General features: G+C 41.9%; 3 protein-coding genes and 1 long non-coding RNA gene across 5 annotated transcripts; 2 read left to right on the top strand and 2 right to left on the bottom strand.

Moving 5' to 3' along the window:
- Nucleotides 1-5,892: 5,892 nt before the first annotated feature.
- On the bottom strand, nt 5,893-63,028 carry PPARG (peroxisome proliferator activated receptor gamma). Of its 2 annotated transcripts, XM_071550950.1 has the most exons (8): nt 62,920-63,028; nt 56,471-56,538; nt 30,442-30,669; nt 28,586-28,755; nt 27,149-27,287; nt 19,992-20,191; nt 16,050-16,500; nt 5,893-8,985 (listed from the first exon to the last, which is right to left on the bottom strand). In XM_071550950.1, exons 3-8 carry the CDS (start codon nt 30,659-30,661, stop codon nt 8,738-8,740), a joined length of 1,428 nt encoding a protein of 475 aa, XP_071407051.1. In that variant the 5' UTR covers nt 30,662-30,669; nt 56,471-56,538; nt 62,920-63,028; the 3' UTR covers nt 5,893-8,737. The 2 variants fall into 2 exon arrangements, with proteins under 2 accessions (XP_071407051.1, XP_071407050.1); XM_071550949.1 differs by lacking the exon at nt 56,471-56,538 and having other exon boundaries at nt 62,920-63,027.
- A 31,585-nt stretch (nt 63,029-94,613) lies between these two features.
- SYN2 (synapsin II) lies at nt 94,614-266,674 on the bottom strand. Its single transcript, XM_071550948.1, has 13 exons — nt 266,199-266,674; nt 205,087-205,144; nt 202,595-202,686; nt 198,155-198,311; nt 180,634-180,723; nt 138,777-138,839; nt 136,394-136,536; nt 130,854-130,928; nt 125,873-125,975; nt 119,973-120,122; nt 102,465-102,525; nt 98,272-98,554; nt 94,614-95,505 (listed from the first exon to the last, which is right to left on the bottom strand). Exons 1-13 carry the CDS (start codon nt 266,564-266,566, stop codon nt 95,370-95,372), a joined length of 1,779 nt encoding a protein of 592 aa, XP_071407049.1. The 5' UTR covers nt 266,567-266,674; the 3' UTR covers nt 94,614-95,369.
- LOC139669957 (uncharacterized) lies at nt 131,227-134,503 on the top strand. The gene is made up of 4 exons (XR_011697365.1): nt 131,227-131,328; nt 133,068-133,192; nt 133,339-133,420; nt 134,163-134,503. It is a non-coding gene; the product is annotated as an uncharacterized lncRNA (long non-coding RNA).
- TIMP4 (TIMP metallopeptidase inhibitor 4) lies at nt 153,017-176,025 on the top strand. Its single transcript, XM_071550947.1, has 5 exons — nt 153,017-153,344; nt 169,073-169,170; nt 174,093-174,207; nt 175,038-175,162; nt 175,279-176,025. The coding sequence occupies exons 1-5, from the start codon at nt 153,200-153,202 to the stop codon at nt 175,474-175,476; spliced, it is 681 nt and encodes a 226-aa protein (XP_071407048.1). The 5' UTR covers nt 153,017-153,199; the 3' UTR covers nt 175,477-176,025.
- Nucleotides 266,675-288,358: the final 21,684 nt, after the last annotated feature.

Raw genomic sequence — 288,358 nt, 5'->3', positions numbered from 1 at the left:
GAACACTTGAGTCCTGTACCAACACAGATGTGGTTTTTCTCTAAACATGAACAGCTACTGCATTCTGGGCTTGACCCGAGGTTTGGAGCTCTTTCCTTGGATTCAGAAGGTTGTCAATGAAACTCTGGGTTAATTGCATTCCAGGCTGAGTGTTAGTTAACATGCACAGATTATTGTGGACAAAATGGGAGTGTGGTGAGGAGCAAAGAAGGATGAAAAATCACATGTAAACTTGGTAAGAGGGGCTTTACAGCCACTGTTTCCTTCCTCCCAATACAGGGGGCTTGGAAGTGGGTGTTCCCTGAGGTCCCTTCCAACCCAACCCATTCTATGATAATATATGTATTAAGTTGTATAATTTCCAGTAATGACAGTTTATATTGGTACCACAAGGTAGAAATACTTCTCTTGTACCTGGCAGGTAAACACCTCCACAAAGAGCAAATTAAAAGTTATGCCTTTGGGGAACCAAAAATAGCTTACATCAGAAAATACTCTCTTTGTGAGCACAGAATTTTTATTGTTGGGTGCCAAAAGAACCCTCTTCAGAACTCAGACTATCCAAATAACTCCTACATGCCACCTTTACAACTTTGGAGTGTTTGCAAAATACATTTTTCAGGATGACTTCATCCACTGTGATTTCATTTTGGTCTGATGCCATTGCCTCTGAGGACGTTCCACCAGATTTGAATCCTCCTTTCCAGCAGAGTCTGCACCTTTGCATCACAGAGGTAAGTGCAGCGATCACTTCTGGGAGAGTCCCCCAGAAAGCAAGGGAAAGACTCCCAGTCAGTTTTCCATTATCTGCACACATTTCAGTCTTTATCAGTAACAGCTGCAAAACTAAAATATATCTTAACTTACTAATAATTTGTTTTATTTTTAGTAATTAGAACAAACTTGTTTGTGACAGTCATTTATTTTGTCTTTTTCCACTGGGCTGCAAGTGAAGGTTTAATAACGAGACTCAGGGAATTTAATTCCATAAATTGACCTTCTGGAAGTCCAATCTTCCTCAAATCTGGCTTTACTACCCTTTTTACAAATGTTTACACTTCATTGTAAAGGTGCACAGACTACAAACACCAAATATTTGTGCTTGAACTGGGTATGGAGACTGCAGAAGCAGCAGAACCTGCACAGCCCTGTATCTTGCCTGCTAGAGCACAGCTGGTGTTTGTTTGCCTAACAGACTAGAATTAATCACATTAATTCACATTAAAATGCGAAAACTAAAGAGAAAGGAAGTATAAAAGATGTGTGGAAATGTTCAGCTAAACAGCTACGAGATCTTTTGATTGAAGTTCAGTTAGGAGACATCAAGGACAATATGATCTGGATCCCAACACACGGCAATGCAACTATTGCTTGCACATTAGGAGGGATTATTGGATTTGGCACAACCTAACCCACTTCTGATTGTATGGCTCCAATCATTCCTTTCGATTTTTTCTGGTTTGAGGCAGAACTGTGACAGAATTTTGTGGCACTCCTTTCTGAAGGGACCTCCCAGTACCAATGGGCCACAGTTGGGGTTTCAGATTTGCAGGGCCCTGAGTATCTGTGTGTCTGCACAGAGGTTTGGGGTTCCACTTGCAGGTTAGAGCCAATGGACTTGGGTCTGTGTCAGGCAGAGAAGGATAAGAAAACCCAGAGACCAAAGCTCAGGAACAGCAGATGTGGAGAGATTTCACTGAAGAGTTCCTGATACAATCCTGTTACCAAATCCTTTTTGTTGGTGTGGAACCCAAACCTTGCCCTTGCTGCAGGAGCCACCTCCTGTGCTCTGCTGGGATTTTTCCTTTAACACAACAGGAGGAAGGGAGATCCCTCTGCCAGCCAACAGATGTCTACCAAGAGGATTTTTTGAACTGATCCATTGCAAAATGCCTCTTTGCAACCCTTTGGAAAATCAATGCCCTCTGCCCTCCCTCCCACCCCACCCTGGCTGCCAGAACTTACATACAACATTATTACTGCAATATTTTGTAGGCACTGGGAAAAAAATCCATTTGGTCTTACAGAATGATGTGAAATGAATCTCTGGCCCCAAAAGCAAAAAAGTCTATTAAAAGTAGCTCTTTTTCCTCCCTCCTCCCTCTCCCAGGCCCCTTTTGCTCCCCTCCCCCAACCATAAAGGATGTTTTGGAACAGCCTTTTCAGGAAACATTTCCACAGCAAAATGCAGCATCATTTATAATATTTAAAGCTGCATTTTTGTTGAGATGGCTTGGCAGGCTCTGCTTGCAGATCTGGCAGGATATGGCCAGCTGAGAGTTCACACTAACAAACTGAGGATATGCTGACACAACAGAATGCTTTAATCATCCTTGCAGCAGCAGGACAAGCTCTGCTCCTGCACTGCCAGCTCTTCCCAGGGTGAGAACCAATGGAGCTCGTGTTCCTCCTTCCCTCCCCTGCCTCTGGAGAGAACAGTTCTCCCTTGCTGTCTCCACTGAACTAAAAAAACCTCGTTGGGTAACAGCATATAACATAATGTGCAATGGATATTCCTCTTGGCCAATGCTGTTATGAAAATGCTACCCATTTCCAACACAATAAAGAGGCTTCATAATTAAAGAGAAAGTCCTTGAACAATACATGTCTCAATAGAAGGGCTATTTTCACTTGCAGCTGAAGCTTTTTCTTGGCTTCACCCTTTCTAAGGCAGGACTGAAAGCTACATTCATTTAGCAGAATCCTAACTAGAAACTTGTCCCATTTGAGAGCTGAGAACTGATCTTAGCCATTTGCATAAATCTATTGGAGTAAATTAATTTCACATTTAAAAGGAACCCTGAGGAATTTAACCCTGAAAATCTAAGAGTTACTGTCTTGAGTAATTCTTGCCCAGAGTAAGACTTGCCTACAGAATTCCTGCTGTGTGATCTGGCCAAGCCAGACAATGTTCCTGCAATCCTTCAGCCCAGGATTGGATACATCAGGCAATGAAGTCCTGTGATGTGAAAGAGCCTGAGAATTGGACCAACCCTTCCTATGTTGGGACATGGCAACGTACAGGTAGTGCTGGCTTTGGTACACTAGAACTTCTTGCAAACACAAGTCCATAAGGCATTTGCCTCTTGCAAAGAATAAAGGTAAAAACCTGTAGGATTCTGGCTGGGGATCCTGAATAGGACAGCAAAGAATTCAGTCACTGCTCCTGCCTTTGCCTGGCCTTGGTGTGTAGGACCCTTGGAACAGTGCTGGTGTCTGTAAGGCCAAGCTCAGCAGGACTCTCTGACCTGGGTTAGGAACTTTAGGTGCTGTGCTGGTTTAAAGGTAAACCAGCAGGAGAAATGAACCCAACACAAAAGAGATTATAAGTCTGAGTTATAATTTAATAACAAGATTACAAGAAATGCAATGGCACAAAGAGAAATTGGATTTAACTCACAAACCCAGCAGTGTAACCCAGTCCCCTGGGGCACAAACACAGTGGGGTTTGGTGGCCCCTGTGCTGAACCCCATGTGGTTCCTCCGAGTCCAAAGGAACGGGAGGTGAAAAACCTGTTGGTGCAGATGATGGCACAGTCTGGTGGAGAGTGGTGGGCTCCTCCTGTCCAGGGTCTGCTCCTCCTCTGGATCCAATGAGTGGTTCCCCAGTCCCCAAACCCCAAGATTCTCTCCCCTCAGGTGCAGGTGGGAGCCCCCAGTGCCTCCCCCAGGGCAGGGAGTTCCACACTGGGGGATCTGACTCTGGGATAAAGTCAGGGGGGATTTTGGAATGGTTGCTGGCCCATGAGCAGAGCTGAGCCCTCAGGTGGGTGTGGAGGTGCCAAGGACTCCCTGCAGGGGAGTTCTCCCAGCTCCTCTGCCAGGCTTCTTTCCCAGCCAGCTCCCAGCCTGAGGGCTCAGGTGTGCCCTGGGCAGCTGCTGCCAATGGTCCATTGGTACCAGTTGCTGGGCAATGTGACAGAGGGTTTAGAATGCCCAGCTTTGGTCACACCCACACAGGGATAAACTGGTCCCACCTGCTGAACCAGGACAGGTGCCCTGCAGACAAATGCAACTGAATTGATATTCCTGAAAGCAGGGCTGAGGCAAGAGGCTGAGGAGACAGAAGGCCAGAGGCAATGCAGGTTGCCCAGAAGGAAAAAAATACTTGTATCTAAGTAGTCTCTTTTTACTGGAAAATGAGAGGTGTATATTTCCAGGCAACTCTCATAATGTATGATGAGAAGGTGACCAACAGCAGATAGTTTTTAGTGTCTGGAGTTCTTCCATCCAGAGCTTGCTGGAAATGGTTTCTGGTGGGGAGTGATAACTGAATGTTCTGTATGTCCTTGCTTATGTGCACACACACATATGACACAACTCTATGTTGCATCTAGAGTTCTGGAATCATTCCATTCTTTCTTCTGTTGTTGTGTCCCTCAGCAACCCCTGATGCTTTCCTTCCCAGGGAAGCTGTGCTGCCTCACCACTCATGTTGCATACCCCTATCCTTCATATCAAAATGGAAAATCAGAAATTCAGAAGTTGTTTTTCCTACAATCATTTGCAGGACTAGCTAGTGCTGATAAAAGTGTATTGCTTACATTCCCATACTGGAGACAGCCCGGGCAGCTGATTTTTCACCACTGCAGGCAAGGCAGTTGGAATGGCATTTATGATGAGGCTCATGAAAACCTGAAACATTTGACAAGTGTTTGACTGAGCTGCTGATTCAGGAGGCTTAGGGGGTTTCCCCCTCATTTTTGTTTTCCTCCAGTTATTAATCTCTAGCTGCAGCTTGGTATTGATTGTGTTTACAAAGGTGGTGGTATGTCTGTTTAAGGGAGAGACATCCCCTCATTTAAGAGGAAAAAAAGTCCCATTAAAACACTCTCAGCTTCAGGAGAGAGTTTAGAATTGCAAATCAAATATGAACTGATCCCCCAGGGCTTAACTGTACCCACAGAGACTGAAACCCAGAGTGTGTGTGCTGAGGTGAGGGCAGGGCAGGGCAGGCTGTGGCACCTCTGGGGTCTGTGGCACAAGTTGGGACAGCAGCCACCAGGAATTGCACTTTCCAGCCCTGCTCAGGACTCTGTGTGTCAGGAGAAGGTGATGTTGAGATCACATAGCCCAGGAATTGAACTTTCCAGTCCTGCTCAGGACTGTGTGTGTCAGAAGGTGATGTTGAGATCACGCAGCCCAGGAATTGCACTTTCCAGCCCTGCTAAGGACTGTGCCAGGAGAAGGTGATGTTGGGGACACACAACCCAACCACCCTTCCACCCCTGCTGGAAGGTGAACTACCTGCAGCAGGGGGATAAAGTTTTCATTGCAATTGTGAGATTAAAATGGTCTCAGCTGTTTGGGCTCTAACGGGTGATGTTGGGAGGGTTTTTATCTCCGAATTTTCGGTCTCAGCCACTCAGAGCAGTATTTCCTGTAGAACTGGTCAGCAATGAACTTAGTCTGAAGAAGACCATTTTCCCTGTTAAATAGGGACTAATTTGAGCTTCTCCAAGAAATGTCTGATGACTGTTGAAGCTCCTCATGGGGAGGGAAATGGGCAGTACCTGCTGGACGTGTGCAGGGACATTCAACGACTTCCTCTGGACACCGTTCACCTCCAGCATTTTTCTACTGGAAAAGCAGCTCCATGTAAAGCACAAGACAGAATAACAGCTCAGGAGCTTAAAAACCTCTGGGAATGCTCCAGGATCCCACTGAATTCAGCATCCCTGGAGAGTTTGTGATGTAGGGAAGAGATGACCAAAACAGAGCAGAAGCAAACTGAAGTTCTTCAAAGGCGTTTCCCAGCTCACTGCTTCTGGTTTGAGTTGTTCAATGTTTTCAGTAGCACTGAAGATCAAAAACCAAACCGTGCATTTATGGCATAGCCCATTCTAACCAAAACTCCAGAGAGTCTGAAAGTATTACAACCTACTTATGAACTCCCATTAGCAAGTTTTTGTTTTTAATAAATAAAGCCCCATAGAAACAGAAAGTATTTACAATTAGATCAAAATTCTGAATAGAATTCACAAGAGAAAATGGTATTTTTTGAGAAAATGTTTTCATATCCTCATAACAGTCATTTGTTCTAAATTAGTACATAGCAATTGTCCATTAAATGAACATTTTCCCCTTAAGACCTATTCTTGTAGAAAAGTATTTTAGGCAAAACTTCTTAACCATGATGCAACCATTTAGAATCAGAACATTTTGGTGATTAGTAACTCACAGAAAAAATTAACACTTTCCATGGCTTGAGGAAAACATGATGAATAACTATCAACATGTTAGAGAAGACAGGATATAGGGAGAACAATATATTTTATTAGAGCAGCTTATACAGTGGAAAGAAAAGTGTAGGCTTTGGGGCACTCAGTCCCTTCATCCTCATAAGGGAGAACACCTGCTCCTGCAAAACTGTCTTCTCTTCCATCCTCACACTCTGTGACTGTGATTACACACCTCTCCCAATATATGTTGGACTGAATGGCTTAGACACTGTCCCTGCTGAACAGCCAGTTCCAAAAATATTACCCTTTGCAACAGTTGGATGAAGCTCTTTGGGTGAATGTGCTTCTGGGTCACACAGATTGTCTCCTGTAACAAAGCACTGAACTCAGCTCCATTGTCAGAGCATCTTTTCCACTGTCCTTTTCCAATAATTCTAATATTACTTAAGTAAGACCATGCACTAGAATTCTTTTTTTCCTTGTTTTTGAAGCTGCTTCTGAACTTTCATTTCCAGTGAAGCCACTGGGAAATTGGATTGTAGGAGAAATGCAGGCTCAGATGAACAGTTGTTGCTGTGTTGCTGTGACAGGAATCCAGGGCTGGAGCTGTGGTCCCTCTCAGTGCCAGTTGCTCTCTGTGGAAGGGGGTGACCTCTGCAATTTAAGAGAGGTTCTCCCTCTAACTGAGAGATGGCAAATTGTCAAATTTCCCGCGGAAAACAACACAAGAAGAGAGAGAATATTTTCTGTTCAGTTGTAACAGCCATAAATTAGGTGCCTGGAATCCCTGTCAGAACACGATGCCCAGCTGGCACAGGGCACAACTTGGCTGCCCTGAGAGCTGTGCAGAACACCTGCAATCCTGAGCTCTCACATGCAACACTCCACTGGCTCCAGGCAACCACTTCTGAGCCACCCGAGGTGACCTCACTGCAAGCTCAGTGAGAACAAAGCTGCTCAGTCTGGCCCTGCAGTGCCGTCATGTCAGGACGATTCCACCCCTGGGCTTTACACCTCGAGGCTGAGGGATGCAGGTCTGCCAACCTCCTGGTGGGCAGAGCACCTGGTACTGACCACAGCCCCGGGGGTCACCCAGAATAAGGGGCAGGAAGCTTTTCCAGGTGTAGAAGGCATGAGCTGAAGGGTTTATTTTAATATTTACCTCTCTCAGCTTCTTTAGTGTGTAATTTGCATTGAGTGAGATTTTGCAGGTCTGCACTGGGAGTACAGGAATTTATGATCCCTGAAGATGCTGCTCACAGAGAGCCCAACATTGCACCTTCATCCACTGAGGCACCAGCACTCACTGAGCTTAAGGCACACTTTTTGCTACATGAAATATGGACATGGGGAGGAAACCAAGGCTATTAAACTGAAGGCTGCTCCTCACTTTGAAAGGTAAGTTACAGTTTGTGGCTTTTCCCCCCAAAATTCCCTGTTCTGCTCCACCACTGCAGATCACACCCACTTGACTTTGGGGGTCACATTCCCAAACTACAAAATATGAGCAGGCAAAATGGAAATCTAAGGGAATCTCACATCAGTACCAAAAATACCCAAAAGAGAGAGTGTAAGTACATTTACCTACTCTTAAATTTATTCCCTCTCCTGTGCTTTTCTTCCACTGGAGTTCTTAGGTGACATTACAGGGCAACATATCTAAGCAAACTCCCAGCCTGCACAGCAGTGAACATCTCCCAGCATTCTTGTTGCCAGTGATAAACAATGACAGCTCAAGTCAAACTGATGTTGCAGGGTTTCTATTACAGATTTATCTTCTCAAGAATTAAATCAAACCTTGCTTTTGTTCAGGAGGAGTCACGTTATCCCAATTTTCCATTATCTTTTAGACTGAGTATGCTGTTCAGGGATAGTTCATTAAATAATTTGAGAAGGTCTCAGGCCAGGAGGTTTGTACCAACCTATTCCACTTGGCAGTGCATATTCCTTGATTAATTCTTGAAATGGCATCTAGTTTTTGGGTTTGCCCACAATGATGGCTCCAATTCTCACTTACACCAAGGTCTCTTTACAGAGCTCTGTCAGTGGCAAATCATAGTATGGAAGGCACAAATGTCAGACCTGACACTTCTAACTTGGGCCTTTTAAACTCTCACAGGAAGTTACACTAATCCATGACCCAATTTTATTTTGCTGCTGCCTTGGGAGCACAAAATCCAATGTAATACTTGAAACATTTCCCTAGAAATGTTCAAGGAGAAAGATTTTTATTCAGTTGAAAATTTAACTGCATGCTTAACCAACTGGAGTGAAGCATCATCACACTGGAAAGCAATTTTAAGAAATAAGATAGTTAAAAAACTAATTCTGAAAATACTGCCAACAATTTCACGATATAGATATTTTTAATATTAAAAGTAAATTGTAAATGTGTCTTTATAAACAATATGCATAAAATAGATCTACTATAGTAAGCTCTCTCTTTTTAAATGCTGTTTCACAGTAATTTCTTAGGTATGCAAAGTTTTCCCTCGAAGAAATAGTGCAATCTGAAGAATAAACATTATGTCAGCGGATCAGGACTGCTCTGGTCATTAATACAAGTCTTTGTAGATCTCCTGGAGCAGTGGGTGGAGGCTCATGTCTGTCTCAGTTTTCTTGATGACCTGCAGGAGCTGCACGTGCTCTGTCACAATCTGCCTGAGGTCCGTCATTTTCTGCAGCAGCTTTGCAAAGAGCTGGGACGACTCGGGGTGGTTGAGCTTCAGCTGCAGCTCCAGGGCCTGCAGGAGGTTGTCCTGGATGTCCTCAATGGGCTTCACATTCAGCAGCCCTGGGCGATCTGGGGAGAAATCAGAGCTGTGAGTTCAGGAGGAATGGGCAGCACCAACCTCGTGTGTTCATTTCTTAGACATTACACAGCACATTGGGCCTGGACAGGTGGTGCTCCCTGAGACTGTCTGACAACCAGGCAATGGGGTCACTTGGCAGATTTTACTGCAATTGGCTCCAAGAAGTTCTAGAACTAGTCTCAGAAATGGTTCAAGCATTTGTGTGGTGCAGATACAGAGACAGGTTTATTCTGTCCCACAGTGCCTTTCCCACAGAGCACAGGGAGGGTGAGACACACCTGGGGATCCACAGATCAGGATTGGAAAATCAGTGTACACTGACAAGACTTGCATGGAGCTGCTTCATATCAGGATTGGAAAATCAGTGTACACTGACAGACTTGCATGGAGTTGCTTCCATTAAAAATGGTTCCTGCTATGGAGGATGCAAACCTATCAAAATTTAAAAAAGGCATACATTCAGCTAACGTGGGAGACTGAAAAACCACAGGCTCAGCTCTTCTCCACCCCGAGCTGCAGCTGCTATTGGGAAGTTTCCTGATGGCTTTGGGATCAGCTCCTCACTGAGGCACAGCCACTTCTGGCACTGCAGACTGAGAGATGTGGCTGGTGCAGAAAAACCTCTACTGGGCTCCTGCCAGCACAGTTCTCTCCATCCGGAGGAGCCTGGGTGGATGTTTCCAGCCACAGTCCCTGGCACTGCCACAGCTCCAGAGCCCAGGACCAGCCGTGGCACAGCTTCTCCTTCAGCAAGAAGCAAAGTCTTTCCTTTTAACTGCTATTATCATCACCACCATAATTAGGTGTTTTGTTATTTGTCTGTGCCCAAATACATCCTTAAGTGGCTGCAATTGCTGTTGAACAGAATTTGTAACATTTGTTTTCTAACTTGAGCTAATAAATTATTTGATTCTACAGCAATGAGAGGTAATGAAATGTTCAATGTCTAAGCAATGAAAGTTGTTCACATTGTTAAATCCTCACATATGACAATGACCACCACGAATTTGTTCCTGCTAAACTACTTTGTACTGGGTAACACATTCTGATTACCAGAATGCTCCATGAAAAAGGAGTCAATAATTTAAATAACATTTACTGTGTAGCTATGAAACTAATTTTATAGGCTGATGAATAAAAAGCAGTGTCTGTATCTTGCCTTAAATTACTTCCCTAAGGTAAGAGTTTCATTTCAAAAAGGACAAGAGGTTGATCTCTATTAAACACTTAAAGAACAGGGGGTTATTTCCTGTGATCTGAGTAACCTTTCTGTGCATACAGTTCTACTAACTCAGCATGACTTGTGCTGTACACCAGAAAAAAGGCTGAGGGAAAACAAAGCTCTTTTAAATACATTGGGGCTTTACTTCGTGGCAAAAAACCTGCAGTGTAAACTAAAAGACAAAGTTGGCAGGAAAACAAATGAGGATACACAAGCCATGGAAAGGAAGGTCACTGATTGGGAAAGGACCCTCAGTCCTCCAAGAGGTGAGGTCTGGGAATGGTTTTCAGGAACAAGAATAATGGCAATTTGGAATATGGATCTCGATATTTGTTAGCCCATGTGCTTGTCTTGCAGACATCACTTATGTACCCCACTCCACTGATAACACCACACAATATGGTACAGACAGTGTTCAGGTAAACATCTGCAAGAGAAAATGGTCTCCAAACAAACAGCTCCTTTTTATTCACTTTCTCTGCCAATATTTTCAACCAATTTTTTTTTAGATAGAGAATTTTTGATCAATGTTAGATATTTATTTTGGATGACCTGAATGCACTGCACATGCTGCAGGATCTGGTGACCTTCTTTATGTCTCTCTGACACTCCCCAGATTTCAGTGCTTCAAATCTGCTGAGAATTTTGGGTTGTGATCACTTTAAATTTGCCCCATGTGCTGCAGCTGAACTCTGAACCAGCTGGGCATGACTCATGTGCAGGGATATAAAAATCCAAGAGCATCAAGACTGTGGCCTTGATTCCCTCTGAGATTCATCTCCATGTGCCCCTCCTTTTGGTGGGAATTCTGAGGGTGAGAGATTTTGGGAAGAGAATCCCAACTCAAACACTGCTCCCCAGGCACCTTCAGAGCCCAGGAGGCAACTCTGCTGAGTCTGGAACTCACCAGGGAACCCCCAGATCTGGGTGCCCAAGGTTAACTGGAATTCAGTGAGACTGCACTGGCTAAAATCCTCAAAATCCCTTGGAAAACTCAGTCTGATGGGTTTATAATGACCCAGTGGAGCAGGAGTCAGAAAAGATGACTCTGACAAAAGCCTACAAGATCATCAGATGTTATTTTTAAATAAGCCAATTCAAGAGGAAGGAAAATTCCCATTGAAGGCAAGAGGGATTTTTCATGAATGAGAACTTCAGGATATGGACAGTATTTTTTGGGTGTTGACAGCTTGCAATACTTTCTCAGTAAAAATTCCTTGCAGAGGAAAATGCTGTTTCTGTTCCAAGAAACTTATCTAAATCAGAAAAAAGGAAATAAGAGGCAAAAGCTTTAACATCCAGCTATTATGGTATATTTCAAGCTGTTAAGATGCATTTAGTTATGCACCAAAAGGTGTGTTTTGGGTAGAAAGGAGCTGCAGAAAGATGTGGTTTGTAGAAAAAAGAAATTATCAGCAGTAAACCTTGGGAAACTTTGAGAGAATGGGAAGAAACAGCAATGGGAGTGTGAAATTAGATGGGACACTGTGGTGGAGACCTTTGAAGAGGCAAAACAGCCCCCAAACTGCTGTTTGAAAGCTCACAGAGAAAACTGCAAAGGGAACTGATGAGGGAAAGCAAAGACAAAACCAGCGTGTCGTAGCAGGACTTTCCTGTGATACGGTGAAATTTAGTGACAGAGGGCCAAGAGTTGAAGTGATTAAGGTGAGACATAACTACAAGTGACTTGGACACCACTTTTAATCCTCTCTGATACACAAGATCATTGTTTGAAGTTTAGTGCTATTTTTATGAGCTATTTGTGAGCTGCCTTTTAACCAGACTGTGCCAATGGAGCACCATGTTTCCTTTTTTATGTTTCTTAATCCAGATTTTCTTCATGTTTTCATTCATTGCCACACAGCTGCTTCACTTGGTTTGAAAATCCTGCAGGAAGCTGTTCTAAGTCAGAAAATGTTCTCAGGGACTGGAAAAGGCTGATGGCCCCAGAGTTCTGAGTGTCAATAGTACCCCTTTGTGTAAATTTATTATCTTTTCTGTCTTGGGGGGAAAATACTTTGCTTGTTTATTTACTTGCAGATTTTGAGGCTTCTTTCATGTTTCCTAACAACAATGACAATATTTTTTTCATGTTTCTCACGTATGAAATTGCCATCTGCATGTCTTTACATTTTAGTATTTCTGAATAAGTGCATTTTTCGTTTAAATACACATTGTAAAATCCCAATATGGTAAAACATGCAAAGATATGGCTGAGTTACCAAGTGCCTGCTGCTTCTGCTGAGGCAGAGGTGAGTCAGCACTTTGAGGCAGAGGTGAGTCAGCACTTTGAGGCAGAGGTGAGTCAGCACTTTGAGGTTTCTCTTCTGAGACTGTCACATGCATTGTAGTCACCAGGATTTTGGGTCAATGCCTACAGTGATTCCTGCAGTTCTTTCTTGGGCTCACTACGGAGCATTTGTTTGTTCTAACACAGAGCAGGATTGGTGTAGCAGTCCAATAGGAACTATTTCTTGGTACTACTCAGTGATAAAGCTGCAAATTTTGCTGATCTCAGAATGCAGATAAATCCTTGAATACAGTATTTAAAGAAGCAGCAGGGAGTTGAGGCTTAAAATGTACTGTAAAGAACACATCCAGGAAAGAGAAAAGTAAACGCAGCAACATCTCTGAATTCAAGACTAGTTTTATTGCACCTGGGCCAGCAGGATCTGGGTCCTTAGAGGTGTATCCTGCTACAAACACTGCTGATTCCAAACACTGCAGGAGATAATACCCCTAAGTTCAATCCATGACATGCAAACAAGCTACAACATTCACTTTTGAGCTTTTTATGTATTTGACAATAACCTGCTTGAGTGAATTTGCTCTGTTTATAAATCTGGCTCATCCCAATAAGGTTTGGAGTATTTTCTTTCCTGCCCAAACAGAGACAACCAGCTTGTTCTCCTTAAACCTTCTTCTTATGACAGACTTAATTTTCAGCTCGGATATATGTAGTATTTTTAAAGATGCCTCCAGTTCTCTGCCATGCAGAGCACGGCACTCCCCACTGACTGAGAATGTGTCCCAGTGGCACAGAGGAATCCAGCAGGAGGAAGAGAAACTCCTACAACAAAGCTTTCCAAATCTCATTTAACCAAATGCACCTTGCAAAGTTACCACAACTAAAAGGATGCTGCAATAGGAGTTTGGTGTTGCTGTTATGGCAGGAAGCATTTCTGTTGTACAAAGCAGGTGATGTCCCTCTGCAGACACACAGTCCCTCTGCCTCACCAGCACTAAGTTCAGAACACACAGATCTGTTTGCCATTTATGCTGTTTTACAGCAACTCTTCAGCTTTGAAGTGATGAGTTCAGAGTCACATTTGGAGTCCCTGAGACAGAGGGAGGCTGCCCTGAGCGGCTCAGAGATGTGGGAGTACTTCCATCCTGTTGCTATTACAGTTCATTTGTCAGCCTCTTACTGTTGTTAAATGGGCTTTTTGCCTTTTTATGTAACATGCAAAAGCAGCTGTTTCAATATCAAAAGGATGAACTGTTTTATAGGATTTGTGGCAAATTCCAAACACTTCACAACAAAAAGCTTTCTACATGTAATGTTCCAGCTGGAATTATCTTTCTCTTTTTCTTTGTAGAGCTGCACAAGCAGAACTGGCATCATTTCACCACGTAATGACAGATTCACTCACAATTACAGCATCAGGCATCTCTTTTGGTTTCACAAACTTGTTTTCTTACAAAGGTATTTGTACACAGGATTTCTTGAAGGGATTTAAACTCTGCAGTATTTCTGCAGCCAGTGAAGTCCTCAAGGCAATGTGAACTGGTTCTGAAGTCCTGTTTTCAGTGAAATCAGTCTGGGGGTATATTCATCCAGTTCTGACAGAAATACAGTTCGGCAAGGACAGAGCTCTCACAGAAACAAGAGCATGTGAGACAGCTGAGCAACAGGACTTCAGTTCCATATCTCATGAGATATTACAGTCCCACGTTCAGATACAGATCATATCTGACTGTAAAGTCCATGAGAAAAGCCATTCTCTAACTGGCAACAAAGCTTAGTTGTTTGCAAAACATAAGCTCAGCTTTTACAAGTAGCTATCATGCTTTTTTTTTTGAGAAAGAACAGTTCTGAATAGTGAATTTTTTGTTATCAAGAAATTAAAGGTTTTTCCTGGAGAGGACTGATTTTATATAGTTATATGGATTTGTTTCAGAGACTTAAGAACAAGTGATTAAAATCAGTAGTTCTTTGCAGATCTCTGTTTACAAATCATTCTCAAAAAAAAAAAAGACTGTTGATAAATGTGGATCAACACAGTCAATTCCATTATGTGGATTCTCCTGCATTCCAAATTGTAAGATTAGTCACAGGGTACCCATGTCCTTTAATATAAACCAAACACTGCTAAAGAAATGGCTTTGCAGACTGCAAGTTCCTTTTTTCCAATTAGGAGTGAATTTTGGGAGGCTTTATTCTCATCTGTCAAATTTCAGAATCTTAAAAATTGCAAAAAGTTGGCATGTTTTGTGTAGTGTCCTAACAGGTTTGTATAATTTTTCCTCCCCCATCAAAGCCAACAAAAAATATACCAGCAATGTATTTTCCCTTCCTGAATTAATGCAGAGTCCTCAGGGATCGTTTTGGTCAAAGGTTTGCACAAGGAAATGTCTTCTGGGAACTTGTTTGAAGTGGAATAAACCATATTGTGATACCACATTTTTACTGAATGAAACACAGTGCCAGGAGGAATTGTAGGTGATTTTAAATGAAGCTATACATAACAATGCACTCTCAGCAGCATGTTTGCTTTTAGAACAATAGCATGTGGCTGTGTTTGATTGCTTAAATGTAATTTAATAACAGAACACTCCGTCTTGCTCTGTGGAGGAGCTGAATCCAGAACATTCAGCACATTCCTCCCATTGATATCTGCAGTTCCATGTTAAGCCAAAATACACACAAATCAGTGGGTAAAATTTTATTTGTGCGACATCACTGACTTCATAGTGTTGGCCCAAGTGAGACCTTCAATATGCGGAAATGCAGGTCTGATATCTGAGATCCTCGGTGCAAAGGCGTGTAAGGGAACTGAACTCGCAGGACAGAGGAGCAGCATCACCTCAGACCCAGGAAGAACATACCGACTATCTTCAGAAAAGCTGAAAATTCAGTGTCTTTCTCAGTCAAGTGCTGGAATGTGTGTACTCTGATACCTGGGCTTTCAGATTCATATTTTGCTCAAAGCACAATATGTAAAGATAACACAAAGAGCAGCTGAGGGAACCTGAGCAGGGCACATTAGGCAGACACACAAAGCCTGTTTCCCTCAGGCATCAGGAGACCATCATTTGCCTGAGAAATGAATTATTCTTCTCCCTCCCTTTTGAAGGAAAACATTATCTTGCACAAATGAAAAAACAATCTAAAGCACCATAACAGTCCTGGAAGGCCAATACCACATAGATTTTGAAATTGTTCTGGAGTCAAAGCCATTTGTGCACAATTAGCAAGCCACACAATCTAATTGCAGGTTTAAAAACTCTCATGCAGAATTTTAGCCCTTGCCAGTGAAATTCCACTCTGTTTTCCCAAAGGCAGTCCTAATTTTGTTTTTTGCCCAAAAGAACTGCTGATTCAGGAGGCATTTCCAGTCTTCATCATTAATATCAGGTCATTTACACTTTCAGTTTCCGTCTGAAACTGAGAAAAGGGCAAACAACTTTAAGAAAGTTGCAAATCAGTAAAACCCCTATGTGTTAATAAACTCACTCCTATTCTGTAATGCCAAGCACTTTCCTGTTTGAACAGGAATTATATGCCAATTGTATAATATAAAATATCATATTAAATAGGATAGCACTTACCTCCACTTAGGATAATGACAGCTATAAATATTGCCAGGTCACTGTCATCTAATTCCAGTGCATTGAACTTCACAGCAAACTCAAACTTGGGCTCCATAAAGTCACAAAAGGGTTTCCTCAGGCTCTTCAGGAACTCCCGTGTCATGAATCCTTGTCCCTCAGATATAAGCACTCCATCTTTGTTCATCAGAGAAGCCAGCAGAGTGTATATGATCTCATGGACCCCATATTTCAGCAGAGTCACTTGGTCATTGAGGTCGAGGCTGACAAAGCCTGGGATGTTCTTGGCGAACTCGGTGATCTCCTGCACGGCCTCCACGGAGCGGAACTGGCAGCGCTGGAAGATGCGGATGGCCACCTCCTTGTTCTCCTCCTGCAGGGGGGACACGTGCTTGCACTTGATCTGGTCCTCCCCCATCATCAAAGAGTTCATGTCATAAATTACAAAGGGCTACAAGAAAAGGAAAAGTCCATTTACTTTCACATGTCGCTCCAGAAACATTTGCCTCCCGAGAAGCAGCAGCTGCAAGCAGAGGTGGAACTGCCCAGAACCACCAAGAGAACCTGAGAACTTTCAAGGGAAGCTGAGAACCACCAAGGGAAGATAAGAACTATCAAGGGAACATGAGAACCTCCAAGGGAACTTGAGAACCACCAAGGGAACCTGAGAACCACCAAAGGAACCTGAGAACCTCCAAGGGAATATAAGAACAACCAAGGGAAGCTGAGCCAAATAGGAAACTGTACCCAAACCAATTCAATCAAATATCCTCACAATGTTCCAATGAAAGGCCAAATAGTGCTGAAGGATTTCTCACAAGTTCTGTGATCGTTCCTTACAAAAACACTTGGGACTTTGGCTGACACTTTTAAAAATTATTTTAATAATTTGAGGGAGGGGCAAGGAACACTATTATAAAATACCCAGGATTGTTGCCTTTTTCTTTTCTTGTTTGCTCTTTGTCTTACAAACATTCTGTAATTCCACAATTCCAAGTCTGGAATGCACTTCTGAGCATACCACTTCTTCCTTGTAGGAAGATAGATTTTGATCACTTTCTTTTCTTTTCTTTTCTTTTTTTTTTATTACATTTTGATTCCTTCATATACTGTCATGTTGATTTCAAGCTCTATTCATCTAGGAAATAGTGCAAGTAATATCAACTTTCTGGTAATGTTTATCTGATAAATGTAATCTTTTTCTATTCCTTTCTTTTAAAAATAGTCAGGATACATTTAAATTCACACAATTTGTCTATGGGAAAGAAAACACAATTAACATGGTACAAACTACAGCAACACAGTTCAGAACATAAGACTGAAATAAACTCAACTGGAAGAAATCCATTTTGAAAGCAGATTATGAAAAGCAGTGCCAGAATATATTCATGAGGATCAGGAAACAATCTGTTTTGGGATAGGCAAAAGAAGGTTCTGGTTTTAAAGAAGTGGTTAACTGAGGATTTCTCAAATTTATTTAAAGAATCTTTTCTTTAGATAATAAATGACTGACTGGCTCATCACTGCACTGAACAAATGCCCACTGATATGAGTAGGTTTGCTAACATACTGGATTTATTAATTAAAATTCAAGGAATTATACACCAACAATTGGACTAGAGAAATGCTTTTTAAAACTTAAGATACTTCATTGTCTCAGATTCTAACGCCTTATTCCTACAGGTGCTCATTCACATGGTTTTCTACTCACTAAATGTTGCAGAACAGATTCAGAAATACCCCAACCCTTCCCATACATGGTGAGTGCTCCTCTGCCACAGGACTGGGCTCTGGAATCTCCTGCAATCTGCTCCTGTTGGAGTCTGGTGAGTCCACAGAGCTGCCTGGGAGCTGAGATTGCTGAGGCTTTCAGGCTCCACACTTGCTGTGAAATCTGCCCTGTGCAGTGGATATACAGCCACACATACACAAACACACGTGCAAATGCACACACATGGGGCACAGTGGAATACCAGGACTGCACAGGATGCTTTTAAATGCATCTCTCAGCACTAGTGGGTCATTTCTTTCTGCTCTTTATAGTGGAGCACCAAGTAAAAGAAATCTAATCTGGTGCAATTTAAAAACTTTTAATAAAAAAGAAGAATGTAATTGATGGCCTATTTATATATATATTTCCACAAATATATATATATTTCACATATTAAAATTATATATATATATATAAATTCATGTATACAAAATTCACATAAAATATAGACATTAATGTATATTAAAATTGACATATATATAAACATATATAAAAATTCATATATATAAATTTGCCATATATTTATAAATCATACTCACACACATATATATGTAAATTCACATATATATAATCACATACATATATAAAAATTCATATATATATATTATGTGTGTGTGTGTGTGTATATATATATATATATATATATATTTATATATATTTATATGTATATGTAATTCATGGGCCCAGATGTTTGTTAAGCACCCAGCGCAGCAGAGCAGCAAAACACACATTGACTGAGTTCTGTGACAACTTCACAGAATCCTAAAGGGCACAAGTGGGGTTTGTGGATGGAAACTCAGAAACAAACTTCCTGGAGATGTCTGGAAAATGGAAGATGGGAGCACTGGTCATGATCCTGCTCAGACTTCTGTCCCCTTCCACAGCTGGCAGCTGCAGAAAAAGGGATCAGCCCTGCTGACATTTTCAGGATGAAGAGGAGTGAAGAAGATACACAATCACACACCTCACTTCTATTCCTTTCCCCAGTGCAGGTAAATAGGTCTTAAAAATTAAATTGCTGCATTCCTTCTTTCCCAGTAACTGTGTTTCTGATACAGAGAGGGAACTGCAGAAAGACTTGGAAGAGGCAATGACCTTCAGTTGGGCTCAGCAGAGTGGTTTCTGCAGAACAGACAAACCAAGCTAGTTAAACTTCATGTATTCTATGCTGAAAGTTGCCCAAACGGCGTGTTCACCGTATCTAAAGTTTTTATGTCAGGGGTGCAACCAATTCAGTGGCAACACAGAAATTAATATTTTAACTGCTTTTAAAGAAAGGAAGAGAGTCTGAAATGCCTCCAAATTCTTTCCTGTCTTTGAAATTATTAAAGAAACTAATATACAGTCTCTGTTATAATCCTGACAATAAAATTTCTGACAATGATTCTAGAAACTAAGAGTTGTAAGTTCTGGAAAGCTATTTTGCTCTTTCAGTATTAAAATAGTGACAAAATTTAAGACCTACCAAAATTATCAGGTCTTATTTATCCTCCCCAGTGACAGAGAAGATGCATTGCCAGTGAAGTTGCCAAGGCAGCCCACAAATACATGCACTGCTATTACTTACTTTTCCAAGATTTTCTTGTGCACTCTCCTAAAATTCAAATTGCACCACCACAGAACCCTGATCTGAGCTGACATAACCCAGGCAAAAGCAGGAAGTCATTAGAGCATCATGAGAAGGAGCAGCACAGCTCAGGCTGGAGATGGTGTTGGTGCTGGGAATCATTTGACACTCAGGAAAAGGAATATGCCTCTGGGGACAGCTACTGCTGATAATACCCTGAGATATGGATGTTTGAATAGGACAGCAACCAATTCCTGACAGCTACATATCCACCTCAGACAGATAGTGTGGGAGATAACCTTTGGGGATGGAGAAGCAAAACGGGAAGAGAGGATCAGAGAATACAAAAAGGTTAAGATGACCTTCAAATTCTTGTACTGTTTTCAAGTATTTTATTAGGTGAACTTGGAGTTTTTTCAAATAATGTTTACTTATTCTATCTAAAAACATTTCCTGTGTTTCAGGCCCAGCTTGAAATGTGTCACTGCCAACAGCAAAGCTTTTTTCTGCCTTTTTTCTTTGTTTTGTTATTTTCTTTTTTGTCAATGTGGTAAAACCATTTACTCAATAGAAAGGAAGAAATAAAAAAAAAGAGGCAACTAACTGATTTGTCCGTCGTCTTCCCTGTGAGGATGGCCCTGGCCTTGGCTTTGGTGAGAGGGAAGGACTTGATGTAGGAGTCGTAGAGGTGCTTGGCGAGCGCGCGCAGATCCGCAGACTCGGGGTTCAGCTGCTCCAGGTCACTGCACAGCTCCGCCAGCAGCTTCTCCTTCTCCGCCTGCGGCATCCGCCCGAACCTGATGGCTGAGACACGACAGCAGTCAGCAGGGGCACGACAGGAGTCAGCAGGGGCACGACAGGAGTCAGCAGGGGCACGACAGGAGTCAGCAGGGGCACGACAGAAGTCAGTAGGAGCACGACAGCAGTCAGCAGGGGCACGACAGGAGTCAGCAAGGGCACGACAAGCAGTGAACAGGGACATGACAGGACAGGCAGTCAGCAAGGACAGGACAGGCAGTCAGCAAGGACAGGACAGGCAGCCAGCATGGGCACGACACGACAGGCAGTCAGCAAGGGCACGACAGGACAGGCAGTCAGCAAGGACACGACAGGAATCAGCGAGGACACCACAAGCAGTCAGAACGGTCCCCTACAGCTGGAGGGTTCTCCTGCCCCCTGTTCCCTCGGGCTCTCCAGCCTGGGTTAGAGCAGCAAGCAAGGAGGGAGGACTTTCTCCAGCAAACAGGCAAAACAGCAGAAGTACTTTAAGGAAAGGCAAACAAACAAGTCTCTAAGAGGGAATAATCTACAACTACCTGAAAGAGAAAAGAGACCAAAACCCCCTCGTTTTGTGAAATTTCTAATTCTGCTTTGCAAAATGTTGTTTGCACAGCAAGGCTGCTGAACTCATGAGCAGCATGAAGTGCTGGAGTCACTTTGTTCTGGTCCTGTGGTAGTTTTAGCTGGGCCTCAAATTAGCAGGCTCAGAGAATCTACGTAGATTAAGAGAGACAAGTATCACCTGACTGAGTAACCAAAAAATATTTCATACCAGATGACGCAAACCTGAGATATGAACACAGGAGTGGGAGGTGTTCACTCAGTTCCATCATGGCTGAAGTAGAGGCAGGACACGCAGCTGCTGCCCTGCTGTCTTAGCCCCTACTGCTGCTGCCACTACTTGCCTTTTGTTTGAATTCAAGGAAGTAGAAATGTTTTGTTGTTATAATTTCTATTTCTTGCTGAGTGTCTTTTAGGGTGTTTATAGATCTAGAGTGATAGAATCTGTTTTCGGTGGAGAGTGGGGAGTTATTTCTTGTTATTTCTAACTTGTGTATGTTATATTGTAGTTTTCCCTTAATTTTCTCTTTTCTGTATAAATATATATCGTTAATTTAAGAATAGTTTGAGTTTCTAGTTTTTTTCCGTTTTTCTCAGCTGGAGGGAGAAAGGCTTTGACTCTGTATTAAGCAGTTGACATTTTGCCAGCTCAACCCTAAGACAGGTACAGCCTGTCCAGCAATTACAGAGCCCAATGTGCCATGGATTGGAAGCCACATATTAAGGTAAACTGGACACTTCAATAGGATGAAATGGTAAAGATCCAAGATTTTGGAGAGTTAAAGCCAAGATTTTACAAGTTTGACAGGTCGTGGCATTGAACAAAGGAAAGGCAAAAGTCCAACAGTGATGAAGATGCTTCAAGACCATCCAAGGGATGAAGTCAGGAGAGCACCACCCAAATTTCAAGCCAAAAGGAAAGCTCTGCGCAAGATTTCACTCAGTCATTAATATGGAAATTAGAAGGTGTTAACTATGAACTTAACACTATAACTGGCTCATTTTACACAAACAAGTCAGGCACATTTTTTCCCAGTATGAACTGGCTTTGCCTCCAACGTTGTCAATAAATACCTTTGCTGCTAAAAAGACAAAAACCTTCTTAGCAGGTATTTATTTCGAAGCATTTTTTGCTATTACTGCCTGAAGTGATGTTATAACCAATCCCTGAAGGGATGTTGGTCTCTTCTTTCAGGCAACCAACAGGAGAACAAGAGGGCACAGCTTAAGCTGTGACAGGGGAGGTTTAGTTTGGATATCAGAAAGAAATTCTTTACAGAGAGAGTGGTCAGGCATTGGAATGGGCTGCCCAGGGAGGGGGTGGATTCTCCATCCCTGGAGGTGTTTAAGATGAGACTGGATGTGCCACTGAGTGCCATGATCTGGTAATCACAGTGGGGGCTGGACCAAGGGTTGGACTTGATCTCAGAGGTCTCTTCCAACCCAGCTGATTCTATGATTCCATTGTGCTTAGAAATTCAAATTTATTGTCAGCTCACCTGACACCCCCTGATTCTACCTCCAAGCTAAATAAAATGTAAAGAATATTTAAGATATTAAAATTCTGTTGGCTTAGGGTAGGAACTGCCTTTCAGCCTTGTATTGTTTTGGGCAAATCACCGCATGGATCTCAGATTCTTCATCTGTTTAGAAACAAAACCCTCACATGCCGTGCAGAAATAAATTCCTAAATAGTTCAGCAGAACTTAATGCAATAAATGCTTGCTATAAAATCTTACCCTAAGAATTATGGAAGGAGAAAGAAGGTTTTACAGGGAATAAGATAGCCAGAAAAGGTTGAGTTCTGCATGGTACCTCTATGCACATGAAGTGTTGAAAGAACAGGAAATGGTTCTACCTCATCATATGATTTCATAATTGCTCAGTACCAACCCAGGGCACTCTCTAAACCTCCTGCTTTTACATCCCTGTACTTATAATCCAAGACACTATTTATTCCTATGACGACTTAACTTGGTTGTACTTCAAATGAACCATCAAGATCAAGACTGATTAATCATATGACAATTCAGTAAACATAATTTATTTTATTTTATGAAAACAAAACAGGACAAAAGAGCATCAAAACAAAAAAATACAGGAGGAAGAAATAAAAGTTTGCATTTTGGCCTTGAGGAGAAATAGAAATACTATGAATATTTTTCCAGTGATTACTGTCTTCCTTGGATAGAGCAAAAGTGCTGTTAAGATCATATATATAATTATATAAGGGATGTTTATTTTGGAAAGGTCCAGCCACAGTTCTTTTATGCCTTTTCTTGCAGTGTGTTCTTGGACAAAAATGACACTTTTTTTGAAGAGTAAATGATTATGCCAGAAACATCCCCCTCCCCATTTTTCATATATTGTATTTATTGATCAGTTGTCTCATTTAATGGCTGTAGAAACAAGGCTGTTTATTTTTACAACTCTATCACGTGTCTCTCAGCAAACTCAGCCTCAGGGTGCTCCATGGTGCACATTTCAGATTTACTTGGTTATTCTTTACCTTCAGGTGACTGAACACCAGCAGGAGACTGACCCTGCTGTGGGTCTGCTCTGGAGAGCTGAGGTTTGCAGAAAGAGTTGGAGAGTTGGAAACCTGGAACCTCCCTGGCACAGGACTCCCTTTCACCAGGGTTATCTTCACGAACAAGGGATGGAAAAAGAGGACATACTGCTTCCTATGTTTTAATATTAGCTTAGCTCTAAAATAGCTCACTCTCCCAAAGCACTAGAATCAATAGGAATTTTTCATCTTTCCACCTCTTTTTTTTCTTCTTGACACTCCTCTGTTTAATTAGGTACCTACTGGGAGGTTCTCAGTGATACAGCACAGCATGTGTACCAGCTGTGCCCCTGATCACTGACACAGAATTGTTCTATGTAGAGATTTTATTTGAAACATCAGGGATTTCCAAAGCAGAGATTGCTCTGTCATTAAAATGACTAAGCTTTATAATTGCATCATTTAAAAAACAGAAACTGGACTGGTAACAAGCACCTTGCCAGAAATTTGTACATTCAACCAGTGCCTGATTTTTCAAGGTAGTTTGCTGGAATTGAGAGGGATGGTTTCTTTATTAAAACTTCACGAAGTTTTCCACATGGAGGTATCAAGGTACTGTTGAAATCCAGGGCAAATCAGCTGTACTTTTAGTTCTGACTATGAAGGGACAGCACAATATCCATACTGTGCTTTCTAAATATGCCCCTTATCCTATAGCTGGATCCCTGTGCAGTTTCTTACCTCCTTGGAAATAATAAATAACAACTCACATCGCACCTGTTTTTTTAACAAAAAATAGGATTGACTGAGGGTGTTGCAGAATCCCATTTCTGGTGTGCTTATCTCCAGCAAACGGTACCAAATTACCTGTGCAAAGTTGGCAGGTGTTATAAACCCCATTGCTTCTAACATAAAATTATTTCTATTAATTTAAGTATTGCATTGAAATTCACCATCCTGCAAATATTTCATTCATTGTTAATAGTTTTAGAGTAGATGTTTTCTTTCACCAGCCATTTATTTTTATTTTGTGATGGTGATACTTATTTTCCTGAAAAGTGCTTTGAGATATCTGCATGAAGAATGTTATAAAACCTAAATATTATTTATTACTGTGCAATTTTTCAGTACTATACTTTGTTGGAAGCATATCCAATTTTTTGTTTCCACATGTTTGAGAAATTGTGTAGATTTTATACATACAGGCAAAAATGCCTGTGAAATTAATGTTAAATGAAAGCATTGTCTTAACTGTGCTAAATTTTATGAAAAAGGTGATAAGGACTGAAAAGTATATTTTAAATGTAACAATTCATTAACAACATAAAGAGTTGTGAATCAAACATTCTATCATGCAATTTCATAGGCTGTAATAGGACGTAATATTTTTTAATGTTTAGGATATTTGTTATGAATATATATTAATTGCAGCAGAGTCCATCCAATGCTTATTAGTATTGCAGGCAAAATCTGGGGCAAAATTCAGTTTTGTGGGACTAGCCGAGCAGGTTCCTTTTGGAAAAATCATTTTTACTGTCATTTTCAGGGGACTGAGACAAAATCAGGGAGAGGTCAGGCACCAGGAGGTTGATGGAGGGAATCTGGAATAGGGGATTTTGGATAGGAAGAGAAGAAGGAAGAGGTTGATGACAATCCGTACAAAAGTTAGGCTGGAAAAAGTATTCAGAGGGTGGATGGGAACTCACAGCATTTCTGGGGGCTGAGGAAAGTTCCAAGGGTGGGGGACACCCTTCCCCGCTTCGCCTCCAGCCCCTCTGTGTCCCTGCCCTCCTCTTCTGCCCTGCCCCATCTATAAAACTTGCATTTACAGTTCTCCGAATGTCAGTCAGATAAAACCAATACAGTAACACACCACATCCTTTGGCCTCTCGTGGGAAAACTGGAATATTTATCCTTACATCAGATTTTACTGCCTGGAGAAGTCACTATGTTTTCTTATAGACTATTCTGTAGGACATTCTACTCTCCTGATTGCCTGGATTATTTTAGGGTATAAAGGAGTCCCCACAGAGACCATAAATACAGATTCTTACGGTAGAGAACACAAGCCAAAGCCAAGGGGGACACCTGTCTGAGTTGACTGGGGCACGTGCCCAGGCTGAGCCCTCACTGCTCCCAGAGCTGAGGATAAAGACATTTTGCCATGTGTTCTCTTTTTTCCATTATAGTACTTAGGTTTATATAAATGAAGTCTTTTAGTAGAATGGGGAAAATGAATGAAATTTCTAAACTAAAAGAACCAAACTTCTGCATAGTGGCACTTCTGACTACAATCTGAGCAGCTCAGGGTTAAACACAGAGCAGCACTGTGGCTAGAGAAGGAAAGGAAAACAATATTCAAAGCATGAGAACACTACTGTCTTTTTTAACCTTTAGCCAAGTGGTATGTAGCATTTATACGTGAAAAAATGTGGCTGTAGCTGTTGCCTCCTCACATTCCCCGTTTTTCAAGTGCCCTGATCATTTTGCAATGATGTATCTACACAAAGACAGACTCAGAATACACAGCCCGGGACCCTCAGGCACAAATAATCCACATTCTGATTCCAAGCATTTAAAATTCAGATGTGATGTGGATGAACTTTAATCTGTAAACGTAACAGTAAAAAGCGTCTCAGTGTCATTGGCAACATTCAGTGTTGCATTTCTTTGTGCTTCTTCATAAAGGGTTCATAGATTCTGCCTTGGCAGAGGCCAAGCAGGGAAAAATGGCAGGTAAAATGTTAATTTAAAAACTATTCTTTATGTTATTGAACCAGAGAGGATGGTCTTGGCCTTCCCCTTCTTGATGGAACTGCACATGGTTCCCACTGGCACAACTGGAAGCTGTTGCTGGGCTGTGGGAGAATTTGGCATGCACCTTGAAAATAATAATAATAAAATCTCCTGAATTACTATAAAAATACCCACAGTAGCATTTCAAAATTAGATTTATTTTTAAGTGTTGCTGTTGCATCCCAGGAATTTGAAAACTATTTTCTATTAGCAAAACATTTCCCATACCAATTTACATTCAGTGCATGTATTAACTTCAGAAACCACAGTTAAACTTTCCTCTTGGGGACAATACATGCATTTTTTATATTGAAAATAATGGAAGTTCTAAAAAAAACAGAGAGAAATTATTTTCCCAGTCATGTTTGCTATTCTTTACCCTTAGAATTACATAAGTCTCTATGTTATGACAGTTAATTCCTGTTTTTACTCAGCTTTGCCAAAGCAACAAAGAATCTTCATTATGCCTCTCTGTCCAAACATTCATAAATATTTCCACATTTTCTCTGTTAATTTTAAAGTTGAGAGGAACTTTCTTATAAATTCTATGCAAGAGAGAAGTACCATGACATGCTTCATGTTATCTGCTTACCTATGGTAAAGAAAGCAACACAGAGAACTGCAAACACCTTTCCTGTCAAAGGCTACAAATTCTACTATCAAAATCAAGTTGCTGTTATTCCCCAAGTTTCAGCATATTCTCTAGTCCATTTTTCATAATAAAGTTTTCAGCTTACAGGAAAGGCCCATTGAGCTACAGCATGAAAAGAGTCTTGTCAAAAAATAAGACAGTGAATGGAAAAATAACAATTGCACCAGAAATACATTCAGGGAGAACTGCCAACACTGTGACAGAGAGTAAAACCAACTCATATGCTACATTATGTATTACATCAACAAGTGCAAATTTCTGCCTCTCTGATTTTTATGTTGAAAGGAATCTGCAGTCACACAGAGCCTCCCAAACTCAGGGGCAATTTCTCTGACACGCTCCTAAACTGCCTGGTGTGAAGAGACTGAAGGTGTTGAAGCAGCACATTCAGTAACCTGAATAATCTGCCATGGTATTTTTCAAATGAAACATTACTGTTTGAAAACATGCTTTGTGCACTTACCATTATGTGACATTCCAACAGCAAGGCACTTCTGAAATCTGCAGTACTGACATTTATTTCTGCTTTTCTTATGGATACGGCAATTAAGATCACATCTGTCATAAATTAGCTTTAATCTGATTGTTCTTCGAAAAAAGCCCTGGAGTAAACATAAAAACATGTAAAAGGATGCAAGAGCTGCCATGTCCCTTCTCTACACACAGAGCAACTCTCTGTGCACTTGGGGTCAGGTGGGTTTCCATCTCTCCTGAGATCCCCCTGCCTGCTCCTGCCACTCATTTTCAGCTGACTTGGACAGAGGGGGAGAACGCTCAGAAAGCTGCAGAAGCTGCTGGGAATCCATGGGGTTTGAAGGACATCAGGGATGGAAGCTGGGAGCTGAGCAAGAAGAGCACAATGCCAAAGGAGGCGAAGCTCCATCTCTTCCACTGCTCATGGGACAGTTCATTACAACATTTTCAAAATCTAAAGTTAACTATCCACATTGAAAAATTTTTTATAAACCACAACAAACAAAAAATTCTGCCAACAGCAGTTTGATCTCTAGTAAATAAAAAAGATTGTGGGTTGTTTCTCCTTTTACAGTCTAAAATGGCTTCTCAAATCATAATCAATTAATAAGGTTTATCCAAAGTTATTACCTCTTTTTCCTCACAGGAAATAATAAAAGCATAATGCTAACTCTTATTTCTATATTTCTCTGTAATTTAAGTAATCTGTCTCACACTTATTGCTTTAGGTGTGTTCCAAATTCAGTCCTACAAACTTTATTTAAGCTCCGGACTGGCTCTTTGCTATTAGTTATTTTCCTCAAGATGCTGAAATAGAGAAGATGGGAATTTCATGTTAAATTCTAATGTTTTTCTCTGAACTTATTGATTTATTAATAATTTCTTTCTCTCATTGCTTTTCTCATTCTTGAGAACTGCTATTTTTACACCATCCACTTGTCATTTATGTGTTATGAACACTAAATATTATTGACATAAAAACCCAGTGGAGCCCTAAAGCAGAAAGCCACATTCTTTAATATCATTGGACTTCTCTGTAGTCACCTAAAATGTGTAAATCGGGTAAAGGAACTCCAATCAATCAGAATAACAGAGTCTGAATTTGAAATTGCTCAGAGCTTGGGTTGGGCATGAGTTTGCCTTTGCTGCCTCCTGTGAATTCAGATTCTCCAAGACAGCAGGAATGAAATATAATTGCATGGTAGAAAAAAATAAAAGAAATGCACAAAAAATTGGATAGTGACATAAACAAGAAAAAAGTCCCATTTAAAAAATGCTTATTAAGTCATAAAATACATGGAGAACAATTTATTTAGAGATCAAAACTTCATTTTTTTTAGAAGCACAGATCTGTGAGTTTACTGATTGATGATTCCGGTGAAAAATAGTGTTAAATGGCCAGAAATAAGGCATTAGTGGGGCTTACCTTGCAGCCCTCACAGGCGTGGACCCCGTAGTGGAAGCCCGAGGCTTTGTCCCCGCACACGCGGCACTCGATGGCCATCAGCGAGTTCGGGGACTCGTCCGGGGCCTTGTTGTACAGCTGAGCCTTCTCTGCAAAGTAGGGTGGGGAGGGAGGCTCCAGCTTGATGGCACCTGTGCACAGAGAGGCGGTACATGATAAACCCCAAGGGTAATGAAATATGTGGGAGAAGCATCAAGGAACCATAACAAACATTCCCAGATTCCCAGGTTTGCTCCATGGCACAAAACGAGTGGCAGACAACAGATGCCAAGCGATGGAAGTTGCTGTTCCACTGGCAGCACGTGGGCTGGAAAAGCTGCAAGGGGCACATTCGGATGGAGGAAGTGTGTTCTGGATCCAGTTTTCATCTCTGTAGTGTGGAATGATTTGAAGACAGGGATATTAAAAATTTATGTATGGAGAGTTCATATTGAAGGGTTTTACTCTTCTCAGTATCTGATCTGGTTGTATTACTTTAAGGTGTTGAGAACTACTGCAGGGAGATGGGCTGGAGTGTCTCCTTTAGGCTAAGAAGTATTTAAGTATCTAACAGACCTATACATTGAATAATACATATGTATTGGATTTCATAACATTGGATATTTAAAGAAATTTAGCTCTCTCCTGGGAACCACTGAATGCAGTTTAGAGATAAATTTTCTCTTCTGAAAATTTCTAATTAAGAGAACAATTCCTAATGTTGAACAAGCTCAAGCAAGTAAATATGATCTCTCTAAACCAACCATTACCGGTCCTAGAAGAGAGCTGTGACATTTGACACTACCATTACATTGGGTCACTCTCAGGAGTGATGGAACACACAGTGTTACAACAAGGTGAATGTTCTTCCAGACTGGCTACACTATACAAACTAGAAAGTTTTCTTTCCTACATAGGAAGGAAAAGTAGAAAATTATCAATGTAAATATCAGGAAGATTTAGCCTACCTAAACTCTACTGCACTCTCTAGCTTGTTATTAAAGGGTTATGAATATTTCTAATGGAACAAAGGAAACCAAATTATTAGCTGAAAAACGTACTCACAGGTTCACAGCACCTGCTTTGCTGTGCAACCAAAATTAAATATCAATAGTTTCCCATCAAGAATTCCCTGAAAGAGTTCCTGTACAGATCACTACAAACACAAGTGATGTGAGATCCAAGCAGGGAAAATGGATCTTTAAAAAAGCTGCAGGCGCAGGAACCTCACATTCCTACTTTGAGCAGGGATGCAGTAGCAACTTATTTAGGAACGAGTCAGTCACTTCTCTTCTTAAAAGCAGAATTCAGTGCAGGGTTTTTCCTGTCACTGGTGAGAGCAGCATGTCTCACAGAATGTTAACAGCCCAGGAACACTGATAAGAGCTACACCAACCCTGTGACTCAGATGTTGTCAATATGTCTGCTCCGTAATTTTCTTAAGCCATTTGGAATTTAAAAGCTGCACATATTAATAATTAATGAGCTATTTATGCTGGGGCATTCTGGAACACACACCCAGGATATTTATTCTGCATAGAGCTTCAAAGGACAGGTTACACACAAGGCACATGGACAGGAGAATGAAGGTTTCAGAAACAAATGGAGGGGTTCATGTCTCTGATAAAATGTGTTTCAAGTAATTTTGGATACCTGATGATCCCTTGCCTAACCTCCAAGTGCTGCCCTGCAAGAATACCCTGTGGATCTCTCTGCTGCCACAGGACAGCACATCCAGGCACCTGAATCCTCCCAAATCCATCTGCTGCCAGCACACCTGCCAGAGAAGGAAGTAAACAGGAACCTGAGGGAAATATTTCCAAAAATGAAAGGCTTACTTTGGCAATCCTGGAGCTTGATATCGTATTTATAATCCATGTTTGGCTGCTCAGCTCTTGCCAGAGGGATGTCCTCGTAGTGAGGAGAGGAAATGCTGGAGAAGTCAACGGTGGTGAACGGCTTTATGTCGAAGGAGTGTGTGTGATCATCCATGGCAGACACATCCACAGGACTGATCCCAAAATTCATGGGCCAGAACGGCATTTCTGTGTCCACCATTGTCAGCCCTGAAAACAAACAAGCAAAGGAGGTTTAGGAGCAGCTCCTTATGTCTGTGATGTGTTCAGGCCCAGCTGCCTCATGCCCAAAGGCTGAGATGCAAACCCACACCCAGCTGGAGGTTCAGTGTTGCCGTCCATGCGCTAGTGAGACTGCACACACCAATAAGATGTTCAAGCAAATCCCAAGTTTATTCAAAAACACAGGTAATATATGACCTCATGTGACCCCGCCCCAGGAGCAGTGGTCTGACTCCAATTGGTTGAGGCTGGAAACATGTCCTTTTAAGGTGAAAATGAAACTTGTAAGGTGGTCATTCAGACCCTCCAAAATCAGGGCTGCAACAGTTCAGGGGAGTGTGCAGGTCCCATCTCCTGTTTGGCTGTCACCACACAACACATCAGGTGTACAGTGACATTGCATGGCTGGCACTGGGCAGTCAATGCAGCTTTAGGCTCTTAGGAAGGCTCTGCCATCCCATGCCACGACAGCTAACAGGCACCCAGGGCTCAGCTCACCTTAGAGAGACTGGCTCTTGGCTAGGAAGAAATTATAGCCTAAGTGGAAAAAAATTCACTTTTTTTTTTGTAAATAGATAACAGTGACTTTAACTGCATCTCTCAATACCATGCATATGAATAGAACCACAAGTCTTTCAGAATTAATTTTTCAGTTTTATAAATTCTAATCATCATTCTTCCCAAGTGCCTGAGAATCTTAAGGATTAAAGAATCTGAGAATATTAAGAAAAAAAAAGTAGTTCGTATTAAAAAAGTAGCTGGTATTAAAAAGTGGAGGTTCTCCTCCAAATAGGATTTTAATTCTTTGCTCATGTCAAAGGTTTTATCACAATCTTAAACACAGAGCTAAAGAAAATTTAATTTATGACTTTTCAGATTCCGTATGTGTTTATGCAAATCTTGAAAGTAGTAAACAAATAAGAAGCTTCAATCTGCAAAAATCTTCTGCAAATGGACTGAACTGAGATTGAGCTATAAAATGTTTTTTCCAAGGCCTCACTTCTGACAGATATCTGGATCGAAATCCTTGATTTAAACATATTTCAACTATGAAAAAGTCTAAGTTACAGCAAGTGCAAAAGACTATTTTCTAACTAGGGTCTGTGTTTAATTTTCCACGGTTTATAAAAAGAACATTCTAATCTAAAAATAGAATCAATGTTACAGAACTAAAACAGCTTGGTCACTTTGGCTGTTTAATTTGGACTTCAGACCCAATCAAGTCAGCAGCCTTTAACCTCCAGATAACAGAAACTTTGATTGGATCTGCTTTGCACCAAAGCTCCTCTGTCCCACTGCCAACACTGCTTTGCAGGATCAATGCAATGGAAGGGACCTGCCCCATACCTTGGAGCTCACCCTCTGCTTGGACAGAACCACAGGCTGGTGGAGCAGTGCCTGTCCTGCCCTCAGCTGTGCCGAGTGCCAAGGCACCATGGCCAGGGATGGGCACAGCTCTCCTGACCTCTCCTCACCATCATTCTTCCACTTTTGAGGACACCCAGCATAACCCTTTAATTCTTCTGCCTTGAACACTGACACCAAAGGTTGCAAGGTGTCTTTCCTATTCCTGAATTTCAGATGAGACATTCTCACTGCAGTGGGAACAAAGGAGATGCTGCTGCATTCCCAGTCACCCACCCTCTCACAGGCTCCTGGATGGGATATTATCTCATGTTATCCAAGTACAGAACAGAATTTCTACCTACCTCAGGTGGGGAAAGTATCTGGGGAAAGTACATGACAAGTGTTATATATTGTCTTCAAACAATCAATTTTTCTGTGAGCATGAGGTGCAAACCCCTGGCCATCAACTCTGGGAACTGTCTGCCTTAAACAGATTTCCAAACAAAGCAATAAAATAGAATAGATTCCTTAAGAGCCCATTTTTGTAATTACCAGAAAAATCCTTAGTAAATATAAAAATAAATAATCTAATATTTAAATGGCTTATATTCCTTTAGGCAAGTGACATCCAGAGTTATGTCCCCTTTCCATCTGCTGCCTCAAGGGTGAGGAAGAAGGATGGCCACAGGCATGGCCTCAGTTTGCTGTTCCCTGTGAGCTGAACAGCGTCAAGGCTGGGCTGTATTTCATTTCTCAACTCAGTGAATGCCTGTGACGGTTTGGAGATGTACAACATTGTTGGGATTTCATATGCTCTTAGATCTAAAGTGTGAGTTGTGTATTGAACTTGTTTCTGTACTTAGCGTGTTGTAGCTTCAAGGACTAGTTAATGAGGTCAGCAGCTCCTGCCACCCTCTCAACAGATGTGTGTAATCGGCCAATTAGAGCGGGCATTGTCATGCAAACAGCATTGTTAACCAATTATCAGTGCCAAGGTGGCAGAGCTGCGGAGGGATTCAGCTTTTGAAGTGTATAAGAGTTTTGTGAGCGGATGAATAAAGTTGCCTGTTGCAGTAACTTCTGTGAAGTCGTCTCAGCAGGTCACAAACTCGCCTCCCTCCGTTACACAACATCATTAATTCCATGAGAGTCTTGGATCATTATAACTCAGTGTGTGCAAGAAATTCAGTCTGAGCAGAGATGTTCCAGCTCAGAAAGACTCAGCTAAGGATGGAGCCCCAGAGGTGCTGGGCACAGGCTCCAAAAGCCAAGAGGGCACAGTAACTCCTTAGCAGGAACCTTCTGACTTCACAGTCAGCACAGACAAATTATTTCTGCCACATCCACCAATAACACCAGAGTGGTTTCACAGTAAAAATACTCTAGCCTACAGCTGTCATGTTTTAGATTTGTATTAAGTTTTAGAAGAAGCAAAATAAAGACTTAAAAAGGACCTTGTCATTAACAATCATTGAATATGCATGCTTTTTTTTCCTTACTAATTGTTTTTCTGTGTGTCTGTCCACATCAGACATGCACTGAGCATCCTGAGAACAGAGGAAATACAAATGCCAGGACTGCACTGAAGACAAACCCAGGGAATTGTGGCTGTTCCTCTCAGCTCCTGCAGGTCACACAGTCATTCTGCTTCATGCCACTCCTCTTTCTGCTCTAACGTAATAAAATCTGGAGTCAGCAGCCACCAACAAGTCTTCAGCCCAAAGCCCCTGAACTCCACCCCTTCCAGAGGGTAATAGCCCATGCCGGGGAATATCAGCTCTTTGAGCTTCAGTCAACTAAAAAGACCTTGCTTAATTGTTCCACTACAAAAAATGTCTGTTTTTAGTTTTTAAGAACCCTTATGTTGTCTGTATTATAATTTCACTTCAGATGTCCACAAAAGTACCTGGAGATGACACTAAACATACACACGAGTATGTATATGGCTTCTGTTGAAGTAAAATCAAATAATGCAATTAAATAAATAAAATCAAATAAATAAAATTTTGTGCTTTCCCAGCTAACGGGACTATATTTCTACAACTCAACTATTCTGCCTGTGCAAGGAAGGGCTAAAGGATTATTTTCTTGCTATACTTCATGACAGCAAATGGACCAAAATATTTGATTTTCTCATCATGCACTGATTTGCTTGGATAAAAAACCCAAAAGAAAGAAGGCAGCACTGTGACCAGGTGTACAGAGATATCAATTAATAGCAATATTTTAAAGAAGCCAGTAAATTCAAGGTTGTTAAAGGCATGTTGAAGATGTCAGTGCAGTAGTTTCTGTACTGTAAGGATATAAAAGGACAAACTAATCACAAAACAGCTGTTTCAAGCATCTCTATTTCTGGATAACAAGCTGCACATTAAAGCATTTCTTTACACAACGAAACAGCTAGGCATCAATAATCCCAAATTAATATTGTTCCTGAACATTTCTGAATTATGAGACTTTTCAAGGTTGCTTGGGTTTTGAGTACAAAACACAAAGCATTTTATTATAGTTTAAAAGTTCAAATCTTCAAAAATGACAATCAAATCTTGGATAATTTACTCCATTGAATAAAATTTGCTACTGCAATAGAAACCATGAAATTCCCTTTTCAGATGGATTTATAGTAGAATGAAGAAAACCTTCCCTGTGCTTGTGTTATTCTTGCACTAATGAAAATCAGAAAGTGAAAATTGTTCCCATGTTTAAAAGTTAATTCACAAATATTACTCTTTTGCATATAGCTTTACTTGATTTCTGCTCTGTATTTTCTTTTTCCTTCCCCATAAAATGCCAACATTTCCCTCTGGGAAAAAAAAAAGGCAACCAGCTAATTGTAGTGTTTTCATGGCTTTTAAAACACCCAAACCAGCAACACCAAAAAGTCCAGTAAGTTCAATGAGAATACAATTTTTTTCATGAAACTCACATATGTTTGTGTGACATCCATGTAACAGGTAAGTATCTACCTGCTTAGAAAGATTTCCACGTGTAAAAATCATCCTCAGCAGCTCAAGGCTGTGCAGAATAGTGAGAGTTTATTCACAGGTGAAGGGAGCTTTAACATTTAATCCTCAGAAAAGACCAGAAGCCAAAGAGATAATGCTGTTGAGATAACAACAGTGAGATATGAAACTCGTTGTTACAGCTCTTTTCCTTGCATTTAATCTCCTGTATCCAGCTGCTGATGGGATGTGCAAGGCAGGGCAGGAGGGCACATGGACTCGCCTGGGGCTCTCTGTGCTGACTCTGCCCCACTGGGACAGCTCACACTTGGCTATTCTGGGGCTGATTAGGAGAAAATACATCATTGAGTCACTGCATTCTGAACCTGAATTGCTTTCCACCTCCTAAGACAGTTACTCACTGCGTTTTCATATTGGGGAAACATAGAATATAAAATAAGAGATTCCTACGGTACGAAAACTCTCCTGGCTCACGAGCTGCTCTTTCCCCCAAACGCTGCCTGTGCTCAGTGAACCTGAAGGGCCTGTCACACTGCATTCTAGAGACACTCTTTCCAGACAAAACTACCAAAACATGGCCCTGGAGGTATTTCATGAAGCAACCAGAACATCCTAACCTCACAGGAGTTACAGAAAATCAGAGGGAAAAATAGATAAAGCCTCTCAGCTTGGAACATTATTAAATTCAAGGCAATGATATAGTTACATGATATGGGCAGGTATAAATATGGACAAATATATACATGTTGGGTTTTTTTCCTTAAACCTATTTAGTGGAATAATTTGAATTTCCTCTCATGTCCAAATGTGTCAGTTTGTCAAGTAAACTCATAAGCAAGGGCTGCAGAACTTTATGGGACTTTTGCTGATTCATTAGGGCCAGCTCAGACCTCTCTGGAATGATGTTCTACAGAGGTTGGTTAAGATCACAGAGTCATTCCTGGCTTTTAATAAAAATTTAAAGATGGTAAGGGGCCAGCTTGATATCCCTGTGTATTCAACTTATTTATCTACTTAAGAGGAGCAATAAAATGCTTTATGTGTGCCTTACAAAAACACATCTACCCTAAGTGGTGGCTCCACACCCACTGAATCAATGACCTTCACTGATGTTTTAGAGGCCAATGCTGCAAAAGGACTATAAAAAGGAGAATGGACAGTCTTGTGACAACACAAGTGCATTCCCCTTCCAGTAACTCAGTTCTTTCCTTGCCTCTGACACAAATTCTATGTGGCAATGGCCAAGCAGTTCAAGCCAACATTTCTGTCACTGCTGTTTTCAGGTCTGAGCTGTGAGGTGGAGGGGCTGGGGATGCTCTGCCTTCAGAAAGGTTTGAGAGCCATCTCTGGAGGGTGAGCTGCTCACAGCCCCAGGAACACCTGGAAAAATGGGATCCCTTGGGCACTGAGCTTCGGGTATGTAGAGACAATCACACCATCTTACTCCATTTACCTCTTCCTGGCGAAAAAGAAGAGGCAATTTTTCTCTGTCCTCTAATTTTCCAAAGAAATAGTAATATATTCCCCCCCCCCCCATTCTCTGTGTTATCATTAAAACATCATCACTCTTTCTCAGCAGGGGTTGTACTAGTCCACAGATTTTTAATATTCCTGATTATGCCTGAGTTCAAGGAAGCTTTAAGTCATTAGGAGATACCTTTGTCAATAATGAAATGAATCTTTCTCATTCACAGCATCTGCTGTTGTAACAGATGACATTTGCAGGAAGTAAAGATAATTTTGTTTTGCATAAACCAAAGTGTGTGGATCTTTTCTGTATTTCACACACTGACTCAAAGTTCTTGCCCACAGTCGTGGAATACATTCCTGGCTGCAGGTTCCCAAATATCCCCCAGTTCCCGTGGCAGGACCTGCAGCACTCTGTGTCCTGTGGCTGCAGAGTCAGCAGAGGGAGCACAACATAACCGAGGAAACTTCTTTCCAAGAACTCCTCTGACACAATCCGCGAAGCTTCTCAGTGAACAAACAAACAAACAGAGGCCACAAGAAGAGCCTTGTTGACAAACACAGCTCTGTGTTTGACAAAATCATAATGTTTCCAGCTCAGCAACAAATGCCAAGAAACAGCAAAAAACCTATAAAGGTGGGCTTTAAAAATTCCATTACAGAATTTTTATCGTTATAAAAGAAGACGTATGAGGATTTTTTTCCTTTTTATCGATGCACTTAATTAAAACATTGTTATAATTCAGGGCAGAAATTGTTTCAATTAGGTGATGATGAACAAACACATTGAACAGCAATACATTGGTAGGACTTAAGGAGTTATGCAAATCAGTCCTTTCCCAAGAAAATGACACACTATGATTGTGGGAAAAGGGCCTGGCATGACTCAGGCAACTGAGAGAGTAAGTACTGACAATATTTTGTGTTGTAAATTCCAATGATTTCTATACCCTCAGTGCTGGCTCCCAGCACTGTGTTGTGGCAGGAACAGGAGCACTTCTGTGCTGGGGACCACTGGGGGGACCACTGGGGTACCACTGTCTCACCAGACCTGCTGCTTTTCTTTTCAAGCATGAATTCAGCAACTATATTGACAGGAATTAAAATGGAGCTCACTGTGAAACAAGAATCCAAGTTTTATGGATTTGTTTCAGTTAGAGAACTCTAAACTAAAGCTCTCTGCCTCTTAATTTACCGGGAAAACCAAAGAAAACACCACCAGCTCCACAGTAACAAGTGACTTAGTAAAGCAGTAAGTTCACAGATGACTGATAACGTCATCTTTTAACAGAGATAGTGTTAAAAGCACATAAAGGTAATAGATGACATTTTCCTCTCTGTTCCTCAGGTCCAACCCTCAAGCCATCTGAAAATGGTCAAAAAATCAACGTTTCCACTAGGAAAGACACCTGAAAAAACCAAAAAGATGCCACATAGAGCATATACTTCTGAAAGAATGGGAATAAACATTCCATATAAAACAAGCATAGTGGTTCTGGACCACATGGGTTTGCTGGCTCTAAGCAGAGGAGGAGGAGGAAGAGGAGGAAGAGGAGGAGGAGGAAGGCTCTACCGGGCTGCAGCCCAGGGCACACCTCAGGGGTTAATCCCCGAGTAGGAGGGGGATGAGCTCAGGAGAGTCTCCTTTCCCATCCACTGTACCAACCTGCAGAACCGGCACAGGGCCAAATGTTTGGGAGCAGAGAGAAGCAGCAAGCTGGGGCTGAGGGGAATGTTAAAGGCATCCCAGCAAACCAGGCACTCCCAGGAACAGCCTGAAACACCTGTTGCACATTTCTGTCCATCCGCACAGTCCCAGCCATGGAGCAGTGCTGAGACATCCAGGCTGTGCACTGAGCACTGCACAGACCAGCGACACCCACAGCCTTCAAAAAACCAAATAAAAAGCAAGGCCATCCAACCCATTTTCCCTGCCAGCAGGGCTGCACAGTAAAACATCAGGAGAAACTGCATAAACTCAAACACTTGAAAAGGCAAAAAAAAAAAGCAACTCATAAATCAGTAGGAAATGTAGTTTATTCCTGTAACTGAATTATAACTACAAGCTGTGTTCACTAAACGCACAGTCCATAAAATTTACTACAATGTTTAAGAGGTAGCTGTTCATAGAAAGAGGGGAAAAAATAGACCATTCAGGGAATAATAGAGCTGTTAAATTTTAAATGTATCTTCTATACTATGCCTATGTAATTCACACAAAATTGTAAGTGGTCTGGGTTCTTATTTGAAAGAGCAGCAACATAAACCATTGTAAATATAAATGCAAATAAGAGACAAGCTCAAAATGCCACAGGCTACTCAGGTATGATGCTACAAGTTATACCATCCTATTATAAGTAGTTAATGCAGGGTTTGCTGCATTCTGATACTGGATAGACTGATGAAACTTCAAGTTATTTCAGGATATAGAGAACTGATAGCAAGGCTGAGCTCAGAGAGCTTAGAGGAGAATATTGGACTATGGAAAATTCCTGTATTAGAAATACTGTTTTATGTGTCTGAAAAGCTCACAGACAGCTCAGATTTAAGAGGAAGAGCACTTCAAAATCACGGGGAGCACAACTACAAAATCCTGCAAGTAACACAGGTTGGGGTCCCAGTGGTAAAAGTCTGACTGCAACAGAAATAAGTGTTCTAATTCTGCCACGGGACTGGCAAAACACTGAGCTGAGGAGGTAATTCCTGCTCTGTTAAGTCAGATTCAGAGGTTGTGGGAAAGGATCCTCACATTGTTCTTAGAAATACTTGCCCAGAAAAGCTGAACTTTTCTAGTTACAGGCAGCTGCAATCATGCTTTGTGAGGCACCATGTACTAAAATTAAAATTAATCCTAATGAAACACCTTTCAGTGCTTCTTGCTCAAAAATGTCTTAAAAGTACCTCCCACTCTTTGAAATAGAAATGATTATTTCATTTCTTTGAATTAAAAGAAAACCACCTCAAGAAGCATAAAAATCTGAAAAATAAGATATCATCTGTCTGGTGACATAAACCAGGATAAACCCCTGCAGAACTTTAGTGGACAAAGATCATATATTGGCATTCACAATCTGACTACTTGCCTCAGTAGAACTTAAACCTGGCTCATGTTGGGTTGGAGGGATTTGAGGAAACCAGAAACAAACAGCATGTCTCCAGCTTGTGCTGGCAGCATTGTAAAACGACCTCATTATATAAAATGTAGGCGTTACTCTCTATGAATCATTGTGATTTAAAATAGGATCCTGATAGATAGGAATGAATCACGGTGCATTTTGTAATCAGCAGGAGCTGGTTCTTGGGAGAGCCCTTTGCCCCCTTTGGCAGAGCAGGACAGCTGAGGCTGCCTCCCAGCACTGAAGGAAGTCATTGATTTTAAAATACCCCAAGAATGCTGTGTGGTACACAAGATAGCAAAGCTTTATCAACTGCAACAACACAACACAATTCAGTGGACAAGAGTGTAAACAGTCTCAGGACTCTGCTTGGCTCCAAGTCTCAACACACGTCCTATAACTGGCATTTTTTATTCTGGCGAGGCTTTGTACTGCTGGGGTCTAGCAAAAGTTTTACCAACCACAGGAAATTCATGTAATTCAAAAATGTCCTATTTGCCATTAAAAGTATTCTGAGCAAATTACCCATTCAGAAGTTTCATATGCAGACTTATGCACCACTTGTGACTGTGCTTTCAGAGGTCAAACTCTCTGAAGTCAATAGAAAGTTTCACAGCTTGAACAAAAGTTCAGTGGTTAGGCCACAGTTAAGCAAACTCCTCATTTATGTGCTCTATTTTGAATAGTTCATTAGTGCTAATGGTATTGAAACACCTGCTTGAAGTTAAGCATTTTCAAAAACTCAGTTCCTGGCTAAGGAAGAGACATAATGATTATTAAATTACATATCACACAGATGTATACAGACAAATAAATCAATATATGTTGCAGCAGAGATCCATAAGAAATGAGGCTCTCCTGAAATGCCCTCCGTTAACACAGAACTGGCAGTGCCAGGGAGCTCCATGCCCTGCTCAGCAGCCCTGCTGTGCTCCCACAGCCAACAGCACTGCCTGAAGCTGGTCACAGCTCAGGCACAGGAGAAAAGCTGTTTGATAAGTTTATGCTGCACTCACACATGATGTGTTACATCAAAATTTGCCAGTTCCTCTGTGGCTTCATAAACCCTTGTGAGATTATCAGAGATTTCTGCAGGTAGTGTGGCAAAACACACACGAGGTGTGTAAGCACTGCAACTATTTACAGGACAATCTTCTGCTCCACTGCTTATCTGGTTTCATTAGGTCATTATCACCACGTCTCGTAATGTGTTTTAATACACTAATAACAGACTCCATTCTTTGGAAATGGTGCTTAGCCAATAATTAGCAACTATGGTGCTAATTTAACAAGAGATTTTAGAACAGTTGTACTCCCTTATGGAATTCAGATCTGAATGCAAAGTTTGTGTTTCTTCTTGAACTGTTAATTACTGTAATAGCAAATGTTGTATGTTACGTGCACTATATCCAGTTAATATTTTTCTTCTAATACATGGTAGCTGCAATAGATTTAATATTAACACTGAAGAAGTTTGATAACATTAATACTCAAATAACCACATGAAGCTTTCTCAATCTACTTTGTAGTGGTAGAGGATTTACGGATGCAGAACACTGTTGGTAAAAAGCCTGGGATTTTTTTCCTTTCCTTTCCTTCCTCTGTCATGTCAGTTCTTTTTAATGTTCACAAGACAGTAAACTTAAGGATTGTTTCCAAGAGATGAGCTAATAAGGCACAGAACTGTAACAGGGTAAAATACACTCATTAATATCCTCAAGGCAGTTCCCTGCCATGGCAGAATACTGAATACTCCCACAGGAAGAGGAGGAGGAGGAAAAACGCCACATGAGTTTAAACTCATTCCTTGAATTAAATCCCACTTTGAAAGTTTTTCCTGGCAGTCAAACACATTGAAAAAATTACCCATAAAAATGCTTCTCTCAAATTGGGATGAGGCGTTTTCATCCCAAAGCTGTCATCTTCCAAATACTAAAAATGTAAAATGTATTTGGAGATGGCAAGACTCTTATGTAGGGCCCACGACTGGCTGAGTGCTGTATTTTGACAAAATATTTTAATCTGTTGGACAATCATCAAATTGTAGGAGTTAAAAAGCACCATGTTGCAAACCTCATTCATTAACGTGAAGATGCTTTGCACTATTTCTCATTAAACACAGAGAATATCTCAGGATAACAATAAAACACTTTCCTATCTATAACTAGATATAATTTCTGATACATGTTATGTACAATACAGCCACTAAACTCTGTGATGTCAGGATAATTCAAACACATCAAAGCTTGAGAAAGTGGATAAACAGCACTGAAGAGGGATTAATATTTAGCATTTTTCTCTTTTAAATGCCCCCTGAATTCATCAGCACAAAAATACCTTCGGATTTTGTGGGGAATGCAGTTACTTTGTAAAAAATGAAATTATTTAAATTTTTTATTAATGGCAGGGTCTTTTCATGAGCTGCTGGAATGTTCCACCAGACCTTCCCAAGCTCAGCGGGTTCCCAGAGCTGCCCAGGCAGAGCTGAAGGGCTCTGCTCTCAACCCCCTGCAATTGTTGCCATTGCTCTGACAAGATAAACACCAGGCAAGGGAAAGATGAGTTGGATTATGTGCAATAGCAGCTTCCCACCAGCCCAGAGTAGGAGCACTCAGCTAAATACTTTAATAATAAAGACATATGAACTTTTGTACACCAGTCATCTCTTGCACAAATGTATCTCTTTCATCTCTTAAATGAGCAAAATAAAATTAACGTCTCAGCTGCAGGAGCTGCAGAGCTCACAACCTGCTCAGCCACTTTGCAGCTCCACAGCAACCTCCTGTCACCTGACTGCTGTACTTTTGACCCTCCAAAAAACTCCCAGCTACAACATGTTGACATGTTTTCACATGTGATTCGATAATTATTGCTTTCAGTGGTGTCAGACACTTATCACATATTCAGATCAGTGTTCTGTGCATCTCATGAACTCCATCTCTCCAGATAATTAATTTTCCAGGCAGCCTCAAACTATCCCATCCAGGGGACTTCATGCTGAATGTGGACTCAGGACACAAGAACTTGCTTTTCTAACTGCAATTACAACACTATGAGAAGCATTTAATGAACACCAGCAGATTAATGTTGAATTGTGCTGTAAGTGTAAGTTACCTTGAAAAGTTTCACTTCTGAATCTTCTACTGGGCTACAAGCAACAAAAGAATCCTCCCCATTCTTGTTTTTTTGGGGCCAGTATAAAATACAACACAATATAACATTGTGCACAGTATTTTATTCCAGAAGGAAAATGGGTGACAACTTTCTGAAGAAAATCTCTGAAAGAACTACATCTATTTTTAAAGCCTGTATATGACTAAATAATAACATCCTGAGAAAAAGAATTAGAACAATAAGTACAAAAATCCAGCGTTAATTCAGCACCAACATACCTCCTTTCATATCACTGTATTTCTTACTTTCAACAAAAAATACAGGAATTTCAATGGGATTTTTCTGTTTTGCGTATTCCAAAAAAACTTTTGGCAGACTGGTCCTTAAAACTACAGTAAGTATTGAACAGAGGGAAAAAACCCCGACCCAGCCTCAGATGCAGCACCCAAAGTCTGAGTCAGTGTGCAATAAATGACACCAGAAAGCCTGAGAACAGAACTGAGTTCTAAACTAAATAAATGAAATTGTAAGTTTACAGGGTAACAGCTTCCCTAAATATCTCTGAGCAGTCCTGGATGTCAGTTTATACATCAGACAAATCAATTGATTTTCAATTATGTCATTCCTACCATCTCAGACTAATAAGCAAAACTCCCTCTACCACTCCAAAAGAAAATGCCCCAGTACATGTGCCCTGATAGAGGATTATCATTAGATAATGTTAGATGATAATTAATGTTAGATGATAATTGAAAAGGGCCCATGCAGTAACACAAGGTTATTGAAGCCTCCTGTCCCCATCCCTCACAGTTTGCTGGGTAAAGGGTCCCCTGTCACATATTTTACTGAGAATCTGACACGAGATTTTGATGGAGATATTGAATTCTTTTCCAAATGTACTTTTCAAGGGAAAAAAAACCAAGATACCATTCCCTTAAAAACGCAGAAGTAACTCACTAAAATCACAATGGGAAAGCGATATCTAAACCGGAATGAAAAGATGAATATTTTCCCTGCAGCCCTTTTATAGGGAAAAAGAGACAAAATATATGTGGGGAAACAAGTTCACCTTCTATTTAATTTCAAAATCATTAATGCTCTTCAAAAAGCACTTAAATATAACCTGCATAATGATACATTAGTGTAAAAATCTCCAAAGTCCTGACTTTATTAGTGGTCCATAAACCTACTGCATTTCCTAGTAAGAGATCTGGCAAGGTTTGGATTTTATGATGTCTGAAAACTAAAGGTAGAAATTTCTTTGATCTTTCTTTCTCTTGGGTTATTCTTCCTCTATGTTATTTCATATCCTAAGAATGTCTGCTAGGACTTGGCCCTACTTTTGTCAACCTTTCTGTTTTGAAGTAAATGTTTTTCCAATTCATCCATTGGAACTGCCTTGCTTTCCCCACGAAGGAATAAACATTTTTACCTGCCAAAGTATGGAAAATTGTTTCACACAAGTCACTTATTCCTTCATGTGTACTGTACACCACTCCTGTAAGCATCATCCATCCAAAAAGCAGGATTTAAGCAAATCTGGCAATAAACAGCACTCCTCTACCATCCCATGGCTTTTGCTACTGTTCTTTGCCTCTGCAATAAACTAAACATGTAAAATTCTGTGTTTGGTGTTATTCTTCAGGTCATGGCACCGGTGATCTTTAGCCCAGAGTGCCCATTCAGAGTGGCTCACCCTTGGCACATACTGTGCCACCCCAAGTCAGCAGAGCTCTGATCTCACAGGGACTGTAGAACTGTACAAATAATTCTATGAAAGGAAGACGGAAACTGGGGGTGCTATTTTGACAAGAAATGTTTGAGAGTTAAAATGACATCACTTTAGGGCACAAACAGAAAGTAGAGCATCCACAGCTAAGAACAATTTACTGTTAGGAGAAAGTTATTTATGTATAATTTCATAATTCTCCTATTTTTAACAGCTAATCCTGAACAGCCATTTTTGTCAATGTGTTTCCAGCTGTGAAGAATCTACCAGTGCTTGACCAAATTAGCAAAGACTGTGACTGCACTTCGTATTTTGCACATAAGTGTTGTGGAGAGCTGGAAGTGTCTCTCAGCTCTCAGCTGGAACATCTCAGTGTGCCCCATCCCCTCTGTTCCTGCATCTGGGACTCGAGATCCCAGTCCATGGAAATCTGCCTGCCTTCATTACAAATCTGAACTGCCACTCCATTTCTGCCTTTGACAGCATTTGCTGCTTCCAACTGAGAAGAAAAGTGTCTAATCAAGTTCTAACACTGTTTCAGTAAGATTAATAATTATAGGGTTATGCAACATTAACAATAGTGGGACAGGCAAAGCAGCTACGTTAAATTTTAACAGCATTAAAAAGAGGGGAAGAAACAGATTGAGAAAATTTCAGTTCCCTTCTCTGTCATGTGTTCTTGCCATTGTCTTGTGTTTTTCTATATTTAAAATACTGTAAGAACTTGTTCTGCAAGTAATCTAAGAGGACAGCTAACAGCAAATCACTCAGTTTCATGTTAGGATAAACAGAGAAATACACCACAATTCAAGACAAAAATGTACAGTTCGATACTTACATTTATAACTAACTTCTTGCAGTTTTTCCAGGACACTCATGGAATAAGTTATTATAGTGAAAAACATATTAATTAACTTGCTGAAAGTGTTATTTGGAATAATTCTGTGTGACTATGTTTCTTTAATCTAAATACATGTGTGATCTTCACATACAAACTAGAAATCACACACTGCAATACTCTGGGACACTTGGTAACTTGATCGGTTTATTTTTAATCAGCTATTTATCTTCCATTGGACCAGAATACCAACAGTTAACTGTATAATAAAGTATCATTGACATACCCTGTTGTTCTTTTAAGGAGATTCCTTTTCTAGGCAAGCAAGTTTAGTGTGAGGAACCAAAAGTCATTGCTGTGACTTTTTGTAACCCTCAGGCAGGCGTGTGAACAACTAAACATGTGGCTCTGAGACACTGAGGACAAGCTACTGGGACTTCTTACTGTTCTAATTTTTTCTAATTGGTGAACGAGTATCAAGAGTTGCAAATTTCTGTACTCTGATTTTGAAGCATGACCACAAGATGGTCAATCTCTTCAGAGATTCAGCTGCATTTAGAAAGAACCCTATTAAAATACTACTGAGATTACAATAAAAAGAATAAATTCTGAGAGGACATCTGGATTACATCCAGAGCAGTGTAGTGCTGAATGTCAGGATAAGACACTGACTATGCAGAACCCCACTGAAACCTTCTGCATCACCTCTAATCCATGAGGGGTCTGCAGCACCAACTGCTCCCCACACCCTGCACTGCCCTCTGTGCAACAGGGTGTGAGCATCTCTTTTGAACCTTATTCCTACACTTGGTACTAAGAAATTATTTTGCAGCAGCTTAGGTGCTCCGTTGCCAACAGGGATGTACTTGGTGTAGAAGGATCTCACAAGGATGAAAACAAGCACAGCTGTAATTGAATTTCATCTCACCCACCTAAACTGGCAGACATTGCGAATTGAGAGCCTGGTTTGCATCTCTCACCTTCACCTTCTACTACCAACAGAGCATCACAAAGTAGGTTAAACACCAAACTATCTGCAAAAGCAGAACCTGGTGTTCATTGGGCTCCAGGAAGACTGTGTTAATCTGTGACACACCTTCCCAACACAGAGGGTGGGCTGGCAATGCTGGAATGCTGTGTAACACTAATACAATTAAACAACTGTCTAATTCCCAAACTGTTTCAGCTGTTAACTGATACTGGACTTGGTTTATTTTGGAAGTATTGGAATATTTTTTACAGCTCTAATGTATATGGTCACTGAGTCAGACAAGAGAATTTGGGGACATATAGTGGCTCCTTTAGAACTGACTGTAACATTCCCATCACAGACCACACTGAGTAGGCACATTCTGAGGAAATCACTGCTCTGGAATCCTAAGTTAGGAACAAGTACAAACTACTGATACTGAGATCACACTAATACATAAACTTCCTCCCAAGACTTACATCTCAATGAAAGCAGAAGTTGCCAATTCCATTCTGTGTGTCAGATACAAGGCCCCTGGATTATCAATGGGCTGTGTTCTGTGACTCACAGCACTCAGCTGCATCTTGGGTCCTGCCAGTTGTGTCTTTCTTTGACTATTTGCTTTGGGATGTTAAAACCACTGTTGTAAGCAGTTCAAAAATACATTGTTGGAAAATTGTTAATGCCCTAGTCATACAATGTCATTTTGAAGCTCCCTGGGAATTTAGATTTGCACAGTTTATTAGGATATGACCTTTCCCTTGATTTCTTATTTTAAGATCAAGTTAAGATGAAATTTCCCCAGTGGGAGTTGCTGTGTTTCCTTCACAGATAAGGAAAAGAGAAATGGCAACTCCGTACAGAGACAACTTTCATACATTTCTACAGTGCGGACAACTTTGTGGTCTTGACAGACATCCAAGGCATTCCTAGAGGTTGAGAGGAAAGTCATGTGGTACGTTAACTAAAACCACCCCAGGAACATAACAAAGGTATTTCCCTGAATCTTTCACCTCGTCTTTTCCGAACGCCCTCTGAGAGAAGGCTTTGAGGAATTTTAAGGCCTGTGGCCCCCTGGCATTCAGAGCACCAGGGCAGCACTGGCTGTGAGAGAACAGCCTCCCTCTGGAACACATTCCTATTCCTTGAGTGAGCACTTACTGCCTCTACAGCATTCCTTCTCTTCTTCATGATACGGATTTTGTCTCTCAAATTCACCCCCTTCAGCATTTTCATGCTTGTTATATTAGTGTAATTTTTCCTTGGATCTCATGAAGCTGATTTAAAAGCAGGAGGTTAAAAATCAGTTCTCAAAGTTTACCTGTGTAGGAGGTTTTGGAAATGGCTAACAGGGATAATATCTCAGGTCACTTGGTGGTCAGTGAGAGAGGTTCCTCCTGAGCTGATTGAGAGCAGCTAAAGAAGCCTCTTGCTCTAAACTATTCTCTGTCTTTGTGAAATGGGCTAATTATCCACTACCAATCACACTGTTTAAATACTTATACATAGTAAACATATTTAACCGTTTAAGACAGGAATATTCCAACACTTCTTAGTCTTTATGACTAAGTCTCTCCCAAAGAAGCTCACAAAGATGATTACTTAAATAAGTAGAAACTGAATGATGTTACTTATATTTTAAAATTTTCAAATGGTCAAGGTGGTAGAAATGAACAGCTGTTAATACGTTTTTATTTAGGAGAGAATAATTTTCTCTCTAAAAGTAAAATCAGTTGGTCAATAAAGAGATCACCAAAAGGAATTAAATAATTTTGCTTTTTGGATACTCAGTGTAAAGTTTGCAGCCAATAAGCCTTTGCTCTGCATACAAAATTTTTGCTCAACTACAGATACAAAAAGAAGAAAAGGAATTGACAATGAAATAAAAGGAATTACTTTTTCTGAAGTTTTTCATGTAAATACTCTGCTGACTTGGTAGTTTGGGCAGGCATTGTGCTTATAACATTCATTCAATGCTGTTACAAGGGAATATAAAGTATTATAAATTCACCATGATCCTATTTGAAGGTCACAGCAATGACACATCCAACAGAACCATCCAGAGACTCAAAGGATTCCTGCCTTGGCTTCTGCAGCTTTACGAGTTTCCCCGCTCTGCAGTCCCAGGGAGTGAAGCACTTTGGCTGCTGTAACTCAGCCATGCAAACAAAAGGTACTCCTGTACATTTTCCTGCAACAGCTGCTACAGGGGGATCTCCCCATTAGTGACATTTGCATTTCCAGAAACAGCCCTTCCTCTTTCAGTGGCTGACAAGAGATATGGGTTTACTGCTCTAACAGCAGGGAGCAGTCAGCCTTTGAATCATTATAGGACATGGGCAGACCACAGTTAATCTGCCATTGATCCGAGGCTAATCTGTCCCTCCTGGGCCAGTATAGAGTCATGATCTACATCACCAGCCCAAGACCTCTCTGCCACTGGTGTGTGTCACAGAGGAGCAAATCCAGCCAGGCTGATGGAGCTCCTGCTGGTGTCACACACACGGAGCTTCCCTGCACACAAACTGCCACCATCCCACAAAAATGTAATAACACAGAAGGGAAAGGATCACAAGCTGAAAGGACTTGCAAGCCACGGCAGATGTGTTGGCTGACATGGTTCCCAGTGCAGGTGTATCAGCAGGAGTGTTTGAGAAGTGATTCAACAGAACTTGTATCTTTTCTCCAGGGTGACACAGACTGTCGTGCAGATGCAAAATGTGAGCACGAAAAGTTTATTTGCAGAGGGCAGGACTGAACATTTCATGTGAACACATTCAGACCATGATAAAGGGCTTTGTCTCCCATTAGTAATTTAAAGAATTGTGATTTGGTACTCCCAACACACCTATAATTGAATTCCTCAGTCATAAAATCACTGGTGCCAAACAAGTTCTGATATCTTTTATCAAGCTTCTTTTTCGTGTCATTTGTTAACATATTTCTTATGGACCTTTTCTTCTTTTTATAGATACATTTGCTTTAGTTATAAATTAACCGTGGAATTTACTCTCCCAGAGGCCACAAACTGCTTTTTTATTCTCTTGGAAAAGTTTCAGGCTATATGAATTTATGATTTGAACCCATTTTGAATAGCAGTTGGTGGTTCAGATACAGAGGAAGGAAATTCAAAGGATTGACAAAGGAGTTAAGGGTGAACTGGGAATGTTTAGATGCTTTTCTGAGCTTTCTGCTTTGGAAGCCATGATTAATTTACCAAGAGGAACATATTTCCCTGTGGGATTTCTGGTGCTTCCGGTTCCCTGGAGTAAAATATTAAGACACAGCCTCATTCTGAAAAGTCTTTCTAAGAAGTTCCGTATTTCAGTGGCTCCTAAATTTGGCCAGCACATGCCAAAAGTATGTGGGATATCTCCAATTTTGAAAGATGTCATAAAATATCCATATTTGTTTAACAGATGAATTCAAATAATGCCCATTAAAAAACTAATTTTTCAGTTGATAATGTAATTCTAAAGAAACAAGGCTTATAATATTCGCTGTTTCCTATTGTGTTGGTCTCTCTCTCCTCATCCCAGGGGCTTGGGACAACATTGGCTTTTTCCAGCCAGAACTGACTACAGTAGAGGGGAGTTTTAACACAATGTGCCCAAACTGTTGTTGGTGCCACCACGGAGAGAGTTTGACCTCACCTGGTAAAACACATCAGACAATCCAAATGAAAAATGCCAAAATTCCAAAAGGACATATCCATAGGCAACTAAGTTAATTGGTTCTACTGTTCAAAGAACTGTTTGTATAAGGACAGAAGACTTTTTAACAGCAGGATGATTCACACACCATTTCCTTTATTTGTCCTTCTGTGTTACTCTTAGGTTTGTGACAAATCATTTAAGCTTGAAAAATTGCATTTGATATTAACACATCACATAGACATTTTTTAGGGTTTAATCTCCATTTTAGCTAAGATTTTCTGAGGTGGAGTGATTCTGAAAACTCTGCTTTCAAGGCTCAGGAGACAGGACTGCTCTTACAGCAGCTGTTTCTGGGTCAGCCTCCCGTGAGGATTAGTGTGGCCAAGTGCTGCACACCACAGGGAGCAAGGTGGGTTAAAAATGACACTGTTTTGTTTGAAAAAATGCCTTTAAAAATTACTCCTTAATTAAGAATAACAAAAGGCATTGAGGAGCCCTGGTGTATTTTTCCTATATAAATAAATACCATATAGATACCATACAGTGCTTTTTCCCATCTCTGGTTTCCCACATTCAAGACTGTCCTTCTTAGAAGGGCAAACACAGCTTCTCCTGTATATACTCTCTCTGAGGCTGCCAGTTAGTTCTCTCAAATTAAAATAGTACAATTTTTATCTTAAATGGTGCTTTGGGTCTCTGAATTGTCATAGTTTTATTAGGAAGTCTGTGCCTCATTCTCTTCAAAAATCCTACAACTTACTCTTTTTTTCTCCCTGAATGGTTCACCTGTTTAAATACCTATAAAAAGTTCCTGATGCTCAACAAAACATGGTATTTTCTGCTCCTTTAATTGAATCAAGGATCACACAGCTGGAAGGATTTTAACAGTCAAAATATTTATCAACTTTTACAATGGAAATGAAGTTTAAAATAGTGGCTCCACTGTCAAGTATTTTAGCTCTCAAATCTTCAAGTCTTAAAATCTGAGTTACAGATAATTTTGAATTGAAAGGGACCCACAAGGATCATTGAGTTCTTCTTTTGGACTTTCTATTTAATTAAAACAAAAATTAAGAATCTATGGTTTATTTGTTGACACTATTTTGGGCAAATCAGTCAGTCTGACTTGGCCCTGATATTTATTTGCCAGCTCACTCAATCAGTGAGATGTGAGCACAGGTCAGACTGCCCTGAGTGCCCTGAAGGACCAGGACCAGAACCTGTACCCAGGTATCACCACCTCTCTCACACCTTGGGCACACATTCCATAACTGTGTTTGCCCTGTGAGCTTTCACTTGAGCCACAAGGAATTTTCAGAGCAAACAGGTTGTAATGTATTCTTTACAGGTGAGTTACAATGTTTGTTGTCTACAGTTCTTGGAACAGACAGTAGGACAATAAAATAGGCAAACCAGAACAATGGCTGTATCATATACAAGTATTTTACTCACATCTGCTCAGGGCAGATGGATAAATAGAGAAAGAATTTTTCCATCATGCTACCAACTTCTTCCTTCACCAGGGCTTAGAAAACAAATTAGGAGCATTTTAAAAGATTTTGGGCTTTTTGTTATGTTTCCTTGATTTATTTAGATGACAGCCAAACGATCAGAAAACATAGACTATAATGACTTATAGATTTTTCTTTTCATAAAATTCCAACCTCTACTTTGCCAAATGTACAACTTCCACTTCTTTATTACATGCCAGAAGCTCTCAAACTTAAAAAGATCCCCACGCTGTACATCATTAATCTTTCAGAGCTAAAAATTTATGAATGGAACATTAAGCACAGATCATCTTGCTCCATAGGCAGGAAGAAACTCAAAAAGAAATTATAACAACTCTGAGAAGCATTTAAGCTGATTGGGGTTCAGTTATGTGGATGAACTGAGGAGCACCAGGACTCTCACTCTGGCCATACTTGTCCCACTCATGGTCGGACTCTCAGTTGTCCAAACAGGGTGGCAACACAAACAGCCTCTTGTAATGGTCCATGGCCTGTGATGACTCCCAAAGTATTTCTGGGAAGTGATTGAATGGCTCTTAATTGGCAGAGCTAAAACTGGACCAGGGACAATTCTAAGAACTTAACAATTTCCCCATCCACTTCCTGTGCCCAAATTACAGCACTTTTTGATTTACTGGTTTGGTTGTAGCCTTTGAGGTCAATTAGGCTTCTCTGAGCCTGGGCAATATAATTGCTTAAGGGGTTGTTTTGTTTTTCCTTGAATTCACCCAGCTGTTTAATTGTGAACCACCTTTCCTTTCTCAGTGTGGCCCCAGCCTGTGCCTCAAGCTGCAATACCTGCAGTGGGTACTCTCAGCTTCCAGAAAGGGGGACCATGGAGCTCTGAAGGTGTTCAGCACCAGTGTGAACCTAAATAAGACTCAAGAACTCTCATAAATCTGAGTATGCATTTCCTCTGTACACTGTTCTACTCAGAACTAACATAAAATGCTCTGAGTATTTTTCCCAAACTTGAATTTCATTTCAGTGAACTGTTGTATCTGTGCAAAAAACTCTTCAGAGATGGAAAACTGAGATACAAGTTCCATTCTTGACAATCAGTCAGACAAAGCAAGTAAAATGATCAAATTTCTGAAATTAATATCTAACAGGAGCATTTATGCATCTATCTAGGTGTCTCAAGGAAACAGAAGAAATATTTTGCTGCTTCAGTACTCCACAAGACAAAAATGGCAACACTACAGCAAAGTGGAGATTGCTTGATATTTATCTCATCTTCTGCTCTGAGAATAGTTAACAAGATACTGGGTACAATAAGCACCTCAAAAGCACCCCTGGCTTCCACCAGCTGAAATAATCCACATCCCCTGTGGATGTAGGGAAAACTCACTGTTCATCAGCTGGACCGTGCAGCACCAAAGGGCAAAGGAAATGTGTTATAATAGTGGCTCATGGAAGATGCAGGGAGGGAAATCCCATGGGATTGTCAGCAACTCTTCCCAATGCAACACTCATCAGTAGATTGTCCACTTTTTAATTCCTATTTTATTTCAGAAATTCTTATTTAGAAGGTGCTTTCTTTGAGGAGCTATATAAGAGTTTATATGACACCCTAAAAATCACAAACCAGTGCCACTTAGTATTTAGCCTGTGTTGTCTTTATTTAATTTCCACATTCACAGCTGGATGAGCGCTCTCACTCCTCCTGTTTTGAACTCCAGAGAATTCCTTTCTTCCACAGAGTAACTGCCAGGTATAATTACTACATTCATTAGCCCTTCCTGGAGTAATTGTCAGGAAAGTGGCAACTGTACCTGCATAATTTCTTCTTCCTCCTTGCTTTTTTTCTGCTTTCCTTCCAGGACAATTACAGTTTCTCTCTACTTTGTCTCTCCTCTTACACTGCATATTTCACCTTATTACCTTCAAGATTTACCTTTACTCTTCCCTTCAAAATGCAGATTTGGGGAGGAAAGGGAGAGATGGTCTCACTGCCTCCCTGTTTTCATGTCTACTAATTTGTGGTGGTTTCGTTTTTCTAATTTAAATCCATTCATTCTGATGCTATATGGAGATTCAGAGTATTTCTTTGGGGACAACAAAAGAATCACCCTCCTGTCTAAGGGTCAAGCCTCAGCAGAAATTTAAGATTGCCACATGCTGTCTGACATTGTGCTGTGCCTTCCTGTTGGTGGCCGGGGGAGGAGACAGGAATCTGTTGCGCTCTCTGCGTCAGAGAGCGTGTCACACACAGCAAACTCAGGGTAGGCACAACTTATTGTTATTCTCCACTTACCTCAGACTGCAGCAATACTCACTGCCTGTTCTCCTGTCCTCAGTGACAGGAAAGCTGTCACTTGTTGTTAGCATATCAGACAGTTCCTGTTCTCCAAGGAGTAATAAATAAGGCTAGATTTAAAAAACAGAGCAAACTTGGGCAGAAAAAGAACAATGAGTGGGAATGCCAAAATACAGTGAGAGATCACGTTATGGCATTGTCAGCATATCTTAAACCAAGAAAAGCTGAAAATCTCATAAGAGACCAGAGGGAGGAATTCAAAATCAAGAAGGTTCCAACAGTAAACTTTAAACTTTGCGAAAGAACTTCAAACAGCTGTATTTTAAAAAGAATTTTCCTGGGTTGTAATACTTTCTTTGGAAAACATAAAAAGGGCTAAATTAATAAACAGCAGTCACAGCCAATCTTCCCACTGCTTCTTTCAAAATTTCCTTTAATTAATTAATTTATTTAATTCATTTCCTTTCCTGATACTCACTCTGGACAGCTTTTTCCCTTTTTCCCAACTCCCTTCTCTGCTGGGCCTCCAAAGTCCCACATTGGCCTCAGATCCCTGCCTTAATCCACCACTGCAATTAATCTAATCAGGCTGCACACCAGTAGCCTCTATTAAGATTAAAGATAATCTCACTATTTCACAAGATTAAAAAGCCAGAGCCAACCTTAACATTGCACATTACTTCACCTATTATGCATAGATTTTGCTTCATGAATATTTTTGTTTGTGAAGAAGCAGAACACTGTTAGTCTTTTAAAACCAGAATTGATCAAATCTACAGAGAGCAATTTTCTGGGTTTTCATTCGATCTCTCACCTACTCAGAACTCTCACCCTGATGACCCAGAAAAAGAATGGGCAGAAATGCACGTGACTTCCACATCCTCAGAATTACATCATGAAGGATGAAACAGCATATTATGTACAGCTCAGAGTGGCTGCACTGCTTGCAACTCTCTCCTTGCATAAAAAATGCCTTTCTTAACAAAACTGTGACTCATTAAAAATTTGACAGATCCCATACCCCAGTGAGCAGCACAATGAAAACACTGACAGACACAGACTCCTTTCAAACTGAGATCTGTTACTGTGAACTCTGGCATGAGCATGCTCAGTGGTTTTTTATATAAATTAAAACATGAAGGTATGTTTGGGGGAAAATATATCTTTAACATTTTATTTTTGGATTAAGATTTAACATTTTCAAGAGGATGTGTCTACAAGAAAATATCTTTATTGTAGGAAAAATGGGTTCCTGATACTGATGGGTTTTCCAGTACTTCAAGCACTGTCAAGAATTCCTGCCTACGCCAACTGTGCTGTAATAGCTATTTCTTAATAAATCAGTAATCCTGATCTAAGAAAATAATTCCTCAAATGTTATTACCTGTGTCAGAATGTAACTTGCATAACCTGATGTTTTATCCTACCTAACCTGGGTAAAACCTAAGCCAGTGCAATGATTCCAGGGGTGTATTTCACACAAAGGGTTGGACTGCTGGAAAACTCTGAAACTAAAGCAGGTCTGGTGAACATAATAAATATCCAATGCCCCCAACGGGACTGGGTACAGTGACCCAGTCTGGTCACGTGGGGCAGGAAGGGGAACAGGGTTTGGGCAGTGCCCAAGGAAACTGTGTGAGGAACCCCCTTGGGTCTCCTGCTCATCATGCCAGAATGTTCTCCCTGCACCACAGGAACAATTCACCAGCTCAGGGCAACTCCCAGCACAGCCGATATCCAGGGGCCTGCAAACGGCCCCCGGATCCACTGGCAAGGGAATCAGGGAAGGCAGTGTGGAATCTGATTCCAGTGGCATTTCTTAAATGCAAACATCCAAATAATTAAAACAAAACAAAACGAAACAAAAGGCAAGCGAGGAACTATTTCAGCTTCCATCGGATTTTTGCAAACTATTCTGCATTGCCTTAATAATGAAGAATACATTCAAGCCACTGTTAAAAGCCTTAATAATGAAAAACACACTCAAGCCATTGCTAAAAACCTGAATCTTTCAAAGTAATTCTTGAATATTTGCTTTTTTCCTATTTTAAATTCAAGACGTGTCATCATAAACTTTTGTAAAACTGATTTTGAAACTTCTGCTGTAGTTAATTGTAACAACTTAGATGAGATCTTTACTAAATACTCTACTCCAGGACAATTTAGCAATTCTGGCATTAGCTTTAGTGTAAAAGTAAAAAAAAAAATGCAGGAAAATAAGCCTAAATGGTGCTTATTTAATTCAGACAACTGATTTAATGTGAAACCCTTTTGTTCTAAATAAAGCTCAAACTTTCATCTTGTTTATCATCTCAAGCCATCTTCAGCAACAGCTGGAAATTCTGAAAGTGAAAGCACATTTGCAGAACTTTTGTTTCCACACTCTTTAATGATGCTGTAAGCAAAACTCAAAAAGTCTGTACCTTTATATGGGTATCTTGCAATATGCACTCATTTGTCAAACTCCATTTATGTTGCCAATTACTATGGGATATGCAAAATAAATAGAACACTACCCTGCTTTTCTTAGTATTTCTAATAATTTTAAAACTCAGATACACCAGCATGCCTTCATGTACAAATAAGGCACCTCAGAAATGCAGTTTAAGTGCAAATGATGATATCTGGGAGTGACAAGGGGGAAGAAAACCAGTAAAATCTGTGCAGAACTTCAGGGGCTCCATGAAGTGAATCCATCCACTATCATGTTAACTTTAGCAGGGTCAGAGGAACAGCTGCATCTTTAGGTCAGGGTAAAGACTCTGCTTTAGACATACCACAAGTTGGAAAGCAAATAGATAATACATATTTCCCTTACCCTGAAAGGAATGAGACCCTCAGCCTGTGGCCTCTTCAAAATTTCTCACAATTCCATTAAATATGGTCCTGAATAAGGTTAGAGAATACAGACAAACTCTGTGTCAGTAAAGCAACCTTTTGCCCTCACACACTTCTGTACTTGCTTTTCTATAGATTTTTCTGGGTGTAACTGAAAATAAAATTTGGGTTTTTTTTTTTTTTTACATTTGCAGGTAGGATTAAAAATTAATTTAGCAATACACCACATAATAAATGCTTCCATTAAGCTTAAAAACAGAGATTCAGCATGAAATACTGTAGCTGAAATACCACTGTAGGGAACAGTATCTCCAAGGAAAACATATTCAAGATGAAAGGATAAGGTCTCAGATTCATTCACTGTAGACATAAAAAGTCAGTACCTAAACCTACCATGAGGAAATATGTACATTATGAAAGGCAGTAAATAGAAGTGGCCACATTTTTCCACAAGCCCCCATATTAGATAGCACCACAAAGCACCAGGTCGAGGTAGTAAAACCTGTTTTTCTGACCACCCCTACTAGAAGATCTTGGTGTGAGTGTTAAAGCCTGTAATTAACATTTTTCTTTTCATAGTTCCTTTTTTTGGTGTAACAAAGTGACTCTTTTGATAGCCTGACATATCTCTTAAACCACCATGACTGAGTACTCACTTCCCAGCAATATTAAAAGATTTCCCCAGCACAGACAGTGAAAATCTGCATCAGTCTATTTGGATACAGAGAGCAACCTGAGTTCACAGCCTCAGACTTCAGAATTGCTGCTACACAGCCACAAATAGTTATAGCAGTTACACAACATCTCTGTTCAATAAATCTAAACAAACACACCAGTACTATGGACTTGTAATGCAATATTATAACATAAAATCCTACTTTATGCAATGCAGTGTAATCACATATTGTGTAAAAAGTTTAAGACAGGATCATAATTCTAGGCAGGACTACTTTGTGCAAATATGAAATTCTCTGAAAAGAAATGCTTAAACTTGGTGGAAAAACACCAGATACAATAAAAAACCCTCAATTTCTCTGACTTATCCTATATGAATATTCTATAACAGCTAAAAGTATTTGGATGACAAGAATGTATTTAGAATTTTATACATACATAGAGAATGGTAGCTGGAGGTCTATAAAAAAGTACAGAATTCTGGCAAAAGGGAATCTCAAATATGCCACAATCAGATTTGTGATAAAGAGGAAAGACATGAGTCCCCACGGAGCTCCCGAAATTCCACCAAGCCGTAAACCAGCCCAAAGTACCCTGTCTTCTCCCATAATAGCCACTGTAAGACCAAAACTAGAATGTGTGTCTAATTTGAGTCCAGAATAAATTAATATCAACTGCAATGTCCATGTCAGAATGTTAGTATTTCATTTAGATTTAAAGAAATTGGCCACATCAACTCCAGTACAAAAGGCAGACAAATATACTCCTGTTACACTGGCATTTCTTATATGATTTAAAGAAAAATACGTAGGACTTCTGCTATAATACGTATTCATGGTTATTTAATTTCAGGCCTCTGGTCTGACTGAGCAAACAGCAATTCCTCTGCAGTCAGACCCTGTATTTTCAGCACACTAAGCCCCCAAATGGGTAGTAAGTAATTCAGTAGCAATTTTGTGGAAGCAAACAGTACACAGGACAAAATTTCCATCACTGCACTCAGACTGCAGACCTGACCCCACTGAAAGAGCAGATCCACCACTGCCCTCAAGGGAGCTGGAATCCTTTTTCTAGGCTCAATGCACCTTCCAACAGACCAACATTTCTTTAATAGCGTGGAGCGTTCTGTCTATTTTTCTGTTGAGATATTACCCAATGTTTATTATACTGTATTATCAGAAGTTACATACAGCCTTTCAGCGTTGCTGAGATAAGGGGAGGCCTTTCTCTAACAGGTTAATACCTCACCTACACACACACATCCCCTGTGAGGATGTACCAGCACATCCATGTTCCCCCCTGCAGCCACGGAGCCCACCTGGGCCTGAACATCCATCCACAGAGCTGCGTGCGCTTTGTGTTTTTTAAATTGCTAATTATCAACCAGCAGAGTAGACTTTGGGATTCATAGACTTGAATTCCTAGACTTTGTCCTGAAAGTGCAGCCTGCATGGCATGGAGGTGATCTGCTTAGTCATGGGAAAAGGGGTGGCTTATGCAAGCCCAAAGCATCCCCTGCTCGGCCATCCCAGAAATGCACTCCCAGCTCTGCAGGCACTGCCTCATCTGCCCCTCTCCAAGCTGGAGATTTTTTCTATTTACAGTGAAAGCTACTGAAACTGCCAAGTAAGAACAGCTGTATTTAGAGAACAGGGTACTGCTTAGAAGTGGAGGAGTTTTTTGCTGTAAATGTGGGGATTTATTCCAAATATACACAATTTATTTGTCATAATTCAATTCGAATGTATTACTGTTTTAAGAATCATTTACTATTGTTAGCATAAATCAACATATTGAAATTTTAAATTTAACATGTTGCATCAATCTCACTCCCATATTGTGTCTCCATTGTAAATGTGTAACTATTTGCATTCCCATGTCACAGACCATACAGTACTAAGGATAAGGGCAATTATTTCATCTGAGTGAGTAACAAGATGGCCCCAACCTCGAGGAGGCTGCTGGGCACCACTGCAACACAGGTAATTAAAACTATCTATACAGTTCATGTATCACGAATTTTAATTGGAGAATGATGTCATTGTTTAGTTCAGTTCTATAGAGTGGTTTATGAGAGGGCAAACAGGCCAAAAAATATAATGGAAGGTGTGGGTGGAGTGGGAGAAAAATGCGAACATCGTCAAATTGACTTAAGTTCTGTGAAAGTTTTCAGATATGGAGACTGCAAATTAGGCCTTGCAGTTTTTTCCCCCACTCTAAATTTAAAGAACAAGACTCTCCAATAGATTTAGTTGTACTTTTGTCTTGTGAGAGGAGCTGACAGCTTTGCAGTGACAGGAAGAAGAGAATCCCACGTTGCAGTGGAAGACCTGATGCTGAAGCAGAAGCTCAGTCTTTCCTGGGGTTGCCACATGTATTTTCTCCTTCATGTCTCCTGATCCCTGCAAGAAGTGGAGTATCCCAAGCCCCACTCCCCAGAGGTTCTACTGCTGGGCTGACAATTTGCTCATCACCAGCATTTTCTATACTGCCACTGGAACCTGAAAGAAGGTACAACTGAAATAAAATAGACTATCCTACATTTAAAAAAAGCACAACTGAACCAAAACAAAACAGAATTTCCTTTGTATAAAATAAAAAGGGGAGGAGGGAACAGACAAAAGAAATATAAGAGGTTTTCCATTTAATATAGGAATCAATTTACATTTCATATTCCTAAATACCTAAATATCTGAAGACCAATCTTACAGCTCTTTCATCTTTCATTCTGCCTTGGAAAAATCTCCATAGGGAAAAAGATGGGGGTAAAGAGGAGATTTTTTTCCCCTGAGTTAACTCTGTAACAGTTAAATGAAACCCTTAAGAACAGTCCCCTTGTTGGGAACCCCCAACTTCTGATTGTGGCATTGGTTGTGTAGGGCTTGAGTACAACAGTGTCCTCTTGCTTTGGGTGATTTCTAACCTTTTCCTTTGTTAATTCACAAAAAGTTATCTGACATACAAGGAACATTTGGCATAAAATATGTGAAAACCAGATCCCAGCTGGTAAAAAATACACATGGAAATACAACATGGAACGATTAGCACTCGTCATCTAAATTTAATTAGCCTATCAGTGATTAAAACATTAAACTACTAGCAATAACTAATGGACAGCATTGTATCCATGACTGCAAAAGAACCTAGCATGGAGAATTTATAATTGTATTATAATTTCTCTTGAGTAACTGCACTGAAAACTGTTTTACTGTATGACAGAGGTGGATGCGGGAATAATCCTTAGGAAAAAAGCTTGTAAAAGAAACTCAGATTCTGAATATCAAACAGACATTCTCAACTAGAGATCCACAATTAGGCTACAAAAAAATCCCCAGTAAGTACATGCAACTCCATTCTGAACAGATTATATATAAGAAAACCTGAAAAGGGCCTCACAAATCAAGGTGAAAGAATTAAGGATACTTTTCATTACTTAGTCCAACTTTGTACAAGACAGGTTTTTTGTTCTACTTTTAAACTTTTCCTTGTTTTTACAATACAACTTTTCTCAAAATTCATTTTATTAGCCATTGCTATAAGTAGAAAATGATACTGCCAGTAATTGAAGCTGTGCCTAAATTTATTTTATTGACTTAGAAATGGGCTTATGGTTATTAAAAAAAGTTCACAAAAGAGTAAAATTTAGAAGCAGTGTTGAAAGTGGGTGTTTTTATCAGTACCATAAGGAAGGTTAAAAGTATTCCTCAATTAAATTCTACTATTTTACCACCTTCCTTTTCTTGGTGAGAATTTTCTGAGGATTCATTATATGAAACATAAATGAGGAAAAAAGAATTATTTGTATATTTTATACTGTAATGGAAGTTTCATGGAATGCTGATGTTTAATATATTTTATTATCCAGGAATTTGACATTGAGGCATTTCTAAGGGACACACACTATCTTAAGTCTGATTACAAGTATATAATCTCTGAACCACTACTAGCTAGTGGGATATTTCATAAAACTGATGTCCAAGAACATTAAAATTCAAAAGCTGCCTGTGTAAAGCACCTTTAAGTTATATTTCTGATTGGTTATCATTCAAAGTCCATGCCAACTATTTTTTCAGCTCTCTCCCCCCCGACAAGTCCATGCTTATATTGTGCCACATGCCTTAACACACTGCTAAGAGTGATTCCTTATAATCTCATAATTAAATCTCCAAACAATTTTTGCAGCAATTTTTTTTGGTGACAGCCAAAGAGAATAATGATGTCAAACACATGACTTCATGCAGCAAATTCTGATATTAATGAGAGCACAACATATGCAACTTCTTTTCCAAGGAGAGCGCTGAGTATCAGATGCCACAGTTCCTTGGTGTACACTGGGAATTTTGGGTTAACTAATAACAAATCATAGTAACCCTTTAAAAGGTAATTTACTTATTAAATTACGGACTAATTGGTATGAGAAAAAGAAGATTTTGATGAACATTTTTAAATGGAATCATGTTCCACAGCCAAAGCTTGTTCAGAGACGGGGCAGCAAGTCACAAATACAAGGCTAACTCAAACCCCGAGTTATTTCCAGAAGATTTATAGTTGATCCATCTGATTTAAAGGAACTTGGACTCCACAGTACATGAAGAAATTGATAATTTCCTGAGCTATTAATCGGAATAAATACCAGCCTTACATCACTGATATTAATAAGTGCATCCCTGTTAATCATCACTGCACTGTGCGCACACAGTGGCCAAAGTTACACCACAGGAACTTGCACTCTCTGCTGCAGAACAGCCTGCGAGAAATGACAGCGGGGATTACAACACGCTCCCCGAACCTGGGGCACGCCAGCAAGACAATGTATTTCAACATAGCATCTTAGTTGTTGCAGGCTCGGAAGGCTCCCCGGCTCCCCGCGATTGAGAAATTGAAAGGAAAAAAAAAAAAAGGCTGTTCATTCATTGCTAGCAGGGCAGCAGGTGAGGCCCGGCGAGCCGCGGGCACTGCCGGGCACGGTGCGGCCCCGCCGGCCGAGCATCCCCCGGTACAGCACCATGGACACGGCGCGGCGGGCGCCCCGGGACAGGGCCGGGAGAGCACCTTGAGAACACGGGGAGCGGCACCGGGAGAACACGGGGAGCGGCACCGGGAGAGCACCGGGGGAACACCGGGAGAGCACCAGGAGAACAAGGGGAGCGGCAGCGGGAGAACACGGGGAGCGGCAGCGGGAGAACACGGGGAGCGGCACGGGGAGAGCACCGGGAGCGGCACGGGGAGAGCACCGGGAGCGGCACGGGGAGAGCACCGGGAGCGGCACCGGGAGAACACGGGGAGCGGCACAGGGAGAACACGGGGAGCGGCACAGGGAGAACACGGGGAGCGGCACCGGGAGAATACGGGGAGCGGCACCGGGAACACACCGGGAGACCACCAGGAGCGGCCGGGGGTGCCCCGGGCCCCGCTCGCCGCCCGCCCCGCCGCTGTCCCCTGGGCCGTGCCGGGCGCTCTGGCCCCGCTATGGGAACAACCCGAGCCCGCCCCTTGCCCGCGAAGCCGCCGAGCAGCCCCGCACCCCGAGCAGCCCAGCACCCCGAGCACCCCGAGCAGCCCCGCACCCCGGGCAGCCCCGCAGCCCAAGCGGCCCAAGCAGCCCAGCACCCCGAGCAGCCCCGCGCGCCGAACAGCCCCGCAGCCCGGGCATCCATCCCCGGGCCGGAGCTCCGCGCCGTGCCCACCCAGCAGCCCGCCCTGCCTCGCCCGCAGCTCCCCCGTCCGGCGCTGCCCGCACCCCCCGGCCCTCACCTCGGGGGTCGGCCCCGCTCCCGCGCTGCCCCGGCGCTGTCAAGGTTCAGCGGGAGAAACTGTTCCCTTGGAGTGGGATAAACTCCGCGGCTCGGGCCGCCCTCCCGGGCAGGGCCCGCCTCCCTCCGCGGCCGGCACCGCCTCCCTCGGCCCGGGGCGGGCCCGGGGGTCAGAGCGGGCAGGGCCGGGCCGGGGCCACAGGAGGTGCGGGGGGCAGCAGGGAGGAGAAGGAGGACAGGGAGGCGGCGGCGGCTCCTTGCTGTGCCCCCCCCCGGCCCCGTTCGCTCCGGGACGGGCCGATCCGAGCGGGCCCCGCTGCGGTGCCGGAGGGCACAGCTGGCCCCGCAGCGGCGGGGCTGGAGTTTGATCCCCGCTCCCGGCGCTGCAAGGGCAGCTTTGCCCCCGCTGGCCGCTTTCCCTTTCGCCTTCCCATCCTCCAGCCGCCTCCTCCCTTGGGCACCTCCCGTCAGGTTGTGTCCTGCTGTGACAGCAGGAAAGGCTTTTCTGAAAAGGTTCTTAGCAGTAACAGAGGTAAACCAAATTCTTTCTTTCCCCCTCACCCTTTTATTACTATTATCTTTTTTAAGACCCAGATTCTCTCCCCTCCCCGCGCCCAGGAATGCGCACACAGCGCTGTGGGCTCTGCACAGGTCCCGACACGCAGGTCAGCTCCCCCATCGCACCCTCCGGGTCCGCCAGAAAGGAGTTACATGTGGAAAAAAGGCATCAACAGGCTTTAGGGAGTCATCCTGTAACTCAAGGTGCCCCAGGATACCGCAGTTTATCTGTAAAAACTCTTGATCCCTCGGACATCATGGGAAGATTGAAGGATCCTAAATCTGCCTCATTGTGGTTCTCAGTCATCGAGTGTTTTGAAAGAGCCTGAATTTGTTTTATTATTTGTATACAGAAGGCAATTTATAGATTACAGCTGAACATGTCAAAATACCTGGACTACCTACAGATACTAACTTTGCCTACAGCCTTTTGTTTGTGAGAACAACTTTCTGTCTGTAGAGGCTTGAAGCCTTGTGTTAATTTTTGAGAATTATCACTCTATTTGTTTAGGCTTGAGATGTTACCTCTGCCTTGACAAATCAAAGAATTTTTTTTTCAATTCAAGTTTTTCCTCCCATCTGGATTTTTAGCCAGAGAAATGTGGAAATATTTGTATGTAAGTGGTTATTTTTTATTTTTTATTTTTTTAATTATATTTTTTTATTTTGACATACTGAAATAATATCTATTCCAGCAATATGCTGACTCAGAGTTGGAAGCCAGGTACTGAAAACAAGTAAAACAAAACCTCAGAATTAGCTCAATCTGCCATGGATGAACAAACAGGCAAGTGTGGGTAAAATAATCGTAACTCTAACAGAAGTTTGAAGTACCTAAATTATTATTTCTGACCACATTACAGAGATATCTGTAAAGTTTCAATAGGAAGTTAAAAGGAGAAGGCTCTTAGCTGGACACTCCGCAGAGTCTGGTGAGAACAGAATAACACTGTTCTCTGGGTGAACTGCTGGACAATGTCCCAATTGATTTTAAGTGTCTGGGCAATAGAGGATCCCTCCCAAAAATCCAGGTTTTTAGCACATGAATTTTTTAAAACTCCATGAAACTGGAGGCATTCCAGATTTGGCAGGTATTGATGGACATCCAGCTGTGACAGGGCACTCAGGCTTTGAGCCTAGACTTTGGATAAGTTCAGAAGCGAGGCAGAAATAAATACAAACTTTAGATTTTAATTAAATTGCACTGACGAGATGGGCGTCTGTAACTCCGTGCAGGGAAATTGGCCAAACTCAGCTTTGGAGAGGTGCTACAAACACGGAGTCATTTTATTTCTCTTCTAAGCATTATATTCTTTTTAGCAAGTTCATCCTTTGGACAGAACTCATAAAATATAAAGCAGAAACAGTAATGGTGACTTATGTACAAATTACTTAGATTTTGTAAATACAGATTTTAACAGAGTGAGACATGAGAGGGAAAAAATTACTTGTTCTGATTTCCTGCTTACTGTAGATTTTAAGGTAGGATTTCGTACAATATTCCTTTTAGACACTGAGCTCTGTGTCGTTTTACTCAGATATAAAATGGAATAATACTCATATTGCTGAAGCACTGTGGGACTGAAATCATCAGTGTCGATACTATTATTTTATGCTCCCCAAAGGATTTTATGTATAATTGTATCAGCAGATCACAACCTGTATTCCTAATTTGAGGAATCAAGAGATGAAGAACCCATACATTTTCTCTGGCAGTTAAAGTTATGCCTTATTTGCAGTTTGAATTAATATGTTTTTTCTTAACAAAGACTGGATTTTTTTTCCACACATGGAACACTGAAAGCCAATAATTTCTGTATTGGTAAAGAAATAAAACAGACTTCAAATAAATTACCTATTCTATAATTCATTCTAATGTCTTTATGCAGTAATGAAATGAGCATAATAAAGAAATTATCAGTTTCTCTTCAGCTTTTGTTTGCATTATTTGACCACGTAGTTCTTGATGATGTGGAGTTTCTCCCTGACTTATCTGAGAGAATTCCTCAGTTTGGTTGAGACCTCTGAGTGTTCTGAAACAAGGATGAAATGTCAGGCTCAGGCCTTCCTGCACCATGGGCAGTTCTTCCCTAAGTTCAAAGAGAAGCAGAAAAGAGCCTCTCAGCATCAGTTCTCCTTTTAAAATTAGCTGATAATTCGTCTTTACAGAAGGTCAGTTATGCTTTGTTTTCCTTATTGCATATAAAAACATTGCTTAGTTCTTTTCATATAAAAGAGCTGTATTTTATATTAATTTTAATAAATTGGGTTTTTTCATTATGTCTTTTTGAAGCATTTATTGCATCTGAAAAAAATTATTTCTGCATCCACTTATTACTGACTGACTGTACATTATTAATTTCAATTATGCATAAAATTTGAAGCAGATTAAACTGAATCATATGGCAAAAATAGTCTCACTGGAATGAGAAAGAGTACTTTGGAAATCTCAAGATGGATAAAGGTATTAGTAATGTCCAAATAACCTCCCATAAACAGTTTTATTTCTCTTTCCCATCTCAATGAATGAATTTCTGTGCAACAATTTCTAAGAAATGCCAGGTAAGGGTTTATGGCTGGACAAATGAATATATCAGAGACTCTCTGTGATGCTGTCATTTTTACCATTGGCTTAAAAGGGTAGAAATCTTACAAGGATAGAGAGGTGAAAGATTTATACCTCTTTCCCTCTCTGCAAATATACAAGTTTCAATTTTTACTTACTTTTGGTGTTTTCATTGTGTCTGCTTTCAGTCTCTAAGTGAGTTACACAAGTTTGAAATCAGAAATCACAGTGTGTCCCCTCCTGGAATTCTGAAGAGAAGGAAAAAGTAGCCAAACCTTTATCATCTGGAGGACAATCTCATACACTCACAGTGTGACCACAAATCTGACAGTTAGAAGAACAAGTTCTGATTGTGGAAATTGCATTGGTTTAAACTGGTGGTGTTTAAACAAGCTAAAAATCTATTGCATTGCTGCATTTTCTAAGGTTACCCTATGTACTTTCTCTTTGTTAATGTAATATTTTAATTCATATATCTGGTGTTCTTCTATTGATAAAAACCACATCTTATTTGTCTTAGCACATTTCACTCTGTCTTTATTGGCAGTTTTTGGTCTGGAAAGGCATGTTTTTAAAAAGTAAGTCATAATATTACATCCCTCTCCTATCTTCAACCTTCACATTCTGTATATAACATACTTCTGCTTGAAGGAAATCAGAAGTTTCAACTGCTATGAGTAGCATTTTACACAGATCTATGGCAAAACCTATAGAATAAACTGCATTTCTTTAAGTGATGGCAGAGGACCATCCCTTGGTATGATTTCAGTGTTGTTATATTGCATTTCACGTGCTGTGCCTCGGACCCAGCAGCAGTGACAGGACAGGCATAATGCAGATTCCTCATAGATAACTATGTATTCTATAATTAAATCTTCATAGTTAACACAGATAACTGTAGAGGGATCAAAACCAGGACCATTAAAAATGAGCCTCTTTGCCTGAACTTTGAGGTTTAGATAAAAAGAGAACAAAATCCAAATCATGCCTGGTTTATATTCAGGAAAGCCACCAGGCTGCCTACCTCTAATTATAATGCTTTTTCATGATCCTTAGTCTCTCCCCAACTCCTGACTTCTCTGATTTCATCCTCTCTTGAAGAGAATAACCCTCTCTAAGACTGTCTGGTTCTTCTCTAATTGCATCTTCTATTCATGTTCTATTCCCATTCTGATCAAATGGGCCCAAATTGCATATCACACACAGTCAGCAGGCATCAGAATATATAGGAATAAAGAGCTCAGGCACATTCTGCTGTCTGTCAGATTAGTTAATCCATCAGAAACTTGTTTCTGAAGGAATCCTTTTAAAGCAACCTAAAGTTTAAGGACATTTTGAGTCTCATTTCAAAACAGTTTATCCTAATTTCTAGGGTGGTTAAGACAGATTTATGAATGTAACTTGCTCAACTTCAGAAATTCAGATTTCTACAATTATACATGCTTAGACATCTGAAATTAGTCGCTGATGCAACCACGACTGGGAGTTGTTCTAATCTGAGATGGGAAGGAGGTGGCTGGTCTTGTGGTTAGAGCATGGGACTGGCTGCTGAGAGGTCCCACTGCTATTCCTGGTGGTGTCACGGACTTCCTGTGGGTCCCCAAGTCACTGAGCTCTGTCCCATCTGACTCACATATAAAATGGAATAATACTCACATTGCTGAAGCGCTGTGTGACTGAAGTCATCAGTGTCAATACCGTTATTTTATGCTCCTAAAAGGATTTTATGTATAATTGTATCAGCAGATCACAACCTATATTCCTAATTTAATTCCTTTCATGTAATTTTCATGTCATTTTTCTCACACAGGAATTCACTGATTACAGTAAAGAGTAAAAACTCAAAAGTGCAAATTTTAACTTGCAGCATCTAGAGAACTTTGCTTCCAGGTTCTAATTAAGCATTTGTTCATGAAGAGAATTGAATTTTCTTTGTAAGAGTGTGAGAAAGGTAATTTTGTGGTATTTACTCCCTCATAATTGTTAAAAAATAATTAATATCCCATTGTTTCTTTGGGAGGACTGTGTGAAGATCTCTTGGTACTTCCATTTCCTATAACCTTTGTCCCACTTTATAGTTTTTATACATTGTTGTGATGAAATTAATTTGAACCACTATTTTTAAAATCCCTGCTTTTTCCATATTTTCCCTGAATCTCCAGGGTGCTCAAATAGACGTAGGAAATGCTGCTGGTCAATGAAATGATGATTCTGCAGACAAGCAGACTGCAGTACTAAATCCCAGGGAAAGCCATGGCATGGAGAGCAGCTCCTGGTGCCCTCCTTGCCTTTGGGTTAGTTCTCAGGATTTCTGGCACAGTGCTGTGGATCTCATGGTTGTGGTGCCACACCTTTTATTTCTGTTGCAGAGAGGCTTTAAATCAATGTGTCTGTTTCAAATGTCTGGCAAATTAGGTTTATATACTTAGATATTTTTTAATTATTTAGGACAGATATAGGTAGGAAAGACTAAGAGAGAATTAGATGGCAGTCAGACTCTCCTATGCATTTAATTTTAATGGCTTAAATACATTAATTAGTCTTTAGAGAAAAGAAGTTGAATGGCATTCAATAACAAGACCAAAAACTGAAGAAAGCAGTTCTTTGATTGCCTTTGTAATTAATATGTATTGTTATAAAGCTAATCATCCTAAAATCATGTCATTTCAGTAGCATTGGTTTGAAAGAATCATGAGGAGTGGCATAACAATAAAGAGATAGAATCCTTTCCTTACAGCTCCCAAGTTGTGTTGCAGAAGCTTCTTTTTCCATGGATGTTGTGCCCCCTGGGGTGGTCCAACCACATAGACACGAAGCTCTGCCTTCTGCCTTTCCGACAGCCAGTGCTGGGAGTGCCCCACAGCAGCACAGTGTAAAATACACCAATATTTGTGCTGTTGGTGTTCTGTAGGTGTGCACAGAGCCTAAACTCGGATGAGAGTTTCTACTGCCTGAGCTGGATCTGCTGACTCTGTGATTAAATCTTCATCATAAAAATGTGCTGCCAACACACAGGGAATTTTGCTGGGCAGAGAAGCAGTAACTTTAATCTTTACTAATCCCTGAATTTTGTTTTGCAGTACTAGAAAATAAAACATGGCCAGGCAATGCAGCTTGAAATAGCTATTACATTAAAGGCATCACATTTCATTCATGCAAATAGTCCCATTGCTTTCTCTACTTCTCTTCTGAACTGACTCTTACTAGTCTTTCAAACAGATCATTATTTTCACTTAAGATCTTAAGACCCCTAAAAAAATAAAGTTAATAACTGGTTGTTAATCTGTGCTAACCATTAGAGAATACCAGGTAACTTTAGCAGTGAATCAGGGGCTATTTTGGGAGAAAAAATATTACAATAATTTGCAGGAAATAACCTTTTTGTTCCAAAACAGCTGTCACTGAACACTATTATATCTACAACAATTAAAATTATCTTTGGTCACTTTTAGTATTTGGCACTGCTCCATTATTGTTCAGTTAAATATTTTTCAAGTGTGTTAGGACTTCTGCCCACTGTGTGCTCGAAGCCCTTCGTTATCACTGGAGAAGCTCTTGGGTTTGTCCTATTGGAGCCTCCCAGAGCAGGACTGGGGGCATTTCTGCCCAGGTGCTCTGCCACTCTGAAATGGCAGCAGGATGGCTCAGCTTTGGCAGCAGAGGATTCACCTTTTCATCCAAAGTGTGGAATGCTAGAAAAAAAGAATAAAAAAATAGACTAGCTAACATATAAATTGAATTAGGAAACGTGCAAACATCCTGGTGAATTTAAATAGCTGGTTGGATCAGAAATGGAGGAAAAATAACACAGGGTCAGGAACAAAACACGAAGCAGCCAGAAACCTTGTATTTCTAATTTAGGTTATAAATACTCACTGCTAAAAATTTGTTGTTACAAAATGTAATTGATAAAAAAATGCAGGTTTGGATGAGAGTGAGGGGTTGGTTGGTGGCTTTAATATGCTTCAAATACTAACTAAAAATATTCCCACTTTTCTGAGGCTTTCTATTCCTTCGGGTTGTAAATAGCTGATATGCAACTAACACTCTTATGCCTTTCAGAATGAAATCTTTATTATTTATATTGTAATAGCACTTGTGATTCCTGTCTATGGTGTTGAGTCCTCAGTATTAGCAGAGCAGAACTGAAAAAGCTCCTGCAAGATTCCAGGATAGAAATGCAACTTCTGGCAAAGCTTTATTCCTTGCCCATTCGCATACAGTGGAATGTTTGCATATCTTTACATCAGTGGGAGTTAATAAAGGAGCATCCCTTCAATGTGCCATGTATCAGATGCCATCAAACTCATTTTTCTATGGAAGATTTACTCTGTGAACTTCAATATTAGTATTTTCTTACCCTGTGTACTGTTGAGGTAGCAAAATAATACAATCTTAAGACTATGCAGAGGACATTGTGCAGATTTCTGGTATTTGAATTTTATGTATAGTGATAAATAATAAAATGTAGCTGTTTAGCACACTGTGGACTAGAACGTGGCAACCCACTGCTGTTCCAGTGAACTAAACTAAATTTAGTGTAACCTCTCCTACTTTTATTAGAAAATTTCTGAGGGTTGGGTCTGATCACCCCTTTATGTGTTTGTTAATCTCTGTGGACTTTTCATTGTCCTATGGACAGTTCTTTGGTCCAGCAGTTGAACCTGAAGCCAAAGCTGTTGAACTGAAATATGAAAAATAGAGGTAGAATGGTAGGACAGAAAATCTGTTTCAAGTGGGAAATTATAATTGAAATTTATTTTGTATTTTGTTTATTCCTGTACAACTATGTGTAGTTACAAAGTATCCACATTTAAAAACACATTTGTGTTGAGTTTGCCCCTTGGCCAAGTTTTTTTGCTTTAAATAGTCATTTTAGGTAATTCAACTTATAAATCACTGAAAAGCAAAAGTTTTTAAGGATAACTTGCAGATAATAAAGTGTATCAGAAAGCAGAATTTTCTTATCATAGCCCCTCTTGTTACAGTATCACAGTTCAAACTAGCTCCCAATTGAAGGCACATTTTCAGTCACAGCTGTTTTTCCATAATTTGCTTTTTTTCTATAGTAATTCACACCTCTTCAAATGAGCACAGAGTGAGCAACACATTGCTCTAAATATGAGTGAAAAAATTTTACCACTACTTCTATGCAGACCACAAAAGTTTCAGCTCTGCTACTTTCACTCCTAGAAACAGATGGATTATTACTGAGAGAAGGTGGAAATTGCAGCATAAAAGATTTTGGGGGAAAATGGTTTGTTTGTAGACTGTGCCTCGGGCAGCTTTGTTCTTGAAGGACATTTTTGCAGGCAGGAGAGAACAACAAACCTGTGTCACAGTGGTGTATAATGGAGCAAAAACATAACAACAAATGGCCAAGAGATGAAAACCAAAGTTTCAAATTTAATATTCTATATTGTAATGCAGAGAAGGAGTTTTCATTTTGATTGGGAGAAATAAAAGATAGCAAAATCACTTTTGTCTTTAGATATATGTCCAGAAGATTATTAAAATAGGAAAAAATGTTCTAGGTTTTAAAAATTCAGCCTACTCCTTGGAATGAAGTTGTTAAACCTGCTAATCTTAGCTCAGAACAAGGAAAAGACTCAGGGTAGCAGCTCTACAGCTCTCACTCCTTCCAGTCTGTATCTCCTGGTTCCAGTTTCCTGATTGCTCATCCCAACAGCTCCAGGCTGTCTGGAGTTCTTTATTCATGACTGGACCTTTTTTAATCTGTTTAATTTAATCTTTCTTTTGTTGGAACCCTCAACTCCATTGATACAGGTTTTTACCTCAGCTTTTTTTGTTATATATTGCTCCCATTTTTTAAATTGTGTGATGTGATCTCTTATGGTCTGACTCATTTACCAGCTCAGGTTTTTAAATGCTCTCAAATGTTTCTTTGAATTAATATTTAGATTTTTGAGAAACAGTTCTTGTAAAATTCTGGGTATTGCTACTACTAGCTTCTTTTTCTTTTTTTTAGCATACAGCAGTATATCTTATTTTCCAGTGACAGTAATTTCATTCTCCTTCTGAAACCACTTAAATTGGGAAAATAAATAATGACTTTTCGTAGCCAGGTGAAACTAGGAATGTGGAACAGAAAATGAGCCAACCTCTTCTGAGATCTGGGGGTTTGATAGCAAAGCCAAGTGCTAGAGTCACATCCTTTCAGAATGATTATCCAAACAATTTATATTGGTGTTCTTGAAGATGTGGTAAAGTTATTTATAAGACCATATTTGAGCATTCCTTCACATGTCTAAAAGCCATTTTATAGGTTTTTCTTCTTCCTAAGTATTGTTAACTTGCAGCTACACTTGCACTGTGTCTCTCTGTGCCAATTATCTATTACCCTTAAGCTTAAATAACAACCATTGGGCTGCTGCCGAAGCTCTTCTAAATGATCATTTAAATAAATTATCATACTTCCCCATAACTAATTTCAAATTAAAATACAGTCAACCCATATTAAAAGTAAAGAGTTGCCCTGGACATAAGCCAGTCTTCTAAAATCCCTTTTAAGTGAGAAAGGACTAAGCTGGTTTTAGTATCTTTGATTTACTTAACCATTGTCTTTTCACTGTTGGAAGTGAAGAGTTGGAGGGACATCCTCAGTCTCCCTAAATCCCCAGGCTTTGAAACATCCTTTCTTCCCACTTTTGTTTCGGGTAGGAAGGAGCCACTGCTCTCTTGTTGCACTGAGGCAGAGCACGAGTGGGCTGTGCTGCTGCCACAAACCTCTTCTTGCTGCAGGAACCAGCTGGGGGTTGAGCAGAACTTGGCCCAATACATGCCCTGCCTGGCTTGGCATCTCCTTGTGCTGCACCATGGAAAAGAGCTTCCCCCGGTGTCCAAAGAAGGCAGGAGTGCCGGGAGTCTGCTGGGGCACAACTGAGTGCCAGGGACCTGCAAGGGCACAGCTGAGTGCCAGGGGTCTGTGAGGGCACAGCTGGGTGCCAGGGACCTGTGAGAGCACAGCTGAGTGCCAGGGGTCTGCAAGGGCACAGCTGAGTGCCAGGGAACTGCGAGGGCACAGCTGGGTGCCAGGGACCTGCAAGGGCACAGCTGGGTGCTAGGGGTCTGCGAGGGCACAGCTGGGTGCCAGGGGTCTGTGAGGGCACAGCTGGGTGCCAGGCATGTGCAAGGGCACAGCTGAGTGCCAGGGGTCTGCGAGGGCACAGCTGGGTGCCAGGGGTCTGTGAGGGCACAGCTGGGTGCCAGGGGTCTGCGAGGGCACAGCTGGGTGCCAGGCATGTGCGAGGGCACAGCTGAGTGCCAGGGGTCTGCGAGGGCACAGCTGGGTGCCAGGGGTCTGTGAGGGCACAGCTGGGTGCCAGGCATGTGCGAGGGCACAGCTGAGTGCCAGGGGTCTGCGAGGGCACAGCTGGGTGCCAGGGATGTGCGAGAGCACAGCTGGGTGCCAGGGGTCTGGCTGAGCCCGTGCCCAGTTGGCTCCCTGATGGAAAGCAGGGGAACTCTGATGGAGTGGTAAGTGGTGTGCTTGGATGGGGTGGGTCACATACAAAAGGCAAAGAAGCCTTTCTGAGGTTTCTTGCAATGAGGAGCAGATTTTCTGTGTTCTTCTGACCTCCTTGTGGCGTTAACTGTCTTGGTTTGCTCTTTGTGCTTGAGGAACCAGGATCTAGGAGGGCTTTTTCATCTCTCCTGGGTACTTGGCAGCAGGATTCCAGGTGCACACCTCAAACCACTTCTTTGAGAGAGAAGGGCATTAACAAGAACCAGTTGCCCCTTTCCCTGCTGATTCTCTCTCTGCTGTTCTAAACATTGCAAAATGCTGCTAAAAGGGATTACAGACAAACACAAACCAGTTAAAAGAAAGACTTCCTTAATCTAGAAGTATGAGTTTATTATGTAGGGCACAGCAATAACAAGAATAAAAATTCCAAACATCAAACCAGAAGTAAAGTAACTGTCAGAATAAGGATCAAAAAGTCTTTCCAGAGTCTTTAGATTGTTTCACATAGTAAAAACATTAGGCAAAGCCAAAATGAAATTTAAGAAGGACTTAGTTTAAACTTTCTAGGTCTGTGTTCTACTCGTACTTAAACAGAGATCTCTTAAGTTTCAAATTGCCCTTAGTGACACCTGACTTTGAGTCCTAGAGACACCTCTGTACGTGCTGCAGGTTTGCCTGAGCTGAGGGACATGAATCTTTTGCAGTTCTGGGTCTTTATTCCCTGCCTGGATGGTGCATCCTGTGAACATCCCATTTCTCCTGTAAGCAAGTGGCAAATCTCACAGTGGAAAATGGAATTCAGAGGAATAATTCCCCTAAGAAATGAGAATAACAGTTTGTTGAAGAAGGATAGTTACAGTTTGATAAATCCCCTTCTGGCCAGCCTTGTTTCAGAAAAGCCAACTGAAGATGGGGGAGGCTGCTCTGGAGAGGACCTCTCCAAGACATGCTTGTTTCTAGGGTTATTTGCCAGTACACCGAGTGCATCTGTGACCATTCACATCAGACCTTTTGGAGAATAGTCTTTTCAGCTGTAGAATGGCTAGTTTGGTTTTTAAAGTTTTTGGAATTTTGTTTGGTTTTTTTTGGTCTTTGCTTTCTCTTTTGGTGCAAACTTTAAGTCTGCTTTGAACTTTCTAAAAAGAACTGCATTTCTTTCATATGTTGTGTATCTTGTGATTAGAAAAACTGGCACTAGTGAGATGTTGCAGAGAAACAAAGACCTGAATCACCTACTACATGTTCCCTCAGGTGAATGTCTTTTACTGGTAGTTTATGGGCAGAAATGTTAAACATTAAAAATCTGCTCCCTTGCGTACAAGATTCTTAGAGTAGATAAATGACCCTGTAATAACTTGAACTCCTAAAGCAGATGTTAATTAGGCTGTGAATAATTTTTAAAGCATTGCCATAGTGATAGTTTCTAGAATGTTCTCTGCTCAAAGCAGAATTTGGGAAATTCCTTTTACAAAGGAATCGTAAGTTATTCCTGGAATATAAGTGAAAAAAGACATTTCCATATCTTATTACTTTTTGATGTTATTTTAGCTCCTTAAACCAGTGAGGTGACTTGACCTGTTTATGGCCTTCCTTGAAGGATAGAGCTGTATTTTGGGGGATACAAAAGCTGAGGAAGTGTTCTCTGTGGATTTTAGAGGCAGCATTGTGCTGTCAGCAGTCAGCCCACAGCCCACACGTGCTGCCACACGTCACTGCCATGACACAACCCACAGGCATGGAGTTATTGGTGTGTGTCAGTGACTGAAGGAATCACAACTTCAGCTTCTGTCTGACAGTCAGATGAGCAGAACTGAGAGTCTTTCTCCCTTTCTCATAACTCTGGGTTGGCTCTGAGGGGGTGCTGTGACCCAACTCTCTGTTTTGTTACTGGTCTGTGGTCCATTATGGTCCATTCATGGACTGAACAACAACAGCAAGAAGTTGTTGTCTGCAGCTTTTTTCCCAACTCTGAAAAGCTGTTCCAGTCTCCTATGCAACTAGAATTGCCTGGAGAGAGGGAGTAAGGAGACAGAAATAACCCATTCCCACTAAAACTGAAAACACACTTCTTGTACAGAAAGAGGTGCCTTCAGAATGGAACCTGTGAGTGCCACCTTCTGCTTGGACTTCTGAGCACATGGTGCCCAACCATGAGAACAAAGGTGCTACAAAGTGGCAAAAAGATACTCTATTCCAAAAGATGTTCTATACACACTTGCTTTGTGTTGTTTCTCAAAATGACCCTCATCTTGTCCTCCTCATGGGCATCTTTTCCCTGAGCCTTCTCCCTTCCTGTGGGCACTGAAGAGCTCCTTTATCTTCTCTCCTGGATAACTGTGTGCCCAGGATTTCTGCCTGGCTTTTTGCTGGTGGCTCCTGATGAAATGTTAAGACTAAGGAAAAGTCCTGACATTTTCTGCACAGAAACTTTGCATTATCAGAAAGGTTTTGATTGTTGTAGGGATCTACTTTGGCTGTATGTGCCAGAATGACTTTACAGACATGGCAGGCAGCATCTTTATGTTTGATTTCAACACCACCAAAGAATCCAATTAACAGTGATCTAAGAAGTGATGAGACATTAGTAAAAACAGGTAATGTTTTCTGAATCACTTAGAAATTTAAATGGGCTTCTACATTGCAAAGGCCATTGATACAACTGAAGTGTGTGGGAAGCTGCACTGGAAGAAAAGCAAGAGCAATTTACAGCCTTGTTCTGACCTGAAAGCATCAGGGACTTGGACTGACCCATGGAAGGTAAAGGGTGAGGGGCAATTGATTGAGATCAAATCAGATAAGAGCAGTTTCTGTCTCCAACACCTACGATATCTTTCTTCATGTTCCTGAATGCTGAAGATTGGTAGCATCAAGCAATTGTTTGCCTTCATCTGGAGTTGCTTGGATGCATTCTTTCTACTATGCTAAATAATTAGTAAAATCCTTGTCATCTTTCTCTTACCGTTGTATTTATCATCTGGTTGTTTTTTCCCCTGCACATTTCCTTCATTCTTTCCATAACCTGGAAGAAAGAACATCACTATCTCCACAGCTTTTCACAGAATTTTATTCCTTATGCAATACTTCTGTGTTATAGTTTAATTCTGTGAAATTCCATATTAAATCCCAGCTTCCTAAATGTTTAGATTTACCACTTTCTGGTTCTTATCTAGTTTTCTATAAATGTGAACCATTTGGCATGTCTGACATCACATATTCTGCCAAACAGCAGAGAAACTAATTGAAATACTCTGAGTATTTCAATGTCAGTCCGTGGGCCAAGTTCTCGGTTGTCATCAGCTCCGTTGCCGTAATCGTGGAGCTCACAACAGCACATGGAAATATGCTGACACAAATCGAGGCTGGAGCCCACTATCTGCAATTGTTGTTCAGTTGCCTGATGGAAAGGAAATTTTTTGTACATCCTGATGCTGTTTTCTCCAGCAATGAGGTTGCTCAGTAATTGCCACCTTTGTCCTCCTCGTTACAGAGTGTGCTATATTGAGCAGCTGAGCTGAACATTGTACCATCCAGCACTGAATGGGGCAGCGGTCACATCCACTCTTGGCACATCCCTCCAGCCTTGGATCCTGTTTCTTGGATCCTGATGCTGAAAGTTCTGTTTACTACAGTTCTCACAATAGCCTTTGAGAACGAGGACTCCGAGAACACAATAGTGCACCTCCAAAAGGGTTGCCAAGAGGGGGAAAAAATAGACTTCCTCCTTTGGCAGTGGTAGGATATAGGTAAGGCTGCACAGCATTCCTGGCCAGCAAGGGGGGCACAACAGCACTGTGGAACTCCCAGCACACCAGTGAAGCTCCATCAGAGAAAATGCATTTTGCTTGGACAGAGGGAGGCAAGGGCGACTTTTCTTGTGATAGAAGGAAAGAAGGATAGAATTCAAACATTTAAGGAGAAAGGAAACTACAGATATCTCAATTCTCAGCCTGCCATGGACCATAGGTAACAAGAAATGCCCTTTAAAATCGAGGGTGACATGAGCGTCTATGAAAAATATGAGGACAGCTTGTTCATAGGCAGTGTATCACACTGTTTGTTTACCAGCAGTAAGAGAAATTCTAATATGAGGAAGAGACTGTGATACCATGAATACCCATGAGATGTTTCTGAAAGTATAGGAACAGTTAGGGAATGAACCAGAGCACTCCTCTTCAGAGGAGCTCCTTGATCTGGTTCCCAGGAATTCTTTTCTTGCATGGGAGAAGGATAGAGTGGTTGAGGTAAGAAGCAAGAGGATATCCATGCTCCTCCTTTCTCATCTTCCCTGGAGAGTGGAGAAAGAATGGCATCTCTGACATGGGGCTTGGAGACCACCCATAACTCCTTTTAGGGGCAACATGAGAGAGATAAAGGTGCTAAAGGACTGGGAATGCTCTTGGCTTCATATTGTAAGGGAGACTGTATCAGGAAAGGACTGGAAGGATAAAATCTCAATGAGGATACTTTATTGGGAGTGGGAAACAGAAGAGCCAAACACATAAGAAAGAAAGAATTAGAAAGAGAAAACAAATGAGGAGAGAAACTTTAGCTTCTGGATTCTCAGTCATTAAGATTTCCCTCTGTCTGGTGTAGATTTTAGCAGTATGGGTGTTGATTTTGAGTCAGTTAACAAAACAAGAGCTGCGGTCTCATAACTCGGGCAGTAGCCTGAGTGTGGCTGTTGTGCATGTATGGGGCCTTTTCAATTTTTTTTCTCAATTATAGTGTTAGTTTTGTTCATTTCCAGCAGCATTTGCAGCAGAATTAGTCAGACTTGCACTCAGCTCAGAAGACATGTTTTTTAAATTATGCTGCAGTCAAAGAACAAATGGATTTAAATAAATGGAAAAAGTGTTCATAAAACTTTGAAAAGTTCATTAAAGCCCCAAACTTATAAATTCTATAGGTCCTTTGAAACCCCCCGTAGTCATTACTCTCCTCATTTCAGCTATCCAGTGAAGGATTTCAATGCTTTACTTCCCAGTGCCTTTGGAATAGCACAGGGCTTGTGCCTTAAATCTTCCCATAATCTCCCCTTCTTTGCTGGGAACTGGCAGTGTGTGTCACAACACTGGCGGTGCTGGGCACGGCCACGGCACGGGCACAGGGTGGGTGAGGCACACTCGGGTCAGCCCTGGGGCAGGTGTGCCCTGGGAGGCTTGGGGGAGCCTTTCCCATCTCTGGGCCAGAGCAGGGATTGCTCTGGGGAAGGGGAGGATGAGAGCACGAGCGTGGGCGGAACGCGGCAATTCTCTCTGGTTGGCTGAGGGCTCTGCTCGGAGCAGAAATATGCTGACTTTTGTATGGATGTGATAAATGTGTTTTAAGAATAGCAGTGATTTCTTAATCCAGTTTTGCAAGTACAAACAATTACAATGCCTTGTAAAATAGTTGCTTGGATTCCATAGTCCCAATGTAACAAAGATCAAACTGCTTTTCAGCTTCTGATGATCACTTTTACTCCTCTTTGAAGGAGGAGGGGAAGGAATACCAGAGTTTGAAATCAAATATTTTTATCTTAACTACTTTATATGAACTTTTGAGGAAAAATATTAGAAATACTATTTTATTCTTTAAAGCATTGGTGGCCTTAAGCATAGTTTGTGTTTTATGCAGCCAATTCCATAGAAGGTTTCTGATGCCCCAGTGTATATTGAAGTAGAGATGACGAGCACTTTAGTTCTTCAGGACAGAGCAAACCAGCTTTTTCTTAACACTTTCTACTACACTTTCTGGGATTTGCTGGACTATGTTGGCCTTTTTAAGACATGTGGGAAATCAAAATATTTTATTGCTCTTTGTATGCAGCTAGAGTTCGGTTTTAAAGAAGAGAGGCAAACATATAATGACATTTAAGCTCTATCTGTCCAAAAGAACCCAAATCTGGAGCTTCAGTTAAAATCCAAAGTGTGCATTACCGAGGTACTCTCTGTTTCAGCCCAGTCCCTACTGAGCAGTGCTGCAGTGGCACCTGGAAACACACCGACAATAAATCAGCCCAGTGTGTCACTGTTGGCAGGAGTATTTGTGTGTGTGTATAAGGCAATCGCAGGACTGCTCTGGCATACATGGGCTGAATTGTCTTGTGTCCCAAAGGGTGAGTTATTCCTCTAACAAGGCTCAGTGCTGAAGTTGTTTCTCCTTTTAAAGCAGGACTTACAGAACCTATGCACAAACTGCAGGGTACAAATGTATGAAACTGTGTTTTGTTGCTGTCTGCTGGGATGCTCTGATGTGCTGAGTTTAACTTCAGCTGTAACTTTCCTGTGGCCAAGATCCGTTCAGAGCCCAGGGGGGGAAAAACCCAAACCCTCTTTCTCTTTTTCTGTTCCATCCTTTCCCTCCCATCTCCTTGTTGTCAACTGGGGAATTGTCATTGAGGTTGTGTGTGTGTGTGCACTTGGGCAGGAGCAGGAGGAACAACCCCCAAAACCTCTTTCCTGCAGCTGCAGTAAAGGAGAAAGTGAGATGCAGTGTGTGTTTGCACTCAGCCAAAGAGCTTTGTGAGACATTTTTGACTTTCCTCCCTCACTCTCTCTTTTTTTTCTCTCTCTTTTTCTCTCTCTTTTTTTTTTTTTTTTGAGTTCTGCCTAAGGTTTTCCCTTTACAGAAAGATTTTAACATAATGCAGTCATATTCAAAAGGATTTTTTTCATCAAAGGTAAAACATAGTGCATGATTTGGCAATACTTTTGTAAGTCATTCAGTTATTTGTAGCCCACTCTCTCCCTGTTACTCATTATTTCCTCTTTTTGCAAACCCGTTTCATATGATTTCTCATTGGACACGGAAGTTTCCAAGTTAATGCTGCCCAATCTGAGTCTAACAAAAGAGTTAAAAATGAGGAAATGATCATATGTGTTTGAATTTTATCATGCTTTCAGTTTTAACAGCGCTGGGGCTCTTGACATTAAGTAAGTTTTATGTAGTTTGGAAGAAAAAATCCTGATGCAGGTTCGTTGCTGTACCACATTGGCAATAACCTCCGGTCTGCTTGTGGCTCTGGAATTAGGGACCCAGTGGAATTAGGGGATCCACTGGAATCAGGGGGACCCAGTGGAATTAGGGGATCCAGCGGAATCGGGATCCAGTGGACTCAGGGGCATCCCGGTGTCGGATCCCAGGCTGGATGCGCTGCCTCCCGGGATGGAGCCGGGATGGAGCCGGGATGGCGCCACCGCCCCCTGCCGGGCACGGCGGGCACGTGCATTCCCGGCGGGACGAGCCCTCCCGATGCCATCCAGGGCCCCTGGCACAGCACAGCATCTCCTGGCACACCGGCACGCACATTCCCTGCGGGACGAGCCCTCCCGGTGCCATCCAGGGCCCCTGGCACGGCACAGCATCTCCTGGCACACCGACACGTGCATTCCCGGCGGAACGAGACCTCCCGATGCCATCCAGGGCCCCTGGCACAGCACAGCATCTCCTGGCACACCGGCACGCACATTCCCGGCGGGACGAGCCCTCCCAATGCCATCCAGGGCCCCTGGCACAGCACAGCATCTCCTGGCACACCGGCACGCGCATTCCCGGTGGGACGAGCCCTCCCGATGCCATCCAGGGCCCCTGGCACAGCACAGCATCTCCTGGCACACCGGCACGCGCATTCCCGGTGGGACGAGCCCTTCCGATGCCATCCAGGGCCCCTGGCACAGCACAGCATCTCCTGGCACACTGGCACGCACATTCCCAGCGGGACGAGCCATCCAGGGCCTCTGGGATGGCACAGCTCCTGGCATGGTCTGGTCTGCGGCAGAACACGGGGCTCTGTAAATAAATGTAAAAGCAGTGGCTGTTGTGGTACTCAGAGGAAACTGTACTTTAAAACTAAAAGAGAACTGAAAGCTGCCTTGCCAAGATTTGTTTTGTGTACCCACAGCGTTGATCTCCTAAAAAGCATCAGTTTGGCCTTTCCTTTCACATTTACATTTTTCCATACTGACAAGAAGTCACTGACAATGGAAGCTCAGAATGCAGACAGAGGTGTGAAGGTGTAAACCCTGACAGAGGGTTCCAATCAGCCAACAGAGCAGAGCCTGGAACGGTGCTGGAATGGCAAACCACTGATCCAACACGAGGCAGTGCTGCTTTCAGGGTGTCTGTGCGGTGCAGGGGGGAGAAGATAGTGGACAAGTTAATTAATGCATCCAACTAATCCTCTGTTTGCTTCTGTTTTTCGTAATGTTGTGATTCAGTGTTTTTTCAGAAATTGTCACAGTGAGTTTTCCTTTTCAAACATTATCAGGAAGCCAACAGGCAAAGGATGGTTACAGGGTATCCTCTGGTGAGAGAATGGCAATGGCCTTGGAAATCCCAGTCTAATCAAGGCTGCTGCAGAGGAGAGAGAAAACGAGCATTTTATGCTGAAGTGAGTTTTTGGCACACATTTTCTGTACACTGCCACAAAAGCTGATGTGCTCAGAGTGAGAAATAACACAGGTCACTGAATGCAATCACATGTGAGTTACATTTATTGTGTGCACTGGGAGGCAAGAGGCTGAAGTGAACCGTCTTTTCTCTTGGTAATTGAAAAGCAAGTTTTTGGACTAAGATGCACAGAGCTAGTAAATGTACATACATAAGGTTGAAAAATATTTCATTGCTCAGAGAGCATATTGGGGTTTTAAATTTTTTATTATATTGTTGGTTTATATGAATAATATTGTATATAAATATTAAATATAGAAAACAGTAAATAAAATAAATAGAATGGTATTAATGATTGCATGTTATATAGTGAACATTCTATATTAGTGACTCTATTAAATTATATAAAATATTAAATTATACAAAATATTAAATTATATAAAATATTAAATACATACATGATTTTTTTTTAATTTACTCTTGGGAGAATCCTCTTCCTGCCCCAGAAAGATAAGAGCCTTGCTAAGACTTGGGGCCCCCCTGCTGCTCTCTTAGGTGAAGGATGCCACACAGGGACCCAGTGCAAGGGCACCCCCATTCCCTGAGGGCTCTGGCAGGGAGCAGCTCACCTTCTGCAGCCCCTGCTTGCCTTGGAAGGGTCCTGCAGCCTCTTGCTTGCTGCCGACCAGCATTTTGTCCCTGAGGTTTGTGTCTTTCACAATGGAACAGGTCCATCAGTGCTCTGGAATGCTGCTCCTCTCAGTGCCATTTTTCCTGTATGGCAGCATAACTGCTCAGAGCTGGCAGTTACCTGTTTGTCAGGATTTTTATTGTAAAACAGCTCTTTTGAGAAGATAGCTGATGTTTTGGACAGAAAGGGGGCTTCTGGAGTTTTTTAGGTAGGATGTTTCAACTTCTCTTTAGTCCTGAAATTTTCATTGGTGTCTTGGAAACTATGGACAGAGTATTTGCATTTGTGAAAGAGGCATTTCTTGCTTCAAGAACATGCTGATACACAGAGTAACCCATTCTTCCATTTCTTTAAAATGTCAGTGATCCTTGTGCTGGGGAGCAATCAATTTTGCAGCATTATGGCCTTTTCTGGCTCGGCTCACCCATATAGTACACACATGATTGTAGCCTTCATTGATACTAAGGAAGTGTAATTGGCTTTTAAATGCACAGGACTCCTTTTGGTGTGTGTTTCATGAACAGAAAATGCTTACCTTAGCAGCAGATTGGGTGCCAATATTTCACAGAGAAAACCGTCTCCTCCAAGCCCACTCTGTTCCAAAAAAGTGAGCGACTCCTACAAAAATGGTAAATTAATGAAATTATTGTAAAGCAGCTTTCAACACTGTTGTAGCCACATCAGCTCCATAAGCAGAAAACCACGTGGTCTTTTGTGTGTGTATCAGAAGCTCAGGAACTGGGGGTTACTGTTAAATCACTTTGGATGCTGATTCAAAAGGACATGTTGCTGAAAACCACAGCTGGCATTAAGATACTTTTCTAGATTAGATGATGGATTGTATTTTAAAAGTGTATTGTGCAAACTGGGCACAAAAGTTACTCTTGAGTTCATCATTATTTCATTGCCTTTTTCAGACTCACTGAACTCGATGCAAAGGAAACAGCAGACTTCAAAAATTGTTTGAGAGTTTCTTCTAAACTTCATGAATTCAACCTAGAATGTGCAAGTTCTTGTTTCAGGAGAATGAGCAGACTTTCTGGAACACAGTACAATTTGTGACAATGATTGATTGGTTTAAAGGAATGGGGTTTTTTTCTTGTCTGCGTCAATTTTATTCCCATATGTTTGTAATTGTTAAGGATTTTTCAGAGTCCTGTTCTAAGAATAAAGCTAACTGGAAATGTAGCTTTTAGTTTTCTCCAGTTCTTGAAGGCCACTGTTTAAACATCACATAGCCCAAAGGAAATGTCTGGTCTGTCACTGTCTGATGATGCAATTTAGTCAAGGTCTTGTGATACATATTGTTGAAATATGCACAGACTGTTATTGCTTCCTGTCCGTGGTCAGGGAAGTGATTGAAATATTAGAAAGCAGGGACAGAAGGGAAAGTTGGGGATGATGGGGTCCGTTTTAGTCAGAGGGGGTGTGTTTGAGAGCAGAGGGGCCAAGCTGAGCTGGTGCTATGGTGGGGCAGAAACATTGCCAAAGGCTGGGCACAGATAGAAACTGTCCCTCTGGTGCTTAGTGACAGACCGAACAGCAGCAGCCTCAGAAACAGCTGTAACTGTCCTTGAATTTACTATTTCTGGCACAAACTGGCCAATTCTGTGAACAATAAACACAACTATGCAGGTGGAATTGCTCCGTTTTCACAAGCCTTTCTGGTGAGGAAAGGCACAGAATTGTTCACCTGCCACCAGTCACTGGCACAGCCACAATCCTGCTCTGGTTCAGAAGAACCCTGGCAACCCTGCCACAGTAACTTAACTTGGGCACAGCCACAATCCTGCTCTGGTTCAGAATCCTGGCAACTCTGCCACAGCAATTTTAACTTGGGCACAGCCACAATCCTGCTCTGGTTCAGAACCCTGGCAATGCTGCCACAGTAACTTTAACCTGGGCTGGCTTAAAGTAATGGCTGCAAACTCACTGCTTAGAGGGGAGAAGAGAAAGACCCCAAGAACTGTCCTGCTGGGTCCACCCATTGGTCAGTATCATTCAATATTCCATCTCTGACTAATCGCAGATATGAGAGGATAAGAAGAAAAAGATGATTTTCATTGTGAATTTTTATAACCATGGTGCTTTGATGCAATACCCAAAAGAGAGAGTCCTGATTAATGAGAATTTTAATGAGAATTTTCTGAGATGTTCTACTTTTGTGTTTGAACTTCTACAGAATGGAGAAAATTCTGGTTTGAGAAGGCCAAAATGATGGGGGGGGGGGGGAAACACTAATTAATCCTCAGCATTTGCAGGAATGTTTGCTCTGACAATTAAATTTTAGTTCCAAATTCAGCTTTCCTGTGCTATGTGTTGTGCTGACTCGCAGCAGTGAGCTGGTATCTCACCAGGGAACAGCAGCTGAGTCGTGGAAACCAATGTCCTGGTGCTGCTCAGGGAACCAATGTCCTGGTGTTGCAGGGAAACCAATGCGCTGGTGCTGAGGAAACAAATGTCCTAGTGCTGCTGAGGAAACCAATGCTCTGGTGCTGCTCAGAGAACCAATGTCCTGGTGCTGCTTAGGGAACCAATGCCCTGCTGCTGCTGTGAGGAAACCAATGTCCTGGTGCTGCTGCGGGGACAGCAAAGGGGTCGCAGCGGGACCGGCGGGATTGGAATAAAAGGAAGGCTGCGACCTGTTCCCGAGGGCTGAAACAGCCCCGTTCGCCTGTTTGGTGGCTTCGGAGGAGAAGGTGAAGGGAAGGTTTGCCATCTCCAGCCGCAAAGCCCATGGAAAGGCATCCCTTGGCTTTGCTGAGTCACCGGGCAGCGCCCCAGGGCTGAGGCAGCGCTGCGCTATCGGCGGAACAGCCGCGGACACACCTCCTGTGCCAACAGCGCTGCGCGGGGACTCGGGTTCCTCAGCCTCACCCTGCGTGTGCACAGCACCTTCTGGGTTTGATCCCATGCTCCAGGAATGGAGGATTAACATTCCAAACACAGATAGCTCAGGAACTGTAAGGTGGCTTATGCACAGAAATCCAGGGCAAAACACTCCTAAGAATGGCAAACTATTCTAATATTTTGATGTGTATGTCTTAACACCAGTTAAAAGTCTCTATTGTGGCAAAGAGCACAAAATTATCTATTTTTAATTGTAGCAGAAATAATTTAAGTTTTAACTGAATGTAAACCAACAAGTTCTCCATTTTCAGTCACTTCTCTAATTCTGTACATAATATCAGACTGTATAATTTTAATTAAGTGATTTCTGTATGTGACTAAGTTATGTTTTGTTACCAATGGAATGAGGACCAGAAATGCTGTTTCCTTTACTTTGTAATCAGCCTGACTAAGGAGAGAAGAATCTGTCCTACGAATGTCAAGCTTGACCTGGCAAGAATTGTGATAAAAACTGGGCTAAACTCTGCATCAAAACTCAGCAAAATGTTGCACTGGCATTCAGGTTGGCTCTAACATACATGTAAGTGAAAAACTACAGACATTTTCAAGAGAGTTGGGAGGAGTGAGAGATCAATGTATTGGTTGTTCTACTGTTAGAAGCTCTCCAGTGTAAAAAACAATTGATATTCCTTCTTCCACACCCTTCTGCCATAATTATGTAAAGAATCTGGATTATGCTTCCGACTGCATTTAACTGTTTTATAATGTCACAAGCATACCTTGCCTACTTGATGATATTCCTTTAAGCCTGTGCCAGTCTTTCCATTATTAAATCATGTTTAGTGTTGTGTATTGGTTGCTTAAAAAAAGTACATTTCAGGCTTGAACTTGCTACACATTCCCAGGTAGCCACATGTGTGAGGGAGCAAAAACCCATCACTAGTGGTTAGCAACTTAACACACTATCTTTCAGTTTATTGGAGTCTTTGGTTTTTTTCAGAATGTTTATCACAATGAGGTCTTTAGTGTGTTAATGGGGAGAATAAGCATGAAAATACTGAAGGTCTCTATTTTGTGACTGTGATCTGTGTGCTGCCCTTATATATTCCTCTCTTCCCACTGCCCACCCTGCCCATAGAAATCTGACCCATTCATAGAAAATCTGAGTTTTGGTTTATGAGGAAGCAACAAATGAGGAGAACTTGTGTGTTGGGAGTGGGAAGGATTTTAATTTCAAACACAGCAGTTCAGATACATAGGCAGGTACAGGAGTCCAAGCTGTTCCCTCCACTATTGAAATGTTGGTTTATCTGAAGTTCAGAATTAGATGGGATTCAAAACCATTTGTGGGGTTTTTGTAACCTTTGTAGGTACAGATTTTTCATACACATCAGCCATGTCTCACCCCCCATCCCTCAGGGACACAGGGACTTTGCCACTCAGTGTGACTGACCAGTCCACACAAAATTGTAGTATGGAATGCTCTGTGTTTTGTAGAACAGGGTAGAAGTTTTTAATAGTGGAATTCACATTTCAGGAGTGTTCAGAATGAAGCACCAGGTCCTTTTGGGTCACCATGCAGAGTTCATAGCTGGTCAGTGCACCTATTCCCCTTCTTCTGAGTTGTTTGCATGACTTACTGAAAGCCAGAAGGTGTTGATTTGAAATACCTTCACCTCAAAAAGATGTACTGAAACACCTCTGGAAGAGCTGCTTAAAGCCTCTTCCTGGCTTTGTCCTGAAGGACAAGTATCCCAGGAACTTTATGCATTCCCAGGGTGCTCCTGCTGACTCCAGGAATATCCCTTTTTATGCCTTCTGCCTAAAATCTGACCTGCTCCATGGTCACTCTTGGACATAATTACCTTGGTTCCCATTTTTCAAAACTGAAAATTCTGCTTGAATTCAGCCTTTCATTCAGCCAGTTTTTCTTGTCTGCTTTTTCTAAAGAGAACTCAGGCTAGTGCAGCCTCCACTTTGGGATTCTTTTTTTTTCCTTGTTTGTCTGTTTTGGTTGGGATTTTTGGGGGAGGGGGAGGGGGTGGAGACATCTTCTGTTTGTTTGTTGGGGGCGTTTTGTTTGCTGTTTTTGTTTTGGGTGTTTGGGGTTTTTTATTGGGTTTGAGGGGTTTTAACCAATTTTAAGCTTTTCTATAGTCAGAGAAGGGCAGGCAATAAACTGATCCTAAACCTCTCTGGTGGGCACACGTGCTTTGTCTGAGCCTGGTGCTGTGGGCACCACCCTGGCACATCCTGGGCTCTCTCCAATGCTGTGAACATCCACCCTGGCACATCCTGGCTCAGTCCAGTGCTGTGAACATCCACCCTGGCACATCCTGGGCTCACTGCAGTGCTGTGGGCACCACCCTGACACATCCTGGCTCATTCCAGTGCTGTGGGCAGCTGCCAAGTGGTCTCCTCTCCAAACCCTCCCAGGCTGGGCACTGCTAATCTCGGAGATCTGGCAGACAGATTCTGATGTGGCTGCAGACCTTAGACAGTTAAATTCACAAAATCCACTGAAGGCACTTTGCTTTTCAGAAGTTGCTGAGGGCAAAATTTGGCTTTTTGCAGTTTGAGGGTGGGCTGTTTAACCTGAACAAGTTTCAGCTTGTTCAATTGTAATTTAAGAATATCTTTTCCCCATACCTGCTGTGTTCCTCCCAAGAGATGCTTGCATCTCCTTGCTGCATGAAAGGATGCCTGTATTTAACGTACATATTAAAGAAGTCTGTAAATTCTCACATAATTTTACATTTAAAAGTATTATTTGAGGCGTGTGTGTATATATAATTTTGTTAGATGCATATATAGAAATAAAGCAGTCTTTGCTCTTCCCTTTTGCACCTCCTCAAGACATGTAATCTACAAAGCAGGAGAATTGCATGATAAAATGTGCCAGAGTGGAATGCATAATTATTCCAGAGGAGGGTAAGTCAGTTCAGAACTTGTACTGACATTCTTAAGGGCAGCAGGAGTGTTCTTGCCATGAAATTACATCAGCTCTCCGTGGCCCAGAGTCAAGGCACATGCTTTCCCTTTCTAGTAAAAAAAGGTGTGAAAAATGCTAATGTCTTCCAAAATGTGCCCTAGAACAAAGCTGAGTAAAGGAATATGTATTATAGTGTGGTGTTCACCTGGAAGTGAACTTCAGGGGAGAAGACATTGAGACATTGTACTTTTAAAATAACCATTTCAGTTTTTTTCAGTAGATTAAGTCATGGCTTGCAAACAGACAAAAACCATTTAAATAAGAAAAAGAATGCTTCCTTGATCCCAGTTCAGAGACATTCCCATAACAGGTGGGGCAGAGGCCTTTCAATTACAGGTCTCCTCCATAGACCCAAATTTGTTACCATTTCACCAAGCACTGAGAAAAGACCTTTTCCCAGTGAGTGGCAGTGGCTGCAACACCCATTTTCAGGAGTGTTAAAAGCTGAGTGTGTGGTTGGGATTGTGCAGGGACAACATCAGAGGTAGAATCGATTCTGTATGGAAACCACTCAGTTCCTCAGGAGTTCTAGGGTGAAGCCTCCAGCACTCCCTGCTGAGGTCCTGAGATGGTCCCCAAGAGCAGAGCTGGGCTTTGCCTTCATTTCTAGGCAGCAACTAGTCCTGGTTCAGTGAGAGCATTGGGAGAGACGAGTTTTTATTTCCCCACAAGGAGAGGGGAGCAAAGGAACCTTTCCTTTTCCTTAAGCTGGCGCCCCTGGCTCTGGGAGCTGTGGGGTGGATCTGTTGTGTGAGACAGATCACAGCTGGGCTGGGAGGGAACATGTCCCCCTGGCAGCACCATTTGTTAGCACACCAAGTTTTAGCAGCAGCCTTTTTGTAGCACACTGTTTCTCTGCTTGAGGCCAGTGCAGTTTGTGGGCTCAGGCTGTGCATGACTGAAGGTAAAAAGAACTGTCCCTGGGGAAAACAAGCCTAAGATATCCCCATTTCCATGAAACTGCAGGTAGCTTGGGTTGCAAAGGAGAAAAAAGATGCAAGAAGCAGAGACTGCAGGAGTTTGGCTTGAACCAGCCAAAATGATGAAGTATTTAGTGATGAGAGATAGAGTCAGGATAGCAATCTCCTGTTTCAAGGGCACATCTGGAAGATTTACATAATCACCACTTGGAGAGATCTGTGCAGTAGATCTTCAGCTCAGCACCTTTGGCAAGTGAGGAGTTGGCTTAGGGCATCCTGTACTTAGTGAAAGGATGCTTTGCCCCCTCTTCTTTGTGCCTCAAAACTCCTCACTTCAGGGGAGGAGGCCTGTGAGGAGTGAGGCTGGGAGATGCTCAGGGTTATTGTAGTGGCTGGGAATGAAATAAAATATCTGCTTCCCTCACATATTTTTCTGATTATCTGACAAAATTTGCCCAATAGCCCCTGTTCTCACAAACAAAATTTCAGGAGATTAAAATATCAGAATGATATGTGGAAAATGTAAGGGCTAGGGGAAAAGCAGCATCAGCTTATCTTGCTTTACTTTAACAGCAGAACTGCTGATAATCCAACATCCAAGGTCCATGTTAGTTCTTTGGAGGATCATCTTCACAGTTCTTATGGGAAAATGAAAGCCCCTCTTTAGGTTTTGCTGCAGCCTCAGAAGGGCACATGGCACAGCAATGAGGCACAGCCCCTGTTAATTTTAGTTTCAGGCATCTGAAGTACTATCTGGAGTTTCTTCACTGCAGAACTGCTGTAGCTGAAGGAGCAGATCAAGCTGTGTTATTTGAAGTCCTTACACCACATCACCTCTGAGAAGTGCTTGTCACTCAAACACTTCTGAGAAGGAGCTCCCAAAATAAAAAATAGTTAAGTACAAGCCCACATACACTACTTGTTTCTTTTCTTTCATTTCTCCTGCGGAGAGACAACAGTTCTTTTGTATTGCCTGTGTAGGTGTTTTTTTAAATCTACATCACCTTTTACCCAAAATTTATTCTTAGTTAAGAAAGCAAGAGAAGAACATGAGCAGTCAGCTTTAATTTTTTTACTGCTTACTGCCACCATCTTCATGGTGGTGGGAAGTGAAAAGCAATGGTAACAACTCAAAATCTTGTCTTTAAATAAAAAAATGCTCCTCAGAGTTTATAAGGGTTTGAAGTAGAATTTGGCTCATTGGGATTGGTGAAAGAAACAGGCACATGTGTGTAAAGTGGAAATAGAAAGGGAGAAAAATGCTAATAAAATCCATGGGTAATGAGTTAGCTCCCACTTAACCTTCCATTTGACCTGCTACCATCCAGCACTTCCATAGAAGAGAGATTTAGACAGAAATCCAGGGACCATCTTCTTCACCACACCCCCTACACTGGGAAACTGCAATGCCAAAGGATGTGGAGTGGATCAGCTTTTAAACACAACATCTGCCACTGCTGAAAGAAGCTTAAGCTCCAGTCCCATTAAACAACATGAATTCTGTAATTTAATTTTATTTTGTTTAAATTAATCCTCTTTCTAAGTTTTCTGTATTGTAATTTGTGGGAAAAAACCCTCAAACATCTTTCTCCTGAGTTATCTTAACATGAAACATGGGAATAGTCTTCCTGTTGTTCGTTCTGGCTTGTTTGAAAGAACTGACTTGATGCCATAGACATTATTTGAATTATTTCTTCTCTAAAAACATTGAATTTTATTATCATTCTTAAGAATGAGTTAATATTTGAGCTGCAATAACTTAACAACAGAGGAACAAATCAATGTTTCATGAAACTTAATGTAGACTATTATCTTGAGGTGGAATAGTCTTCCTTAAAAAGAGGAGAAATTAGAGGAAATGAGGAAAATGGGATGTTGAAAATTTGTCTGCTTTTTTACATAACTGAATATGCATTTGGAAAATTATGACTAATTTTACATACTTATTTTGAATCTTTTGATACAGGATTTTAAAAACATCTTAAAAATTCTTGCTTGTTTAGAAATGTGGCATTTCCATGTTGAAGACATGTATAGTCTTTCAGAACCGGCATTCATTTGTGGTGGCTCATGTGAAAGTTTAGATGATCTTTCTTAAATTGCTGTGAGTGAATAATCACTTCTAGTTCCTTTTGGTATGGAAAAATAAACTCTACTAGTGATCAAACTTTGCAAATGTTTCTTTGTTTGCAGCTGAACAGCTTTATCTTGGCAGGGGAAGCACAAAGACAGAACCTAATTAATCATAAAATCATAGAATCAAAGAATCAGCTGGATCCAACCCCACTGTGATCACCAGACCATGGCACTCAGTGCCACATCCAGTCTCACCTTGAAATCCTCCAGGGATGGAGAATCCACCACCTCCCTGGGCAGCCCATTCCAATGCCTGACCACTCTCTCTGTAAAGAATTTCTTCCTGATGTCCAATCTAGACCTCCCCTGGCAGAGCTTGAGCCCCTCTTGTCCTGCTGCTGTTTGCCTGGGAGAAGAGACCAGTTCTTACCTAACTACAACATCCCTTTAGGGAGTTGTAGAGAGTGAGGAGGTCACCTCTGAGCCTCCTCCTCTCCAGGCTGAACACCCCCAGCTTCCTCAGCCTCTACTCACAGGGCTTGTGCTCCAGTCTCTTCACCAGCCTCGTTGCTTGTTGCCTCTTACCCTGGTGGAGGTGGAAATGGGACAGCTGAGGGCCCAGAGAGAAGCAGAGCCAGTGCCAGGGTTGGCAAGCAGTGTTCTTGCAGATCACCCTTCTGTGCCCTGCCAGCCCCCAGTGCCACCTGGTGCTTCCCAGGCCACCACAGGTGCCACTCAGCCCTGCCAGCCCCTGTGGCTCTCCTGGTCACTGATGCACGCTAAGCTGGATCTGCCCAGAGGTGACATCTCCAAGCACTGAGAGCTGTTTTGGATTCCCTCAGCTTCTTGCACCCCTGCTGGAAGCTGCTGCTGATGGACAACTCACCAGGGAATTTATCTGTAGTATTCCACAGACCCTGGCACAGCCCTGCCTTGCCCAGCCATGTGCCCTGACTCTCCTGGTGTTGTGAACAGGAGTTTAGTGCAGGTGAGCCCTTCAGGGAGTCAGTGTTGGCTCGGAGAGGGGACGTTGTTTTTGGGAAGGAGGAAGTATGCAAAGTACACACGATGTTTACAAAGTACCTTAGTATTACTTCGACTAATTTTTACTGGAGAGTTAGTGGTTGTTTCAAAGCTGGATTAGTCACTCTGACCATAATTACCATCTCTTGGAATCTGCTTCGATGTTTTGAATTGGCTTCAGGCCTAATGGTCAGAAAGTGGCTCCATCTCAATCTCAAGACTAAACTTGATGAGTAGCTCTTGGAGCCATCACACCATCCTGATTTAAAGATGAAAACAGATGAGCGGTGTGCACAGGAACCTGTGGCATCACCAGCTGCAGCTGCCTGGGAAGCTGCAAATGGAGCAGAGCCCTGGTGTTCCTGGGCTGAGGTTCAGATTGAGGAGCAGCCACAGGCACTGCTGTGCTCCCATCCCTGAGCAGCATCCCTTGGACAACTGTACACTCAGGGCTTGGACTTGAGGCCAAAGCACAACCCCTCTAACAGGGCAAGACCAAATGGACTACCCAAGTTTGAACAGACTTCGTGTAAAAGCCCATTTTTTTCCTGATTGGTATTTTGGAGATGTGTCACAGATTGCTTAGCAATGTCTCCAGCCCGGAGCAGAGCAGGAGGAACCTGAGCAGGCAGCAGCTTGTGTGTGACACGCTTTGGCACGCTCGGAGCTACAGAGCAGTCCTGGCACTGTGTTATGCACACTGTGTGGGAGGATACACCATGCAAATTGGATTGCATCATCTGGCTCTCTTTTTTCTTTTCTTTTCTTTCTTTCTTTTTTTTTTTTTTTTGTTCCAGATGGTAAAACAAAGACTGTAGTGAAACCTGTTTTCTCCCAGGAAGAGGTGGGAGGGAATTTTGTACGAGTGAGAAACTTTGCCTGGAGTCGAAATCTGGGGCCTGGACTAATGAACTACCTGTAATTCATATTGTACTAAATATTGCTGAAACTAGGCATGTACTAATCATGAACCATGCCAAACTATGCATAATTACTATGATTTCTCTGTAGCAGTAATTAATTTGTGTTAGCAACTTTGATTAATCTTTCTAATCTAACAGTGAAGTGCCTCTCAGACATGAAAGGCTCTCCAAGTGCTCAGTGTTACTGGAGCCCAGTGGAGGTGTCTGAACCCAGTGAGGGGGACAAAGCTTTAAAAAACCAAAGTACAGCTGATACTTATGAACTAATAAAAACTCTTCTCTCTTCAAGCATTCTGGGGCATTTTTCCTGAAAGCAGGGAGTTGTTGGTGAGGGAGCTGCTCTGAGGCCACCCCAAAGGAGAGGGGCTGAGGCTCCATGTGATGCTGCCATGGAACTGCCCTAGAGTCTGGACCTGCCCCGGTCTGGGCACAGCTCTGGCTGTGCTGCTGCCAGCCTGAGGTGCCTCCTGTGCCAGGCTGAGGGGTGGGACATGCCTGCCTTCAGGAAAGGGTGCAAGGGCCTCAGCCCACCCTCTGACAGCAGAGCCCTCAGGAGCTCATGCAGGAACCCAGTTCTACATTACAGTTTCCCTCCTTCACTGCCAACTTCTAGGGCTCCTCACCCAAAGGAATCCAAAGCTGCTGAAAGGACTTAGACACCAACTGCTGATTGTGACTTACTTAGGCTTCAGAAACTACCACATCTCCAAGAGCCAAAATTTCTGAGGTGAACAGATGTGTCTCTACAGACCCATTCCAAGTCCCATTGGGTTAAAGTCGTTGTGGTGTTGCTCTTTCTGTCCCTCAGACATGGTAATACTGATTATTTTCTCGTTTCTCTGTTAGCACTGTCTCCTGGCAAGAAGCACTGCATGGCAGGCAAAATGACATGATAAGCCTTTGGAAATGGATAATCTAGAGATTACTAATGAACTTCAGTTTTATTTAGATTATCTTTTCTTTAAATGCTGCTAGTACCCCAATGCCTGGGATCAATTCTGTTTTCACAAGTTAGAGAAATGTTTTTAAAAGACAAAATTAATAGAAAATGTAAATGTGATTCCTAGAATTTATACCTTTTTTATGATGCTCATTCAACTAAGGAATTAATTGTGATAGTTTATTTTCTTACACTTGTGGTTTGTGTCCAAATATTTTTATAGTCATAAAGCTACTCTTTTGATATCAGTCAAAATAGACAATATATATTGATGTTAAAACAAGCTTTGTAGAAGACATGTTTTTAAATCAGGCATGGGACTTTACATTTATTAGAAGGTGTTCACAAAAATAAGGGTAACATCATGCATATTCTTTGCAACTAAACCCAGTTATGGTTACAGTTTGGAAATAAATTTAAATAGACATGTGGAGATACAGTAGTACATTTACACTCTATTTATGACATTTAGTGTACTGATAACTCTCAGCAATACATCAGAAATCTACAACCAGTTGATGGAAGGATTGTATAAGGAGGAAGAAACTGCTTCAATTTCTCACATTATTTATGTGGCTTGACAAGAATGTCAGTGTGAATTGCCTCCTAAATCTGGGAGGCAAGAACAAGTCAAGACTCTACTTCTGCAGTACAAAACATTTACACACGAGATACACATGCATTGCAATGCACTGGGAATGGGTAAAGCGAGGAGAAGCCCCTTCCTCAATGCTTTATTCACACAATTCTACAAAGGAGGCTTCAGGGTTATACACCTCAGTCACAGTAAGGCCACAATATTACAATGGATATGGACCTTAGAATTGCACATTCTGTGTTAGCAGTGGGACCCTTCCTTCTTTATGGATGAGATACATGTTCCTGGGTGGGATCTCAGCAAGTCCTCCTGCTAGTTATGGTTTGTCTGTAAGTTTAACATATTGCTTAGTACAACAGTTAGCACAGTAGAGAAGGGCACTGGCACAGGGCAAACAAAACCTATGGAACACTCAGGGAGCTCTCAGACTATGTGTTGGCTGCATGGAGATGAAGTGGCTAATCAGAAAAGAGACTGGCAAAGGATTTCCTCAAGTTCCGGATGGTTTCGGCTTTCGCTTCGTCTTCGTTCACAGACGATCGGAAGAAGGAGGACTCTGTGAAGCTGAAGGCGTTGGTCAGGGACTGGGACTTGCTGCAAGAGAGAACACAACAGCCTTGGTGTGGGCACTCCATCTCCAGCTCTGCCCACTCAGCCTCGTGGCATGGAGGAGAGCAGGAAAATCACAGCATCACAGACTCTGCTGAGCGGGAAGGGACTCACAGGGATCATCAATCCAACCCTCAGCCCTGCACAGGCCCATTTCCAAGAGTCACACCCTGTGTCCCAGAGCATCATCCAAACACTTCTGGAGCTCTAAAAGAACCTTTTTCTAATGTCCACCCTAAACCTGCTCCAGGCCATTCCTTGGATAGTGAACAAAATGGGTATTGACCACTGGGAACACTTAAGGAAAACTCACCACATTCCTTCTGCACTTTGACTTGAGAATAATATCCGAGGATAATAATTTTTATGGAACACACTGGTGGTTTATTTTCTTTTTACAGATCTGAAACATTGTATTCCAGTAAATTGAATGATGTAAATTAGAACTTGAGGAAAATGGGCTCTGCCTACTAAATCCAAGTCACAACCAAACATAGGGGGCTAATAATTGATTCTGTTAAGGCTGCAAACAGTTATGCACAAAATAAAATCAGGTATATTGGCAAGAGTTTGAAGAATGAATCCTGAAGCTATAATTGTGCTCTCCCTCTCTATATATATTGGACATGAGATCCTTAATGGAGGCTTAATGACACTTTATAGCTTAAAAAAATGACTCCAAATCAGATATAATTGTCCTTGGCTATGAGCAGTTAGTCTGGCAATGCTACCCCGTTCTTACTGCTACCATGAAACTTCTGTGAGAGTTTCCATAAGCATGAAAAACATAACACACAGGGAAAACAAGAAGGAAAATAGCTCAAGTTTAAAACTTTAACCCATGAGTTGTCAGAGAAAGCCATATCTAAAAAGCAGGCTTGAATTTGAATAGAACATATTAATGAGTTGCTGACTTCTTACAAAGACATCCCTGAATTAGTGAAACTAGTTAACTTATTTCATTTTTATCTCAGTACAGTAGATTTCAGTTTGGCTATAGGAAAACTGAAACACTTTTCATATTCAGATTGTCTGAGACTCTTCATGGGTTGCAGCCTCTCTGCTTCTAAACTAATACTGTGCAGCAAACACTGCTACAGGCGTTGTAGGTTTTTCATAAATTATAGTTGTGCTAATGAGAATAGACTGATAAATGTTTGTTTGTGCTCACTGAAAGAGGGAGGGTGGGAAGCAGCACTTGACTTGATTAGTAACACAATAAGTAGCCTAATTAAATATTTATTCACAGATTAATAACATGTACATACAGGTTAGGCAACAGCACGTGGGTGAATACAAAGCATACACATGCAAATAGAGTTAATTCTACAGGCAGGAGATCTGAGCTTTGGTGTGGACCTAAAACTGCTTCTGAAAGTTAGAAACACTACTCTTATTATGGCTTACATCTTAAAAATTTTAATTTATCCTTTGTTATTTTATTTTAAATAGAGACTCTTCCATTTGAAGAATGAATCTGGATGTGAACAAAGAATTAAAGAGAGAAAGCTGGGAACCAGTATGTGGTGCAGTCCTGCTGTAACTGTTTTTAGCTGCTTTTCTTCAATGTCAGGAGTTGTCAAGTTAAGTTTCAAACTATAAACTAGTTTCCATCTTGCTTAAGAAAATCTATTTTCAATGTATACTTAAATGATAGATCAATTAACTTGAGTTTTATGATTATAAATCAAAATAAAGAAATACATTGTCCTAGGAAGGCAAAGAAAATATTGTCATCTTTGCATATTGTCATCTAACATATCCTTTGCACTGAATGGGGCTCAGGGGAGGACTTGGAGTTGTTTCCTACCAATATTAGCAAATGAGTGGGTGGAACAAGGGGATCTGTGTTCCTGGGGTGGAACAAAGCCTCCATGTCAATCTTCGCATAGATCAAAATGAAGAGACTGTGGCTGTGATTCCCTCAGCAGTAGGATTTGTGTGCTGAAAAACTACAAACCATTGCTAACACCTTCCCTGAGTTTTCTGCTTCTGGTTGGATTTTAACTGTGAGTGGGAATCATTTCCACATTCCTTACTGTGGGGCATTTTCCAGGAGTGAGGTGCCCATGGGCAGGTCTGTGCACCCCTGGGCGCTGCAGTCACTGCACAGCCATGGACCAAGTGCAGGAACGACTTGGCATTCACTGCCTGACCTGTTCACTTGTGCAAGAGAGAGGCCCTTGCCAATGGGATCTGTTGTCTGAGTGACTGTGAGGTTAAAAGTTGAAGCAGATAAGGCTTCCTCTTTTTGTGCAGGCTCACAGCACACCCAGCTCTGAGTCAGTGGCACCAGAGCAGGAAACAAAGAGCAGAAAGATGATGCGTTTTCAGACCTCGCCGGGGCAGAAATTGCACAACCAGCAAATGAAATTCTGCACAGTGCTCAGGAGATAACAACTGATCCTGGATTACCAACACAGGATCCCAGAGTATGCTGAGCTGGAAGGCACCCACAAGGATTGCTGAGTCGAACCCCTGGCCCTGTACAGGGCATCCCAAGAGTCACACTCTGTGCCTCAGAGCATCATCCAAACGCTCCTGGGGCACTGCCTACCTTGGTGCTGTGACCACTGCCCTGGGGAGCCTGTTCCACCACCCAAAATACTAAGCTTTTCGAAATATTTTAACCTCATTTTAAACCTGGGAATAAACATACATTTTTCCCCCTGAATATTAGCCCAACTCCCAAATTACAGTAATAAAATCCGCGTCACGAGGAGACAAGAAAATGGATAAAGCAAATCTTACTTGAGCTGTGGATGTGGCTGAGGCTTCTGCTGTGGCTGTGGCTGTGGCTGTGGCTGAGGTTGAGGCTGTGGCTGTGGCTGTGGCTGTGGCTGTGGCTCCGTGTCCTTGGCCCCCCTGGCGCTGGGCACGGCGTGCGCCTGTGGCCGCGGCTGCTGTGTGGTTGGTCCGGGCGGGCGCTGGGGCTGCGCGCTGGCCTTCGCCGCCTGCCCCGCGCCGGGCACGCGCTGGGGCACCGCGGGCTCCTGGCTGTGGGAGGGCAGCCCCTGGGCTTGCACTGGGCCCCCTAGGTTCAGCACAAGAAAAACTTCATCATGTTATCGGTTCAAAGAGGCCTTATTAGACTTCATAGGCAACACTTTAAAATAACCCTCGAATGGGCTTGATTCTACTGTTGAGGCAAAGTTCTAGTTACAGGATTGCACTTTCATGGAGTCACAGAATCACAGACTATTCTGAGCTGGAAGGGACCCACAAGGAACATGGAGTCCAACTCTTAGGTCAATGGCCCATACAGGAGGTTGAACCCATGACCTTGGCATTATTACAACCAAATTTTATCCAACTGAGCAAGTCCATACCACCAATTGCACTCGAGACATTAGGAACCTCCTCAGAGCCCCCATGATTCATGCTCAGCATTGCTCTAGGACCCAATTTATCCCAGCAGTAGAGGTACTGAGCCCCCATGATTCACCCTCAACATTGCTCTAGAACCCGGTTTATTATGCCAGCAGTAGAGATACTGACTTCAAACCAAGTCAGGGGAGTTCCACCCAGAAAAAGGTTGGCCCGAGTTAAGGAGAGGCTGAGAGATAACTGATCATAGCAGTAATATCTATTTCTGCAATACAGATACTATTTTCTGTGTAGTTATCACAGTTTTACTCCTCCAAAGTCTTACAATTATTTCCATTCCTCTTAGGTTCATTCTTACAGCAGTAAAACAACTTTATACTGAATTTTTCTGGCTATATTTAAAGTATTTTAATAACTTACTTAACCCCTTAGTGAGATATGTCAAGAACATTACAAGAAACATAAGAAAGTCATTGCTATTTTTTTACTGAGATTATTTTTCCACTGAAAAGGAAGGATATTGGCAAACTACTGCATTAAGTGTGAAAATACACTGTGTAGTGTGGACCAAGGTTGTGAAATCCATGGCTGAAAGATGCTACATCATCATTCAGCAGTTTTTTTCTGCTTTCTGACTGAAAAAGTGCTGTGTCAGATATCAGTGGGCTGCTTTTATCTCACATCCCATGTCTGACTGTGGTTTTCTGGACTGAATGTTATAACTGAACCTTAAGTCTCTCTCGTGACAATGCACACAGGACATCTGACTTTGGGGGAAGAAAGGACAGGGTGAAATTCTGAGTATTTGTTTGCATAACGTTTCACTCAGGAGAAGAGCTTTGCTGAGCAGTAAATATTATGGAACACAACTGATCTAAATGTTCTGAATACTTGGGAATTTTCAGTCTTACACAGATATTTAGTGCAAGTCAAAGAATTCATCTACTCAAGATTCTAAAAGAAAACCTGTGTCTCTGGAAGCACCATTGCAATACATGATTTTGGGGGGTTTTAAATTGCTATTACAGTTAGCTTTCCCCTTGCTGCATGAGACTCCAGTGTGTGTGCCTGAGAAGACCATGTGCTAAGGCTTCAGTAAGTTTTAATACAGTTGTAGCAGTGTGTTAGAGTGGTGTGGAAAGATAAATAGCATCAATAGCACGTACTGTATGTTAAGGAATGTGCCTCCATTGTTTATTAATTTGAACCATTTTTGTAGGAAATATTTGAAGGTGATAACATGGTCTTGCAACATCTTAATAAGGATCATTTTCTTATTAGTCTCCTTTCACTCAATATTGAAAACCAGAAAGGTTTCTTTCCCCCACTTGTACATACAGGCTTGAATGCCAGAAACTTTACACTGAAGACAGATATAACTTTCTTTTATTGCACATTAAGCTGTACAAGATATTTCACATAAAAGATATACTGCTGTCACATTTCCAGCATTTGCTCACTTTCTTGCAGCTGGGTTGTACAAAAGGCAACAATCAGGAGAGAAACTTGTACCAAAAATAACCCAACAAAACTGAACATTAAGCCTACACTGTAGAACATCTGTTCCCTGTTCCCCACGATATTGCACCTAAGCATGCTGCCATGCAGAGAGACATTTGGGCTGGTCCTTGGCTGGGGGTGGAGGAGCTGTGTGTGCCCCACGAGGCCCTGGCAGCCCCGGGAACCCCCTCTGTGCACACACAGCACCCCAGCGGCAGGTGGGAAGCACTTGGGATCACTGCTGCTACTCCATGCAAAAAATACCAACTGCTTGAAGGAAAATCCATCATCAGATTCATTGCTCCACCCCAGGGCAGGAGGCTTGGTTGGCTTTCAGGGGTCTGGAGGGAAGGATTTGTGAACCTAAGTGGAATTTTCTTCAGAGAGAACAAAATAGCCAATGCCATTGTTGGAATGGTTACTGACCCAGACAAATGCTGATCACTAAAGCTAAATATTCATGTAATTTACTGATAGGTAGTAAACAGTAGCACTTACCACAAACATTTAAATAGCTAATAATGCATACCTTAATTCTCATCTCACCAGCCAGCTTGTACAAATAAAAGAAACACTAAGAATGATGAAACTCACTGATAATTTTTTCCAGTGTTTGTAGAGAAAACAGAAGTAGAACATAAGGCTGTTTTCTCTTTAAACATAATTGTTTGCACTAAACTAATGGCCACTACTCATCTTTGTGCATATTCAAGAGGAAAATTATAGTGTTGTGGCTCACTTGCAACTCAGCTTTCTGGTATGCCAGCAGTGTGCAGCCTGTGCTCCTGGGCTGGACTTCTCCCAACAGACTAACTGCCTGCCTGGGAGGCTCTCAGAACATTACAGTAGAAATTGGGTCTGTAAAAATCACTAACAATTTGCCTACAGAATATCTAGCAGCTGTCAGGCATCTCAAGGCTTTTTGCATGTTTGATGCCAAGCAATTATTATAAACTCTATTTATGTGGATAACATCGGGACTGGATTTTCTTTATAGCTCTCTGGATACTTCCAGGTGTAAAATAGTAGCTAGACCTGAGTTGGTAAAGAAAACCACAGACATTTTGTCTTGCATTCTAATCCAAGAGCAACATCCCTGGCTGGTCACAGGTACCTTGGTCTGCCATCCCCTCACACCTGAGGGTTTGAAATAAAAGGAAGTTTAACAGTCCTTGAGATACTTCTCACCAAACAACTTGGGATTTAAATCTTAGGTAAGTATAAGATTTTTTAAAAGTATTTGCGTTAGTTTTCATTAAAAATCTCCACAGATTACTAATTCAGAATGACAACAAAAGGTGCTACTTAATTGAAATAGGATACATTAAATACACTTTCACTGAGATATTGCACATAGGTGGCCCATTTACATAGCTTTGTAGCTAATAATTTAATGCAGATTTACTAAAAATATGAATACCAGTATGTAAAATAGAAGATATTTTAAATATTCCTTGGGAAGATCTGTATTTTATGGAGTCACTGAAATATTAGACTTCCACTTGCGTATAAATAAAACTCAAACGTTAATAAACTTTATAAAATTATAAATAAAAAGCTTCACTAGCAAATTCTAATCTACACTTTTAAAAATATATCTGGATCACCTACCTATTAGTCATGCCCACAAAAATAAAGGCTATGAGCACAGTGTGCACACACTCAGAGGAAGCCAAGGGGTTGGGTTGCCCCTTGGGGGGGTTTCACTGCACGATACAGAACACTCCAAGAACAATGTCTAACCATCCCCATGGCCAGTGCCCTGGGCTCGGAGAGGCACAGGCTTTGCACACTGCTGACACCAGCCCTGGAGCCACGAGTGGTACAGAGGAAGGTTGGGAAGCTTTACACGCACAGACAGGAACAAGGCAACAACCAGACGCAGAGTTGACACTGCATAGAAAAAACACAGTCCAGGGCAGCACTGAACAATGCAAGAACTGAACAGAATTGGCAGGTTTGCTTTTAGGGTTGGGTGTTTGTTTCTTTCCTTTTTTTTTTTCTTTTGTTTTTACTTTTGCTTTAGCCCTTGCTTTTGGTCTCAAAGAGCTAAGTAGCCTGGACTTGTTTTGGTCCTACTGCAACGCCATTACAGTCGAGAATGTACTGTAAACAACCTTGAGGGGGTGGTCGCTGAGGTGGCATTTTGGTTGGCTCTGGCTCCTTTAGGGATCCACTCTGCAAAACACATTGGAAAACAGAAGAGGAAAAAAATATTAGAGTAGCTTAGTTCCAGTTTTCCACTAATTTGTCTTTATTTTCATTAGAAACCTCTTTAGTGTTGGGGCTGAACATACACTTTCAATTTATTCCAGATAACATTTTTAATTTAGTTGCTGTCTGACATGATATATGAATCCTGGGTTAATCCAAAGCTCTTAAAAATTGGTTTTCCCTTTGCAGCACGTGATCACAACACAGGGGGTGCCTCCTCCAACCCACCTCCATCTGTGCAGCGTCTTTGTCCTCAGTCCCAGAACCGGGAATGACTTTCTGCCTCTCAGTGCTTTGCTCTCTGTTTGGTTTTTTTTAGGATAGACTGAATAGGAAATGGATTTCAACAGATACCTCTGTGTAATTTAAGAAATAATGTATTTTTAACTGTGCTCACTTGTCTCCAGGAGTGTGAGCACAGCAGGGTGTTGTTAGTGATGGTTTCACTTTGATTCACTGACTGGGAATGGGGAGGGAGATGATGGTCTGCTCTAGGTTAAGTGTTTTGCTAAGCAGAATGAGAGAAGAAAGCAAAAACCACAGACAAATAATAAAAATAATTGAAATTACTTCATGCTACTCCATCTGACATGTTATTAGAAACACATGTAATACTTAACTTCTCAAAACAGGAGATTTATTTGGCAGTAACTTTTTCACATGTAAACTTGTCAAGAGGAAAAGATGGGCCTGAACCAAAACCTTGGAGCAGAACACCCTCTGGGAACAGGAGTATTGGAATCCAAACTGTGTCTTAGGCCCATCTCTAATATTTTGAAATGTGAAATACGTTAAATCATTGAACACAATAGCCCAGGGTTTGGTTTTTTTAAGGATCCAGAAATTAAATTGCCATCTGTCAAGAGGGAAAAATCCCAAAATTTATTAAATAGTAAATGCAAAACCAATTAAATGTGTTTCTTGCAAAGCTCACTGTTTTTTTTCTGGTAGATTTGTATTTAATCTTCTAACTCCAGAATAAATCTTAGTCATTGAGCTGTGAATTCCTGCACAGCAATCCAGCACTTACAGTCTCAAATGTTACAAGACAATCTCCAGCACATGGAGCTGTTGCAGATTGCTGTGTCTGCTTCAGCTACAACGAGAGAAGAACACAGGGCAGGTCTCAGAGTGAAGTTACTCGGTGTTACCAACCTTCAGAAGCCCAAATGAGGAGCACAAATGACAGTACAAATTCTGCTCCTTGTGTTGTCTGACCCAGTTCTCAGTGAGCACCATCCTGAGGATGAGGAGGTACAGAAAACAAGGGAACTTGGAAGGAAAGACAGAGCCACCAGGAAATGTTGTTCTGCTTTAGTGTGGGTTAAAGTCCTCTCTGGTTTGCTTCCCTCCTTCCTCCAGTTTTCTGCACCACACGTAGAAGGTGCTGTGCTATCCCTGCCCTGTAGAACCCACAGTGTCTGTGGCACCCTCTCTGGGCTGTTCCTGCAGCACCCACAGCATTTGGGGCACCTTCTCAGTGCTGTCCCTGCCCTGTAGCACCCACAGTGTTTGTGGCACCCTCCCTGTGCTGTCCCTGCAGCACCCACAGTGTCTGTGGCACCCTCTCTGTCCTGGTGCCTGCTGGAACAAGGTGCCCTCCCCTCTGGAGCATCCTGGGGAGCAGGATGAGCCAAGGGTGGGGAGCTTGGCAGGCTGCCCTGGGGAGCCAAGTCCTTGCCAGCCCATGGCTCTGGTGGCCCTGTCAGCCTCCTCCCTGCTCCAGGGCACACACACAGTGCTCTCAGGAGCCTACAGGGACTTGGGGCTACAGATGGCCAAGAGTTTCTTCCTGGAGCGCCAAACAGACCATGTGACTTTGTCAGAATGCAACATGATATTTTATAACCATAAGTACTGTGGTTACCACCTGACCGGCTTAGGAAGGGCCATAATCCACCCTGTGTGTGCCCTGCAGGGCACAGGGTGACCAGGTAGGGTAAGAGTGTCACCATCTTTCTGCTGAAATACAGGATTATGTAGGTAAAACTCATGTTTGATTTAGAAACTGAAAGCACAGACTGGCAGTTCACATTCCCATCTCCTTTAAAGTTAAAACAACACCTGCAGGGTCTCTGTCTCCTCTGTGCCTCGAGGCTGAAGCAAATCTGCCATTTGTTCTTGCACTGAAACGGTCTTGGACTTTATCACAAACTGAACTGACGTGACGCGACAGCACCGGCACTTGTGCAATCTGCATATCTCTCCATCTTACCAAGAAATTATTTTATCCTAAATTAAGCTTTCAAGAAACATTTTAGCAGCTTGCTAATCCTTACCTCAACCCTTCTGAAAGTTTAGAGCCTTTGTGCTTTTTCTGTTGGAGATTTATTTCCCCCTTTCTAGTCACTGACTGCAGCTGTCCTGATTTTACCACCCACACATCCTTTTTTTTTCACCAGATATCACCTGGTGCTTCCAGGAACCTCACCCACACTCCAGGCCAATCACATGGGTGTATTACTTTGGCTAATTAGCCAACCCACCCAAGCTGACCCAAAAAGTCTAATTAGCATTGCATTCCTAATTGAGAACTCTTACTCATGGTTTTTCAGTGGTCTGTAGTAATCCAGCCCTTTTCGTGAGTCTTTCTTTCAGACAGTCAGAAACCTTGATACTGGCTATTAAAGCCAGTCTTTGAACCAGCCTCTCTTGCTGTCCTGAGCCAAGACCTTTAATAAAATCCAGGCTTCTTCTAAAACACCAGTTGCTGGCAAATGAACTGCAGACTGTTCCTTCTCACCTCTCCAAGGTGCTGTGCCAATGGAATTGTGAGAGCTGCTCACCTCCCAAAGGCCTCTCTGAGCAGAGCTGCTGGACCAGACCTGTCCTGCACATTTATTCACCCTCTTGTTTTTTCCTGTTTTCCTTTGTTGCCCAGCCTAGAATTTCATCCTCCTCCCACCTTCTTTTAGCACAAACATGTTTTCCTGTGCTGCAGTTCTGGTCTGCAAACCTTCCTACAGCTTAGTTCAAACACTGGATGAATCAAGGATTAAATGCAGGGTGTACCTGGGAAATGGCCCTGCACAGGTTTGGACCTGGAGGCTCAGGGCTAAAGAGCAAAAACATCAGTAGAGAAAGTAGAAATGATAGTGCTTGGGATGGTTTAGGATTACCTGAGCAGGATGTGGTGACTGATGTCACAAGGAGCCTTTTTGGTTTCATTTCATGGAACACAACTCTCATCTCACATCCAAATTCCCCAGAGAGAAGGGATTGCTGCTGCTGCCAGTGAGGTTACAAAGAGCTGCTCAGAGAACTCTCCTGTTCAAAGGTTTCACTGTTTATATAACCATCCTAAAAAGGTACAGCTTCACCTGTGGAAACCTCTAAGCCACATGAATGCTGCAGACACACTCCAGAGATTTCTCAGCTCTGGGTATAACAAGGGATGATTTGGCTGCATAATGATCTTTATTGGCTAATTACAGCCAGAGCAGACACCCCACTACTTATCTTAAAGACAGATGTCTTGAGATACATCTGTAGCACTTCCTTCCTTTCCACACTTACCTGAAAGTCTTCTTAGAATTTCAGGGGTAGAACTGGAGGAAAGAACAGTTTCTTCCTCAGAACATTTGTATTAGAATTTGATTGAGGTACTACTTCTTTTTCTACCTTGTATATTTATATAAATGCAGATTGGATCCATGTACACTTGAATTTTGAATAGTCTGAGGAATGTTGAAATGGGTGGGAGCAAAAGCAGCAACTTGGCAGCAAAATAGCCCTTGGGCAAAAGGGATGCTGAACAGAGACCCAGCAAAAATTGATTTTGATTTGGCTGAGTCTGTAGACTTTGTGACCTACAGTTGGAGCACAGAGAGTTGGTTTTGGGTCTCCTTTGGTTTTCTTTGTAATGCAAGGACAGAAGCTTTTCATAGGTATTTCAGGATTGAAGGAAAAGCCATGTTTTTGGGATCAGTTGAAAGATGCCAAAATATGAGCTGAGTTAGACTTCATAAAGAAGAATAAAGCAATTAAGTAATAGCAGAACTAAAAAAAATGTGATTGCTAAGGAGAGAGGTAATTTAGATAGTTTAAGTAGAGCATCGATAATAAACGAATGTTTGAAGTGTCATAGATTGGGATAAATACAGGAGCAGGTGGGATAAAAGCTGCAAAGGAGATGCTGGTAAAAACCAAACATTCTACACCTCAGAAATGAAAAGCAGCTGACTCATGAAATACAGGATTCCATTCCAGATCTCTCCAGCAATTGGGAATGTACAACTTACACTGGAGAAGGTTAAACACTAATACTACAGGAATTAAATTGTGGGTGAGGAAATGGCTGCTAAGGATGTAGGCAGTCATTGAAGGAAAACTCATGGGAAGGATGTAGGTGGGATGTAGAACCCATGCAGAATATTCATTAATTAAGCTGGCAAAAAGAAGGAGGAAGGTGCTACTAAAACCTATAGATGATACAGAACTGGAAGGCTACAGGTCCAAAATATCCGAAAGAAAGAACAAAATTGATGAGTGGAATTACAGAAAGAAAAGAAAAGAAAAAAGGAAAAACCCCTTAAATGCAATGTCCAAACCAATTTATTTATGGCATAATAACATGCATCTGTCAGAAATACAGAGCTCACTGACTGAAATCTAAGGGGAAAGACTTTGCAGTGAAAAAAATCATAATCTTCTCACCCCTTCAGTGGAGTGTTTGCAGGAGCTGTTAGACAAGGGGCTGTTGTCCCTGACATAAGCTGAGCTGGCCCAGAAAGTGCTGTTGGACTGCCCAGACAGATGGAAGAGGCTCTGCCTGCAGCATCTGGAGGAAAATGTCTTGCTCAGGTCTGTAAAAGGAAGGCTTGAGCACAGGAGAGTTGTTTCTCATAACCATGTTGTACTGGTAAAGAACTACAGGCAGAGAAACAAGCCACAGGACAATACAAACCAAGAAGAAATGTGTATAAACTGAATAAAACCAGGCTGGAAATAAACACATGTTGTATAACTTAGCAAAGCAGTGAAAGCTGAAGTGCCTTTCTGACAGGGAACATCCAAAATCAGAAACTTGTTGCTTCCTGAGCTGTGCATTTACTGTGCAATGGGAGTGAATTTGAGGCTTTCTGGCTGCTGCTCAAGACCTGACCCTGTTTCAGGTGGGTCTGGCCCAGGTGATGGATCTGCTTCATTCCAGTGGGGCTGAACAGGCCTACAAAGGTTTGGCTGTTTATTGTATTTTTATATATTCCCTGTGGACTGGGAGAGGCAGTGGAACAGTGACAGCTCCAGTGGAGATGTGTGGATAAAGGCACAGCTTCCAAAGAATCTGCCCTCACAGTGCAGGGGGGCATTTGGAGGACAGTTGGCTCCTGCTCTTCACAGTTTTTTGGAGTACCAGTGTTGAGCCATGGAAATGTGTGTGGAAAAGACACTCTCAGCAGAACTGATGCCAGCCTAGAGTTTCTTCATGTCTTTAAGAATTCAGAAACTTAGAGCAGCTTTTGTTATTGCTCAATCAACTTTCAACACCTGGTTAGTTCTTCCACTGAATGGGATGGGAAATGTCTGCTCAGAGCAGAAAACAAACTATACAGTGTAATTTTTACTTGGAATGCAATTTTTAAAATTCACTGAAAAGTACTTTTGTTTTAAACATCAAAAAATACTCTGACTTAGATTTTGTAGATTAAGTGCTTTCCATTGCTAGATAACTAATTACTTCCTGGACAACAGTTTCATTCTTGAATATTTGTACACACAGTGTTAAAAATCACAGAATCCCAGAATGGTTTGGGTTGGGAGGGACACCTTCTACTGGACCAGGAGCCTCAGGGAAGGCGAGTGCCCTGGAGGGACTCCTTGCTCTCAACATGGACACTCCAGGATCTCCCTGAGATACTAAACATCTCACTTCCCATTGTCCAGTCCAGCCCTATTTTGAATGAGAAAAATAATTGCACCCCCCATGGACATGAGGTTTCTACAGAAAATGTAGGATGGAGGCTTATGATGGATGAAGAACTTCTGCAATAGCAGCACAGGTTGGAGCTCCTTGGTTCCCTTCCACAGCCAGTCCCTAATTCCCATGGACAGGGACAGGGATGCAGCTCTGGGATTGCAGCTCTGGCTCAGAGGCCACATTTCCACTGCTGGCTTTTGAGGAGGGCCCATTGAAAACACGCAGATGCACAGCAGCTTCCAGACAGTTCTTTACAGAGAGGGAATTGCTCCCCACAGGCAAGGAAGGGATGTGGAGGATGGGATGGGATGGGATGGGATGGGATGGGATGGGATGGGATGGGATGGGATGGGATGGGATGGGATGGGATGGGATGGAATGGGATGGGATGGGATGGGAAGGAGCTCCCCCATGTGTGAGACTCCCTGTGTGTGCAGGGTGTTGGAGCAGGGAAGGAGCTCAGAGAGAGGGACAGGCAAGGGAAGGGCTGCAGAAGGGCTGAGAGACCACCAAGCACTGGCAGTTCCAGTTTCCTCCCACCTTTCCCAGTGCACACAGGACAGAGTGCAGAAGGTACTCCTTGGGGCTTAGGGTCCAAACCCTGTGCTGAGGTTTGAAGTTGTAAGGAAGGTTTTGACCCTTGGCCTGCCCTGGCTGATGCTATGCTGGATCTGCTTCTCCAGTCTTCAAAAAAAAAAAAAAAAGGTAGCTTATTATCATGACTGCTTTTAGAGACCATTGCATGAACAGGGAAAGCTTAAGATTTACAGAACTTCATCTTTTAGCCACCAAGATCCCTTGTAACTGGATCCACTCAGGACTGAAAATGATGCTTTGAAATGAGTCTGGAATGAAGATGGTGGAACTGACTCAGGCCAGTGAAGGTCAGAGCTCTGGGACAAACAGATCCCTGGTGCTTCTCTTCTTGCTCCTCTCAAGTCCACAGACACACACAGCACGTGCCAGTGGAGGTGCCAGTGGCTGTGCTGAGCTCTGAGGAGATTCCTGAGCTTCTTCTGGAAGTTGAGACATGCTGGAGGAGGATATTGGAGCAGCTGAAGACAAGTTTGCTCTCCTGTCAGCCACAGAGACGGAGCCTGGTCCATCACCACATTCCAGGATTGGAAGTGTGTGTGAGTTACTTTTTTTTTTAATATGGACAAATCAGGAACATTTGAAAATGAGCTGCTCTGGTTTGGATTCTCCCATAATTTCTCTTGGTGCTTCTCCTTGTTTAAAAATTTTGATGCATATTTAGCACATGGTCCTTATTCAAAATAAACTGAAGTGATTGCTGGACAGAGGGGCAGGATCCTTGCAAGTTAAACATGGAGTAAAGCCAAGCAGCTTTGCTTAACAGGTTATGATTTAAGGGTCAGAGAAATCAAACAGAAAACTCAAGTGGAGACAGGGAATAATAACAAAAATAGGAGAGAGGAAACACCCACCACAGTGGGGAAAGGAAGGGAGACCAAGGAAGAGCCTCCAAAACAAAGACATTTCTATTAGGTCCAGCTTAGAGAAACAAAATCAGCAAGTAAAAATAGATGAAAAATCAGATTACATAAAAAACCCAAAGAATGTTATATGATAGCAATTATAGCACTAAGACAAAGCAGGGAGATCTACCTTGGACCCTCCTGTTCTGTCTGTGTGTGTGGCAGCTATTGCTGTTCTCCTACAATGGAATTGCTGCTTCCCTTGTTTTAATTTGGAAAAGGTTGGGCTTTGCTCTGTAATGGAATGAAGACAATTTTTGTAGTTTCCAAAAAAATGCCTGTGGGACCATAAAGCTATTTCTCACAGAAATCTGCTAAGAACGTCCAGCCTCGTCTAGAGTGTGGGCTCAAGACTACCTAAAACTCAATTATTTTCTTTCTTCTGGAGGAGAATGACCATGGAATTCAGAATCCTTAATCCCACTGGCAGACTGGAAGATGATCAAAAGATCATCTGGCAGAAGATAATGGAAAAGTTACCAAAAGCATATTTTTTGTGCGTTAATGAAGGCAAAAAGAAAAAATTATTGTTACTAGTTTTAAAGTAAGTGTGGGAAAGTATCTACTAAGTAGTAATACTATTTTTGTTTTACAGTTTTAGTACTCTGCTGTCTTCTGTACCATAAAATTAGCATTAAGGCTAAAGCACTGTATCCTCCAGACAACTGGGCAACCCAAAACATGAGGCTACACATTGGACAAATTTCTGTTTGAAATTTTCACCAAATAATCCTAAACCTTTAATATACCTTTAGGATATTCTCTTGCACCCTGAAGGTCATCAGAGTCTTTCAGAAAGAGCACCGGAAATTAGATCTTGGCACATTATTTTGAAAGAAGCTAAGAAAGATAAGCAATTAATAGTGTTTGGATTTAATCACCCTCATTTGCATTCACAGCTGACATCCAAAAGCCTTTATGGAGAGTTTTATCATATCCAGGAATTTCCCTGTGACTGCTGTTCGTGCTCAATAAGCAGCACACTGAGCAGCACATCTGCCCCTCCCTGGGCAACCACTCCCTCTGCTGGTCCAGGAGCTCAGGGAGGGGTTTAGAACAGCTTATTTTCACCTCCATGATCACCTCGTTAGGAAAATCTCTGCTCAGCATTTGTGTGTTGCATCCCTCTGGTTTTTAGTTATTGCCAATATTAATCCTTCAGATTTACTTTCCTGCGTGAACTTTGTTTTTATATTTCAGTATTTTACAATTCCTGTCAAGTTCAAAGGTTTCAATTAACTCAATCTTTTGTACTAGTGCGTGTTTTAAATCCTCCAGGCAGCAGTTGGAGTCTCTGCCCCCGTGGGCACCTCTGGCACTGCCCAACACCTGCTCAGGGGCATGTTCAGGATGGACTGAACCACCTTGCAGGGAATAAAAGCTATCATTTAATACTTGTGATAAATGCATTTTACTTGAGGAAGTGTGCCTCAAATGTGGCCTTTCAGCAGGATGTGCTGAGCTCAGCCTCAGACATGTTTATGTTCTGTTTTTCTTAATTCCATATGCTTATATTAGGATCTAAACGAGTAACAGCTGTTTCTCTTATATTTCACAAACATTAAATAACCAAGAGGTTAAAAACCCCCTTTGATTAAAATAAACATCTTCTCTTCCAAATACACACAGATAAACACTGTGTATATAGACACACACTCATATGTATGTACACATTAAGGGCATATTAAAATACATATACATAAAATATATTCCAAATTCAAATAATAAAAGTTAATGAAACAAATACATTAAAATAGCATTTATTAATTGTAAAATATAAAGCCAATATCTTCTTTAATGTGATACAGCTTCTGTAATACGTTGTAGCAATAAAGAATAGATAACTCATTGGTCCCACAAGAAGAAGCCACAAGATGTCGCTGGGATGCAAAGAACCAAACCCTGCAGGAGAGTCTCTGCCTTCAGCACTGCAGAATCCCTGGAATATCACAGTCTGAGCAATGGCTTTGGATTCAATAACCTTGGGAAGGGTTTGCATTCTCTGTGCTAGGGCTTGAATGTCTCAGCATATTTTTATGAGTTTTGATGCCAGTGTTTGAGATTCTCCACCAATATATTTAGGAAGGCACCTTGCTGCTGCCTGATTTGCCTTTAAGTCACAACAATAACTCTATAAGCACTTCAGTATGAAACATAATTTGCTTAGTATTTATTTAAAAGAGCCTCTCTGCAGGTGGACGGTGAGTGGTGAAGGAGGACCATGTGGGTGTTGTTTGTAGGCATTGCTGGTTGTCAAAGTGCCTACAGACCTTCTGAGTTGAGCAGAGAACCTCAGGGACTGCTAATGCAGACTCTGGAAGATGCTCAGTTGGTCTCCACACAGCTCATTTATTTCCAAACTCTATGGCTCTGCTTATAAGAGTAACCTGTTGCTATATTTTTTTAATTACAGAGTGATCTAGTAATATTATTACAGTATTTGAGCACTATAGATATATTAATTAAATTATAAACAAATTAGAAATATAAGCATGTGAGATACAGAAATTAAATTTTAAAGAATTAATTTTAAGTAAAATATTGAGGTATTAAAGAGTAATACAGTTTTTTATTACAGACTGATATATTTTTTAACTCCAGAGTGATGTAGTAACATCCTGTCTGACTTTCCCCAGGGCTTTTGTGCTGCTGGCCCAGAGCAGAGGAACAGTCAGGCTCCTCAGTGTGCTCAAACCTGGGAACACCAATGTTATGCTCACATGATGCCAGAGCTGCCATTTTTCCCCTGCTTAAATGTCTCCCCCAGGGCAGTGCCATGGTGTAAAGGAGAGCACTCTGGACTCTGAATCCCAAGGACCTGAGTTCCAGTCTCAGTGGAACCATTCCCTGGCAGTTCAAGCCCTCCCTGCCATCCCATCCCGTCAGATCTCGGATGCTCAGCAGGGTCAGCCCGGTCAGTACCAGGGACTGTGACAGTCCCGAGGACTTCCCTGTCACTGTCCAAGCTGGCTTGGCCGTGGCAGATGGACCTCAGGACTGAAACGGTGGGGCCAGTTCTGCTCACGCTGAGCCTCACCTGAACAATCCCCTGCGAAGGCTGGAAGGGCACGTGGGGAGAGCCCTGCCCAAAGCTGCGTTCTGAAATCTGGCCATACATACATACAAATGTCTCCCTGAGAGGAGGAGGTTCAGCAGGTGTGGTTTGGGCTCCCTGGAGCCTTGACACCCTCCTCAAGGCAAGCTGCTCCCAAGCCCTCCTGCAGCCTCGGGGCAGAGCCCTCAGCCCAGGGGGTTGGCTCTGCACCAGCCCAGCAGGAACCAACATAAACCCTCCAGGAACTTTCACTCACACAGAAGCATTTAGGGTGCTCTTTGCATTGGTTTGTTTGATTAGGCAGAAGGAATAAAACTCTGTTCCTGCAAGTGCAAGCCAACGGTCTGGGACAGGAAGATGGTTCCTGGTGCTGCATGGACATGGCCTGGCTGATGCAGGAATGAGTTAGCACTCTGAAAGGTGATACAAAGCTGGGGGAAAACTGCTGGTCATGGCCCTGTTCCTCTTCTCCTAATCAATGGAGATAATTGAGGGGAACCTCTACGAGACTGTGAAAGCAGAAAAGAGCTTAGAGAGAAGATCCACATCTCCAATTAGTGCAGAGTTTAGTTCTAAGAAGCAGACTAATACTGAATTAGGCATTTCCATGTAACTGCATGATGGGATCCTTCTCAGCTGAATACATTCCTTTTCAGCGAAGATCAAATCAAATCAAGTAACCATATTTTCTGGTCATCCGAAAGCTTTAGTGATTTGAAACAAATTGCTGCTTATCATAAGTAGTTTGCTTTAAACCCCCCTGAAGCCAAGAGATGGAAGGTAATAGAACTGTGACTACTCCTTTGGAAGGCCAAGAAAAGGGAGTTTGTTAATGGTTTGCTTTTCTCTCTAGAATTACTATATTTTGTTTTTTACACTCTGTTCACATGTGGTTCAATTTTCTCTCTGAACATAGAAGAATAAATCTGCTTGGCTCCAACCACATCATACAAGGGGTCAGGGAATGAAGAATGAATTAGTTTTAATACTAGTTTATTATCACTGTGCTACTCCTCTGTTTTAAACCAAAAAGAACTGGGATAGGGCTGGGAATGCTCTTTGTGATGTGATGTCATTGTGGATATTGTGTCTCTGGTGCACAAATTCCTCCCTTCCATTAAGAATAATTAATTCCTTTTCCTTTTGTGGATAATGCAACGTGGTCTCTACAGATCTGGACTGAATTAACATTTTCGTGACAGGATTTTCCTTTGCATTTTTAGGTAATACTCATGGCCAATGTCATCCACTGCAGAATTGAGTTCAGCACAGTTGGTATCATGACTTGAGTCACGGTTTTACCATTATTGTTTCATAACCAAGTGCTGATACAGAATGAAGCCTGGCCCAGCCTGCCCTGAGCCACCTCCTGCAGGGTCTGCAGAGCCAGCAGCAGGTCTGGTCAGTGCTCTGCACTGCCAGAAGCAGTTTGGGCAGTGCTCTGTCCTGCCAGCAGCAGGGTCTGGGCAGTCTGTCCTGCCAGCAGCAGGTCTGGGCAGTGCTCTGGCCTGCCAGCAGCAGTTTGGGCAGTGCTCTGTCCTGCCAACAGCAGGGTCTGGGCAGTCTGTCCTGCCAGCAGCAGGTCTGGGCAGTGCTCTGGCCTGCCAGCAGCAGTTTGGGCAGTGCTCTGTCCTGCCAACAGCAATTTGGGCAGTGCTCTGTCCTGCCAGCAGCAGGTCTGGGCAGTGCTCTGGCCTGCCAGCAGCAGGGTCTGTGCAGTGCTCTGTCCTGCCAGCAGCAGGTCTGGGCAGTGCTCTGTCCTGCCAGCAGCAGGTCTGGGCAATGCTCTGTCCTGCCAGCAGCAGTTTGGGCAGTGCTCTGTCCTGCCAGCAGCAAGTCTGGGCAGTGCTCTGTCCTGCCAGCAGCAGGGTCTGTGCAGTCTGTCCTGCCAGCAGCAGGTCTGGGCAGTGCTCTGCAGAGCCAGCAGCAGTTTGGGCAGTGCTCTGTCCTGCCAGCAGCAGGGTCTGTGCAGTCTGTCCTGCCAGCAGCAGGTCTGGGCAGTGCTCTGCAGAGCCAGCAGCAGTTTGGGCAGTGCTCTGTCCTGCCAGCAGCAGGGTCTGTGCAGTCTGTCCTGCCAGCAGCAGGTCTGGGCAGTGCTCTGCAGAGCCAGCAGCAGTTTGGGCAGTGCTCTGTCCTGCCAGCAGCAGGGTCTGTGCAGTCTGTCCTGCCAGCAGCAGGTCTGGGCAGTGCTCTGCAGAGCCAGCAGCAGTTTGGGCAGTGCTCTGTCCTGCCAGCAGCAAGTCTGGGCAGTGCTCTGCAGAGCCAGCAGCAGTTTGGGCAGTGCTCTGTCCTGCCAGCAGCTGTCTGGGCAGTGCTCTGTCCTACAACAGATGGAGGCAGAGAGAGGGAGTTCCCCTGGTGAAAACATTTTACTGGGTTGATTTTCATAAAAGATTTGAAAAAGTCTTCTCTAGAGATGTCTCCAAAGTGTTCAAAGAGGTTAATAAAGGGGGAAATTTAGATTTTCATCATTTGATTGCCTGCAAGTAGAACAGGTTTGTCTCATGGGAAATTTAAAAATCATATTCCCAGATCAAGTTCTATTATGTATTTTCAGCATGGTTTCAGGTAAAACAAGCTGTCATGGTTTCCAATTAATAGAAACCACTCCATTTTTGGAAAGATTTTTTTGGCTCTAATTAGTTTTAACAGGTAGAACTTCCGTCTTCCTGCACAGCTTCTCTGCCCTTTGTGCAGCAGCAGAACCTGCTCAGAGCCTGTGCAAGGGTTTACAGACAAATAAACAAATACATGACATGCAAAACATCTATTTTAAAACTCTTCATATATCTGATATCTTACATTATAGGTTTAATGGCTCAAGAATAATAGGATGTGCCCCTCTGAGGTTCCCCTTTGGAATTTGCTCCTTCTGGCACTCAGGCAGGAGAACTTTGCCAGCCTTCAGAACTCACTGCAAGGCCAATCATCTCCACCAAGACTTGGCTGCACAGCACCAAACACAGGCTTATTTTTCTAATCATTGATTTGTTTCCTGCTGGATAGTTAATTGGAATAGCCCTGACCATTGTGGGCAGTTATAAATGAAGATGTTTAATGGATGATGCACCCAATGCTACAGGAGTGAGCAGATTGTAAATACTCTGTAAATTAAAAACCCACACAGATAATAAGGGAACTCAAAACATGGTACAACTGTAGCTGTAAACTGAAGTAGCAAAGCAGAGCAATTGCTCTGTGATACTCCATCCCTTTGGTTCTGAGCCCACAGAACACACATATGTGGTTGGTTTGGGATGAATTCCTGGCTGTGCATTTCCTGGGACCTGCAGGAACAGGCAGTGTCCCCCTGCCCCTAAAGGAGAGGACTGTGTGTCTCAGGAACAGCACAGAATTTCTCAGATTAGAAAAGAAGATGACTCCTTAAAGATGAAAGGGGCAGCTTGTTTTAAAAGACTGATTTAATTCTTAGCAAAACAACCCAGGTAAAAATTAACTGCACATGAGCTTTGTACGCTACAGAGCTGTTTGATTTTCCCTCAAAGCTGGAAAGATCTGGGGCATTGGGAAAGATCCTATTTACCTGTCCTAAACTGGTGGATCATATAACAAGGCCAATTCCAAGGAAGCAGAGTCTCTGAGAGGAAAACTAACAGCTATTTTAAGTATTCTGAAGGGATATCTCTGGGTTTGGTCCACTGCAATCTGGAATTTAAGGATAGGATAAGGAAAACAAGATTAATGTTGAATAGCATCTTGTTGCCATTAGCAAGGGCTGAATCCCTCAGTAATAAATTAAACAGAAAGCTACTAAAGTCCATCAGATAACCAGAATATTATCTTTGGATACATTAAAAATTTTTTTGTGTAAGAGGGGGGGAAAAAATCAGTGGACATGCTGAGTGACACCCATGACCCAGCAATTTAGAGACCTTCTAAAAATGTTCCTTGTGCCCTATTTTCACTCTGGACTGAGGCAGGCAGCTTTTCTTTGGAAATGAGTGAGAACTTTATTTATATACAACAAATAGCCAGTTTCTGTGGATGACCCCAGTAACCGTAAATGTTCCTCCTCCCTGGTCCTCTCTGAAATCCAGGAAAACCTGCTGACTCAAGATCTTCTATTTTTTCCCCCCCCCAAAATGTGAATTATCAGATGTGAGTCTATTATTGTTACAGTAGTATCTATTACTGTTTTAAATTTTGATTTAAGTTGACTTGAATTGACTGGGTAACTCTAAATGTGACTCTTTGCTTCATTTTAATATACGGATAATTTACTAGTCCTGAAAGAAACTATTTTGGCATAAGGTGATGTATTTTTTCCCCTCCTTGCCTTCTTTTTCATACCCTTTATAATGGACTTGAGTCATGTTGGATGGAAACTTCTCCATTGTATGTGGTTCCGTGGCTGAAACCATTTTGTGCTTAGTTTCAAGTGGCCATATTATAAATAGAAGCCCCACCACTTTTTTATGTGGGCTGGTGTATTTTTGTATCTTAAAGCATGATGATATATTTGAAGAACAAATTAGTCATTCTGCCTCAAGAAGTAGTCTGTCTGAGGTGTGCCACAAAATTGTTTTCAAATTGTTTACCTGGTGTGGAGCTGACTGAAAGCAAAAATAGGCTCTTCAGTTGGGTTTGGTCATTCCTTATTGCAGTTTGGATGATTGTGCTGCTGAGCTGCTCCCTGTGGAGCTGTGCTGGTCCAGAGCAGCAGCACATCCTCCAGAGAGGATGGTCAGAGTGCCTGTGTTGTGTTGTATCCACAACTTCTCTGTACAACCTGTTCTAGTTCCTTACCAACCTCTTCATAAATGATTTATTCCTTATCTCCAATAAATCTGCCCTCTTTTAGTTTCAATCCACTACCTGTCGCTGCAGTCTGGGTAAAAAAGAGGCTTACAGGAGCCTTTAATGTCCTGAAAGGCCTCAGTGGTGTTTCCCTGAAGCCTTCTCTTCTCCAGGTGAGCACCCCAGCCCTCCCAGCCTGGCTCCAGAGGGAATCCAGCCCTGGAGCATCTCCGGGGCCTCCTCTGGACCTGTTCCAACAAGCCCATGTCCTTACGTTGGGAGTACCCAACATGGGAACAGTGCCCAAGGTGGGACCTCCTGTGCTGGAGCAGGGGAGAAGATCCCCCCCTTGCCCTTCTGGTCACTCCCTGGGGACAGTTCAGGTTCCAGGTGGCTTTCTGCGCTGCCAGTGCTCATTGCTGGCCCATAGCCAGTCTTCTACCCATGGGTACCCCCAGGTCCTCTAGGCAGGGCTGCTCCCAAGCAATTCATCCCCCAGTCTTGGTGCTCCTGAGGGACTGCCAGGACCCACAGGCAGGACTGTGCCATCCAGGTGTCCCTGGCTGGCACCCCTCCTCTCTGCTGCCTGCACCCCTTGTCCTGGTTCAGCAGGTGGGACCAGTTTATCCCTGTGTGGGTGTGACCAAAGCTGGGCATTCTAAACCCTCTGGGCCATTGCCCAGCAACTGTTCCCAGTGGACCATTGGCAGCAGCTGCCCAGGGCACACCTGACCCCTCAGGCTGGGAGCTGGCTGGGAAAGAAGCCTGGCAGAGGAGCTGGGAGAACTCCCCTCCAGGGAGTCCTTGGCACCTCCACACCCACCTGAGGGCTCAGCTCTGCTCATGGGCCATCAACGATTCCAAAATTCCCCCTGACTCCCAGAGTCAGATCCCCCAGTGTGGAACTCCCTGCCCTGGGGGAGGCACTGGGAGCTCCCACCTGCACCTGAGGGGAGAGAATCTTGGGCTTTGGGGACTGGGGAACCACTCATGGGATCCAGAGGAAGATCAGAACCTGGCCAGGAGGAGCCCACCACTCTCCACCAGACTGTGCCATCATCTGCACCAACAGGTTTTTCACCTCCTTTTCCTTTGGACTCGAAGGAACCACGTAGGGCTCAGCACAGGGGCCACCAAACCCCACTGTGTTTGTGCCCCAGGGGGCTGGGTTACACTGGTGGAGTTTGTGGGTTAAACCCAATTTCTCTTTGTGCCATTGCATTTATTGTGATATTGTTATTAAATTGTGATTCTGACTTATAATCTTTCTTGTGGTGGGTTCGTTTCTCCTGCAGTTTTACCTTTAAACCAGCACAGCACTCCACTTGCTGTCACCCTGTTGCACCATCCAAGGGTGCCCTCAGTGTCTTAGTGAAGGGATTAAAAGTGCAGACCCTCCAGGGTCACCCCTTGTTACTGGTTTCCACTTGAACCCTGAGCCATTGATGGGCTCAGACATCCACCCAGTTCCTTATCCATCAAATCCACACATCTCCAATTGGGGAGCAAAGATTTTATGTTCTCAGAGCCTTTTACGAAAATACCACATTCCCTGAAGTTATTTTCAACTATCAGGAAAATAAACTTTCCATTTTGTAAGCATGGAAATGGCAACAGAAAGATGATTTCCAAAGCCTGTAACAAGGCGAGGGGCAGAATTCTGCATCCCCACACTTTAATTGCCAGGCCATGAAGATACAATATGTGAAGTGCATTTATTTCCAGTGTGCTAAAATATTTCAGGAGTTTCCTAGATTTTTAAGGTATTTTTGTGTATTGCAGCACATTAAAAAAAAAAAGGAGGAAGATAATGTAATTAATTTCTCACAGAAACAACAAGAATTACTGTCTTTATCTTCTTTCTGACATCCTCAGGGCAAAGGTTGTCTATGGCAGTGTTTCATTTTATTTCCATGATATTTTATACACATGTAATTGAAAGGCAGCTGTACAAAATCTGGTAATCCACTGAATCCACAGTTATCATTTCTGGGTAGAAACACACCAACACTTTCACTTCTTGGTTATATCTGGAGACAATCTAATTTAAACATGACAAACTGATAAAACATGTTTGCAAGATCTTGACTCTGCATGGTTTTCCAGCCAAATTCTTTGAGGAAAAAATGGAGCTTAAAATTGTATCTCAAGATGCTGCATTTTAAAAGTGAGAGTGTCCTACCTGAGGCTGCTGAGTGGCAGTGGGTCTCTGAGGAGATGGAATAGGAGTTTTGGACAACATTTGGTTCATTTTGCTTACAACCAGTTCCGTGATGTGCTGCCTGTCTTCGCTCTGGTGCTCCCCGATGAGAGGCATGGCACAGTCCATGACCTGCAAAAGGAACAGCAGCTACAGAGGGGGCACAAAAGAAGCTTCTCCCCCCAAGCTGTACAGGGCTGGGCCATCTCATTATTTAATGGGCCATCTCATTATTTAATGGGTCATCTCATTATTTAACTGTGTTTAACCAAAGCCCAAGGAGAGCTGCAGGAATGGCGTGTGTTCTATCAGAGCACAAAGCCTGAGTGCTGGGCATGGGCAGCAGAGCAGGAGGGCAGCAACTTGGCAGTGCCAACCCCTTCTCTGCAGGCAAAATCCAGGGCTGGCAGGACAGCAGGGAATGCAGTGCTTGGGAAGCACAGAGCACAGAAGGAACATGACATCTCTCAGGCTCTTCAGTGATCTGCTCAAAATCTAAAGCAATTGTTCCTCTGTCTCAGCCACATCTCTGAAGGTTTTCCCTTTCTGTGGCCCACACCATGTTCATGAACTGAATTACAACATGGAAGTGCAAAGCAGAGCTTCAGCTTCCCAGCTACTTGTGGGATTTTGTTAGAGAAGGCTGGATCCTTACTGATTAATGAGAAATTTTAAATAACACCTTGTTGTTATTGATACCCTTTTTCAAACAGTAGTGTGGCTGCAGTGCAGCTGATGAAGTCAGCATTTCTGCAAAGAGAGATAGCAGAGGGGCAAATCAATAAAAATGTGCACATTTCGTTTGTAAACATGGCAGGTTAATAGTGTTCAGTGGTTATTTATTGCAGCTATTGAGATGAATAAAACTAATAGTGAATTTCCTCACTTCAGTGGGTTACAAACATTTGTTATTTCTCCAGAATATTTGTTATTTCTCCCATGTATCTTCCTTTGTCACATCTGTGCTTCTTTCAGGGGAAATAAAAACGTAACATAACAACCCCAAAACCTATTCACAATGGCACTGGATGTTCCTATTTCAAAAAAGAGTAGGATTTAATTCCCTTTTGAGCACTGCAATCCTTTTCCCATGTGCACCAAGGCTATTGAGAAGCAGGCGAAGGCATGTCCCTGTCACCTGCAGCCCTGTGCTCTGGTGTTCCTCACAGGGGGGGATCCCCAGGGACTGAGGCTCACAACACAAACAACAATATTAGTACTTAATATCAGGGGTAAAGCAGCCAGACTGCATTAGCAGCAATACACTGCATGGCTGTCACTGTATCTGATCCAGTGAGAGTCTTGGCACACACTGAGTTGTGTCCCTCTGGCTCTGAACCCATGAAAAGCTGCAAAATCTCACAAGATTTCTCACTAGCTTGAAGTTATTATATATTATTATATATCAAATATATAAAATGATATATCAATATATCAAATTATTTATTGATATATCAATTATGTATCAATATAATATAGCCCAAACCTGCAGCAGACACAACAACAACCTGTGCTGGTAAGAGAGAAGGTGGTGGTGAATGGGGAAGAACAGAACCATCAGTAAGGGAAGGACAGAACCATCAGTGACGGAAGGACAGAATCATCAGTAAGGGAAGGACAGAACCATCAGTGAGGGCTGCTCTTGGGTTTTGCACAACTGCAGAAATATCACTGAGTTACAGAGGGGGATTTAGTACTTCCAAAAGTGCCCCTTCCTGCATCCCTTTGGCTTTTGAGGTTCCCCCTTTACTGTAGGGAAATGGGACAAGACTGAGAGGATTCAGGAGTCAGAAAAGTGCTGTGACAGGCAATTGGAAGTGCTTATGGCCAGAGGAACACCTTAAACCTCTCCCCCTCCTGTTCAATCCCTGGCAGAAGAACTAGGAGGGCTCTGCTCTTGGGAGGCAGAGCTATTTTGGCTACAGAGGTGGATTCCCACCTCTTCAGGTGGACATTCTGCTGGAGGCCGTTGCCTTGAGCTGGTTTGGGAAATAATCCATCTTGTGTACTTGAAGAGAAATACTGAAATTATGTGGTAAGACCTGATTCTGCAAATATTTACAGGGTGGAAGAATGATTTTATCTGTAGGGGTGACACAGGATCTGAAGAACATGAATGAACCTGCATTGTGTGGCTCCCTCCTGAGCTGGAAGGGACATGGTGGGGAGAATAAAACTCCTCTGAATCCATCAACCTACAGGAAACATCTCCTTTATTAACAGAGAACACAGTTTTTCCTTGCTTCTTTTAGATATTCAAGTGCTTCTAGGAATTAAACACACAGATTGGGTATTTAAAAAGACATTTGGATTTAAAAGAACAGGCATCTTCATTACAACACTGGGACATAATCTCTTACTTTGCTCAGGAGCTGGGAAGGAGCTGCATTGCAAATAAGATGACCCAACCTTGATGTCTTCAAAACATGGTGAGTGCTATAGAAATCCTTATTGACTACTTTGTTGCAATAATGGCATGAGTTTGAAGTCCAAAATCATTTACATGATTCTCCTCTTTGCTCATTTACAAGAGACATTGGCATTGTGTATTGGCACCCAAAAGGTTGGCACCACTTGTGCTGGGATTTTCAGATCCAGGATGTGTCCTCTGAGTTTCCTCACAGCCAAAAGGATCTAAAATAACCCCAGAGTAAACAAGGCAATAATAACTGAACTCCAGAGCAAATGTTTTCTAAGAAATGAATGAATGGTTTCCCACTCTTGGGCCACGTCAGCAACAGTGAGGAAATGCTTAATGAGTACACTGGAAGTTCCTTTAAAATTTACCATATTTTTTTTTTTTTAACAATCATAACTTTAAGTGGAACATACCCAGTGTTTTTAATTAACTGAGAGAAAAGTGTTTAACCAATGAGAGTTATGTTTTTGAAGGGGCAAAATATAGGTTGTGTGGCTTTGAAATGCACATCTTTGTGGACTTACTTTGGTATTAATTTCTGCCCAGTTGCTGCTATTTCTGTAAATTGTCACAACCCTTAAAGATCCACTTCATTGTATCAAAAACTGTTTCTTGCAAGAGTAATTGCCTCGGTCCTGAAGGGAGGAGGCAGTCAAAGTGCCAGAGACTTTGGAAAGTGTTAATTATGACAGAATATGGAATGTCTTGATGGTGTGAAGGGCATTGGATGTTAAGTTGTCCATTGAAAACCATCTCATTTTCAGAGAGAGAGTGATGTCTGTGGTGTAAAAACCTGCCCCTTGAAGGCAGAATTTAATGGAGATATTTCTGCAAACCCCACTCTGAGGTGGATATTAACCCCCTCTCACCCACCACCAGTTAGATCTCTCACAAGAGTCCAATGAAAACCTCCCTTGGTTTACCATCCACTTACATCAAAACAATTAGTTGGAATGACTGTGAATTAAATTGCCTAAAATAAGGTCCTGCCAAAGGATTAGACAGGATTAAGATCTGGAGGATTGGGTTTGAGTTTATGGTTTACAGTACTACTACAAGTGCAAGTTCACATACAAACTTTCTTTAGGCAGTGTATTTTCATTCCTAGTAAAATATCTAATGGCAGTTATCACAAATCAGTAATGTTTTATATAAAGGCATCTTCAGAATTAAAATATTTATGCAACACTAACAGTTTTTAAAATCTGTGAGCACTGACAGGAATGTCATGTTGGCATTTCCCCCACTTTAGAAGCCTCGACAAAACTGAAACCTGCACAAAGCACCCTGTTTATAAATAGTCTATTTACAGCCTGTGTTAGTTTTAAAACTCCATTTGAAACCAGCCAGCTTCTACTTCAGGACATAGTCCAGCCATTTAAAATATTAGAGCTTCCCACTAAGGGATTTCATAGAACAAAAAGACATTTGTGATTTATAAAATCAAACCTGTTACTTTTGTAGGTGTCAGTAAAAACGTGGGTCACTTTGAATTATATTCACTTCATTGATATCACTGTTAACTTTCGTTTATATGCATTTCAGCAGCCAGCTGTATGGATGAATTTCTGTTGCCACTCAGGAACTGCCTGGATATGGTAGCAGTGGTGGCAGAAGGTGCAGCAGAAGGTACAGTTGAAGTAAACACAGTTGTGTGACAAACCAAAAGACCTTTCAGTGAATTAGTCAGTGCCCTCCACTGCTGGATAAAATCTAAAATCTAAAACTTGGGCCGCAAGATTGAGCCTGGCACAAGAGAGAGAAGAGAAATGTTGTTTAACTCTGATGAATACGAAAGGAAAGGGGGTGGCATTAATAAAGAAGCCAATGCAACTACAGGATACCAGGAATTGCAGAGGGATCATCGTGTTTGAGGGAGAAGCTCCCCTGTCACTGCCCAGACACAGCTGTGCTGCATTGTGTGTTTACCACCAAGGACTGGGCATGGCTTGGGCAGAGCTTTAGGAAAACCAGCCCAAATGTACTGGGAAAGGTAGAGCTGTGGAGGTTAAAGGAAGGGCAAAGGCAAAGAACTCTTGGATACAGTGGAGGAAAGAGCTGTTTCCCAAGATGCTGAAATACAGGAGGAACGTGGAGGAACAGCTCAAGGGCCTGTCAGTCAGCAGTGGCCATGGAGTGGGACAGGATAATGGGTTTCCTATGGGATAGAGCTCAGGATTCCAGAAGGCAGGATAACTGGTAAGTACTGAGGCAGGAGGAATTCATTGCATTGTGAATCAGGGTAATTTTGGAGGTCCACATCTGAGAGTGGGAGAACTGGGAAAACCCATTTATTCCATGAATAAGAGCAGCTGTACTGTGTGATGGTACCATGTTATCCATGAGTTATCCTTTGTGAGTTTTCCTTCTGTGCTGTTTAGTTAGATAAATCAGCATGAACTCTCTCAAATGTCATGGCTTCAGATAAAGGGGGTGTGTGGGGAAGGCTGAGGCCCATCCTCTGAGAGGTTCAGGGGTTACAGGAACTGCAGAGCATCCTCCAGCCCTTGGAATGGCACAGGGAGGCAGGGACTGATTCAGTTTGGGGATCACCATGAGCTGCTCAGCCCTTTGAGGGGCTGTTACTGATTTGGTAATTATTAGCAATTGCAAGAAATGGTTCTGTAAAACTCAGTGAGACCAAAATGCACAGCTGTTTGCGACAAAACAGAGGCTTTCACTTCTGCAAAGCTTTTCTGCTATAAATGGCCACAAGTAACAAAAAGGGTTAATTCAGAAGTTCCAGGTGACTCTCATAGTTTAGAAAAAATAGTCCTACTTTTGCTTCACCAATTTCTTTCAGATTGGGGAAAATTGTGAAGATCCTTACCTACTTGCTGAATAAAATTCTAAGAACATGGCAGATGCTGAAGAAATCCTGAATTGTGTGATAGGCAAGTGATAACTTGTTTTATGGCTGCACAAAGTGATGTTTCTCCAAAATAAACTTAAGGTAAATGAAAAATTTAAACTTTTCAAAACTACCAATAGCATAAATTTCTGATTTATGAGGACTCAGATCTAAAGGGTAATATTTTGGCTAGAGAAAAAGTAAAGTTTCATCCTTAATGTGCCTTTCCATGGAAAGGTATAATTTTGTTGGGGTTCCCTTGGGATAGTGCTATCTATAAACCTTCCAGGAAAAACTGGTAAGCCTGCTCAGGAAAGAAATCATACGGGTTGGGAAAATGTGACATCCACATTTGGTTTTGTTTTGCAGTTTGTGTACATTTCCTCCAACACTAAAAGACATTACCATCTATATGGTTACATTTTCCAGCAAGTGTTGCCACTAATTTGAACATGTGGCTTTGTATCATGATTTCAAGGGTGCTCAAAAATACATAGCCTTTCCTGAAACACAAATAAGGCAATGCCTAACTGTCCAAAATGTTCTTTACTCAGCTGTTTACTTGTGTATAAGATACAAAAGCATACATTGAAAAAAAGGGGAATTGCTTACCTCAAAAATATAATCTTTTCCATCCTTTCCATGTACAGCTTTAACAGCACAGATGTCCAAACCACCAAAGATTTCAGAACAGGTGTCAACCCAAAGCTTGTACCTGTTTCATAAAAATAATTTTTTTCTGTGAGTATCTCATCAGGCTCTTGATTTCCTACAGGTTTACCTAGTAATGTGTTTTACATAACATTTGCTCTAAATTCAAAACGTGCACTGAGTTGCCAGTTTTATTGAATTGGTATTTCTCAGAGTAGTAGTTTAGAGGCACTGATGGCTCTGCTTTCCCAGCAGACTGCAGCAAACTGTGGCTCTGTGTCCTGACCCAGTGTTATGCTGGATTATGTGCCAGGTTGGACTGGTCCAAGTGTGTGTTCTCAGCTGTGATGGGCCTGGAGATCAGCTGTGCTGGAGGACAAACACCCTGAGCTCCATCCCACCCTGTGCCAGGGCCCTCCTGCCAGTCTGGTTGTGGCTGTGCTGCCACAGAAATCCTCCACAGGAGGAGGATTTACCATCTGACCACTTTCTGTGGCTCCAGAGATGCCAAAGATTTGAAGAAAGGAGGGAAGAGGGTTTGTTTCTTTTCTTGGAAATTCAAAGCTGTACCCAGGTTCAAGGGTGATGGTTCTCCTGATTGTTGTCTTTGGTTCTGTGCTGAGTTATGGGTGAGTTTTATTCTTGTTTCAGAGAAGTGAATGGGAGTCTCTATCCTAAGACACAGATCCAACTGTATTCCAAAGAGGCAGTGATGGATTTACAGCTCCAGCACTGTACGTGGCAAAGGGGAAATCAAGGCAGAGAACCCTTAGGATGATGCAGGACAACCAGAAGGATGACATTAAGTAAGTTATGTAGCACAGACAAGGATAATGCTCTTCATGCAGGGTGATAGACCACCACAGCCAAATTCTACTGGAATTTAAAGAATGCCAGGGAATTCTAGAGCTCCTATAAAAGGCTAGTGTTTCATTCAGTATTGAATATTAAACCCCCTCTGTTTCTTTTGTGACATCCTGGTAAGAAAAATGGTCTGAGGAATGGACCCTTTACCCATTTGACATTCAGGAATATGATTTATTTTTCTTTCTCTGTGAATAGAGAGACTATCTGACCAACAAGGTGGTGAAGTGGAATTTAGCATCAAAGAGTGAGGCAATTCCTGTGACCAAGCACAGAGCTGCAGGTGACACCAGCACTGAACTGTGCTGAGAACTGTTGGGTGACATGGATTGTGTGTGCTTGGTCAGGGGCAGGGACTGACTCAGCAGACACAGAACAGCACTGGGAATGCTCCTGGACTGATAGCAGAGCTGGGCATGGGGACCAGCAGTGAGGGAATGATCCTGAAAAGTGATGTAGGCAGGTCACAGCCACACCCGTTGAAGGGTATGACTTCCTTTAAAACAAGCCAAAAAGAAGACATTTATCATAAATTTCATTGGCCTGCACTTGAGCCTAACCCAGAGCTGTTTCCTCTTCCAGTCCCTCTGCTGCTCCAGCCCTTGAGCCTTGAGCATAGAGTTCCCATCTGAGGATTTCCCACTGCAAAGACCTGCTGGAATAAAGAGCATTGCACTGTAGGATCAAAGGGAACTCCTTGCTGGGTTGAGGATCTTATTCATGTACAAATACCTTCAGTAACAGAATCCTTTCAAAGGGAACTTATTAGCTCACATTCTTTGTATTTTCTTATTTCAAATCTGTTCCAGTGGAAAAGCTTTTCCTTTAAGCATAATACAAAGAAAATGATACGACTGTTTGAAAAGATCCTGATGGTAATATCTAAGAAATGAAAATATTTTTTTTTCCTGTGAGAAACATGTTTTTTGTCTAATATAAGAGGATTTTTTGGGTGCCTGACAATTTCAACATCTGTAGATCTGACTGGACAGTTTGCAAGCACTTGCTTATAAATAACTTTTTTTTTCCTGAAAAATACTTAGAAAGTCATGAGGACAACAAACCTTGTCTGTAAGAGTAAATATCTCAACTTCATGTGAAAATAAAAATTAAGATATTTTCCTTAAAATATCAAAACATGAATCAGATTTATGAAAGTATTTTTCAAAGTCTATCTTCTGCCAACAAACACAGAGCTGGAAAAACACAGTTCCATTTGGAAAGAGGTTTTGGATGGAGTAGCCTGTAGTATTTTAAACCTGAGGATTTCACAGTAGGTTTGACAAAAAGGTCACTGCTCTTATTTTCCCAGAGCCAACAATACAGCCTGGGATAATAAAGGTGATAAAGGATTGCTCCAGGTGCCTGCCAGGAAATATCAGGTGTGCCAGGTGAGGTGGGCACTGCTGGCACAGCTCTGTATTCTTCTGGAACCTTGTGGGCAACAGGACCCCTGGGGCAGGGAGGGCACGGCGAGAGGAGAGCCCTGCAATGTGCTGCTGCTCCAGTCCCCCAAGCCCCTCCCTGGGCCACGAGCTCTCTTTTAAAGGTTTTGAGACTTAGATTTGTATTCAGCCAAACATGGCAATCAGACAGTGTTTTCACAGCACTTCTTCCTCACTCATGGCATGTATTACAAATGAACTGCATCAGAGCTGTTTCCTTTTGCTGTATCATGAAACTACTTCAACTCTCCCAGTTGTATTCAGTGGGTCAGCACACTATGTCATACATCCCTGTCCTAGTTCAGCAAGCAGGGACCAGTTTATCCCTGAGTGGGTGTGACCAAAGCTGGGCATTCTAAACCCTCTGTCCCATTGCCCAGGAACTGTTACCAAAGGACCATTGGCAGCAGCTGCCCAGGGCACACTTGAGCCCTCAGGCTGGGAGCTGCCTGGGAAAGAAGCCTGGCAGAGGAGCTGGGAGAACTCCCCTCCAGGGAGTCCTTGGCACCTCCACACCCACCTGAGGGCTCAGCTCTGCTCATGGGCCAGCAACGATTCCAAAATCCCCCCTGACTTTATCCCAGAGTCAGATCCCCCAGTGTGGAACTCCCTGCCCTGGCGGAGGGACTGGGGGCTCCCACCTGCACCCGAGGGGAGACAATATTGGGGGCTTTGGGACTTCTCAGACCATTTTGTTGGATCCAGAGGAGGAGCAGAACCTGGACAGGAGGAGCCCACCACTCTACACCAGACCTGTCGGTGCCATCATCTGCACCAACAGGTTTTTCACCTCCTTTTGCTTTGGCCTCGGAGGAACCACGTAGGGCTCAGCACAGGGGCCACCAAACCCCACTGTGTTTGTGCCCCAGGGGGTGGGTTACATTGCTGGCTTTGTGGGTTAAACCCAATTTCTCTTTGTGCTATTGCATTTATTGTAATATTGTTATTAAATTCTAACTCTGACTTAGAATCTGCTTTGTGTTGGGTTCATTTCTCCAGCCAATTTGCCTTTAAACCAGCACAATCCCCCTGTCTCTCAGAGGGAAACTTCCATCTTTTCTAGGCTTTTGCCTTCATCAGCATAAGAGTTTTGGTTTGTTGGACTTTGTTTTAATGTGAAAATACCTATTTATTTTATTATATACATATGCTATATATATAAAACATAAACTTACAAAATTGACAAAAATTCTAAAAATTTAAAGTACATATTTCATAGATTAAAGATATTAATTAAATATATTATTATTAAATAGTAAAATGCCTATTTATAATACCTTATTATCCTACATTCAAAAATGGAAGCAGAAGCAAAGCAGGTGGAGTATTTCTAGCCATGCAGGGCAAGGGGAGCATTTCTCACTCCTGCTGATGCTGTTCCTGTTCCTCAGGGCAGAACTGCAGTGCCTGTGTTTGTAGAGGAACAGCCCCTGGGCTGCAGTCACACACACAGACACACAGACACACAGACAGACACACAGACACACACAGACACACACAGACACACAGACACACACACAGACACACACACACACAGACACACACACACACAGACACACACACACACACAGACACACACAGACACACCCCAGAGCACACTCCTGCTCCGCCCTGCCAGGGGAACATATAACCTCACTTTCCAGAGGAAGGTGGGAGAGGAATGAGCATGAGAAAGTGCTGTGGCTCCAGCCCATCCCAGTGGGACCATCAGCAGGACACAGTCTAGACAGGGCTTGGACAGCAGGGACCTGCAATTCCCACCTCACTTGTTTCCATCTTGCACAGGTCTTGTTCTCCCTCAGCTCATAAGAGGGACCGAGGGGTAAGTTCCAGACTTAAAAAAATATAACAAACACCCCCCCCCCCAACACCAGAAAAGGACTATTGTTGAATTGCAACACCTTTTAAATTACACTTTCATTGTACAGACTTTTTTCAGCTTCCACTGGTAGCAGCTTTTGGAGAAGCTGAACAGAAAATTCATAGCCATCCAAAAACCTCTCAGATTTATTTAGCAGGGAAAAGAGGTGCTGTGGAGAAACCTGGGGCAAATGAGGAGTCCAGTAAACCAAAGTACAGAGCTGAAATGATGGCACAAGGGAAATAAGCTACAGCAACAGGGGGAAAAGCCTCACAGGGACATTTAGTGGGAATTTGTAACAGGAAACTTTGGCAATTTAGGATTGAAAGTAGAAAGAGAAATGTGATTTAAATAGTCAAAGTGAAGACTGATAGCTTGGTTATAATGGAGGCTGTAGAAGGAAAAAAGTTTAAACCAATGTGCATAGGCTAAGACTGGAAGGTAAAAGAGGGCAAAGAAACCAGGAAAAATGACTGACAGGTTGAATTTAAAATTCAATTTTTGAAGAGAATTCCAGCAGTTTTCCAGCTGCACATATAGATGTAGGAACCTCTCAGGGTAGTAGTGAGTGTGGTTGGTGAACTCTGAGACAAGATATGTGCAACTCTTGGCTCATGGTCTTTCATCTAATTGGAAGATTTTTTTTTCCAAAATGAACACGAGACATGCACTTACTGTGACTTGCATATCAACAATGTGATTTTTTAAAAAATCATTCAAAATAAAATTCCATTAGTGTTTTTAATTCCCTTTTACAAGAGGCTTGACTTACTTGTCTGACATAGCAATTTGTTCCAGCATCGCAGAGCCCGTGTTTGTCTTCCAGTTTCCAGATATGGAAGTTCTCCTGAAAGGGGGGACATATTACAAAGAGAGCCAGTGGTTTCATAGTTTCACCCCCCCATTAAATTCCTCTGCTTTTCACAGCAACACAGCAGTAGTATTGACACCTTTTCCCACCTGACAACTGTAACAGAACATCTCAGCTGAGGAACTCTAAGAGCCATTGCCATGGTCAGTAATACTTCCCTGGAGGCTGTTCCCAGGTTGTGGATTATGACAGTGCTGTGCAATTTCTGCTCCCCATTTATTCAGGTAAGATTTTAAAACCCCACCCTTAACCAAGTGGCAGTGTTAGCAAAGGGCTGCTATCAGATGTGAAAGAACTGAGGGGCCTGGAATGCACTGTCCCTGCAAATGGAAGGGTCCCAAAGCCTCAGCCTCTTCCAACCCACGCCACTGCAGAGGTAGGTCCCAGTACCTGAAAAGCAAGATAACTGCAGGGTTTCTAACATCTCTGAAGTGATTTGAGAGCTGTTTTGGAGCTGGATTTTAGGTTTTCCTCCAGTTTTCACTCTTTGCTACTTACTAATATAATCTAAACAGTCTATGTCAGGACCTGAATACACCATCTCCTCTTTAAGAAAAAAAAAATCCATGTAAAATGTTTTTCTCCTCAGACTTTGGGACTGCTACCAGGGCTGAGAAGATTGCTGCTTTCTGAAACCTAAATGCTGCACTGGGAATAGGCTAAGGATACAAGTTATGAAGTGTTTCCAGTCAGTAAAATCATAGGAACATCTGTAATGTATTAAAAGTATATTAGGCAGCAGCTAGAGTTTTGTCTCCATTTTTCCATTAACATAATTACAAGGGTCAGTAGCAATTGTGGGGGGATATTGACTTTTTTATGGCAGTCTCATGAAGTTAGATGACTTGAAAAGCATAAAGTTCCCCTATGACACAAGGTTTTTTGGGAATGTGGGAGAGACTCGTGACAGGGCACAGAGCATGTTGTGCTGTGGGTACTGCTGCTTGCCCAGGACAGGGCTGTGCTGGGATTTCTGCTTTAAAAGTGATATTTAAAGTTTTTAAAGTGATATTTATATATATCTGTGTCTACTTACAAAAGAATAGTTTTAGGTTCATTACTACTCTACACACACATTCTGCATCAGCGACAATACAAATCACAACCCAACTCTACTGCAGCCTTCTCACAGCCATTCGTCAGCATGGACTATTTTAGGTGGCTTTTAGAAAGCAAGATGTGACAAAATCAGGGAAAAAAAGTCCTGAAGAGTTGTAGCAAGTACTGAGTTCAAGATCCTCAGCTGCAACCTCAGCACTGCTGACTAGAGAAGCAGAGATAGTTTGCTTTAAGCCCAGCTTTCACTCCACAATGGAAAAGGCTCCTGCTTGACCCTGGAGGAGTCTGGAGAAGTGCTTGGTTGGCTCTAAGGATGTTGTAGGGGCCAGATAAGGACTGAGGAATGCCATGGGCACAGACCTAACTTTGGAATCTCAGTAGCCTGTGGGTTTGACCCAGAAGCCCTCCAGAACAAGAGAGGTTCCATCAGAACATGGTTAACTGATACAGAAGTACCCAACCAGATCACCTGGTACTCTGAACCCTAGTTATGATTTCTGGAATTAACCTATGAATTCCTTTACTGAAGTAAGCAGGCTTCCCACACTTCTTCACTTCTAATTGCTAAGAGTCCTTCACACAGTTATTTCCTCATCAGTTACTAAACATTCAAAATAAATAAAACAACTCCTACACTTCTGAATGCTTTACATTTAGGCTTAACATGTTTGCACTCGATTTGGTCTTTGCTGGAAGGAACTGTCTTAAAATTGCTAAACAATTCATAGTAACTTGAGCTTCCCCTTTTCCAACACCTTCCTGCTTTATTTAGTAGCATTTACAGTACCCAATCCAAATTGCTGGGACAGGGACTGGTTATCAGAAAAATATGTAGAAATGTCTATTCCTGTGCAGGCAGCCTGCTCTGTGGCTTGATCCTCCAGCAGTTTCTTTGGTAGTTGGGCTTTACTTTTGGTTTATTGATCTTTTGATCAAAGTACTTTAAGACCTGGGTTCAGAGTGATGCTTTTGGAGGGAGGATTTAGATTCAGGGCTTTTGTATTTCTGGTTTTGCACATTGTGTGTGTGACCCCTTTGAACTGTGTTTCCTTGAAGTCAGCTGAGTTCTGTCAGGGCAGTTGGATGTGTCACCAAGGGCCAAGGAGCTGTGGCATTCACAGGGGCCCAGGGCTGCAGTTGGGCCATAATCTGCACTGACAGACCAGAAGCACCAGTGTTGGGTGAGTCATGGACCCACTTAAACCACAATTTCCCATAGAATTATAAAACTGAAGCTCTTAATAACTCTCTTAAAAGTACAAAGCCAAATGTTCAGCTGGTGTTTTTTTTGTGGTGACTCTCTAAGTGCTCTGTTCCTGTGTCACAGGACAAAATGAGAACCAGCTGGGAAACAAGAACCTACTGACATCATGGATATGGATGCACATGAAGCATTTTTCAGACATTTGGTAAATCTTCTCCTTCCCATCATGCTTTGGAACAATGGATCAGTATTTCATTTTTGTATGGGATTTAACTGTATCGTTTTTGTATGTGGTTTAACTGTATCAAAGAAGCTTGAGAAAAAATGATCACTAGGCTTTTAGCATTTGGATGAACCCATAGTTTCTGAGTAGAAACTTAAATAAAAGGTAGGAGGAACAGGCTGTCATTTTAACTTATTTTTGCTGTCCCTTAGGCCAACTGCTCCTTCTGTGAAAAAGAAACATTTATGTTGCAAAATGATAAATTTACCATGGCTGACTTTCCCAAAATTATTCTAGACACTGAACAGCATTTAAATTTCAAGTCATAGGAAAAAAAGTAGGGCTCTTTCCCATGAAATATTGTGGTCCAATTTCTACCATAGGGGATGAGCAATCATGTTACTAATATTGCATTGGCTGCTGGTATGTGGTGATGTATCAGAGCCATTAAGAGATGGGCCTTTTGCGGAGACTTTGTCCTTGGCAGCTCTAAGAGTGGCAAAAATATACTTTGTTGGTTTAAAACAGGAGAGGAGGGAAGACATGGGCAGCACAACACAAGGAATCTGCCTGTAAAAGCACCAACCAGAGAGAAAAATACCATCCAGCCTTGCAGAGTGTGGTAGTTTTAGCTGGGCCTCAAATTAGCAGGCTCAGAGAATCTACGTAGATTAAGAGAGATAAGTATCACCTGACTAAGTAACCAAAAAATATTTCATACCAGATGACACAAACCTGAGATACGAACACAGGAGTGGGAGGTGTTCACTCAGTTCCATCATGGCTGAAGTAGAGGCAAGACCTGCATCTGCTGCCCTGCTGTCTTAGGCCCTGCTGCTGCTGCCACTACTTGCCTTTTGTTTGAATTCGGGGAAGTAGAAATATTTTGTTGTTTTACTTTCTGTTTCTTGCTGAGTGTCTTTTAGGCTGCTTATAGATCTAGAGTGATAGAATCTGTTTTCGATGGAGAGTAAGAGTTATTTCTTGTTATTTCTAACTTGTGTAAGTGTGTGTTGTATTGTAGTTTCTCTTAATTTTCTCTTTTCTGTATAAATATATATTGTTAGTTTAAGCATAAATGTAGTTTGAAGGGTTTTTTCCCCTTTCCTCCCTTTTCTCAGTGTGGGGGAGGGAAGCTCTGACTCTGTGTTGGGTAGTTGGCATTTTGCCAGCTCAACCCAAGACACAGAGGCAGAAAGAGCTGCAAGGAAAGGTCTGTGATGGAGAAGGAAGGTTGGCTGGGACCAGCAACAGGGTGAGGGCACGGCTGGTGAATAGTCCTGAAGAAAATCCAAGGGATGGGCAGAGCCTGGAGCAAAAAAATAGGTCAGGAGTAAGAGGGAAGAACCAAGAGAAAAGAAGGTCTGGGCAAGCAGCTACAGCCTGGACAGGTGGGAGAGGTGACCTTGGGGTGCAGCAGCACCCTGCTGTTGGGAGAAGCAGGATGGGTGTCCTTTGAGAGGGGTGAACCCAGGGAAAAGCAACAGTCTGGAGCACCAGTGTAAGCCAAGCAAGCAGAAGTAGAACTAACTTTCCTGGAGAAGCAGAGGATTGAATGCTGTCTCATTCAGAAGCATTGGTTTAAGATTCCTGTTGTCTATAGAACAGCTGGAGGAGGCCAAACACACCTGAATTCTGCAGGGAGCTGAAGTCCCGGTTCTGCATCTCTGAAAACACTGGAAATCATCAACAAGGGAATTCAGAAACCTTTCAATTCTCCTGAGCTTTTTGGCCTTGGTCACTGTGCACAGCTCAGGTCAGGAGTCACCAGCAGCTCTCAGTTTGGATTCTCTGACAGGAATGTCCCAGTGGAGAAGTCAAGACTATGTGGCCTTCTGCTATCAACCTAAGGAGATACGTTTTTGCCCTTCCCACACCCTGGGCAAAAAGTTCTACTTTCTCATAGAACTTGTTGGCTGTTCCTAAATTATTTGACATTTGATGTCAGCTATTTAAATTATAGACCATTTTACACATTCGCCTTAACTCAGCTCCAACTTTTCTTTCTTTTAGTATTTATGGTTTTCTTGGTGTCCAAATGTTTCTACTGATAAAGAACTTGATTGATAAAGAACTTCACAAATGTTGACATACAAGAAATCTCTGATCCCTCCAATGTTCAGGAGTTCCTTGAGAAATATGTCTCTCTGTGTGTATGTAAATGTGTACGTGTGTTTTGATTTGTATTTTGTTATACTTTTCCTGCCCAAGAATTATAAGCATGAGGGAACTAAGACATGAGATGATCTAACTTGTCTTAAACCCGCAATGAAATGCATGTACCTCAGAGAACATTGCTTGATAATTAAAAATTGATGAGTAAAAATTAATATAAACACAATTGTCATAGCTCAACTGCTACTTGATAACCTGTTTTGCTGCTCCAGCTTAATGTTGTCTGTGAAGCTGAAACATCCTCTCAAATAGTCATGACCTTTACAAACACCTGGATTCTAAAATTAGAAGAGACTTTCATCCATCTTTGAGAAGGTCTCTGCAAGATTGGAATTGTTCTTATATGTGTTATGTTAAAAGCAGAGGCCTTTGTTCCATTAAAGTGTGGCAACTCTGATTTGTGTGAAAGAATGACACCAACTATCCTTAGAGGGAGAAGAAAACTTGATCCTAAGTTGGTGAAAGGATACAATGGAATCTGATTTAACAAGTTCCCTGCAAAACCAAATCCCCTTTCAACTGCTCCTTTTTTAAAATGAAAATAAGAAGCACAGGTTAGCAGGAAAAACACTCTGGCAGGCTCATCTGTTGTCCCATTCTCCTCTCCCTAGTCACAATCAACTAAAAAAAAGCCTTTATAAATCTAACAAATCTTAAACACTCTTTCCAGAGAGGTGACAATGGAGTCACCACAGCTCAGAAGTTCATCCAACACTCTTAACTTATTGGTGCTTATCAATCTTGAAACAAAGCATGAAAGAATATAAGGTTTTGGCTCACATGTATGCTTTGTAGTTACTGCCTATCTTTTGGATCCTGATGTCATATTTGGAGTCTATGAAGGGCTCGGTGGTGGCGTAGGTCTGGGTGAGGGCCACCACGCTGGCTATATCCTGGAAATCGTAGTGGTTGTCTACCTTGATCTGCAGTCAGCAGCCCCAAGACAACAGCATGTACGAAAGAAGAAAGAGGGATTAGGAATCAAACTGAAAACTTCAGCTGCAAATGGCATTCATGAGTAGTATGTTTTTTGAGAGCAGCATTTTATTAAAAAAAAGCATTGTGTATTTTTATGATTTCTAGATTCTATAACATTCTTGCATTGAAGTACCTCTTTTTTCTAGGCAAAATATTACCTGTTCATCTATAGAAAGAAATTTGCAGACAGTAGAATTTTATTTTGCTTTAATTTTTTTTTGAAGTGGTGGTTGTCAATTATACATCTGCAGGTGCTGGGATGTTCGAAGGTGTGATGTGCACCTCTAATTTATATGGAATTCCTGCTGCTTGTGTAAAGTGCTCATGTGCCTGAATGTGTCTGGAGCCCCCCAAGTGCTGTCACATCACCACATCAACCTCTCCCACGGGGAGGAGCAGAAGGGCCACCACACCCTGCTGAGGACACATTCACATGGAGCACAGAGGGTGGGCTCAGATCAGCACAACCACTATTCTCATTTTTCCCACTTCTATACAAGTATTTTTCCTTCTATACAAGGAATGGAGGTTCCTAGTTGTGGAACACTGTGCTAAGGTGGTGCTAAGTGGTAAAAACCCATTAATTTTAACATCTTAAAATAAGAAGAAGGTGGAGGAGTGGGGAATATTGATCTAGAGGGAAAGGGAGGAGACTTCAGTGGACAGAGAGAGGACAGAGACATCACTTTTGGACAGAGAGAGCACATCTCTGTGGTTAACCCAAAGCTGGTGAAACAGGAGGAAAAGCCACTCAGAAGAGAAGCCTTAGGGCTGGTGGGAAATGGGAGAACTCCACCACAGTGCTCCAGAGGACATGGCAGAGTGGTGGGGAGAGGAGGCAGGGATTACTGTTTCTCATGGCATCTCATATTAGGAGAATTTTCAACTCTTTGCAAGCCCAGGGTCTTGTTTGCTTTTACTGTCACCTGGTACCTAAATGGAACCTGAAGGCCTTCAGGAGGTGAAACTTGCATATCAAAAGGCATTTAAAAGTACTAAAGTCTAAGTGTTTACTCCAGATGTCAGATGGACAAAGATACAGAGTAATTTGCCATTTGAGAGTCACAAAACCAGACACAGGGCCTGGTTTCAACTTGATCTGAAAACTTGCTGGCCTGTACCCATGTAATTGGGACCACTGGCATTTTAATTTCAAGGTTTAAAAAAATCCCCCTAGATTTATTTCTGGACATTTGATATGCAGAATGTTTTTGTCCATTAGTTCCTTGTTCTATAAATAAGACGTGCATATTGAAAGTACAGCATGAACATTATAACACTTCACATATGCAACCCACAGAAACTGCAGTTAAATTAGTGGCTAATTCTGCTCTCAAATAAATTGGCTGCTGGATTTCTACTGGCTTCCTAGCTATGAAATAAAGAAAACCAGTCACAGACAAAAGAAGATAACATAGAGAACAACTTAAATCAGTTTTCTATTTCTTTTGCTAGTGGCAAATATCACGTTCATGGAGCTTTTGGAGATTCAAGATGATCAATGTAACCATTCTCTGAGGATTTGTTTTAAAATTTAAAACACTTAAAGCACTGAAGTGTTTTCAGTGAGTGAAGTTCCCCTGGAACGACTAGAAATTCTCCCTGACACCAGTGAGAGTGGGATTTAAATCACATCTCATGGACCCAGCACTGTGAGATAAGTGATACCAAAACAACTGTACTCACCACTGAAATGCAATTACTTTGGAGAAAGAAAGCAGTAGTTAAAAAGTGGTATAAAACAATCACAGAGAATACATTTTTAAAAGTTCAGTATCAAGCTGAAACTAATTAAAGACCCAAGGCAAAACCTTCCCATATTCCCAGGTCCAAAAAGCTGGATTTGTGCAACACACCTTGGCTCTCAAAGAGTTGCAGTGCAGTCAACTAAATGAATAAAGGAGGTTTTGCCTCAAGAAAGCATCTCAGCATGTTCCAAAGAACGTCCTGTGTGGGCAGTGCATCAGCTGCAGAGGCCTCAGTGTGCATTACATGGGACATGTTCCCATCTTCCCCAAGAGAGATGCTTTCTTGACCAACACACAGGCAGAGGTTGGCAAGGGCGGGATCTGGGGCAGGACCTGGACAGTTCCAAGGTAAAGTACCCGGGGAAGGAAGGAAGGAACATGCACAGTGTTTCAGACAGACACTCAGGCTCCTGACATGCAACAAGTAGCATCTGCACCTTTCCCATGCCTGAGTGAGCATGTCCAATCTTCACAACAACAGGAAAGGTTGGCATTGTTAGCTGAGGGGGAAACAAAACACACATGTTAGAGAGAGCAACCAGCAGGTAAAGAATTAAGCAACAGCATTTAGGGCAATTATTTCAGTATAACAATAATGAGACCAAAGCTGTTCTTGCCATGTGGTTACTCGAACTGTTGATCATCTCTGTGCTTTGAGGACTTCCCACGTGTGTTTTCTGGGGGCTCTCACTCCCAACGCAGCCAACTGGTGTATTCCTTTTTTCTGGAAGTCTTTCTTTTGACTTCACTTTTCACTGAGTTTCTGCTGTTTCCTATTTCATGGTTTTCTACTGTGTTATGTGACCCACAAACTCACACTCTTCAAGGCAATAATGATTAAAAATGTCAAATTAAACCCTTTCCCCCTTGATTTCCATTATTTAGCATGGTTATAAATACATTTTGTGACCACTTATGAAAGCAATGATGTCTAATTCACCACAAAACATGCTTTAAAGGCAAATCCTGCTTCTGATACAGAGCATCCAAGTTTTCTGGGGAAGCCTCCAACATGGAATGCAAGGAATAATTCAGCTATTGAGTAGGAAATCAAATACACAAAGGCATATGAAAACCCTTTATTCCATGCAATGGCACTGGTTCTGTCTCTCAAAAGGTCTGTGAATGACCAGTTTTACTCCCATCATTCATTTAAAGAAGTTTCAGATCTCCCAGTCATGGACACAGCTGGCATTTCTTTTTCTTCCACCTAAAATGTACCTATTTTGAACCTCTATCCACCAACCAGAAACACACAGAGTTAGTAGAAGAGGATTAGAACTAGAAATAAAAAGCTGAACACCTTCAACATATAATTTAATTGGGAAGCAGCAACAGGACAGTGTTACAGGCTCCAAATCCTTCATTTAGAACCACATTTCAATGCAGTAAATGCAACCAAAGGCAAAGCTGATGCTATAGAAAATGAACAAAGAATTATTAGAGGTTTCATGAGATGTCAGTTTTCCAAATACTTAAAAAGGGTTGGCAAGAGATTTACACTTATCTCCCTGTGCACAAACACACAGATGTTAATATGGAAAACTGTGCACAAACACACAGATGTTAATATGGAAAACATCGTGGAATAGCAACTAGTGACACTGAAATCACCAACAGGATTGGGGTGTGGTAATGCCCAAAACCTCTCTTTAAGTTATAAAGCTGATTACAATTCACATACCCTTTACCTATATTTTAAATGTTTGTTTTCAGTGTGATTTCAATGTGATTTAGGGATGCATGCCTTGAAACCACTGGAACTGCACGAGAACAAGTGGGCAGTCACTGCAAGGTGCATATTCCCCACCACTGACCCTCACATTCCAGCACAAGACATGGATCTCTTTCCTTTTTTAAATGGACTTTCTCTGACTTTTCTATGCAATATTATATATAAATATATATATAAAGGGCATCTGAGCAAATGGAACCAAGTTCCTTGGTTTTTGACAGAACCTCAGTTTCTGCTCTGCCTCATCAGAAGGAACAGGAGGAGTCTTTGGATCTGCCCTTTCATCACAGCAGAGTTTTCAAAGCCTGAGGGAACCACAGGGTCCCACAGTTGTAAGCAGCACAACACAGGCCAGGGAGGTCCCTCACTGATTTCTACATCACACCCAAAACGAAGGCTGGTGTGTGCTTGGAGGAGAAAACCAGATTTGATTTACAGATGTGCAGTTTTCCTGGTTCATTTATTCCAAGTGTTCGGATCTCCTCTATGTATCTTCTGTCAGGACATCCTTGAGACTTGAAATCCAGGCTCACAGGCAAGCAGAGCATCCTCAAACCATCTCTCAGCTCTTTGTATCACACATGTAACTGCAGCTGCCACATTTCTGTGCCTGTGGAAAGGGAACTTGTACTTTTTGGAGAAATTCTGGGTATTTTGGTTAATATTGTAGGAATTGATAACTGAAAACTCTGAACACCCCTCATTTAACTCTTGTTTATGCACCACTTCAAGCCTTGGTCTTTAAATCCAAAATACATTGAATTGCTTTTTAAAGTTCTGTTTCAATCTGACTAATTAAAGCATGAAAAAAAATTTGTTCATTTCAGAATAGCCAAAGCATTTGCAAAAGCCTTTTACAGTAAAAGTCACCTTTACATCAATTTAAGAATCAAGTTCTTACCAAACTGTAGGAACACAGCAGAGTCACTTGTGGATTGCTTTCTGATTTCAAAGCTAGGCTTTGGGTTTTTTTTCAATTTTTGGGGGTAGGAGTGGGAACAAATCCTTGCCTGACTCAAGATTTGTCAGGGCAGCACCACATTTCTGTGACTGAACTCCAAACCACTGAACTGGGGTTGAAATGGCACTGCTGTAATTAAGAGGACCACAAATCTTCCTGTGATCCCAAGGCTCTGGAATCCTCTCTGGGCCACATGAAGAAACCCCAACTCAACTTTTTTTCTTTAAAAGGAAAATAAACTATGCTTTCTCCCTCAGCAAAATGCACTGCCATCATTTCCCTGGAGCCCCATCCCAAGATTCTGTGAGGGACAGCACATCCCAGGGCTCTGTGAGGGACAGCACATCCCAGGATTCTGTGAGGGACAGCACATCCCAGGGCTCTGTGAGGGGCAGCACATCCCAGGATCCTGTGAGGGGCAGCACATCCCAGGATCCTGTGAGGGACAGCATATCCCAGGGATTGTGTGAAGGACAGCATATCCCAGGGATTGTGTGAGGGACAGCACATCCTGGGATCCTGTGAGGGACAGCACATCCCAGGGATTGTGTGAGGGGCAGCACATCCCAGGGACCTGTGAGGGACAGCATATCCCTGCATCCTGTGAGAGACAGCATATCCCAAGATCCTGTGAGGGACAGCATATCCCAGGATCCTGTGAGGGACAGCACATCCCAGGGCTCTGTGAGGGACAGCACATCCCAGGATCCTGTGAGGGACAGCACATCCCGGGATCCTGTGAGGGACAGCACATCTCAGGGACCTGTGAGGTACAGCACATCCCAGGATCCTGTGAGGGACAGCACATCCCAGGGACCTGTGAGGGACAGCACATCCCAGGATCCTGTGAGGGACAGCACATCCCAGGGTTCTGTGAGGGACAGCACATCCCAGGATCCTGTGAGGGACAGCACATCCCAGGACCCTGTGAGGGACAGCACATCCCAGGGTCCTGTGAGGGGCAGCACATCCCAGGATCCTGTGAGGGACATCCCAGCACAGGCTGAGGGCAGAGGTGGCAGCTGGAAAAATTGCTGAATGCTGCACTTCCAATTCCAGAGAGAACACCAGGCAGCATGGAATGGCAGGAAAATGAAGTTATCCCAGAACTTCCCTTGTTGCTCTCTATCCCTGTGACACACCCATGAACCCAGGGCTGATGAAGTTGTAGTTATATATATAGATATAGATATATAGATATATAGATATATAGATATATAGATATATAGATATACACACATACATATATACGTGTGGTCCTGTGGTGTAATGGAGAACTCTGGACTCTGAATCCCAAGGTCCTGAGTTCCAGTCTCAGTGGGACCATCCCCTGGCAGTTCAAGCCCTCCCTGCCATCCCATCCCGTCAGATCTCGGATGCTCAGCAGGGCCAGCCCGGTCAGTACCGGGGGCTGTGACCGTCCCGAGGACTTCCCTCTCACTGTCCAAGCTGGCTCGGCCATGGCAGATGGACCTCAGGACTGAAACGGTGGGGCCAGTTCTGCTCACGCTGAGCCTCACCTGAACAATCCCCTGTGCAGTCTGGAAGGGCTCGGGCACGTGGGTAGAGCCCTGCCCAAAGCTGCGTTCTGAAGTCTGTCCATACAATACAATAAATATATATATATCATATTATATATGTGTGGTAGTAATAGTGAAAGCTTACTGGCTACATGGTTTCCCTTTAATTTACAGTATAATTCCTTGATAAGGAGACACCTTGAAAGAAGATCTATCAGTGGATTCACTTTCAACAGAGTGGATACTAACAGGACTCATTATGCGTTTGCTTTGAAATGTATCATTGAGGAGGAAAGGCCATTTTACAAAAAATTCTACTGTGGCAATTAAAAACTAAGGAGAAAAACCCAAAGACCAACAAGAGAAACTAAGAAATTTGGTAAGGTCATAAATATGAGAGATGGAAATGTCTACACTGCATGAAACCTTGCACATACATGTCATCTACATGAAATATGGCAGAACTAAAAATGAATAGTATAAACAGGGCTTCTAACTTAAACAGCAATGTAATAAACTATCATTAATTAGAGAGAAAACAATACTTGGCAAACACAGAATAAAATTCCCTGTAGTTAGATATGAATATGATTGGATTGATAATAAATGTTGGTAGCAACAGAAAAAACTGTCACATAGGAACACAAATACAAACAGTTGAGGTACATACTGATATTTGCTGATACAATGTGATTAATCCAAGTAACATCACTGAGTATTCAAAGGTTTTATCAGCTCAAAAATTGCAAAGACGGATTCAGTCTACACACATCTATTTATCTCCCTTTAACTTGTCATACTGTTATTTTATGTAACTGTGATGTCTCATTTCAGCAGAACATTCGCTTGGGATGAGTTGCACAGCTCAGTGAGTAGAAGTAAGTACTGCTGGTGGTAGGTGCTACTCTGATCTGGGAACTTGGAGACACATCGCTGAGGAGAGCAAACAGGAAATTGGTTTGATGAGGAATCCTTTTAAAATGTGGGTAACAGGAGTCAATTCCTAAGTTTCAAACTGATAAATATTTATCATGAAAGTGGCTTTATTGAACTGACGTGTTTTAGTGGTTTCTGTCAAATACTAATAGTGTGAATTAAAATGGCTGAACAATCTAATGGTTGTTACACCTCCAAAGTAGGGATTTGCTCCCAGGTGACAGGAGCTGCAATGAGTGCAGCAGCAATGTTTTAACACCAGGCCAAGCACTTCCCTAAGTGTTAGAAGTGTAATGCTGTCTTGGTTAGTTGCACTGTGGGAGGGCTCAAGGACACAGAAGAATAAGGGATTAAATACTAGAAGTGTATGGAAATACGACAAAACTTAAGGGTTTAAAAAGTGACAGTAATATATTGTCTGAAAAATCATGTTATTAATAACATGTCTACCTTTTCCCTCTCTGAATATGTATGGCTATATTTCACTCAGGATCTCATTTGTCTGCTGCTTAACTCTTTGCTATGACTTTGTTTTATTTAACTACCATTTATTTTACCACTTTCAAGGCAGTCTAGTTGAAAATAAATCTTTTAATGGTGTTGCATGAATATCCTCAAAACTGATTCTGTAATGGGCCTAATACTTTTTTTAGATCAACACCTTTGAAGTTAATTGTTGTAGTTGCAGGAACAATTTCTCTAAAATGAATGGATCTGGGGGTTTGTCCATGCCCTTGCAATAGGAACACAGCAACTGGGAACTGGCTCCAAAGGGGCTGCACTGGCAGAGCTGCTGAAGAGCCTGAGATGTGGACTCCACCATCTCCATGGGCAAACTGGGGGCCCCTGTCCAAGATTCATCCTTTCAAACCACCAGCAGCAGCAACTGCAGAGTTGCTCTTTCTTTGAAATTATTGAAAGCAGCACAGACAGAAGCCACTGAACAGCTCTCACAAGTTGTGGGTTCACCAGTCAATTTTCACCACATCTAATCATATTAGTTTGATAAGAGCAAAGACAGGAACTATCCTGGAATAACAGGAATATTCTGTAACTCAGGATATTCTTTATTCCTCCAATTTTCAATTTGTTCTTTTTGTTTCCCATACAGGGAACTTGCAAAGTCATTACAGCTACAATTAAGCTATTTAGATTTACAGACAAGGACCTACCTGAACCAGGAGTTCTGCTGCTGGAATTACAGGGAGGATTTGACCCAGTATTCTGAGGTTGCCAAGGAAAGCCAGAGCAGCACAGAGTGCATTCCCAGCTCAGTTTGCTGCCAAGGGGCACAGCAGTAAGTCCCTCATGGCATTAAGTCTCCCAGAATCAGGTCATGACATCTGTGGGCTTACCAAGCATGAGACCACTAAGCTTTTGGAAACTGCTGGGGCTGAGAGAAGCAAGTGATCAAATCATACTCATTAAAGCTTGAAAGGCTTTGGATTTTCACTCCAATGTTGATGTTATTACATCAAACATTCCTTTTCCATGTTGGAGGAAATTTTTCAAATTGGATTCAAACAAAAATTAGGTTCAAAGATTCATTAGCTATTGGTCAAACCTATTTTAAATGCCTGAAATCTGCAAAATAACTTTGGACTGCTTTTCTCAAATGTCAAGACCTTATGCTACATACTTTTTTTGTACAAGATTTAGGTATGGCTTATCTTCTGTTCTGTTCCCACACATTAATAATTACACAGGAGGAACAAGGACATGCAGCAAATTCAATCACCTTTAGAAAGCACTGCAATTACTGATCTTTGGTTTTGCCAGAAGATAAGAAATATTTGCCAAATTAAAACAGTTAAACAAAGACACTGATCAAATAATACAGGTGCTCAAAAAGAGCAAGGAAGGATGGTAAGAACTGCTGCTGACACATGAGATAAGCAGTGAAATGTGACTCCCAGAGGACTATGTGGACACAAAGAGGCTGGAGAGCTCGTCATTCTGCTCTGGACATGCAGAGAAGAAGATTCAGAACATCATGAAGGTTCAAAACTAAGAACACTTTGCCAGCCAAAAATGAAGAAAAAATAGCTGAAGATAAACCATACAGTTTGCTCCTGCCTAATCTGTCTCAAGCTGGCAGAGGAGTTGTTCCTTTTGAGAAAAGGGATTCATATTCTTCTGCCTGAATTGTTGTCGAAGCACAGTTTGTCAAAGTATTCCCTAAGATTGTTCACACCAACATTTGTGCCCCTCAGCACACAGTACAGGACAGGGGGCAGCCACCCAGCCCAGTGCTGCTGAGGTCTCCAGTTTGGAACTGTCAGGAAAAAAAACCCAGTAAACCAACCAACAAACTAAACCAATGAGCAAACTAAGAACTGCTCTGTGAAAAGGAATGTATTGAAAGAGATGTTACAGTTCTGACACCTGAGCAGTCAAATTAACAAAATTATAAAGCTCATCAATTAATGTTATGCCCATGAAGAAGTGCCCTGTTTTCACATTCTACTGCTGCCAGTATTTGCAGTGACCCGTTTATGAAAAATGGAAGTAAAATGACTCCTGTGTCACAGTACTTATTAAGAAATTCCTAATGCTTTTCTCCTTCCTGAACCCATTTCCTTTGAACTGAAATTTGGGTTCTGTGCATGCAGTTCCAGCACAGCAGCAGCAGGAGGAAAAAAATCCTGTTACTTGAACACATCCACCAGAGTCGTGTCCTCCCAGTGAACCTGACAAAATAAACTTCACTGGTGTTTTACAGGGAAACAAAACACACTGTCAGTTGAGGCAGCTGCCAGCAGAGCGGCTTTAGTGAATGGAGGCTGAGTCTGAGGATCTGTGCAGTGATCAGAGATTTGACATCTCTCCTTACAAACACACTTCTGCCTCCTCAGTTTATTCTTCTCTCTAAGCTCGAGCCAAACCTGAGGCTCTCAGTTTGAAATCCTCCTTAATGATTCCCTCCCCTCTAATGGAGTCTCTCAGTTGCAGGATGTGACATAGTTTTTCCACAATAATTTTTGAAGGAGTTGTGTGATTCCAGCCCAGCTTGGAAATCCCAGAGCTGTGTACAGCCAGTCCTGTGAGGGTCAATAAGTACAACCACAACCCCGTTCATATATACCTGGGAATGCTGTTGGATATTGGCACTGTAGGACATTTCCACAGATGCCAACACTGTCTAGAGATCTCTACACAAACCCACCATGAATACTCACTAAAAGCACATCCTTTTTTATTTTATCTGGCTGTGAAACCCAGACACTCAACTGGGTTCACTTTTATCCCAGTTCAGCAGGTGGGGCCAGTTTATCCCTGTGTGGGTGTGACCAAAGCTGGGCATTCTAAACCCTCTGTCACATTGCCCAGCAACTGGTACCAATGGACCATTGGCAGCAGCTGCCCAGGGCACACCTGAGCCCTCAGGCTGGGAGCTGGCTGGGAAAGAAGCCTGGCAGAGGAGCTGGGAGAACTCCCCTGCAGGGAGTCCTTGGCACCTCCACACCCACCTGAGGGCTCAACTCTGCTCATGGGCCAGCAACGATTCCAAAATCCCCCCTGACTCCCAGAGTCAGATCCCCCAGTGTGGAACTCCCTGCCCTGGGGGAGGGACTGGGGGCTCCCACCTGCACTTGAGGGGAGAGAATCTTGGGGTTTGGGGACTTGGGGAACCACTCATGGGATCCAGAGGGGGAGCAGAACCTGGACAGGAGGAGACCACCACTCTCCACCAGACTGTGCCATCATCTGCACCAACAGGTTTTTCACCTCCTTTTGCTTTGGCCTCGGAGGAACCACGTGGGGCTCAGCACAGGGGCCACCAAACCCCACTGTGTTTTTGCCCCAGGGGGCTGGGTTAGACTGCTGGGGTTTGTGGGTTAAACCCAATTTCTCTTTGTGCCATTGCATTTCTTGTAATCTTGTTATTAAATTGTAACTCAGACTTATAATCTCTTTTGTGTTGAGTTCATTTCTCCTGCCAGTTTACCTTTAAACCAGCACAACTTTGAAAAACAAAAACCCATTTTCAAAATCCTGACAACTATAAACATTTCAGGTCTTTACTTTCTGGACACATCCTCTAGAGAGTATAAATTGCTTGCAAGTTAGCTGGTAACCACAGAGCTGGCTTACAGTTAGAGGCACATCTAGATGAGTACGAACATTTAAAAAGCCAGTTCATTTCAGAATTCTCTTGTCAATGTCCCCATAGCAAGGGTAATTACTATCATGACTTCTAAACGCTTCATCTCTATCAACCTTTTAAAATTGAATATTCCTTTTAACATGACATTAAAAAGACAAGTCTCACTTTGTTGTATCAATCTTTAGCATCTGGCTACCTAAAGATTTCATGAATGTGCTTAACATGCCTTTTACTGTAGAAGGGAATATTCTAGTTTGATAAACTTCTTCCTCAACACCTCCAGGCACTATTGTTGTCTTGGATAAGGTGCAGTGCAGGTAATTCAGTTCCCCAGTGTGTGGCTTTAGAGGTAGCCAGCACAGTCCCCAGCTGTATTATTGTTTGCACTTTTCCATGTGTAAGGGAAATACCTCTCCTATTGCACCAATTTTCTGGAGTTTAGAAGTTTAGTTAGTAGAGTGACATCCTGCAATTTCTTCACTCTGAACCTGAAACTTTAAGCTTCACACACTATGGTGCCCAGAGGTTTCTAAGTTCTACTGCTATTTAAATGTTTTTGAACAATGCTCAGAGTTCAGCCCAACCTCATTTGTTTCCAAGAGATATAATTTGAGTTCTTCTAAATTTACTATGAGTTCTTCTAACCTAGATGTAGAGTAAAATATAATCAAAGCTGTCAATAAAAATAGAACTAGGCAAAGATTGTCAGTTAAAAGTGTAAGAAAACCCTCTGCTGGCAACAATACAGACAACACAGTTTTTTGAAGGTTGTGTTCCCCCTGCTTTAATGTGCTCATGTCTGAGCTGACTAGAAAAGCCACAACAGGGAAAAAGAGAGGGGGTGGAGAAGAAGTGACAAAACCCCCAGATGTTACATAAACATGACTTACCTCAAGTTCAGTGTTTAAATATTTATCTTTCCAATAATCCCCAAGCAAAGTTCAGTTAACCACTCTAGTTCCATGTAATTTATTTGTGGAATATGCATCAGACTAAATCTAATTTTGCTCTGCTTACTTTGGAGAAGGGAAATTAAAAGTGAAATAATGAAGGTAGCCTTTTATTCATTTTTCTTTCCCAGAAACAGGCAGGAAGAGTCCTAAATCAATAAACAAGCAGCAGATGTACTTTCTCTGCTCTGTTTGGTTTTCAGAAAGCACAATTTCCAGATAAAGTGGGGGCTCAGCCAGGCAGGAGCTCCTGTCACCACTGGGACAGCCCAGCCCAGCCTCCTGGCATCAAGAAAAGCAGGAACCTCATTCTCAACCAGCTGCTGCTCCCAACAAACACAAACACACTTTGGAGATGTTGAGCCACATTTTCCACTGCCTTGTACCTGCTAAAAGTAGGTGTACTATTCTGTCTGTCTGGGGTAAGGTTTTATATCCCCAACTCAAGGGAGAATCTGACGTGCTTTGTATTTTTTTAGATACAAAGGCATTAAAGAAATCTAAAAGCTCAAGAGGATAAAAAGAATAGAGCTTTAATTTATTAGTGTGCCAGGTACCCAGAGAGAGGCAAATGCATCTTAACTGTGAGTCCTTTACCCAAAGCAGGGGGTTAAACTCATTTATAAACTAAGTTCAGTAAAGAGTAGAGTTGCTGGGCCACCTCTGTTCCCACTGATGATGCTCATGGGCTCTGGGGCAGAACTGGGTGTGCTGACAGCCCTGTGCCTTCCACTGCCACCAACAGCAGCTCCAGAGTCTGCACCTGCAGAAACCAGTTCCCTGAAATCAAGACAAGGCTGGAGATGACCTCAGTGCCTGAAGTGACACCATGTTACCACCAGGAAATCAAACTAAAATGCCTTTGTCCCCACAACTCGTCTTTCAATTGAAAGATCACTGGTATTCAAATCAAAGAAAGTGATCTGATGTCAGAAAAGTCTTCTATTTTCAATATGCACAGCATGAAAAGAGGAATTGTCACTAAGAAGGAAAATAATAAGTGTACTGGCAGTGAATCAAAGAGAGCAGTTTCCATAGATCTCTAGTAGAAATTCTGGAGACAAAAACTTTGCAGAAACAAATTATATTTTGATTCTGGCATGTCAATGTTTCATTCAAGCCCTATCATTCAAGCAACTATTTAGCAAACCGCTGCCTCTAAAGTCAAGTAACATTTTGCCACCTTATAAAACAGTCACCTAAAGTGCTGTGACTATAAACTGGATGGTTCTATTACTATGGTATTTCAGCCATAGACACCCTCCCTTTGAAAGCACATAGTACATATGGAGGCACTGGAATTTAAAATCCCTGAAAGCTCATCTATTTTGTGAACTACTGTTCTAATTCTGAATTTTCTACATGATGGTATGGGGTTGTTCAGGATCCGTACTCTTACTGTATCAGGTAAACTGGAAGCAGTTTTTAGGAGAAGTAAATGCAATGCCAGATGAGAACCAGGGAGAAAAGAATTGCAGCAAAGCATCAAGTAGGCAACGGAGGAGCTATTGCTGTGGAGAATCCTCCCTGTTACCATCCATTTGCCACAAAGGAGAGGAAATAAGATTGACACAAATAAAAAACTGAACTCTGTAGGCTGCCAGAAGGTAATGCACAGAGCAGGCAGTCCAAGCAAAGAGTAGACTCCTGTTCCATTACAATTAGAAACCTTTGGGAAAAGCTGTGTGGACAATCCCTGTGCAGCATAGCTCAGGAGCCCCAGTGGGTTTGAGTGCAGGTCTCTGGGGACTCTGAAACAGTGACATTGATTAGTGACCACTATGCTGTTGATGCTCACAGTAAGAATTAACAAGCCCCTGACCACCACAGTACAAAAAGCCTCTCCAGAATTAGAAGTCCACTACAAAATTGGGATTCCCAGGGAGCAGAGGTGGAGCTGATCATAAATCTGCCTGCAGTCAGACTTCCTGCCTTGTTTAGATATTTCACAGCTCAACAGAGTGGCTCATCCCCAGTCCTCTTCCTTTTCTTGTACTTTAGGAGAAAACAGGCATTAGTTGTTCATTCCAGATTTCCTCAGCCAGACAGAAATGAAAAATTGCCCAAGTGTTACTTCTACTGTGTCAATAACAAATTGAAGGAATCAGTAATAAATGAACTTCTCTGTTTCTTATTAGGAAGTGGCAGCTGTATCAGAACACAACCAGGGAGTGGGCACAATTTCATCCTGCCCCCTCCATCCTTCAGGGGTGGGATGACATAATTTGCTATGATATCATGGCCTACTTATCAAACTAAAGGAAAATTGCCATCATCACATACTATGTAGTAAAAGAAGCCCTGTACTGTCAGTCCATTTATACAAATAGAAAACTCATTTCATTCTGATTATATTTGTAAAATGTTGACTATAAATTCTCTACTATTATTTAAGATACAATATTATTTTGCTTAAAAGTTAGTCAAGGAATAATCCTGGGTTTTGGGAAAAATCTTTTTATTTTTTGAGGTCAAGATCTACCTGTAACACAGAATGGATCTGAGCCAAGGGTTCCTTTACAAAGAATTCCAGAATGGTTTAGGTTGGAAGGGACCTCAAAGATTGCCTTGTTCCCCTCCCTTTCCACCAGCCCAGGCTGCTCCAAGCCCCATCCAACCTGGCCTTGGACACCTCCAGGGATGGGGCAGCCACAGCTTCTCTGGGCACCCTGTGCCTCTCCTATGGCCACTCTAGGTATGATCATACTTTAAATATTCCAACTATGTACAGGTGGCTCTGAGACACTCTCAGAAATACAACTGAATTATTCCAAAGGCAGCTGCAGGCAATACTAGGTAAGATCATAATTAGAATGTGTTAATGGCCTCTGCACAATTAGCATATGAGATTTAGTTTTAACATTTTTACATTTCTACAGATTCCATTCAAATGATTTAATTTTCAACTGTGTCTGCAAAATAGTGATAAACTAATATTTAACTTGTCACAAAATTATTTTTAAGTTCTGTTCTGAACATAATATTTTTATATTGGTTATACAATTTGTTTGCTTGTACTAGATATGAAAGTCTTGAAGACCACAGAGGCCACTGAGATATCTCCTTGGGGTTTTATTGTGGCCTTCTTGTAGCCTGAATTTCCTAGGTAAGGCTTCAGCCTCATTCCTTTTTATCTTTTCACTCACATGGAAGAAGTCCCTTTCTTCTAGGTAAGAACAGAGATATTAACAGGTTTAAATTATTTTCAGGTGTTAGTCCTGGACCTGGATCCAGCCTTATTATTTGATGCCAAAACTTCAGACTGGAAAAATGAAAAATCAAAATGTGGCTGTGTGAACTAAGTGGGGACATTCCTGGATCTAAAATCCAAAAAGGAGACCCAATTCTAATAATTCTGAGTATCTGTGTATTTTTTTAAGGGAGTGTGTCTCAAGGAGCATGGGAGGAACCAGAAGAATCAGAGCAGTAATATTCGTATAACTGTTCAGAAATAAAATAAATCTGTTGCTGTAAAACCTGTACACATCTCCATAAAAGTAACAAGATACGTTGGGTACACCTAAATCTCAGCCTCAACAAAATACATTTTCATGAGTGTGGATTGAAATGGTTCAAATCGTGTTAATGAATTTTCAGTCCTAGGCTTGACTTGGGAAGTGACAAAATACTCAGTCCTTTAGCAGCCCTGTCCTCCCGTGTCAATCTAGAGATGTATTTTATTACTCTCTAATCAAACCTGAGGTTGCTTCCTCATGAAACATTTTTTGTATAAAAAGAGGGCACCTACAGGTTACACGTTCCCAGATTGCTACAGCAACCAAGGAGTGGAAGTTGAAAGGGATTTCTGAACCCTGTATTTATGTCTGTATTCCACTTAGAACATCAGCCAGAAAATACAGACACAGATCTGTGCTAAGCAGGACTTACATTCTTAAGGAATGCAGGGAAGGACCTGAGCCTCCAAAATACTGCACTGGAATATTTTTCCTTGTTATTTTAAAATAAATCTGCAATGAAATTATTTTTTAAAATGTCTTTTATTGCAGCCTTTATTTGTAACTCATTATTCCTTGTAACTACCAATTGTTGGAGGCTCACAAACAGAGCATTGAAACATTTCCTTTTCGTGAATGAAGTTCTGTCCAGCCTGAAAACAGGGATGTCCGTTCAAGAAAATGCCCCTGAGTGTAGGGGAAGATCAGGGACTGCAAATGAAAACTGAGCTTAAAACAGGACAGCTTTGTTTGCTTGACCAAAACAGGGAGGATCGCAGGAGTGGCTTCTAAATCCAAACTGGAAAGAAAATTATTAGAAAGAGATAAAATCTTTTCTCTGCTGAATCATAAAATCAGCTTCAGATCCTCGTACAAGCTGTTTTTGTAGAGGCTTTTGGATTATTAATAGTTGTACTGGCCCGTAGCTGGCCAAGGTGGGCTGTCACCAATGATGCGCTGGTTCCTGACGGGGAGGCGGAGTTCGGGGTCGGGGCCGGGGCCATAAATAGGGTCCCGCGGGCAGCGGGGCTGGGAGAGCGGGAGGCGATGCTGGGAGCGAGCCCCGGGGCGCTGTGCTGAGGTGCGGTGGCGGATCCGCAGCGCAGAGCAGCCCGTCCAAGCCCAGCGCAGCCCATCCAAGCCCAGGGCAGCCGATCCCAGCGCAGCCCAGTCCGCAGCAGCCCCGCAGCGCAGCATGAGCCCCGCGGGCAGCCCGAGCCCCGCGCTGCCCTCCGCGCTGCTGTGCGCGCTGCTGCTGCTCGCGCCCCTGCCCGCCGCGGTGCGGGGCTGCAGCTGCGCCCCCGCGCACCCGCAGCAGCTCCTCTGCGACGCGGCTCTGGGTGAGTGAGCGAGTGAGCGAGTGCCGGCGGCGGGGGGGACCTGCGAAAGCTCCGGGGAGCTCGGGCTCTGCAAGGATCTCACACCGAACCCACTGCAGAGAGCCCTCCTAAGGAGAGAGCTATGGAGGAATAGGTACCCGGAGCTGGGATGCTTTCCGTGCTTTGTCAGAGCGCTTTGCGCTCACGAATTGCTGAAATTGCTGCGTTATTGAGTCGCTTTCCCTCATTTCTAACAGAGAAACGGCTTCTCTTTAGATCCTGACTTGGAGTAAGGAGGCAGGAATACCTGTGCTTTCAAATGGCAACTCTTAGCGGTATCTGTGATAGGATGCTCTACCCAGAACGTGCGTGCTCCGTGTAAACTGTGTATCTGTGTATATATAAATATAGAGATATTTTTATGGCACTTTGGGGGAAAATCCGAGTAAAAAATCCGTGTAAACTGTGTATCTAAATATACACAGATACTTTTATAGTACTTTGGGAAAAATCCCCCTAAACAAAAAACCAAAAAAACCAAAAAAACAAAAAAAAAAAACAAAAAAAAAAAAAACAAAAAAAAAAAACAAACCACAAAATAAAAGTCCCCAGTGCTAACACGCTGAAACATTTATCTTTGTTTTGCTGTAGTACAATTTCTTTAATTTATTCTTGGGGTTTTCTGGGATTTTCAAAAAAAACTTCAGGAGGAAAGTGATAGGCCCTTCATTTTCTGCAGTCAAACAGCAGCTCTGTATAAACACAACTTTCCAGTCTTTGGGACAGTTGTTCTTCATGATACTCAGTCAGCACTGTGCTTGTCAAATAACTTACTGAAGAGATGAAAGAGCACAAAATTAAAGTCCGTGGGGATGGGAAAACGTGACATTTTGCAGTCTTTTGCTTTCATTAGCTCAAGCTAAGGCTGGTTAACTTCCATCGGCTGTGAACAGTAAATGTAGAACATGAGTTTCCTAAGTGTCACAGAATTAGCATCTCTATGGGGCAGGCAATACCTTCTGCATACTGATTCATTGCTTTTATGCCCTGACAGAAAATCTTTGTGGTCACGACAAACTCTAAGCTCTGTTTGTGGCCATCAGTTAAATTGATTTTTAATCTGCCCATGTTAAGCAATCTCTTTCATGAAGTTACCTCTACCAGGCATTACACATTTGGGGTTGTTTAAGCAGTGAAAGAATACAGAAGTTTTGCCACCAGGAGCTCAACTAGGTATGTGTACATTTAACTGTATTAGTTTGCTGCGCTCCTGTACAAGAGGAAATGATAGTTTTCCAACAGACTTAATGTAGAGATTTTCCTAAATACAAAAGTTTACAGTATAGAGGAAACTATATGGTCTGTATTCATTATAGACAACCTTACTTAAGGAAGCCATACTTATGATATATATTAAGGTTTCCCTCATTCTTAGATACGTTTTACAAATGGCAACTATATCATACTACTTTTTATATATATTTAAATACCAAAGATTGCAAAATAAAACTGTGTTTGAACTTGATACTCAAGCTCTCACTTCTATAAATACTCCTTTTTAAGTAAACTGCACCTTTTGGCTAAGAAATGTTTAAGTCAAGGATCACTTTGTTCAATAGTTTTAGTTTTAAAATAGCATTTCTGTATGTTATAAACCGAGAGATGTAGGTAACTCATATAAATAAGTGCATGCATATTTTTGTATATGCATTAGCATATACATACACATAAAACCCGCTCTAAGTATTTACTAGATTTGCTTTGGCCACAATATTTTGCATAAGCTCCTTGGAAGGAGCTGGAAGGCCTGTGGGGCTGCCTGCCCTGTGCTGAGAGGGAGCCATGAGGCAGCTTGGCAGGGACAGCTCCTCCATCCTGGTGCCAGCAGCCTTTGTGCTTCCCCCAGGCTGTGGGCAGGGACTGCCCATGGGAAGGGGCAGCTCCAGGCTAGAGACACACACAGCACATCCCCTGGGAATGTGTCTGCACAGCTCTGCCTTGTGGCCTCACCTGTGCTCTTTGGGCCACCAGGCTCTAAGGAGGGGCTGTAAAACAGCAAGTCTGATGTGCAGAAACACATCACACACCTCTCCTGGTGGCAGCACCACACTGAGAGACTCAACATTTTCATACTTCCAAAATACTGCTAAAGAAGGGCCAGTCCTCTTCACTACCCCAGTCTGGGGGAGCTGAATGCTAGTCCAGTGATACTGAGACTACTCCATTTCTTTCACTTGTGAAGTTCATCCACTGATGTACCCACAAACACACTCCAGTGTTTCCTTGCAGAATAAACACTTAGAACATCTAACTAAAACCAAAAAAACACACTATGCCTCCAAATTCTGCAGTAAAAATGGAGACAAATCTCAGGTTTGCTCATGGAGCTACCGACCATCCCCTGTCCTTCTTTCTATTTCTCAGTTTCACTGTATAACTGGAACATTTTTAATTTCCTTTAGGGTGACTTCTGATTTGGGTGGAGTGAAAACAGAGTTGGAGGGGGTGGAATTTTCAGACTTTACTTGAGCCATTAACGGAATGTGTGGAGCCACTCATCAACCTCAGTGTTCATAAGAGAGACCCAAGGGAAAAAACAAGCAAAGAAATTACTAAAGTCCAGTACAAACTCTCTCACTTTTCCCTTTGTTCACGGGATTAGTGCTGTGACACTTTGTCTTTGCTGCTGGGGGCTTTTGTGGCTTCACTCTCTATATGCCCACAGGTGCCACACAAGTAGGAGCAATAATGGGCTTTCTGGCAGACCTGGGGGCAGAGAGAGCTCCTGGTCCTGCAAGGTGCTGCCTCAGCCTAGAGAAAGGATGAGTGAAGAGCTTTACAGGTGTTAAAGGGTTGTCCACCACAGGGAGAACTGCAAATCAGGGGAGCTGTGCCAGACCTGCCATTTATCTGCCCTTGAGCTTCTTAATAAGATGTGGGTTTTTTACCAATTTGAGGAGTTTTCATGAACTTCTCAGAAGTTTTAAATTTCACTGTAGAGAGAGGTCACTCCTCCTCAGTAGGAAGTGGTTGGCACGGTGAGATACACACCTTTGTTAAAAAAGAGAGATACATTCTTTGTGTGTTCCTCTAAATGGTGCTGAGGTGCTAAAATGTGCTGGATGCCTTCAGAGCCCAGAAAACACCTCAGCTTCCCATGGAGACTTTCACCGGGAATAGAGAAGGGAGGTTTATTAAACTTCCACTAATTGCACTGCTAAGTGTCAGTGCTGAACCCTATGCCCAGGTGTTCTCCTCACAGAAGTGCAATGTGGGCAGGAAACGCTGGTTAATATTTCAAATAATTCACTATAGTGCCAAGCCAATACAACAAAATTGTTCTGATAATTGCTTTTTTTTTTGGAGTGAAATATAGATGCAGTTGAGTTTACCAGACAGTGCCAAGGTAACAGATTTCCCTTTTGCCACTGACTTTGTCTTCCTGGCCTCAGTTCTAAACCAGAACTGAGAACATCAAATCACACAATCTGTGGACAGAAATGGTGTTTGTGGAGAGCACTGATACCTTTCTAAAGTCTGGCACTTCTAATTCACGCTGGTTTTCTCCCTTAGGCATAAGCAAGGTTATTTTTTGGACAGTAGGACAAATATGTAAACACTTAGCATTTCTCAGCTGCATTTCCAACCTTCAAAGTTAGATGTGTTCTTTCTGATTTAAACCGTCTTATTATTGTTTTTTTCTTAAACATATATTGAAAATTATATTTTTACTGAATATTGGGCACCATGCTCCAACAGAAATGACTAACAGATCTGGAGTACCAATAAATACATAATACAGCTTCAGAGAGTAGTTCTGTAGCATTGCAGAAGAGTGGCATGTTTCAAAGTATGATGGAAACTTTACAGCTGGAGCTTGGCAGCATTTTCAGCCTGTTAAAGTCTCCTAAGATCACTGAGATCAAGCGCTGTAAGGATGTGCCAGACAACATATTAAATTTTACTCATATTTAAGCATAACAGTAAAAATTTTCTTTAAATATGCCAAAATTAAGTTTTCAAAGTCAGCTCCTCTGAGACAAAATTACAATGTGCTATTTCTTTATTACTGAGTTTCAAATTGAGTCTTTCAGGGCTCAGTGTCCCACGATTTTGCCTCTCTGCAATATAATATCTAGTTTTGTACTGGAATTGATTAATTTGTACACTATTAGAGTGGGAAGTAACTTTGCCTGATGGGAAAAGTCAGCACTGGAAAATGTATTGGAGATGTGGATGGTACTTTTGTGGGTTAGGGAGAACAGGGGAAAGTGAAACCCAAGCAGCTCTGATGTTCTGCTCTCAGTGCTCTGTGCTGTCTGCACTCACCACAGCCAGTCATTGTTGTTCTGGTTGATGAGCAGCTTCCATGGGGCATCTGACACAGCACTGGGCATTGGTGGGACTCACCTCCATGTGTTGGAGGCACAGTGTTCATACAAACAGTACCAACCCCACCAAGGAGCGTGGTGTGACAAGTCTCATTCTTCTGGGAAGGTTTCCACTGAGTCACAGCCAAACCCAGGCTCCTGATGCCATTGCTGGAGGGACTGGGACACAGCCTGGCTGTGGGAGACCCTGTCAGGACCCTGGTCACAGGCCATGCTGCCAGACACCCCCTGGCAAAGCTGGAGTCACAGCTCACGTTCTGGAGTCACCACCAGCCTTTTGGGCTTGGCCATAGTGAGGAAACCTTGGGGCACTTGGGATAGGACCTGCATTGATATTATTGTCCCAGCAGAGGCAGCTCTCACTGCTTCACAGCAATATCCTTCCTCTGGAGTGGAGATCAGGGACAGTAATGCATTTCTGGAGTAACCTCTCACTGACTGGAAAGGAACATGCATTTTCTGGTTTCTCAGATGTCCCACACAGGAATGAAAGACGAGTTTTCACTCATTTTGTGAATTCAATGACAGAAATACTGTAGTGGCCTTGTGGTGCAGTTGTGTCCCAAAGAACAGGGAATGAGCATGTGGCCACAGCTGCATCCTCAGAGCCTTCATGATATTATCCAATCAATCCTCTTACAATAAGCTAGGAACTATACTAATCTCAAAACTAATGTTCTGCACAGAGGCTGAAAATAGGAAGTGTCAGCTTTATGTCCTCAGCAAGGGGCTGAGAAAAGCAGAATTCCAGTCCTATGTGTCCCAGTAATGCCCAGGAAACAGTGCTGGTAGGTAGGAATCATTCACAGTCACTCTTCCCTATGTCTTCTTTTTGTTACATGACAAATATTAAGTTCATTAACAAAAATTATTGAAAAATAGACATTTCAACCCATTTTTCATCTATTTTGGCTATCACAAAAGAGGACAGGTTTCTTTACTTCTCTAAATACAAAAGAAATACAAAGTATTTTTTATTACTTGTCTCTTACATGTACTTTTATATAAATTCATAGCATTTTCAAATGAAATCAAAAAAACCCCTGCACAGCATGAATCTTCAGTTACTTAGTTTAAAGTAGTAGCTGCTGATGCATTTAGAGTGAATGAAAAATACCTGCCACCCTGCACAGGCCCATCACCCTACAGATGCCTGTGGGTACAACTAAGGTATAGTTTCACTACATACAAATGTCTTGGCATCATAGCCTGAAACATCTAAATGCTTTAGAAATCCCCCAAACTGGCTGCTTTGACTGCAGAGATGCTGTGGAGTCAGTCATTGCTTAAGACTGTGTGTATCTGTACCTGTCTGACTGAATGTCCAGGGAAGCAGCTCAGTGTTCTTGTCCCATGAAGTGCTGCAGTGCTGGCTATAGCAGGGAGCCCTTCCACTTGCTGCTAACAGTTAACAAAGTGTTAGTGAAAGAGCTTCCTGGAACCAGGCCTGGATATCCTGTTTGGGAGTAGAAAGAATAAGACCTGCCTAAGACCTACAAATAACCCTACATTTGCTTGAGGGTTTAGGATGGAAGCAAAGACTTGCTTCAAAGTCCATGGTAAGTTGATTTCTCAGTTCTGAACACAAGACTGACAATATCATGAAACTCCAAGAAATTATTTCCAGTGTTCTGGAGATGGCTGCTCTTCAAAACCCTGCTGTTCAAACAGGAAAATGGGGCTCAGGCTGGGCAAAATGCAGTCACTGTCCTTCCCTCTGCTTGGCTTTTCATGGCACTGTTCCCAACAGTTCCAAGGTGTAGCTGTAAAATGAGGTGGCATCACACAACTGAACAACAGGGCAGAATTGAGGGAGCCAACTCGACTGAGCACAACATTCCTGTCAATTTGAATGCAGCTGAAAACTAACCTAATTTAGTTTTAGTGAAAACAAACAGATCTGGTTATTGTGTAGTAAAATGAAATCTCAGAAGAATTAAGTTGGTTGCCTGATTCAGAAGTAACTCAGTAACCCCAAGTTGTTGCTGAGTGTGTTCTTAACGCAGGAAACTAAGAAACTTTTATTTCAAAGCATGTGTTGTAGTGCTGGGAAACCAAACCCATCCCTTCAAACCCAACAGTCTACACACACTGAGTGGAAAACAAAATTCAAGCCTAGAAAAAAGATTAAATACTATAAAACAGAGAACATGAAAGACTGCCAAACTTTTAATCCTATTAATCTCCCAAGTTTAATCCCTAACTTTCTCATTAAGAAGCATCTCAGCAATGTGGGTTCCTTCCGCCCCAAGGAAGGGCCAAACCACTGCGAGTGGAAATCCACAATAACACCATGTATGTTGTTCTACAGACTTCAGAGCATAAAGGAGTGTTATTCTTCAGCTGAAATTAGGCGGATGTTGATTACTAGTCAAATGATGTGGTATCTGAGGCTTGTGAAGTAGGGAGAAATATTTCTGGTAACATGAGGAGCAGCTGTAAAAACAGTGCAGAAAAATAAAAGTGACCTTGAACAACATTAGGAAATCACGGTAGTTTTTCAGGTAATATTTAAGTTAAAAGAATACCACACATCTGTTAAAAATACAATCATCTCTTCTATTTGAAAGTTTATAAAAACTAGATTTTAAAACCTCAGTCTCATAAATTGAATGTATTCTTCTAATTAAATAAAAAATAAAACCTGAGCCAAAATCACAGAGATGCACAAAATCCTGACCTACCTGAGAGTCCTAATGAGCTTAAATCTGGGCCTCCTACATTCTGAAAGCCTCAAATGGAAATGCAGTTTGGATGCAGAATAGCACAATTCTGTGTTAATGAAACTCAAAAGAGTAACCAAATTCTGCAAAGCATTTCCATTGAAAAGATAATACAGTGCAAATACATATCCATAGCCAATGGTAATTAAAAAACATGCATGGTATGTGCTTTGTCAACTTGGAAAGTATTCATGGGTCTTTCAAACATTTCAATGGAGTTCTTTTAGCCCAAGTGACAAACTTTTACTCAAAAGCTTTGGTCCTTCAGCTGCAGATATCATTGTTACCTCCCCACATTTCTCACGGAAATGGACACACCACTGGGACCAGGCAATGCTCATCCACACATGGCTTTCCATAGAATAAAAGGAAATGCCACTGTTGCAGTTACACTCTTCAACAAGCTCTTTGCTTACAGATCCAAAATATTTGTGTCCAAATAGACCAGAAAGTTCTCCTTTTTGCTTTCTTGTGATTTCAGAAACTGTGGTTCAGTTAATTACTGCACTGATGATTTAGTTATCTTACAGGTGGCTATACGAATTTATGGATGGAATATCAGGAAACTAAAACACAAAGCAGGAAAAATAAAATTGCCTTTACATCTTTACTAGCAGAAGCACCTTTTGAACTCAAGATCCCTTGAGTTTGGGTCTAGGAGTTGTGGAGAAAGAGTGAATATTGCCAGCGTAGGCTTAGAGATAAGAAATCCATCCTGCAAGCCACAGGAGGAGAATTTACTGTCAGGACTGGGCCAGCTCTGCTGCTGCTCCTTCTGTTTGCTCATCTGTCCTGTTGAAACGTAAATTGATAGATGAGCTCTTTGCTAAATACATTTGTTCTTTATTAGCTATTTAAAGATCATTCAAAGAACATTCAACACTGACTGATTCTTGAAAGCCAAAACAAAGTATAGGGATTAATGTCAAGTTTCCATTCCCAAAACAATCAGGATGAACAAACATCTCAGTGGATATCCTGAAGTAAACACTTTCTCTCTACTGAAGTTTGAAACAATTAAAAGCTTTTGTGATAATTCAGAAATCAACACTGCAAAAGAATGGCTGCAGTGTCCTGGATATTATAAAGCATCAAAAGCAAAGAAATAAAGCAAAGAAGGAAAAACCATATGATACTGTGAACCATTTTGAATGGTGGCCAACAAATCTGGATTAAAAACCCCAAAGCAAAACCAGCTGGTGCTGAAACATTTGGACAGCCATGGCAGAGGTGGTCTCTGGGTGACTGCAAGTGCCCAGGTAAATTCATAACTGCCAAATCCTGAAAGATCCAAACAAATAGGAATAAATTTGCGAAAGTGCAAGTTGCCTGAGTTGAGCTCAGGTTCCTTATAGTAAATAAAGATAAGGATTCCTGTGCCACCAAGTTGAAAAGCAAACCCCTGAAGCAATAAAAAGTAGTGGAGCTTTTGAAAACATGAAGTACAAATCTTTTTTATGCAGGACAGACCATCTCAACTCCAAATGTGTAAATGGAGCTCCAGCACTAGCAAAGCCCTTTTTTTTGGACTCAGAGTAGAGAAAAATGAAAAAAAAAATTAAAAATGGGAACAAAGTGAAAAATAATGGCATTTTTATGAGACTGTAGTTGGCAAATTCTTCAGCATGAACAGAGAAACCAGAATATTTGCAGTTCTAAGACTTGCTTTGAAACAGCTTTGTAATTCACCCCCAAATTATTTCTAAGTGTCTAAAATAATCTGCTTTAAAAATATCACTGTGGATGTAAAGGTACACATTGGGGATTGAATTACTTACTTTAATGTCAATCAGTTGGTAACTTTTGCCTCCTTTTGGATGAATTGCCTTATTTTGGTACCATTAGGGATACCTGTGGGTTTCAAGCAGTTGTAATGCTCCTTCTGTATTGCTAATGCTTCTTTCTTCCTTTTATATGTATTTTGAGAAATTAGAGTATTTTCCATGTACTTGAGTACACAGTACACGAATGTTTGAGCAAGTTAATTTGCTTTCCTCATTGGTGAGAATCAAACCTTTACCAAAAGCAAATGTGGCAAGGAAGTCTGAATAATTAGGCAAGATTAGTTAAAAAGATGGCAGAGAAAAGGACAGTGGTGATGCTGTACAGATGGGACAGTTGCTCTAAATTATGTAAGAAGGCTTTTACAAGCTCTTGTATATTTAGGCTTTTTAGGCAATGTAAGTCAGTGGCCAGTAGACCATATTTGACTTCAAATTCTAGCCAGGATTTTTATCTATTTTATCCTGTGCAGTATTGCTTCAAGTGGGTGCATTAATTTTGTCTGTTGTGGCAAATTCTGTGCAGATTTCTGTTCTTTTTTGAGACTGACACCCATCTCCTTGCCTGCTGACTCTTCTCCCTCTCTGCAGGAAAGTCCAGTTCCCTATCTAAAAATATTTTTTGTCCCAAGGATTCCATGCTGTGTTCGTGGGTTCCTTGGCAGCTCTGAGAGCATTTCTTGACACTATTCTTCTTCAGGAGACCAGAAGTACGTAAGAGTGGCCTGAAACATGGAGGCTACAGCAGCTACAGCGTCTGGATGCAAAGAAGGTCAATGGAATAGTGTGGCTATACCCTCCCTTGGGGTTTTTCCTTAGACTCCTTGCATTATTTTACCTGAATACAGTAGGTGAGGCCAGTTCAGCTCAGACTTTTAGTTTGCCTTCTGGTTTTCACATTTAAGTTCCTGGCCAGTTGGAGATGCCCAAATTAAACTGGAAGCACCTCTGAACTGCCTCCAGCCATGGCCAGGGAATGCTGAACACAGTCAGTGCACCTGGAGCAGCTGTTTGGGGACAAGGAGGAATGAATTCCAGTCCCTTCTGGGACTTCAGGAATCCTCTCTGGTCTCACACTGAAGCCTTGGGATTAATTCACCTCCCAAACTGAAGATGGGCACTGCTGGAAATCTTACCAGACTTGTCCCCAGTCTCCTCTTACAGAATACAAAGATTTCAGCATTGTATGCTACAAACGGCAGGGTGTTAATAAAGCTCCTTCTCTCTGAATGCTACAGTAACCAAGTGAAGGGAATCTCCTGTGCTGTGGTAGTGGTGATATGTTCATAGACAGCTCTTGGCTGAGTTTTGCTCTGGCTGCAAAGTAACCTGTGGCACCACCACCACTGTCCTGCAGCCTTTAGGTATTTCCAAGTAGTTTATCCCAATATTCCAGTGAAAATCATCAGTATTACATCACTGATTAGTTAATGCATCAATTCTGGAAGCTTTCCTTATTATACTGCAAAATAAATCAGGACATATGAAATACAAAATTAAGAAAGCCTTCTATAGTTACCTAAATGAGGAGTGTAAGTTCTGAAAAGCAGTCAGGGACTTGTTTGTGGTATAAACCTCTCCCTTTATGGTATAAAGTTGCAATAGTCCCACTAAGAATTACCACCAGGTGAACTGAGGGTTTTCCATGGGTTTCTATTGTGCTACAGCCACCTGAGCAGGCAGACAACCCCCTGCCATAGGGAGGTCCCCAAAGGGCATAAATGCCAAAGAGTATAAACACAGCTGTACAAATGTTTCATAAGAAGCCCTTCCCTTCCCCACTGTTCCAAAGGAAAAGTGTCATCCCAGGACCAGAAACAGGCCTGTCCTGCAGAGCCCAGATTGAGTTCAGTTCCCTCCTGCTTTACTGTGCAGTTATTCCAGACCACTGGACCTGGAAACTTGACCTTCTCATCTTCAAACACCCAAAGCAGACCCTGTTCTTCTGAGTGTTCTTTGGACAAATCCTCTCAGGGTCTAAACCCAAGACCCTTCAGAGCCAGTGCCACATTCCAACCATGTTTCAGTGGCCTGGGTTTCATGTTTCAGAACCACCAAACTGCTGTAGTGCAGCACAAGGGCAGCTGAGCTGAAATTGCTACATTTCTGGGTTTTCATTCTTTTGGATATATAGAACAGCACTGGGTCTCACAGAAAGGTTTGCCATGAGACCAAATCCTCTGACATTGTTTTGAGAAAAAAAGAATTCTCTGTATGTGCTTTTGAGGAAAAAGCTTCTCTCCTCTCCCTTCAAAAATCAATACTTTTGGACAACAAGAATTTTTGAAGGGAGTTTTGCATAAACTCAAGGTCTCCGTGGGTGGGACTCCAGCAATTTTCACAGTGGTGTTTCCCTTTTACCCGCATTCTGGGTGTCATCTTCCAAAAATTGGAGATACTTAGGGAGCAAGTTTTAAGCTACTGCACTTGAGAGAAAAAATTTCTAATAGATAGATAGACAGACAGAGAGAGATGGATAGATAGATAGATAGATAGATAGATAGATAGATAGATAGATAGATAGATGTTTCAATTAATCTTACAACAGAAGGATGAACAGAAACAGCTGCATATTGTGTATGTAAATGTTTTCATTTTGGTGAAAAAACAGATTTTTATCTCTAGAATTCATTTGAATATAGGCCTTCAAAATTATGTACATTCATACTCTGTCCATAGCTCTGCTTTGTTTCATATTGCATGCTCTGACTGACACAGCATTTCAGAGAAACACTTTTTGGATGCTTTCTTCTGTCTTTTCCCATAAATATCTGGGACACCATCCTCAGTCCAATCAGATAACAACCATACACTTTTGTTTGGGGCTCTTTTCTTGTGCCACTCATTCCTTGTCCCTATAAGAGCAATAACATCTCACAACAGCTGGATTGAAGTGTCAAACATTAAGGAGACAGGTAGAAATAAGTGCTCAAAAATTACTCTTTATATTTTAGGTAATTAAACAAAAGGGCTAAACTGAAGCAGTAAAATAGAAGAGGAAAAAAAATAGCTTCATGAGTCATTATCATAACTTTTTAGTAACTCATATCTTGCTTTTCCAGTAAACATAGTTTTTTAGTCTCATGTCAAGGTACTTGTAGCAAAGATGATTCTGATTATGGATGTGTGTGATAGAAACTAAACTTTGCTGATTTCTTGACAGGAAGACTGGTTAAAAGTGATGGAAGTTCCCCTTTCCATTCAGATAGCTGTGCTGTGGTCTCTAAACTTGGTCCAAGGGGCACTGGAGGAATAACTGAAATGCAGATTCTTCCTCAAGATGCCTGTGTGAAGGACATTGCTATCCTGCTTCTGGACTCAAATACAAACCAGACTCTCAATAGCTGGACAGGGCAGGATCCACTGCTCTCCCTTTCTTACTGAGGGCTCCTCTCCTCTGGGCACACAGTGCTCACAAAGGGCTGGAGAAGCACCAGAGGGGTGAGAAGGATTTCTCATTGTGTATTGGTACTTCACAGACACTGGGGAAAAAGATCTCATTTGTTTGTCAGTTGTTTACCTTCTCCCTCACCTCCTGTTTCTTAGGATAATAAGGTTAATCTGGGGAGTAAACTCCAATTTTCTTCCCTTTTTGAAAGAATGCAAAAGTTAGTTGCTTTATTTGAGTAAACTTGCATGTCTTCAAACCCTGGGACTGTGACCAGTAGGTTAAGGAACATAATCTCACCACTTGTTTAAGTACAGTAATACTATGTAAAATACTGTAATACAGAATATATGTTTAAATAATACTAATTTGTAACAATGAGAGTAATTCTTCACTTAAGAGTTTTCTCTCTGTTACTGCATTAAAAGTAACTCAGAGTCTAAAAGATGATACTTTTAGGGAAGATATGGATTTCAAGGGACAAAGTGCAAGGATTTGCTGTATTCAGTTCCTTGGTATGGGCCCTCCAGTTCTGTGTGTCTTCTCTTCCATCGTATTCCATTGTATGTGCCACTGTAGTGGGGTAAAATCAGTCCCATGGCAGTGAATTTCTTATAAGAAAGCCCTTAATGTAAGTATTCCTCATGATCTTAAAAACCCCTAACACACAAAGTGATAGTACAGTTTATTTACAGGTATGAATTAGTATAGCTAATTTCAGAGAGAATTCACACAGCTTTGGGCAAGATGCACTTAATATCTTTCTACTCTTACTGTCCATAAACAGTTTTGGTTTGCATAAACCTTACCCCTTTTCTCCTGGCTGCATTAAACACAAATATATCTGATGTTATACCAAGTAAGTTCTTTTACCCAGTTCAAAATGACCCTTCATAGATACAGAAATGGCTGGGAGAGGTTTATTATTATTATTTAGGAAAAGCTGATTTACTAAGCAGAGCACTCTCCTCCTGTAAAACTCACCTTGCCTTCCCCTGGGTTCGGTCACCTGAGAAAACCTTCAGCTACGAGTGGGGTAAAAGTTTAAATTTTATCAAAGTTGAGTTGCAGCTTATGAATCCCACAGAAAAGCTCCATCCTCCCTCTAAAATACCAGAATGAAGTTTGTGTTTTTAGTGCAGCAGGAGTCTGAGGCAGGACTGGATTACTGGCACTGGAATATCAGGGCTGTGCGTTGTTATTCCACATATGCAAATTCCTCATAAGGAACCAATAACTGCCTGTCAGATAAAATGACATAATTACACCAAACAACCAGAGGCTGTTCTCAGCCACACAGAGAAGAGGCCAAGGCAGCCATGGAACACTTGAACCTCTGTCGTGCAGAGAAGTGCAGGCTCAGGAATCCTCAGTCTTGCCCACCCTCTGGACCATGAGTGGGGACAGAGCCCGGGATGCTCCAGCAGGAAGGGCTTGTGGGGAACAACAGCAGCAGCCACAAGTCAGAGGTTTCAGGAGACAGCAAGACAGCACTGACTGAAAAAATTACTAAGGCACAGGAAAAAAGCAAACCAAGGAGGATTAAAAGACCCCAAAAGATCTGTGTGCGTTTGAATCTGGTTTCAGAAGATTAGTAAAGCAAAACCCGAATAACTAAAAATTTAGACATCCTGCAGCAATAAAACTGTCTGACTTACAAAATAAAATCAAAATCTCCATTTGGTCTTCCTTTGCCATATGGAAGCTTTCTCTTAAACAAACAAAGGAATGAAACATACACAACATGAAAATACTTTTCATTTTCTTCTGCACACCCAGTCAGAGATTTCTTAATGACAAACCCCAGAATTCAGCTTCTCCCAACTCCATGGGGACCCCTGTAGCTCTCAGTGATCATCTCTAATGTTCCTCTCAGAGGCTAGCAAGTAGAATTTAATAAAATATGAAATGAGTAAGGTTCCAACATTAAACACAGGGAGGAAAGCAGTTTTAATTATCCTAAAAATGTTTGCATTGAGTAGACAGGAAAAGAATTCCTGCATATAAACCATGTTACGGTACTGAGAAAATAATGGAGCTCACTCAGCCCTTGCCTTCAATATTGAGTGGTCTCTTTAATGAGAAGACTTTTTTAGGCAGTAATGATGGAAAGGAAACAAAACAACATGATTCTAATTTGTCCCTGCCAGCAATGTAGTACACAAAATCCACAACACTTTTCCTCTGGAATTAGATCAAAGCCCCCAGGACACACTGTTAATCTGTGGGAATGCAGCACATCTGCAGATGATTAAAGAGATGCTGCCACTTGCCATGTGAAATGAGGAATTTGCAGCTCAGACTTTCAAAGAACTCTTTCCTTCCAATCCATAGGTCTAAAATGGTCCTTGAAAGGCGTTTAAATGGCTGGGGGGAGGGATCATGGTGCCAAAGGACAGAGCTCTGGAGCTGTAGCACCTGCATCATGTTGGTTATTACACCCCCTTTGCTCATGAGTGAGGAAATGGGCATTGCCCATGGGTGGGCAGGACTGACCTCTGCCTGCCTGGGTTTCCATCTGGGCTTCTCATTCTTTTTCTTTAGATATGATAAATATGATGTCAGTGCATCAAAGAAATGTCTTTCTTTTTGAAAAAGCAGGATTCTGGTGTCCCAAAATGACTCCTCTTCTGTGCCCTTTGCCAGTGTCTGTCCATGCAGGCACAGAGTGTTTACTTCCCAGGCCCCTCCTCTGCAGAGAAGCTGCTGCTGTGGCCACCCAGAATGGAGCAAAAATGGGAGTCTCAGTAATTTAGGGGGATAGAAGTGCCCAGAGGAATTTTGGCCATGTTCTTGGAACCCTGCTGTTCACTGTGCATAATAGTCCTGGCATATTTTAAACATCATATACAAGAAAGATGCACCAAAAAAAGGGGAGGGGAGAACAATTCATTTCTTCTTTCATAAAATATCATACTTTCCTTGATTAAAGCACAGGAAATAAAGTGTATCAAAAGAGGGAGGAATTGATTTATGCAGGTTTACACAACTAATTATGTGCTTTGTTAAGTCTCAGAAAAGTGAATAAAAGTCTTCTTGTCTTTGGATTTCATGCATGAAATCAATGCTTTCATTTTGTCTGGCACAGGATTTCAGGGTGTTACTTCAAGTCTGTTTAATTGATCAACAATTCCTCTGTCATCAGCAGAAGCGTCTCTTTCCTCACTGATTGTAATGATGAGTATTTTGTAAAATTTTATGGGTTCAAGTATTTCAAAGATTTTGATGGACAGTTTTTGGCAAAACATCAATCAGATGTCCAGATTTGGAGAAATTCAGATTTGCATCACAGGCAGCCCACTTAGTTTTATTTTCAGGAGTTAACTCAAGCTAGTGATCTTACAGCAGGAGCCTTAATTCTATCTAAAATGTCAAAACAATGCTAAAATCTATCAAGATCATTTTCACTTTTGCTTGCAAATGAGGCATGTGCTTATTTGCATTTAAACCTTTCTCTCTGTTCCAGTGATTCGAGCAAAGATAACCAGTGAGAAGGTGGTTCCTGCCAGTGACGATCCCCTTGACAGCCACAAAATGATCCGGTATGAAATCAAACAAATAAAGGTACATGGAATCACTCTGCTCTTTTGAACTTCAGTGCTGATAACCTCTGTCCATGACTAGATGAGCCCAAAATGCTGGAAGCTGGAAAAGGCTCAGCTGACTCCACAGTGAGCTGCACCCAATAAACCAGAGGAAGGATTTAGAAAAGGCAAAGGAAAAAGCAAAAAAAAGTGGTTCTAACATTCAGGAGCTGTTGTCAAATAATCATCTTTTGATGGAAATTTTATTATTCACAATTGCTTTAAGAAGACTTGGAAGGAGTTTGGAAGAGCAAGGCACTTTGTCCATAGTGAATAGGGATATTTGCAGGAACAGGAGTCCTTCCCTCATATTCACATCAACCCAACTCCATTTGTATGAACATTGCTGGGAAAGCAAACCCCAAGGGGGAGCACCATTCAGAATCTCACAGGATTGTCCCACTATTCACTCAGCTCCAATAAGGGGATATATTCATTAATGTACTGTAAGAAGACATATCTTGATCCCCTTCAAGTTACTGTTGAACTCTCACTGATGTTAAAATATTCATGATTTGTCTGTTTCTGGATTACACAAAAATAGTCTCTCTATATTTAAATGTGTGAGTGCACCCTGGTGGGGTGGTTTGGTTAGTTGGGTGCTTTGTTTTCCCAGTGGTTTCACCCCTCATTTTTCATTGAATACTATTTATATTACTTGCACTTTTACATTTACTGGGAACACTTAAGAAGATCATTATGGATGGCTACATGCTTTCAAAAGAAAGTTCAGTCCTTCAAGTTGTATCAGTAGATCCTCTTACAGCAATTTATCTAAGAAAAATCTATGGTAAACAAGAATAGCTCCAAATTTTCACAAGGATGGTTATCACACACAACTTCTGTTAAGGTTTTATAGCAATTTCAACAAGCTTTACCTTGCTAAAACAAACCCCAAATCTCTTCACCATCTGCCACTTTCTGTCTTCTTACATATTAAGGATATATTCAAATCCTTCTTTATAGAAATGAGCACATAAATACCAGAGGAATTCGCTTTCCTCCCATCAGCACTGTAATGTTCTGTTGCTACTTGGCAACACTTCAGTAACTTTATAGAAATGCAAATTGTCTTATCCTTCAGCACAAACAAGAAGAATGAGAAGTCTAGTCTGAGTGCTTATTTTCAGACCATAATCCTGTTCTTCAGTAGCAGCACACTGAAATCTCTGAAATACATTTGTGTCTCAAAGCTGCTTGGGAGTTTCTCCCTGATTTCCACAAGTGGAAGCCTGTTCAAAACTCAGCATCAGGAAGAGTTTATGTAATTCCACTCAGCTTCAGAAGGCAAGTCGGCTAGAAGTGGACAAACCAGAGAGATGTTTTCTAATAAAAGATGCCCTCCATCATTACATGCAAGACTGGACTAACAAAAAATGGGTCCTAATTGTCCCACTCTTCGAATTCCTCTCTCCGGCCAGAGTTCAGAAGAGGCAGAGCCAAGGCTTCCCTGGCATTCAGCTGCCCTGGGATGCAACTCCCTGCTCCAGGCACTGAGCAGCCTGAAGGGAAGGGTTTGGGGTTGGAATCTCCAACACACAGAGCAGGAGAGCAACAGGAGCTCTGGGAGCTGCACATCCTCTGTGGTGTTGAAATCCACCTACAAAGGCAACTGTGCCAAATAAATCCCATGGGAGTGACAAAGAAGGAGTGTGCTCTGAGCCTGTGATTTCCAGGTGGCACAGAGAAATTCAATAGGACCGAGCATGCTGAAAAATTACTGAGAAATGCATTCAAATTAACAGGTTTAACAGGTAATTGTTTATGTTGTAAAGTCCTCACTAAGCCACAAAAGTAAAGAGAGTGAGGAATTTTAAATAGCTCATGCCTGTAAACATTTGGTAGGTGTAAAATAATGAGTTAAATAATAAAATGGTGTATAAAGTCAGCCAGATTGGGCCATCTCCTTAGAGTGGGGCTGTCAGAGATACTCCAGTGGATCCTTGTGGCTCAGTGGCCTCACAAATGCCTCAGTTTCTAGAGAGCTGAGAGCTTGTTGGCCGGAGCCATAACGAGATCACATCATTTCTTACCTCAGGTGACAACATTTCAAAGAATCTGAATCCACAGTGTGTGTCCAAGGGTAGAATACCCTCTGTTCACTGTTGCAGTCTCTTCTCTGGAGTCCTCCAGAGCCATTTCTCCTGTGACCTGCAGCTGGCAAGACCTCCAGGGTGCTCTGATGGCCCTGACACCAGGGCTGGGGCTGAAGCTCTGTCAGAGCAGTGCAGGGTGGGGGACAGGCCAAGAATCTGCTTTACGTAACACAAAATAGAAGAAGAGACTCTCTAATCCTCTCTTTGGAGCAAAAAGCTGCATCAAGCTCCATTATGATATTCCAACTCAGTGTGAGTTTGGGTGAATATGTTTTAGGTCAATCACATGTTCGCACTTCCCTCACCAACTCTTCTCCTCAGCTGGAAAAGGAACACAGAACCCGTGGGGGTTAAATTTTAGTGCAACTGAAAATTCAGCAGAATGCTGCTGTTTCTCTGTTGTACCTCTCTCTGGGCTGTCTGACATGTAAGGGAGTGTGGCTTGCTCATGGTAACCCTGTTTCAAAAATTATATTCCTGTTATTTTCAATCCAGTCTATTAGGCTTCACATGAAAACATTGGTATTTTAGTTAGAAATATTAAATATTATTTTCCCATTCATTTTCAGAAGTAAAAAATAATAACAATGGGGTTTATTCACTCTATACAGATGGGATGGCAATGTCCAGAAACCATAAATTTTTTCAATTGCTGTTCTTTCCTTCCAATATCTACACTGTTATACTAAAGAGAGGAGATAATATGTGATTTATATGCAATTGAATATTTGCCTTCATAATATAGTTGTGACTGACTTGGTCATCTCACTGGCCCTGAGGCTACAACAGTGCTGTGAGCCCCTGGGACACTGTCCTGTGTAGGACAGAGTATATCAGAGCAGTGAAGTACAGCCCAAAATACTACTGTCATCCATGAAATCAGCACTTTTTACCAAATTAAATGAGTATAAACAAAATTGCAAAGTATTTTTGCTGAGGTGCATGGATGGAAACCCTCTGACAGAGCCAGACTGCTCTTCCAAGGAGTGAGGTCCCTCCGAGTGGGAATATGAGGAGATATTTAAGCTAAACAGGAAGGTATCTGCACTTTACAGTGACACCTGCAGCTCTAAAATTAGATATTAATCACTATATAAAGCTAAGAAAATAAGCCATGATACAGTTGAAAAGCCTTAGAGAAGAAAGAAACAGAAGAATGTAATTATTATAACAGGAACATGCCTGAGCCACTAGAAGTAATACAGATGGTTTTTAAAAAAACTATTATGAAATTTTAAAGCACTGACTGTGTTAATGGTGTGGGTCACACCTCTCAGGAGGACAGGGACAGTGTCACTATGGACTTTAGTACCAGGCTCACATTTGCTGTTCTCCCAGTTCCTCACCTATTTTCCTACCTCAGTAAACCACCAGGAGCCCAGATGTGCATGGGCCACACTGCACTGCAGAGTGGAATCAAACACTTTATCCCTTTACAGAGAAATAGCCCCACTTTTAGGAGATGACAGAATATGACTGAGAACAAAAATTATGATTTACTGAGTTAAGCAGAAGATTAGCATCTTAAGAAATGCTTTAACAAATATATAGGTCAAACCCCAAGATAAACCAGACTGTAGTTTGAAAAAAACAACCCCAAACATCCAACCAAAAAACCTGCAACAAAACAAACATCAACCTCATTTAAATGTGAACTAGATCTGCATTATATTTTGCTGTGTATATTAATCTATTGAGGGGGTTTAATGGATAAATCAATTTGTGTTTTCTGCAATAATGGCTCAAGTTGCCTAAGATCAAGGGATGAACCTCTGTATGGGCTGCCATACCAAACTACTTTTACCAAATAAAATTAGACACATTATCCTCGTCATTATAGAGAGTTTTTGTGATTTTCACTGCTGCTTTGGACAGGATACCACTTTGTTTTGTGTTTTGCTCTGCTTCAGTCTGCTTGTTTTTTTCTCTCAGTGTTTCAAATCACATCTAATATTTTTGGATCAGAAGCCCAGTGACAAAAACTTTGGCTTTTTTCCTTCCATAAATAAGGCTTCAGAAAAACCAACACATTACAGTGTGTTTTCTAGTGCCCTGTGCTATTTAGATCTCCTGGGAGAACTTGAGTAGCACAACCACATTTTCCACTGCCACCAGCTGCACTGGGAGAGCTGCCCTTGGGAGCTCTGAGTCCTCCATTGTCCACAGCTGTCAACACGTGGCATGATGTCACCCCAGACCTCTGGGCTTGGTGATGTCATTGGAGGTGATGACAGGCTGAGTCTTCTGAGGCTGAGCCTTCTCACATTTGGGCACAGCTAAACTTGTTTGGATCCTTTAATGGTTTAGTGAAGATTTCTTTTTGCAGTTGGAAACACTGGTTAAGGAGCAGCCAGTCTGGAAACTGCTTGGATCCTGAATATCCACTTTGGTGCTGTAAATTCTGTGAGCTGGAATCTGTTTTCCAGCAGTTATTGGAGAAGGTTCCATGTGTCAGAATTCTGGATATGGAAAAGCAGCTTCCTTTAGTGATCAAATATGAGAACAATGCTCCATTTCTCAACCTGTTTCATGTCCCTGGAGGTCCCCACCTCTACACCCATATTAATGTAAAGAGAAACATTTGCATCTCATATTGCTGCAGCACCAAGGTTGAGATAATTGATGGCTCTGCATTGCTCCTTAAATGGAAAAGAATATAAATTGCTGATGTTTTCTCATGGAAGTTTGGACTTCAGAACCCTCTTTAAAGAGACTCACTGTATATTTCTTTCAGGTGTTGTTTGCAACTGTTTATTTTATGGGTTCTTTTCCACTACTGACTTTCTTTTTCTCTGATCATTTTCAGATGTTTAAAGGATTTGAAAAGCTCAAGGATGTCCAGTATGTCTATACTCCTTTTGATTCTTCACTCTGTGGAGTGAAATTGGAAGCCAACAACAAAAAACAGTATCTTTTGACAGGTAAAATGTGGGGCCCTTCAAACTCAGCATGTTCTCTGACTCTGTGAAAACTAATGTAAAACCACAAGTAACCTTTAAGATTTAATTTCCTAAAATATTCTAGTCCTTGTTACAAAGAATTTTTCTGAGATGAGACTGGATGTGGCACTTAGTGCCATGGTCTGGTAACTGTGGTGGAAGTGGATGAATGGTTGGACTTTGTCATCTCAGAGGTCTTTTCCAACCCAACTGATTCTATGATTCTGTGATTCTGTGAATGTATGTGTGGACTAAATGCAAACACAAGCAGATATACAAATGGTGTTAAGCTGTAGCTGTAGTATGTTCATACATGTTTTCCATCCTTCATTCAACAATCTTAAAGAAGTTCTAAAGGAACTGAAGATCAGTAATAAGATAATTAGTAAATAGAAAGAACTATGCCATTTTTATTTGATTCAAGCCAACAGCACTGATTTTTCCCAGGAGTGTGAACATGCATAATGTGACAACACATGCCTGTGTGTGTGAAGACCTGGAGTTCTAAGGAACTGCAGATTTTTTTATAGAGTACTAAAATCCTGTTCAACAGACTGCATTTGCATCCATCCCTTGCTGGCAAATTGTCAATAACTTTTTGAAAAATACTTTTCTTAAGTCTTTTACATTTATACACCATGCAATCAGAAGAATATTATCTCAGTTACAAGCAAATTAATTTTTAAAAAGTGTTGAGAATTACTAACTTGGTGCAGTTAGTTCAAAACTTGAGGTATTCTTACATTTCTGTTTTAGTATCTAGAAAACACTTTTAATTGCTTGCCTTATTTTTTATGTTTTCTGTGCCACAGGCCAAATTTTAAGTGATGGCAAAGTCCTCATCCATTTGTGCAACTACATTGAACCATGGGATGATTTATCCCTGTCTCAAAAGAAGAGTCTGAACCAGAGATATCAAATGGGCTGTGGCTGCAAGGTGAGTACAGACCAGAGCAGAGCCTGTGGTGGGGCCACAGGTGGACCCTGTGGTGGGAACTACTCTCTTGTAAACAGCGTTCTAAGGAAACCTGAAGCATTCCCTGTCTCCCCCAGATCACCACGTGCTACATGGTGCCCTGCTCTATCAGTGCCCCCAACGAGTGCCTGTGGACAGACTGGCTGATCGAGAGGAAGCTCTATGGGCACCAAGCCAAGCACTACGCCTGCATCAAGAGGAGCGATGGCACCTGCAGCTGGTACCGGGGTGGGCCCCCCCCCGAGAAAGAGTTCATTGAGATCAGTGAACCGTAAACCCTGCACCTCCTCCAAAGCCTTGGAGCCCAATTCCACCCACACTGCCGCTCCCAGCCTTGAACTGCCCTCGTCTAAGGTACCTGTTGCTTACAAACACATCCAAGTCCTCCTGCCCAGCTGAAGTGCAGCCTGTGGCACTGGCACTGGTGCAGGACGAGGGACAAACCTCCCAGAGGCACCTCCTCTGTGCTGGTGTGCTTTCACAGAAGCTGGAGCTGAGAGGGCTCCTCTGTGTCCTCCAAGGCATAACAAGTTCCCTTTTGCCAATATGAATGTACAAGAACAAAAGAGTTGCCAGAATTTGTTCCCTGTTTGATAACCTACAGATTAAGAGCACCCCATGTTGTATTCCAGACCCTTCCAATGAACTACAGAATGTTTTATAGAACTGTTTTTTTCTGTATGAAAGTCTTTGATGCAAAAGAATTATTGTACAGTGTATATGTAAAGTATTATAACAATGTGCTATTAAAAGATTCTCAAGTATGTCCTTATCTGTTGAAACAAGTTGAACACTTCTGGGATTAAAATAATCCATGCTCCATATTTTGTATGTTCCTTATGTCACAGCTTTCTTTATCTACAGAGTTCCAACATTCATTGATAACTAAATTAAGAAACAGCCTTGATAATCAAAATCCTCTTCCCAGCTCGGCATTCCTGTGGACTAGGCACACCTCACTGAAAGACAAGCCAGATGTGCTTCAGCATTTCATGGGACAAACCCAACTGATGACAGGCTAAAACTGCTCCTATTTCCAAACCTTGTGCCACCCTTGGGGCAGCTGCAGCACTGGGTGATGCCTCTCAGTGTGTCACCAGGGCATTGCATCCAGCACTGTTAACAGCCTTGGCTTTAGAAACTCCTGTGTAGATACCTGCAATAGGTACTGAATAACTCACACTGCAAGTGAGTTCAGAAAGCTCCCAAATATTTGACCATATTGAATTATTTTTCATTCAGGAACGCCCATTGCAGTTTGTCACTATGAATTTGGCTGCTCATGAACTTGTCCCAGAGAATTGTTACAACACATTTTGCCTTTTACTTTTTTAGTGTCTTAATTTTTCTAAACTGATTCCCGCAACCCAGCTGCACAAATTATTTTTGTGACCTATTTTCACCTTTCTGTTTCTTTTGACATTTGCATGGATCCATATTTGAAGGATAAGTTTGAAAATACTCTTCTGAGAATAAATATTGATATTTACTTTTTCTGTGGCTAAACTTACACATTTCCAATGAAATGCAGATAGTGAAAGGCCAACAGGAAGGCATGTCATTATTCCTTTGAGGAATATATGTCCTATAATATACAAAAGTCAATGTTTCACTTTTTATGAACTGTAAATCAGTTTTGTTATTTGAATTTACAATCCTAAATTAAAACACAATGTATTTCTAAAGACAAAAGAAAAATTATGAACACTATTCATTTGGACCATAGATTCACTATGGCTACTTACATAAACGAAATAAAAATAATTAAAAGGCTACAATTCTTCCAAAAAGAGTTGGTATTGCTGTGACAATATTGACAGTGCTATTTACTAACAGTCCTATACATTTATTAGACTAATTTACAGAAAGACTTAAAGCCAGGCCTTATTTCCTCATGTCGAATTAAAACTATTCGTAGAGAAGCTTAATAACCACAGAGCATTTGAATCAAGCACAGAGCTGCTTATTATTCAGTACATCTCCAGTGTAGCATTTGTTTCCGATTCCATTTTGATGTGATGGTGTCTTTTGAACAACACTCTACAGCAAACAGATATTTTCTGCTTTTTGACTCAACATAGTTCTGTTTCTGTTTCAGTTGTAGAGTAACTAGAACTTAACTCACCCAACACAGATTGCCTTCTTTTGTGCCTTTTACAAATAAATGAATTTTTTAATATTTATGAGCAGACTGGAATATAATTTGTATGCCGTAATTAGTTTTAAAAAACATTTTGTAATTGTCCTGCCATAAAATATCCCACATGAGGAGTTTCACAGTTAATGGCTGTCAACTTTGATTTCTGGCTGAGCATAAATTTGGCCAAACTTACCACAATGGATGGTACAAAGATGATTTTTTTTCCTCTCATATCAATAAATATGGCAGGCAAAGCTTTACAAAAACCCCTCTCAGAATGAGGTTCTCTTTTCCCTGAGATTCAGCACTGAGGAAGATTCTGAAAAGGCTTCACTACAATGTGGCGTCCTGAATATGTTATTTTCCTATCAAGGTTTTTACCGTAGTGGCATTGATATATTATCAACAGCAGATTATTTTTACTTCTTGAAACTGTGTATGTGTTATATGAAAGGTTTGAGCAGGAATATAGCCTGGCACAACACTTCATTTTAATTTGAAAGTGACTCACAACTTATGGTAAGATTAGGGAATAGAAGACAGAAGGGAGATTGCAAAGCTCAACAGGGAGAAAACCCCACCTTGAATATTGCTGGCTTTTTCTCAGTGTTCCACTTAAGTTTTAATTAAATTGTTCAGGAGTTATGTTGAAAAAGCCATGTTGACTTTTGTTCATGACAGAGAACATAAGAGTGGGAATGTAGTGAAATAAAGGGAACTAATTACTGAGGGAAAGGCTGTAGATATGACTCAACCAGCAATGAGTTCAAAAGCCTTCCAGCATTTTGTATAATCAGTCTGGGATGAATGTTTCTGTTTCAAAAAGTGTTTCAATAAAGCAGCTCCATTTTTACACAAGAGAATGGCATCTTTGTTGATTTACCTTCTCTTGCTGGCACAGAGAGCAGGAGGGTGTGAATGAGCGGGGCCAAGGAAGCTGCCCAGCCCCAGCCCTGGCACGCTGGGCTAAGCCCCAATGCCATGCCCAGGCACTGGGGCTGGCTCCTGCTGCCCACCCTCCCTGGGCTGCCCCCTCTGTGTGGCAGTCAGAGCTCCAGCTTTGCCTTAGGAAACAAGAGAGGAAAGAGCAAAAGCAAGAGGAACTACAGCAAAACCACTTTGAACTGTAATTTCACAATTCCGCAGAAGCAAATGAGGCCAGCTGTTAATGAAGTGCTTCAAAAGCAAAGCAAAAAATAAATAGCATGATTTGTGTTCAGTTCAGCAATAGAAGATGGGTTACCAGATCATCTTACAACCCACTCTGGAAATCTGAACACACTGTTACCTCATTCCATGTTGCCTGATTATTTCCCAAGCCACAAAGTTCCAAACACTTTCTTCAGAAGGAATAAAACCAACCAAATAAGCCCCATCACAGTCAGTTCCTGCAGCACTTGTGAGCCACATATGGCCCTGCAAAACCCCACACATGTTCATTTGCTCTACATTAACATTCATTACATAGAAATATGTAAAAAAAATTTCTCAGCTGTGGAGAACAACATTCAAAAGTTCAAACAAAAGGCAAATGATTTATCAGTTCAGACTTTAATAGCATGTGGGGGAACAAAGTGGGGGGAAAACACTGATATAGTTGCTATAGTCCTCAGCAAAATATGCCATATAAACTTATAAATCTAACACATCAATTCTTGCCCCAAAATTATAGGATATGGTCTTTGTTTCCAGGTACTGCAATTTAGCAATGGATTCAAAAAACCTGCTTTTTCAGTAAAATCAGACTGTCTCAAGTTGGTAGGAACCCCTAAGAATCATGGGGTCCCTACAGGACTGCCTCAGACTAACCCAGACACCCGAGAGCATCAACCAGATGCTCCTTGAACTCTGACAGGCTTGGTGTGATGCCATGGCCACTTCCCTGGGGAGCCTGAATAGCTGATAAAATAATGAAGAAAGAACAATAATTGCAGACAGGAAATTACAAACCAGCTTTAATCTTGGATATTCTTAGGAAAATAGATATAAAAACTTATTACTATTGAAAAAAGCACCTTGCACAACGAGATGTGGTTCTGCCTCTCTACCTGTTATGCAGGAATGCCTGAGGCAAAAGACACTTCCTGTGCAATATTTTCGTGACAAATCCATCAACAAAACCTCCTTTCCTTCTGGAAAGGTTTGTCAGTCTGGGACAGCATTTAGACCTGCTGCTCCACATCAGCTCCTTTGGCTCTACAGAACCTCTGGGTACCAAACCCCCTAAATACCTCACTGTGGGGGAATCTCCTCCCAGAAATGTCCCATGTGACAAGAGAAGTGGCAACACCTGTGAGTTCCTAGTCCAAAGGAACAGAGAGAATTGGATGAAGAGCCATCCTGCCACTCCCGCTAAAAATACAGCAGAACTGCTCTGTGCTGGTTTTGGTACCAAAAGATGAGGCAGATGTGGGAGAAGGAAGAGTCCAGAAGGAATCTCAGGCACCAGCTGTCCCCAGGGCTCACCTGAGGTCCCACCAAGTGTCAGCCAGACTCTCAGCTTGGGGACCTTGCACCATCAGCCAACTCACAGGTTTGTCTCAGCTTGGGGACCTTGCACAAGCAGCCAACTCACAGGTTTGTCCTGCCCTTGCAGCAGTACTTGAAGCCCAGCTGTGGGACATATGCTGAATGCATCAGATTCTACAATAATTGATGCTTCTCTGCCAGGCTATTCAATCAGCAAAGAGCCTCCCTTCAGGCTCTCTCAGTGCTGAAAGTGTTTCCTCTAGAGAAATACACTCAGGAAAGAATTTCTGATTAGAAACCATAAGAAAAGTGAGAAAAAAATGACTGTAGCATAACACAGGTCATGAGTAAAGGTCATATGTATTATTTTTATGAATGCATTTATGTCTGTAAAGGACTGGGAATTGGTGTTGGCTCAGGTACCCAAAGATCACAAGTCACAACCATCCTGATTTTAGGTGAATTCAAGCCCTGCACTGACCAGCACAAACCCTTGTGCATCATCTCCAAAGATAATAACACTTTGAACTTATAAAGGACAAACCATAAAAGTAACTCTTGCACTTCAATGGTTGTTCAGTGTCTTAGTCAGCATTTAATCTCCTTAAGATCTGTAACTGGTCAGCTAAAAAATTGCTACCTTTCCATATGAGACTCCTCCAGCTCACCATCACAATGCTTTCAAGTGGTCACTCGGTGCCATCCCCTGAAAGCTTTCCACATGTCTTTTAAAATACACAGTAAATGGGGCAAAGGGGCTGTGTGTCCCAGAGCCTGCTGGACAGGGACAAGAAGCACATTTAGCACTGCTCTCTGCACATACCATCTCCTTGTGATTCGGGTAGAATGTTTGCTCGATTAGAGGGAACTTCTCTGGACCCAGAGCTTTGTAGACAGACACCAGCTGGGCAAACTGCAAAATAAAGCAAAACAGAACACACAGCTGAGAAGAGAAACCACATTATATCCAAATGAGCTCATCCTATCATTTTGCTTTTTGTCTTCAGTGTTTCATAAACTCTGCAAATCCACACACACACTTGTCCTGGTTCAGCAACCGAGACCACTGTGTGGGTGTGACCAAAGCTGGGCATTCTAAACCCTCCACACCATTGCCCAGGAACTGGTACCAATAGATCATTTGCAGCAGCTGCTCAGGGCACACCTGAGCCCTCAGGCTGGGAGCTGGTTGGGAAAGAAGCCTCGCAGAGGAGCTGGGAGAACTCCCCTGCAGGGAGTCCTTGGCACCTCCGCACCCACCTGAGAGCTCAGCTCTGCTCATGGGCCAGCAACGATTCCAAAATCCCCTCTGACTTTATCCCAGAGTCAGATCCCCCAGTGTGGAACTCCCTGCCCTGGGGGAGGCACTGGGGGCTCCCACCTGCACCTGAGGGGAGAGAATCTTGGGGTTTGGGGACCTCTGGGACCACTCGTTGGATCCAGAGGAGGAGCAGAATCTGGACAGGAGGAACCCACCACTCTCCACCAGACTGTGCCATCATCTGCACCAACAGGTTTTTCACCTCCTTTTCCTTTGGACTTGGAGGAACCACGTGGGGCTCAGCACAGGGGCCACCAAACCCCACTGTGTTTGTGCCCCAGGGGGCTGGGTTAGACTGCTGGGGTTTGTGGGTTAAACCCAATTTCTCTTTGTGCCATTGCATTTATTGTAATGTTATTAAATTGTAACTCTGTCTTGTAATCTCTTTTGTGTTGGGTTCGTTTCTCCTGCCAGGTTACCTTTAAACCAGCACAGCACTACACGGGGCATTTCTCTCCCACACCCACCTTTTTAATCCACCCAAGGTGAGACTTCACATTTACATCAACACAGAACCACACCCCAAAGAGTTAAGCTCTCACAGGTACAGAAAATATATTGGAACTATCTCATTGTCTATATATTTTAAACTGATTTTGTGAGAATAAAATCATTTTAAGTTCCCCTTGTCTCCCATCTTTAATCTAAAAAGCAGATAAGTTTATAATTAATTTAGTGTCTGGCACCTCCCTGACACTGAAACTCAGTTTTGCAGAGTTGGCAAAGAGGTAAAAGCAATGACTATGTCATATTAACTGGTCAAGTGAGGGACAAACAGGGGAAGTTTAATTTCCAGGCTGTGTCTTGGTACCATATGGCCACTCTTCCACCACCACCAAAGATGTGGGTAATTTAAACATTCTGCCTTTTCTAGTTATATCTATTATATAATATTCTAATATAATAATCTGTTAGTGTTTATAGGCCCTTCCGGGGGCACATCCAACCTACCTGTACTCTGGACTGCAGCAGCTTAACACAGAAAGCAAAACAACATTTACACTCAAACACTTATCCAACTCTTTGTCACATGGGAATGCATTTGGAGGCTCTGCTTTCTCTTCAGTGAGCAGATCAGCTCTTCCCCTGCAGCCTTTCAAACCCACCTCAGAGCTGAGCCTGGGCTGAGCAGGGAGGGTTCCAGGGAGCAGAAGGGCTTTGGCAGCCCCAGCCGGGGCTGTTCCAGGGCTCCCCAGCTCTGGCTGGGACATGCCTGGGATGGGTTCCATTGGCACTGCGCCAACATGAGACATAAACAACTCAGCACAACAGTCTGAATAGTGGGATTTGCTGGTTGCAAACAGCACAGAAAGCAGAGAACAATAGAACTCTGTCCATAAGGCAGATAAAATACCTACTCTGAGAAGAGACTCGGGGGCAGGGAGAGCAAAAACTCTTTAAAGGGAAAAAAATATGAAGGCTTTGCTTGCATTTCCAGCTGGCACAGAGGACTTGTTTAATTCAGTGATGTTTACTTAGGTTTGGTAAAATACATCTTTAAATTTGGAATTCCAGTGGAAAATACCTTAATGCTGAGTAGTCTTCACCAAAAGCCTATGAAAATGTAGCTGGACAGTGTGCTGTGCAAATCAGACCTCAAGGAAAGGAAATATTATCACAGCTACCAAAATAAGGTGGTTTGGGAACAGGATTCACAACAACTTACTGGTTATTTCTGTTCTTATCCGAAACCCAAATTCAAAATTTCACAAGCAAACACTTCCCATTAAATACATGATTTTTGCCAAGCAATTCTAAGTTTAAAATAAATCTATTTACCTTTCTTTAAGAAAAAAGCTTTTAAAAATCATATTGTTGTATTTCCTGCGATTCTTTCCTTGGTTTCTTTTCCATTTTCATTGAAAGTGAGCAAAAGACAGTAAGAAAATGCCACTACTTTTAGGGATTGTGGCATTCATGCAAGAGGTAAGAAAGCTGTAATTCAGATTAATACTTGCATATGTTTGTTTGTTTTAAATAAAATAGTATCAACCACAGATAACACCCACGTATCACTCTAAAGTATCCTCCAGGCCAGTAACTAAGCTATGAAACAGTAAGTAGAAAAAGTAGGTTTCAGTTCGTGAGGCAGTGGAAAAATCCCAGATTTCCCAGAGCCAGGGGAATGATTTACCCTTTTCCCCTCTGGGATGCTGCTTCCCCTCTGTGTCTACAATCTGGGGAATCTCTTGTCAGACATTTCTTCTCCAAAGAGCATATTGAGAAATTCAACAGCAATTCACACAGATTTTTGGCCTTTTAATTGTACATCCACAAACTGTGAGAAATATTTATTAGTTTCCCTGATTCCTGCTGGGCCTATTTATAAAGAGGAATTTCACTGAAGTTTTAATGAGCTTCTATCAATTTTTAAGTGTGATCTGGACCTCATATTTTTCTCTTTTCCTGTTAAGCAGCTGAAGCAAATAAATACCAGTCATGGGCAAGGGCATAATCTTTTTAGATGAGAAACTACTGAATTACTATCTAAGCCAATGCTGAATGTTTTCAGACATGGGATGTTCATGAAATAGAAAATCCTGGTAGACCCATTTTACAATTAAATTAAGTTTTTCATGTGGATGCCAAAAAACCCTGGGAGGTTTTAATAATAATTAAAAAAAATCCAAAACAAACTAAACTGTAGAGCTTAGTATTTCAGCAAAAGTCTTCTCAATATCTTTACAAAAACCAAGAAAGTGGAAAAACATTCTTAGTTTAGGCAGTTGAATTTACTTCTCATTTCCAAATTTTGCATCTTATTTTCAACTCAAAGAGGGATGTCCTTAAGTACACGTATTTACAGTTTTCAAAGTACTATTTTAAAAGGAAAATAGTTGGATTTTGTGACATTCACTGTCATGGCAACTCTTCTCTTTTGCAGTCAGGATTCAATGCTTTCACACCCAGGCCCAGAGCCTGTTCCTCCAGAACAGAACAGGTCAGGTCAGATGGACTTTTTCTCCTCTCCAACAAGATATGCACAGATAAGAAGAAATACTTAGTAAAAAACACACATAGTCCCTTTGATTTCATAGAAAAATTTTCTGGGGTTTCATCACTCGAAGACTACATTTGAGTGCACAAATCATGCTGTAACCAAGCAGAAGTTACCAAAAGTCCCTTTGCTAACTTCAGGAAGATTTGAATAATTACTTTGCTTATCCCTTTTGATGAGTTGAAATGTGCTTAATTACACGTGTGTCTCCTCTGAAAAGCTCGGATTTGCTCCTGAAAAACCACACAAACTTCTCCCTTGAAGATAATTAGATATGATATTTAAAACTAATTACTGCAGATGGTGCTTTGTGTTACCTTTAATTCCAGCAAGCTGCTAATCTCCCTTGCCAGGCTGAAGGATTTGTGTCATCATCTGTTTCAGTGGGGAGCTTCTGGGATGTTGGGTAAGATGTTCATGCTCCCCTCTGGGCTCTGTGTTACTGAGCCTTTGGCACAGAGTTGCCTCTGGTGGGAGTGGTTGTTACCTGTCCCCGTTCTGCTGCCCCCAGGAGAACTCTAACCAGCCATCCACCACTTCATGGTAACAACCACAATCATCCCAAAACTCTCTGGGTGGTTTCACCCATCCAGATGAGATGGCATTCTCTAAGACTACAGAAACAGGAAAGCTTGGATGGGTGAACACTTCTTGAATCCCTCTATCATTAAAAAATTATAGTACTTTCAGCTGAAATTTAACTTATCTTTGGCTGCTTTAAGGTGTGGGTACATCTAAAGAGGGAAGAAACTCCATGCAATACCAATTTACTTCTGGACTTCCATATATCAACTTGCTTCTTACCAAATGCATGGGTGAGTATCAGTGTTTGTGGGTGGAATTACTAAAGTAAAATTCCTAAGTGTCTAATGTGATCCCAGTATTCACCATGTGAGCATGGATGGGGACCTCAGCAGTGGGATTCTCCTCTCAACATACAAGTGGAAGGTCCCTTTTCCCTGCAGGGACTGCACAGGTCCCTTGGAGGGTCTGCAGGTTATGAAGCTGAAAGATGAGCTGGGTTCCATTCAAGGCTGAGTATGTTACAGTTTCATTACATGGATTTAATCAAGAAAATGACACATTGACTTCTTCACCCCCTTCAGATGGTACCATGAAAAATACCCTGAAGTCCATTTTTCAGCTGAAATGTCCATTTTCAGGCTGAGACTCAAAAATATGGTTGGACACTCCAGAACAGTAGGAGATGTTCAAAACCACAGAGTCAGCACCATTAGAGCAAACATATGAGAGGTCCTTGGAGGCCAACAGATTGAGACACAAATATTTTATACCTTTCAGAGAGGGAAGGAATTAGTTGTGTGGAAAGGGCTGCGAGGATACATTCGACAGATGTACTCTGTGGGAGTCTATTTACTTTAGCCAAGATTTTTCATTATGCCTGAATTTTAAACACAGTTTCTGTGTTGTCTTTGTTTGTTTGGATGACTCAGTTTTGAAACAATTATTACCTGGGAAGTATCTGTTGTGCTGCCCTTTGTACCCTCTCCATGTGCTTCCTTGTTGCGATTGGCCAACGCTTCTTCTCTTACACTTTAGTAAACATTAAATACTTTTCCAGAAGGCTGAGTTTGTGCACATTTTATTTGTTATTTGATACCTAACACGAGAATGAAGGGGAACAGACCCCTGCCTGCAGCTTTGGTACTTCTCTCTGTCAGCAGGAGTTGACAGACACCTTAATGGAGGTATTCAAACCTTCAAGTTAATCCCGAGTCTGACATGGCCACTGAAGGATGGGACTGGGCCTACAGAGCAGTTTGGGCACAGTAACAGAACACAGAAGAGATGGGAACTGACAAAAGAACTTGGTGTTCCTCCAGTGGTTTTCCACCGTGATCCAAAGCCAAAGACAACACAGTTGGACTATGAATGGAAAGATTATTGACAGGGACCTGCGCTGGAATTTCAGGAGTTTTCTCCCTCGGATCCCTAAGCCCTGTGCAGCCCAGCAGCACACAGGAGCAAGGTGCGGATCCCCTTCCCAGGCTGAGCTCTCCCCCACTGCACTTCTCCCTCAAGCCCTGCTCTGAGTCTCACAGCATCTCTCCCTTCCACCTTTGCCTGCAGCCGATATTTCCTCACCTTCTGTACCTTCAGCTCCTTCAGCCTCTGGGGTTCTTGTCTGCACCTCCTGAGGTGCTGCTGCTCAGCCTGTTTGGATTGTGCTGACCCTTCCCAGAGAGGTTGGGGCTGTCTGCTCTGAGTTACTCACAATTTCCAGGAGCTTTCGTTCTACTCCTGCAGCTCCCCTGCAGCAAAAGCACTGGCTCTGAGAGGCACAGCTCTCCCACTGTTTATCACTGCTGGAATTGACTGCTAGAACATTTTCACACTGGAATTACAGCAAATGAGACAAACCATTAAGAGCTTCTACAGGATAAAAAAAAAAAAGAAGAAAAGAAAAGAAAAGAAAAGAAAAGAAAAGAAAAGAAAAGAAAAGAAAAGAAAAGAAAAGAAAAGAAAAGAAAAGAAAAGAAAAGAAAAGAAAAGAAAAGAAAAAAAACCTTAAATGAAAACCTCATGGCCTTGGAAGAACTGCATGAACTTGCCTACAAATTACCAGAGTGCATCCACGAGAGAAAAAAAGAAATTTTCTATAACAACAAGCAGGATTAGAAAATCCCCAAACAACCAGAAAAGGGTCACAGTTAGTCACATAAAAACATCTCCTCTTGGCTTGCAGGGCTGGGCAGCAAAGCATCTGGCAACGAGAAACACCTTGGCTGATGGAAGAGGCACTGACAAAATGAGTAAACACTGAGGAAAATGAGGTTTAAGGAAAAGACATGTATTAAAATGAAGGAAAACAACCTATGAGCATAAATGGAAGAAAACAGATCAAGACATGTTTGTTAGAAAAGAATTAACAAGAAGTAATACCATGAGGCCCAGATCAAGAGACCTTATAGAACTCTGTATTCCAGAATAAAAAGTTACAGAGGGAAACAAAAAAAGAGAAGTTAATGGAAATGAGAGGCTCTGGAAATTCCTTCCTGAGTGCTCTTGCAGCAATGAGAATGTACACTGTATTCCATTGCTGTGGGAACATGGAATTCAGTGTTCTGAACAAGGAAACTTTTGGGCACCTGTTTATCTTGATGGGACTTGTGCATGTGCTTAAGTACTTCTCAAAAAGGCCCTGAGACTTTCCAGTTCAAATAGTAGGTTTTTATAAAAACCTACAGGGTTTGAATTCAGGCATGAAGTCAATGAAACTTTACAGTAGAGGAAGAAATCATTGGTGGATTTCCATGGTGGACTTCCATTGCTCAGACACCCCCCCCTCTCTGTTAAACCCAGTACAGAAAGCCAGAGGACTCCTCCGAGGTGTCTTTTTAATTACATATTAAGATTACACAAGAAATCAAACTTAATTTTCATAATCTGGCCTTCAGTTACAGATATTTGCCTTAAGAAAGAACAAAAGAGGGTTTCTGAGTTCCAGTACTGTGGCAGGAACAGCAGATAACACAAAGGATATGAACAGTCTTGTTTTGCAGATTAATTGTACAGTGTTTATTTAAAATACAGTTTCTTTCAGTAGAAGGTAAGAAATGGCTAAAAATCTGTTTGGATTTTCCGCCACCAGAAATGTTGGATGCAGTGGAAGTCTGTAATGGAAGTCAAGAGCTCCCACTGCTGCTGTTCAGTGCAGAGAACAACAGGGAGAAGAGGCAACAATCTACCACGAAATTCAGGGATGCAGAGGAAAAGCTGGACTCTGCTTTTGCATTCAGTGCAGTCAATGCTGGTCAAAGCAAAATACACACATCCTCAGTTTATACATAAAGTACTTCAGAGTGCAAGCTAGGATTGATGAATATGGAGCTCTAAGACTCACTGGCTGTATGGAACAGAAAACAAATCATCACCACCCTGAGGTATATTCATTATTTAAGCGTCTCAGGTTTTTTCAAGGAATTTCAAGTGAGCTTACTTATTTTAGGAAAGAAAATCAGACTGGAATATTCCCTTTCTATTTCAAGATTAGATTAAATTAAAATAGCTCTATAAAGAGGTGTAAAGAGCAAACACACTGCCAGTTTTAATGTATTTAGATTTCTAGTTATGCATTTAAATTAGTAACTATTCATGAAATTTGCTCCAGTTCAGTGTTCAAACCTGACAGTAAATTGTCTTTTGACCAGAAAGCTTCAAATGTTTTCCCCTCCCTTCTGACAAAGTTCTGTGAATTTACTTTCAGCTCTCGCACTACAAATACATCAACATGTTTTGCTTTAACTGCCAGATTGGGCCAAAATCTTCCCTGGCTGACAGAGAATTAAACTGCAGGTTTTGATGCTTGAGAAAGTTCTGCTCAGAGCAGTGCTGGAGGAAGCGCACCTGTGGACAGTGTGTTCTCTGGTGCCCTGTGGATACACAGCCCTCTGCCTTCCCTTTAAATCTGGAAATCCAATGCCCCTCAATGGATAAAGGCCATGAAATCCTCTGCCACTGATGTAAATATTTGCTAATGGGCCAATGGAATTTGTTCTGGACTTTGCTGCACACCCTCATGTGGGGCTGTAGGAGCTCTGCCACCTGTGTCGTGGTGCCCAGTGCCCCAGAGAGCAGCTTTGCTCTGCCCGAGGGGCACAGGCAGCTCCTGGCACCCATACCTGGAGCACACAGAGGAACTGGCCTTGCTTCAGTAGCCTCCTAAAGCCACAGGGCAGGAAAAGGGCACTGCACCCCTCTGGCTGCCCCCTGCCCTGCCTTTGCCTATCTAATAGATCAATCTTGAATGATTGGAATAAAAGGAAAGGTCAGTGCTGCCTCCAGGTTTCATCTGATGAAACACAGAAAACTATAGGCACTGACTGAAATATATCTTAACATTTCTAACAGTTACCACCATAACAGACATTAAATTGGAACATCCCTAAATGTCTCCCATAACAGACATTAAATTGGAACATCCCTAAATGTCTCCTCAGCTTGCAGGTATGCATTCTTCAGCCTTGCCCTTTAAGAAGATCCCCTCTGGCATATGGAGGAGAGAAATCACCAGCCAAATTCCATCCCACTGATCAGCATTATTGTACAAATATTATTTTTGGTAATGAGCACAGAATTTTCTTATAGTACAATAAATATTATAATGTCTGTCTTTAAACCAAATGTGGATGAGCATTGAAAATGTCCTAGATTTTCAGAAAAGAGGTTTTCAAAGCACTTCTCTGCTTGCACACATTCATTTTGTTTGCTGTTCACTCCCCATATGATGCTTTGACACAATACTGAAACTCCTGTGTGTGGTTGTGTCTCCTATCAGCATCTCTTCAATAATGTGTGTCACCAGGATGCTGGAATGAACAGAGCCAGTTCTTCCCTCTGCTCCTCCCTGTGGAGCGCTGACAAGTGCCCTGCCAGTGCCCCAATCTGTTGTTCAAGATTATTAAAGTGTAACTTGAAGGGGGAAAAGCACAAGACTGTAACTTGGAGTAGCAAGACACGAAGGAGAAAACAAGGTAGGAGAGAACACTACAATACCATCAAATAGCAAGAAAGGGCAGATAAAACAGACCTTCCAAAGAAAGCAAGGAAAGAATAGAGAAACAAAGTGTTCTCTAAGAGTAGAAAGATGAAGACAGATAAGTAGAAAATCATCTGTAAAAGAAAGGCAAAGCAGATTATGGCTCATGGAGGCTCAGAATTGTGTAAAGCTTGGCAAAAGGAGCAGAAAAGAAAAATGTCAAACAAGTATTTGGCTATGTGCTCCCAAACTGTAGGAAATGAAGCAAACAAGAACTGTGGGATTTACAGTCCTACCAAGTCTGGCAAAAGGAAGAGCCATAACCAGCCTTCCCTCAGAATGGCTGCAGAGGAACAAGGGAGGCAATCTGGGCATAACAAAACGTTCTATGGAACTTCTCTTACACTTAAAACTTGAATAACAATAAATTCCTGCAATGAAGCAGAGGCTGACATTTGAAGATGTTTCAGGAGAAGGTGGGTTCTCATCTGGAGTTCTGTGTGAAATGCCAGGACCTTTCAGCTGTCCTGACACCCTCCAGGTATCTCTGTCTTCCTCTGCCAGCTTTTGCCCAGAAAACATGCCCTGCTTGGCTCCTCTTTGCCACATCACTGACCCTGTGGAGCAGAGTGTACCTGTGCCAGCAGTGCCCTTTGCTTGAGCCAAGCCTGCTGGGCACCAGCTCCCCATGCCCACACTGACAGATGCCTCTGCCCAAGCTGCCACAGCTCTGCCACAGCTCCACACACCACAGTGGCACTTCTGCCTCCCACTGTGATTCCATCAGGCCAACACAGACCTTTCCACGAGTGTGGCAACAACTCATTAAGGTCCCAGTGCTCACAAATGACTTTTGCAGAGCCATCATTATGTTGTAGGTTGTCCCACATTTTCCACCAGAGTAAATGTGTAATTTAGGGATCAGCACATCCTTGCAGCCTTCTGCACCAGCCCCTGTCCTGCAGCCTCCCCGGGCACACACACACTCCCAGGAGGACAGATGTGCAGCCAGATGCAGGTTCTGGTGTGTTTTTCCTTTGCTGTAAAGAAACCAGAACTACACTCGTGAAATTGGAGTGCTTTTGTGAGGATTTTCTTTCTCTTCAGTCATATATGGTTGGTCTGTACAACTACAGCAGTTCTGTGGCCTCTGCAGTGCTGAAATACTTATCTCTTTCAGAACCCAGAAGCAGCAATGCAGCTCCTTCAGTACATGAAATTAGTACCTCACAGTGCAGGCTTAACTGAAATTAAAAAAAGACCTATTTTCTCTCTACAGCAACCATGGACATGGAACCTTGAAATTCCTGACAGGTAAATCAGAGTCTTCATGTTTGGGGCAGTTCACTTAACTTTACCTCCCTGCCTAATTCCCCTTGGTAGCAATCTGCTGTACACAGTAGATTTGAGCAGTGAATAAACTGGGCTATTCCTGAACTACAATCCTGTCACCAATACGTGCAGGTGAAGGTAAAATCAAAGCAGGGTTCAATTAGAGCAAACAATTAAGCATGGAAATTTCACATCAATCATTTTAGGATGCCTGCAAAGGGATGCATGCAGGACAGAAGAGGTTTTTTAAAGAAAATTCAACTTGGGCAACTGGAAAATTGGGGATAAAGGGGGGGGGGGGTATCCTGGTTGTTTGTTTTTCTAAATATTATTTCCCAGTCTGAATCCTGAAATTTTACCTATTGCTGCAAGCACTGACATCACCAGCACATTTTCCAGTTAATTCTGGCCTCCACAGTTAGTTTTTTCGCTCACTTACATAGAACCACTGAATTATTTAGGTTGGAAAAGACCCCTAAGAGCATCAAGACAACCATTAACCTGCTGAGTCCACCACTAACCCATGTCCTTAAGTCCCAAGTCTACATGTCTTAAATCACTCCAGGGGTAGTGACATCATGCACTATGAGAAAGTTTACATACTGCCTTTAAGCCTTAGTAAGAAAAAAGGCTCACTTACTCCTTGAATGACATTTTCTACAGGAAAACAGAGATAATAAAATGTCTTGATTGCTACTTTAAATAATGCCAAATCATACCTTTGGGTAATTATACTCTTTTTCCTCTTTACTTTTTCTTTTCATAAATGCTTTACAACAGAATCCACACATTAGACATGAGTGAAAATCTAAGATGGATTGGGAATCCAACAAGGACAGTTTTTTGCCTTAACTCAGTGTATGTAAATCAAACTAGGTAAAATTTTAGTCTCATTTGACTGGGATGTGTCACACACAAGACTAAGGCAACATGACACTGCCATGAACCATTCTGCTGTGGTGAGAGAAGGCCATGAACAGATGAGGTTCCTCCACAGCTCTGTGTGGACTCAGCTACAAAGACCTCAGTCTTTATTTATAAAACTCATGCTTTCCCTCCCAGCTAAGTAACTTTCTGATATTCTCACTGGCATTTCAGTGAAATCCATCTCGAGCCAGGATTGTGATTTTATCATGAGGTAGGTGGCAAGTGTTATTACAGTAGTTAAGTAACCCAATCACTGTAACAACCCCAAATCGAGAATGTTTTGGTACTCAAACATCTCACCACACACAGTAATTTCAACATTTTCTTTGCCATATTGCTCACCCTCAAACTTTCCAAAGGGCTGTACATTGCTCTGAACTTCTGACAAGCATTTGAAGGAATTAAGTATGTCCTGACATCAGAGAAGACAAGCTTTAAGACTTCAGTATGTTCCTGGCGATCTTCCCACCACACCCCACCTTACAATAACAGATCTCAGATCAAACTCATCTTTGCCGGGGTGTCTGCAGGCAGAGCACAAGAGGAGTTCTGCAGGCAAAGTCAGGGCATGTGCTTCAGGCTGTGACACAGGGCATGAATCTGCCCTCAGGGCTCAAAAGAGGTGTTGTGCACCTGGAGCTGTGAGTTCCAAAAGCACCAAACACCTGACACTCTGAAGAACAGTAATGTAAAAACCAAAGGTCTTGTATGATGAATTCTAATTCTCATTTTATCTCAGAGCACTTTTCTAAGTAGTCTAAATTCCCTGGCTTCGCTTCCCAGTTCTATACCACACCAAATTTTGCACTGATGTAAGACTGATGGCCCATTCAATACTTCCCACTCTTTAAAGGCCCATTCCATTGCATACCCTCTTTTTTTCCCCTGGTGTTATCCAAGTTGCAACTCCCTTCTACCACTCAATTTTTACCCTCTAGAAAGTCAATCTATTTCTCATGAATTAATAAATATTATTACTTATGGCTTTATCTGGCATTCTCCTTTCCAGTTTTTCATAGGACTTTTGACCTTGCAACGTTGATAGAAATAGTTTTCATACAATTATCAGGTCACTGGTTTTGACAAAGGAATTGTGCAGAACAACATGCCTTACATGCTCTGAAAAGAAGGGGTTCATGGAGGGGCAGTCCAAGCATGTGCTTCCTTACCTGCACTATTGCAAAACTGAGCTGGATCTCCAGAAAGGGCTTTCTTTTGGGGCACAGCAGCATCAGGGGTTTGTACACTGAACACAGCAACAGCCTGAGGAGGTGCCCTCCAGGCACCCAGAGCAGTTAGAGAGGAGTGCACTCCAGCACCCACACCAGTTGGTGAGCAGTGCACTGCAGGCACCCAAACCAGTCAGTGAGCAGTGCACTGCAGGCACCCAAACCAGTTGGAGAGGAGTGCACTCCAGCACCCTAATCAGTTGGTGAGCAGTGCACTGCAGGCACCCAAACCAGTTGGTGAGCAGTGCACTCCAGCACCCTAATCAGTTGGTAAGCAGTGCACTGCAGGCACCCAAACCAGTGTGCAGCAGGGATTTCTCACAGGCAGGTGGGATCTATGAGAAAGGTGTAATGTAACCAGGTAGATGATGATATTGGCAAAACCAACAGTCCCTGGATTCTGCTACAATATGTGAACATTCATTAAATCAGTTGAATCAAAGGATTAATGGATTTTTTTCTCTCAGAGTATCTATCCTGGGCATGGATTGAAACAGCTCCATAAAATCACAGAATATCCTGAGCTGGAAGGGGCCCACAAGGATCATCAAAGTCCAACTCCTGGCCCTGATGAGGACACCCCAACAATCCCAGCAGGTGCCATGCCAGCCTGCATGGTTTACCTCCCCAAAATATGATGAAGATTTCAAAATGCTCTGAGATACACACTGTTGTGTCTACACCTCCCAGGAACACAAAGACCTGAAGGCAGAATATTCCAGGTTAAACAGCCAAACAAAGCCCCCTCAATTTGTGTAGAAATTTTTTTTTTTGCTCAATTAGGAGTCCACACTCCTACTTAGGTCCCAGCTAAGGGATGGTGCCACCACACAGTCAGAAAGGGAACCAATCTCATGTTTCCAGGCTTAGCTTATGTTCATGGGTAGTTAAACTCAGGACTGAGATCTGTGGTGGAGCCAAGCCTGTCCACAGCCACAGCATGTGGATGTTGCTGCTAAACATCCTTGTGCACAGAGATGCAGTGGGGACACACATGCAGGCAGTGTAAATACATACAGACAGACAGTGGGGACACACATGTGGGCAGTGTAAATACATACATACAGACAGTGGGGACACACATGCAGGCAGTGTAAATACATACATACAGACAGTGGGGACACACATGTGGGCAGTGTACATACATACATACATACAGACAGACAGTGGGGACACACATGCAGGCAGTGTACATACATACAGACAGACAGTGGGGACACACATGCAGGCAGTGTAAATACATACATACAGACAGTGGGGACACGCATGCAGGCAGTGTAAATACATACATACAGACAATGGGGACACACATGTGGGCAGTGTACATACATACATACATACAGACAGACAGTGGGGACACACATGCAGGCAGTGTACATACATACATACAGACAGTGGGGACACACATGCAGGCAGTGTAAATACATACATACAGACAGTGGGGACACACATGCGGGCAGTGTAAATACATACATACAAACAGTGGGGACACACATGCGGGCAGTGTACATACATACATACAACCAGTGGGGACACACATGCAGGCAGTGTACATACATACATACAGTGGGGACACACATGTGGGCAGTGTACATACATACAGACAGACAGTGGGGACACACATGCGGGCAGTGTACATACATACATACAGACAGTGGGGATATGCAGGCAGTGTACATACATACATACAGACAGTGGGGACACACATGCGGGCAGTGTAAATACATACATACAGACAGACAGTGGGGACACACATGCGGGCAGTGTAAATACATACATACAGACAGTGGGGACACACATGCAGGCAGTGTACATACATACAGACAGACAGTGGGGACACACATGCAGGCAGTGTACATACATACATACAGACAGTGGGGACACACATGCAGGCAGTGTAAATACATACATACAGCCAGTGGGGACACACATGCGGGCAGTGTACATACATACATACAGACAGTGGGGACACACATGCAGGCAGTGTAAATACATACAGACAGTGGGGATATGCAGGCAGTGTACATACATACATACAGACAGTGGGGACACACATGTGGGCAGTGTACATACATACATACACTGGGGACATACATGCTCTGTTATACACCTTAATGAAAACAACTTCAGGGAATTGCAGAAGGCAATTAAAACATGAAGGAAGCCAGTTTGGAACATGAGACCTCTCTGATGCTAAAATGTCTCTAGAACAGTTATTTCTGAGAGGAAAAACATAAGAGATGTGAAATGGACCCTTGATGAAGCTCTGCAAAACTTGAGTATTTCAAAGGAAACTTTGTCAGATGTACAAGTGGCAAGGTAAACAATCTCAAAGGAAAAATATCCATCATCTCTACATTCAAGTTAAAATAAGATCAGCCGAAAACCATTTTCATTTCATTTGTATCTCTGTGAGACAAACTACAGAAATTTCAGCCAAAAGTGAAAATTTCTGGAAACCCCAAAGGTACTGATATGGCAATCTGTAAGGAGAAATTATTAATTTACTTTTTATTGCATCATTATTGCAAGTAAACGCTGCTAGGTTTGCTCCCCTATTTTATTGCGTGCAGTGAATCAAACCATTGAGAAATGCCACACAGCTAGAAAAATGTGATTTGTGAAAAGAAGTAATCCAGCACTGAACAATATGTATTCTCAGGTGTTATAAATGCTCTATTAATTATTTAGTCCCTCCAGTAGTTTGCTGCAACATAAAAGTGTAATAAAATTATCTGCAAGAGCTATATGTTCAAATGTGCTGACGATTGTTTGGAGGGATATTCATTGTGAATGTGAAAAAATTAAAACTCTTCAAGGCAATAAAAACACTACAGTAAAACTTTTTATCAGTTTGAAAAAAATTGACAACTCTTTTGTTCTTACCCAGACATCAGAGGGAAAAAATTCAGTTTTGATTATTTACAACACAAGGGATTCTTTAAAATTCTGTTGGCTCTTGGACAATTGAATATCCCTATTAGAGGAACAGTGACTGCACCATGGATAATCGTCTTCTATAGAACCACATTTTAACTTGTGGCTAATGATGTTTAGTTCTCTGTGAATCAAAAAGATCACCAAATTCTATCTCCATCACTACAAAGCATGTCAAGAAAAACTGCATTGGCTTCTACACTAGAACTGGCAAAGATCAGTGACTCCCCAGGTGGAACTGCAAGGATCAACTCCAGCCCCACAGGCGCAGGATTATGAAAAGGGCTTTGAAATGAGGAAACGAAAAGCTTCAGATTTCCTTGCTACAGCACAGCCCCAAAAATTTCACAGGCATGAGGAAAACACTGGCTAAAGTCTGCTTAAATTATGCTCAAAACCACAAATATGAAAAATATTCTCAGCTTGTTTTTCCCAGACAAATTGTGAATAAACACACTCTCTTCACTGGAGGAAGTCTGTGAGCAGGGCACAGCCTCATAGTTGGCTTCCTCACTTAGCTCACTACTTGCACTGCAAATAGTTTTTTCTGTCTCCACACTGACTCTTTGAAAAAAAAAAAGGATTGAAATTTGCTTTTTCTTCCTTTCACTATTCCTCCCCTGCTCACAGAAGTAACTTCACAGTCTGGTAGTCAGTATCCATGATGGGGAGCCAAACCAGCAATCGAACCCCAGGCACCCACTGGCTCTGCAGCATCAGCAGCGGGTTTGGGTGCAGCTCTGTGATGGGTTGGGCTGGCAAAATGCCAACTGCCCAACACAGAGACAGAGAATTTACCCCACACCAAGTAAAGAGGGGGGAGGAAGAAAAAAACAAAGAGGAAAGGAAAAAAAAAGCAAACCCAAAATAACAAGCTTCTTATATTATACAAAAGAGAGGCAATTAAAAATAGAATATGATATAATATATATACATAAAAATGTGGAAAAAATACAAATCAACAACAAGAACCACCAAGTTGCCCACCCAAAGAACACAGACCTCCACCACCTCAGTTTATAAAAAGACTCCAACAAACTCCCTCCAAAGGATACTCAGCAAGAGAAAAACAAACCATCAACAAAATGAAAAAAAAAGTGCTCCCCAAACCAAAGAGCTGCGAAGCGGTGATGAGGTCAAACACCCCCTATAAGGGTGAAAGAAGGTCTGCTCAGCACAGGCCATGAAGGCATTGAGCTGGGCACCTCCTACAGCTCCTTTTCTACTTGATTTGATGTCAAATGATATGAAATATCTCTTTGGTTGCTTAAGTCAGGTGATGCTTGTCCCCTCTAATCTACATAGACTCTCTGGGCCTGTGTCCAAGTTCAGCAAGCTGGGACCAGTTTATCCCTGTGTGGGTGTGACCAAAGCTGTGTATTCTAAACCCTCTATGCCATTGCCCAGGAACTGTTCCCAATGGACCATTGGCAGCAGCTGCCCAGGACACCTGACCCCTCAGGCTGGGAGCTGGCTGGAAAAGAAGCCTGGCAGAGGAGCTGGAAGAACTCCCCTCCAAGGAGTCCTTGGCACCTCCACACCCACCTGAGAGCTCAGCTCTGCTCATGGGCCAGCAACGATTCCAAAAACCCCCCTGACTTTATCCCAGAGTCAGATCTCCCAGTGTGGAACTCCCTGCCCTGGGGGAGGCACTGGAGGCTCCCAGCTGCACCTCAGGGGAGAGAATCTTGGGGTTTGGAGACCGGGGGACCACTCATGGGATCCAGAGGGGGAGCAGAACCTGGACAGGAGGAGCCCACCACTCTCCACCAGACTGTGCCATCATCTGCACCAACAGGTTTTTCTTTCTCTTCTTTTTCCTTTGGCCTCAGGGGAACCACGTGGGGCTCAGCACAGGGGCCAACAAACCCGACTGTGTTTGTGCCCCAGGGAGCTGGGTTACACTGCTGGGTTTGTGGGTTAAACCCAATTTCTCTTTGTGCCATTGCATTAATTGTAATCTTGTTATTAAATTGTAACTCTGATTTATAATCTCTCTCGTGGTGGTTCGTTTCTCCTGCCGGGTTACCTTTAAAGCAGCACAGCCTGCTGCACTAAGGCCCAGCTAAAACCAAAGCCAGAACTGTCCCCAGCACTCACCACCCAGGGCTTGTCACAGAAGTTGTAGATGGAGGCCAGGGAGTTGACACTGGGCACTCCTGCGTACTGCAGCCCCACGATCAGCGCACGGAAATCCTCGTGCTCCGCCATGCTGAAGGAGTGCTGGCGAACGAGCACGAAGTCAGGCCTGAAGGACCTAGCAGGGAACAGAAATGGTGCTGATGGTCAGTAAGCCAAGTGTGTACCTTCAACAAAAGGGAAAACATCTGGCTGAGGGATGGGGAAGGGCTGAAACACCACTCAAACCAAGGGGAATTGCTACAAGGTGGGAAGAGTTGGGATGGCTCTGTGAAAATCTGAACTGCATAATTTTTTAACTGATGTTCAGAAAACATCAGCATCTCCTTAATTTTGTGAGTCTATTAATAGCAAAGAGAAATTTTCATTGTTTTCAAGTTGTTTTGCCACTAAAAGTTAAATCACATCTTGTCCCAGTTCAGCAGGCAGAACCAGTTTATCCCTCTGTGGGTGTGGTCAAAGCTGGGCATTCTAAACCCTCTATGCCATTGCCCAGGAATGTCACCAATGGACCATTGGCAGCAGCTGCCCAAGGCACACCTGACCCCTCAGGCTGGGAGCTGGCTGGGAAAGAAGCCTGGCAGAGGAGCTGGGAGAACTCCCCTCCAAGGAGTCCTTGGCACCTCCACACCCACCTGAGGGCTCAGCTCTGCTCATGGGCCAGCAACGATTCCAAAATCCCCCCTGACTTTATCCCAGAGTCAGATCTCCCAGTGTGGAACTCCCTGCCCTGGGGGGGGCTCTGAGGGCTCCCACCTTCACCTGAGGGGAGAGAATCTTGGGGGCTTTGGGACTTCTCAGACCATTTCGTCGGATCCAGAGGGGGAGCAGAACCTGGACAGGAAGAGCCCACCACTCTCCACCAGACTGTGCCATCATCTGCACCAACAGGTTTTTCTTTCACTACTTTTTCCTTTGAACTCAGGGGAACCACGTGGGCTCAGCAGAGGGGCCACCAAACCCCACTGTGTATGTGCCCCAGGGGGCTGGGTTATACTGCTGGGGTTTGTGGGTTAAACCCAATTTCTGTTTGTCCCATTGCATTTATTGTAATATTGTTATTAAATTGTAGCTCTGATTTATAATCTCTTTTGTGTTGGTTTCTCCTGCCAGTTTACCTTTAAACAAGCACACATCTATAAACTCTCAGCGTGTTCTTTCGTTTCTGTACTCCCATTTCTCAACAAAGACAATCAAAACTAAAGCAGGCTCTGTGAGAAACTACAGATTTGGGGGAAAATTTTTTTTTCAGAGTCATTGTCAGACTTTTTTCAAGACAGTAAGAGCTAAAGCAACATCATTGCTATCAAAAGGCATCACACCAAACTGGAAATAATCACAATTTAACTTTTGGTCAAGAGATTTGTCAAAATTAATTTCTAGACTTGCAACTGTTTTTAGCCCTTTTCCTTCTCTTTTATCTAATGAGCATTTCCCCTGCTACAGTGTCTGTGATTCCTGCCCTATGACCCTGCACCTTTGAGAACAGTCTGACAGCACTTTAATCTGACTCAAAGCCTGACATTTAGTTGCTGAAGAAGGTTCTGGAAAACAGAAGAAACAGCACGACAGGAAAGAGCCTGCAGTACAGGGGCAATTTGCTCCTAAACTTGACTGTTGAAAGAGTTTCTTCTGTATTCCAATTTTATTGGTGGAAAAAAACCCCGAGTAGCTTGAAACTCTCAAACTCCTGAAAGAGGCACAGGGTAAAGTAAATGGGAGTAATTCCTTACATGTCTTGGATAAATACTTGCCATACACTGGCATGAGAAAGTGAAAATTACAAAATGATTCAGAAGTCTCACTCCAGTAAAAGAAACCAGAACAATTATAATCCCTTCTTAAAATTGCTTTAGCAATTTTGAGATTCCAGCCTGAATGCAAAGTATGTCAGTTGAATTCTTAACATGGCTTTTAAATCAGACAATCATGGAACAGTCTGAGTTGGAAGAGAGATTTTAAAGCCCATCCAGTCCCACCCACTGCCATGGGCAGGGACACCTCCCACCAGCCCAGGGTGCTCCAAGCCCTGTCTAACCTGGCCTTGGGCACTTCCAGGAATGGGGCAGCCACAGCTTCTCTGCCCAACTTGTGCCAGTGTTTTACCATCGCCATTGCAAAAAGGAAACCAAACACAAACTTGCACAATTTGGCAAAAGCAACATTATAGATTTGCTCTCAAGAGTCATTAAAATAGCACTGCAGCCCAAACCCCAAAACTTGAACTGTCAGCCTTTAAAGAGGGTTCCTAAGAAATATTTGCAGCATAGCATTGAGAAGTTTTGATCTGTCTTTCACAGAGCTGTGCCAAGAGTTTGAAACATGGAAATGCAATTTATTAGCCCAGCATCAATATAATACTTAGAGGACTAACAATAAAATTTGCAGATCTCTCTGTGAAAGAGACCACCTCTATCCCAGAAAAGAGTGCTGAGGGGAGGACACAGCACCTCACAGACAACCATGGAGCTTCAAATAGAAGAACAGAAAGTGTCCTTTAAAAGATCAATTTAATGGAACAATTGGGGAATTGAGGAAATGCACCTTTTGAAAATTAAAAATAAAGAAATACATTCTGCTTTGCAAAAGCTCCTCAGGGGAATAAAATATATTCACACAATTGTTCTAGTTCTGTAGTTAATGCTGGACAGGGACTGTGTACAGAAGAAGGTCATGAGAAAAATTTTAGTCCTGGCTCAAGCCAAGATCCAAACCCTCAGCATTATGTAACAGAAGATATTATTTTTCAGGATTTGATTTTCATTCACAGAAATAAGACAAATAGGTGTCTGTTACATATTGTTTTCATCCTGAACTGAGACAGAAAATAACTCTCTCTGGAATTTCTATGATTTCTGCCCATGGATCTTAAATGAATAACACAAATTATAATTACATTATAATTAATGTATCCAGTTATCACAGAAAGAGAAAACTGCTCTCCCATCATGTGTCAGTCTCCCTCTCACACCAGAAAACAGACACACACGAGCAGGCATCTCAGAGCAGCTTTGACTGACACTTACCCACTTCAGGTTGTTCTATTTGGACAAATAGATTACTCATAGAAATGATAATATTACAAAATCTCATGTCACCTCATCACCAGAGTTTGACAGAAGCAGCAGTTTTACCAAGTTTTCTCAGAATCTGCAAATACAGACCTTTGTAGATGCTGTTTTCTGAAGGTTTCCAGCCCTCAAACTATTGACATGTTTGCATTCTAACTTGGGTTCAATATTTTTGTTCTTTTTGGGAAACACCCTACAGAAAAACCACTAAGGAGCTGTGATCAAGATTTCTTGGCTTCAAAACTTTTATCATTGGGTAAAATATTTCACAACCATAAAAAACCCCAAATCTCTTGCTCTTCTAAGGAAATAATCTCATGGATTTGGCACAAGATTACTGTTGTTGTGTCAAACTGCAATATTTTTGGAACATGTAAGAGATTAAACAGTTGTGAGTTTTGAAGCATAAACTTATTTTCAATATTTTTTCCCTGATGTTTATTGCACAAAGGAGTAAAAATCTTAATCTCTTTTATTTGGACAGATGTTGTGCAAAGCGAGGAAGATCCAAGCCATGCTGTCCAGCTCCCTGACCTCTCACTCCTGCCCAAAGACAAACATGAGCAGTAAAAGCCAAGGTCACTGTTGGCTCTACCTTTCTGAATGCAATTCAGCCAAAAAACTGTCATACTTCACTCACACTTAACTGCACCAGCCAAAATAGGAGCAATTTCACAATTTAGATAAGATAAAGCATTTCCTGATAAAATATTGCTAATACTTAAGCTTTTACTTTGCCCAGACATATCCCTGTTTTCTTCCCCTATGTTTACAAGGCTGTTGATGTCCTCACTGAAAAATCATGTTAAATTTACCCTGTCTTCAATTGGCATCATCTTTTTTGGACAAAACAGCCTATTGGGAAATCTCAGGCATTTAAACAGAAATGTTAGACCATGATGTTCCAGTAACTGCCCTTAGAAAAGTGTTATTACTTGTCCTGTTTCAATAGCAAATATTCAACCCTGGGAATAAATTCTGCTCATCTGGGAAAATCACAGAATCACCAAGGCTGTGTGTCTTTCTGAAGCAATAATAAAACCTAAACCAATAACCCTAATTCCCAGTTATGTGTTCTTTATACTGGAGTTCATTCCCTTCTCAATCAAACCTCTCTTTGCTGTGATCCAAGTGCCCAGACATGTCCTTGCTGTCACCAACAGGACACATTCTGTGCTCAGGTGCTTCATTTGCTATTTTTCATGGCCAAGGTGCATTGCACCAGCCAAAGCCCCTATTGCACACATACAAAAGGCCATTCAGCACCTTTTGCATAAACTCATTTTGCCATTTGTTGCTTTTTGTTGTTTTTCTATGAAGTTTTTCTTACCTGACAACTTTAGTGCCATTTCTGATGACTTGGACATCCACTGCATAATTGCCATCAGCGTGGGCTATCAAGTTGATTTCTGAAAATTCTGCCTATGAAAACAAGACTCACATTTAGTCTGGTTTATTTTACCTTTATTTTCCTAAATTCCTTATTTTAAGCATTAGTGTCTGAACTGCTGACAATACACTTCTGAAACACACTGAGCACCAAGAGGGCCTTAATTCAGCAGTATTTGCCAGGTATGGCACGTCATATCTGAACAAATTCTAATCCAAAGAAAGCAAAATTTAAAAGCTTTTATGAAAATGGGCTGTGGGGCAGTAGCAAGTGGATTTACTCATTCATGTCTGCATAGAATGTAGGGATTACATTTTTGCTTTGCATGGTGTTATCAAGCAGATTAATACAGACTTAACACTTACATAAAGTTTTGAAGAAAATAGGACAAAAGCAGCATTAAAATAACTGGGATAAAAATTATATTTTCTTGTAGAATTTACTGACTCTCCATATAGTGTACCCCTTTCTATTTCCCTCATTTGCACTTACTCTTCTTTTTAAAAGATCTGGTGCTAATGAACAATTATCCCACAAAATTCACAATTAAAGAACTTTTTCAAAAGTCTTCTCACAGTGGAAATGTGGAATTTAACAGGAACCGCTCCCATACTCTGAATCTACAGTTATTTGAAGGGAAAGGACAGGATGTTTTTCATTTATCCCCAGGCTTTCACTTGGGCTCTCAAGGCTCTTCACAATAACATTACCCAGCAGAAGAATTGAAATGCAGCCAACTGTCTTCTGGGGGATAAATAAAAGCGTCTTTGCTGTCCCAGGCAGCAGCACAGAATAGAGAGTGTCACAATTCTCATTAGTCTCCTCTTGAAAAATGGTATCACTGGAAGTCTTCCTCAGGAAAATGTGTGAAGGCTTTCCCAGTTTGGTGCCCAGTTAGGGGAGTGCTGACTCTTCCCACCCCCGTTCAGCTCCAGAGCTGCAGTGTGTGCTTCATTTCCAGCACAGAGCTCACTTCTTCCAGTCCCCCACACTTTTACACCTTCTGGGATCAGTGTTACAACATTCCAGGCACAGGGGACACTCTGAAGTTTATTGTAAAAATTCCAAGTACAGGGGATACTCTGAAGCTTATTGTAAAAACCATACAAATGGCGGGAGAAGGAAATATGTCCAAGAATCATTTACCATCTATTGAATCTGAGACTGACAACTGAACATTCCAATTAATAAACCATTTTAAAAGCTTTGAACATGATAGGAAATATTGTTGTGTAAGGACAGGTTGCTGTAGGCAGTGTAAAATAAATAACACTCTGGTAGAAGCACCAGAACACTGAAGGAGTTGTCAATAACTATTTTTGTTAAATTGCCACAGTTACAAAGTGATCAGAGTGGCTCATAAACTTCCAGTCTCTCACTTATTAAAGGCAATTCTGGTCCCACAACACATCACATGGAGGAAATTCCAGGCTTAAACAGAGCTTTTGTCCACATTAAAGAGACAGTGTGTGTGATGTCAAATACATGCTCTGATCTAGGTGTGAGTGGCACTTTGGGACAAAACAGCTTGTCTTCTTCTTCCTGCCTCTCCCTCAATACTCTTGAAGATCCCTGGCAAAGCCTTCCATTTTTCCAAGCCAAGAGCATCAGCAGAGATTCAGTGGTGGAAAGAATGGATGCCATACTATTACAATGAATTTAGATAAGCTGGACCCACACAGCTAGTGATCATTTCCCCTCACTCTTTGAAATTCCATGACAAAACATCTCAGTTTAAATGCTGATGTTTCTTAAAGTAGCATCTATTTGTAGAATTCAAGATTAAAAAGCAGTGAAAAAGTAAGTAAAACTGAGAAAAGTAAGTAAGATACTTATTTACTTCCTTAGTTTCAGATACAGTTTAATTAAAATAGCCATAATTCTAACACACTTTGAATATCTCTCCATGTTTATTCCTATTTATTGTAGGGGGTTTTTAAACTGGCACTGCAACCAGAGTGCATATATATTCTTGAGTGAGGAATTAGTGATACAGAAATGCCACAAGTAATTCACGGAGTGTCTGGGAACTCCACAGTCTCTAAGCAACAACTTTTGAATACAAGATGTTTTTCATGTTGTGCAAATTATGGTCAAAATCCTCTAAAAGGAGCCCACACTGAGTGCCAAAAAAAAGGCTGGTATGGTCTGAGCCCAGCTGGCAGCTCAGTGCCACACAGCAGTGGGAGGGGGAGACATCACTGCTTTGCTGTCTCTATGTGTATGCATATGGAATCTTGGAATCACTTAGGCTAGAAAATCCCTCTCAGGTCATGGGCTCAGCCATCAGCCCAGCACTGCCAAGCCCCCACTCACTCCCATCCCTGAGAGCCACATCTACATGCCCTTTAAATTCCTTCAGGGAGGTATGTATTACATATCTGTATTTGTAAAAATACACAAATATAAAGATAACAGAGTAAGTCAGTTACCTGTTCAACCTTTATGTCATATTCTCCATGGACCTTTTTTCCACGAAAAGCCTTGGCCCTGCAGCAAAAATGGGAGAGAAAAAAGGATTTAGGTATCTATAATCAGTAGCTACAGAAAAACTACTTGTATGACCTTCAAGTGTCTTAAAAATACATATACATACTAATTGTATCCATCTACTACGCATGCACAATTCTTCCTTTGACATCCTTGTATTCTTAATAGTCCATCACAGAGTATTTTGTGATAAAAAGCATAATGTGACTTTCAACATTAAAGTGAAAACTACCAGAAATATTAAAACATACTGCAATACATGTTTCACAGTTATTTGTTAATCTAAAAGGAGTCCTAACAACCACTGCCTAACGATCACTTCCTAACAAACAACCACTGCTTAACAACCACTGCCTAACAGCCACTGCCTAACAAATAACCACTGCCTAACAAACAACCACTGCCTGACAACAATTGCCTAACAACTGCTGCCTAAGAACCACAGCCTAATAACCACTGTCTAATAGCCACTGCCAACAAACAACCATTGCCTAACAACCATTGGCTAACAACCGCTGCCTGTTACCCACTGCCTAACAACCACTGGCAACAACCACTGCCTATCACCCACTGCCTAACAGCCACTGCCTAACAATCATTGCAACAACAATTGCCTAATAACCACTGCCTAATAACCACTGTCTGACAAACAACCACTGCTTAACAACCACTGCCTGACAACTGCCTAACAACCACTGCCAACAACCACTGCCTAACAAAAAACCACTGCCTAATAACCACTGCTTAATAACCACTGCCTAACAGCCACTGCCTAACAACCACTGCCTAATAACCACTGCCTAACAACTACTGCCTAACAGCCACTGCCAACAACCACTGCCAACAACTACTGCCTAACAACTACTGCGTAATGAACAACCACTGCCTAACAACTACTGCCTGATAAAAACTGCCTAACAACCACTGCTTAACAACCACTGCCTAAGAACCACTCCTGTCCATCATTATTTACACAGTTTATTTAGAAAATGGTTTCTTGGAAAAGCTGTGCTTAGAAACTTTACATTGTTTTTAAAGAAATCATCAGGGGGGCTGAAGATGTTGTCAAGTTCGCGAGTGCCTGGTTTACTGCTCAGTTTTGCTTTCTCTGGACTGTAACTTGAGATGAAGTAATTAATGTGAAGGAAGCTTATGAGTAATTATTATGCACCCAGACTGCTGTGATGAATTCCCTGCTCCAGTCTCCCAGGCCTGAGAAGTACATTTATCTAGGATATTGGCCAATGTACCCCTAAGGCAGCATGGATCTGCCTTAGAGTAAAAGAGGATTTAAAAACAGTGTGAATCTGTTCATCAAAGGTTACTACTCCAACCCTCTGAAGCTGGAGCAAGGATCTGGTCCCAGTGTCTCTGTGCTTTCTTTGGCAAGCCAAAGCTCAGAGAACCTTTCCCACTTCTATTACATGCAAGCACAAATATGTTGCACAGTCGAAACCCAGAACACCACAGAACATCCTCTCAAGTGTTAAAAAAATCAACTCTGTCCATTTTCAATGCCTGACAAAAAGCAGTTATAACCCAGGCAATCTACCTCCCCAGTGAGAGCAGTGCACACTGCAGATTGCAACAACTCATCTCTGCTTGTGGAAAACCTTATTCCCACCACAGGCCAGAAGAGGTTCGCCAGGTTTTAGTAGTGGAAGAACAAAACTTCATGATAGACAACTGGAAACACTTCCTTTGGTACCATATTTCTTAAGAATATCTTAGGTGTTACAGATAATGGATGGTAGAAAGCAAAGCAAGTGTTTATACTGAAATCACACACTACAATATTGCTTAACAATTAATTCTATCCGAAGATCTAACTAGTAAGAAGAAAACAGTGAAGAAAGCATTTGTGGTAAGGGTTCATCCTGTATTCTTGCAATAAATATACATGAAGGTGAAGTTTGAAATTCATTGTTTTACCACACGAGGTACATTACTCAGCTCAGTGTTATCTGGTATTTTTTGCCAGTATCAAAAGTAGAAGTTAAATATCCTGTAGCACAAGTCAAAATTACAGAAATATCATCAATCATTTGTTTTTCTTTCCAAATCTGTTTTGAAATCCCATGTTGGGAATATGAATATTACCTCTGGAAATCTTTGAACAGCAATGTTTTTGATGAATTCTGTTAGGAACAGGATGAGCTCCTGGATTTTAGTTCTGATGCAGCAACAGGTGAGGTAAATGCATCATTGGACATCACATGACACAAACTTAATTTAAATAGAATTATGTTGGCTACATTATTCTGCAACTGTCTCTTGAACACTGAAAAGTAAGCTCAGAATAATATTCAGTATTTTCAAAGCTGAATTGTATCTTGGCCATACACAGAGATTAAACCTCCCCCAGGGCTCACCCAAACAAGTGTTAGCAACTGATTTCCTCTTTGAGAGAGGAAATGAAACTGGAAAACCACAAAGAGCCAAAGACAGACTCTTCCACTCTTTATCCCAAAGTCCATTGCACATACTGGTTCGTGAGATAATCAAAATATTAGTTAATTAATAATTAGCAAGGTGATATTTCTTTAAATTCAGTCTTTCTACTTAAACATCATTTAGATGAGGCAACCTCCAAACAGCTAAACTCTGGCATGATTCACATTTCAACAAATGACTTCAGCTTTGAAAATAAACAGTAATAGTAAGGACTGAAGTTAAGCAATCTGGGGCTGGAAAACAAACACAACATTTAATCATTTAGAGACTTAATTCCAAAGCCACTTTAGGAACAAGTTTTATAAAAATCTATAATATTCCACAATATTCTCCAAATGTTGTGCAAAAAACTGCAAGAATTTATCTTGATATCTCTAAAAAATAGCTTACAGATTCATGAATCAGGCATTTCAGAACAAACTCTAAGAAATTCTTAGCATGATTTTGCTGTGAAGTAGAACCTAACTTTTATTTTATTAACTCTACCTAAGAAATGTAGTCATGCCCTGCTTGAATTATTTCCCATTTTCAATATCAGCAATGTGCAATCCTACTGTAATGACATTAATTACATACTTGCATTAATTTATTTTTTTTACTGCAGGGAGATGTGGAACAAAAGTCAAAAGATTTACAGAAATCCACTCAATTATAGTTCAAAATTCTTCTTAAGCCTCATTCCTCTTGGTGCCAAGCATGGAGCTCTCAGGGGCAGGGGCTCTGGGAGGGCATGGGGAGGAGGATAAGGGGAGCTGCCAGCATGAGGAACAGGGAAAAACAAATATGCCCCAGTTCAGGTAGCCTTTGGCTGCCCATTGGTGATGGTTTCTTGCATTGCACATGAGGAAGAGAAGGAAAGGAAATGGTACCATTGTCCATGTGAAACTCCAGCAGTGCTTTGCAAACCCAGCTGGGAGAAGGAGACAGCTCCAGTAGGGATGCTGCTACTGCAGCCACCAGTGACCTCTTCCAGTCAGAATCCTTCCAAATAAATGTGATATTGATGCATTTCTTGCTTCACAATTCACAATTCATTTTCTGGATGCAAACTTCACACATTTAAAATTAAATACAGAAGGTGCAACCTGACACAAAGTCCTACTGCTTCCTGAACTTTGGCAAGGACAATGAATTAAGCATTAATCATTAGAGGTATTTCAAGTATGTAAAAAAGACCTGATGTATTTCCCTCTTCCACCACACAGGATCTGCATTCCTTTCCACAGTATTTTTCTGTGCCATGAGACCAGTCTGCTCTCATTGGGGTTCCATTCCAGAGAAATGAAGCACTAAAACTGCTACTTTGGACTGACAGCAAAATCAACCAGAAAAAGTTGTTCCAATAAGTTCATACCACAGCAATTTGCATGAACACAGTGATGAGTTGATGAGCAACAGCCTTTATTAAAGTCAAAACAAATTACTGATCTGATCAATAAGAAGACCATTTACTCTAAAATAATTGTAGTGTAATAATTGCTGCAACAGGGCAAAAGTTTGTCCATCATTCAGATCAGGAGCACCCTCTAGAGCACACAAACTGCAGACTGGCACCATCTGTCAGCAGCTGGTGGGATGCACTTCAGGCAAGGGAATGTACAGATACACCCAAATGCACACAACATCCTCAGATAGCTGGTTCATGTGCAGTTCCTGGCACACCAATGCCACAGGCTCAGCCTGACTTCCTTGGCCTTAAAAAGTGTTGTCTTACTCAGTGACAGACCAGAAAATGTTCAAGAGAAAGCAAGTCCAGTCTTCAAGTCCAAATCTGAATAGAAATAACTAATTCTTTAATTCTATTTAAAAAATGAAGACTTTTGTAAATACATGAAAACCATAAGAAACTGTTACAACAACTAAGCATTTGCACAGTATTCTCAATTTGATGGGAATTAAATAACAATCTGCTGAAACCAGTGGAAATGTCTCTCCCCACCCACGTGCTCTGCATCCAACAGTGCCAACATTTGCTCCTCTGCATTCCCACCAATGCCAGGCTGCCAACACTGCTCACCTGGAGCAGCTCTGACAAGGTTATCATCACTGAATAGAAGCACTTATTAAGAATACTGTAAACATGCTGATTTACGGACTCTCTTTTATTTACTGTTCCAGGTTTCTGCAACAAGAGACAGATAAAAGACTTACAAAAAATAAGTATCCTGCTTGAAACCTGCCTTTTAAAGACCTTGATACTCTTAAAGGTGTTGCTCGGGGTCTGCAAAGACCTATTTAGATTTAAAACATGCTCTTTTTGCTTCTGCAATGTGAAGTTATACTCTTGGCACTTAACCAAGCCAGTATTTCACTCTCTCATACAGCAGTTATGTTTGCTCAAGCCATTACTTCATACAGAAATAGCCTCAGAAGAAGCAGACCATCACCACAAAACAAATGACAGAACACATCAAATGTGTGGCTTTTAGCTTTAGAAGTGCTCCCTGTCGAGCTGGATTTCATCAGATTAATGATAATCTCCATTACCAGGAGCCTGTAAATCTGCACAGCAGCACATTTTATTGGCTCTGACACAGCACAGGTTATTTTAACAGGTTCCACAGCTCACATTTGTATCAAGCCAGTCACATTTTGCTGTTAATCACTCAGCTGGAATCCAGCGGAAGCTCTGCAATGGCAAGGACACAAGGATTGCTCTTTGGAGTCATCACAGCAGGAGATGACAAATCACAGAAACCCCAAATTTGATTAATTCCATAAAAGCTTTTTTTTTTTTCAATATGACGGGCAGGACATGACTAAAGCAGTTCTTCTCTCTAAGTCCTGGTCCAGCCTTTTCAAGGGGAAGATAACACTGCTCATAAAAAAGACCAGAAAGTGCTTCTACCCACAGGGTCTGAGGCTTCACTGTGCCTTTCTTCTGCAGAGGATCTGGACCCTCACACCCTTCCCCCAGGGATGGCTAAATCCAGGAAAAAACACAGTGAACACTCTTCAGTGGAGGACTTTCCTGCCAAGACAGTAGAGAAGCTGCCTGAAGAGATTCAGTTCTAAAAGTTTATTTGAGGATAAAGCATAAACCATCTAGAAATAAAGAACACAAGTTTATTAAGCAGCAATTATTTCATTTCCCTGTCAGTGCTGCATAATCCTCATGCTAGAAAGGGGTTTTTTCACAACAGCTTTATGTGTGGCACCTTCAGAGTTTCAAACCCTTATTTATTCTCCTAATTTATTACCAGCCTTCTCTATTTAACAAGTACTCTGATCCCTTGGCATGTCTCAGGATGGGATCTCCTGTGCTCTGATTATTTAACCAAAACAGAGCCATTTCTTCCTTTCCAGCCCCCAAACTGTCTTTGTTGCTTTAATCTGGAGCCCTCCTATTTGTCCCTCTGCTCTGTGCCTTAACACAGTGTTTTCTGGAGTTCTAATGATGAAGAAAGTGCCTCCTACTCTTGCATCTCTCATTTGAACTTAAATTTCTGGGTCTTTTGAGCAACATGCTTAACTGAAAATGCCTCATTTTCTGCCCACTCAAGGTGAAGTAAATCCTCTTTCATGCCCAAACACTGCTCTGCCTTTCTGGTAATGTCTCAAAATCCCACACCTCAGATTATATAATATTACATAGTATTATATAATATTTACCATTAGCCCATTACTTCTGTGCAAGATTTACAGTCATCATGTAACTTCTGTGGGCATTTTTTTGCAAATGAGATGATAAGTGACAGTATTTTAAAATGTTCATTCCCTCATCAGTAGAAGACCTAATACATGATGCAACATATTATAACCTTTTCCAAATCTGTTAGACTCATTAGAAGGACTACTATATTTTCCCAGGGTTAGGGTCATAAAAATATTTTGCACTCATGAGATGAACAGAAATTTCCACCTTTTTTCCAGGAAAGCAACACTAGCCAAATTTCCAAACTGCTGCTCTGGGTCCTGGTGGAGCTTTGGGTGGGTCTCAGTGCTGAGGACTCAAAGTGCATCCTCTGAACCAGCTGCTGAAGGTCCTTATCCGTATCTGCTGCTGGAATTATATTGCAGGCTGAGGTAACAAAGTGAAATCTGTCATTTCCAGGTCTCCTACCAACCAAATTCACTCTTTCCAACTCCTCTGCTGACAACCAAGACAGAGCAGCACAAGCTGTTAATGGTCAGTCCTACTGTTCAGAACAGAGACCATGCTGAGTTCTGAGTTACCTTCAGTGGCAAAAATGTCCCACAATTCAGCCACTGGTGATTGGCTTATGATAGAAAAAAACCCAAGCTGCCTAAAAATATAATCTAGAGATATGTTAGTTTAATTTTCTTATGTAAATAAAGAAAATAAAATGAGCCTGAAAGATTTTACACTGCCAGGAGGTGACTTCTGGCAACATCTGAAAAGTCATAAACCAGAATGAAGAGAAAGAACCTTTGGCACTGAATCCATATTATTAATATAACCTCTAGCAGAAATCTATCTGCCTTCTATTTTTTCTATTTATACTAAGTTCTCTAAGGTGTTTCAAATGCCTCGAAGGTCTGGGACTCTGAGGTGAATGAATGTGAATCACTTTTGCCTGGAGACACTACAAAGTGTTACTTTGAATATAACGTGTTGAGCTGTCACATTGTTTGGATTTTCACCTCTGAGGGTCCTGAACTTAACACAGAAACTGCCTCCTGAAACCCTCTGCAGCTTGTCCCTTCCTGAGCTTGGCCTATGGAGGACATTCTGACCGAACTGGTCAATGGGGGTAAGAAGGAGGGGGAAGAGTGGAAGTGTGGAGAGAGCAGAAGAGGCAGCGCTCCCCTTCCACCCACCCCTGGGAGCTGAAACAGCTGCAGCACAACAGCAAACCTTCAGTCTTGCTGTCAGACCCCAAATCCTGAGCCCCACACAGTCACAGGACCCAGGGGAACATGGGGCAATGAGTGCCAGCACACCTTAGTGCAGACACAGCCCAGCCCTGGCAGAGTGGCAGTGGTGCCACAGGCAAGGCTGGGCATTCTGTCCCCACCTGAAACCCCACAGGGTTACACCCTTGCAGCAGTAATTCTGTGACTCTACCAATACTGAACTCAGTTTAAATGAGTTGTAGCTACAAATACTTTTCACAGATCAGCAGTTGCTTTTTCCTTGGATCAGAGATCTTTCCTCTCCATCACACAGCTCCAGTCTCTGCCAATTCTATCACTAGCATCACATTTACAGAAACACCAGAGGTCCCTTTTGACAAAAGAGCCCAAAAATCAGTGTAAAACAGTATTTGGTGTTTCAAATTTTTTTTCTTCATGTAACTGAAACTTTGGTTTTTCTGTTTATGCTTCAGACAGTCATGTGCTGCCCAGTTGCTCTGAGCAGATCAATCAGAAAACTTAGTCCTGGGTTTGTATCTGCATAGATCTGCATAGGGTGTGTGGCTTTTGCTGCCCTCTTCTGTAGGAAGAAATGTAGATCAGATTGCCTACAAACTTGTTTAGATAAATTAAATAAATAGCTAAATAGATCCATAGTCATGCTGGCTTTACCAGCTTTAAGGCACCTGTTCCTGCAGGAGCAGCAGTGCCAGGCAGGAGTGGCACATGGAGCTGGCTGGGAGTGCTGGGAATTCTCCAGTGCCATGGCAGGTGTCTGCTCCTGCTCAGTGAAGGGTGTTACATATGACACAGAGTACAAATCCAACCTGAGTATGGTTTAAATCCACTAGAAAAAGCATATTAACAGCAAGAACACTCTCTATGTATTTAACACAGCATTAGCAACAACCCACAAGGAAATTAATCACTGACATCAGCATGGATTAAATTACCAGTAATTGCTAATGCTTTCTATGCTCCCTCTCCTATTTTCAGTTGAGTTACTGAGTATTATTAAGGTGGGCTTTTTCCTCTCACATACACACAGTTTCCATTGGCTTCATGACAGTCTCCTCTGACTCCAAACAAGAGTATCAGAAAGCTGAGTTGTACCTCCAGTGCCATTTCCCCAGCAAGGGAAGAAGGATTTTATGCACTGTGCTGAGGAGAGCAAAAACATTAATTTATCAGTTATTATGGAAGAAGAAGCCTCAGAAACATGCATTTTATCTACCCGTTGGCTTCAGAGGAAGGTCTGGAATGCTGCCAGAAAAACCCAATTCCTTTCAGAAACTCCAGTTACAATTGCCATTGGAATGACATTGTATTGATCATTCTCAGTGCAAATGGATATCAAGATATTAGAAAATGGTTTTGCCATTATCCATTTCTTTGCTTTTGTTTAAGCTTCCCAAATATGTTAGAAAACTAATCTAACCACCTTGTGTTTTAATATTTTACTTTAAAGTACAACCACATGTCATTTTTTCTGTACTTCAATACCCATGTTTGGTTTATTGATTTCAATATACTCTAAAAAGCCAAGTAACCAAGAGTCTATGTTCCTGAGTATTTGCAGCTTCCCACTATGGATTAGGGAACAATAGAATTTTCCAGTACTACTGAAGTGAAATTACATTTTTCATTACAGTAAACTGGCACCACAACTCTTACTGTAGGCAGGAAGCACTACCCATCCCTTCCTCAGGTAAGGCTGACCTTGGAAATATGGACTCCAAAAATGCCTACACAAAAAGAGTCCATAAAGCTGAAAGTCAGGGAAATCTACTGGATCTGTCACACAAAACAGCCCCCGAGCCTCAAGGGTGTAGGGACAGAGGAGGAGCCCTAAGAGCTGAGAAACATGACTTTGTGACAGCAGTGTCTGACAGGCATTGGTGCAGCAGCTGCACAAACACCTCACTGCTCATAGTGCCTCCAATCAGGAGCTGAATTAAAAACACAAACTCTCTGTGTGAGAGACACACATTCATTTCGGTCCAACTACAGAATATAATAATAAAAAATCCCACAACGGCTCACACCCTCCACATCATTTGTAAAACGAAGTGAGCTGAGTTTTCAGTGCTCCCTGAACAGTGGAATGCACTGAGTCCCAGCTCATCCCCAGTGTCTGCTGTGCACTGCACTGCTGCTCCAGGGCTAAATGTGGGGCACCCACTGCAGCTCCCACTGGGGCTCTGAGGTTCCATGGGTGCCAGTGGATGGAGCAGCCATCCCCCAATGAGGTTGTGTTGCAACCCTGAGCCCTTCCAGCAACCCTGAGCCCTCCCAGCTGTGAGGAGCAGAGGCCACTGCTGAACAGAATGCCAACGTTTCTCCCCATTCCCAGAGGAGCACTGTTCATTTTGCACAACTAAATGGTGTCAGAGCTGAGATTTAATGCTGAAAAATAGTAGTGTAACAGACATGAAGCAAGGAAGATGCAAACATTCTCTTTTGACATATAGCCATGCTTAGCAATAGTTGCAATAATTACATAATTGAAGGATTCACATTTAAGGAATTAATTCCCCCAGTGCCTGCTGGGGGTGAGAACAGGACCTGTCCTCTTGTGCACACAAAAGCAAAGTCTGTTCCAAGGTCTGGGAGATTTCAGTAAGGCTTTCTCCAGGAGCTGTGCCTTGCAAAGGCTGTCTGACACTCACTGGTGGCACAGACCACTCAAGTGCTCAGGAGATGAATTGATCCATCCCTGTGTCACTGTGTGGGCTACACCCACCCTGCCAGTGCCCAGAGGAAGGGCTGCCTTGGGCTGCAGGTCACAGCCAAGGGATCCTCAGACAAAAACCAGCCTGAATTCAATGGCATGGGTTCATCCGGACGGGAGGCACTGGAGAAGGGGGTGGGGCTGCTTTTGCCATGGCCACACTGCCCCTTGGCACAGCCCACGGCAACAGCAGCCGTGTGTGAGCCCTCCTTGCCCAACACCAGAGCTGCAGCAAGGTACTGGGAAATCATAGAATCACAGAATCATCTGAGTTGGAAGAGACCTCTGAGATAATCAAGTCCAACCCTTGATCCAACCTCACTTTGATTACCAGATCACGGCACTCAGTGCCATGTCCAGTCTCATCTTAAACACCTCCAGGGATGGAGAATCCACCACCTCTCTGGGCAGAACATTCCAATGCCTGACCACTCTCTCTGTGAAGAATTTCTTTCTGATACCCAACCTAAACCTCCCCTGGCAAAGTTTAAGCCTCTCTTGTTCTACTGCTGGTTGCCTGGAAGAAGAGACCAACCCCCACCTGGTTAGAACCCCCTTTCAGGGAGTTGTAGAGAGTGATGAGGTCACCTCTGAGCCTCCTCTTCTCCAGACTAAACACCTCCAGCTCCCTCAGCCTCTCCCCACAGCACTTGTGCTCCAGTCCCTTCTCCAGCCTCGTTGCTCTTCTCTGGACCCACTCCAGCCCCTCAATCTCTTTCCTGAGCTGAGGGGCCCAGAACCGAACACAACACTCAAGGTGTGGCCTCCCCAAGGCAGAGTACAGGGGAAGGGTCACTGCCCTGGGCCTGCTGGCCACGCTATTTTTGATCCAGGCCAGGATCCCATTGGCCTTCTTGGCCACCTGAGCACACTGTGGGCTCCTGTTGAGCTTTCTGTCCCTCAGTCCCCCCAGGTCCCTTTCTGCCTGGCTGCTCTCCAGCCACTCTGTGCCCAGCCTGGAGCACTGCAGGAGGTTGTTGTGGCCAAAGGGCAGGACCTTCACTTGGCCTTACTGAACTTCATCCCATTGGAATCAGCCCACCTCTCAGGTCTATCCAGTTCCCTCCGCAGAGCCCTCCTGCCTTCCAGCAGGTTGACACTCCCTCCCAACTTGGTGTCATCTGCAAATTTGCTAATGATGGACTCAATCCCCTCACCTAAATCGTCTATAAAGATGTTGAACAAAACTGGGCCCAACACTGACCCCTGGGGGTCACCACTGGTGACCGGCTGCCAGCTGGACACAGCTCCACCAGTGAATTTATGACTCTGGGCAAGGCTGATCCTCTTGGGGAGTAAACAAAACATGAACAAACAACAGTATTCAGAGTAAGAATATGTTTAAGATTATTCCACAATGAGGCCCATTGGGACAGAAATCCGGGATGTGCTGCAAAGCTCTTGGAGCTGCAGACCGAAGGCATCCATCCTAATTCTTTAAGGGAGAAAGGCTGCTGTGCCCAGGCTGGTGTGCTGCTGCACCAACACAAACTGGGCTGCAGTCACAGCAGTGATTGCTTGGAGAAGGCTCTCCTATCAACATTCCCAAGAGGGGCACACTGCCAGTTTCTTCTAAAATCCTTCTTTTTTCATTTGTGAACAAGCTAAAAACTAGAACAAACACAATGAGCAAGTAGTCCCTAAGCTCCTGGAAGCACAAACAGAAGAAAAGTCACCAGAATTTTCAACCATGGCTGTTATCTTTTTTAAGCAAGACAGCAAATATTGCTGACTACTTTTGAAGTTGTTATTTAATATATTTTCTCCTTTTTTACTTTAGATGTTCATTCTTATGCCCAGAAGTTTTTATAACTTTATTTTCTGAGACAAAAACTACTTTCTTTAGTGATCAGCACCAAGTCTGATGAGCATTATCTCCATCAACTTTATTTTAAGCTCCTGTATTGCTTCTCCATTCTCATGAATTGCTTATTATGTTCCATTGTCCAGCAGGTAAATTTTTAACAAATATTTGCACTGTTGAGTTCCAGAAAGAATCAGAAGTACTGTTTTTGTCAGTTTTGGTTGTTGTGTGGTTTTTTGTTTTGTTTGGGGTTTTTTTAAGATTTCTTGTTAGGTGGTTTTCATTTTCTGATAATGTAGTCACAAAATGTACTAACAGTATGTAACAAATAAGGACAAATTTCTTCATCAAGATTTAGGGCAACCAAACCAATCTTAGTGACTTTTAATGAAGGATTCCATTATTTTGGGCATTTCTTCTAAATACATTTCAAATTCTGTCAATTCAACAAGGATTACTTAAGATTAAAGTCCTATATCTCTTTCCATTATTTTGTCCCTTCAGCCCTTTCAAGACTTCACTGGGATGTTCCCTGCCACTCTTTGCGAGAAAAGGAGAGCAAGACAAACCAACTGTTCATTTCTGCAGTGTCTCATTTATGGAATAATGAATCCCTGAAGTGAATCAGAGCTCCTGCATGAATTGCCACCTCTTCAGAAGAGCCCAGAGCAGGTTCCCACCTCCATCCAGAGCAGCAGTGCCATCTGCCGGGAGCTGGAAAATCCCTGGGAGAAAATACTCTGCTCTGGAGTTCTCACCAATTTGTCAATCCAAAACTAACTATTAAAAAGTAACGGTGGTTTAATTTTAAACTAGACTGTTAATCACTGGAAATAAACTCAGAGTAAAGAAGTTAATTTGAGCAGTAATTTCCATCTATTTTCTATTGCTACACATTTAGCTCTAATCCTGCTTCTGCAGAATTTTGGAGGGAAAAGATTTAGCTGAGGTATTTTCTCAGCTGTACCCTAGATTACAGTAAAGCAAGTGAATTTATCACAACCCAAGCTACAGTGCAGCTTTCACAAGACACATTGGCACAGTGCTGGCAACAGCCAAAAGCCATCACCAGCTTTGGCTTTTACATTTTGCCTCAGTTTGAGAGATTGAAAAAATTAAATTTAGAAAACATTAATGCATGATTATTTACTAAGATAATAAGAGCTATATTAGATTCTCTAAAGTTTTCTTTCTCCCAGGACAGTAAATCTCGCTCATTAGGTTATGCCATGTGTGGAAGAAGGGGAACTGGTGGCAGAGCCTGTTGTAGTCTCCTGGTATGGAATGTGGCTCCTCTGCGGGGCACATGGCTCTTGGAACAAGCTCACCACAGGCAGAGTTAGAGGGAAAGCGAAGTGGAACCTCGGGCTCAGAAATGAACACAAGATAGATGTCAGAAACTGAGAGACAAGGAAAACTGGGAAATTATCAGTACCAGTTTATGACCATGATTTTGCATCATTCATCCCAAAGAAAGAACAGGATACATGGTTGCTTTTAGTCCAGTTTATGATTAATTATGTATATAAACAATAAAGTGAAACTACACAGTTTTCATAATTTTTAAGGTATTAAATCCTGATTTCCAATCAAAGAAAGGACTGGCCTTGTGACTGAGCATCCATATCTCAATGACAGCCCTCAGTGCCAGGCAGGACAGCTGGGCACAGTGACACCATGGATGGCTGAACCCTGGCTCCTCTCCACCTTCCACAGCTGACTTCTCCTCCAGCACTTCCTGTGGCAGGACAGCAGGGCCAGAAGCAACTCAGAGCCCCCGGTTTTCAATGTATGTGCACAGAAAGGGACAAATACAGGTGAGCAGCTCTCTGCAAAGCAGTGTTACCTCCTTGGTGGGACTGACAGAAATCAGGAGATCATTATTATACTTACTGTACAGTCAGACACAGTTCCCTGTTAGAAAAATACCTTGAACACACTTGCATGGCCTTGACCCAAACTGGGCTGGTTTGGGCACTTTTCTGCTGAGAAAGATGATAATTGGTAGGGTTTGGTGTCGCCCTTTCTCTCAGAGATGTCCCACCCCTCCCATGCCCCTGCCCTGTGCCCAGCACTCCCAGCAGTGTGGGCAATGCCAGCCCTTGGCTGGGCATGGGCAGCTCAGCCCCTGCCTCTCCCAGAACACATTCCACAGACTGACCCTCTGCTGGCTACAACACTGCCCAAAAGCTGCCATTTCCACAACCAGAGCAGGGACAGAAATATTGAAGGGAAAGCCATGCTATGGAGGCATTCCAAGGAGCCCTAAACCCCTCAGGAATGGGAATTATTACTGTGCCACTCTCACAGCACAACCAACCAGCAGCTCAGCCCCATCCCATGCAGCGTAGCAGGACTGGGAACACCACCCTGACCTCTGCACCCAGAGTGCTGAGCAGGAGGGAAAGACAAGCAGGGAGGGATCTACAGCCAAGGAAGGCAAGGAATTATAGAATAACAGAGAGAGAAAATGTGACTCTCTCTAAATTACCACTTTTTAAAATCACAGTCTCCAAAGGAAGTGGGTCCAGCCTGCAGATTCTTCATCCTTTCTGTGCTTGTGTGAATCACCATATTTTGAGCATCTTCTCTGGATTGACAGCTTGAAGAAAGCAGTTCTTTCAAGGGCTTAATTCAAACCCACAATATTATGATACTTTGATTAATTCCCAGTCCTAATATGAGACAATACCAAATGCATCACTCGATTTTACAGTTTACTGAGGGTTTGTTTTAGTCCTATCCCCTATAAAAGGTATTACAACTTTTTGTCTCATCCCTGGATTTACAGTTTCTTTCTCTTTTTTCCTTCTTCCCACCCACCCCCACCCTCCCATATCACCCCACATATTTCAGACCTGAGAGCTTGAACATTTCTCAATCACAATGTTTATCCAAAATTTATATTTCATTATCATACCTCTCTTTTTTCTCTTTCTGTAGGCAGGCTTTAGTTCCCATTTTTCTGTAAGATGATCTCAAATTCTTTATCCTATTTGCCTAGGATGGAGTAGTCCTGGCAACCAAGTTTAAGTAGACTCCAAGGACTAGTGGTGTCTTGAGATAAAATTCCTCACTCAAATTCTGCAATATGCTCCTTTCTGAACACAGGCAAAAACCCCATTAACCTGAACAGATGGGAGGGAGTCTGTGGGCAGGCAAAATCTGTTAGAGCAAAATCTTAGAACACAAAAATAATTAAAAAAATCTGAGTCACAGGCCTGATAAAAATCACAAGATTGGCTCAAGAGATCTCTACATTTTAAAATAATTGTATATTTTAAAGAAAATAGACACATGGTTATTTTTATTTGTTGTATGTCTTTGATTCCCTTCAAAGGCAGTGTACACTTATTTATCTGAATGGAGAACTGGGTCCTCACTTGTTTACCAAAGCTGTAACCTTAAGTGAAAAGAAAAAAAAGATGCTTGCAAGAAAATATTAGGGCTGTCAGCAACCTGTGCTGGTTCATCTGAAGGTCTTCAGGAGCAACTGGGCAACTGGCAGCCAAACCAGGCTGGGGCTGGACCAGCTCTGATGCCACAACTGCTGTTCAGCTCTAGTTCCATTGCAGTACAACCAATATCCAGGACACAAATGAGACCCAAAGAATGTATCATTGCATTCAGTAACTGTTAAACTTCTAAGATACAGGAATGTTTGTTTTAATCTCCAAACTTGCAAACCTACATTTCCTGTGTGCTTTCTGCTCTTTTCAGGTCACTTAAAACACTGCTCCCACTTTTCCATGCAGACTTTCTAGCAGCATGTCAGATGGCCACTACCAGCTCCTTTTTCAGTTTCCTTTCCCCTCTCAGGTTTTATATTTCCTTTCTGCAGCTTTGTATTTTCCCAGCCTTTTCAGGCCTTTATTGTTCTCCTTCTCCATGGATGGTCAGCAAAGTACTTAATGCCAAATAAAAAAAATCATGCTATTAATTTTGTAATAGTTTTGTGCAGTGCTTCACTTGCAGTGTTTCTGTTTCATGGTGAAGTATTTCAGCAACAGATGCCCAACCTAAAACTGAGGAGGTGGGTGTATGTCTGCATGCCATGTAAAAATGATTCACTTGTGTGTACATCCACATGCAAACCTGTGTGTACTTAGAGGTCTGCAGTGTCTCACTTTTCCTTCAGGGACTCAGTAAATCCCTGGCTTTCTTTAAAGGAGTGCAATTTTTGCATCAGAGTCCAGAATCACTCTGTGTATGTGATGTTTTCCAAACCATCCCCATCACCACTAGGACAGAAGGAAAAGGAACACAGTGGAACCTCCTTTAACAACCTTCTCCAAAATCTGTTGCTCAACATCCCAATAAAGGCAGAGAAAAATTATGGACAATGATGTGGCTTTATTGATTTTAACTCACTATGCCAAGAATGTACAGCCTTCTGCAAAGATTGTACTATTTTCCAGGCTTCCCATTTGCAGTTCAATTCCCCCCAGGATACACAGGCACAGAGCAGTGGGGTCCGTGGACAGTGGGGGGACTGTCCCCACCACGATGCTGATGGGCACAGGCAGAGGAGAAGGATGCAGAAGGAGGAGGGACTTGGAAGGGAAATCCCAGCAGAGCAGCAGGAACACTGCACAGGGATTTTTCTCGCTATGCCAAGAACATTGTAGTCAGAGGAACAGCAGGAAGGCAGCAATGCCGGAATGGCCTCAGAACCTTAAATGACAGCAATGGCAGGAGACCTTAAAGACCCTTAAGGAGGTCCACAAAATCCAACTTTGCACAATTTGTTATTCTACACAAATAGCACAGTTCTGCAGGGCTACATCATCTTGTTAGTAACTTCTTTCAATTTATTTTATAGATACGTATATGTAAAGAATCTTTAGATATTTTTGTATCTGTATATTAATATAAAATATACATATCTTTAGATTTCTGCATATATATAATTTTCACTTCAATAAATAATTTTATTTATATATATGATATATAATCAACATTATATATATTACACAGGGGTTTTTTTTATAAAAAGAAAACAAGAGAAAATTATTTCATTAGCTTGCACTATTAAACATAATTATAGCAAATGGATGCAATGGCTTTTAGCAAGTCCTTTTAAAAAAAATTAAGAAAATAACTATATTAGCTAAACTTCAGAAAAACATTTATCAGAGTAAAAATACAAAGCTTGGAGAGTCCAACACTCCCGGTGGAGTCTGACTGCCCAACTCTCTGAATGTCTTTATCACCTGAATTGATGCAGGTTCTCAATGTTATTCCAAGTGATGAGCTGAGACTGACAAGAAATGGAAAATTAAACACAGTAGATTTCCTTGGAGCAGAATGACAACACTCAGTTTTTAATGCCGCAGGGTGAGAGGGGAAAAGGCCAACTCTGACTCATCAGGAGCATTATCACCCCCCCAGAGTGGCATTATGAAACCCCAAATGCCATCATGAGCAGCTCTTTAAACAAACCCCAGTTATGAGCACAATGAAGATGACGACAATGGTTGTGCTCTTCTTCCTCTGCTGTGAGGGTGAGATCTGCACACAGGAGCAGATTTGCCACTAAGATTAAAAAAAAAGAGGAAAAAAACTAAGAGAAAGAGCTTTAAGAAGTTCATGCAAACAACTGAGTTCTCTTGTTCTCTCTCTTCAAGGAATTTCCAAGCAAGTCAGTCCTTAGCCCAGAGAAAAGAACACAATTTACATAACCTATTTCAGCATCATGTACATGTTCTTACTCTAAAAAATAGCAGACTACAAAAGCAATGTGCTAATGTTTTCTTATTCAATTTTAGGCATTTCACCTTACTATAAATTAATAGATTTAAACTAGATAGGGCAGGAAAATAAATGCAAAACACAGGTCATTTAAGAGAAATAAAACAAAAAATATGTATTTTTATAGGCACAACGAACTAGAAGATGCCTCTAAGAAACCTGAAATGTTAACCTTCAAGCATGTACTCCCAGTAAAGCATTTTATTTCCCTTTTCCTAAATTCCTCTCTCAGCTAAAAAAGAACAGCATTACTTCAAAGATGATTTATCAGATTAAAAAAAAGCCAATAAAAGGTTTTGATTATGTAATATATTAAACCAAAATGATTGTGTTCCTTTATCAGCACATGACTCGCTGCAGAGGTTCGTACCATGGGCCTGAGTCACTGTCAGTGCTGGTGGCTCTGGGAGGGATGTGACACACAGAGGTGACTCTGAGCTGCACTCAGTGAGGGCAGAGCGCCATCCCCTGCTCTGGCACTGCAGTGCAGCCTCAGAGGGTAATTTGGCGCAGCTGGAAAATGTCTCTTCTGACAAATGGTTATGTCCCATTCATTTCAAGGGAAGACATTTATGTCTGAATTCTGAATAATAAGAATATTCTGAATAGTAAGACAGACTGATAATCCAGTCCTGTTTAACATCTTTATTGATGATTTAGATGAGGGGATTGAGTCCATTATTAGCAAATTTGCAGATGACACCAAGTTGGGAGGGAGTGTCGACCTGCTGGAAGGCAGGAGGGCTCGGCAGAGGGATCTGGAGAGACTTGAGAGGTGGGCTGATTCCAATGGGATGAAGTTCAATAAGGCCAAGTGCAGGTCTTGCACTTTGGCCACAACAACCCCCTGCAGTGCTCCAGGCTGGGCACAGAGTGGCTGGAGAGCAGCCAGGCAGAAAGGGACCTGGGGGGACTGAGGGACAGAAAGCTCAACAGGAGCCCACAGTGTGCTCAGGTGGCCAAGAAGGCCAATGGGATCCTGGCCTGGACCAAAAATAGCGTGGCCAGCAGGCCCAGGGCAGTGACCCTTCCCCTGTACTCTGCCTTGGGGAGGCCACACCTTGAGTGTTGTGTTCAGTTCTGGGCCCCTCAGCTCAGGAAAGAGATTGAGGGGCTGGAGTGGGTCCAGAGAAGAGCAACGAGGCTGGAGAAGGGACTGGAGCACAAGTGCTGTGGGGAGAGGCTGAGGGAGCTGGGGGTGTTTAGCCTGGAGAAGAGGAGGCTCAGAGGTGACCTCAGCACTCTCTAGAACTACCTGAAGGGAAGTTCTGGCCAGGTGGGGGTTGGTCTCTTCTCCCAGGCACTCAGCAATAGGACAAGGGGGCACGGGCTCAAGCTCTGCCAGGGGAAATTGAAGTTGGAGATCAGAAAAAAATTCTTTCCAGAGAGAGTAATCAGGCATTGGAATGGGCTGCCCAGAGAGGGGGTGGATTCTCCATCCCTGGAGGTTTTTAAACTGAGATTGGCCATGGCACTGAGTGCCATGATCTGGTAAAGGGACTGGAGTTGGACCAAGGGTTGGACTTGATGATCTTAGAGGTCCTTTCCAACCCAATCGATTCTATGATTCTATGATTACCCCAAGAGGTCACATCACAGCATTCCAGAGGGAAGGCAACTGCACATTTTGGACCAGGAGCACAACCAGTTCAATACTGCAGCCTTGAGTAAAGAGAGATCCTGCATTTCAGCTGAAGGCAAAAAGCTCTCAGGATGAGATGTGAATATCCACATCTTCAAGAGAACCCTGTGAGCGCTGAGGCCATTCCTCATCTTTGCCACTGTACCTTTGCTCTGGAAATTTGCTCAGTTAGTTTGGAAGGGAACTGCACAAACACTTGGTGTCAGGGGCCAGCTTGTGCCTGGTGGTCTGATACACAGGGGAATTTCAACAACAGAGGGAAAATGTCTGCCCAGCAGAAAGACCTCTCTTTATCTCTGAACATATTCCATGCAAATTCCAAAGAATTCGAAAATTATTAACACACTGATATGTATTCCATAAGAAAGATCTGCCTGATTGCTCAAGAGGATTTGGGCAAAATGATGAACAAAAACCTGGTACTAATCTGGATGTATGTAGTTTATACATGGACCCATTAGTGTTCTTAACAGTTTCCCTGTTACTGACCTGGCCTTGGAAATAGTAAATATGAGAGGCATGTTTGTTATTAACTCCATCATTTGGTGAGAATCTAATTTACAAGGCATGAGAATGGGAAAGAGAAAAAGTATTATACCTTATAACATTTTGGAAAATACAATTTTTTCAAATAGAAATAAGAAAATGAAAAAGTATTTGGCTTCATGTGCTTTCTTTCTCATAACTCACACATTTTAAAGCCTCATATGTTCCAATAAAGTAGTAGTTTTCCAGAGACTTCATTACTTCTAAATGCCTAAGATTGACAATCCTGACAGTTTGCCAATGTTCTGGTGTGCATGAACAATCCAGACAAAAAGGATTACCTATATTTTTCATTACTTTCATTGCTCTGGGGAGACAGTTCTTATCTTCACAAAAATAAAAAAGCAGGAATTACCACAGTAAATAGGCCATTTTTCACTACATGTGAAATTTGTATTATGGCTTCAAAGCCAGCCTTGCTTTAGAGTTTCCACAGCTGAAGGCAAAGCAGATGTCTGTCCCTTCCTGCACAGAGTTCCCAAAAAAGGCCTGAATCCCTCCTTTTCTGCCTGCACATGCGTGGCTTCCACCTATCCCAGTGTCCCAGAGAGCACATCCCTTGCACATTCCTCTGCCCTCAAAGCTCCATACCCAGGAGCTGTTTATTCCTCCTCCAGCCCCTGGAACCACAGATGCTGTTCTTGGCTGTCACTCTCATTTTGTACCATTCCTGTTGCGTGGGACAAGGCAGGTTCTTCACTTAAAGCTGTGCTGATACAAAACAAAATGTCACCAAACCTCAATTCTTGCATCCTTCAGTTATCAATGGCTTTAAAACTCAAATATTAAATGAGGATTTAGCTATCATTTATATCTTTCCTTTTTTTTTTTTCCAATGCCAGAAGCACAACACATCATCTCCCAAACCTTCCTCATCCTTTGCCTTGATTTTAAAACTAAAACTATGATAGTGTGACTTTTGTTTATGGGGCTGTGCAGAGCTGAGTGTTGCACTCAATGATCCTCGTGGGTCCCTTCCTATTCAGCATATTCTGGGATTCTGGAATTGTTTCTTCCTCTTTCATGCACACACAAATGTATTTATTGTGCTAGAAAATACAAAGCAAGCCCTCAAATATGCTTGACCTGAAAATTATCAGCCACAAAGTCTCCTTTGGTCTACAGAGTTTATGTAGCAAGACAATGCAAAATCTTGCATAAGGCGCCCAGTTGTGAGGGTCTTCCTGCTCATAGACAAGCCCTTTTGCATGTGATTTGGGAATTCTGGTGCAGCAAAATTGGACAGTTTTAATTAGGAAAAAGTCAGTTCACGTGGCACTGCAATAAAGCCTGCAGAGGAAAAAGCTCCAAGGAAATAAAAAGTACAGAGCAAAGTGTAGTTGATTGACAAAGCTCATTGTCCTGACAGGGGAGTTGAACAGGACAGGGACAAAGAGACTTCCAGGCAGTGCCAATTCCTTTGGAATGGGAGCATAAAGCACTGGCAGAGTTCCTGTAAAACGTGGTGACTCATCCCTGCTCCCTTTCTCTTCTCTCCACTGGGATGCTGCTCAAACCTGAGTGCCTTCAATTATAGTCATACATTTCTACACTGGTACCAGCTGATGGAGGGCCCTGAGAACAGGCAGGGCACAGGGAGGGGCTGCTGCCATCACCTGTGCCAGGTGCTTCAAACCTGCCCACAGCAGCATCCCAAACTAACAGCATCTTGCTGCTGCATTTTAAATCAGTACGTTTACTCCATTTTAAGAGAGTTAACTGTCTTTCTTCCTCCAAGAACATAAAAGGATCCAAGTAGATATTACACCAATTTCATTTCTTTTACAGCCACATAATCTTATTAAAGCTGAAATACCACATATGGAATTACAAGGTAAAAAAACTCCAACTCTTTAGAAAATTATATTTATGCCAAGTAATCTTTGAAACATCTTAAACTTTTTCTAGCAGAATCAACTGTCCAATCTGAAGAATTATTTCACAGATCACAAAAAAATCCCCACCACATTTTAAAGGGATGTAAGACCAACATTTGCAAAATTATGTCTGAAGTTTCTGAAGTGTCTGAAGTTTCTGAAGGGATTTGTATTTTCTAATAGCTGCCATATTTTAGTTTAGCCACTATTGAGAGAGTAGATAAGTCCCAAAGAGTGGCTGTAACAAAAAGACCCATATTAGAAATATTGACAGAAGAGTTAAACTGCTAAGGACTGACGTAATTCAGCAGCATCTTCTGGTACACAGGCTCACAATATTTTATCTTTAATTCATCAACACCTGAAATAACTGGTGATAACAAATTATGGATTATTGTTACATCACTGAATTACAAGTGGCAATTTTTGTGTCTGCATTCTGTGCCCTCCACCTTCCCTTCCTCTTACTGTAGGGTTCCAGTGGGATTTTTTCTTGAAGATTTTGAAAATATTTATCACAAGTGAGATTTTTGTTGCTTTTTTGTTGTTGCTTTTTGCATTCCTGGCTGAATTACTTTGCAGTAACACGAGTCATTATCTGCATGAGCAGCTCTGTGATCCTGTAATTACACAGAATGATTACAAATATCACAATTGTGGAAACATTGCAGTTTAGAAATATCCCATTTAAAGAAAGCCTTGCAATTTCTTCAGGAGCCTTTTTCCAGCAATGTAAAATAATTACTGCTTTTTAAAAAGCAGCATGAAAAAAGGCAGAGAAAAGATCTGCTGATTCCACTCAAAAGGAAAAGCGACACTTTTTTGATATCCCCAAGTCTAGCACTTTCCAGCACATGTGCACAGTGAAAAACAAACACAACCCATATCCATCCTTCCACACTGACTTCACAGAGAGGACTGCCTATTTTCTGCTGTTACTTAGAACATGTGAAAATCATTTATCTAATGAGTAAATTCATGTTGCCTTCTTGTACTTTACAAAGTACCACAAGAGGTGACTGATTTCAGTGCACACACAGATTCCAGTATTATATGATCATTTGCAAGCAGAAATTAATTGACTTTATACACACACTCTGAGTCAACTGGAAGCCATGGAGCCAGTTATGCAAGCTGCCAAAACCAACTGAAATCCTAGTTTTACATAAATACCTACATAGCCTGCTTATGCACACACAGTATGTATGGAGATGCAAACCATTTTATTCCACTCAGCCTTTTCAAAAGTTCCTACATGGCAAACACAGGAAGATGTATTGTCAGGTAGTTGTGCACAGATTGACTTGTGAGTAAGAAGGAAATTAAATCCTCTGTGAAGGAACAGTCAGAGCTGTGCATTCTGACATGAAGAAGTGAAAAATAGAATCCGAAGTGAAAAATAGAATCCAAAGTGAATTCAGACATGAATCATGAATTTATATTCAAAATATTCCCCTGCAATTGTTGTTGTAAGACACTTTGAGCTGAGTTCAATATAAAATGTGTGTTTAGTTCATACCTTCATAGCCCTGTTTTCTCCCAGATGGAAGGTGCCTGACTGCCCAGAACAGCTCACAGGATGGACCTCCCTGGTGTGCAGCTGACTCAGATGCTGCAACCTGATCAAAAGTCACTTTGCCCAAATGCCACATAGGAAACCAAGATGTTGTAACACTTTTACTGCAAACAATTTACATCTGAAACACAGAATCGCAAGAGTGGGTCGCCAATGCACAACTGAACGTTAACACCTGAGCAGGGCAGCAGCATTTCTGTGCTCTCACAACTGGCACAGTGCAGCTGCACAGAAACACTGCTGCCAAGGCCTGTGGTCACCCATCCCATGAGCCTGGCTCATGCTGATGTGGGTGCTCCAAGCAAGGCAGGAACACGGCAGGGCACAGCTGCTCACACTCTGTGTCACTGCATGGGCACAGCAGGAGGGGAACAGCCAAGGAGAACACAAATGCCCCTGTGGCTCCAGGGTGTTGCTCCAGCAATGTGCACCTCTGCCATGGCACACCTGGAGACCTGGATCCAGCCAGGAATGCTACAGGAGGTGATGCTGTGCAGGCTGAGGAAGGCTGCAGTGACCAGGGGCACATGCCAAGTGTCCTGGCATGAATCTGCTGACTTGGGAGGGATCCACAGAGGTCACCCAGTCCAACTGCTGGCCCTGCATGGGACACCCCAATGATCCCACCCTGGCCTTGAGAGCATCATCCAAACGAGCTCTGGCAGCCTTGGGGCTGTGCCCACTGCCCTGGGAAGCCTGGTCAGTGCCCACCATCCTCTGAGGGAAAAGTCTGCCCCTGACATCCAACTTAACCCTGCTCTGACACAGCTTCAGCCATTCCCTCGAGTCCTGTCCCTGGTCACACAGAGTAGAGGCTGGTGCTGCCACTCCACTGCTCCAGGTGAGGATGTTGAAGAGTCCCCTCAGCCTTCTCTTCTTCAGCTGAACAAACCAAGTGTCCTCAGCTGCTCCTCATATGCCTTTCCCTCCAGACCCTTCCCCATCCTTGTGGCCCTCCTCTGTATGCTCTGTAATGGCTTAATGGCAGATAAACTGAGCTGGGAGGGAGGGGACAGACACCTGGACCCTCTGGATGGCACCTCACTCAGGGAGGATGAGGATGAGTGTGAGGACGAGGATGAGGATGAGGATGAGGATGAGGGTGAGGATGATGCATACTCAGTGACAGAGACAGGTTTGGCAGGTTCTCTGGACAGAGATGTTGAACAGCAATACAAGCCTTGACCACTGCAGTAAATAGAGTATAGGCTGTCACTCACTAAAAGCTTATTTACACACACTTTTTTCTGTGAGACATATATTTAGCCAAGAGCTGCAGTGTTTGTTCCCTCTCCCGAGCTGTGCCTCAGTCCTACAGCACGACTTCCACTGCAATCGTGCCTCAATTTGCACGATTTAGGCTCTCAGGCACAGAAGGGCCTAAAAATAAAACAAGTACTTCCATTAGCAGGAGCACTTGGCAGCTGGGAAAAATCAAGCTTCACATTCAAATTATGCTTAGTAGAGCAGAATCAAATCTTTCTACCTGCTAAGTACTGACTTTACTTGCCTCACTTCTGTCTTCTTCACATCAGCAAGGACATGGAATGTTTGGGGTACAAATTTGGACTGGTGAAATTAAGCACTGTAAAGTCATGAAATAGTAAAATCTGAAAGAGCTGATAAACAAACTCAACACAAAAAAATCAGAGATCATAGAATTATTGACAGTCATTCCAGTCGGCAGAAGACAAGCCCATGGATTATAACTGCTAGCATTTGCCTGTTAGTAGCTACAAGCTACCAAAGTACATGGAAACAGCATTATTGAATGGTAACCACCACAAGTAGTCAAAAAACATTGTATTTATGTGCTCACACTGACCCAAGCATGGAGAAATGATAGAGATTAATTTTTAAAAAGTAAGGCTAAAGCCTTAGTCATATAGTGGATCTGGTTCACAGAATGAGCTGGGAACTATATAATTAAAATTCTTGCATAGCTATATGAAACAAGTAACACAAGGTATTATACATTTTATATCATGTCCTGCCACCGGATCTTTGGACTAACAGAAATTATAGCTCTTCCAGTGATAATTTCCCAGTGTTGCTCATTGCAGCTGGCACCTAGCACAGGATAACAGCTGCTCTGTACTTGAGATCCTGACAAAGACCTCCAAAAGCTTAATTAATTGTCATGACCTTTTCTCACTGATATAAAAAACTCATAACACAAGACAAAAGGTGTATTTAGACTGGTGAGTTAAATGTACATACAGATACAGTTTTTACTGAAGATTTACTTCAGCTTCCCATAAAAATGAGGCTTGTGTGATCCTCCCCACCACGGGAACTTTCTGGGCACTTCCAATTAAATTTGAGGGAGAAATGGAACCTTACAGTCCATTTAGCCTTGTGAGAATAATAAAAGCATCTCTCCAGAGAGAAATAGGCCCATATTAGTGACTTCAACCAGACAAGTCAAGCACTTTCTATGTGATTTTGGATACTTCTCTAACTCCTTCACTTCCTCTGTGTTTCTCTTGAAATAATTCCATACAAAAGCACTGGGAGATCTTTTCATAAAGAGCCATGTTGTGCTGGGAGAGGGAATACCCAGTTGAACTCCTTGCTCTGTACTGAGCAGTGATCAGCAGTATCAAACAGGGACAGAGCTGTTTGCAGTGCTGTGGCTGTACATTGCTCTGCTGGCCCCTCACAGCATCTCCGTGCCCATATGGTCCCTCCCCAAGCCTGGTGCCAGCTCCATGCTGAGCCCTCCCTGGTGCCCATCCAAGTACAGGGCTGAGCACCTGCTGTCCCCCCCTGGGGCCCTGGCACTGGCACAGCTCGGGGCAGAACAGAGACACTGGACAATTTGCCAGAGAAACACACAGCGAGGGTGGGGCTGAGGAACTTCCCTCTGGGAAGGCCATTCTCCACCTTCTTGGAATCATTTCTGAATTATTCACCTATTTAGAAATCCACACATATGGACACCAATATAACATAAATGGATTTGGTGTTTTAATCACCTTCCACAGACTCCTTTAAAATAATCCATGGGCTAAGAAGCCAGAAACACCACCTGTAACAAGTGCATTTCTGCTATAAGCCTTAAGACTTTTTCTCTCTTCTTTGGGACATTCCATTTACTTTGCTGTCGTAGACAACCTTTCAGCTGGTACCTCATGTAATCTGCTGCATAGGACTTGGGTAAAATATGCCCCATATCTGGCAAACAGAACCAGAGAATTCATACATAGAATATCCTGAGCTGGGAGGGACTCACAGGGATCCCCTCCAGTCCAATCCCTGGCCCTGCACAGACACCCCAACAATCCCACCCTGGCCCTGAGTGTTGTTCAAAAGCTCCTGGAGCTCTGGCAGCCTTGGGGCCGTGCCCACTGCCCTGGGGAGCCCGGTCAGTGTCCACCACCCTCTGGGGGAAGAGCCTTCTCCTGAAATCCACCCTAACCCTGCCCTGGCACAGCTCCAGACGTTCCCTGGGTGCTGTCCCTGCTCACAGAGAGAAGAGATCAGTGCCTGCCCCCTGTCTGCCCCTTGTGAAGGAGTTACAGGCTGCTATGAGGTAGCCCTTAGTCTCCTCCAAACAGACCACTGAACTATTCCCTTCTCAGCTATTTGACTGTATTAGACAGCATTTCTTCATACCCTCACCCATCTGCACTCTCACTGAAAGAACTACAGCTACCAAAGGCCTTACAGAAACTGTAGCGCCATCTGCCTTTTTCACTCTCCTCCAGATTTCATGCCTTAGTTCTGCAGTCATGACACACTCTCAAGATTTTTTCCAGTGACTGATAAATTCCAGTTGCTCATTCCCTGAAGCCTGAAGAAAGGACAGTGCACTGCAGCAAAGTGATCCATATGGGTCCCTTCCAGCTCGAGATATTCCCACATTCTGTGATTCTTTCTGCAAACTTCAGTCTGCTGAAATGAAATGACGTAACACAGAATCACAGAATGTGCTGAAGGGACCCACAAGGATCACTGAGTCCAACCCTTAGCTCTGCACAGGACCATCCCCCAAGAGTCACATCATGTGCCTGAGACCCATTGGACCACACTAAGCATCACATCCAGATGCGAACATGTGCCCTTTATAAACAGGAAACACTTTCAGTGTATCTCCTTGAGTGCAGTGAGCAGAGCTGCTGATGGTTGAACCTGGAGTGTTCCTGTGCTGCTGGAGGAAGGAGGAGCTGGAGGGGAGGGCTGCAGGTCCTTCCTCTGCCAGCCAGGGAGGCACTGCCTGCACAGGGGGTCCTGGTGCCCCAAAGAGGAGGGCTGGCAGTCCCCAGGCCTCTGCACCACCATGTGAGAAGCCACCTGATCCAGAGCACTCTGAGGGCATTCCAGCTGGCACTCTGGGGGTAAAAGCCAGGCCAAGCCAGCAGCTGGGGCAGGTGTTTGTCCCTGAGGAGGCTGGAAGGCTCTCAGCAGTGATTCATCTTCAGAAGAAAATTGAATTGTGAATGCTACAGCCTGAGTCCTCATCTGTCATTCCCAGCAATGCAGTCACATATTGCTGCTGGAGAGACAGGAGATGGGCACGCAGAGGAGGAGGAGGGTGGCCCCAAGCACGCACTGGTGCTGCTGCAGCTGGGCTGCTCTGGCGGAGGAAGGTCTGGAGTCCTCCCAGGTGGCCACAGCAGCCTGGGATAGAGCCCCAGGAGAAACACCACATCCTAGGCCTGCCCTGGGGTATGCTCGCTGCTCCTCCAGCTCCAGCCCCCTCAGGGTGTTCTCCAAGATCCTGCTCCTGAGCACACTCTGGGGACGCAGCTGGGGGTGACCCGTGCCCATCCCTGGGGCTGGAGGTGACCTGTGCCCAATACTGGGGAGGCAGCTGGAGGTGACCTGTGCCCAGCCCAGGGGCTGGAGGTGACCTGTGGCCATCCCTGGGGCTGGGGGTGATCTGTGCCCATCCTTGGTGAGGCACCTGGAGGTGACCTGTGCCCAGCCCAGGGGCTGCACAAGGCTCATGTTGGCCTTGTGCAGACCTTCTCCTGGTGGAGATGGAGGAGCCCAAGCCCCCAGGAGAGAACTGGCAGGGCAAGTTCCTCATCCCAGCAGGCACCAAGAGGTACCCAGCAGGCAATGGCTCCAGGTTGCTCTTCCTTTCTGGTTCCACAGGTTTCAGCAAGGGGGAAGGGGCAAGATGAGTATTCCATGCATATTTAGCAATAAAAAAGATGTTCAGCAGCATTACAGAAAAGTCTTTTATCTATACCTGCTACATTGGCTTACTGGAGGTAGGGGAGTAACGCCGCTTACTTCAGAAACAAGATTAATTGATGGTGAATTGAAATGAGTCTATGAAATAATGATTGATTTAAATTACAGATTGATGAAGAATCTCTCTTCTTCCAAGCTTTCTTCTTTGCTGCTGTTTTTACTGAAATTACTACTCTAAATAATTGGTATAATCTAGTATGGAAAGTTAAAAAGTAAGATTGCTCAGTGTTAATGGCAACATTATGTCTAAAACAAGAAGACAGAACTACAAACAGACACCATACAATGGTGTTGACTTGGTATATTTGTATAATACCTTCTAAAACTTACATATAGGCACAATTTTCAAATTCTAAACATGAAGCAGTTCCACACCTCAGGGAAAGCAACTGCTCATGCAATCAACAGATAATGGAATGCACAATAGAAACTAAAATCAACACCCACCAGCCATGAGTTTCCCTGAGGATTTAACTGCTTCAGTTAACATATTTCACAGCTCCCTGTCTCGATTTTTGTTTCCAGGCAAAAGTGAGGCAGGACAGAAAATCACTTCTCCTCCCCTCCACTGTTACATTATCTGTAAATTAGAAATGCTCTCTCTACTTTCAGCAACTATATTAATTACTTTATTTTGGCTTCCACTTCCCATCTGGGGGAATTTGCCCTTCTCAGAAGGTCACTAGAAGTCTGTGACAACCCAAGAGGAAGATGAAAACACAACAGAGGAGTAACTAAGGCTACGTGATAGGAAAGTGTGAATTAGGTCACAAGCACAGAGAAGAGATTCCAATATTCTTTCTTCCCCTGGATAAGCTTTGACCTCACTCTGACTGTGGAATGAAAGAGACATTACTAGAATTTGAACCCACAAATCAGAAAAATAAAAAACAGAGGGTAAAAATCTTCTTTTTCAGTTGTAAACACCTTGGTCATAATGAAGACACCGTTGAAGATGTAAAGAAAAAGGTCTTTTGAATAATATTATCTGTAAAGTTCTTTATTATTCACAGTTGTTTTGGCAGGAATTGTCTTTATTTTGATCAAAATATAGGAGAGAACTTCAAATTGAACAAACTGCACCTGACTAAAGAAAAATTCAGTACATAAAGAGAATTTCTCTGACCTCCCCGTGTTTAGCTTGTGGCCACTAAAAAAGATGTGTAAATAACTGAGGCCTTTAATAGCGTCACTTAGTTATGATTATTGAAACACCAGATATTGTATTTCATAAATCCTACCTGTGGGAGAGAAATTAAGAGTGCACATGTGGCACAGAAAAAGAGAAGGAACTTCTCAGAAAAAATCCGCCGAGAAGAGATAGTACTGATGTTAGAAGATCTGTTATTACAGCAACAAGATTTCCTCAAGGAAAAAAATAGTCTTGTAATTATGCTACAGATGATGCAGACACATAGGGGAGCTCTGAAAAGCACTGGAGCAGAGAAAAGCACATTGTATTAAAAATGTGTGCCCATTGTTCAATCCCATCTGTTGGCACGCAGTAGGTTTGCACACATATCAGTATGGTTACTATTTTAAAGTATACAAAATTTAACAGCCTTTTTAATCTGAAATAGGTATTTTAAATAGACACTTTAAAAATCTGTAAGCTTTTCCTGCTCTGATTTTCTAATGACGAAACAATATTTAGGGGGAATAGCAATCTCCTGATGTAAAGAAACAGAATATCTCCTCTTTCATCCTTCTTTCCCCTCCCTGTACATTGAATATTGTGCATTGCATCAGAGGCCTTCTTGTCAGTCAATAGCTTCTTCTTCTCTTTGTATTGATATTTTATCTCTTTGAATTTTAATACTGTTAATGCTGGACCAGGCCCTGAGTATTAAGTGACAAAGCAAATATTTTTTAAAAATCCTGAAGCAGTTTTTAGTGGTAGATTAAGAAATTATTTACATTTCTGAAACAACCATTCCCTCCAAGTCAGACCTCAGGAAGTGCCCTGACCAGGAAGGTTTAAAATATGACTGCATGTCCACAACACCACGTTTCTCAAGTAGTTTTTGTAAAACAAACCACAATTAGGACACTACTCCAGTTGTTAGATTCTAATGATGCTTTGCAGTAATCATCATGGGCACAAATACCCTAATTTAAAAGCAATTAGCAAGTTGCAACAGAACATTCTGAGTATATCTGAAATCTGGCTGTACCTTGTAGTTTGATTTTTAATATTTCAACTCCAATTTTAGCACTAGCAAAAAAAAAATTATGAAAGCAAACTGTTACTGGTAAAACACTTTTGAAGAAAATCAAACAAGTATTTTGAAGAAAATGTCCTTATAAAAAAAGAGAAATGTCTATATTACAGCAAAAGTCCCAAAATTGCCTGATTCTATTAGATAAAAGTTAGTGTTGTTCTGTGCAAACAATATCCTTCTCATCCCATTCCATCTCTGCCATGGGCAGGGACATCTTCACTGGAAAAAGCAAGTCAGACACTTCTAAATGAGCCCAATAAGCACTGTCTCCTAAGTGTGAAAATTGTATGTATTATTTTAAACAAATTGTGTTGATCTTATATTTTAGCAGAATATCTTCGTTTCAGAGGATATAACCAAAAAAGAGACACAGACACAGACACTAATTAACATCAGCAGTACTTCTGAAACTATTTTCACTGACAAATTTTAGAATCCCAAAATATCTGCAACATACAGCCACTGATGGTCAGCAAGACATTCTTCTGCCATGAAAAATGTAGGATTTCTTCAGATACTCAGTGTCCCAGTTCAGCAGGTGGGACCAGTTTATCCCTGTGTGGGTGTGACCAAAGCTGCCCAGGGCACACCTGACCCCTCAGGCTGGGAGCTGCCTGGGAAAGAAGCCTGGCAGAGGAGCTGGGAGAACTCCCCTCCAGGGAGTCCTTGGCACCTCCACACCCACCTGAGGGCTCAGCTCTGCTCATGGACCAGCAACCATTCCAAAATCCTCCCTGACTTTATCCCAGAGTCAGATCCCCCAGTGTGGAACTTCCTGCCCTGGGGGAGGGACTGGGGGCTCCCAGCCAAACCTGAGGGGAGACAATCTTGGGCTTTGGGACTTCTGGGACCACTCATTGGATCCAGAGGAGGAGCAGAACCTGGACAGGAGGAGCCCACCACTCTCCACCAGACTGTGCCATCATCTGCACCAACAGGTTTTCTCACTTCCTTTTCCTTTGGACTCGGAGGAACCATGTGGGGCTCAGCACAGAGGCCACCGAACTCCATTGAGTTTGTGCCCCAGGGGGCTGGGTTATACTGCTGGGGTTTGTGGGTTAAACCCAATTTCTCCTTGTGCCATTGCATTTATTGCAATATTGTTATTAAATTGTAGCTCTGACTTCTAATCTCTTTTGTGTTGGGTTCATTTCTCCTGCCAGTTTACCTTTAAACCAGCACACTCAGCTATGACTTAAGGAAACAGGTAGATTCTCAGTGTGCAGACACAACAGATGGACTCTGCCCTACTCATGAAGCAAATATATCACCTGACACAGTCTCCTGCTGGAAGGAATCCAAAGGGAAGAACCTCTGCTGTTCTTCTTAACATTTGCAAGTTCCTATCACAAAACCCCAAGGGTGACAACAAACTTTTACCAGGTAACTCTGACACATGTGAATAAGTCAGCACAACTCTGCTCATTTATGTTGTTCTGTACTGAATCCTGTCACAGATCAAAGCCACCTGCAGCACTTCTTCAGGCAGCTACACCCAAAGTGACACCAGGAAGACATCACACATTCAATCAGCTCCTGCTGATGCAACAAGTCCTATCAGGAGTCACTCTGGGATATCAATATTAGAAAAGAATCCAAGACAAGCAGAGCACAGACATGTATTCCACAGACCCAGAGCACCCAAAGCCTGAAGGTGGGTCAAGGGTAACAAAGAAAAGGTGTGGAAAGACTCAAATTCTTTCAGTTCCTCTGCAGAAAGTACAGATTTCCAACAGACATCTGTGATATCTAATTATTCCACTTTGGACTGACCTCCATATCTCTCAAAAGTCATCACCTATCAGCTGTATTTTTCATCCTTTCAGCTCTGCAGTTGTGCAAACCAGAGGAAAAGAAATTCCATGGAGCAGATTATTTATTTCATAGCTTATCTTTTAGCCTGTATGCAGAAATTAGCATCAATAATGCTTAAACAGCTTAAAAAGGAACAAAGTAGAATCAGAAATCTGCAGAAACAGTGGAAAATGCCCTGGAGCTTGTGTGTGCCTTTATCACAGAAGAACAGATGAACTACAATAAATTTGAACTAATGTTTCCAGCTTGGTTCAAACCTACTGCCAAGGTTTTACTTGCTCTGAAAGTGCAGCACATTTACAAAAGCTCTGCTAAAATCATTTGCTTCCAAATTCTTTTAAATGAAAAAATGTACTAAAAATTAATTAACAAAATAAAAAAGTAATGCAAAGAAAATAAGCATCAAAGGACCTAAAGTTATTTTAGAAAGTCCTTTTAGGCTCATTTTGATGTGAGCACTATTAGTACCATCCTCAAATGTAAAAATGTTATTTGTTAATAAATGTTTTCTATTAATTAGGTGTGAATTGCTGCTTGAAAAGCAAAATTAATCCAAAATATTTTGTTGCTCTTACTGCATTTATCTCTGCTTTAGTGCGTTACATGCACAACTCTGGTCCTAAAGCACTTTGTTTCCTCAAGAACTATCAGAGTTGTCATGTTAATTTAGAAGTTTCTCTTTAATTTCTACAATCATGTCATGTAGGAAAATAAAATTTATGTGAAATACACTTATTAGCCAGATTAATACCCATATCCACATGGACCTCAAAAACTGCCTGAATAAGTTCCATCTTGGACTAAAAGGAAATGGACTGGCAAATAAACAGGATGTAGGGAATAAGTTTGACAAAAACCAGTGAAGGAGAAAAGCACCAGAACACATAAATCCATGAGGAATATCATGATGGAAAATGAGAGTACAAATTTAAATGACAACAAGAAGCTCCAGAGTGATGAAGAAAGGACTCCAATCTGTGTGTGTTTACTGCTCCCAAACCACACTCCCACACCAGTGGAGTTCTTGGCCATGGAAGAGCTTCCTCTCTGTTGCTGCACACTTTCTGCACAGGACTGGGCCTTGGTTAGTTAATTGGTTTATGCAAACTGGACAAGAGTTTATGGCACTGGATAAATCTAAGAAGGTTCCAACAATACCTTAGCACAGGCAGCTGAAAATCTGCACTACCCTGTGTACCATGGCATGGACATCACTTGCTCATAGTTAACTTATTCATGCCATCTATAGTTTCTAAAATATCCTGAGCTTCAGCAGTGCTGTCCCTGGATAAAAAGAGCATTCCAGAAAGTGGGGAGGTGACTCATACACTTTACTGAAATCTGAACTGAATATTCCTCCTTTGAAGTTGGCAGCTGAAAGCTGACTCAGACTTTTAAAAATCCATAGACTGTCATGCAAATTAATAAAAGATTGAATTAACATGACTGCAAAATTTTATTTTTATAGACTCTTCCACTTCTAGAAATGCAACGTAAGAATTATAGATTATTTCATGTTATTAAGGCAGCTGTTGAGTTTCACGTATTTAAGTATGGTAGAAACAAATGAACCACAGTATGTCCAAAATCTGAGTTTTCAAATAAAGGTGTGACATTGTTGAAGGTACAAAATCAAAACATTCTGTTAGGTTTAAAACAAATATCCCACCTCTGCCCTTCTGTATTATTGCCTCACTTCAGCTGGGAGAGGCACAATGCATTTTCCTTGTGTTTTATTTCTGCTTTTAAAAAAACACTTGGGTTCTAACTGGAGGCAAAACATTTCCAATGCAAATGACTCAACTCTCCTTAACTGAAATGGGCAAGATTTTCAATCCTGAAAGTTGAGACATGAAATAAATGAAAACTTGCATAAAAGTGATCAGCACAGCAATCCATATTTGACCTATACTTAGAAATAAGCAACATAAGTTCCCAACACTTGGCTGTTGCCATGTGAATAATTGCCATATGGTGTGCGTGGAAAATATATGCAAATACATTGCATGAGCATAAGTAGCTCCTGCTATAAACTTGTCTGGGTTTGGGTTTTTTCTTTTCCTTTCATGGAAATGCCAGCAAAGACAGTGGTTAATATTCACTGAATTGCAGACACATTTTTCTATATAGGTTTAGGCTGTATTAGTGGGTGCTTGTGTTCATGTTTCTGAGGTGATTTTCTGTGCTTGAAAAATTTAACAAAGACAGAAATTACTGGAAAGGGAAACATTTCTAGCCCCCTTCCCATTAAATGACATTATTGGTATTAAACACTTTGGTGATGCAGAACCTGAGCTGCCACACAGTGGGTGGGAAAATGTCTGGCAAGTTCCCTTGGGCACAAGGCACGGAAATTACAGCTGACCTAATTACATATTCTCAACTGAAATAAATAAACAGAGTTTGATTGGGTTGGTTGGTGTTAGCAAAGTTCTCCTCCGAGGAAAACTATGAGCTGGAGAAAAACAAATCTTGAATTGTCCTGCTGGAAGGTACCTGCAGCACTCAACTGCTTGTTCCTGAAACTAATGTTCCAGCCCATGGAATTAATGGGCTACAGTCCAGGAAACACGTTATTAAAAGACATTTAGAAGCTGTGTAGAATGTAAACAAAACAATTGCCTTCCTACATTGCAACTGAATGTTATTAAATTTACCCTTAAGAAAGTGAAAAGATCCTAAAGAACTCCAAACCCTGAGCAGAAACACCCTGATTTTAAATCTGATCCTCTAACATGAATTACAATGTAATCACTCCTCATAAAAAGTAAGAATAGTATCAGAGAGAAAGTATTTATTCACTATAACCAGCACAACCACTATATCAAGAATTATTAGGTTTAGAAAATACATAAACCCAATGTTTCCAAGCTGAGCCTCCCCTCTCTACTTGTTCAGAGTTGTTTTTTAAAAGAATTCCCTTGTTTTTATGGAAGAGGATCCTGATTCAGGGATGATGTAAACATATTCTGCAGAACTCTTCCTGGGCTTGATTAACATTCAAATCCTTTTCTGCCAAAGGAAATTCTGTGATCACCAAGACAACAAGTAGGGTACTAAAGGTAAACTCTGTCCTTCAGGATAATTCCCAGCCTATTCCAAGCCTCATGCTTCTGGAAAACAGCTGATGGAGTATGTACACTGGAACCAGAACTTACTTACAACTACAAAAAAGCCCATCCTTGGACAGGGCTCAGGGGACTCTTATTGATGTGTATAAACACCTGATGGGAAGGAGTACAGAGGATGGAGCCAGACTCTGCCCAGGGCTGACCAGTAAAAGCACAAACACACAAGAAATGCCATTGAAGTGTGTGTGATGCTGTTTTGCACAAGTTGCAATGACTATTTGGCGAGTAATTGATTAAAAATGTTCTTTAAATTATCTTTGTCTACTGATATGACAATGAATTTTGAAATCAAACTTCACCTGAAAAGGGCAAGGGCTGTGTTTATGCTGTGCTTTCTCAGCATTTAGCACATGCCACGTGTTTCTGGTTCAAAAATGAAGCTCCTGCAAGTCACTCTACTCCAAACCATTCCCAAAAGAGGAAGCACATTGAGGGCATAACATTCTTATGGTCTCTGTGAGAGGAGAGCTGTGTGGGGCTCAGTGGGGCATGGAGTGCCCAAGTGCTGGCAGAGCCCCTTCCACAGCATCAAACACATTTCCTTTCATTGTCACACAATTCTGACACAGCCTTGGTATTGGAATAATTGCCTATTAATTGGACCAAGTAACTTATGCAGATAGAGCAAAGCTGAACTGACAAAATCTATCACAATAGAATAACTACATGCTCATGCCAATTCTCACCAATGTTTTATGTAAGTGGATGTACAAAATGAAGACTTTTCCTCTTTCTACAGAGAGTATTTTCAATACCATCTCTCTAAATTTCATCTTTTAAATACAGTTATTTTAAGAAATAAACTGCTGAGAGGATAGCTCACATTCTTCTTGCCATGAACTCATTTCTCAGCTAAGGGAAGTGGAAATGTACTGAGCATCTACTCAGCATAACCCTAAACACAATCTCCTGAGTGTCAGAGAAAATTCTGTCCCCATTCTATTCAAACAGCTGCGACTGAGTAAGCAATTTGTACATGTAGGAAATAAATTTTTAAGAACTCATTTAAGCATGTGGACATTTACTGGTACAGAGGATTTGTTTCCCTTCCTGACCTCAGTTCTTATCAACAGAATTGTAAACAGAAAACACAGAAAGTATATTTCATTTTTCCACAGACCCTATGGGAACTATAACCTGGCCTTTTATAATAATAAGAAAATAATTTCCACTTCCCTCTTGTGTATTTTGTTTAACAACAAAATACAAACTTTTAACCACTGTGATGACTTAGCCTTGCACAAGTTGAACTGATAATTCTTTCAGATTTTCCAGCAGCAGATGTGACCATCAGTGTTTTAAGTTCTGCTTATACAAGACTTAGAAACACTGAAATGATCATTCCAGCACTGAGTTCCTGCATTTCAGTCTATGCACACACACACCTTATGCTGAAGGCATCCAAGCTCCTTACCAGCTCTGCTGGTTGCTCCTTTCATTCTCTTCCTGAACTGGAAAATAACACATACCAAACAGGCAATTTATTTTGATTTGTTCACCACAACTTTAATGGATTTTGAAAAATTTATAAATGTATATGATGGATGGAAAGACTAATAAAACAAACTGAATTTGAAATGAATCTTTTTTCTAAGAGGCAAAATAAAACCCAAACATGAAGCTATTCCTCAGCTCCGTGGCCACAGCAGCTCCTGTCCCTATCGCATCTCTGTCTGCCAAAGTTTCACCCTTGATGCTCCCCCGAGTTTAAGGAGCTGAGTAAGTGGTGTTTAAAATCAATAGCAGTTCAATCTGAGTAAGGTTTGTATGTCTTGAATTTCATGTGGCTTAAAAGCCTTATAAAGCTGAGACACGGACCAAGGAACTGAAGGTCACAAATAACATGTAATGGTCAAATGTGATTATCCACACTGAACATTAATGCAGCTTCAGCAGTCATCAGATTAGATGTGTTTCACAGGTTATCAACAAAGTAATTAATGCAGAAATATATTTAAGTCTTGTTAAAAATACTATATTTTAAAAGTGGAAAATTTTGTCCTCTTTGCAAAAGCATTTAATACACAAGGACCTGGTATTTCACTCTGGAAACCCATAAATATCTTCTGAGAAAATAACTTGAAATACTAGATCTGGAATATCCTTAGCTCTGGATGAACACCAAGGATCAACCTGTGTCAGCTAAAATGGCCCCAAATCCACAGTCTGCACTCTCTTTTCATAGGTACATTTGACAGCAGCTACACTTACCCATTCCAAATTCCAGACAGAACTGCAGTTCTTATTGTGTGCCACCTTCATGCTCTCAGCCCCAAAAGAGAACTGAGCATTTGTCCACCATCATCATGGGAGGTGATTTCTCTCTTAAAAATACAAAATTGCTTGGAGCAATCTCCTCAAGGAAACCTAGAGGAGCAAACCTCCTTCTGAGATCTGCGTTTCCTGATTTGGGAATTGTGACTGCTGAAAGAATCTGTGGGTATTCAGTAATCATTTAAGACACAATATTCTTCTTCTTTGAAGTTGCTGATTTTTAAACCTAACCCTTCCTGCAGTTCCCTGAGCAGAGTCACAGGGGAGGCAGCGTGGCAGAAGGGTTATCACAGTCACTGTGTGCCAGCAGCACCCCACCTGCAGCACAGCAAACAGGAACCCTGCTACAGCCTGTGGGCTGATGGAACACACAGCTCAGTCCTCCAAATTAATAACTTCTACTGTCCTATAATAATGCAGAGAAGTGAAAGACTCTGCACAGTTTGTAGTTGGCTAAATTCTATCTTTTGCACAGTACAGAACTAATCTCATTTGTCTGTACTGTCCCATTCTGTCACTTTAATAGCAAAGTGAACATCATAAACACCCTACAGAAGATTTAGAATAGATTTATTCAGACCAGAGTAAATCCAACATAAAGCAAAAACAGCAGTGGGGTGGCAAAAGCAAAGCACAGTACTGGCAGGAAAGAAAGAGGACTTAACAACACTGACATAATTATCATAGCTGGAATTCATTTCTGGTTTGGCCAAGTCTGTTATCAAGTGCAATCAGTGACAAAGCACCTGACTTCCACTTATTATACACATTATTAAAATGACTCTGTGAATGCCACAGCCATTAATTAAAGCAAATAGTAGGGAGAAAAGAGTTGATCAGAAGCCAGATTTTTCTCCTGAGGTATCTCCTTCCCTTTGTAGAGATGTGTAAAATCTTACACGTTTTCCAAGCTACCAGCATGTAAGGAGTCGGGCAATGCATTGCCCTTCCTCTGGGCAGGAGAACACAGCAGGACCAGTGGCAGCACAGAGGTGGCACAGAGCTGGGCTTGCCTCTTCTGCTGGGAGAGCAGCAAGGAAGAGCCTCTAGGAGAGCGATGGGCACACTCCCCAAGGCACACAGCCCGGGACGGGTTTGGTCACAGTGTGCCAGGGAGGGACAACCTCACAGCTGAACTCACACAGCTCTCAGCAAACACCCAAAGGCCTTAGAGGACAGAGGGACCAAATTCAGGTACTCCAGATGGCACCTTTCACTACCTCATGGAAAGCCTTTTCGATCTTAAGCCTAAAGAAATGTGGGATTGCTTTGCCAGGCACTGTGAGGAACATTGTAGGGGTTAAGAGGGGTGAGTTAATGACGGTCAGAAGAGGATCAGGCCCAGCAGCATCAGAAGGCTTGAACAAAGAGCTTTAGTTTTAGCTATAGCTTCACCTTTTTTCTCCTCGTGTATCCAACATGCCATCACACTATTGGCTGGTCAGTTCACCAGGCATACATGGAAACTTTCCACTGGCTACAAGGTATCCCACATTCTACAGCTGTCTCCCTCCTCCCGAAGGGTGCACTCCAAACTGCTTTTATTCAAGGACGCACTCTGAACTGCTCCATATCAATCTCTTCATCAATTACCTCAGCCATTAGAGGATCACAAACACACTGTCACCCCTACAGAACATGATTCTGGAGGCACAGAAACAAGGACAGCAGAGTGTCCATTTGCTTAGAGAACCTGAGAGTTAAAACAAACAAACATCCTGGATGGTATTGAATGCATCATCAATCAAATGCTGCTGTTACTTAGAGAATAAGCAGCAAAGAAAGCCAAGAGCAGCCTTCTGGCACTGGGAGTAAATTTTGCTGTCAAAATTTGTCTTGTGAAAAAAATAATGAATATTGTATCTCGTCTAGTGCAAACACAGGTTAGACTAGTAAAACCTGAGGAATAAAAGCAGTTAAGAGCGTGACAAATTCCTATTTTTGCTTTCTTGAGTGCACTCATTTCTGCTCATTATGGCTTCAGGGCTACTGGAAGTGTTTAGGGGTGTGTTACCTTTCCCAGGCCTGTCACCAGAACCACTGAGCAAACAGCTCATGGAGTTGTGATGCCAAGCCCAGCCCTTTGAGTCACCAACACTACCCCTCTAAGACACCAAATGCACAATCAACCTTTAAGGATGATTCCTGTACCCAAACAGCATCTCTCAATGGAATGGATCATTTAGTCAATAAAGTGAATGAAGCTTAAGATATTGGGGTTTGGGTTTGATTTTTTAATAATCAGTCACATTTCCACTCATTTAGAGCCTTTGTGACAGTCTACAGTAGTATTAGAAGCATATACTTATACTGTTTCCATAAGGAAAAACATTGGGTAAAAAGAGCTACATGTCACCACACAGGAAACTTCATCATGAAGTGTTTCAAAAGTAGATGTAATTTTGCCTCTGCTTTCTTTGCAAACCTGTTCTGGAAGAACATTACCAATAACAGCAGAATTTGCTATCTGATTTTTAGATACAAAATCAAAGGTATTTGTTGGTGTTTGTTTTTCTGTCACTGTCCTTTACATAATCATCTCCTCCACACACCTTCACACATTCTAACTGTGTAGGAAGCCATTTCAAATTAAGGATGTCAGTAAAAGCAAACAACCTAAACCACCCAAACTAACTCTTACACAAAGTGCCTGGGAGGCTGGTGAGAGTCGTGCATGTGTTATATAGGTCAGTGCGTGGAACTTGCTTTAGATAACATTTTATTCCTCAAAGGCAACATGAGCCAGTGAGACAAACCCAGACGTGACCAGAAAGGGAGAGCTAAATACAGAGTAAAGACACTGTCTTTGGAGTCTCAAGTAACACATTTTTACACTATCCAACTTCAAAACAGTGGAGGAAAAGAAGTTTTATTAAGTCAAATTAAGAGTATTTCAGTCCCTCCCAACAATGCTTAGCATTTTACTAACCTAATTTGGACTGCCAAAAACGTTGCCTGTAAATGGCCTAAGAAAATCTTTGCATATACAGAAAGTCCATCTGAACACAAATGTTACTGCAAGCTTTTATCTTCCAGGTAAAATTTGACATGTGTTTTCCAAACCATTCTGTTAAGCTGAATGAGTGTTACTACTGGGAAGAATCTGGAAAGAAGTTGTGATGAGAGCTCAGTTTTCAGCCTGTAGCCATGTAGCAGTAGTTTGCTAGGAAAGACTGGAAGTAACACCTCTCAGCCTTGTTTTAAAGTACTGGGAAAAACAACATATTTCCCCCTTGAACCAACAGCTTCTTGCAAAGGAACTATGAACTCCCTCAGAAAAATAGTTTCAGTCTCTTCATGACACAACCTGCACTGATCAGCTTTGATTTCTTAGGTACACACAACAAACTATCTCCCTTTGGTCAAGCTACTATTCCTTAAAGAATAAAACAAACAAAGCCAAGGTTACAAAGTACCTTCAGAACAAAATCCACATCTATTTTGGCTACTTGATCACTGCTATTCCTTATTAAAAAGGAATTACTGAAGAAATTGCATGAACTACAGCCAGGACATAGCACTTGCTGTTTAAAGCTATGCTTTGGTCAACATCTACAGGTAAGAGTGGTAACCCAATTTTTCTCTCTGAAGCACTAGAAAGTGCAATATTTAGAGGGATTTTTGACAATGTGAACATGTGTCCCACCTCACTGAGGGCAGAACTGCTGCACCAGGGACGTACTTTCACAAGCTGTAATGGCCACTCAGCCCTTGGTAGCAAAGAATTTTCATAAATGAGCTAAACCACTCTGCAGAAAGCACAGCTAAAAAAAGTTTTCATTGTCTTCTACTTCCATATTTTTACTCTCTGTTAAATAATTTGTAAAATCATTTTATGTACTACCCAGTGGTGCACTGGCCAAGTACAACCTAATAATGCTGCCTTTGGCAGCCCTCCCTGGTTCCTTGCCTTCTGCAGACAAAGATGGAAATCATTCAGCAGCTCTACTGGCAGCACAGTCCCAGCTGGAGAGCCACTGTGGGCTGGGAAGGTGTCGTAGTTCAGCCGGTGGGACCAGTTTATCCCTGTGTGGGTATGATCAAGGCTGGGTATTCTCCACCCTCCATGCCATTGCCCAGGAACTGTTCCCAATGGACCATTGGCAGCAGCTGCCCAGGGCACACCTGAGCCCTCAGGCTGGGAGCTGGCTGGGAAAGAAGCCTGGCAGAGGAGCTGGGAGAACTCCCCTGCAGGGAGTCCTTGGCACCTCCACACCCACCTGAGGGCTCAGCTCTGCTCATGGGCCAGTAACAATTCCAAAATCCCCCCTGACTCCCAGAGTCAGATCCCCCAGTGTGGAACTCCCTGCCCTGGGGGAGGGACTGGGGGCTCCCACCCAAACCTGAGGGGAGAGAATCTTGGGCTTTGGAGACCTCAGGGACCACTCATTGGACCCAGAGGAGGAGCAGAACCTGGACAGGAAGAGCCCACCACTCTCCACCAGACTGTGCCATCATCTGCACAAACAGGTTTTCCCCCTCCTTTTACTTTGGACTTGGGGGAACCACGTGGGGCTCAGCAGAGGGGCCAACAAACCCCACTGTGTTTGTGCCCCAGGGGGCTGGGTTACACTCCTGGGTTTGTGGGTTAAACCCAATTTCTCTTTGTGCCATTGCATTTATTGTAATGTTATTAAATTGTAACTCTGACTTCTAATCTTTTTTGTGTTGGGTTCATTTCTCCTGCCAGCTTACCTTTAAACCAGCACAGAAGGGCAGGACAGGGGGCACCAAGCCATGCTCACATCCATCCCCTTCTCACTGTCCACACCAGTCTCAGGAGTTAATGATGAGAAGTATCCAAAATTGTCCAAGTGTACAATTATACTATATTGTGTCGTGTTGCATCATTCATATATATATATATATCAGTATCTTTTTTGATGGAATAAAAATAATCAGCCCCTCCCTTTCTCACAGATGTCACTTTGGATTCCTTACAGTACAGAAGGTGTCACACCTCAGACAGCTCCATGTGGTCACTCCTCAGCACTGGCTGGAGCTTTGGTGCCAAGGTGTGGCTCAGCCTCCCAGTGTTAGTGGTGTAAAGGTCCTGCTCTAAGAACCTGCAACACTGAAAGAAATGGCTCAGTTGAAGCACAAGGCTTCTTAATAGGAACACAGATAAACTAACCAGAACAGAACATTCTGCAAGTTGACTTCATTACTCATGAGATTTAAAGCTATTTCCATCACTAAATAAGATTTTGTCTAATTTAGAGATGAGCAGTCCTTCCTAGAGAGTCTGAGGATGCTTCTGAGATCACTATCTGGCACTATTAGATATGTTACAGAATGACCTGATGGGTTTAATTCTCAAAATTTTATTACAATAAAAACAAAATAGCAAAAAGTTATGTTTGCACACTTCACCTGCAGAAATTGCCAAAGATTTTGCAAGATTTATGAGCAAACAGAGTAAAAAGTAAAGCTTAAATTTTTCACATTTTTACTACTAAGTTTTTGTTTTTTTCTTTTTTGTAAATCAATTTAAATAAAGAATCTACCTTATAGAAGTAATTCTCATTCATATAAAATAGCCTATTACTCTATGGTACTGATTCTTTGTTTTGCAAACAGTAAACATTTATTTATATTTAATTCTTTTTTCCAAATGCTTTTTGTTAATGACATTACCTTGATTATGTGAGAATGAACTTTGGAATACAGTGGATGACACATCACTCAAAACTTCTTTCACTGCAGAGTTTGGAGACAGTAATACCAAATCCTGACATTTTAAATAGACATTTAAAATAAAATGTTCTATGAAAAAAATTAGTAGAAAACTTGGTTTATTCAGTCAGATAACCTTGCCAAAACCTAAATGTGGATGCCACTTAGAAAAGTAAAAAAATTGACAAAATTACCACATCTAAAGAGAGTACAAAGGAAATACAAGAGCAAAACTCTAAGATATGCTCAGGAATTGAAAGAAGAATACAAGTTCATGTCTCCAAGAGGTTCAATCAGTAAAGAACAGGGAAATTCTTAATGACTGCCTTTCTGAACTGCAATTAAAAAAACCTGTGATGATTCAGCTCAAAATTACTCTCCATAACCTGTACTTTAATGTTGGCATTGCTGCTGACAAAAACTGAATCTAAACCACTAATCTCCCTGGCTGCAGTAAAAGATTCACTCAAACTGTCTCTCTGCTGCCACTTGTTCATCTAAAATGGACCCAGAAACCAAAATCCTCATCCTCCCACTCAGCAGAGCCTCTCCCAACAATTTTTCACCAAAAGTTTCTCTGGAATTCTTCTGTTTATAAAAATGCTGCTCAGTTCTTTCATCATTAAAAATCTTACTGTTCCAAACAGATCCCTAAGGGCAAGTGACTGGGGGAAACTATTTACAATCAGCTCAGACCAAATTGGTTAATTACTTAAAATTAGAAAAGGGCATGAAGCATGGGGAATTTGCTGTTGGTTTTGCCAAGGAAGCTTATGGAAAAAGAGCAGGAATAATTGGTTAGATCACATTTAAACACTTGTACAGAAAACAAACCAAAGCTGTAATCCTCTGAGTCCTTCAGGATCATGTTCTAAGCTTCCCAAAACATCTTCCCAAGTGGCACTTTTTTAAAATAACTAGAAGGCCTCTCAGGGCACAGGGACAGGAGGAGAGGGCACAGCCTCAGGCTGGGCCAGGAGAGGTTCTAGTTGGACATCAGGAGGAATTTCTCCGTGGAAAGGGTGGTCAGGCCTTAGAAGGGGTTGCCCAGGGAGCGTTGGAGTGCCCAGCCCTGGAGGTGCCCAAGGCAGGACTGGCCGTGGCACTCAGTGCTCTGGGCTGGGGAACAGCTTGGGCATTGGGCACAGGGTGGGCTCCATGGGCTGGGAGGGCTTTTCCAAGGTGGGCACCAGCCACAGGGTGGGCTCCATGGGCTGGGAGGGCTTTTCCAAGGTGGGCATCGGGCACAGGGTGGGCTCCAGGGGCTGGGAGGGCTTTTCCAGCCTCAGTGATTCTGTGATTCTGGAATTGTGCCCTGTGCTGCAGTTTCTAATTCCCTGTGGCTCCCACTCCATGTGGGAGAACACACACACACCTTGGCTTGAGCTGTTTGGTGTCCTCTGTGTGCACAGGGGACAAGGCTCAGCTGGGCAGGAGTCTCCAACCAGGACTGGAGTCCAAATGCTTCATTTGATGGAATTTATCACTCACAGAATTCTTTATTACTACAGGTTTTTAGGGAAATTGAGATTTCAGGGAGTTCCCTACATCTCACCAAGAGCATTCCTGACTTGTAAGAAAACTGAAACCCAACAGACAAGTACAGATTTGCCTCCAATTCCTGCACTCATTACAGATGAGAAGTTGTGGTGTTTCTATGTAATTTCCTGGGTCAATACCTGACCAACAGCCATCGTTATCATCTGCCCATCTTTGCAGAACTGAAGCCTTAACTCAAAGCTGTCCAACTCTCAATTTCATCCTGTTTCTGATTTATTTTGCAATTTCTAACACTGTGCCCTATGATTCAAGCAAACCCCAGCACCAAATAACAGGCTGAGGAAAGCCCTGTTATTTTTGAGCTGTTCACTGCATTCCCCACTCTGCCACCGGGGTTTGCTTCTCCAGTAATTCTTGGCCTTAGCTGCAAAATACAGCAGTTGCTTATGAATGTTATTTATTTCTTCCATATTATCCATATTATTCTGTCCTTAATCACAACTCAGAGTCAGATGAAAAATTTGAGATTATTAATGGACATTTCTTCTCCATGAGTGTTCTGCAATATGGTCTAGAAATACAGCACTTGCTCAACCTGTCTTCTCAAAAGCTGAGTTGCTGCAGTGCTAAAAACCTGCAAAAGAGAAGGGCATGAAAAAATGAAAGTTGATGCAAACTTCAAACATTTTCCTATGAAAATATGGTTTCAATATTCCTCCAATGTACTTTTAACTGACTAAATAGCAGTTTAGAATAGTAGCTATCACAGTAATTTATTTCCGTACCATACTATTTATTTCCAGGGAACAAACTATGACCAAATTGCTCCCAAAATCTGCTTTATTCATGAAACTATAAGATAATGTTACTACATCTGAACCAATGTCTAACTTTAAGTGCCATATACATATTTCAGTAGTTTTATTCCTTTTAAACACCGAGATCATCTCAGAAAATCTGGCCAGTCATTTTGTTTTTATGGAAGGAGTAGATACTGAGATAAAACCAAACATGAATGTGAGCTAATAGTAAGTTCTTATTAAGAAATATTCTAATGAAATAGGAGTGACAGTACTTTGATACATTTTGTTAAGAGGAAAAGCTGATTTCACACAGTCAGCAAGGGCACAAGGAGAGAACTGAATTATGACAACCCGAATGTAATTGATATTGTAGCTTAAATATAGGACAGAAAAATAATCTGTTCAGGTAGTGAATGCACTTCAATGTATCATTGATGCACTGAGTGTATCCATAACCAGTGATGAAAAGTTTACAATCTGTTATCACAGCTTGACCAAGGACAATTTATTCCAGCCCAGGAAGCAAAGTAGCTTCACACCCTTCACCACAGGCCGTGAACTTGTCCTCACCAAGAGCTGATGGCCAGAGGAATAAGCACTCTGTGTAGGACTGGGAGAGGGGAAGGATGAGGATGGGAGGGCAAACAAACATTCCCAGCTAAGCCACAAGCAAAGTGCAAGTCTCAGTCTTCTATGAATATATTTTTTTCCAGCTCCTGCTGGAAACAGGTGCATACAATTCCTCAAAGTGAAAAAGGGACAAGTGAAACACATTTATCCCCAAAATCCCGGAGAGGGGATTTTTTAACACCGTCTGCATCAGCTATGAGGGTACTTTATTTAGAACTCCAAGGGCTCTTCTGAGGAAATATGTACCAATAATGGCAAATATTTTATTTGTTGGCAGTCACTTTAATTGTGTCCTAAGAATTATATTACTCTTCATTTTGTGATGATTTCTTGATATAAAAGTCTGCACTAAATTTTCCATTATCTTCCAACTTTTCCATAGGAGGACTCCAGTAAAAAAGGAAGGTGAACAGGAACATAATTTCCCCCTTACATTAGAAATTTATGAGCAGAATACCACAATTTTTGTCATAATAATTAATGTCATAAATTTTACCCATTTGAAATAGAAGATGGCAAAATAAATTTGGGAATAAACTTTTCAGAAAAATCAACTAATCTCTAAAAAGTGGTTTGAAGCAGCTCTTTCCAGAAGTAACTAGTAAAAATTTCATTAATAACTACACCACATCATGTCTCCACAATATCATTGCTGTCACATGCAGATCCTGAGCTGCCCGTGTGGAAAAACACAAGAGTAAATAAACACAGGAATTGTGACAGAACATTCCTAATCCCTATTTTACATCTTTCACTGTCCCTTACAAAACTCCACAGTACGTTCACCCTAAATGTTCCATTTAGGTTTCAACAAGGGTCAGATTAGAACTTGTTAATAAAAACAGACAATGACATGAAAAACACATAAACTTGGATTTTTCCTCTTCACCCATTCCAAAAAGTTTCAGTTATGTTTGCTTCAAACTAAAGCATGTTCCGAAATATTCGTAATAAATAAAAATTACTGCTTTTAAATAGCCCTAAAAGATTGCTGGGATTTTTTAACATTTTTAAGCTGACTGCACACTGCCCTCAAAATACATAGCAGTATTAGTGGAGACAGCTGACAAAGAGAATTGTGAAAGACAGTAAGTGGGCATTGCTTTGCCTCAGTTTGAGTTTCAACAGAAAAAAACCCAGACTTATTCTTTTCGAATAGAATAAAAAAATCCACATAGACAGGTCCTGCATACTGGAATCTAAACAGAAATGGTTTTGAGTGTTTTAAAGATGATTGAATGTTTTTAATTTTAACTATCCGATCAAAGCTGTTTCTAATTGATTTATTTTCCATTTACAGACTGACAGAATTCTCCCAGTCTTACAGTCATGGGTTTTTACCCTGAGTTTTCAGAAATGTTTCAGACAAAACTGAAGGATTTGTTCTTGTGCAGAACAGTTTCATGCCTTGGTCAGCTCTTCCAGGCAAATATTCCTGATTTCCTGCAGAAAGAGACATGCACATGGACACACCATCACATATCCATGTCCAACTCCGTGGTCTTGGTGTCCCAAAGGAGAAGAGTCCTGTGCTAACAAGATTACGAATTGCCACTCACAGTACACGACTCAAACACCAGAGCAGCAGAGATGGCAGCTCTGATCAGCCATGGATTACAACAAGCTGCTTTTGCTGATTAACATCATTTACTTGGATTTATATGTTACACATAATCCTATTTTCCATCATGAAAGTTATTTGCTGAAGTCCCCAAAGTGAAAATATTCTCTTCTCATCTTGAGGAGTCAAATATCTGGAGATAAAGGATTTCTAGTCACCTATCAAAAAACTAGTCTAAAATACAGACTTATTTAAGGAACACAAAAAGTAACTTTATATTCTTGTAGTACCTCATCAAAATAGCCAATTTTGCAGAATCCAACCAGTAAGTAAAAAATTCTGCACTGTACACATTTCAGGACATGGTAAGTATTCTGACTTCTAAAAACCTCTGTTTTAAACTTACTCAAATCCTCCTTTTGCTTCCTTTAGTATTTTTAAAAAATAATTTTATCATATATTCTAAAGCTATTAGTTATGGTAATAGGATGATTACTCACTCTTTGTCAAAGCTGCAGATTTTACAACAACTGTATCTTTTCAGTGTCCAGCATGAAAAGTTGATGTTTGCTTATTCTGATCATAAGATAAAATCACACAAGGAAACTCTACTATCCTTCATTCTTCTGGGGGTATTTTGTGCAACTGCAGTACTTGCAGAAGTGCTGTGACAAACCTGCAAGCAAAATAATCCAGTACCACTGGCTGGGGCTGGACTGGTGCCCCTCAGGGCAGCTCCCAGAGTGTCCCCAGCAAGGGACAGTGTCACCTTCCATAGTGTGGGGCAGAGTGTCCCCAACAAAGGACAGTGTCACCTCCTAGAGTGTGGCCAAGAGTGTCCCCAGGAAAGGACAGTGTCACCTCCCAGAGTGTGGCCCATTGTCCCCAACAAGGGAGAGTGTCACCTCCCGGAGTGTGGTTCAGTGTCCCCAACAAGGGACAGTGTCACCTCCTGGAATGTGGCCCAGAGTGTCCCCAGCAAGGGACAGTGTCACCTCCCAGAGTGTGGCCCAGAGTGTCCCCAGCAAGGGACAGTGTCACCTCCCGGAGTGTGGCCCAGAGTGTCCCCAACAAGGGACAGTGTCACCTTCCATAGTATGGCCCAGAGTGTCCCCAACAAGGGAGAGTGTCACCTCCCGGAGTGTGGCCCAGTGTCCCCAACAAGGGAGAGTGTTACCTCCCGGAGTGTGGTCCAGAGTGACCCCAGTAAGGGGCAGTGTCACCTCCCAGACTGTGGCTCAACACTCACTACAGCAGCAATGAGATCCCTCCCCTGCCACTGTATAACTCCATATCCATGGACACAGCTCTCATGTGTATTATATAAAAAATAATCTTGTGATTATAGTTGGACATTTCAGCTGATGGAAGATTTGATGTTTGAATATCCCAGTTATTCTGAACAAAAGAGAAAGGCATTGAGGTTGAAATTTTTTGAATTCCCTGAATTCTTCAAATAATTGAAAAGCAGCTGTTAAAACATTATGTAACAGTTCTAAGCATCATTGCCTTAAGTGGGAGCTCTGGGTGCAAACAACCCTGATAACATATTTGAAAACTTACGACTCTCTCTTTCAGAATTTCTCAAAAATAAATGTTTTCTCAACATCAGTTACATTTGCTTCCTTTCAAAACACCCAGTTGAAAATTCACAAACTGGAAACAAGTCTTGAAATGAAGTAACATGCTCTAAACCTTACACTAGTGTTTGTTAAACAGTTGCACACACAGAGTCTTCATCCCACCCAGACAGACAGACAGACAGACAGACAGTTTGCCACACATTTTTCTCAAGGCTGAAACCAACACTGGGACTCTGTTCCACAGAAAGCATTGTAAGTTCATTGTTCTAGATCACCCAAACAAGAAGTCAGTAACAAACACTCAGGAACAAGCCTACACCAGCCCAGTAAGAAGCTACCTCAGGCACAGCAAACCAGAAAATACAGATTTAATTATAGTGTTCTAACATAAAATCACCTGCAGCCTGGATTTCAGAATAACAGTAACTAGGGTATTTATTCTACACTGAAAGCCTACCAGAGCACTGCTCTTGAAATATGTAGACATTCCCACCAAGGGATTTGGACAACAACAATCACACTATAATACCTCATTTTATTGTGAAGTTATATTTTCCTCTGAAGGCCATTTAGGACCTGATAAGTCATCAACAGACCACCCAACAGCCATGGATTTGGGGTTCTCAAATGTGTATTTAAAATGGGTCCCATTGTTCAGAAAAAATGCAGAAAACCAACAATCCATAAACCAAAAACTTCATTAGCTGCGTAACTTTTTGGAAAGGCCTCCTGTATGGTCAAGAAAATTAATCTTACCCTTGTGTAGGTTGTTGCTGCTGGTTGACCCCAGACATTTCTTGCTCAGAAAGGAAATGAATAAGCACAAAACCCCCGAACACAGGGCAAACTAAAAGAATTTAGGTAAAGTACAACCTGACCCAAAATACTGACCCTTTAAATCCCATCCCTCTGCATTACCACCTATACAAGAGATTCTCAGGAGGTGTCTCCGAAACAGCTGAGAGACTTCTCACTGGCACTATGGAAGGGCCTTCTTTTATTCCAGTGCAACCCAACAGACAGAAAACTACAACTACAAACCGTTCTCTGTGGGGACAATGCCCATCATGGAAAATTCCTAAATATTCTTCTTTAAAAAAAATAAATGTATATGTATGTGCACATACACACAGATACACTCATCACTGTCCATACTACTACTAAAAGAACTTCTTTGTTGTTGTTTTAAGTGTATTTAAACCTCATCCCGACTACTTAAAATATTCTTTCACTCTGAAATTTTAGAAGTGCTACTATAAACACTATTGTCCTTTACTAATATATATTGTATGCAATTACATAAGGCTCAGGAAAAATAATTTTGGTTATCATTTCAAAGGCAAGTGTTTCATAAATAATTTTTTCTAATTAAAAATATCCCTGTGATTTTTATTTACCTTGAACAGTGGATGGCTGAGACAACAACTATTAAATAAAACAGGTCCTGTAGTCACAGCACATTATTTAACCTTATTGCCACTCAGTGCAATTAGATGTATTTATCATGTTTGATGATAAAACCTTTTTATCACACTTCCAGAATCACAAATCTGACATGTGGCTTTTCTAATAATAATGGGTCTGGTCCTACAAGAGAAGGAATGCTCTGACATTTTAAAAACTTCCTTAATGACAAGCCAGGATGAAGTGCACACACAGAAAGAGCTTTCAGTGGAAATGATCTTCAGCACAACCCAAACCATCAAACCCAACTAAGAGGCGGTGCAATACTGCAGACCCTTCCCCTCTGGAACCATCTGAGCTCGCCAGATGTGAGACTTCAGAGACAGTGACTGATCTCAGACTGGAGTTTAACGTACTCAGTCTGTGCTGTTTCAATGGAATTACAAACAGTTTTATCAGTAAGAAAGCAGAAGCAATAAAAGGTCAATCTTTCATAAACATTCAATAAGTAGCTTTGCAAGGGCAAAATTGGGAGATAACAGCACTTCTCGCTTGAGAGAACTTTATTTTCAGATGTACATGGAGAGGATCTAAATTCACACTCAGTTATGAAATTCCTAGTGTTGAGGACAGGAAGTTATAGCAATATATTTTCCCTTAAGGTCATATAATTTTTGTTTAATCCATTTCTCTTTAATCCATTTATAAAAATATTTTGATAAGATAATATATAAAAAGAAATTATTCATTACATTGAAGAAATATAGCAGTTTATGTCAAATCATTTTATGTGGGTGCTTTAGAATAGAATGAAAATATTTATTTTTTTTATATGGAGCTCTAATATTATTTTATATTTTTAATCACCTGATAAAAATTCAAAGAAATGTGTGTATTTTAAATTTTTTAATAACTCCTACTATCAATCAATGTAAAAAATGTTTTAGAAACACCAATAATCAATTGGGATATAAAGCTATAGAGACCAAGTGATGAATCAAGCAAGGTCCAACATGAAACAGATATTGAAAAAAAGCAAGAAGGGAATGCATTTAATGGTTGTACCAAACTCGCCTTTTGTAACAACTTCTACCACCTGAATGGCTGATGGTGGCATGTGACAGGAGGCAAAAAGAGGTGATCACACTATTAGAGCTGACTGGGTTTTAAAAGGAAAATAGGAAAAACACATTTATGCCTCTATTTGCACAGCTGGGACTATGTCCCTAATTCCTCTTTTCTTGCTCCCACCTCTCATTTGAGGAGCTCACAGTAACTCACAAAACTGGGCTGAGCCCAAGCCAACACTGTGTTCAAAGGTGAAAATCAAGAGAATGCTGCTCACAGCGTTCCCAGCTGCACTGACACAACATTGGGGCATTCCACGTGTCTTCCACCTCCTCAATCACAGAGGCTCAGGAAGGACAGAGACAACCACAGTGTGCAGAGAACAGCAGGTTCTGCAGAGCCTGGAGTTCTGTGCTCTCCAGCACTGTCTGCTGGGCCCATCTGTTAATTCAGTGATCCCACCTACAGGGGCAATCCTAAAAGGAGAGGGCAGGTGTGTCCTGGCAGCCCATGCTATGTGCCCAGGGCTGGGCAGACACACCCACGGCACATCCCTCACTGTGCCCTGCCACAGCTGGAGCTAAGGCCACTAAGGCTGAGCCCCAGCCCAGGGAAGCCTGGGCTGCTCAGGATACCTGCAGGAAAACCAGAACAGCCCATTCCATTCAAGAGTTGGTGTCCTCTGAAGTCAACACTTTCATGGCTTTTGCTTAGTCACCAACTTCTTGTTAGGAATTAGTTCCTTGCTATTTCAGGATCAGTCAGGTAGGGACACACCTATGGTGGCAGTGAGTGTGGCAAAAAGGGCAAAGCCTTTACATTTTTACAAAGCTTTAATAGGTGTGGTTCACCAAGGCTAATCAAGCCTAACCAAGCTGGTGTCACCCTGAATCCCTGTCCCTTCAGCTGGCTGGGAGCACACAAGCTCTCCTCTGAGAAGACCAGTTTGGCTCGGCACAGATAAAGGTGTTTAATTAGCGAAGGCAGCAGTGCAATCAAGCAAGCATTTTTCATTCCAGACCAAGGTATGACACTGCTCTCCCACCCACAGAGGCTATGTAGTCTTATCACCTCATTGCACATTTTTTTCTCTCCACAAGGTAAATCTTTGGAAACAATATCATTACTGCAGGTAACATTTACTTCATAATTTATGCATTTATTGCTTCACGTTTTGTCACCTACAACACTGCTTTCTCCGCCAATTTACTCTTTTCCATTCTTACAACTTTTCCACCTACTTGTAATTACCCTTTGCTGGTGTGTTGATCCAACCAGGTTAGAATCCTTCTGTGGAGGTTGTAGATGCAAACCTAACTGTCTGTGTCAGTCTCTTCCTCAGACACACCTTCATACTCAATTATTTTCACTGAGGTTTTATCACATTCTTAAATGCAGACTGCAGTGTATCTTATCTACAAATGTACAAAAATCCCAAACACCAGCCTATTGCAATGGTCCTAAAGCAGATTTCTGAGAGCCAAAGTGATACAATTATGTGGTCTTGGATATGGATTGTTCCACGGGTGACTTGCAATGTGCTATTGAGAGCTGACACTAAAACTGCATATTGCTGCAGTCACTACCTTAAGAACATTCAGATGCTGTAGGAACAGTTAACATCCATCTTTTGCAGAAAGATTTCAGCGAAAGTATGTACAGTCTGCCAGTGCCCTACAGTGTTTACAACATCCATTGAAAACAGGTACAGCTCAGAATATGGGAGTTCCTTTGCACACACGTTTTCAGGATGAACAATAAGAAGTGTAATATTATAGGTCTTATTAATCTATTCTTTAAACAGATTACAGTTTGCTACTGGCCAACTGTTATCAAATTCTGAATAGATTGTAAATAGAATTTCATATTTTACTTGGTTCTGTAATCTGCAAACCAATTTGTTATTCAACTCTTACTTTAGCCTCACTGCTTTGAAACAAACCTGCCTAATATCCATTATTTCCTTGCCCATTTTCCATTTACTTTCTATGAAGGCAAACTTTAGAAGAAAACATTGGCAAACTTTTTTCCTAATAGCACCTATTCAACTAAGCATGCTACTATAGGTTTTATTAAGTTTCAGAGATATTTCTCTCATCTCTCCAAAGGTCAAGAAGAAATAAAAATCACTTGGATCTTGAGTACAGGGGACAGGAATGGGATGAGGCAGGACAACAGATAGAATATCTCCAAATCTGTAGTCAGCATCTCATGTACACTAAGTTGCCTAAAATGACATTGGAGCCTGTAAGAGATTGTTTATATACAGCAATACATGGAGTATGGAGGACAAAGTGTTTTCCACTAAGAGCTTTTTTTAAAATTTTATATCTAGTCAAAAAGGTAATCTCTATCACATACTGTGTTTTGCTATTTATACTAATATAGCAAAGTATTCCACATGACAGAACTGTAGATAAACAGAAAAAAAATCAGCAATTTTTTCTTAGATCATCTTAAAATACCAGAACACACTGTCTGGTGCTGTACCAGCTGGCTGCCTCAGAGAACAGACATGGAACACAACTTGCACGAGGTTGCTGTGCACTACAAGTTCAGATTTTGTTCCATACTCAGCTGCATGTCCTGGTTCTCAGGCCCTTGCCAGCATGGACTTGGAATTCAAAATATGGATGAAGAACAGGTAACAGCTCAACAAGCTAAACTTCACCCCTTTTTTCCTAGGAGATTAAGACAGAGTTCAGGATAAAGGTGACCTTGCTCTGCAGAAACCCACGTGGTCTCCTCTGTGTGCCTGTGCCCTCCCAGCCCAGAGACACAAGTTCTTGGGCCTGTGTCTCTCCTTTAATTGTGTTGTGATTTTGATTGCAAAAGCAGAGAGCCCTTAATGCAGGGCTGGAGGCTGAAGCGTGTGCTGGGAAGAGGTGCTGATCTAATTACCTGCTTGTAAGGAGCTGTCTAAGCACACACAATCTGCATGGAAAATCCATTTGCCAGCTCCTTTCTGGGGGGCTAAGGACTCAGTGCAATGGCCATAACTAGAACTAGACTGAGAGGTCTCAAAAAGATACTTTTGAAATGGGAAATTTTCATGTGAAGCAAAAATTAGAGAAACCAAGTAAAATTTTTACGCCTCTTGCTCAGTTTCAGGAGTTTTAAGGAACCTGTTGCCTCCTTAAAAGATTACACTGTTAATCCAAAGGTGAGGTTACTTTTCCCTTAATTTTAGCAGTTTATTGTTGCAAAAGACATAGCAGTTTTTAATTAGCTTTTTAAATTAATAAAAGGAACTTAGTATAGGACAGAATCACAGAATATTCTGAGTTGGAAGGGACCCAAAAGGGTCATCAGGTCCAACTCTTAAATGAACAGGGGGATTGAACCCGTGACCTTGGTGTTATAAGCACCAAGTTTTAACGAACTGAGATAATGTATGTTTTTAATTCCCATACATCTATTGATAAGATTGCCTTTTCCTTACACTCTCCATTTGACCATTTATTCAGTCTTAAGAGCTTAGACTCTTCCAGAAAGCAGACTTCTTACTCCTCTGCAACACCACTGTCCTTGACTTGCCTTGCCCCAAACACGTCTCACCTTCAGCCCCCGAACAAGTGCCAAGGGATCCCTTCAGTGCCCTCCCTCTGTGCCATCAGCACAAGTTCCATGTTTGCCCCTGGCCTGGGTCTCCCTCCCCAGTTCATTTCACCTGTGGCTCTGTATTTCATCCTGGTGGCAGCTTGCCAGGAGCCTGGCAAGGACACTGTCCTCCTCCAGAGCCATCCCACAGGACTGCGGAGTGCTTGGGCAAAGCACTTGCCCTCAGTTATGCATTATTGAAACCAAATGACACCTTCTAAAATTGGAAAACTTGCTAACAGAAAACTTACACTGAATGCAAAAAACCTGCATTTACTAAATCAACATGTTACAAGCAAAGAAGACAAATGAGAACTCCAGTTCAACTGGAGTAGGGAAATATTAATTAGTTATACACAATTAAACCAATCCCTGCCAAAGAGAAAGACTGCAGTGAAGTCTCAGGGCAGTGCAATCATGCAAATTGTTTGGAAATTATCCTTCATAAAACAATCACACATGTATTTTTAATTGAAACTGTTTTCCACCTTCTCGTAATTGCAAAAGAAAAAAAACCCACAAAAACCAACCGAACCCTAAGAAACTTGTGCTGCTCACTTTATCACATTTTTGTGTCATAAACCAGTGTTTTTCTGCGCTGTGACAGCAGTGTTCATATTAAAAACATTTATCATGGGCAATGTTTACCCATCAATGACTCAGTAGTTTTAAAATGGTAACTTTGCTCTTCATGTAGCATTTGTCCCAGCCATTTCAGGATTATCTTTTGGGCCTTTCACAAGATAATTAACTACTAATGCACTAAACATTAAATGAGGGGACAGGAGGGCGGGAGGAAAGGGTAATGACACTTTTAACCAGATTTGTGCTTAAAAATAGAAGAACAAATTTTTCCAACTTGACTCTTTTTATAGTTTCATCATTACTGCCAACGATTTTTATATTCAAGCTTTAAAGCACAAGACAGACTAAGCAATGATTAGTTTTCAGTATTGAAACAGCTTTCTAAATATTACACATAAGCTTTTAATAAAGATAATAATCTACACACAGCACTTTGGCACCTTGCCACTGATGTATGGCCTCTAATCAATTGCTTGTTCAGCACTGAAGATTCAGTACTTTTTGTGTACAGAACAAAATGGTTATTTCCTGAGGAAATGAAAAACATTTCAAAATAAACTTATCTAGCTGGAAAATTTGGACACTTAATGCAGAGCCGTAACTAGGAAACTAGAGTTAAAAGAAAAGGTTAAGCAAGCTGCCTAGGCTTGTATATAGCTCTGTCAGTAATCTCTTGGATGACCTTGAACAAATTATTTCACTTCTTAGTTTCCTCCATTTGTAAAGATATCAACAAAGATCCCTAAAGCTGCAAAACAGCCATTGTAGTCTCACACATCATTTCATCATTAAAACTAACAAGTGGTTCTTGAGGCTTTCCCCCACCCCCAACAGATCCATGGAGCATCTGTGAATTAGGCACTTTTCTACTACATCTTTAAATGCTTTGGAGGGTTCTCAACCAGATATGTTAACTCAGAAAGGGGTTCTGGGCATCAAGGTACTGAAAAGGTCTGTTTCGTACACACCTGCAGATGGAAAGGATGTCATACTCAAATGCATAAAGAATAGGCCCTGAAAATAAAATCAGCTTTTCCAGTGCCATTCAGTAAATTAATAGTACTGTTCTGTTGGAAGGAGTGTTTGCATTACAGGTCTGCAATGACAGAAAGTTTCAGTGATAATTGGTGGAAACAATCGCTGACAATTTGCTTCCACTTTAGGACCAAAGGCTCATCTACTCCAAAGTGATTAAAACAAAGTCTTCCATGAGAACCAGAACCAACAGAGATCACTTCTCCTGGATTTGTCTCTGACAGCTGACTACAACCTGCAGCCTGTGTTCCTGTTTGCCCTTCACTTGCCACTGGGGCACATGTAAAGCCATAGATGGCAGAATGTCTTTGACACCAGCTTATTTTGCAGTCCTGCCTTTGGAAGAAGCCCTTAGAGGTCGCTCTCATCTATGTGGCTGCAAGTTTCAAAGAACCTGCAGGATAGTTTGACACAACACCTGCATTTTCTCTTCCCTTAAGAAGTTAGATATGTATGTATGGCCAGACTTCATGAAGGAAGATTTGGGCAGGGCTCTCCCCACGTGGCTGAGCCCTTCCAGCCTGTGCAGGGGATTGTTCAGGTGAGGCTCAGCGTGAGCAGAACTGGCCCCACCATTTCAGTCCTGAGGTCCATCTGCCACGGCCGAGCCAGCTTGGCCAGTGACAGGGAAGTCCTCAGGACTGTCACAGCCCCCAGTACTGACCGGGCTGACCCTGCTGAGCATCCGAGATCTGACGGGATGGGATGGCAGGGAGGCCTTGAACTGCCAGGGGACGGTCCCACTGAGACTGGAACTCAGGTCCTTGGGATTCAGAGCCCAGAGTGCTCTGCTTTACACCATGGGACTGCCCCAAGAAGTTAGGTAACATGGTAAAAACAAAAATATACAACTTAGTATAGATAAGCCAATTCTCCCATTTCTCCCCCTGTCCTATTTCATAAAAGTAAAGTAATTTTAAAGACTTGCATTAGCATAAACTTCTTAGGGCAAGAAATTGAGGAAAGATGTCCTTGGGATCAAGATTATAAAATACAACAACAACTGAGCATTTGTTGCTGTGTAGACTATCCTATATGATTCGATCATGTTGGGTAACAATGTTGGGTTACTAAATCACACACTTCAAGTATGAGTCAATATTTCATAGGAATAAAATATATTAGAAACAAAATGTTCCTTTGATGCCAGAGTAAGAGGGAAAATCCTTTGCTGACAGAAGAAGGTGCTTATGCTTCCTCTGGCTCTGGATTAAAAGAGGATACTGAATCAGCAGGATTTCAGTGTCGTCCAGACCCAAATCCTTTGATTTCTATTGAAACTGCAATCCAAAAGCAATAAATACATTTTCAATTTAAGACATACACAACAAAGCTCAAAGGATAGTGAAAACAAATGCCCAGCATATGATCTTCCTCTTAGGGTTAAGGTAAATCAGCTGCAAAGGTTTCTTGGGAGGCTCGAAGAGATGATTTGGTGTTGTTTTTCTTGTTATTGACAGGGATTGCTCAGTGCATCACATGACAGCAGCTCTCCAAACGTCCTCTTGCTGAACTGCTCGGCAGTGCAGCACAGCAGGCAGAGCTGGGGGTGGCCATCAGACACTCACTTGCTGCCAGTGCCTCTTCCTTTCCCCTCCCCCCAAATTATAATACATATTCCATTTTATCCCATATAGCTGAATTCTACAGCAGATCAATGCATATCCATATGGACATCCACACCTCCAAAGGTATGGAGCAAACTCTCCTGCATGTATTATAAGAATACACATATATCCAGAGTTAGAAGGGAATCATGTATATATTTTTCAAAATTTATTTTAAAATCTTCACTTACAAAAGTGCTCGTTTCTTGGAGAGGAAAGAGCCACTATAACAAAATGTTCTTTCTAGAACTAATATGTATCCATGTCACATATCAGGAGGAGGAGGGGGGAAGCAAAACCAAGTAGGCATGAGTAACCTTGTGTACATTTGTCACTGCATCCAGTCTCCTACCTGGAGTGCTCTTGGTGGCACTCACCATGCACAGCTTTCAAAGCTCTGCCACTATCAACAGATTGTGTTGATCTGGGGTGTGTTTATCAAGTATGTGAAAAATGCCATGTTCGTAATACACAGGATAGCTTCAGTAAGCACAGAAAAATTGTCTCAGAAACAAACGTGATGAACATACAGAGTTACTGAATCTCCCAAGCAGGAATCTGTGCACTGTAGAATATGAGATAAATAGTTGTTTCTGCAAGGCAGTGAGCAGTGGCCATGGATGCATCTCCATGACGTAGGTACAGAGACTGCCTTAGTCTGGCAGATACAACCACCTTTAAAAAAAAAAAAAACAAACAAACAAAAAACCCCCAAAAACCACCAAAACAAAAACAAACACAAAACCCACTACAGCACACAGATCCAACCATAAAACCAAGCACAGACGACAAAACCTGAAAAACGTAACAGGTAATGTTATCTTAACACTAATGTATTTGCTATAGATAAAGGCTTATATTTTAGTTTCAGGTATTTTATTAAAGTAGCATTTTAAAGCAAATTGGATCACATCATAGCATTGCACAAGTGCATCTAGACATTAATGCCGTAAATTTGAGAAGATGACAATAAAATCACAAACCCACAATCCATTACTGAATGATGCGTTATAAAAACATCCTTGTTTTACTCCATATTATTTTAAGGCACTGTTAAGACCTTCCATGCTGTTATTAGCAACAGCGAATAAGACGATTCACAGTTTGCCGTGTAAACACACAGGGAAACAAGTTAAAAAAGGATTAACGGGAATACGTCTTTCCTCTAAAGCACAGCATCCTCCGGAGCCGTCCGTGATAAACAGGTCTGAACAGCCATAACCTCTCCCGCTGGTACCAGCCAGGCACAGGAGGAAGAGCAGATGGACAAGTTCTACGTTTTGTAAATGCCACATTTTTAATGCTGATAGTGGAAGCAAACCAGCCCAAATAAAACCTACCAAGTTAATTAACACGAATTCCCGGCGCCACGGCAGAACAGAGGGCTGGTCCTCAGTACCCTGAAGGACCTTCACCCGAAAGCGCATCTGAGACGCTGCCACAGAAGCAGCAGGATCTGCGTGAGAACGAATCAGCTCGTAAACATGAATCAACACACGTACCGCTACAGCCACACGCAGTTTCACAGGGAAATTCGTGCCCAGCACACCTAAATCCTACCTGCCGCTACACAAGAGTGCTTTATTTCGCCAGAGAACACAGGATATGCTTTGTCAGGGCAGTAAATACGTTTTATTTAGTTTTGTGATGAAAAACAGACTTCAAGGCTAGTCAGGCGCTCCGGGGCTTGCTGGTTTTAGCCCCATCTTCCAGTGTGTAAGGCTGCGCTCCAGCTCCTCAGCGAGGCCGGGCGGGGGGTGCTCTGCCCGGCAAGGGATGTTCTGCCCTGCAGATGGGGGCTCTGCCCTGCAGATGGGGGGTTCTGCCCGGCAAGGGATGTTCTCCCCTGCAGATGGGGGCTCTGCCCAGCAGATGGGGGGCTCTGCCCGGCAGGGGATGCTCTGCTCTGCAGATGGGGGCTCTGCCCTGCAGATGGGATGCTCTGCCCTGCAGATGGGGGCTCTGCCGGGCGCCTTCGAGCCCCCGCACCCGCACCTTCAACCTACGGGGGCCGAGGCGCGTCCCACTGCCCCAGATGAGCGCACGCCTGCCGAGGAAAAGATCGGCGGCAGAAGGTACAGCAGTGAGGATGGGGGAAGGACGGAGGGGAAGGAGGATAAGGAGCTAGGCGCGTAGGGGCATGCGGGGACACCTACCAGTCCGTGTGCGGCTCGTCGATGACCAGAAGCAGCTTGAACTTTCTGCCGACAGCCGCGGAGACGGCGGATGTCGCATCCACCAGCCCCGCCGAGGCCGCTGTCTGCTTCACGGCATTGGAGAGAGAGCTGAAGAAGCTGCTGCCCGCCGACTGCTGCGGCGGCGGCGGCTGCTGCTGGGGGGGCGCGGGCTGCGGCGGCTGCCGGCGCTCCGAGGCCGGCGAGGCTGAAGCGGGGGCCGAGGAGCCCGCGGGGGGCGGCGGCGGCGGCTGCTGCGGCTCCGGCCGCTGCAGGTCGGTCATGTAGCCATTGGGCAGGTTGGCGATGAAGCTGCTGTCCGAGAGCCTGCGCCGCAGAAAGTTCATCATCTGGCCGGGCGGGAGCGGCGCGGCTGCGGCGGAGAGGCGCGGGCTGCGATCCGCCGGCGGGAGCGGTCGCCGCCTCTCTGCGGCCGCGGCGGCGGCGCCGCCTCCGCCCGCACTGCCCCCGCCCGCCTGCAGGGGGCGGCCGCGCCCGGCGCCGGGGATGGGCACGGGGGGCACTACCAGCCCGGGGGCCGGAGCTCAGCCCCGACTGCAGCCCCGGGCACGGGGATGGGCACGGGGGGCACTGCCAGCCCGGGGGCCGGAGCTCAGCTCCGACTGCAGCCCTGGGGCCGGGCACGGGTAGCACTGCCAGCCTGGGGGTCGGAGCTCAGCCCCGACTGCAGTCCCGGGGCCGGGGATGGGCACGGGGGTCACTGCCAGCCCGGGGGCCGGAGCTCAGCCCGGACTGCAGCCCGGCAGGTCCCCGTTCAGAGCAGCAGCGGGTGGAGGGGTAGGGAGGGAGCGCTTGGCACGGCCCCGCCCTGGCCGGAGGCACCTGCGAGACACCGCGGCGATGTGCTGACACGGGACACGCTCCAGCGGAGGAGGACACGGCCCAGCTGCCCCCAGTGCAGCCACTGCAGCGTGCGAGGGCAGCAACCCCAGCTCCAAGCTGCGCTATCTGCGAGCAAACATTGCCGCACCGGCATCCTCCGAGATACTCATGAAGCCTCTATTATAATATCCCCCCCTGCGCTGTTTATTTTAAAAAACAGTGTAATGAAGGTGAAATGCTGTGCATCTTCAAGGAATTCTACATTGTCATGAGAATTATGAGTGCTTTTTCATCTCTTAAAAGGTAGACTTTCTTTAAGAGTAATTTGAATTCCCTTTCCCCTGAGTTTTGGGATAATCATTATACATTTAACATAAAATACATAACTCAGCCTTTATCCTTTTATGCAAAATACACATAATCACAAATCATTTTGCAGTTGATCTTTCCAGGCCATACTGCATGTAACAGGTGCTCTAATATGAAAAAAACAGTGAATTCATTCAGCAATTTCTTTTAAAGTTAGAGGTTCAATAAAATCCTTGGTGCTAGCACTGTAACAGTTTGAAGGTTACAGGTAGAACTGCACAGCATTCTGTAATGAATGGCTGAATTTAGAAATGTTCATGTGCTATATAGTGACGAAAACTAGTAAAACAGCAAGGTTATCACAGGATGGCTACATTTTAAATACAATGGACACAATGCAGGAAAATGTTGCCTCTGCCAAGCCCTTGTACGTACACGCAGGTACAGCTTGTTGCATGTAGGACACAGAAAATGTAAACGAGTGGAACAACCCCAAGCTCCAGCTGCAATTAGAGTGTTCCAGTCACTTCACCACCCTGTGGCCCACACTGCCAGAGTAGTTGTGCACATGCACTTAGATCTAGATAAATGTAGGACTAGTAGGATCTAGAGAGAATAATTATAACAAAATCAAAAAAATATTAAACAATGTTCAAATGTCAGTGATGCAAGATCTACCCTTATTACCATATCTGTGTAGAAGACTTGTTTTTTTATTGATGAAATCTGATTCCTAACCAGGGTACTTCCTTTTATGTTTTCAGTCCAACCACACACTTTCAGATTCTAAGGACTGGTTTGAATTGGATAACACTCTCCAAAATGGTTGCCCTTTCTGATTTCACAAGCTATTCAGTGTTTGGACAAGTAGCAGGAGCCTTTTCACTTATCCTGTGCACTCTGAATATGTTGTGGTTATGTGGAATGCTAGAACAGAAGGTACTTCCCAATTTGCACACTTTATTCACTTTTAATGCACTGGCTCTTGTCTACAAGCCTCTTCCCAGAAATTTGGACTTGAGAGATATTTTTGGGATTGGTTGGTTGGTTGGTTTTTACTTTACCTTACTACATGGTTAGCACTACGCTGCCAAAAACTTTTAAAAATATCAGTCATCCTCAGCTGCTAGAGTCAGAGGCTTTTTAAATAGTGTTGTGGCCACCTTATAAATGCAAAACTGCAGTAAGACAACTGGCAGCTGAATGTGGTCAAAGTCTCAAAAATTTGATCTCCAGTGCAGAACAAAGCAAAAAGCAGAACTCTCCATGTAGCTCTGTTGTTTCTGTGATGGAGAACTTTGTCCAAAGAGTATCAGTAGGTATTACAGGGAGCTTGCTGAATTTAATAGTACATGAAACTGTGCCTAAAAATGAACTAGTGGCATTTTTTGTCCAATCTACTATTAATGATACTTCAACACCTCTCAACACATTTGTGAGATAATTCAACATGATTATGTCTATTGGGAAGTGCTAATACTGAATTGCCAGTATATTAAATGACAAAATGACTCAATATCAAAGCAGAGAACACAATAGCAGTTTTAAATCCAGTTTTGTTTCTTCACATTGAAATCAAAATGCGAAAAGAGATCAAACTAGTGGGGATTAGTTGTGTTGGCAAACTCAGAGAAAAATTAAAAAGAAAGGATGAAGCATCTCAGCTAGCACACGTTCACTGATTTTCGTTAGACAGCTTCACTGAATTCTTCCAGAACTCCTGCTGTTACGATGCCCCTGAAGCAAAAACATGTCAGCTTTCTATTTCTGATCTTCCTTGCACTTGGTTGTCCAAGGTGGCAGAAGTGCAGTTAAACCATATGAAGATGTGACAGAAATAGGCACACCGGTGAGTAACTGCCTCAGTTATCGCTTTAGAAAGGACACAAAGTCAGCCTAATCCTCCCCTCCCAAATCTAGGAACCCTCATGCTTTGATTTATGAACAGTATCAGAGAACACAAATTAACCAGAAGAGGTTTTTTGTCAGATGGTCATTTCCTGAATGATGGTCATGTTCCTGAAAGGAACAACAACAAAAATTGTTCTGTGTTATACGTCCTCTCTGCTCAGCAGTCCATTAAATCTTATCTAGAAACCCATGACAATTTATTTAATAAATCATAATTTATTAGAGACTAGACTTTTACCTTTGCAAGCTTTGAACAGGGATGAATTCATACTGCAGAAGAGGACTTGTAATCTCATGAATAATGCTTGCTGAGATGTGAGGGGGAGTTCAAAACAAATTCAGTAATTCGGTACGTGACATGGGAATAATCTGTAATGGAAACAGACAGACTACAACCTACGTGAATGGTAACTACAGGTCACATAAATAATTACAGACAATAAAAGCCTGTTAAAGTACAATCTCTATATCCCAAAACCTGAAGTCATAATATCTTTCCATTTCCTACTAAGAAATATATTTTGTATCTAATTTTTTGGCTCACTATATTCTGTACTTTATTGGTTATTTGTTTTATTTTGTTTTATTTTTAAATACCTTGATATAAATACAAAGGAACTTCAAGCAGGCTTTACCACGTAATTAAGGCTCAAGTAGTGCTGCCCTTACTCAGACTAATATTCTGTAAAGGTTGAAGGCAATCTTGCAAGTATCTCAGAACTCAAGCCTCAGAAGTCTAAATAATTAACCTTTAAATATAACAAAAATACAACAATTATACACATGGACTGATAAATTGACTATATAAATAAGAGGTACTTAAATATATATCAACTTTATGGAATAACATGTATATTAAAATATATACAAAATAGTGTTTACTGACATTGTACATTGTACTAGTTTAAAGGTAAACCATCAGGAGAAATGAACTCAAAACAAAAGAGATTGTAAGTCAGAGTTACAATTTAATAACAAATGGCACAAACAGAAATTTGGTTTAACCCACAAACCCCAGCAGTAGAACCCAGCCCCCTGGGGCACAAACACAGTGGGGTTTGGTGGCCCCTCTGCTGAGCCCCACGTGGTTCCTCCGAGTCCAAAGGAAAAGGAAGGGACAAACCTGTTGGTGCAGGTGATGGCACAGTCTGGTGGAGGGTGGTGGGCTCCTCCTGTCCAGGTTCTGCTCCTCCTCTGGATCCCATGAGTGGTTCCCCAAGTCCCAAAACCCCCAGATTCTCTCCCCTCAGGTGCAGGTGGGAGCCCCCAGTCCCTCCCCCAGGGCAGGAAGTTCCACACTGGGGGATCTGACTCTGGCAGTCAGGGGGGATTTTGGAATCGTTGCTGGCCCATGAGCAGAGCTGAGCCCTCAGGTGGGTGTGGAGGTGCCAAGGACTCCCTGCAGGGGAGTTCTCCCAGCTCCTCTGCCAGGCTTCTTTCCCAACCAGCTCCCAGCCTGAGGGCTCAGGTGTGTCCTGGGCAGCTGCTGCCAATGGTCCATTGGGAACAGTTCCTGGGCAATGTGACAGAGGGGTTAGAATGCCCAGCTTTGACCACACCCACACAGGGATAAACTGGTCCCGGCTGCTGAACTGGGACATATACCTAGAGGAATGTAGCAATAAATCTGGTAAGCTCATATCACCTCCTGTAATTCTTGTGTTTTCTACTCTTTGGGTTTGAGACCACAGTCTTTATTACAAGACGAATCTCAGAAAAATCTGATTTATTTCTTTGCCTCTCAGTGAAGAGGGCGTTCTTTTAAAATCCATGTTCTGTATTAGATAAAAATCATTAAATGAACTGAGAAATCCCAACGAGTAAGACACATTCAGTATTTTGCAGATGAGTAAATACAGGGTTTTTAAAACAAACTGTTTATAAACTTCAGCTATTATATAGGAAAATCCTATCAACACAACTTGGCGTGAAGGAGAGGCACCATTATGGAAAGGAACAAATAGCAGATGTTCTGAGCAACAAAAATAAGACATATAGTCACAGTGAATGTTACACTGGAATGGGACCAAGGCAGCAGAGTAAACATATTTTTAAAATGCAGAAAAATATAAATTCTTCATAAGCTCTAGTTAATGTATAGCTGCCAGTTGTATAATTTAGGACTTCACTTTGTTTGATGTCCAAGAATAAAGCTAACAAGAAATACTACACCAAGGCCATAGAAAAAGTATAGAAGATAAAAGATGTTCATCTGCCAAAAACAACAGAGCTGTGGACTTGAGTTACACCAACTGCAAGTGTGTGCACACCCAAACTACAGCCTTACACAGGCTTGGATTCTTGCCCTGGGAAACCTGAAGATTCTCCTAATTAGAGAAAACCCCATGACATATGAATAGAATTTTCATCCTCTATATAAGAGGTTAAACAGTACATATATATATCCTCTAAATGTTAAGAAGTCTGTCAAGTAAATCATACACAGACAATTTAATCAACAAAAATTTTCATTCTGTTAACATTTTTTTCTGCAGACTTTGTATTTATGTTATGAAATTTAGAGTGAAAGTGTCCTACAATTCTGACTCATTCTAATTGATTGAATAGATAAATGTGAGATCAACTGCAGCACAGTTCTGTAGTGAAAAAAATGAACCCAGGATTGGCTTTTATAAAAAAAAAGAATAAAGCACTGTAAATTTCAATTCTAGATGAATTGCAGTGAACAACATATGACATTTACATCCAAATTGGTCTTCACAATAAAACTGAAGTTTTCTTTTAAAATAACTAATCAAATTATTAAGATGAATGCACATTTACGTAATTAATTGCCTGCTTTAGTTACCACAAATAATTTTGAATACCATGTTTGTGAAAACCTGATAAGCCATTAATGCAAACTGAGCAGAGAATTGAAGGGATGGCAGCACAGGAGCTGAACAATACAATTAAGTTTCCATACTCATTTTTTTTTCTCAAATGAATCAAAAGCCAGTACTATGCAATATGTGTGGGATTCAAAAAATTACCTTCCATCTTACCATTGTCAGGTAATATTGATCTATTCTGTAAGACATGAAAAAGGCCAGTATGAAGAGTTAAAAGAAAAACTACTTTCTAAGTAAAATGTAAACTATACAGTGTAAATCTTATACACTGTTGCATAACAGCTGCTGACTGAGATTCTCTGGCCTTGAACACACTCACACAACAAGGCGATGGGGGTGTAAAAGGCACTTTATTAAGTGGAACATCAAGTTTTATAGGATTTAATGGGGAAGGTTTCTCCTAGTTTAAGGGAAACCAAAGTATTTACCAAGACTAGAGGAGGGGACCCCTCAATAACAACTTCACCCCTTATTAAATTTAAAAAGAACTTTAACTAGAAAATGTATATAAGAAGGATAACGGTTCTTAACTAATATATATATGTAGATATAGATAGACGTATGAACAGACCAGAGCAAACTACTCCGCCAGCACCAAAAAAACAACCCTCCAAAACCTGTAATTTCCTCCCTGTGCAATTATATTTGCAGACAGCAGGTGGCAGTGTCACACCTTGGCCAAGTAAGTTCTCAGTCTTCTCCCAGCAAGGCGGGGCAAGAGGCAATATGACTCAGGTGAGGGCAGGATGGAGCCTTTTCTGTGGGGAGGAGCACTGTCTCCTTGTCCTTTGTTCAAAGAAGGAAATGCTGGAAGTTGAGGGTTGGTGGTAATTCCCAGAAACCTCCTTGCAGTCAAAGTCAGTCTCCAAGAAAAAGAAAAAAAAAGGTCTGCAGTGTGTCCTGAAGCAGCTGTGACCCTCTCTCTCTTCTCTCCCTCTCTCTGAAGCTCAGGGTGCCCAGAGATGGAGAGGGGAAGTCAAAGAGCAGAGCCAGAAGGAGCTCTCACCAGCCCAACAAATGGTGTCTCTTTCCCAGCAGCTGCCCAAAACAAAGTGAAGCAGCACCCAAGAAAAGCCTCTCCCAGGTGCTGGGAGTGTGTTTCTCATCTCTGCCCCACCATTAAGTTGGAATCTAGAGTCGTTAACCACTCCTCTGTTCTCATCCTGCCACTTCAACTCCCAAAACCTTTGTGTTGGTAGGGAAAGAAAAATTCTCTGAACCATCCCTCCCCTCCCCTCCCCTCGCCTCCCCTCCCCCTCTTTCCTCCCCTCCCCCTCCTTCCTCCCCTCCCCTACCCCCCTCTCTCCCCTTCCCCCTTCCTCCCCTCCCCCCCTTCCTCCCCTCCTCTCCTCTCCTCTCCTTCCCTTTCCTCCTCTCCTCTCCTCCACCCCCCCCTCCCCTCCCCTCCCTCCCCTCCCCCCTTTCTTGATTTGAACCTTTAACAAGGTTCCAGAACTGGGAGGGGACAACAACCTAATTGGTCAGGAATGGGGGTAGAATATGTAACCAGGGAATCAACAGAGAAGGGCTAATCAGGGAGCCAATAGAGAGACAGGGTTCTGGCTGCAGGTGGGAAAAGATCTGAGGGGAAGAAGACAGCATGGAGAGAATGACCAAGCAGAAGGACAATAGAGAAGCCATTTTCAAAATTATGGGGGGGGTAACATCATAACATCACAAACCAAGCCTGTATAACCAATGCTGCAAATAGTTTCAACTGTGCTTTCAGTAATGTCCTGTCCAGGATGTAAATCAATTATGTCTGATCCAGGTTTTCCTATTGAGCAATGATCCTTGTAGATCCACCTCCTGTAGTGGTTCTTCCATTCTATATATGCTGAATGTTCTCCTGAGCATTCTCCCATAGGTGCATGTATGTAATGCAGGTATTTAACAGACATACTTGGAGATATAATTATATGAATTTCCAATATTCTCTTCAGGATCATTAGCTAAAAGCATGGAAGGGATACATGGGCTGGGATAACCAGTCTGCAATATATCTTACATATAATTATTTTTATAAAAGAAACTTTAGCTAAGATATTAGACATTAGGAGGGAATTGTTCCCTGTGAGGGTGGCCAGGCCCTGGCACAGGTGCCCAGAGAAGTTGTGGCTGCCCCAACCCTGGGAATGTCCAAGACCAGGTTGGACAGGGCTTGGAGCACCCTGGGCTGGTGGGAGGTGTCCCTGCCCATGGCAGGGGTGGCACTGGGTGGGCTTTGAGGTCCCTTCCAACACTTAACATTCTATGATAAGGTTTTCTTTCTTGGCCACCAAATCCTATCCAAAAGTTGTACAATATTTATGATATTCTTGGGATATTATTGCATTGTTTATTCAATTTAAAGAGGACTGTAGAGTTTATTTCCTCAGGAGCTGATTCCTTAGTACCAAAAGCTGAAATACTTTCCCTCCTCGAGTGTTATTTTTTTAAGAGACAACAATTTTTCAAGGCTCTTGAGAAAGCTCAGTCTCTCTTGGTTTTACTGGCAATTTTACTTGCCTGCTACATTGCTTACATGAGAAAGTACAGAAATATTTTAGCTCCTTTGTATCTTTGCCCAAGTTGGCAATTGAGCAATACCTTCAAACCCAGCACACCTTCAAATATTATAAAAGCTGTGCTCACAATTTTAAAGAAGTTTGCATCACTGTTTAGTTTTCTATACTGCAATATCAAAACCTCGGTGCTCTAAGCAGTAAAATTTGGGGAAATACACAGTAAAATACTGCTCAAGTTATTGAGTTATGTAAACTATTTCTTTACCCTGGCCTGTCCCAAACATTTCTTGAATTGTGAACAATTTGGCTGTAGGTCTCTAATTAAGGGCCACCAGATGAAGCACAAATCATCACAATCTAAATGCATGCAAACAGCATCCCTCAAATTCCCATATCCTAAAAGCTGAAATATCCTCCAGATAAAAACAAGAGGGAAACTCAGAAAAACAAAAAATTACTTTAGGATAGCTTGGTTCACAAACGCTTCAGCTATCACTGTATTTCTCACTTTTATAGCAAAACTAAGATTCATGATTAGCCATCAGGTGGTTCTGTTCTGCTGATGAAATACTGTCTTCCTTCCCTTAGCACAGCACAAGATCCAAATCTAGAGCATCCAATTTGATGTGCACTTGTCTACTCTAAAATTCACTTCTAAAACATGAAGGCCACTTTTCTGTGGAATACAAAAGAGCACAGTAGAATATATAATTTACTGACAAATACATGGTAACAGCAGAATTGAATTTAATTGCAAGACTGAGAATCAGAAATTCTCAGAAAAAGTGTGGAAATGTGCATCTATGAATTCTGTTCTTGTGAAAGAAAGTAAGGTTGTAGAAACAACTGCAGAAGATAATTCAACACTTCTGGCAAGTCTAATGTAGAATAACAAACTCTTCTTTGTCAGTATATGAGCTGCTCATTTTACTAGAAATTTTCTATGTCAAATACCTTTGTGCCACAGCATTGAAGATATAATGCTACTAAAACATATTTAGACATTTAAAACTTTTTTTTAAAGCAGTGAAGAGTTATTAATTTCTAAGAACTATTTCTGAAACACAAAGAACAAGCATTACTGAGATGCACATGACTTTGGTCTTTCTCACTGCAATTAAAAGCAGCAGCCCCAAGTTTAGAGCTGTTGTGTCCTCCCTGCAGTGCTGCCAAATACACTGTTATTATCTTCCTCAACATTTTACAGAGGTGTTACCACTTCTCTGTTTATGGATTTATTCAGAAAATTACTTCCACTTTTCTACTAGTAATGAGCTTAATATCATCCATTTGTTACCCAATGAAAATTCTGCCTAACAGCATTTTGTCTAGCAAGAGAAGAAAAAAATACAGAGGGGAGAGGTCTGAAAAATCCAAATAATAAGTTTACTATCGTATATTGTACTGTGAAATAGTTTGCCTTGTTGCCCATTAAAATCATGTAAATTGGACAAACTATTTTTCAATGAATAGTCAAAAAAGATCCTCTTCCCTTTTTACAAATACACAGAATTTACACAGATTCTCCCTTAAGAGATTTAAAAGCCTGAATGTCTTCACATGTAATCACAGAGTAAGGCCACAGGAGAAGGGGCTCTGCTTTTGCATGAAAGTTGTCTGTGTATCTGCTGGGAACTTTGGACTAAAGCCTTGATTTAATCTCTGCAGCAGAGTGCATAATAAATGGCAGGGCAATGTATTTGCTGTTATCAGGTCATTTTCATTTTCTGTTTCACCAGAATAAGTTCAGTACCAGGTAAGGAAATTTAATGCTGTAGAACCTGTTCTGTAGTTGGTTCTGTACTGACTGTGGCCATGTGTGTAAGGATCACTCACAGCCTGAAATGCTCCTCTGGCTACACACTGTCAGTACATGACCAACTGAAGTAATGCAGCTCTTTCAGTTGCCCACTAATGACAAAACAGAAGATCCAGAGGGTCCTAATTTCACAAGACAATGAGAAAAGCCTCTGTTCCAGCCCAGATTTCCTGGATTAATCACAGACTAAGCAACATTGCAACACAAGCATGTGTTCTATTCTACTCTGATGTAGAACCCAACTAGTAATCAGCTGGACATAAAATACATGTCTGAGTGCTCCCCAAAGCAAATCTTTATGATGTTCCCAGTTAAAAATATCTGGAGACAGCTGTACAAAATATGATACCAATTTACCCAATATATTTTGCTATTGTCATGAAGACTAGTGCATCACAATGACATGTTTATATGATGTTGTGAATAGAAATCATAAAGCAATGGCTGCTAATGTGCTGTAACTACTCTTAAAACTGTCACATCAATTTTAAAATTTTATCTGTTTCATTAAGTGCTGTACTCTTTTCTGAGACCATTAATGAATGAAAATTAGAAAGAAATTTCCTTTCCAATATGCTCTTTGAAATTAATAGGGCTAAAAGATGAAGGTGCAAGATAGAACAGCAAGTTTAGGTCTTTATCAAGATTTGAATGTCTTAGAAAATCAGGAAGACTTTCAAACTTTTGATATGTTATAGGGATTTCATCATGCAGTTGCACTACACTAATCATATGTTCAAATCACTCTAAGGATAACTGTGCTCTAAGCACTCAATTTCTTAGAACCATTTTCAGGTTTAGAGATCAATTCTGTTTATCTTACAGAACTAAGAGAGAACAAGAGATAATCTCTGACATTTGACAGTCAGAAATGCTACAAGATTTTTAAAAAGTTGTGCAACAATCTCCTTTCCCATCCTTTACAGAACTGCTATGCTAAAATATTCATATTCCTGTTATTTTCAGACTGAAATACAACAAACTACTATGTAAAATACATAAACTAAGTTACATTGTTTCTGCTTACACGTTACTTCTTTTCTCAAAAGAATCAAAGTTCAAGCTATTTAAGTAATACAATAGATTTTAGAACTCCCCAAAGCTTTTATATCTAAGAAGTTCCACAATCAGCCATGGCTTTTGCTTGGTTGTAGTTTCTTCTAAGCTGTTCTCTTTCATACTTTACATTTAGATTTTAACTCAATGCACTTTGTAACAGTCTGGGATAAATCCCCTAATTTTACCTGTCCCTTTGCAGAGTAACTGTTACAGCACATGAGTGAAAACCAAAGCAGAACATGGAAGAAAGACATATGAAATGCTGTGAGGTGGGAAACTACAGCTGAGGTAAGAACCCTTAAAGAAGATTTTCTCTTAAAATAAAATGCTAGTATTTACTCCAAGTGCATTTGTGCTAATTCACTGATGCTGGCTCTGGTCTAGAAACGTGGACGTCTCTGCAAGTGTAAACCTCTTTCTCTGCTATCTGTTGGGACCAGGAGAGATGCCCAAGTTACACTCACTTCCCTTCCCCAGTAAATAAGGAAATAAAAAATTTTGACAGCTGGCAGGACAACTTCCAGGAGAGCATTTAAGTAAGAGAACTGCCTCCTCCGAAAGCAGCTGGAGTCTCTACAGCAAACAGGGCACTCCTCATGCAAACATGGGTGGGTTCCTCTGAGCAAAAATCCTGAATTAGTTGTGAGAGCCTCATTTTTGTCAACTGTGAAACCTTTGGGGAAGAGTTTTATTTCAATGCTTAAATATGAAAAGCAATTTTAACTTTCTGTCAAGGACTCAAGGTGCTTTCCATAAGCTGCTTCTTCACATTCCAAAATCCATGGATAACTACTAGTACTAAATAGAAGGCAATGAGAGTGACAGGAAAAGTCAGGTGCTCACATTTTGCAAGCAATCTAGAGTCATCACAATTTAGGCTAAGTAGTTGAAACTAATTATCTAACTTTATGGGGGTAATTAATATGGATTTTCTTTTGGGTCTGTATATTTTTGCAGAATATCCTGAGTTTTGGTTCCTTATACAGGCAATACAATTTAGCTTAGCTGAGTCACTGCATTATAGCAACAGTCTCATCACAGTAGGAAGCAAATCCATCAGTGAACCTCATCCAGGAGGTGAGGATGTCACCAGCAAGGAATATGACTGAAAACAGAATCCAGAAATCTTGCAGTGTTAGCACCAAGGTCATTCAGCTATATCTCCATAAACATAAATAGCATCTGCATAATATAGAGCTGATTAACAGATGCAGATCAGTAAAGGTTAAGTCATAAAAATAGGCAGTTTGCAGCACACTGTGAGAGTTTAGGTCGATTCTGGAGTTATGCATCAAGTCTCTGTCTCTGGGAATCCTTTACAGGGATATTCTTTACAGTCCTCAGTTCAATAATGGGGTAGCAGGGCCTTGTGTTTTATCCAGGAATGAGTCTGAAGGCCCACAGATAGGTTTGATTGGAGCCCCTGGGAATAAAAAAGAGAAAGTAGGATGATGAGTTTGGTCATCAGAGCTATCTGGTTTGAGTGTTAGCACCCTGCAGCACACAGTAAGCTTCCAAGATTTTATATATTATCATTATTAGAGGAGTAATCATTCACTAGGCGTATTAACCAGTATCTGTGCTCTTAGCAGCTGCTTCTCTATGGTTCCTTCATGTTTTGTAAGAGCTCTGGGTCTCGGACAAGGTATTGTCGTTTCACAGCATTTCTGTCTGAGATGGTTCCATCACTGTAGCTCTGCATCATTTTAACACTGAAAGGCTGTTGTGTGGCAGCTGCAGCGGGTAGGGAGTGCTCTGGATGCAGTTAAACACACAACACCTGCAATATCGCCCAGCCAAGTGGCTCTCTCTTGTATCAGATGGATTTCAAATTCACCCAGAGGCCTCTTAAGAGTGCTCAGAGTTCTGTGATGTGAAACAGTTTAGCTCTGGTAAAAGTAAACAGCTGGGACACACAGATCTTTGTGTCCTGACTGATACTACAGGGAAGTGTTTCTCCTTTACTCACTGCATTTCTCTACATTCCCAAGTAATTTCCATATCAAATGCCAGTGAAGATAACACAAATCTTAAACTATCAGGGTTAAGTTGCACAGGACCTTTGGGAAGAGAGTTATGTAGATAGATGTGTGAGTGAAAATTCCCTCTTTTTCTTCTTTTGACTGCTGTGCTGACAGGCACCACTCTGGTCAGCACCACATTGGCAGCTGCTGCACATGCCATTTCTAATTGTACCTGAGTCACAGCTTTGCAAAGATTTGTTCTTTTTTACTGAGGGGAGGGAAGGACAATTACAAGATGACAGAAAAGCAATTTTAGCATTAATCCTACTTGCAAAGGAAAATGCAGGGAGTTGAGAGAGCAGAGAAGGGCTTGGTTCCACTACCAATTCTGCCACTGCTCCTCTGTCCATCATTCGTTTGTATCCACCGCTATAAAATGTGAATATTACTGCTTACTATTTTTTACCATACAATTCAATACCCTTGGGGAATAAAACCAAAACAATTAAAGACTTAAAAAATAGCAGCACCCTTACCACAGAGTCATGGTTCATCACTTGAGAAATCTTTCTGAAGTCAAATAAAAATTTTTTGAATTTCATGGGAATAAAAGTTCTGTTGAAAAACAGAAGACAGTCTCTTTTGAGTCCACTTCAGCTTGCTGGTATGATGCAACTAGAACTTGAAAAGGCATCTACAATACAGTGGCAGCTTATATGAAAAGCCATAATGGCATATGGGTACAGAGAGAATGCAGTGTGATATACTACGATGGTTTAAAGGTAAACTGGCAGGAGAAATGAACCCAACACAAAAGAGATTATAAGTCAGAGTTACAATTTAATAACAAGATTACAATAAATGCAATGGCACAAAGAGAAATTGGGTTTAACCCACAAACCCCAGCAGTGTAACCCAGCCCCCTGGGGCACAAACACAGTGGGGTTTGGTGGCCCCTGTGCTGAGCCCCACGTGGTTCCTCCGAGTCCAAAGGAAAAGGAAGGGAAAAACCTGTTGGTGCAGATGATGGCACAGTCTGGTGGAGAGTGGTGGGCTCCTCCTGTCCAGGTTCTGCTCCTCCTCTGGATCCAATGAGTGGTTCCCAAAGTCCCAAACCCCAAGATTCTCTCCCCTCAGGTGCAGGTGGGAGCACCCAGTCCCTCCCCCAGGGCAGGGAGTTCCACACTGGGGGATCTGACTCTGGGATAAAGTCAGGGGGGATTTTGGAATCATTGCTGGCCCATCAGCAGAGCTGAGCCCTCAGGTGGGTGTGGAGGTGCCAAGGACTCCCTGCAGGGGAGTTCTCCCAGTTCCTCTGCCAGGCTTCTTTCCCAGCCAGCTTCCAGCCTGAGGGCTCAGGTGTGCCCTGGGCAGCTGCTGCCAATGGGCCATTGGTAACAGTTGCTGGGCAATGGCCCAGAGGGTTTAGAATGCCCAGCTTTGGTCACACCCACACAGGGATAAACTGGTCCCACCTGCTGAACTGGGACATACACACACACATTGCAAGTCTGCAAGTTGGCCATTGAGCCAATAATTACCATATAACTTAAACTTCTAGATCTTTTCCCAAAACACCACAGAGCTGAAAGCACAATTCTTTATGTCAGATAAGTGATTTTCAGCTTTGTGACAAAAAATAGAGTGACAGCTTTTATTTTATTACATAAGGCTGATGACTACAGCCTGGACAGTTTATGTTGCTTTCAGCCAGGAGTGTTACCTGGGAGACAGAACACAGGCACACCTCAGCTGTGTTCCAGAATCCAGGTTTCCTTCATTCAGGGCAAATCCTTCTAAGTGTCAAGGCCATGAAGAGCTCTGCAATTCAGGAACACAGTGAAAAAGTGTCAATAACTGTGCCTGAGTTTTCAGAAAATCTGAATCAGCTGATCATAAGAAATATTCCATCATTTTAATAGGCATTACTTAGATCAGTCATGATCCCTTCGCTGTTAACATTATTGATAATGTTTTTGAATCCTTACGATATGATTCATATTATGAAGGGAAGATGTATATGGACACAATTTTCCAGGTTAATAGAATTAATTGGGTTGAGCTTTCCCCAGCTATCAAATGCTGCTTTCAATGTAACAGCCTCAATGCCTGGATTCAGGATTTAGGCATCTATTTTGTGCATGTCTTGAGATTGCAGTTCTGTTTTACTGAGCAACTAATATATCATAGCCAAAACAGGTATTTCCAGTATATCTACAAAAACATCAGTAGATTAATTTGTGATATAATGTTAATTGTGCTCTCTAGTGAAGCAATTCAAAGCCTGTGTCAGAAACATCCCCTGAAATTCTAAACAACCAGATGGCTCATTGTGCTGCTCGTTGTTAAAAAGATGAGCTTGTTCCCACCACTTTTCTGAGAGTGGCTTTTGTTGTTTTCCCAAACATGGGAACAGGAGGATGGTAGTGAATTTTTGCTTTTGGTGTTGAAAATTCTTATCATTAGGAAAGAGAAAAGCCTACATCAGCCTTTAAATTAAAATTCACAAATGAGGAAAGGAACACATTAGCAGTCAATGAGTGCCTGGCTCCAGCTGTGGGTTATTCCCCATGGATTTGTTTTCTGCAATACCTTCACCAGGTGCCACTCACACCCATCCTTATTTACCTGATCATAGCTATTGTATTCTTGGCACTGAGAGAAACAGGATGGCAGAGAAAGACAAAAAAGTGTTCAAACAAGTGACTGTTGGATGAAGTCTGATAATAAGCTGTAAGTGCAGTTATTATCGTACTGATAGTCCGAAATCCTCACTGCAAAAAATGTAGGAAATGTAAACAAACACATTAACAACAAGTACATCAAGAATAATCCTTGCAATTGATTTTACAATTTTGCAACATCTCCAAGCTGCCCTCAGTAATTGGTGCCCCCAGGATACCTGTTCTCACAAGGAGCTGAGGGTAAAACAGAACCCACAAACACAAAAACAAAAAGCTTTTCATGCAGAGGTTTACTGGCAGTTAAGGTGAAACTGGTTTACTTAAAACTACCCTTACTTTCAGTGAATTTCTAATAAAAACTATATCCAAAATGCACATTGAAAGATAAGAAATGCTCCAAATTAGAGAAATAATGTCAGGTAGGCTAGAAATGAGAAGAGTCTGCATTGTAACTTTCTACTTGCCCTTGCATTTCCCAGCTGTGAGATATGACAATGTCCAAGTTAGGGCTCAGTAAGGAAAGAGCAGCAGTGCTGTAGGTCTGTGAAATGGGAGAAACAGGAAAGGAGAGAGAACAAAAATGATGTAACTGCAGAAATCCAGGGAGATGTAATAGATTAAAAACCCAGGGAGGTAAAACTGGGGGAGCCTCTCAGTTCACAACAATAACAAAAGCCAAGCCCAAGTGGGACTTTCTCAGAAGATCCCTGGTTCTTAGCTGGTAACAGACAATTCTAGTGACTGCCTGGAACCAAAGGGAATGCCTGGCAGCCTTGGCATTTTACATCCAAAAAGCTGTGTTTCACCTCTGAATGTATAGCTCCATTCTTCGGTGCTGACAACACTTGACTTCTCATCAACCAAACAAACGTAGCCACAACTGTCTTCTCCCCACAGAACTGGAGCAAATTTTTCGTTTACTTCTGCAGGCAACAGTATGAACAGAGGAATGGAGAAAATTAAAGTCATAAATGTGTAAAATGATTGCATTTAAAAAATATGTAAAATTCATTTTTAAATGCTAACAGGTAAACTAAGTGAATTAGCAGAAACACTTCAGTCATTCAAGGTAAGAACGACCCTATGAGATCCTGCCTCAGTTTCATATGCTTTCACAGTTGCTTCATCCCTAAAACTGAAGAAACTCGATAAGATTTAATGGAAACATCTATTTAAACAATTATTTTACCTTGGTTCAAGTTAATTTATTAAAGTCAATCGATGTGGGAAGGCAATACACAAAAAAGACCCCAAACCTGCAGCTTTATAATATATCTCTTTTGACCTTCACTCACTGTTAAATCAACCTTTCCAGGCTATTTAAAAAACAAAACAAAACAAAACAAACAAGCCAAATACTTTGTTAGAAGTTTTGCCTGATTTTTATTTCTGACTATTTAATTGTCACTGACATGTTAAACATGCTAATTTACTAAATTTAAACTGAAGTTTTATAAGGTTTCTCCATCCAACAGCACAGCTTAGGGAAGAAACACATTAAAACCAAAATGCTTCGCTAATACAACAGCTCTTCTGGCAATGGTTCCATTTGTATTAAAGAGAATTTAAGAGATAATGAAATAAAACATGCTTGGTAGAGGCCTGCAGCCTGACAGAATATTACAGGGCAGTCACAGGGGTTCAGTGGAAGAAAACAAAACCAAAATAAACAGGCTCAGTGTGGCTGCAGAATTTCACTGTAATGAAGCTGCACATTCTGAAATCAGACCCTGCCAAAGAGCAGCACATCCTCAGAGATGGATTTAACTTAACTGGATATCGATGAATGAATGTATTTGAAGGCAGAACATTTCTGAAATGCTGCAGAAACATGTTGGACATGAACTACTTGTGTTAACAGATCCTGAAATCTGCTGCTGTAGCTGCTCTGCCTCTCACTTGCTCCCATTTGCTGCCCTTGCTCTGCTGTTCATCACTAAAAAAGCAGAATATCTGAAAAAATTATGAGTTTTGAAATCCCTTTAGTTATAGCCTGCAGATACTAACTAGCATAATAAAACTCATCAAATAGACTGGGTAAAACTGAAGGAACTTTGCCAAAAATGAGGCTAAGTCACTTTCGAAATATATATTTTAGAAGAAAATCAGTTTTCATACATTCAGTGACTGGAAGATTCCTAAGCTTAGTTTTCAAGCAAAAATAGAAGCAAAATACATTCAACTTAAGTACCAAGAATGATTTTTACAAAGAAATCTCGATGGGAAAAAAGCCATTTTCTAGTTTCCTTTTGGAAACTCACTGTCACACTTGGCCCAAACATCCCATTCTGTTCTTAGCCTGCCAGTCCTGCTGGAAACCTCCTTCTTCTTCTGGCAACACATTACATTAGCAAATCTCAGACTGAAGGCAGGTTGGAAAGTTCTACAGGGTTCAAATGCTGTTTATGTTCATCTTCTGATGTTGTAGACATGCTCCTTCAGAGAAGGTTTGGGTTTGCAAGCACACACCCTGCCAGCTGTTACAGAACCACCAGAATAAAAATACAGTATTAGATATACACATTAATAAGAGAGCCAAGGGATTTCATGGACATAGTAAGCTGATTTAGGCTGAAGAGGTTTGGTTCAAAGAAAATTCTAATATTTCATAAACGAAGTCTGAAGGACTCAGTGGGGTATTTTAAGATGCCAACAACAATTACTTTGCCCTAAATAATAAGCTGAGAGATGATGCAAATGTGATGCCTCTGGTTGCACTGCAGGATGAGTCACTGGCTGAGATAAAGGCACAGAGCAGATGAAAGCTGTAACACACTCAGGGTGTGCCTGCTCCTGAGATGCAGCAGGACACTTTCCCCCTCAGCTGAGTTCTGTGTCCTGAACCTTCAGCTGTGTCCTCAGTGCCTTATCTGCTTCCTCTGAAAAGCCAGAGGAGCCACACAGTCAAAATACTATCAAATTTATATTCCAGGCCTCTGTCCTTCATTTTCAGGCACATTTATGGAGCTTCACATCAGCTCTTACATGGGAAATCCTTTATAAGACAATGGTTGTTCAGACACATGTCATTAATGCATAGGCAGAACTACAGAACAGTGAGAACAGAGACGGGCTCCAAGTGCATCCACAGCGGGTGGGAGGGCACTCTGTGGAGAGCAGTCCCACTGAAAAGGCAACTGTCAGCCTGGTTTAAACCCCCATGCATGGATATAGCACACATCTCAGACAAGCACAGACACCTGTGAGACTGCTCACAGGTTACAGCTGCTCCAAACACCCAAGGGTTCCTCCAGGAGGAGGTGCCTGAGTCAGCAATACTCATAACTGCAACATTAACGGAAAAAACTTCTTAAAAATTTTGCTCAGTTGGTCATTTTCTTCACTATCTTCCATGACAGGTCCAAAATAACTAAATGGTGTTATTATTTCTGTTGGATGTATTTTATGCCAAAAGAAAAGTCACTGAAAGAAATGAGGCATTGTGACTTCAATTAAGGTTAAATCTTGTAAATTAACATTCACCTTTGGAATGCAATCCTTGTGGGAAAAAAATCATAGACATAGTTGTCAAATGAAAGGAGGTTTTCAATATCATGAAACACTGCAGCTCATTTTCATGTTATCATTTCCTCTTTCAGAAAGCATTGTTTTAATTAAGTTCCTGTGTTCTTTCAAGCCCAGTAAATTTTAGTCTTTTAGAGTTTTTAACTCCAGTTTTTCATTTCATAAGAAATAGGGAAAGTAAATGAGTGAAGTATTGAAATATTATCAGTCACCTTTGTAATAGCTGTCCTGTTAATTTGTATCCCATCTCCATTTTCAGTATTTGATGGCTGTAGAAATGGTCCTCCTTACTCAAACAAAAAGGTGCTGATAACTTTCCTTGCAGGTATAATGAAAGCAATCCCTGCTCAAGGCTTAAATGCAGCTCTATCCTACAGGTATTTTGCTTCATTCACTTACCTGTGGATGATTTAAAGCAATTTATTTTAAGCTTTGGTAATATGAATCAGAAGTTCTGTAATCACAGCTGAGTAAACCTGCACATTCTCTACAATCATGTCCTTTCCCTGCTGTCTAGACAAGTGAGATAAAGTCACAGATCTTTAAAAAATCTATGATTATTTTTCAACTTTGCTACTCAAGAGGCAAGTGTAGAGAATGCAAAAGTGAATTTAGCAGATCAGGCAACAACTTCATTTTAGACCCAAGGCTGATGCTGAGTTCTTGTGTTCTTACAGTCAACTTTTTTGTTTTGCATTTGAGCTCGATTCAAAATGAGCTTTGATTCAAAATGATCTTCAGTACTGATGTTTATCTAAGAGCATCCTTCAATTCAGGATAGTCAGAACTGGATACAGTAAATAAAGAAGTCATCACCCATGAAAGATCTCTGGGCCCTAATACAACACATCTAACTTCTGTACTGTTCCTGTTGTGACCTAAGCAGTCATTCTTCCCACCACCCATCAATTTAGTCCTAAAGGGAATAATTCTATCTTTTCACAACTTCTTACAACTCTCCTGAAAGAAATTCTAGTCCAAATTGCTTTATTATTCCACTCTCTTTTTATGACTCTCCTACTGGATTTCTAATTTGACTGTTTTATTAAATAAACACATTTTAACACAGGTGGTTTAGAGTAAGTATAAAGTATTTACCCAGGACTTAAATGATGGCAGAAGGCTTTGCTTCACCGAAGGTTTGTAGAATTAGGGCTACACTTCAAGCAGTTTGAAAGTTTTGTCAACTACTGCCTGGGAAGAAAACCCAAGGGGGTTACTGGCACTAAGATTGTCCAATATTATGAATATGTAACATTAAGACTTAGTACCATGGATATATGCAAGGGCAAAAAGAGATAGTTGAATATGTTTAAGCATTTAAAAACCAAATAAATGAAAAAGTAAGGTTCTTAAGTTTCAAACTGCCTCTCCAAACTTCCACACAAACAAAAAACCAACCCCCAAACCACCCAAACCAACCACTGCACACTGTCTCCCTTATCACATTCTGCAGATCAGACATACAGTGTACCAGAAACACTGCCTGGGAAATGCAGAGTGACAGGCAGGCTGCATCTCCCTAAATTAATTATCTGGAAAGCATTCCATATTCAGCCCAGAAGGTGACGCAAATCCAGTGTCAGCAGGTGCATTATCACTGGAATGGCATATCCTGCTTCTCAGAATTATGTTGTAAAAATAAATACTGAGGATCTGTTGGAACCATTGACACAGACAAGTTATTCTTGCCAGAGTACCAAACCAAAACCATCAAATGTCATCTTAAAGACAAAAACATCCTGGATTGACTCCAATTGAGGTTTCCCCCATTTTAATTGGAGGAAAACTTTCTGTAAATTTAACTGAGAAAAGCAGAAATAGGCACTTACTACCAGGCATCTGTTTAGTCTCATTAGATGAATTGTATATTAATTTTTTATTTATCTTTATCATCATAGTTTCATTACTGTAAATATTGCCTTTTGAACTGTCTCATGATCTTACGTTATCTGAATATCTGAATCTTTTGTAACACACTGATTTTCATACTCCTGGTCGGACATTTATTGGTGGTGGTAGTGCGTTTTTTAAAAGAAAATTAAAATTTTCAACACTTCAATTAATTGTGTAAATTAATAATTCATATTTTGGTCATTGCTTGAAATAAAATATTAATTTAATGAAAGTTTTACTAAAAGTAATAATTTTGATTCAATTAGGCTTTAATAGAGAATGACTTCATAATAATCATTATTTTGAAGTACTGAATTACTGTCTCCACCAAAGGGGCTAAACAAAGAAACTCTATTTTAAAGTGACATCCAAGTATGGACAGAGAAGGAGTGGGTAATACAATCCTAACTTTACTCACATCTCTCACCTTTTGTCTCGTAAGTAGTCATTTAAATAAAATAGCTCATCTCAGAAATAATTTCCTCTTGAAGCAGATCTGAAGACTCAGGTAGTTGAAAGGGAGTTAGGTAAGCCTTTAAATTTATTTATTTCCTTCATAACACTGCTCACAGAACAGAACACACTAGTTCCCATAGCCCAAAAGTAAATTTGCTTTTGAGAGTTATTTATTACAAATAAAAGAGATTTAGTGCTTCTTAAAGGCAGCTATTAAATATTTATTTAAAAGAAAAGTAGCCTTCATTTCAATTTGTAGGTATTGATTGATACTTGCAGACTGACACTGTCTCTCACTGGTGTCATAACATAAGGCA

This window comes from Pithys albifrons, chromosome 3 (assembly GCF_047495875.1).
Source record: "Pithys albifrons albifrons isolate INPA30051 chromosome 3, PitAlb_v1, whole genome shotgun sequence".
NCBI lineage: Eukaryota > Metazoa > Chordata > Aves > Passeriformes > Thamnophilidae > Pithys > Pithys albifrons.
This window is presented reverse-complemented; position numbering and strand designations above follow the sequence as displayed.

Coding starts and splice junctions, on each gene's coding strand:
- TIMP4 (XM_071550947.1), top strand. CDS start 153,200: ATGAGCCCCGCGGGCAGCCCGAGCCCCGCGCTGCCCTCCGCGCTGCTG. Junction 153,345..169,072: donor CCTCTGCGACGCGGCTCTGG/GTGAGTGAGCGA, acceptor TCTCTGTTCCAG/TGATTCGAGCAAAGATAACC. Junction 175,163..175,278: donor AAATGGGCTGTGGCTGCAAG/GTGAGTACAGAC, acceptor TGTCTCCCCCAG/ATCACCACGTGCTACATGGT.
- SYN2 (XM_071550948.1), bottom strand. CDS start 266,566: ATGATGAACTTTCTGCGGCGCAGGCTCTCGGACAGCAGCTTCATCGCC. Junction 125,976..130,853: donor CAAATTGCTATGTCAGACAA/GTAAGTCAAGCC, acceptor TTTATGAAACAG/GTACAAGCTTTGGGTTGACA. Junction 95,506..98,271: donor CAGCCACATCCACAGCTCAA/GTAAGATTTGCT, acceptor TCTCTCTTGCAG/CAAGTCCCAGTCCCTGACCA.
- PPARG (XM_071550950.1), bottom strand. CDS start 30,661: ATGGTGGACACAGAAATGCCGTTCTGGCCCATGAATTTTGGGATCAGT. Junction 20,192..27,148: donor TGTTGGAATGTCACATAATG/GTAAGTGCACAA, acceptor GTCGTGTCTCAG/CCATCAGGTTCGGGCGGATG. Junction 16,501..19,991: donor GGAAGACGACGGACAAATCA/GTTAGTTGCCTC, acceptor CTTTTCTTGTAG/CCCTTTGTAATTTATGACAT.